Raw genomic sequence first — 288,358 nt, 5'->3', positions numbered from 1 at the left:
CCTCTCCTCTCCTCTCCTCTCCTCTCCTCTGCTCTCCTCTCTTCTCTTCTCTTCTCTTCTCTTCTCTTCTCTTCTCTTCTTCTTCTCTTCTCTTCTTCCCGTCCCGTCTCGTCTCTAATAGAACAGTTAATCTATGCATAATCCTTTCCTGAAATTAAATTCTGGCATTATGTGACAGGATCATGTTTGGTATTAACATCAATCTTGATATAGGCAAACCAAATAATTACTGCAGTCTTCTGAGCCATCATAATGTTCACACTTATTAACAAAGATTTAGACGTAAAGCAACCACTATCATTCATTTGGTGAGGATTAATTCACCAAAGATAATACAAAGCAAAGTGGCAGTGGATTGACATTGCTAAGTTTTTAAGATACAATTCAGCCAACTATTTAAAGGTAGACTTCCTGATAAAGCTGACATCTTGCAGATAAATTTAATGAAGTTAAGAATAAATATGTAAGGTATGAAATGTATATATATGTTACAAGTATCTCGATTAAGTTATCTGCAATGTTTAGTAATATGACGACTTTGAAGGTAGGTGATACTATTTATTGTATTTTGAAGTCTAATTTATGAGGAAAAACATAGGCTATACATTAATGGTTATCTTACTGGTGGCCCCATTCTTAACATGTTAGAACTATCTTCTCAAAAAAATGAAAAAGATGAGGTTTGTAGTATTGCAGAAATATTATCTTGTCATAGAGTATGCTGACCTGTTTAAGTTGATTTCAGGAACAAAACAGTCTAATACCTGTTTCAGGTAAGAAAAACCCATACATTTCCTAGAGGACACTTTGAAATTGTAGTTTCTCACCAATTTGGGTAGGTAGTTGTCTGGAATACAAAATTCTGGTTTATCCTGGGGCGGGGGGGGGGAAGGAGAGTAAATGAAGACTTTTAAAGATGGGATGAATCGGTAATTAGAATACTCTTCTCAGACCTCAGAAACACCATTTTAAGGCCTACTTTATTACAGAATTCTTGTTATTAGAGATTATCTGCGACTACAAAAATAAATGCTTCTGAATCAGATTTAAAAATAAAATAAAATTTTAAAAAATGGATTATGTTTCCTTCTATACAGATTTTTTCCTCCATTCAAAGGAAAATAAAAATAATTTAATAACTCATTAAGGTGTTCCGCAATATTAACATAAAGGAAACTTTGCCATTTTTTTCTCACAGTAATTAATATCTCTTTCTGGTAGCTAATGGATTATATTTAGATCAATTTATTTGTAAACTGACTATTTTACTGCTAAGATTTTTTTTCCCCATTAAAAAACTTATCCACAATCATACAGACAACAGTATTTATGAACTTATGCCATCATGCGGATGTTGAATTATAAATATTTAGCCTTTTCAAGCAGGAAATTTGTTGAAACTTCAATTTTTTTTTTTTTTTTCCATTGTATTGTAGTACACTTCCCAGGTGCTGGACTTGCATTTGTCCTTTCATAAGATTCCTGTTGATGCATTTTTCCATCCTTTTAAGGATCCTCTGGGTGGCAGCTCTGCCCTTCAGTGTATTGATTCTTAACCGGCAGCTTGGTGTCATCTGCAAACCTGATGTCAGTGCACTCTATTGCCCCCTGAAGGTCTTTGATAATAATGTTAAACAGGACAGGTACCAGGACAGAGCCCTATGGTACCCCACTTGATATGAAGATCATTAGTATTTTATTTCCATTCCTAGTCTGACTTTTAGCATTTCATGTAAATGAAATGTACATTTGTTTTACTTTTAGCTTTTTGGCAAATTAAATGATTTCTTCAGGAAAAAAAAAATGTGAAAACACATAGATGCATAAATGCACAACAATAATTTTTTTTTTTTCTTGTTTAAATGTGTGAACTTCTTTCTGTTGTGACATTTTAACGACTGAAACAGATACCTGAAGATAGTTATGGTAGGCAATGAGCTTCTACAAATACAAAATATGTACAAATGTATCTGAATACTTCTGTTCCCCTCTGGATTCAAATTCATAAATGTCTTGGGGTGGGAAGCAATGCTTTATCTTTCTTTGCAACTTCTCCCTATTTATTAAATGTAATCAGCATTTCTAGGTGATTTCTGTGGTTCAAATAGCAGATGAATTGTTAAGCGTGCTTACCTGTATTTGCTAAGCATGCTTATCCTTATTTCTAATGTGAATTACAAAGTAATGATTTTTTGTATTCTTCTGTTTTACAAAATGCTGAACACTTCCAGTTAAATAATGTGTGTTTATATTTATATATAAATATATGTATGCATGCATGTATTCACACTAAATATATACCACATAATTTGGTTTGGAGATCATAATGAGGTACAATAAATTTTTATATTGACTTTCCCTATAATTGTGGTGCTTTAATTGTAGGCAATGGAATAAAATCCTGTTGTGGTGCAGATGTTACCAGGTTTTATGGGTTTATTATATACAAATTAAATTGTACAAGTCTGCATTTATCTAAACCACAGACTTGGATTTCTTCTGTTTTAGCTACATTCATTGCACAGGAAATGCTCTGTATGCTCAATTACTCATGTTTGTACACAAATTATCTGGAGGTAAATTTATATTTAGAATTTATGGTAAGACAGCATGCTTTTGAACTCCCAGGCCTAGATACAAAGCCTGGTAGGTAGCAACTGTGTACTTCAGTCAGGTCTAAACACACAGAAGAATCCTCCATCTCCACCCTGTCCCTGCTTTTTGTGGAGAAGAAATCCAAGAGATTTCAGAGCTATGAGATAAGAGCTATGATGTCACTGGGTGCTGGTAGGGCTTACTGGTAAATTAAAAGGGTAGTGATGACAAATTAAAGTCTCCAAATCTTTTTTTTCTGGATCACAGATCACTTAGCATCTTATTTAACCAGGGCATCCTAACATAAAGTACATCATACCTATGATAAGCACTGTGTTCTGCCTGTCTGCCTTTCTGCTTCCACTTTGAAGCTTTTGATTGCAAAAATTTAGATTACAGATATCTAAAAGAAATATTTATCTCATAAGAATAAAAAACAAATTGAAGAAGTTGAAACATTAGAAATTATATTTTCTGTAAGTAATTTGACAGCTCTGTAAATAATTTCCTATTAGACAGAAACTAATAACATCCTGCTAGTCCTAGCCAAAGGTCCATCTAGATCAATCATAGATCAACTAGGGAAGAGTAGAAGGACATAGGAAACACAGAACAATGCATCCTTAAATACTTTTCCCACTTTCAACAGTTTGCAGTTTAGGGACTTCCTAAATTAAAAGTATCTTTGTATTTAATAGACATCAGTGAATTTCTGCTAGAATCCCAGATTCTTTTATATGTCCATATGTAATTTTAGTCTTCAAACTACCCTGTGGCTAGGATATTAATAAATTAACTTCGTACTGTATAGACAAGTATCATCTGTTGTTTCTTATGAAACTTCCAGCTGACAGTTTCCTCCAAAACCTTAATTTCATTTCTTGGGAGTGCCATTCTCCTGTAATCATTTTCACCTGACTTTGTCATTCTGCACAACTTTAATCATCTCCTTAAAAAAAGAGGGGGGAAACAAACCAACCAACCAACCAGGAGGAAATGGTGTTAAAGAGGAATTAAATATTCTAAGGAAAGCATTTTCTCTGGCAAAAATTTCAGCTGAAACATGATTTTGGCCACTGTTTCACCTACTTTTAATATGATACTCCTCTCAAACAAACAGCATCTATGGACATTATGAGATTTGCCTTTCTAGTGCTTTTCATTAATAGTAAAAATTAATTTGGAGCAAACAACTGTAAAGATATAGCTACAAATTTGAAACAATAACTTTTAGTTACAAGATTGTGTTGGGTTTGTGTGGCAAGGTTTTGGTAGCGGGGGGGCTACAGGGGTGGCTTCTGTGAGAAGCTGCTAGAAGCTCCCCCTGTGTCTGATAGAGCCAATGGCAGCCGGCTCCAAGACGGACCCGCCCCTGGCCAAGGCCAAGCCAATCAGCACCTCTGCGATAACATATTTAAGAAGAAGAAAAACACTTAGAGATTTTGCAGCTGGAGAGAGGAGAGGGAAGATGTAAGAAACTCTGCAGACACCAAGGTCAGTGCAGATGGAGGGGGAGGAGGTGCTCCAGGTGCTGGAGCAGAGATCCCCATGCAGCCCGTGGTGAAGGCCATGGTGAAGCAGGCTGTCCCCCTGCAGCCCATGGAGGAAGGATGAGGGGGTGTAGAGATTCCACCTGCAGCCCGTGGAGGACCCCATGCTGGAGCAGGTGGAGGCACCTGAAGGAGGGTGCGACCCTGTGGGAAGCCCACGCTGGAGCAGGCTCCTGGCAGGACCTGTGGACCCGTGGAGAGAGGAGCCCATGCCAGGGCAGGTTTGCTGGCAGGACTTGTGACCCCGTGGGGGACCCACACTGGAGCAGTCTGCTCCTGAAGGTCTGCACCCCGTGGGAGAGACCCCAGGCTGGAGCAGTTCGTGAAGGACTGTACCCCGTGGGAGAGACTCCATGTTGGAGAAGTTCATGAAGGACTGTCTTCTGTGAGAGGGTCTCTGTGCTGGAGCAGGGGAACCATGAGAGGAGTCCTCCCCCTGAGGATGAAGAAGCGGCAGAAACACCGTGAGATGAACTGACCGTAACCCCCATTCCCCATCCCCCTGTGCCGCTGACGGGGGGGAAGGTTGAAGCCAGGAGTGAAGTTGAGCCCGGGAAGATGGGAGGGGTGGGGGGAGGTGTTTTAAGAGTTGATTTTATTTCTCATTCCTCTACTCTGTTTTGCTTAGTAATAAATTAGATGAATTCCCTCTCTAAGTTCAGTCTGTTTTGCTCGTGACAATAATCAGTGAGTGACCTCTCCCTGTCCTTATCTCGACCCATAAGCGTTTTGTTATACCTTTTCTCCACTTTCTAGTGATAGGGGAGTGACAGAGTGGCTCTGGTGGGCACCTGGCCCCCAGCGAGGGTCAACCCACCACAGAGATAAATGAAGACTCCTCTTTATTTCAATTTTAATCAAATGTTTATGTAAACTGTTTTGCAACAAAATGTAGAAATCCAAACATGCTTTAAAGTGATTTTAAGTCCATATTCATACGGCTGTTACCAAATAACAATGTATAGTTTGGGAGGGGGGTGGTGGTGGTTTGTTTGTTTATTTTATTGAAGGTAATATTTATAATTATTTTCATAGTCTTTGTCTTCCAGTCAGGCATATATTCAATTAAATAAATATTTTTAATTTTGGAGATGTACAAAGTCATCCCAATGATAAAACAATGTTGGTCAAATAGTTCTTTAGGTGAATAATTGTAATGTTGAGCAAGCACGTATTTCTGTTCTTGAGGTGTCTGAAGTTGCTCTTGTGATCAGATGAATATTTGCAGCAAAATATTTGTGATGATAGAGTTACTAAGAATAGTTATTACATTTTCAGTAGGAGAGAAGGTGGGGTCCATTTTGACTTGTGCTGACTGCAGAATATAGTCTGGAATAATCTTCACGAAAGTACCAGGGGTGCTCTACCCTGCATGGCTGCAGAAACAAGCTTCAATTCTGACACTGTAGGGATTCCCCTTTTCAATATTTTTTCTGCCCTATCTGTTCTAGATATGCCAAGGAAGCCATAAGAAACTGAATTTGTTAGAGGTAACCAGGCATTCAAATCGTTATTTATTACTTTAAGGTTATGATGTTTTACAGCTACTGAATTATAATATTTTCTTGTTCATGGTAAACTACTGGTATTGAAGTATATCATGTGCAGAATGGAACAGTGGGTAGGAAAAGGTATTTTTTTTTCTCCTTTCAGATCTTGATTCTTGCTGTTTTGAAACATCATGACTTCATGAACTCCACAGGAAAGATATGTAGAAAATAATTTTGTTAGCTAAGGAATAGTGAACAGACAAAAATTGCTGTTGCACGTTAGCTTAGGAGAAGGCATTACTAATCTAAGGACAACAGCACACACACACAAAAAGAAGTCCCAGGTGCTTATCAGCAAATTCAATTACACTAACAAAAAATGGCTTATAGATGTGAAGCTGAGAAGGAGTTTATATCACTCAGGTGTTTTTTTCATAGTTTCCTTTTCATGGAACTTTACCTGAATTTGATGAGATAGGAGTAAAAGGAAACATCAAGTATTCATAGGAAGACCACATATATTAAAAATAATGAAATTGCTCTGCATATAGTAGCTTACCCAGCAGATTGTCACAGCATGCACTCTCATTAGGATGTCTGCTTGAAGCTTAGATTCCTGGCATAAGGTAAAAATGGAATATCCAGGTGATGGAGGCTGTACACATGTATTTATCGTTATACTAAAATGTTTTTCAAAGAACTGTGAAGTCTATAGATCATTTGTAATATATATGTACTGACAGTTATTTTAGACTGTTTTCAAACACACTTTTTGAGTTTTCTTTGAAATACCCATTGATTTGCACTCTGTGTTAACAGAAAGCTGAGTTTTGGGGATGACAGGAAAGATAGGGAAAGTTGAACATTTTGGGACTTGTGATACCAATTTGTATGCGTTTGAGTTAGTTTCTAGCATGCTGGGGCAACAATGGCTCTTTGTATCATTTACTTTTTCTCCCTGGGAAAGCCGGTTTCTAAAACTATACCAGAATTATACAGTGTGTGGAAAAGAATAAACCTGTTAGTTATATAAAAGCATGAAAGTAATAGTTATGAATGAGAGAGGGAAGGAGCAGGAGGAGGGAGGGAGAGAAGGAAGGAAGGAGGAAGAAAGAAGCTACAGGAGTATGGCTTTCTCAAGCTGAAGCTTAAGACACAACAAATGGTGCCTTACCAGGAGCCCATTTCTTATAGCATGATGACACTTCTTATTTTAGATGCCTCCTACTATTACTGCAAAGAAACCTGTCCTTGTATCCACTGAAAATGAATTTCTGTGCATAGCCTGATCCTCACCGTGGCAGGTGACAGATATCCTGACAGCAACAGTAGCCTAGAGAACCCAGTAAGAACATCATGCGAGAAAAAAGGGGAATTAAAAAACAACAACAAAGGGAAACTAGACGGACCATGAAAAAGAATAAACAAAAAAAGGTAAACATTCACTTTTGCAGAGGATTCAATGCGATATTTTTTTCCAACAGAGTTTTTGCTTAAAAGCCCTGTCTGATAAACATTGCTCTGTCAAAAATGTTACATGAATAGACTCTAATTTAGCATTGTAATCTCTTTAAATTATGTGGTATATTTTCACTGTATCCATGACAAGTCGGCAACATAACTCCCATATAAGAGCGTTTATATTATTAAATCTCTTAGCTGCCACTTGAGTACCTCATATTTAATGTATGTTTAATTTTTATTATTGCTTGGGTTTTTAGTTTGCTTTGCACAAAAGCTCAAAGCAGAAAGAAGTAAACTATCCCTTGCAAATAAACATCTACCTGACTGGTGTGTTCTAAAGTCAATTTATATTCTTGCTCCTCAGCTGAGCAAAGTAAGTATAGATGAATTCTATTACAAAACAAACAAACCCAAAGTAACTTCAACACATGCTTGTAATGGAAGCCATTGATTTTTGGACAAAATAAACAGATTTATCTTACTTTGTGATTTTTTGTGATTTTTTTTTCTTTGTATGGTATAATAGATGACACTTGTTCTGTTTGTTCACAATAAATATATCTTCTGTTCTATTTAAAGGATATGGAAGAAGAGCAGAGAGAAAGGTTTCCTGTTTGTATTTTCCTGTTGCTTTCTGAGTCAGGTAGCAGTGCCTGCAAAAAAAACCCAGAATGTTATGCCTTCACTTCAAGTAAAGAAGTATCTTCAGGGTGGTACAGAGAGACACAGCAGAAATTTATAGCAGTTTCATTACTGAGGACATCAGTGAGAAAATACACAGACAAGTTCCTTCCTGAAAAAACCTTGATTGTACTGTGCAAAGTATATTGAAAACTGCAAAGCCAATAAAAGTTGTTTTAGAGCAAGACTGGAAGAAAACATTCAGCATGGCAGGGCACAGTAGGCAGAGCAGAGATTTGTTCATAAACTCTCTAATTGTCATATTGTCTTATTATATGGGTCTGAATTTTCTCATTGCTATAGTTTGTGTTCAAATAAAACCTGGCATTAAGAGGTCAAAGTTCTTTCTGATGCTTTTGTAGTGAATGTTTACTAGCTTTTTAGATCAGGTCATAGGCTTCCCTTTGAAGCAAATCTTCTAATATTTCCACTTGCTATATTTGGGCAACATCATAAATCAGTCTTAGAGAACATAAAGAAGATTTCTTTTGGATGAAACCTAAGCAAAAGATTCTCTCTTGGAGAGCTCTTAATGTGCTGTATTGCTAATGGCCAGTTAGTCTGTGACATCCACCTAGAATTACTCTATTACAAGAGAAAAAAAAAGAAAAAAAGTGTATAATGTGGACACTAGGCCATAAAAATCAATTATTTCTCCTTAAACATCCACTCCTTTTGGGACATAATTTGGCTAAGAACGCTTACTTTAAGAAAGGAGATACAAACAGATCCAACTCCTAAAGTTGTCCAAGTTCAGATCCCATTTTATGCCAGTCCACTTGCTGAGAAAACAAGGATCAAAGAGAAAGGAGAAGAGAATGTCTGCCAAAACTTCAGCTATTTCAGTTCAAAGTCCTGTGTCTCAGCTGAAATCCACCTCCAAACACATTTTTAGCTAAGGTGCTACATTTGTTCCTAAAGTGGTAAAAGTTTGATTATCCATTTTATGATGTTATATTGTCTGGTAATAGAATGGGTAAGTAACTACAGTCTTGACATATGGCAGTGTGTTTAATCAAAACATTGAAGCCTTGAATCTGGGTACCATAATCATTCTGTAAAATAATTACACTCACTGTGATCTCATAAACTAATCTTTATAATTATGTCAATATTGTTAAATGGGAAAAGGAAGGGAATGATTTCTAGCCTTAGTTCCCAAGGACTCTGGATGCTGAGAGCTAGCCCCTTCTAAGCTGGATTGCTTTGGAGAGATCTATCTGGAGTCCTTTGAAACAGAGCCATGGGATGAACTAACAGTTAAGTAGAATGGCTGATTGGAACTGTGTGCCTATCCTCATTGCTAATTTCTAGCTTCTCAGTACAAGAAAGACATGGCCATACTGCAGAGAGTACAACAAGGGGCCACCAAAGATGACGAAGGGACTGGAGCACCTCTCCTATGAAGACAGGCTGAGACAGTTGGGGTTGTTTAGCCTAAAGAATAGAAAGCTCCAGTGACACCTTAAAGCAGCCTTCCAGTACTTAAACGGTCCTACAGGAAAGATGAGGAGGCACTCTTTATCAGGGAATGTAGTGATAGGACAAGGGGTAATGATTTTAAATTGAAAGAGGGTAGATTTAGATTAGATATTAGGAAGAAATTCTTTTCTGTGAGGGTGGTGAGGCACTGGAACAGGTTGCCCAGAGAGGTTGTGGATGCCCCCTCCCTGGAAGTGTTTAAGGCCAGGTTGGATGGGGCTTTGGGCAACGTGGTCTAGTGGAGGGTGTCCCTGCCCGCAGCAGGGGGGTTGGAACTCGATCTTTAAGATCCCTTCCGACTCAAACCATTCTATGATTCTATGATTTTTCATCTGTTATACTCATTGCTGTTTTATTTTGTTTAGTGGAATCTGGTCATTAGAAGCAGACTCTTGAAAGGTAAGTGGAATGTGAATAATTATCAATTGAAGAAATATAAGATGGAAACAAATTTGTAGGCTTCTTAGGACACTGATATAATTTTCACATGTGGAATGATTAAAAACATCATGATGCGCTGATGGTCCTCTAGTGTTGTGGGTACTGGTACTGTAGTTAAAATATAACAGGAAAGCATTAACAGTGAACTCAATTTCAACACTTTTAAAGGTTGGGTTGTGCTGCATTGCTGTAACTTGTTTGGGTCACTGTAAATGAGCGGAGCCCATTTAATGGTGCTGCTAGTACTCCTGTTACTAGCACTCTTTCTTTTATGACAAAGGAATTCTGAAAAGTGTTTTTTTGAAGGAGGAATTTTTTAGTCTATCAAATTTTAAAATATTGTTTGATGAAGAGTCTTTTCAACTATGCATAAATTTCAAGACAATTCAGAAACAGGAAATGCTAAGGCACCTTAAGTCAAATTCATCTCACCTAACTTCATACTGAGGAAAAATCCAACATATGATTAGAAGTAGGTTGTGTCAGATGTGCCCATTTCTCTATTAAAAACATTACCTAACACTGGCTCATATATAGGTGGTTTCTAGAAAAACTTCCTAGCAAGATTAAAGAAGGAGCAATGCCTTGCTTGCAGGAGAAAGAATAGTCTTTGAAAGTATGGTGAGAAGGAATAATAAAAAAAAAAGTCTAGATAAAGGTAGAATAACTAGAAGTTATCTTAGTCTTGTTAGGAAATGATTAATAGAAAGTCTCAGTTGGGATTTATAACTAGAATGAAACTTAAAGTTACAAAACCAGATTAATACACTGAAGGAAACTACTGAGGAACTGATATTGAACTATAAGGCTGCTAACACTAATAAAATTTTCAAGTTTTATTCAATAAAATGTAATCTATATTGTTTTGCCTAACTATTTCTACATTTCAGATTGATTCTTTTTAAAATGGAAATATTTTTACATGTTGCATCAAAGTAAACACCAGTTTATCTTGAATATGAGCTGCTATTTTAAAGGCAAACATGGTAGCACCATAAATTGCCCCTAATAAATTCAGAGATAGACTTTCATTGTTTTAGACAACTATATCATAAGAATCTTCACATTTAGATGAATTATTTAACATTTTTGGGATCCCCACCAATAACATAATAAGTTAAGAAGGAAATTGTTTCTAGGCTTAAGGATGCTTTGCAGCTATTTAGAAGAGCAAGACCTAGAAAAGAAATGGTCACATTAAGGTAAAACTGAGGCATTCAATTGTCCTATGTGGAAGGGAAGGGAAGAATGGAAACTGACAGCAGAGCAGAAATAGAAGCAACGGTAATGATTAAAAACTAACCTGTGTTATAAATACAATTGTGTGTTTTCAGATTATATATAATGGGAATGATTTTCCTATTCACTTCTAGACATGGATACGAATAAATTTGCATGAGTAGTGCAGGGTCAGGGACAAGTGGTCAGCTGTAGGGAAAAGATGGGTAGAAGCTAGTAATACCAAATTTTCTGTTGTGAGATAAAGCAGTTCATAAGTAGTATTAAAATGAATGTAAACATTGAGCTAAAAAAAAAAAGTATCAGAAAAGGCTTATAAATTCAATTCTATAATTCTGATCACAGAAACATTTAACAAATATTTATTTTTTTTACTATTTTCTTGGCTTTTTTTTTTCTGCCAGAGAAATAACTTTCAGAACTTTAGCCCAGTCTTTCCTCTGAAAGAAATACCTATGAATGTCTGTTTAATGCTAACGTGTATAATGTCTGTGCTATGATTTAAATTAGTATTAGTGCTTTTTCCTAGAGGATAGTTTCTGAAAAAAGGATTTCACATACCCTAATACACTGATGAAACACTATGAACATATCAAGTACCAGGGCTTGATGAAGTAAGTAAGGATTTTATACTAGACTGTGTAAACTAACTTGCTTTTTTGTCAATACCATTTCATACAAAAAGAAACAACCTTAAAGTAAGTAATAAAGCTGACCTAATTTTGATGCAAGAAAATCTATCACAAGGATTTATAGTGCTTCTATGTTTCAATCAACTCAGGAGTTAGCAATTTATAATCTTTTGATCTACTGAAACCAGTCTGGCACAGATCAAAACAACTAAACAAGAACTGCAGGGTACGAAAGTACTCCTTGTAGGAATTAATATAATAAAGAAGATACATCATAGAGCTTTATTAAATATTGTAATAAAATCTTTGGAAAGGTGAAAGACAATTCCCAAGGGTAGCACAATCTGCTATAGTAGAAAACAAAACAAATATTGATTTATGTTTCGAGCTCAAAACTTGCATTTACAAAAATGAAAAAATATGTTAAGATCTGGAGTTTCATAAACAGCTACCTTGAGGACCATATTTAGGTTATAAGCTGTGCTGCTATAAAAACTACTACTAATTCTTAAGCTATTCATACTGTATAGTAAGGATCTATAGCTGCATTCATGAGAGTACATCTGCATTGTATCCAAATGGTATACACCTACGCTGCTCACAGCCTCTCTAGATCAGGCTGACTGCATGCTACTCCATATATTGTCCCTGCTTAAATGAAAACTTTTTTTTTTTTTGTGTGTGTGTGTGTGTGTGTGTGTGATGGTTTTATTCCAAGTGTTCAGAATGAGGGAAGGTCATGGAAAGCTTCATGGTGCTTGCAGGAAAAACAGGAAACTGGAAAATACATTGTGTCATACAGGATATTTGAACATGCCAGGAATGTTTCAACATTGCTTGAGCACTGAGTAATCTGGAAGGAGCCAGACTAGTTGCAGTCTTATTCATACTGCTTAAGGGGTGCTATCACTGGGGTAAACTATTACCCAAAACACATGTAGGAAACAGTTGAGTAACTCCCAAAGGCAGTCCAGAGGCAGTTAATATTTATGCAACCAAAAGACCAGGATCACTTGTGAGTGAACAAGAACCATACAGCTATACCTCAAAGACAACTTCACATTGGGCAATTCCTGCCAGTGTCAAAGAGAACAGCTGGGAAGCAGGGTCTACATCCATATTAGAAATTTAAACAGTGCTACAGAATGTTCTTGGAGAGAATGACATGTCTACACTACTAGCTTCTCCAAAGCAAGTGGCCACATATATCTTTCCAACAGGCTTATTGAAAATTTCCTTAAGTCTGTATACAGAAAGTTTTTACTATATTTGGTTTTGGTTGAATGCATATGTAATTTCCTAATAGATTTTTTTTTTCTATGATGATTAGAGAAGTAATGTCTTGTTGCATAAAGTAGATGATAATATAATAGTTATTCATAGTTTCGGAGTGTTCATGTGTTAACATGTTGTGACCATATAAAACACAATAGGACAAAAATAGATACATTTTGGATGTCATTCATTTCTACCTAAAGCAGATTGGAATTGTGCTCTGTTGATGACTATTTCTCTCTGATAGTTACAAAAAGAATCTAGATATTTAGCTCAACTTCAGGAGTTGATGTCCATCTACTTATTATCTATTTCCTCGGTAATATCAGTCTTATTCCCTTATCCTGTAATCTAAGCCTAAATAAATTTAGGCCTTTGTGCAATACAATTAACTGTAGGCATTTAAATGAGATGCAAAAATTAGATATCTTTTCATTTTGTGTTCTCTCAATATTAGAAAACAGTAGAAACCTAAGATCTTTCCACTAAACACAGAAGACACCGAAGAGTGACAAAGTTCCTAATTTAGTTACTTCTTTGAATATCTAAAATTTTCTAGCATAAATTCAAGTGATATAAAGACTTAGTGGGGATTTCAGAAGAGCTTATTTGCAACTCAGTTGCTTAAGTCCTTTAAAAATATACCCTACGTGTCTTTGGATGGGATTTTTCAGGCCAGATGAAGATGTATATCTAGAACTAGTCACCCTTTTCTCCCTTTAAAAATACTTTCACAGTAAAATACATATTATTGTGAAGTAAACATCCAGAATAAACTAGATTAAATATGTTCTAAAAAGGCATTTATTTCCTAAAAAATACAGGAGTCAAAGAAACTAACTTGGGTGTATGTACCTACATTTAGTCAGATACATCCCAGTATTATAGACAAGTTTTTGTCAATGACTTTTCAGTGACCAAAAAGCTTGGTCAGAACAATACTTCTTTAACAAAGATGTGACAAAGAACCTCAAGTAACAATCCTTGCCAGTGTAATGCTACATATTTTACCCAGGTTCTTAAGAAGTTGTCCCCTCAAATTTAATATTTTTTTTTAATAAGCGTTTTTAACTCCTACAATTCACATATTTGCTGAGGCCTATGGCCAGCTGACACTGCCTTTATTTAACCCAGTAATTAAGATTTTTATTTTATGGTTCAGAATGATAAAATTTAAAAATTAAGTCTTAAATGTTATTCTGATATCAAGCTATAATAGCTACTAAAAAGGTATCATTAAGGAATAAATGCCCTCAACTTGATGCATAATCATTATAACTATTTGTAAACAGTATAATTTTCAGCATTAGTCCATTATCCCTGGAGGGAAAATGAGTCTGGGCCTTTTTAAAATATTGGTATTCACTGCATCAAGCACTTCTGCAACAATGTGACCATTCAAATACTAGTTAATAAATTAATTATTATTTAAGATGATAGCATAAAACTCATTTAGGATAACAAATTTCTTATAAACTAGAAAGGAATAAATTATAGCCAAATTCTTCGCAAAAGGTGGTTGTGATTTATCCTGGGTGGCAATTAGGAAACTTGTTTTTTTTTCCCCAGATTAGTCTGTTTTTAATAAGGCAACTAATATTACATTACAGGTATCAACTCAGCAGTCTCTCCCAGATGTATGTTAAAATACACATGGATTTCTGTTTGATTACAATTTATATCACCATGTATACAAGAAACAATTTACCTCTGGAACTAAATACCACCTACAGATACAGATCTTGTAATGGAAGGTACAATAACATACCGCATTTTGAAACGCAAAACCCCAGGTTTCCTGATGCTATGGATTTTATCCAAGTTTTCATTGTATTCAATGCAAATGAAATATTTAATGATTTTAAGTGCCCAAAATGCAGTAGTTTGTGTTTTCCTTCTGAAATAAAGCCTTCTGTCTAAGCTATTTGATGTCTTCATGAATTTAGGACAGTTTGAAAGTAGGGATTTGTCCTGTTGTTCTGATATAATAAAATAAAGACACCCGTCTGTTGTGCACATGGTTTCAGATATCTTCTCTTTTTGATTGTGTTAGCTGCATTCACCACATCCATCCATCTAGGACCTGAACAATTACCAACTGTTTCAGTTAGCTTGAATCAGCACAGAATACTGACATTTTAAAAAAGGACAGTATCTATGATGATAACATGAAGGCAAAATACTTTTTTAGGTTATATAAGGAGAGAAAATTGAGGTTTTTCTGTCATCAGATAGTATCTAGATTTCTTTGACATGCTATTTAAGATTCACGATACCATCTTCATGCAATGCAAGCTATTCATATAATTGCGTTTTTACTTCTCTTTGGAATCTGAAGTGAAATGTCGAATTTTAAACACTATATACAAACATGTCTCAGACAAAAACTGAATGAGAGGACATGGGGTCCAGCCTGAATTAAGAGATAAATAGGGTAAGGGAACTACTTAGGACAACATGTTCTAATGGAAGAAGGAGGTATATTTCTCATTCTTCAAAGTAGATTTGAATACAGAAGCTAAAGGATCATGTCTTTTACTGTGATAATCCAGTTCTCAGCTAGGTGGGACTAACACCTGCTAGTGAACATTTTTGCTAAACTATATTTGGAAGTCATTAGATTGGGAAAGTGTGTCCTAGAAAGGGGTGGAGCAGGGTGATACCTGCTACAGACAAGTGATGTGTTGGATGGAGGAGTTCCTTCTCAGTGATTAGCCTTCTTGAGCTCATACCTTTGGTAACCAGAAGATGTAAGTGGATTCCCTTAGTTCTTGTTCCCGCTCTGAGTGCAAAAGTGTTTATTAGCTCTGCAATGGGCTGCAGTCCTATCAGACCTGCAATTCGTCAAAGGATAAATAGTTCTCATGCCTGGAACTTGGACTGCAACAGTATTGCTGTCACTGCACTGAGAAAACTTGGGTGCAGACCTATGACATTTACTGTGCTAAGTTCAGCTCCTGGGGAAGACAGTTTCTGAGCATCTTATTATGGACAATAAGAAAGCATGGTGCACGGAAAACATACGCAGGTTGTGGAGGACCTGTGCCTGTGACAGGGGCAGAGTGAAGTATTTGTGCGCAGGCATACCATCAAACACTTGTGGAACGAAGCAACTATTTGGAGGGAAATACTGACCATAAGGGGAATGCTAGATTTGAAAGAAGGCAAAAGGATTCACTTGAAATAATTCAGAAAAATAGAGCTCTAAAAAAATCACCCCAAAACCAAAACTCAACTAGTTGAAATATATTTCAAAATGTCTGAAGTTTATCCTGATAGTAGAATTTATATTCACTTGTCATGCTGTTTGCATTTACATGTCTGCTTTTATAAATATTTTCACTGTGTGCATATTCTTATTTAAAATAAAAATAATAAAAACAATCATTGTTATCTCAGGAAGACAATAGATTACAAACATGTCACATGTTTGTTTAAGGCTGAGATGTAAACAGGAGATATACAGTTAAATGATGCCTTTGTAGTTTTGTCCACTCTCTTCACCCAGCCAGTTAATCAAACTGAGGCATATATCTGTATCCTCTGTAAGTTACTGAGTACTCTGGGACAGTCCTGAGACCAACATTTACAAGTTTAAGGTGATCTGATATATTTTAAAATAAAGTCAGAACAACATGTTTTCCATAACTTGCAACTTCCCTTTATTTTATAAGATTTCCAGATGGAGGAGATGAGGTTTCACCAAATTAGGCAATGCTAAATCAATGAGCTTGTCTAAAATAAAAGCCTGAAACATACATTATACAGGTTGCAGGCCTAAAACATCACTATTTTCACTCTACGGACCCACTTCTTTTGTGCCTCTCTACAGGCTAATATAGACCGAGATTCTGCTACTGTTTTTAATGCTCTACCATCCATAGCAGCTTCAACGGACTATTCCCCTTTGCCATCCATCTCTTGTTCAAAGATCTGTAAAGTGGAATGCTTTGAGGAGTTTCTGAAAATACATCATTCCAGGCAGAGATTATAGAGCTGGATTGAATCCTAAACTAAGGACTTCACCACTTACTTTCTGCTCATATTAAACTATTTTTCTTTCAGACACACCTTGAAGAAAAAACCTTGCTTTATACAATATATTATTTTAAATGAGTGATACCACCAACTTACACATAGACTGAACAAAATCATCACTTACATCACAGAAAGATTTCACTTTGTCTGATGTATTAGTTGTAAAAGCCACTCTTTTTAAATCTAGCTAACTAAACTGAATTAGCTTTTAAAAGGATGATGATAGGAAAACAAAGCTTCTATGAGCAGAGTACTCATACCATCACTATTAGATCACTGCTGGTCAATTAGTTGATTCATGTTTATCTTGCATCTTCTTTTGTGAGCTTCACTTGTTTTACTAAAGATTCTTGCTGCAATTCTTAAAAGTACATATGACAGAAGGTACATCTATTCATGATGACTTGTTGGCAATATCCAGGATGAAGACCAAATGAACAGGCACCTGAGGACAAATTCTGAGACAAATGAAACACGTCTGAGAATGACCTGGGTTCATCAGGTCTAGACAAAAAGAAGATAAAAGGTACTTCCAAATAGCAAATACCCACTTTCCAGTCAGCTATTCCTATCCGTATATGAATATTCTGATTCATTCTAGGGATGGGAATTTTTCAAAAATCAAATAATCTGAAGAGGAGCATTGCCTGATCCTTGCCAGGTATTTGTTAAATTACTATCAAATATTTGCTATCCGCCAGTCATAGTTGCTGTTTTTCTCCTTTTCTGGAGAATGTTAGAATTTATTTTGTAACAGCAGTGGAGTTCCCATTGTCTGCCTTACTACATCTCATCAATGTCAGAAATATTGAGTGTGCTCCTTTTTTTTTTTTTTTCTTGTAAGAATTCTACAATACTTGTCTAGAATGATATGATACAGTGCTCCATTTCTAAATAATTAAGTTAGTCATGCCCAGTCCTACGTCCATCAAAGTGAATTTCTCTTAAACAAGTACTTTTTCCTAATGTGCATAACCAGGTCAGGTAAATTCTACAGTGTAGGGCCAATTCCTAACTTAAATATTCTGGTATCGCTCCAGTTGATATAATTGAGACTGGCGCACACATGTCATTTGGCATGGCAGAAATTTCCTTACTTTCTAAATCTGCGGTTAGGAGAGCAAAAATTTTAATGTCTAGTGATATGTTCAGACAAGCACATTCGATTGAAAATATTTGCCTTTTTTTCAAAAAAAAAAGGGCTGTCATTTTTATTTGTTGCTATGAAATGATTATTTAACTTGATTCCCTGGTAGTTCATTCTTCCTCACTCCTTTAGAGGCTAACTTCATACATCACAATTTATATAAATGTTGCATTTTTGTAGCACGAGTACTAAATGATGCTTTTCAAATTACAGTAATAGATTGTATCCACCAATGTGCTTTATTTCTTGTTAACAAAATGGAAATGAGAATAAAGAGAATTGCATGACTGATTTCCTTGCTCTCCAAACTCATTATACCAACTAATATACATATGAAAATATCCCATTTAAGTTATTCTGAGATTTTTTTGTTATGCATCTAAACCAGTTCCAATGTTTTGGATATCAGTAGATGCAAAGTATCAGCCATTAATCACAACTTAATTTATCTTCAGATCCCAAAAGGCATGAAAGCAATTATTAGGCAGAGAGCAGATTTACAGACTTATTCATTATTCAAAGTGCATACTCTTCTTCCATAGGTTAACATTTACTGTGTAACGTAAGACCAGTGGCTTTCATTTAAAATCATATTTTGCTCAAATTCTAATCAAGACAATCTTTCTGCTTTTGTTCCTTTCAGTGTTTTCTGTACCAGTACAATAATTTTTATAGTCAGTTACTGAAAAAGAATAAAAAAGCTTTAAGATACAGAAACTGACACTAGTGGGCACTCTTAATCCATGGTACTTCTGAAAACAATTATTCTGTAAAAAATAGATGTAAAAAATACTCCTAGTGCAAAGAGAGAAATTAATATCATAGCAAAAAAATACTGTGGGCAAATACTGAATGCCGATATGTTGTTAAGTGTTAAAATCCAGGAATGTGAGCAAGTGAGATGGTAGTTTGTCTATCACTTTCTTCATAATGGTTCATTCTACAAATATCAATGTGAACATTGTTCACTCCTGGTTCAGATGCCATTTGTACACAAGTATTAGAGGAACACTAAAATGCTGAGAGGAGGGAGCAAGTGGATAACTTTTAAGACACTGAATGAGTGAGAGAAAATACATTACAACCAGTTATGTCAGAACTTTTCCTTCTGCTTGCTGACATACCTACCTGGAGTAGGATAAGGGATAATTCTGCGGCCTTGTGGAGCGCAAGATTGATATCTTAGCCTGACAGTGATGCCCTCTTCATCCCTAATTGTTTTTAAAGCTTTTACAAATGTCCATCAGTCAATTCATCTCTGTAATTGTAATATTGCTGTTTGTCATTTTCAGGATGCTTACGTGTTTCAGGAAGACTCTTCTCAATGTAATAAGCATAGCAAATAGGATCATATTTACCTTATGTACACCATTCTGGAGGTCCAAGAAGTGCAGGGCTGTAATGTTAAGCAGTAATTTGTAGTTAGTTATTGCATTTATCTAATATAGATGGAAGGTGGAAAGGGCTAAGACCCAGATGTAAATGTGAGGAATAAATAGGATGTGTATGACATTAGCATATAGTCAGAAGAGGAGTTGTAATAGCATTAAGAGAAGAAAATGTTTTTATTCCTTCTCATAAAGGGTAGCTGATAGAATCTTTATACAACGTTAGATAGAAATTTAGTCCAAACTGAGTTCTTCATATTTCATTTTTGATTATAACTGTCTTGAGGTGCTCTGCCTTTTATGCTGAGGTCCCTATTGGCTGGAGACTGAGAAATTGTTCCAGAAAAAAGTAGTTAAATCCTAACTCAATAGTCTGCTGTCAACAGGATGACTTTATGCCAGGGTATATGACATCTTAGAGAAGTGCTAGTAATGACAGACCAGTCTGAACCCATTGAAAATATTCATTTACAGAACAGCAAACTCCAAATAAGAACAATTAATTACTTGTGCAAAGGAGAAGTCAAGGAAAGAAGCAGGTCCCCAGACCACACTGATAGGAAAGGAGATTTGAAAGATGGTCTTTTTTTGTAAGGAGGAGAGCAGATGGTGGGACCCAGAATGGACTTACATGAGATGGGCTGAGCTGACAGAATGACTCTGTGCTCTGAAAAATGGATATCCTGCTCTTCCCCAAGGCTCCTACTCAGATGTCCTCTGTCCTCCTTGCCTGACCACACACTACATAATTTCAGTTTACTAGTTTGGCAGAAAGCTAATCCAACAAGTGAAACAGACAGGCTAGTGAGCCAAATGTGCAACCTGCTCTAGGTGATCCTGCTTTAGCGGGGGGTTGGACTAGATGATCTCCAGAGGTCCCTTCCAACCCCTACCATTCTGTGATTCTGTGATTCTGTGAATCAAATTGCTATGTGGTCAAGCAAATATCAGCTCCAGGAAAAAAAAAAAAAAAAAAAAAGAGAAAAAAAAAAGAAAAAAAAAAGAAAAAAGAAAAAAGAAAAAAGAAAAAAAAGAAAAAAGAAAAAAGAAAAAAGGAAAAAGAAAAAAAAAGAAAGAAAAGAAGAAGAAAAAAAAAAGGAGGGGGGCAAGATATCCATGAATGCAGAACTGTAAGAAGAAACAGAGGCATGGAGCTTCTTCCGTTGCAGTAGCAAAGAACATTAGCTGGACTCAACTATCTTGATAAAAGCAATCTTACGAGAACAAAGGGAAGAAATGTAAAGAGACTCCACTTCCCATTTTAATGTCCATACAAAAATCTTGCATGTTCACAGTTTAAAAGTTAAGAAATGTGGCTATAGAATTCCCTCACTATATCTGTATTTCTTGCCTTCATAAGATATTGTTTCCTCAGGGACTTCAGCCTGTAGCTAGACCTTGCCATACTTGGAGCAGGCTGGCGAAACAAACAAATGAACAAACAAAAACCCCAAATATAGCTACTTTGAGAGTTTGGAAGTTTGCTATCAGGTATACATAACAAAACTGAACTGTACTGCTAATAAACCCATCCCTTCAATGTTCTCATCAAAGAGAAGACTTATATTACATAATAAAGAACAGTAAGATCAGAGATTTAAAAAGGTTGTTTTCCTTCTGTTTACTACATCAGATTGTTATATAAAATGCCGATCTTTGAAATGTCCTTTCAAAGTAAAACACTATTGGGGATGCCTTGTGACCTCTTTAGTCAGAATCACAACTTTTGAAATCCATAGCAAATAATTATGATATACTGAGCAGGAAAGGTGCTGGAGACATGGTAAACCCACTAACATTTCTATGGCGGAAGACCTTGCTGTAACTATCTGTGTCACACCATAAAATAGTGACAATGGTGGACATTGTCTGTGGATTCCAAAAGCGATACATATCCACCAAGATAGAAATCACAACAGAGAGTGAAGTGTTGTGTCATGGTCTTGCTTTGTTACTGTGCTGCAGAAGTTTCTGACACTGTTGCAAGGGGTGCCTCAGACATTGCTTGTAGATTTGGGAGAGGAATCGAATCTCTATCGCTGAAGTACACTGAAATTCATCGTGTTTAGACTTTACTTAAGCCTATGAGATTGCATCTTCCTTTAGCAAATTATTTTACTTATTCTGAAAAACTGTTAGGATAAGTCTCAGATTTTTTTGTTGCACTAAGTTCACTAGTCCAAGAGAGATGTGACACTACTGGACTGAGTCCAGCAAAGGGCCACTGAGATGACTAAGGGACTGTATCATCTCTCCTATAAGGAAAGGCTGAGAGAACTGGGACTGCCGAGTGTAGACAAGAGAAGGCTTAAGGGGATGGGAGAGTATAAAGAAGATGGAGCCAGGCTCTCCTCGGTTATCCCCAGTGACCAGACCAGAGGCAATGGGCACAAAATGAAACACAGGAGGCTCTATCTGAACATCAGGAAATGCTTTTTTACTGTGAGGATGACTGAGCACTGTCAGAGGTTGTCCAGGGAGGTTGTGGCGTCTCCATCCCTGGATATATGCAAAACCTGTCTGGACGCGGTCCTGGGAAAACAGCTCTTGATAACCCTGTCTGAGCTGTGGTGGTGGACAAGATGACCTCCAGAGGTCCCTTCCAACATCAACCATTCTGTGATTCTGTGATTCTCATAAATATTGAACTACATCTATATAGTGAAGGTGCGGTATCTAATTCATGTGTTTTGCAAAAGGAATGATGTCGAAAGAAGTCACTGCTGCTATTAATGAGGGACATACATTACAGAGGAGTCTTTGAATGAAGGTTAATACTGTCAGAGAACATGGGGGCATAGTGGCATAAATGTTATAATTATTACTGCTCTTGCTGGAGACAAGGCTAATCCCATTGCATCTTTTCAACTTTTTAAAAAAAAAAGTTACAGTAGAAAATTAGTTTTGCATGGGCATTTGTTTGCTTTCTTGTAAGTGGAACATTGTCTTGATTAACTGATCAAAAATACCATAATAAAAATAAGAATTTTCTGTTCTGTTTTATACCAAGGGATTTGGACTGGTATAAAATAGATTACATTATGTAAATGAACTGCTGTGCAAATAATCCTGCCTAATTAAATTTGTAACTATAAACTATAATTGTTTAAACAATTACATCTACCCTACTTGTACTGAGTGTTGAATATAATATAACACTGATAAAAATTCACATCTAACAAATACTTGAAAAATTTATAGCTTGCTACTCTACAATAGTTTTCATTTTTTTCAGCTAATTTTTTCATAGAGGAGAAATTTCTTTGATGGTCATATGGAAAGGCCTTGCTGAAGTTTTATTTATGCTACATTATTTGGAGAAGGCAGTTGGTTAGATTTAAATTAGATAGGTAAATAAACAGTTAAATGTCTATAAAGACCTGTTGAATTCTCTCTTTAGTATCACATAAAGCAATGGAACTTTATTGAATCAATATTAAAAAATAATTCTATATACTGACAAAGCCAGAATTGGTGCATTCTGCATTGTTTCTAATAAAGAACTTATTTTGTAGTAAACTGAAATTCCAATTTCTTCCAAAGTAAACAGTAGACAAGGAAATAGCACATTAATTAAGATATTCCCATGTTGAGTTTTTACTGTTTCAATCTTTTTATAGGCTGCTGCTTCATTCATCTTCTGGGATGTTTCTCAGTTACATGGGATCCTGCAGGGCTGACTGCTGAGATTGTTTGGCTGTGCAGAAATCCACATCAAACTTTAAAAAACAACCATCTGAATTCCCTTTTTCTTGAAAACAAGGGAAGTAGAAGATGAGGACTTGTACCCAGCTAGGTCCCAACACAGCATGCTTGAACTCAGATTCATTCCAGTTACAGTAGACTAGACTTAGTTATACTGAGCATTAAATGAGTCTCTAAGTTAAATGCTGTTGTCTGCCCTTCCTGGTATGGGTTTTTAGAATTCTGGCTTGCAGGAGCTTCCAGAAAGCTCTATAAGAGGTCAGGAGAGATTAACTTGCTTTCTATTGATTCGGGCTCGACATTTTCGCAATCCATGAAAGAATGCAATTTAACTAGTTATTAAAAAAGGACTGCTTGCTGTAATCTGTACCAGTAGCTCCAATTGGCTTTAACACTGACTTGACTTTTCAGGGACAATTTTTCTTGAAGGAAACAAGGCCTTTGCATTGTAAATACTACCTTGTCTTTACCAATGTAAATACTACCCTGTTCTTCAGTACCACTGGTACTGGTGCCAGGCAGTTGAGTACTGAACCCACTGCCAGTTGGCAAGAAATAGTAACAAACCATTGTATGACACACACAATCAATATTTACATCCATAGGAAAAAATCAGGGTTTTTAAAACATTGCAAATACTTTTAATTTGTCATGTTATTCAGTGATCTTTTGGGGGTAAAACTTGGTGTCAGTAGAAAGGATTGGTTTTCAGCATCTAAATTCCTTTTGTTTCACTTGCTAATGGATGTATCAGAATATCCTCAATGTATATTTGTTTCTAATATAGTTTTCTAAGTTTGTATCCTTTTGGAATACAGTTCATTTAGCCGTTGCAACAGGTTTCAGTCCACTTTGCAATCATATGTTTCACTGTTTTTTGTGGGTTTTTTTGTTTGTTTTGTTTTAATAAATCTTAGCATTTTGAAGGATTATTGATAAGTTTACCTGTTTCTTTTTTGCATCATTGGCTTCAGATAATATCAAATGCACAGTTTAATCAACACACTGTTGAATTTGAACAAAAAGATTGGAGTAAAATGATTTGTCAACATCTATTATGACAGAGAAGCAAAGTCATTTTAGATTTTATATATCTGTCTGAACATTAAGTAAAACATTATATGTGTAAGGGAGGTAACAGGAGTGTTCTTAAACTGGTAAAAAAAATATTAATCTCTACTGAGATCAGCTGCTTCTGTCAGCATAAATAGAAATGAAAAAATGTACTAATTAGCTTGTCTTTCAGACACCATGTATTCTTGCAGTACATTACCTTTGCTATTTGGCCAAATATTCTCACTATCTAAAATGCTGTTTTAGTTTTTGGTTTTGTTTTAAATTGAGCTTTGCAATAGACTTATGGATTGTTAGTTTCATATGCAGGAAATAAGGAGAGGCAGCTAAAAAATATAAGTTCAGAAAATTTTGAGTGTAAATTCTGATCCCATTAGAATCAAACTAAATTTTATCTCTTTGCTTTTGATTTTTAAATTTTAAATTTAATTCAAAGTCACAATGTTCTGGGTGTTTGCCATTGTGCTGATATCATAATACATTGTATCACTGAGAAAACTATTTAAAAAAAAAGCAGCACCAAAACCCACAAAACATAAAACACACACAAACCCCCTAAATAAGTTGTTAAAGTATTTTGCATAAGTATCAAGAAAAATAAACAAATCAAATCGAACCCTAACATTTAATGTAGGCTTGGTTCCCCAAAACAAATCAACACATTATCAATTTTTCATTGCTTTGATTATTATTGAAATCAAGGATGGTGTAGAATTGACTCATATATATGTGAGCACAGGCATTGATTTATTTAACTAATATTCACACTGAGTGTTAGTAAAAAGTCTAGGTAAGACATTGGACCTTTTTTAACCTTTGCTGATATTATAGTTTTCTTTGCATAAAAATCACAGCAACAAAAAAAAATCCCAGTCCTCACTAGTAAAAAATCCCAGTTGATTTACACACCAATTTCTATATAAGGACTTATATTTTGCTCTTACACTGCCATTTACAAAATTTTTGTTTCCATGAGACTGACCAGGATCAGTCCTGTGAATCTTTTTTAGATATATTTCTGATTTTTCCTTTAAGATGCAAATTTAAGGGAATAACCTTCATTCTAGATAAAAGGTTTAAGAATTTGTTATTCATTACTGAAAATAAACTAACTTGATTCTTTAAGGAAATTGATTACTTAATCAATTAAATTAGAAATTGATTACTTAACCAGTCAAATTTTATATTAAAGTAGCTAGAGATGGGTTTTGTTCTATTTTCAATCCATAGTAAGCATCTAACACCAATATGCTTGGCTGTTTGAGCTATTTTTTACCTTTTTTTTTTTAAAATTTGCATCACTCTTCTATGAAGCTTTGTCAAAAAAGATACTTAAAATTAAGGCTTTAGGGAAATAATTAGGTAACAGATGGGGGTTATGAAATCTGTTTTCTAGAGTTATTTGATTCTGAGGTAAAATTCTGATCTTAAGCATATATAGAAAAATGCTGTGATACAATAACTTACATGTGATAGGTAAGTTAAATGCTGAGTAAGTTAACACAAATCTAAATTAAATATCTTCATTTCTGTCATGCTGTGATACAGTTGAGAGCCAGCATTTCATATTCTTCCTATGCCTAAAAAATCTTCAGTGAAAAAGTCCCCACAAAGGCTCTTAAAATTCATCCTCCCGCATGTATTCAAAATGTCTCATTAGCATCATTCCCTGAAACGATGTTAATAATGTATCCACTGGAACCCAGGAACCACTGGTGGTGCAGATGATGATTATGTTTTGCTGTTACAGTTTCAGTAGACATTTGGAAACTAAAAGTGTCTTACATACTAAAAAAAAAAAAAAACAAAACCAAAACAAAAACCCTGATTTTTTTTGGTAATGAAGTTTTTTCCTATGTGAAGTTTAAGCACAAATCTCCATCAACATAAAATACACAGGGGATCAAAATTCTACTCCTGCTTCCACTGAAGTAAGAAGAGCAGAGAATGGCTGTCAAGGTACACCAAACAAAATGTCATTTGTTAGTAATATCCAATCAAGGATGATATTAAAGTGTCAGAAACCTAGAATTTAAAAATCTGTATGAGTTTTATTTCGAATTATGTGCCATCATTCTAATTGTATCAACAGTAGATGTAATTCCAGTTTAGTATTGTCAGTTGGGCATTCTAAGTTTATTTATCATTCTTTGAGCTGCATACCCTGTGCCCAAATTTCTGTGACTGAGTTTTGCTTGCAATTAATTGGAGACCTATCTTTATCATTGCCATTTAGACTTCACATAAAGTTATGAGTTGTGCCTGTAACCTCATAATTTTTTTTCTTATCTCATGTGACATGGATTCTGAAAGAATAGTTAAAGTTTCGTAATTGTTCCTAATAGCCGCTAAAGTACTGAATTCTTATGAAGAACATACAGTACCTAATTCATCTGGTTTTGGTTTTCATTTTTTTTTTTTTAAGAATATATTTTTAAATTAATTGCTTTTGCTTTTATCATTGTTACTATGTGTCTATCAGGATGGAGGCAAATAGACAGCAAACTCCTTTTCTTATGTTTCTTACTAGCTAATTTGTACCATGATTATGTTAGCTGATGAGAAACAAGATATATTAGCTCAGACATCCCCTCACATCTTTATACCTAAGAATTGCTGTTCCTTTTTTGCCTCATTATTTCTTTGCAAGACAAGACAGAAAGGTTCTTTGGTTCTAGTACCTAAAATGTAGAGGGAAGTTACTGATCATTTGTATGAGTTATTTGTAGTATATATAAAGAACAAAAAGAAAGTTGTTTCAAGGCATGATGTTTCAAATTAAATTAAGTGCAGTCAAGAGAAATTACCACTATAATTTTTGTATACTGTATAGTTAAATGTGATCTGTCCTAAGCTGATGACACCAAGCCGAGTGATGCAGTTGATACACTTGAGGGAAGAGATACAACCCAGAGGGACTTTCATAGGCTTCAGGAGGGGGCTCAAGTGCAAGGTCCTGCTCCTGAGTAGGGGTAGACCCCAGTATCAGTACAGAGTGGGGGACGAAGGAATTGAGAACAGCCCTGAGGAGAATGATTTGGAAATATTGGTAGATGAAAAATTGGACATGAGCCGGCAATGTGTTTGCAGCCCTGAAAGCCAACCATATCCTGGGCTGCATCAAAAGAGGTGTGACCAGCAGGTCGAGGGAGGTGATCCTGCCCCTCTACTCCGCTCGTGTGAGACCCCACCTGGAGTACTGCATCCAGATCTGGGGGGCCCAGTACAAGAAAGACATGGAGCTGTTAGAACGTGTCTAGAGGAGGGTGACAAAAATGATCAGAGGGCTGGAGCACCTCTCCTATGAGGACAGACTGAGAGAGTTGAGGCTGTTCAGCTTGGAGAAGAGAAGGCTCCAGAGATACCTGATTGCAGCCTTTCAGTATTTAAAGGGGGCTTGTAAGAATGATGGAGAGAAGCTTTTTACCAAAGCCTGTACTGATAGGACAAGGGACAATGGTTTTAAACTGAAAGAGGGTAGATTTAAACTGGACACGAAGAAATTTTTTATGATCAGGATTGTGGGACACTGGAACAGGTTTCACAGACAAGTTATGGCTGCCTCATCATTGGAAGTGGTTCAAGGCCGGATTGTATGGGGCTTTGGGCAACCTGTCCTAGTGGAAGATGTCCCTGCCCATGGCAGGAGGACTGAAGTAATTGATATTTAAAGGTCCTTTCCAACCCAAACCATTCTGTGATTCTATGATTCTATAGAGACTGGGAAAAAGTTGCTGTAATTGAATAAATTAAAAAAATAAAATACTTAAGATGTTATCTAGAGCTACTGAGCACTGATATTCAAAATAGTACAAAGAACTATGTATCTGCATCTGCTTATTATTCATAGTTAATGAAACCTGTTAGCAGTAACAGGTAATAAAGAATGCCTATACATTTTTTTTCTCACACATAAGCCCTTAATCACCTAATTGTTGATGGTATGTTTTCTCAAAGTGTTTCATGCCACATTTCTGTCAAATACCTCATGTACTAGTCTAGACAAACAGGTTTATTTCTCTTTTACCTCTCATATTGCTTGTTTTTTTCCCTGTTTTTCAAGCCTATGGAATCTAACAACTTTGTTCTACTCTAGTCTTAAGGACTATTCATATTGTTTTTACAGACATGAAGAGCTACTAATTCAATACCTGTATTATCTTCTGAAAAAAAAGAAAGCAACAGTAGCTTAGTAAAACAACCACAGACTGAGTTTTCATTTTATTAAGAGCTATACTTATTTATTTTTTGGACAACAGATTAAACTTACAGTACAAAAAAACCCATTTTCATGCATATAAAGTCAACAAGCAATAATTTGAAGAATACCAAAGTTAACATTTACATGCATTTTTTAACTGCTGAGTTATTTTGTGTTAGGAGAAGCATCCTAAAAGAAAAACAAAATGCGTAAAGGAAGCACTGCTGAAAAGAGACAGTGTTTACTTCCTAATTAGCTATCCATACGCATATACTCACACACACATGCACAAACCAACTTAAGAAAATTTTTTTCCACACAACAGGGCTGGATACAGGCTCACCTAAAATTTAACTGAAGCCAAGCATAGGAACATGAGTCTGAGGAGCTTGAATGTCACTCCTGGGGCCACATGTGTGTTCCCAGGTGAAAATGGTCAGTCCAATCAAGGCACATTAGCATATTAAGTAACTTCATTACAGCCACATATTGCAGAGGGCAAACAAATAGGTTTTGTTAACTGTCATAACACCCCTGTACAGCTGACTATAACAATTAAAAATGGAAGCAGTCAGAAGTTGCCAGAGGGGATGGACTTTATATCTAAGGTAATATTTGATGCCTCACAAAATAGGGCATGCTCAGCAGATTGTACAAAATTACTTTGCAACTTTAATGGTGCGGCCAGTAACACTGAACTTTGGTGCTGAATTGCTTTCTTCTGTTTTCAGTGCTTTGTGCTTTTTCTTCCTGTTGCAAACCACCTCAACCACTACTACTATTTATATTCACTATTATGATGAACAAGAGGAAAATAAAATGAGAGGAATTTAGAAAGGGTGTAGTGGAAGGAGGTTTGCAAATAAAATTACCTCAATTTGCATTTTTCTAAAGTTTCTGGTCCCTAACTCCACTCATGCTTAGTATTTCAGCAGTATAAAGAGTGTAGAGAGTTTTACTAAGAAAGTGGCTGAAGATATCCAATTGTAAGGTTTTACTCCATTGTAAGGTTTGGGATTTAAAAAAAAAATATTTTAAAATTGTTTATGCCTCTATCATGAGTACATTTTGTTGCAGATTAATTAAAAAAAAAAAGATGCATCCTACTGTAGCACTGGAGAGAGGACATAACCTTTATGGAGGGCACATATTAAAGTAATTGTCAAAATGATCTTACTTTCCTTTAAGGTTTTTGATCAAGATGCAACACAGGTGGACAAAGCTTCTATGCGTAACAACGATAAATTTACTAAAACTGTTTTAGTCTGACTACATTCTTTTTTGGAAGTCCCTATAAGCAAAAGACAGGGTGGGACTGAGCTGTACAGAGCAGCTGAGCAGGCAGCAATTCAGTGACAGGTAGAAATACTTCACTTTCAGAAGGCTCGTGTAGACCGGTGCTGGTTGGACACGCTCTTTCTATTACACAAGGCCATAAGCATCTAAACATTTTTGCTGCTGAAGGACTTTGTAACAATTGCCCGAACACTCTTACACTGAGCACGTCTATACAGTAACATTCCTTTTAAAAATAATCTTCCTTAAAAAAACAAAACAAAACAAAAAACCCCCACAAGTTATCAGTACTCCTTTAGAATTGGCAAATATGAACATTTAAAAATAATTACAGAATTCCACTGAGAGGTGACTGCGTGAGCCAGGGCTGGCCTCTGAGATTGTTTCTGCAGCAATTACTCAGTGCTCAATAAAGAAGAGCAATTACTGATAAAACTCCCTCTTCCTAATAACGTGCACACATAGTGTTCTTGCTGAGTTCCAGAATTAAGGGCCTTTCACAAGTCTCTTCACTAGCTGCCTTCACTGGTGCACGGATTTCACTAGAAGTGATAATGAGAATGCAGCAAAGGCGGCTGCAAAGAATGCTTGTCATCATGTATTTCTTTCTACGCTTCATGTAGTCCTTAGCCAGCAGCCATCATTCATGCTACCAGTTAAAAGAAGGATGCTTTTAAAGGGTTCTCATGAAAATAGAGACACAGAAGTTTATTTTTGTCAGAGATTTCTGTTGAGCTTTTCTGTTAAACATGTAGGAAAGATGGTGTTAATCTGATGCATGCTATTACTGAATGTTGAAATTTTTATGTGTGACTTCTGCTGTGGCTAAGAGCCACGTGTACAGTCAGAGAGAGTACAGAAACAAAACTGATTTGTGGAAATTAGTTCAAATGGTGCCTACATGTTTGAGATGTCTAAGGTTGAGTGTGGCAAGTGTGCAGGCTAAAATCCAAAGACATATGCAGATAATATTCATAAATTCAGAGTCTAATTTGACAGAAAATAAAATACAGGAACATGAATGTACAAGCATACACATTTTTGTTATAGATCTATTTAAAAATAGTAAAAAATTGCTGGTAAAAAAAGGATTTGTTCTATTAAAAAAAAAAAAAGAAAGGAAGAAATCATATCTTTAATCAATTCTTTGTTAATTTAGCAACTCTCCATTTCATCAGACAGGAGCGGTATCCCCAGGGATTCCGCTGACAAAGGAGGTCCCTCAAAACTGGGAGGTGATCCAATTACAACTTAAAGACACTTACCGCAAGGATGACTGGCTAAAGACAGAAGTCTCTTAGAGTGTTAGGAGAAGAGTAAGAAAGAATATGAGAGGGAGAGAGTAAAGGATGAGTAGTGTGTCACTTTCTCGTATGAATAAAGTGAGGATTACACCTGCCCTTAAGTTCTGTGGTGAGTGAAGTCAAGGCCCCTGGTGCTGGGCTTGGACCTGTGTGCTTTCCATCCTTTCTTCTTTTCCTCTCTCTCTCTCCCTTTTCCTATGTGGAAACTCCATATATATATGAAAAAAAACTTACAGTGATTTTTATGGAGACTTGTCAGATTTACGTGTGCTAATAAAATGGGGCTCTTAAAAGCTCTGGTTTGGGCAGTACTAGCAGAGAATAGAAGATTGCTGTTAAGTCTGGGTTGAGTATGGAGAGTAGCATATGGCTGCCTCTGGCATCCAAAAGGAAATCCTTCCGAGGGCAGGATCATCAAGAGCCACCAGCTCTTCCCATCTCTCTCTAAGTACCGGCAGTCATCCACAGAAGGAGGATATAGTATCATTCTTGGAAGGAGAATTGCATGATCATGCATTCGCATTCCAGGCCCATCATAGGTATTGCCATTCCTGAGCTAGCACAGAGCGTGTCCAATTGGTACAGAAGCATTTGAGATTGACTGCTCATGAGGCTCATCTATTCCTCTTCACTGCTAACAGCTGCTGCCCAAGAGCCACCCTTACTGTTTAACCCTTTCAGCTTCACATCTGACCTTCTGCTTCAGCCGGCATGTCTGTGGGTCAGTAGATCACCAGGATGCAAGCTGGGACTGCTGCTTACAAGATGGAGTGATCAGCTTTATCTTTACCATTTCTTTCAGCTTCATAAAGAAGTGTTTAGAGTTAAGAAAGAGGAATATGGAATTAATGCATGATTTGTCAACAGTGCTAGGGTTGCCAAAGATACTTTTGTTTTCTTTCTCTTTGTTCTTAATTTTTGCCTTCAGTAACTTAACTCAATTGTATGCTCCTATGTGTGAGTATAATTTCTTACAGATAATCTATTACAATCTCAGAAAACAGTATAATGTGGTTAAAAAAGTAAGAAAATAATCCTTGTGTCTCTATTTATGTCCACTCAGTTCCGCAGCTCATGAACTGTAGCAGTCTAGCATTTATTTTATTTTTTTTAACTAGAACCTTATTGCTTGCAACAGTGACATGTTAATTCTCAGAAATAAATAAACAATAACATATATTTAACAGAAGGAAACATTGTCACTTTCATGTTTTGTTGTGAAAGTAATTTTTTAGATGTTTAGGAATTCTTGGGGGGGGGGGGAGAAAAGAAACACTGAAGATTACTAATGCATACCACAGACACCTCATTCTTTTTCATGTCATTTGTGCAATTCTGAGACTGCCTGACAATGGATTGATAACATGTCTTCTCATCTATGTAGAAATACCTCTAATCTTGCAGTAATATGTATTACATCAACTACAGTCAACACTAGAGGTCAGGATTTCCTCCTTCCCCCTTTTTATTTTATTATTTATTTTATTTATTTGTTTATTTATTTATTTAATATGTAGCCTAATGGTCTGTGAGAAACAAACCAGGAATATTTTATGAAGCCAAACACAATTTCTGAGCAGCATGGGCTCTACTAGAAATAAATAGCCAATACTATTTACTGCTAGGTGCAATCCAAACCTTATAGAAGACCAATTGGGATTGATAACTGGTTGAATGCATTGCAGAATTTTTGTCATATTTTCTGAAGACTGTAGGTTCTAACAACCTCAGCATTTTTATTTTTAGTCATAATAAAAACTTTAAGGTCCACATGAACTAAAAAATGTAGAAAATAACAAGAGTTCACACAGCATATTATAAAAGGGGAAGTAAATAAGCATATATAAGAGAGGGTATTTATTTCAACAAGACCGTAATATTCTATGATGCCTAGTAATAATTGCAACTTTAATAATTAGGCAATATGAGGGAGAACTGACTCATCTTTTTCATAGTTAATTAAGAAAGTTAAAAAAAAAAATTATAGGAATAAACATGTAGAACATTAAAACATCACTCCAATTTTCTGGAAAAACTGCATAATCAAGGAAGAATTCTGACGTAGTCAAACTGTCTTATTAGATGTTTTAGAGTCTCATAGCCTATGACAGAGTTATTCAAAGGATGTAGGAAACATTTGTACTTTCATAAAAACTATATTTTATCTTGAGCCGGAATCCCACATTGGCATAAAATCATCAGAGAAAATATATTTTTTGTGATTTTTTTTGTTTATCTACATATTAGAAAACTATTCAAAATAAGTTATTATTCAGTCTTCACAGTCCTAATAATGGTAGAAATGTTAATAAATAACCCTTTTTGAGTTAATTTTTTCAGTCAGCTCTTTAAAAGCCATGGAAACAAGTTTGCAGTTAACTTAAGTTGCCAAATTGGGTCTTTAATTTACTTGTGCCAAGAGAAGAAGTATACGTGCCTTAGAGAACCAAAATCTACAGCAATATCTGATGATACATTTTAGAAAGCAGATTATTTTTGTCTTTGATTTTTTCACAGGAAAAATCATTTGGCATCTATCATTTCATCCAGAATGTTGTAATCATCTAAATTTTATTTAAAATATAACACCTGCTATTAATTTATCCCTGAATACTATTTATTCTTATAAAAAATAGAAAAGCAAACAAATTTTTTTTAATTTTCTGAGTAAGTCTGCAATTAAAAAACCCCACCCCTCTGCTTAATGTTTTTCTGTATTTTGTTTTTATCTTTTTGTTTGTTTTTGTTTTTAATACAAGTAAACACAGAAAAGGATAAGAAGTAGGTTAAATACAAATAGCTTTTATGAAGCAGAGCTCATTTATAAGGTCAGTTTTATAGAAATAGTAATAAAATATAATTTATACTTTAAAGAACATTTGCAGTTGAATCTAAGTACTTACATAATAAAAACTTTAATTAAAAAATCTTTTTAATTATAGAAATTCTTAATTATGACATGAGTATGAAAACAGAGATGGGGTTATTCATTTCAGTCTTTCAAAGAAGGTGTGAAGAACTGCATCAAGAACAGTTTTTCATATTCTTCTGTGGCATATATGAATCCTCACTCATTATCTCTGCTGCATGCACCTATTAATGTTACACGTGTCTAAATCCAAGTTTGCCAGGTGCTGTTTATTCAGGTTGTACATCAATTTGCTGTGTATGGAGAGGGAAGGAGAGAAGGCAAAGATTACCCCGATCCAGGTGAAATATCCTTTGGTTACCTTCTAGTTGGTGAATCAGGTTTTGTCTCTCAAAAGCTGGAGTAAAGTGGTGGAATGGGTGTATGCTAGACTGGGGAACTGAGGAACACTCCTGAATTGTTTAGGTTAAGTGCACAGACACACAGAAAGGTGGCTGCTTTAGGATTTGTCTCACATACCATCTGCCTACTACAAGTGAACAAGCCACCATCTCTCCATAATCAATGGGGAGAAATAACCTGGTTTAGGACAGGATTCATCTAATCTATATTAAACATCTGTTTCAGGATAACATGAATTTTGCCTTGAAAGTGCTGATTTTTTGGGGGTGACCATTTCATATATAAACATCAACAATTCAGGTGTCTAAATCTGATTAAAAGGTTTTATCTTATCTTTGATATCATGAGACTTTTGTATCAAATGGCAAAACTACTTTAATTGCTATTGTAGCCCTGTATCGCAGTACTGCTATTGCTAGTGAGTAGCTGTACTGGGTCTGTCTGGGATGGAGTTAATTTTCTTCGGAGAAGAAAATGGGGCATCGTATGGGGATATGTTTTGGATTTGTGCCGAAATCCGTGTTGATAAGACATCAATGTTTTAACTATTGCTGAGCAGTGCTTACACAGAGCCAAGGCCTTTTCTGCTTCTCACACCACCCCACCAGCGAGTGGGCTGGGGGTGCACAAGGAGTTGGGAGGGGACACAGCCGGGACAGCTGACCCCAACTGACCAAAGGGATATTCCATACCATATGATGTCATGCTCAGCATATAAGGGGTTAGGGGAAGAAGAAGGAAGAGGGCACATTCAGAATGATGACATTTGTCTTCCCAAGTAACTGTTACACGTGATGGAGCCCTGCTTTCCTGGAGATGGCTGAACACCTGCCTGCCCATGGGAAGTAGTGAACGAATTAACTCCTTGTTTTACTTTGCTTGCGTGCCTGTCTTTTGCTTTAGCTACTAAACTGTCTTTATATCAATCCACGAGTTTTCTTTTACTCTTCTGATTCTCTCCCCCATCCCACCAGGGGAGGGAGTGAGTGAGCAGCTGCATGGTGCTTACTTGCCGACTGGGGCAAAACCACAACAGTCCTTTTTGGTGTCCAGTGTGGGGCTACATTTGATTGGAATGTGCTAGAGCAAATTTATAGCTGTTATCGCTGTTTAGCTATTAATTGGCAGACTCCTGTGCTTGTCTTACTGTAAGGTAGAGTCTAATGTTCATTAGTGGCTGCTTTTTGCTTTTGCTGCTCACTGTACTGCTGTACTGCTTATCATCTTACTGTGCTGTGCCTGGGAACATTTTGATAAGAGCAATGGTGATGTGCCTGGGCTGGCAGATGAAACTCCAGTGTGAACTTGAGTTGAAGGGACCATGACCTGTGCATGAGTCCACATGGGAGCAGGACACCCTGAAGTGTCTGTGACAGTGAATAAGTCCACACTAGAGCAGGTATATATCAAAGCATCTGTGGCCATGGTTATATCTGTGCCAGAACAGGTATACCTCTGGAGGGATTGTGGCCCAAGGATAAGTCCATGCTGGAGAAGGTACACCTCGAAGCCTCGATGAGGCTTTGGGCAATGTGGCCTAGTGGAGGGTGTCCCTGCCCGCAGCAGGGGCATTGGAACTAGATGATCTTTGAGGTCCCTTCCAATCCAAACCATTCTATGATTCTATGATCTCTGGCTGTGCATGAAGTCCATACTGCAGCAGGTACACCTTGAACCGTCAGTGGCTGTGCATGAGATCATACCAGAGCACCTTAAAGCATGTAGCCATGGATGAGCCCATGACAGAGCAGGTACACCCCTGGAGGGACTGTGGCTGTGGGTAAGGCCACATGGAGCTGAATGCCTCTGAAGGCATTGTGGCCCATGGATAAGGCCATGCTGGAACGGGGGCACTTTGAAGCGACTGTGGCTGTGGATAAGTCTATGCCACAGCAGGTGTATCCCTGGAGAGACTGTGGCTTATAGATAAGGCTCCACGTGGAGCAGATACACCCCTAAGAGACTGCAGTCTGTGGATAAGTCCTAGCTGGAGCAGGGGCAAAGGAAGGAGTTCATTGCAATGTTAAACACTATAACCTGGCCCAAAAGGACCAGGAGTGGAGACTGTAATGGAAATACCTTTAAATTGTTGTAACCCATTATTTGAGTTGCATGTTATAGGAATTGCTGTAGCCTGCTACAATAGAGAACAAGCCTTACAAGAAGCAGCGCAAGTGCAGCAGTGGACCTGACCTGAGCTGGCTTAGGTGCCCAGTAACTCCACGCAACACACCACCTCTTCTGTCTTTTGATATGTACACACAAATTAAACAGTTAAACCATGACAGAGACACAGGATGAGGCCCAGAGGAGTGCAGGTGTGGAGTGATAAGACAGCAATTCACCAGTGTTCTGTTAAAAAATTACAAGCTGGATAAAACTGGTCTTACAGGAACCAAGTTAGCAAAACCTTCCCTTTCATCCTACAGGAATTTTGTAAAAAAAAAAAAAAAAAATAGTCTATTTTTTGGCTGAAGAGGCTTTAGAAATACATTCAGTCTGAAAACTAAATTGATGTCATGGACACCTTTTCAACTCTCAGAAATTCAGATCTTAATTTAATTTTTATATTTGATCTGCACAACATACACACTGCTGTTGCATTTTTGTTGTTTAGTGAGAACAGTTACCATTACTGTACAGCGTAGATACTAAACTTGCACCACAACTGCTGCAGCTTAACACCAGAAAAGTTCTCCCCCAGTGACACTCTCCTAAAGAAGCATTGCTTAAGTAAGACTAGGAGGAAACAGAACAAACTGAGGAAAACAAATTTGAATTCAGTAGAAATTAATTTTGGAATCCACGGAGAGTAGGTAGGAACACTTTTGTCAGTGACAAAAGGACAGGTCACTGGAAGTTTTGTAGCAGGCCCCCTGTGAAATGTTGCAGTCCTATGAATTTGTCAACTTAAAAAAAAAAAAAAAAAAGAAAAAAAACCCCAAAAGTGCAGTGTGCAGTTTGTTTCTACACATGAGGCTCCACTATCCTTTGGACCCTGTCAGACCCTTATTTTATGACTAAAACTTGAAATTAATGCATGGATTTCTACACCATTGAGGAAGTATAACTTCCAGAGCTTTAGGAAAATATTGTTAAACTGTTTCTCATGTAAGATCAAGATGAGCTACTATTTGGACAGGGTTCAGTGTTTCGCTGCTGTATGAGCTGTGGCTTGCACATCAGAAAGACAGAAAGGTCTTTCCAATTGCTACTCAAAAATTATTTTTCCTCAAGTGCAAGAACAACCTGAAAAAGGAAAGAAGTAGACATGTTATTGATTCTTTGAAAGGGAATTTTAAGTGGGTTTTCGTCCCTGGAGTAGCTCATAGATAGAGAAGAGACTGAAAGGAAAGTACAAAAGAAGGCATCCAAGTATTTTTAAGGGTCATCTTTTCTGCTTGAAGAGCAAAAGCTATAGCTGTTCATTTCCTGTTATTAAATTGGGCAAGTGTTACTCTTTTCCGCCCCCCCTACATGCACTTATTTACCTGGGACAACTTAGTAAAACTTTTCTCCTTGGGTTTGGATTCAATAATGCAAGCTGCCTGGGCTAAATTTTCTCATGAAAGACTGTTGTAAGTTTGCACTAATTTTAGAGTTTTCAATCCGGTAATTTCTGTTCTACAATGGAAATTCCTTTAAAATTGCCTGCATTACTCTTTTGCATTCTACGAGTTTACACCTAAGCTAATATGCAAGATTTTTTTTAAATAGATTTTAGCTTAATAATCTTAATTTCAAATACTTTTAATTGAATAATTTGAAATTAAGGAATTTGACTAAACTTCAGAAGAAATTCTCTGTATTGATGACTTTGAGATAAATAAGATAGCAGTTGTGAATGAGAGCAATGATGACCTCCAGTATTAATATTTACTTCCATTTATCATCCAGTATGATTCTCTGAACATCCTAGTGAAATATCTCAGTAGACAGTAGGAGAGCAGATACAATTTTTACAGAGAATATAAGAGAGATTAATTACTTTTGGTCCTTTCACTGGGCACCACTGGAAAGAGCCTGGCTCTGTCCTCTTCGCACCTCTTCAAGTATTTGTGTATGTTGAGAAGATACCTCTGACCCTTCTCTTCTCCAGGCTGAACAGTCCCAGCTCTTTCAGCCTTTCCTCATAGGAGACATGCTCCAGTACCTTAGTCATCTTCATGGCCCTTTGTTGGACTTTCTGCAGCATCACCATGTCTCTCTTCTACTGAGGAGCCCAGAAGTGGAGCCAGTATTCTAGATGTGGCCTCAACACTGGTGAGCAAAGCTCCCTTGACCTGCTGGTAACAATACTCTTAATGCAGTGTCGTTAACTTTCTTTGCAGCAAGGGCACATTGCTGACATGTTCAAGTTGGTGTCCAACAGGACCCCCAGGTCTTTTTCTGCCATGCTGCTTTCCATCTGGGTGGCCCTCAGCATGTATTGGTGCATGGGGTTGCTCTTCCCCTTGCTGAAATTCGTGAGGTTTCTGCCAGAGCATTTCTTCAGCCTGTCAAGGTTGCTCTGGGTGTCATCAGTAAAATTGCTGAAGGTGCACTCTGCCCTATCATCCAGACAATTAATGAAGATGTTAAAGTGAACAGACCCAGTATTGACCCCTGAGGTATACCGCTAGTTACTGGCCTCCAAATAGACTTTGTGCCACTGATCACCATCTTCTGGACCCATGTTAGGTCTCCATCTTAGATTTTTTTTTTTTTTTTTACCAGACTATCCAGTCTATTATAACAGCTATTTATGCAGGGAAAATTATACAAAATCTTCCCATTAATTTTGAAATTATGTCATGGAATGGATAATACACACTACAGATAATCACCTTCTATTGCTAAAAAACTTCATGAGATTCATCCATTTCATTTTACTGACAGTTTATTATACTGGGAGCATATCCTTTCCAAGTTTTCATGAGACTTTATGTGAAACTAAATATGCACAGTTATTACTCATCTGTACATTACCAAAGTATATATATTTGTGTATAATATTTAGTGATACTTTTTTTCAGATCTATTCATCATCAATATCATGAATCCACCAAAGCCAGTACGATTAAATGCTTCTTTTGGAATTAAGCAGCACGACTCCTGTTTCACTTAAAGTTTGCGGCCCTGCTATTTCTCGGGAGATTATTATATTCACAGTTAAAATTTGCTTCTCTGACACAGCAGGAATGTTCATTTCTGATGCCTCTGCTTTATGTTAACAGAGCGTGAAATAAACAAAAAAAAAAAAAATCATGATTCATATCACTAATTACCTAGATGTGCTGACATACCACAGATTTCATTTACATTGGTCTCACTGGGACAAAAAATTATATTTTTGTAAGAACCATTCTTATCTTTCTCTACCTAAATAATATGTAACCAAGGAACAAAAAAAAAATAAAAGAAATAATTTTTAAAAGTATTTTGTATAAAAGTTTGTACTAGATAAAAATAATTTAATAATATATTTAGACACAATGACAAAAATGAATTATATGAATCATATGAAGACACATGCAAATATCATTCTAGCATTCAGTCCAACAGATATGCATGTGTGTGTTTGTACATTAATTCACACTAAGAATCATGGTCACTTGGTAATTCAAAAAAACCTTAATTCGTCCCAAATTTTTAGACATAAATTTTCCTGTACTTTTTTTCCCACTGAAAAACTTCTAATAATCAGAGTGGATAATTGAATTAAGAGGGTATTTCTGTGCCAGCTATTCCCACCAAAACCATCATCTCACCTGGTGATACTATACAGAGTTGTAGTTCTGATATCTTCCTTTTTTGTATAGCATTGCTGTAAGAAATTTTGAGTCATCTATTGATCTGCTAAATTTAAGGAGCAAGATATAACCCCTAGGAGGTATTTATTGGCAAAATTTTTCATTAGATCATAGTTTTGCTCTCTGCGGTATAATGTGTTGAAGAGGTTTCTCATTTCTTTGTTTTACATTAGACAAGCTTAAGATGCTCAGTGTTGGAATAGTTTGGGATTTTCTCTCTGTTGGTTACAGACAGTATTTTTTCAAAGTTTTTTGTTCTGTTTTTGTTGGGTTTTTTTGTTCTTTTTTTACATTTGGAGACTAGTTAGATCTTTTCAAACCAGTTTTACAAATATTGTGATAGCCAAGAAGAATTACATATCCTATGGAATCTGGAATCTCTTTAAATGTAAGACTAAACCACTTCTGACCAAATTAACTACCTGATCTCAGCACTGATATACCTAATAAGTAGTTTGTGGTCATCAGCTGTGAAACATAGACTGCCTATATTAGGCAGTGTGGCTCTAAGTAAGTGTCCTGGTTTAGGCAAGGATAGAGTTAATTTTCCTCCTAGCAGCTGGTACAGTGCTCTGTTTTGGATTTCGGATGAGAATAATGTTGATAACACACTGATGTTTTCAGTTGTTGCCAAGCAGTCAAGGACTTTTCAGCTTCTCATACTGGCCTGCCAATGAGAAGCTAGGGGGGACACCCAAGAAGCTGGGAGGGGACACAGCCAGGACAGCTGACCCAGACTGGCCAAAGGGATATTCCATACCATATGACATCATGCTCCCTGTATAGCTCGGGGTGGGCCGGAAGGCAGGGTAGCTTGGGGTCTTGCTGAGGATCAACTTCAGGTGGTGAGAAATTATGCTGTTTATCACTTGTTTTGTTTATTATTAGTGTTATTATTATCTTCTTTTTCTGTCCTACTAAACTGTCTTTAGCTCAACCCATGAGTTCTACTTTTTTTTTTTTTTTTTTTTCCTTTTAGATTCTTTCCCCCATCCCACTGGGAGGGAGGGAGCTAATGTCTCTGTGGTTGTTTTAGCTGCTGGCCAGGTTAAACCACAACAGTAAATTATGCAATTTTATTTTATATTGAATCAGATAAAATCCAGGAATAAGATCAGAAATTCTCAGAAACACACTTATCCAGATAATGCTTGATCTCTCTTACCTCCTCTTACAGCCTTGGCTTTAAGTGGTGCAGTTTGAAAGGGTGAAAACACTCTTTTAGAATTTAGGAGTTGTGGTGATTATCCTTGGCAACCTGGCAAAAGTATAGGACTCAGATGTCCAATTCCGTGGGAAACTGTTAGCTTATTATAAAAAAAATTTCTGGCTGTGTTCACTACAGAACAAACCCTGATAATGTTAGGCAAAGTTTCACTGCATCTAACTTTTCAGATGCTTCTGAGAATGGAGCATTTTGGAAATTCTCCAGTAATATCTGAATAACAATGAACTTTAGAAAGGATTTAGATGACTTCCTGCTCTTTCTACTCAAAAATGTGACCTAGAACATGTAAATTTCAACTTACAGGTTAGTTACATCTAACTTTATTGCAAAAAGGACATAGACTTCTTTATGCTCTTACCCTTCAGTACCATCTGAAACTCATATGTGATACGATTATATTATACGAATATGATATGATTATCTCATATAAGTTTCACATGGTACTGAGAAGAAGCAGCTTGCTATTTGAGATTCTGGTGGAATTCAAGCGTCCGGGTTTCCTAGGTAGAATTTACATGGACACCTTCTGTTTTTATTGTTGTTTCTTTTTATGTCTAATTTGGAAGCTATCATCAAGAACCACAATGTCCCATAGCATTTTGTAAAATTACTAGATGAATAACTGTCTGTTGAACGAAAACACACTTTGAATGTAACAACATTTCTCAGGATTCTGTGATAATGTCTAGTAAAAACATCAGTCCCTGTGCCGCTACCACAATACACTCAATGTTTAAAAACAGAACAGCACTTATTAATTTGCTAACTATATTACCTATGCCAGAAAGGTTATACGATAAAACATGAACTTAAAATTGGTGAAACTTTTAATTTAAAATGAATTAAATCGATCGATGAAAACATCAAATTGAAAGTTATTGTGCAGTTTTTCTACATCTAGAAATATACTGGCTTCCCTACACACCATTGTTTTGCCTACTACATATGGCTTTTTCAGTATGACAACTGTTTGCCTACCTTGTTTAAAAAATACCTCTACAACTTTGGCTTCAGCTAAGCCCCTGAGCAACTCAACCACTGGCATTTAGGCTGCTATATCTAAACATCAACTGAAAGAATCTCAGAGGTAGTAACATTCCTCTTCCACATTTTCTGTACCCTGAGAGTGTGGGGCTAAACCAAAAACCCGACAAAATAGTTCCTAGAAACCACTGCTAAGCCCCTTTATTTATGATCCTTTCATGCAGTATTCCTCAGCCAAAGAATGGAAATTGAAAACATAAGGCCATTTCATGCCTGACATGTAGGGTCCTAGGGAAAGATGTGAAGAATGTCTCCGTGGGCATTGGAGATTTAATACACAACACTCTGCTGTACAGGGTAAAAAAGGAGTCTGCCTTTTACTAAGTTTCTCCTCATTCTTCTTTCTCTGAAGGGAGTTCTACCTCCATGTTTTCAAGTCATGCCAAATCACTGACATAGTCTTGCTGGTAGGAAAATGATATTTTCCTTTTTCTTCATTGTTATTACTCAGGCATGACCAAATACAGTAGAGCATATATCCTTTGATATTGTTCATGAGACTTAGTCACAGTTCATTTGAGGGATTTTGATATCTGCTCAACCTATTTGTGTAGCCATAAAACAAATAGTTTATTACAGAAGCTGGATACATCATATTGTTAATTTCTTAAGTGTTCGTAAGCAGTCATGGACACTTGCACAGAGTTATTTCATTCAATTCTTATTGAAATCAATTCAAATCCATCTCTCAAATCTTGGCTTGAGTCAAAAATATCTTAGGTCTGTAAAATAACATTTTCTTATCATTTGGGTAATGTTGCCTTATGCACATTTTCAGTTCAATTTCACTCCTAAACAAAGAAACAAAATGAAGAAAATTAAATATTTTCCACATGGTTTAGCAGTCTCATCCATACAGTTAAACTGTGACAGTGAACGTTTTACACCTGGTAATGGAGAATCCCAGGAGTGGGGACGGAACATAAGAATCTAAACACTTTGCTTAAAAGATAAGTTTCTAGTAACCAAAGCTGGAGTAGTATTGGTGTATTGGACCATCCTCCAAATTCTAAGCAATGCTGAGACAGAATGTTACTCAACATGTTATAATAGTGAGACTGTATTATATGATTGTAATATTCATATGATGATGAAAAGAGATAAAACTCTAAACTTGTAAAATTTTAAAATTGTAAGATTTTCTGGGAAATATTTTTCTCTGCAAATGGAAATATGGTTTGTACATATTTCCAATAAAATACATACAAAGACGTAACAACCTCCAGTTATTGTTGCCTAAATAATTTTTCCATTTCATGTTAATTTGCATGAATAAAATAAAAAAACCAAACCCTGCAAGTTTTAAAAATAGTAATGTTTTAAAAAATTGATGTTTAAGATATAAACAACTTCAATTTAGATGTGTACATCAAAATATTTAACAATTTCAAAACCAAATTTAATCAAACTTTTTTTTTTTTTTTTTTTTTTTTAATAATGATCAGGAAGCTCTTGAGAACTATCCAACCAGGAACTTTCAGGGCTTCTCAAAAAAAAATGGTTAACCACAAATTATGATGTCCATTTTGATCACACAGTTGGGTTTTTTTTTTAAAAAAAAAGGGGACTATTTTTTATTCTTTGTTCCTTTGATAAAAATCTAATATAGCATTTAGAATTACATCAGATCTTTATACTATCAGACTAAACCAAGCAGCTCATAGTATTTCCAAAGTTTTGATAACACAATACATCTGGTTTGCATTATACGTCATATAAGAAGTGAAACAACTGAAGACGGCTTTGAAGGGAGGAAAGCTACTGGTGATTAGAGGATGAGAAAATATAACTAACTGTGAAACACTACAGAACTAGGTTGCTTAGCATAGACAAGAAAAGAAGAAAGGGAGTCCATGTAGCTTTCTACAAATTGGGAAAATTTATGTAAAGAGATAGATAATAAACTGTTCATAATTGAGCTACAGCAGTAATTGTCCTGAATAAAAAAAAAAATGACATTACAAGCAGTGAAGATGAATTTTGAACTCAAATAGGAAAGAGGAGCAGGAGTATAGGGTGGAAGGACTTACTAAAAGATTAATTAATGCATAACATTAAGATCATTCAGTGATCTCTTTTATGAGAAAAAGAAGTCATAAGAATTTTCTTATTAAGATTCTTCTTTATCACATTAACTATGTGTTTTCTAAGAAGCAAACAAAAAAAACACCCAGGGAAAGTGGTGAAAGATTTATAATTTTATATAGATAACTATATACTAGGTCAAAACTATAACTGATGAAGGCATCCAGCAAACACATTCAGGAGGAGTTTACTTCACAGTGTCAGCAGACATTGTAAGAGTCTTTGCTGATGTAGAGTTGTGAATATATGGAGTAAACATGAATAATGTGAGTACCATTAAAAACATTTTGATGTATTTTATAGTGTGTAATTAAACAGAGATAAATCAGATTGAATTCTCTAAAAATGTGGGTTACCTGTGAATCATGGAGACCACCACTAATGAAACATTGTTAAATTCACATTTTAATTAGATTAGATACACATTTTAATTATGTTTTTCCTGATGAAGTAATATTTCAACATAATTCCTTTATACTTGTACAAAGTGCCTTAGCAGTATCTTTTGGTCAAGAAAATAACATAGGTCAAGAACAAGAGTTATTTAGGGATAATTTCACCCCTTAGGCAAAGATTCTAAATGTGTTCACTGTTAAAAGTACAATAGCTAAAAGCAGTAGAGAAACAGTTAATTAAAAAAAAAAAAAAAAAGGAGATAAATCAAACAGATGGTCCAGTTAGAGACAAGGAGTGGAGATGGTTGTATTACCAAGATGAAGCCCAACAACATAGGGACTGAGGAAAAAGCTTATGAATGGATGTCATGGTTTAGGCCCAGCCGGCAGCTGAGCGCCACGTGGCCGCTCGCTCACCCCTCCCGCAGTGGGACGGGGAGGAGAAGTATAACGAAAAGTTTGGGTCGAGATAAGGACAGGGAGAGATCACTCACTAATTATCGTCACGAGCAAAACAGACCGAACTTAGAGAGGAAATTCATCTAATTTATTACTAAGCAAAACAGAGTAGAGGAATGAGAAATAAAATCAAATCTTAAAACGCCTCCCCCCACCCCTCCCATCTTCCCGGGCTCAACTTCACTCCCGGCTTCAACTTCCGCCCCCCTCAGCAGCACAGGGGGATGGGGAATGGGGGTTACGGTCAGTTCAGCACACGGTGTTTCTGCCGCTTCTTCATCCTCAGGGGGAGGACTCCTCTCATCGTTCCCCTGCTCCAGCATGGAGTCCCTCTCACGGGGTGCAGACCTTCAGGAGCAAACTGCTCCAGCGTGGGTCCCCCACAGGGTCACAAGTCCTGCCAGCAAACCTGCCCTGGCATGGGCTCCTCTCTCCACGGGTCCACAGGTCCTGCCAGGAACTTGCTCCAGCGTGGGCTTCCCATGGGGTCACAGCCTCCTTCAGGTGTCTCCACCTGCTCTGGCGTGGGGTCCTCCACGGGCTGCAGGTGGAATCTCTACACCCCCTCATCCTTCCTCCATGGGCTGCAGGGGGACAGCCTGCTTCACCATGGCCTTCACCACAGGCTGCAGGGGGATCTCTGCTCCGGTGCCTGGAGCTCCTCCTCCCCCTCCATCTGCACTGACCTTGGTGTCTGCAGAGTTTCTTACATCTCCTCTCTCCAGCTGCAAAAGCTTCCTCCCAACTGTTTTGTTTTCCTTCTTAAATATGTTATCACAGAGGCGCTGGCTTGGCCTTGGCCAGGGGCGGGCCCGTCTTGGAGCCGGCTGGCATTGGCTCTGTCAGACACAGGGGAAGCTTCTAGCAGCTTCTCACAGAAGCCACCCCTGTAGCCCCTGCCGCTACCAAAACCTTGCCATGCAAATCCAATGCAATGGAATACTATTTTCCTGCCATTTTATAAAATTATCAGGCATATCACTCATTAAAAAGCCAGAGTACTTTAGAGGAAAAAGGTTATACCAGGTTACGGAACTGCCTAAATAACTGATTAATGACCACAGCATTAGAGCCATAAGAATCAGAAAAAAACCTCACCAAATCTGCTGTCTGAAGTGCTAACTCCAGAACCAAACTGCCCCTGACTAAATACAGCTTGCTATTTGTTTGCTCAAATGTGTTCTTATTTGCATATTGGCAAAGCCAACAGCCATTTAAAAAAGAAAAAAAAAAAAATAGAAAAGATTAGGATAAGACTAAATTTTCTCAATTTTCCATTTCTAGATATTGCCTTATTTATTTATGTGCTCCCACTGAAATGCTTAAATCATTTGGTTTCCCTTTTTTGAAGTACACCACTTGGAAGATCCTTCAAAGTGTTTACTCCCTGTATCCATAAGAACATTGTTCTAATTTTGAATCTAAATTTATTCATGGACAATATATACCTATGTGAGTTTGTGCAGATATTCATTTAACTTAAATAGGTTTTCTCCCTCTTGTATATTTACCTCAAAATTTATTTACAGAAAGTTCATTAAATCCTCCCTTAATTTTATTTTGGCTAAGCAGAACAAGCCAGGTTCTTTGGTGCATACAAGAATGGGCTGAGAGGGACTGTTGACACTAAACTATATTCACCCTATGCTGCAGTGAAGATTGTGGGGTTTTTCCCTCTAATGCAGAATTTGATTTCTGAATATAAATGGGGATGGTGGTGGTGTATTTTCTTCAAAAGCGTTAGAAATTAGTGTCATGGTTTAACTCCAGCCAGCAACTAAGCCCCACACAGCCACTCACTCACTCCACCCCCATGCAGTGGGGGAGAGAATCAGAAGAGTAAAAATGAGGAAACACAAAGGTTGAGATAAAGACAGTTTAATAGGTAAAGCAAAAGCCATGTGCACAAGCAAAGCAAAACAAGGAATTCATTCACCACTTCCCATGGGCAGGCAGGTGTTCAGCCATCTCCAGGAAAGCAGGGCTCCATCACATGTAACGGTTACTTGGGAAGACAAACGCCATCACTCTGAACGTGCCCCCCTTCCTTCTTCTCCCCCAGCTTTATATGCTAAGCATGACATCATATGTTATGGAATATCCCTTTGGCCAGTTGGGATCAGCTGTCCAGGCTGTGTCCCCTCCCAACTCCTTGCGCACCCCCAGCCCACTTGCTGTTGGGGTGGTGCGAGAAGCAGAAAAGGCCTTGGCTCTGTGTAAGCACTGCTCAGCAGTAATGAAAACTTCTGTATATTATTAATACTGTTTTCAGCACAAATTGAAAACATATCCCTGTACTAGCTACTATGTAGAAAATTAACTCTGTCCCAGGTAAAACCAGCACAATTAGTCACATCTATAGATAGAAGTATATCTCCTAAGATATATTCTATCATGTTCCTCTGCCATGATGATAGGATAACCATAGCTATGTGCATTGATTCTCCTGGTTACAAATAATGATTCCTTTGACTGCTGTGAGCTATTAACAGTTCCACCTCTTAGGTGGTGGAAAGGTTTTGAAACAGCAAGTAAGTCTGACTATAAATCAGGTTAGCCAGCTCTATGAACTTGCCATTCTTCTCAGGATTGTGTTGGAGTTTTAGTTAATTTGAGTAACTTAATTAATTAATTAAGTTAATTTGATTAATAAATAAACTCTTTGATACTTGACCAAAATGGTGCTCTCTATACTATAGCCTTGGCTCTTCCTATGTGTGACTTTTGGTCTTTCCTTATGGACCTAAAGGCTATTATACATAATTGTGAAGTGACCCATCGTGTTTTTCACATATGGACAATCATTTGAAATTGGACCTGAAGACCCATCCAGTCCTCTCTATTTCTTTCACACTCTGACTTGATGAATTCCTTGCATACAACTACTAACATCTCCAGCAAATTTTCCAGGAGATATTAAGTCAAATGAGACTAGTCCAAAAACATTCCAGAACTCAAACTTATTTAGGTGAATTATTATTGAACACAGTACTAGTACACCTGAGAAAGTTCTTCAGCTAAAAATATTGCACTGTAATTCTCTTTGTTTACCACTTTTGATTTATATAGGGCTGTGAAATTCAGAAAGCAAGTGTATTTAAAACATAGGAATACATATGGATCTATATGCTGTTGCTACTTCTCAAGGTCTACTTCAAGTTATGCTGTCATAAACTGAACAAATATCTGGTCACAGCGAAGATATGGATTTCTATATAACATTTTCTACATAAAATAATAGCCAACCTGAAATGGGCAGAATTAGAGCTTTTGTCTACATAGCTATCTGTGTTATATATTAACCCTCCACCCAATTCCCCTCTCAAAAAAAAAAAAAAATCCTGCTATAGACTTATGGGCAAAACACAGTACAAGCAGAAATAACGCATAATGCTGTCTGTTAGGCTAAATCATTGCCTAAAGTTTCTGTTTACTCCTACATGAAGTCATTGCCATGTAAGCATTTGCTGTCTTAAGCCATTGAAAAGCAGAGGGTGTTCTATATTATATACAAATGTGAAGAGATCAACAAGCAAATTAGCTAAGTGAGAATAGTTTTGAGGTTGCTAATGCAAAAGTTGTGTTTAAGAATTCCACCTATAAAGAACATTTAATTGATTGTTGTATCAAGAAAAGGGATCTTTTAAGTGGTACATAAATACTCAGTTGATTAAAATATAAAATGACTTTGAAGGACCTATTCATAACAGGCATCTAATACATCTTGGTTTTATTGGGTTTTTTTAAGCAATGCTGACATAGATATGCTCTCCAGCGTGTATGTTGCCCTCTGAGAAGATCATCATAAAACTAAAGAAATGCAGTTAAATTGTCTTAAAAAAAATTTGGACATATTTTTCCCTGATACGATTGTTAAATAAAAAATAAAATTTATTTGATGTAATTTATCTCACCTATTCTTAGATGCCTCCATAGTGAATATCTACTCCTAAGCTAATCTTATTATGCTCATTTTATACACAGTAAAGACAAGAGTAATTTAATTTGATGCTTATTTGGATTGTTTTAAATATCAGCTTGGGGGTGAGAAATACTGAGACAAATGGGCTATCTAGATACCTATGTTTCATCACCTATATCCATCTTATAACATCTGAACAATGCACATGACAAAAGAATGAAAATGTGCCTTCATGCAGAAGGCAGACGTCAGCAGACGTTCCTGTACCGACCGTGTGACAAAGGCAGCCCGGAAATGGTAACCACCACGCTTGGTATTCACAGCCAACCAAACTGTCGTAGCGTAAGGTTGCTCTGATACCCTGTAACGTGTAGCCAAACCCTGGGGCGTAAAACGGAGAGAACACTGGGTGAATGTTCTCTCTGGGAGTTGAACTTATACACAAGGTACTCGTGAACTCATAACCAGTGAAAGCTGAACACAAAGTGAATGATCCAAGGACTGTTTTGTTTATTACCAGCTGCCTTGTAATAAATTGTTTCTATGGGTATAATCTCTCTGTGTGATTTCTGCTCAGTTAGCTCACCTCAGCTGGTGAGCTGTGGCTTCTGTGACATGTTATATTTTCTGCATGATATTAACCATGTCACAAGCCAAATTTTCAAAAATGTCCAACAATTTTACATCCCTCTTTTTTTTTTTTTTTTTAAATTCCTTATTTACAGGGCACTAAGGGCCTCATCTGCCCTAGAGGGGCTCTAGCTTTATTTACAACATTATGACAAGATTCAAGTCCACTGAAAGTGACATGCTGGACAATTACTTTTTTTTTTTTATTATTTAAAAATATTGTTCTTAATCGTTGCGGTCCATGTCTCCATAAACATAATACATTTGTAACTATGAAGGACAGTGTGAGAAAAATAAATGAATAAATAGATAATAAATAAATAAATAAATAAACAAACAAATAAATTTTTAAAAAGTTTTGGGAAGTACCCAGATAACACAGTCATATATAAACATAATGTTAAGAGCTGTTACAAGCTGCCACCACCTCCAGCAGCTCCAGGCTTGGGGATTTCTCCTGCCCGGCCGCTGGAGCCCATCGCGGTGCCTGGGGACCCAGGGTCTCTGCCCAGGCTGAGGGATGTGGCTGCTGCTATCCCCTTTGCAGGTTCAACCAGCAATGAAGCTGAGCACATATCCCAGACACACGCAGACACAAAGAGGACACACGCAGGTGCTGAGAGGTCAGAAAAAAGGGTTTTTTTGACCGATACATTGACTTAAACCCTGGTTTATGTGACCACTTATCGTTATGGACTATTTTTATCCACAACCAAATTTCCTGAATAGAAAGATAGTGTCCAGGAGCTGGAAAAAGATAAATAGCATGGTCAAAATAATAAAGGGAGTTAAGTGCCACACATTTAATTTATTTCTGAGATTGCTCATGTTCACTTTATTGACCAGAATGGTGCAGCTGGTCAAGGGCTTTAATATTTTTTAAACTCTCTATATTGATTTTTTTTTTAATGTAAAATTGAATTTTAGCCTAGATACTCCCTTTCTTGATAGCTAAGAAAAAAGACAAAAATCTTGTCTTTAAATATTGCTCTTTTTCACATGGCTGTTAATGGTTGGTAACACAGAGATATACAGGCACAAAAGGGAAAATATTTAGTTACTTGCACTGCACATAGTAGAGTTTAAAGTGGGTTTAGAGAAGAGTGCCATTTTTGTTTTTTTCCTCTTAATGAAACATTTAGATAAAGACTAAATATTTTGGCAATTGCTGGATTTGTGGTGGTAAAAGTTGCATTGCAGTTAGGAGTGCTCTGGGACCCAGAAAGAAAGATAGTGAAGTTGGTCAATGAAAGAAGATAGAGGTAATTAGATTTTTTAAGGTAAAATAAACCAAACCAAACCAAACAAACAGAAAAAAACTCAGAAGTTTTTTTTCATGGTTGTAGATATTTTGTAGAAAGCCTTCCAAGCAGGTTATAAAGATGAAATAATATCTAAATGCAGTTAGCTTTTTTGTGGTAATCTGTGAAAATTTGTGGTTATTCTCATAGGAACTGAAAGCATTTTTAACAAGTTCGATATTTTTTTCATCTGCTGAGAGATGACCCAATGTGTCAATGGTTGCTCAGTATTTGCAAATGAATGTACTGAGTGTTTTTCAGGAAGGGAGCTGATCTGGAGGAAGGGAGAAAGGAGGGGTAGGGAGGATGAGGTTCTTGTAAAGAAGTTGTTGTGTTAACGCCGAAAAGTTAAAGGTAAAATGTAACAGTTTGTCACAATTATGCTTCATATTGGCAGGTGTTCTGAACTTTCTGTTTGATAACTAGACATATAAATTTCAGTTCTTAAAGCTTTGCAGCCAATTTAAGGGCTCATTTATTTCCCTGACAGCAAGATATATATGCTGCCTGGCACAGTGGATGTCTGGGGCCAAATCCACCACTTTGTTGCTTGTGTGTCTCGTGGGAAGTAAATAGTAGCAATTTTTCAGCATAGGCATACCGGCACAAGGTGTTTAGCAAATAAATGAGCATAAGATGACCTGTGGTGTCCTGAAATTACTAAAATTCATGAATAATAAAATGATCTATAGATTGTTAGCAGAGGGCTATAGCAAAGGCTAATTTGCAGTCACTGAAGCTTTGCAGGATAATTTGTAACTTTTGAAAATTTAATGACTTCATCAGTTTTTACCTTTTTTTTTTTTTCCAATATAATTGTCTGAAAGCTACCTTCAGCAGAGATCTTCTGTCTAGGTAAAATCACAATCACCTATATCATCACATTATGAGTACTTAACTGACTTTATCTGAAGAACGGTTCTTTCTTTCATCCCTACATTATGGTAACTACCAAAAATGTGTCTTTATCCTATGAAGACATATTTCTTATTTTATTAAATCTTGCTAATATATGAAATAATTATAAGAAAATAATCAACTGAGTAATGCCAAGGGAAGAGTAATTTGGAAAAAAAAAATCTAGTGAGAAAACTACAGCTCATTGGAAATAAGTGAAAGCACCCTAAAGCAAGATCAAAGAAATGAGAAGGAAAATCAAAAGGCTCAGCACATAATATCATGGAAATTCTGTGGCATTTAGTTAAGGCTTTGAAAAGAAACGAAGGAACCCATGAGTTTGGGTCCTTGATCACGTTTCATTTTATTTATTTGTTTAGATTAGTCACCAACACACGCATACTGAAATAACCAAGAAAACAGAGACTGAAACCACAGTTGTTCTCTTCTTCACCTGAATGTCTGATCATCTAATACAGTTATTTTGTTCTCCTAGTTTCAAGCATTTTGAATTCTTTCCAATACATGACAACTCCACACTTGCTGTCTCCTACATCCACTACAGTTGGAGACAGCTTTGCATCATCTTGGCTGTTACTGCGGGAAAATTGGATGTAAGGCAATAATCAGGCTTAGCTCAAACTCTGAAGAGTCTGGTTATATTCAGCACTGCAGGAGTAAACTTACTCTTGCTGGTCATCACTTGTTTTTTCAAATGGTGTCACTGTTTTAGTTTATCTGAATTCTGTTTTACCTGTCTTGTGTATTTCCTTTACAGATTTAGAAAAAAATACAATCTTCACTACACTTTTGTATGTCTCCCTTTCTACACATTGAAAGATAAATGAAGGTTGATTGTATCTCACCTAATGTCATATTTTTGAGAAGGAAAAGATCCACCTATTGCTACTGAAAAAAAAATAGTCCCACACTAGGATTTAATGGGAACTAACACCCTTTAATGCCAAATGTAAGTATCAGATGAATGTTCCCTCTGCAGTGTTATACATTTCTATCAGGAAACATTTGCACCATGGTCTAGAAAAGCAAAAGTAGAAAATGGGAGCATCCTCTCTGTTATCTCTGCTTTCTTTAAAACTCATTCTTAATTAAGGAAGCTGAATTTTGAAGCCATTTGAAAAGGAAAACTAATTAACATCATTCTGTCAATGCAGAGAAATAGTGACATTTGGCAGATACTTGAGGAGTACTTTAAGGGGATATTTACAATGAGAATATTAGAGAAAGTACAAATGAAATACAGCAATATCTGGAAAATACAATTTAACTAAAAAAGTATTCAAAGAAGGAAAGGGAAAGATAAAATAAATGAAATGAGCAGCTAGTCTGCTTATTTTACAATTTTAATTGCTTTTTAACTTTAAGAATACATCTGAAGGCGAAAAAAATTGTAAAATATATTAATTTATACAGTCTTCTTTGGGTTTAGTTTTTAAGTATTTATTCTCTGACAATGCAGAACAAATTTCTCTTTCTAAAATGTTCTTGAGTGATGACTGAAAATTTATGACTTAATAAGTACCATTCTGCAGAATATTTATACCTCTCTTCAAGTTGTATTTTTGAAGAAAAAAGAGAAGAAAATCATTCATTTGCAGCAATGAGTTTCTCTAGACAATGGACTTCCTGGATGAGACTTCACATAGGTAATCACAATGACCTTGCTCTTTACAAAAGTTCTGCATAATGTTTATTGTAATCAGAGCATATGGGCCATTTAATTAGTCCCAGAGCTTCAGAGTTAGTGATTAAAACACGGTAAGTGGGAATTGTTCCTTAAAAAGGTCATAACAAATGGAATATCTGGGGGCTTTTTGTCTTTGTTTTTTTTTTTCCCCCTTCTGAGGTTTCTTGGGCGGAGTGTCTAGAAGGAGAAGAAAAATAAATAAAATTAAATAAATAAAATGCAGGCAGGCAGACAGACTAGGGTTACTGCTCATGCCACCTTTACTAGTCTGCTACTAACGCCCTTCCCCCTCTCCCCTGTTTCATCTTACCCTACTCATGCTTCCCCAGGAAATAAAGCTGTCTGAGCTGAAGGCAGTAGAAAAATGAAGCGGAAGTTTAATAGTGTTTTTACATTCCATAATTTTCCACTTTTTCTCTATATCCTTTTTTTTTGTTGTTGTTCTTTCATGCTATGAGTAGGCAGATTGAGTACTATATCTTTTGTTGTTGTTGTTGTTTATACTAGTAAAATCATTAATACTTTCTTATAGAATTCTAACTATTTGATAGGTTAAAAGTAGCTGTGAATGCCCCAGAAGAGATGGGCCTCTTGTGGACACTGTAAGCATGTCGGGGTGATATCAGGCAAAGACAGTGCACCTGAAATGCCTGCAAGCTTGAACATACCACTGACACAAAGTGCTGGCTCTGCCCGTTTGGCACCCAGAAGGCTGAAACTCAATAAACATATGAGTCTCTGGAAATTACCTTTTCAGATCATACTAAGCTATAACGTTGCTATACTTCTTAGGTTGCATAAAGTATTTTCTGAATTTGTAAGGCTGCTGGATAACTACATTCACTTTAAAAAGCTCATATGATGTGTAGGTAGAGAAACAGAAATTAATTTTATCTACCAAGATGAAGGAGAGACTCCTGCAGGACTGAGGCTGTAGAATAAAGACATTCAATTTTTTTGTCATCTTAACACCATGTGAAGTTCACCTGCTCATTCAATCTCCTCATCAAGGTCTAAAATCAAATAATCAACCTAGCTGTTGAAGGACAATGTAGCACAGACTTGACTATGTGACACATCTCTGATCTAAACCATTAAATCAATTTAATCAGCCACTGAATGTAACTTGAGCCCCTGATCTAGGACTGGTTTTGTTTTTTTTTTTTCTATTGGGGACCACTGTATGTGTCTCCACCAGAATTTTACTAAGGGTTACCTCTATACAGGTTGTTCTTAATTTCTGTCTTTGCACTAGGCAGACTTTGCAGTAACACGGCACTTTCTTTGCACTACAGCAACACTGTACATGCCAGCACCACAGCTATTCAAAAAGAAATATGCTGTGCCTGCTCAATAACCTTCAGGTAGGGAGATGTGTGAACCTCATCAAACAGATGCATTAGACCTATTAATTCTCTGGTCTGATAATCCTAATAGCCAGCATTCAAGTAAGTGAATTTAATGAGATTAGTGCAGTAAGAGCAATTTCAACTATTTTCACATATTTGAGTACTATATTTCCTTGTTTCACCTTTTAAGTAAATCTCATTAAAACCGCACAAACTCAGTTAACTTTTTCAAATAGCTACTCCTTACAGAACTAAAGGAAATAAGTGAAATTAGTGAAGTATTCTGAGAACTGCTTGGCACTGCCCTTGAACAGAAACTTTTATCATTCCTATATGTCTGAGTAGGGTTCACTGGATCAGACCCTGAATAATAATTTTTGTTATGCTTAAGGCTATTATATATGTGCTTTGTACACAGATTAATTAAAAAGGTCCTTTTTACCTGATTATTTAAGCAGAAAGTAAAGTATTGAAAATGTAATATTTCTCGAATATCTGAATGCTGGTGAGTTTTTTTTTCCAGTCACTTAGGACTGTGACAACTAAATGCTAAGAATAGAGCCAGGAATTCTGATTAAACTTTGCAAATGAAATTTTCCAGCATAGCTATATTTTCTTGGAAGATTATTCATTTTAATGAGCTAAACTAATTTGTATAGATGAAATAGGTGCTTTAAGAAGGCAGAAATTTTTGCAAACTTTCACATACAGTGTCTGTGCAAACGAAACAAAAAAATCTTATGCAGTTTGATATAACTATCTCTGAGTGAAAACCTTTGTCTGAGGAAGTCTAAGAATTTATACAACAGAAGAGTTGCATGGATGCAGTTGTTAAATGGTGCAACAAAAAACTGTGTAAAGAAATACCAAGATCATTAGCCTTTCATCTTCTCAGACTATAGACAGATTCACAAATTAAAACAAAAGCAGGCATAGATTTTAAATTTTTAAAAATATTTTTTCCCAAGAAATTGTTTTCTATTTTGATACTCCATCATACAAATGACAAATAAATTCCACTAATGTCTATGATTGGCACAAGATACCGAACTGTTCTGGCAAGAAAGAGAAATATTGTCTAGCTGGTCCTAAACGCCATACCTATACTGATGAATCTGCCAGCACTTCCCATATACAGGATCTGAAAATGGATCTGCCCGTGTTCTGATTTGAGTCTCACTCTATGAGATCCAACAGCCACATTGCTGGAAGGTCAGGTGCATGGAGTGGAAGAAACAGTGGTGCCATAATAGCCATTGCTGTTACACATGGCCAAAGATCAGTCTAGGATTCTTGGGGAAGGAAAGAAAGAGGGTTCCCTACTTATTCTATTTTGTGAAATGGCAATAGCTATACACATATGGAAAACATATAAGAATCACCAAAGTTCTTTTTTGTTTTTTTTTCTTTCCCTTTTACCTGGGTTTTTCAGACATTGTATCACCTCCATATGTAAGCTATATTACAGTAATTTGTTTTCTGTTTTAGTAATAACCTCAGTGTATGTCTACACCGTAGGCATTGAAAGGACAGCATTAATATTGCAGAATAATGTTTTGTAAATTAACTGATATGATACCCACAACCACGACAGTTGCCTTAGGCAATCTTTCCAAGAATCAGGGTAGGTACTTAGATGATTAATCCAAGCTAAATTCCATGTTACTTTGTGTAACATCCTACTTCTACCACATTGTTGTGACAATGAAAAGTAAGCAAGGCATACTTCATTAGTCACTGGGTTTGAATAGAGAGGAGACTGTCAGGCAGATTACACTCAAATAAATAATGTGTCCTGTAATTTTTCAGGATTATGTGAGCAATCTTTTGGATAAAAAAAAAAAAAAAAAAGAACTTTTGATACGTAGTATTATAATAATACAGTAATGTAGATATTTACACTTCAGTAATTTGGGGAAAGTCACCTTTATAGAGAATTATCTTATTTAAAACAAATATACTGTGTTTGCCATTACATTATTGAAATGCAATTTCACACTCCTGCTACAAAATTTTGTATTCTGAGTTATTCCTAATGGTGATTGCAAACAGGTTTTTTATGCATGTTTGGCTGCATGCCTCTATCTGCAGCAATTAGTGGCCACAAACCCCAGGTAACAGTGCAAAAGGTGTTTGTACCAACACAGCGGGTATGGACAGCTTTTGCCAGAAGTGGCAGCTCTACTGGGAAGTCACAAGAAGTACTGTGCTTCAGAATTGCAGGTTGTATCTTGAGTTGTGCAGTACACCTTTTGGCTTCATTCCGGGACTGCAGTTTGTTATAATTTGAATCAAACAGACCAAGAAATAAGAAGGAAAGGTGACTAAAGAGAAAGACAAAGTGTTGAATTAAAATGAGATGCAGCCAGTTTGGCATCATTACGTGTTGCAGTAAGAACCATGGTGAGTATCACAGTCTATTTTTGTTCTGATGCTGACTGACTCCTCCTGTGATCTCAGCCAAATTAATTAGGGCCTAATTCTGTCCACTTAGGTCACAGTGATTCATTCTTTACTCAGTGAGTAATCCCATATATATCAGAAAGTTGAGAAGTACAGTGAATCTTTCATGAATAACAGGAGGCTGAAAATACTCAAAAATTGATCCCTTTCACTATGAAGTACTTCTCAGTGACTTCCGTCTAATCACCAAAAAAGTTCTGTGTACAGAACCGCAATGTCAGTTGAAAGAACCGGTTGGGTTTGTTGCTTTTTTTTTTACTGTGTGGTTTCAAAATTTGCTACATCTACCCAATAATGCTAATGTTGGCCTTGGACTTCAGATATTTGTAAATTATATCATCCCACAGGCTACTTGACTGCAGAGTATAATTTATGTCAGGGAATTGTCAAGTTTGGTAGCCTGACAGAGGCAAGGCTACTGCAGCAGCCCCATGTTGCTAGGTCCAACCGGTAGTGAGGCTGGGCATGCATTCCAAGTAGGCATGTGCACACAGAGCACAGATATATACCACATCAGATACACAGCTGGCCACACAGATCAACACAGATGGAAACATTCATTGCTCACACAAACACAAACAGCACCAAAACTGTCATTCTGTTCCCTTCTCTGGTTGATCAGGATGGTGGTCCACTAGTGATATGTGTGTATACATACATATATGCAAATCGAGATATATATATAGAAACATAGAATTATAGAATCATAGAATCATAGAATGATAGAATGGTTTGGGTTGGAAGGGCCTCAGAGATCATCTAGTTCCAACCCCCCTGCCATGGGCAGGGACACCCTCCACTAGACCACGTTGCCCAAAGCCCCATCCAACCTGGCCTTGAACACTTCCAGGGGTGGCGCATCCACAGCTTCTCTGGGCAACCTGTTCCAGTGCCTCACTACCCTCATAGTGAAGAATTTCCTTCTAATATCTGAGACCATTGCACACGCACACACACAAAGGCAAACATGCAAGCAGAAATCCCAGTCAACTTCCAGCCCCCATGGTCCCTCCAGCAGCTCTCTGGGACTCCCCTGGTCCCTCTGATAGCCAGCTTCTTCTGCGATCTCACCCTTAGAGACACACACACTTCCCTGGATCCCAGGTCACTTCACCTACTCAACCGTCTTGTCTGGCTTGATCTTCACTGGTGATCACACCCACACACCTGCACTTGCCCCAGTTGTTGGTACTGTGGACACACACAGGCCTCTGACCCCTGGTCTGACTCCAGTTGCTGGCACTCAGACTCCCATATGCACACCTGCACACAGTATAGAGATCCCCTCACCCAGTAAAGAATTAGAAGGGAATTTAACAAGAATTTAAGAAGAGTGTGTTAATTAGGGGCAGGGCATGGCTGAAAACTATACAGACCAGCAAACAATTTACATGAAAGTGGCCCTTTTTATCCTATAACTTGTCTATTTTCCCATTCTTGCTCCTCCCCAAATCACCTAGATCTATCCCTCTATCCCTATCCCTGCCTTTGGCTGCTCCTCTAGACATCCCACAATAAGTCTTGTGCAATCCCAAATGTTCTTCCCTTGCATCCCACAACGTGTTGCAAATCCCCTAGGTAGTTACCCCCATCACTATGTAAAATGATGGCAGACCTGCTCTCTTTCACTCACAGGTATCACCTCTGGACTGTGGGGTGAGGTTCTCTGGGACAGCCCTGGGAGGGGCCCGGACAGAGTGTCCCTTCCTCTGGGTCTTTAGCTTGGGTTCCCACTTGCCATTGGGCTCCTGTGCTCATCTGAGCTTGTGCAGGGCTGATGGCTCCTGTGATGGGTCTGGGAGTAGCCCAGCAGGATATTATTTACGCTCCCCCCCTCCTGCTTCTGTTCCTTTAGGCTCCCTTGTGCAAATGGAAATGAGTTTTTCAGCAGACAACCTAAAAATTGGTTCGTGAATGTGATGTTCTTCCCTACACAATTGTGGCACCTATTCTTTAACATTTAGGAAATACAGGCTGAAAAGACTGGGGGGGAAAAAAAAAAACCAAACAAAAAACAGGACAAAAAGATAGAAATGGCATAAGTGAGTGAGGAATGCAAACTGTAAGTGTAACCGAGGAACCTTGAAAAGTACAGCGTACAAGTTAGAGTAGCCTTGGACAACTCAAACTTTTGTATTTAGCATTTATATAGTCAATAACCTCAATTGACATTGACCTTGGGAGCAAAATGGGGCAATATTTTCACTTGGGTGAACTGTTATTGGAGAGTTTCTCTAGTGTATTAGGCACAAACATGCATTCCATCAACATCAAGTACATGCTATCTTTTTCATCAATTTTCCTTTGTTTTGTGCTAACATTGTTATTGTGGTCAGTACAGGGAAAAAAATTACTTTGTCTGAGCGTTAACTTCATCTCTGGCATAATACTATTGAAATCAACTGACTTTGCTGTAATTTTTCTTTGCAGAAAGCTCTAAACATTTATTTTACTGACAATAAAAGAAACCATATAATATTAAAAAAAAAATTACTTTATTATTATTATTTTTAGATTTTAAGATTATTTTCTTTTTAATTTTCAGGAGTAAATCTCCAGTTTAAAAGCCTCTAAGTAGAGTCTGAACTGTTATAGATAAAATGCTACTAATACACATATCCAGCTGATCTGCCAGTAAGAAGGAGCACTGATGGACTGTCCTACTGTCCTAACATACGTGACTTTTACTGTGTTAGAATTCAAAACAAGGGACTGACAGTAGTGGTACTGACCATCCAAACAGCCACATACCTCTGTTGATAGGAGTTAAGAGAGACCAGTGAAACCAGAAAGAGGGTGGCTGTGTCGCAGATTACACAGCAACGGGGTTTGCTCAGCCTGCTCTGCCAGGAAGGATAGAAGTTTGCTTTAAGCCCCCTGTTAGAACCTATTTCTAGAATACACTGAAAGTGCAGCCAGATCTTTTGATTGCTCTTAAGACCTAAGATTTCATTTCAAGTTTCCATTTCATCTCAGGAAAAAACGTTCATGCCCACAGAAATTAATTCCCCTGCAGTGCTGGTTCAGCTACACATGGAAACGTCAGAGAAGAAATGTTATCTGCTCCTTTCCTTCTGAAACTTTTTATCTACCCACTACCCTCCTTAAAGCTGGAAGAAAGAAAAAAGGAAAATAGCGTTACTAAACTTACTGGAATTAAGGTAAAAATAGATGCTGCTGAAGGGAAGAAAGAAGGGACATGTGTAACCGGAACAGTTGTCCATGTTTTACTCAAATTGGGTTGGGTAGTATTTTGGGAAAGCACCATTCAAAAAGAAATTAAAAAGAGGTTAATATACAATGAAATGTTTATATATCTTGATGTGAAGAGAAAAAAATAAATAGGAAAATAAAGTAGAAAAAAAGAAACCATGGGGAAGAGATGTTATGATCCTAAAAAAGGTCTATAGCTTTCCAGTATATACTATTGAATCTAACAGGGAGAAAGTCAATATACGTGAAGTAGTGGTAACAAATTTGTAGAGATTACATTAATGTTCCAATTTACTTTTCATATTTTGGAGATGTCCACAGGCATCCAGAAAAGGCCCTTTCATTTTGTGTAGATTTATGCCTTGAAGCTGTCTCCCCTACAACTGCAAAATAGAATGGTATTTTTATCTTGATCAGAATGAGCTTTATACTCATGGGAAAGTTGTCAGCATGGGCTCTTTTTCTGATTTTAAGACTGATAACTGGCCATTTATTTTCTGCAGCAGCTTCAATATCTCCACAAAAGTAATTATATGCCTTTACATCTCCAAGAAAACTCCATTACAGGATTTACCTTAGTGAAGCTAGCTCAGAAACAATATACAATAGAAATACTAGCACACTTAAGGGTCCCATAATGAATACAGGTCATCAGAATTTGAAAACATATTCAGGTATGTTTTAACACGTCGGATGTTGGATAAGAAGAATTTAGGGTGAGAGGAGACAGAAACTAGGCAATCCATAGATATCTGTGAGGGATAGAACAGGAGTGGGACAACTAGGAAACTAGCTATTTAGAAATTATAAGCATGTCAAATTAAAAATGAATTTATATCCCTTACATGAAAAAAATATTTTTACAATACTCTTGTATACGTCCCTCCTTCAGGGAGGTATTGCTTTATTTTTGACCCACGTTAGTTGACCAATCAAGAATTATTTTTACCTCTTCCAAAGAACTTTCACATTTCCCATTTTTTCTTCTGTCTCTCGTTGTTACTTCATGTCCGCAATATGTCTACTAATGATCAGATCAGTTTGATAACACCTAGTGATTTAATTGTCACAAAGCCAGATACAAGAGTCATTGTGGTCCTGATCTCCTTTTCAGGCAGTCAGAGTATCTCAAGCATACTAAAGTTCCATGGTTCATGACTTTGGTATGATGATATATATTGCCTCTGTGCTTTTTCATAAACACTAAAGAGGAAAAAAAAAGTAAAAAAGAAAAAAAAAAGAATAATTACTCTGTAATTTCCTTTCCTATCAAAGAAGTAGAATATCTTGATAAACTTCTGTTCTACAGCCAAAGATAACTTTATTAACTCTCTTTAAAACACTTGCCTCCTAGTCTTTATATTTTCAGTACTGCTTCTCCAAAACCTTTCTTCTTTTAATGTCATCTCTTTGAGAACACTCTCTACTCTTTTTCCTGTCCTTGGTTGATCTCTTTTTATTTTATTCCTGCTCTCCCTTTATTTCTCTCAATTTACTACTCACAAACATATCTCGGGGGGGGGGGGGGGAGAAAATGAAAAAAACCCAAAGTCTTGCTATCGCTATTACTACTGCATGAGAGAGAATAGGAGCAACAAAGAGATGTTGTTTTTCCTTCACTTTACTACTCTTCTTCGTATTATTAGAATGTAATATATTCTACCACGATCTACTCAAACAATACATAGAACAGTGTTTTTCTTTTCCAATTCAGAAAATAAGGACAAAAACTCATAACAAAAGAGCTTAGTAGAAGCCTGACAGGATTCAGGTTAAGTCCTCACTTCCAGTTTTGAGAAGGATTCCCAGATGTTGGGACATCTTATTTGCTTAGGCTATGTCCCAAGGCCAAGAGATTATGCTTATGTACACTGCTCCTCTCCATTCTTCACATCCTTGTAAAATCTGACAGGAGCTGCAGCAATTGGTGATTTTCAGTTCTTGGGTTCTCACTCCCTAATCAGCTCAGACTAGCAAAAGCTTCTTAAGCAGAGAGATGGGCTCCATCAATGAATTATCAGCAAGGGCTCCCAGGCCTCACAAATTCTGGGCTCACCCCGAGCCAGGAGTTCCTGATAGTTACAGAACTAGGTTCGCTCCCAACTATTTGTAGTTTAGCAGTAATAAAAGTCTGTGTCAATTTTTCAGCATTAGGGTAGGAAAAGTTCTGTGGAGATCTTAAAAAACCCAACCTATTTACATGCATCTGTAACCATACGGTACTAATCCCTCCTTACATTAGACTTTTCACATCTGTGCTTTAGGAAACTGATTGAAATAGTGTGCTGTGATTTAGCTGGCAAGGGATTTTTGAAGGTGGCTGTGTGATCTGGGAGCATACAAATACCAGAGAAAATTATTCATATTAATATGACATAGAAGCTGCAGAAGACTTCTGCTCATAAAATGCACAGTGCATTTGAAAATTCCTATTAAAGATAGACATTAAAAGAAGGGGAGGAGATTTTAATGTCTTGTTAAAACAAGCTTTGGTAAAATTTAAAATCTGCTCTTAAAGAGAGAGACAAAGAAAGAAAAGAGATGTTTCAGCTGATAATAACTAATTCCACACAAATCATTGACATTCTAATAGTAAAAGGCATTTGTTTTAAAAAACTGTTTCCATTTCTTCTCCTGTTTTCTGTCATTCTGTTCATTAAAGTCTACACAATTCTCTTCTCTGTACCAAACAATGTGGGATCACCGCAGCATCAGTCCAAGCATTGATTCTTTAGACAAAAAGCATTTTGTTGGCATCACTCTGTGTACGCACAGAGCCCTGCAGAATTTGGGCACAGTCTCTAACTCAGGCTGCAGAGTGCTGCCACAAACTTGGTAAGAAGTGATGGCATGCTATGAAAAGCTGTAACTACGAACTGCAGAGTTAATCTGGCAAACAAGCTCGTTACTAGCACTTGACTTGGGATGGACATACATTTATAGGACTGTGAATGTATTCCTTGTCGTAAGGACTTCAGTTATCTGTAGGCTTTCTGACAAAAGCAAACAATTAAAAGCCTCCTCAATGGAATTAATTTTTACTAACTCTGTATATGTATAAGGCAAACTCCGAATAATTTAGCCTTTGGAGCTGCTGGAGAGAAATAGATACTTTTAATATGTGATTTATTACACATTGAAGTAGACATCCAAGTTGACTGTTCCCAGGTAATGTTTACTTCTCTTCAACTGCTGCAATGGAGCCTGTTACAGATCCTGAAGCTGGGTGAGATAAATCCCTCTGTCTAATTCCACTCTCGGACATATAGAAGGGCATGGAAAAGAATGTCAAGTATTTGGTCAAGTCACTACAAACAGCCATTATTTCTTAACATATATATATATAAAAATCTTTTTTTTATTTCTCAAATAGCTTAGTCTGGTTAAATTGTAACAGTCTTAGGTGACTAAAGTAGTGCTTCCTAAGTTAACTCTGATCATACTGCAGCAAGAAAATCCAAGTGAATAAATTATTTTCTATTATTCTGCAAAAATGGATATCCTCTCTATTGATTACTTATCTTAATGGAAATAAGGTTACTAAAGTAGAGTACTGCAACACTACTTATTTTGAATGAAATAGCTTTGGTACACTAGGTAATTTATTCTTCATAAATGTTCTGTACTTCCTCATTGTGATCAACATATGAGGAAACAATCTCACAATATTCGGAAACTGTAGTGCCTGTAATCAATATTAAAATTCAGAAACTTGTTTAGAGACATAGATGAAAGAGGGATGGAAAACAGTGTAACAGAGGTTTAAACCAATCTTATTAATATACTGTAGTGAGTAATGCATGCTCCACATGATAGGAGTAGTGGAGGCTTGGTGGCTGTGCAGCCCCTGACATCTCTGGACTGTGGTTTCATCCACCCCTGGATGCATTTTTTACAGATTTCACTGGGGTTTTAGATATCATATGCTGGTATTTTACTAAGAAGAGATACATCTAAATAGCAAAACTCCCAATGCACAGATGGTATTAGAAATACATGAATATTTTAATATTTCACTGGTCCTAAAACCAAAGCAGTACAAAAAAAAGAGATCTCTGTAAACCATTTTATTGCTTGCTTTTGCTATTGCTTTTATTTTGTGGGAAACATATATTCCAAAGTAATTAGAAAAAGGAAAGTTTCAAAACATTTATGAAATATTCTGGAAAATAAAATAAAGCAAATATAAGAGAAACCTGAGTATTCTGAAAATAAATGATCTGAAACAACCGTAGATAATGCTAATAGGTAAAACCACCAGATATGCATTTGCCAACGGAGGCTATTTGAACGGGAAGAAAAATCTCTCATTTTGTCTCCATTTTCATTAATCTATCTCTTTTGTATTTTACTTTCCTTCTGTTTCTTCATGGATTTTTTTTCACAGAATGCTGTGGGACAGTACATAACAGTTCATGTAAATTAGATTTTTCCTGTTGTATGTTGTGTATTTTGTGTAATACAGTCATTACATTTCCATGCTAATATCCTGCCTATAAAAATTATGTTACTTTTAAAATAAATAGAATGAAACATATTAGATAATACTGGTATATTTCATCAAGCATATTTAATATGGTTATAACAAGAACAGCTGAATTAAACCAAAATTAAACCTGCTAGTACAAACTTCATATACACAAGTATAATTTTAAATGCAGGCATGTGCAATTGCTTACAATTAAAGCCACTCTTACAAGGAGGGGGTTGTGAAATCAGCATGCTTTACTGTCAGAATAAGGTTTTCCAGAGAATGCTGGAAGAGGAGAGCTATGGCACATATGGGAGAAGGTGCAGCATATAATTTCACTGTGGCCAGTCATCTTGTTGCCTAGTTGCATCCCTTTGGAAGTGGTTAACCACAGAAGATATTAGTAAATAATTGTCTCTGCACGAACAGAAATATAGTTTTGGAAAGGGTATGGTCTTATTCCTTTCAGGTCTTGCCTGTGGTTGTTCCTTTTCACAAAGCATACCCCTTCCTTGCTCCCTAAATAGTCAGAAAAAGCCTAAAGATATCTGGGTGCAGATTGGTTTCATACTGGAGCGTAGACAGGGTCTAATTCTCACATCTGTGTGATATAGCTGCAAGGGGACTAACAGAGGAGGAAGGGACTGATCAGGCATTCAGCACTTGTTATCTGCCTCACTGGCATCTGTGGAAGCCTTATCTGAGCACACCAAAGTAATAGCAATTCCAAAGCTCTTATGCTCACACTGTCATTGCATTGGTCATCTGCTATTAAGCTTTCCAGCATCTGTTATCTATTAGTGAATGGGGTGTTCATGAGACTTGGTGAGAGCATATTCTTGTCCTTACTAAGCTCAGCTTTAACCATGCAGTTTCTCAGCTCAATATAAGAAAAAGTCCTAGAATTTAGTGTCTAAGCCTTTTGAAATTGCCTTCCATATAAACTTAATATAAAGTACACTGTTCCAGGACAAAGTGATTCTGAGAATCTCAGCTATTATGCACTGGATGTCTGCTTTCTTGAATACCTATAGAAATTTTAAAACCTCCTGTAAGATGTGACATTAGAATAATGAAGAATTCCTGTTCAGAAAGATTTGTTTGTCCTTAGTGGCTGGAGTACATTGGCTTCAAGGCCATCAGTTGTCTCCCATCCAGTTCTGTATTAGATGCTCTCTATTCTTATTTTGGAAGTGGACTAGAAATAGGGAAGTTAAAGAACAGAAATAAAAAAAATCTATGCTATGATTACATTATTTACCACAGAAATAGAGTTTTGATTTTTTTTTCTTCAGGTGTAGTAAGTTGTTGAGTCTACTTCATTCAGCCCTCAGAGACTGATAGACAAATTCTAGGGTGTTCCAGGCACTTTCACCACTAAATAGAACATTAGACTCATCTGCATCTTACTTGGATATCCCTTCCCACCCCCAGCCTCACAAAGCATCAAATCTACAAGTCATTGTTATGCTTCAAGTAACAGAGAAACCTTCATGGAGCCACTAGACTCTAATTAGGAGCAAGTAATAAATGATGCAGAACCAGGGAATTCTCATATATACTGACCCCCCAGAAAAATTAGCTGGATGTCTTAAAAAATAGTGTCTAACACTGAAGAAAAAAAGATGCAGTGATACAGAAGAAAAAAAAAATGATTTTCAGGAAGAACTTTTATCTGTTTTTAATTCAAGGAAAAGAAAGAATAAATGCATGTTAGATAACATGACAACAAGAACAAAGAAAAATCTCAGAAAGAAAAGAAGTAACAGAAAGAAAATAGGTCACTTAATAAACGAAGGAGGTGAAATTAATGCTGAATAAAAAATAGCCTGTATGCTGATTCTTTTCTCTTTTCCTTAAATAATCTGTCTTCTGCAGGAAAACTAAAAGAGAAATGTTCATATGATTAGGAATACCATGACGATTTATTACAATGAAGACTGGAGATATGAGCATAGCCAGGACTTGGGAAAGATTAGCATATAAACAATGATCTATCTGAAAAGAATCATGGACCAGACTTCTGAAGGGACCCACTATTTACAGTTCCCATTTAGGTGCTTGGACATTTAAACAGACTACGACCCTATCAAAGCAGTAATGTGAATAACCAAGTATCTCAATGTTCAGCATACATGTGCCACAATGAGATCAACTACCTCAGATCACTGAACTCCTCTGAAAAGATGAACACTTCATGTAAGTGAAAGAAATTATATATTAGCTGTCTTTGAAAATCTAGCTTTTGGAGGAAACTTATGAATTGTGAATTAATACCTTTGGCAACCATTTCAACTTTAAAACTAGATAATGAAGAGACAACAAAAAATGTATTTAATATTTAACAAGGCATTTATTTAAGTGCTACAATTGCAAACCTTGAGTCTCTCTCTCATATCTAGCCAGAAAGTTTTGAAAAAAATTAAGTTTTTAAGACAGGGATGTCCAAAGGTATGCTGACAGCTATCCTAATGATGTTCTTGAATGCCACTGACAATTTAGGAGCCAAAGTTAAGAGCTGCAAAGAAAAATGGATATATCTAAGCAGCTTGAGAAAGCCTTAATAACACTTAACTCTGATATTATAGAGCCAATGGCAGTGTTGCATGTGCAAGTCTGTTCAGTGTATGTATTCAGGAACATAGTTTCTGACCTGTACCAGATCTATCCTTTCATTCATTCTCTTTATGCTACATTCAGTCTTATACATGACCACCATGCAAGTATGTATACCTATACCTATATCTATACCTAGAAACATATACATGTACACATACACATACACATGCATAAACATTTTCAGTGCATCTTCTACTCCTACCTATGACAAACACCAGTACTTCACAAACATTTTTGAAACTTATAGAATCATAGAATTGTAGAATGGCCTGGGTTGGAAGGGACCTTAAAGATCATCTAGTTCCAACCCCCCCTGCCATGGGCAGGGACACCCTCCACAAGACCAGGTTGCTCAAAGCCCCATCCAGCCTGGCCTTGAACACTTCCAGGAAGGGGGCAAACTTGATAAAGTGTAGCAGAATGGATCCCTCAGATGTTGGGTTTGTTGTTGACTTGTTGACTTTTTTGTTGACTTTGTTGTTAACTTTCGAATGTTTGCAATTATCCATCTTAACGGCTGAAAGATCATAAGAAAATGGTTCCAGTGTCCAGGAAACAATTTCAGAGAATTTATTAGCACAGGCATGCACAGCTTTAACATGGAAGCACCATTTTCTTTCTGGTTTTTGCTGTTATCAAGCCAGATCAAAACACAGACAGAACAAACGCATAACTGTCTGAGCCGATTTATCTAGATACAGACCTGAGACAAACTGTGCTCTGTCCTCAACTACTGGGAACAATGAGATAGTAAATAAAACTGCCACTCGATAAATATTTTAGGCTTATTTTATTAATTTCTGAATGTCTTGCTGCCAGAGGAAAATGAAGGCAAACTGGAAAGAATCCATAGAATAACTGCAAAAGTTGTCAAAAGGCTAGATGGATTGATTCCTGAAAGGAGATTAAATAACTGCAATAAAATTAAATATGTATACAATTGCTTCATTAAACAAAAAATGAGAGGGCATAATTACAATATTTAGATATATTTATACTATTAACATGGGAAAAAATAAGGATAATATTCCATAGTAAAAGAGAGCATGTCTTAAAGAAATAGAGTGGAATTAAGAGAAAAAAAATAGAACAATTTTAGGGAAATCTGTTGCAATAAGGTCTATTAACCAGTGGAATGGTTTTTAATGATAAAACTTTCAATACTTGCTAATACCAGGTAGACAAAGAAACTGAATACCAAATGGAATATATTAAACTAATTTGAGGTTCAATTCTGCCACACTCAATCATATTGCTGATTTAATAACAGGCAGATGGGATGGATGACTGTAACAAATTTCAGGTACTATAATAATTGCCACTTTGGCATTTGGTCATGAGATTATCTAATACTGTGTGGCTACTCATATACTACAAGAACTTGAAGGGCCTTTTTGATTTTTTTTGAGAGCTTTACTTTTTTACCATGAAAATCAAGCCAGTTACAGACAATTTTGAACAACATACCAAGACACTGCAGGATCTGAAATTTCTAAAAGAAGATCAAGTGATCTGTTCAATTGCCTTAAATGAAAAGAAAGAGAAAGAAAGAAAGAAAAAAAAAAGAATTTACATTTTAGAGTATGATTAGTAGATACTAAAAAAACGTAAAGGAGAAGCAAAAAGCTTCTGAGAATGGAAGATGGAGGTTCGACAGTCTGTTGCAAAGTATATAATCACTTTCAGCTGAAATTATTCTATTAAACTGTTTTAATTCATCCTTACAATGGTATACCTATACTGCAGTAGTAACTTCTTCAGCATAGAATATTACAATTACAGCATAGAATATTTGAGATGGACTCAAAAGTCCCTTGAACATAACAGTTGGTGTAGAATTCAGCTTTTCATTTCGTAAGTGGAGTGAAATATCGAATGCATTACACTGGTTTCTTGCTTACTACTACATTTCATAACCTTCTGCTTTTGAAGCCCCACATGAAATGACATGTAACTTCCAAATAGACTAGTCCTCACCATTTTATTTACCGTTATCTCTGAGCAGCTTTCCAACATTCTTCATGATTTCTTCAAAAATAATATTTCTGAGTGAATATTGATGAGAGTTCCTGATGCAAAACTTTTCTGAGATTACTACTGTATACTTTTGTTTTCAGGTGCAGTATTCTGGAATTCATGTTTCACAGAACACTGGTCTGGAGAATGGAAAGTAGAAATGAAGCAATGATGCTAGTAGCAGAGTTTTATTCTCAACCATTTTTCCACCTCAAATATTTTTTGCAGGTTAAGTTTTTAAATAAGACAAAGACCAGAAGCTCATTTTCAGAGTTACAGAATGACTGAGGTTGGAAGGAATCTTTGAAGATTACCACTTGGTCCAACCTTCTCATTCAAGCAGCACCACTTATAGCTGGTTGCCCAGGACCATGTCCAGACAGCTTTTGAACATCTCCAAGGATGGAGACTCCACAACTTCCCTGGGCAACCTGTGCCAGTGCTCGGTCATCCTCACAGTGAAAAAAGTGTTTCCTGATGTTCAGACAGAGCCTCCTGCATTTCAGTTTGTGCCCATTGCCTCTGGTCATGTCACTGGGCACCACTGAGGAGACCCTGGCTCTATCCTCTTTACAGCCTCCCTTCAGGAATTTAAATATATTAATAACAGCCCCCTGAGCCTTTTCTTCTCCAGGCTGAATAGTCCCAGTTATCTCAGCCTTTCCTTATAGGAGAGATGCTCCAGACCCTTAGTCATTTTTGTGGACTTTTCTGGACTCTCTCCAGTATGTCCATGTCTGATTTTTTTTTTTTCTTCAGAAGTTGACTGCTTCTGCAAGTGGCTATGTATCATTGAAAGAACTCTTCTCTACAGTGATACTTATTAAAAAAGGGAACTGTAAGGGAAAGACTGCTTTTGAAAACAGGGTCTCAACTGGTTCTAAAAGACTAGAACTCATCTATTTTATTCTAGATCATATTTCCTGACTTTTTTGTGACTTTGTTGTTGTTGTTTCTCCCTGCCCCTGCCTCAGCCTGTATCACTGCAGAAAAATGTGTATGTATATGCTTTATTTGTAAAAATCACATCTGTAAAGCTATTTAATATCATGATTTGGTTAATGATTTAATATTTTTTTTTTTATTTGGGAAGTGAGTTCAGCAAGAAAGAGAGAAAACAGATGAATCTGTGGATTTGTCAGATCAGCCAAGAAAGGGATAGTCTGTTCTATTGTTCTTGAAGGATACTCTGATTTTGAACATTGCAACCTCAGCTTTTAATTTACTCTGGCAGTACCCGATCACTTTATGTCCATGCTTGTTCTCATGATCAGTGCTGTCACATGCTCCCTACACTGTTCTTAGCCATGAAGGAAACATAATGGCAACACTTTTCATCTGTTTGCTTTTAACTTCAAAGGGTAAAAATAATGAATATTAGTAACAACATGATACCTTTATAGATAAGATAAATACTTCTTCCCAGGTAAATGTTACAGGAAACAAACAACCAAACAAAAAATCACTGCAAATGCTATACAATTGTTAATAAGGCACAAGGAGAAACTGTGCCTTTGTAATTATGACCAGTCTGCATATTCTGCAGTCAAATCACATGCAATTACAATACAAACTAAAATAGATCACTACAGTTGAAGGCCAGTGAAGACAGAAAGAAGGATTTTTGTTTGTTTGTTTGCTTGTTATAAAAAAATAAATTTTGAACAAACATATTGCATGACTATACCAGACAATATAGCTGTTTTTCAAGCATTTAAATGGCTGCTATTTCATACCTGTAAGATAATTAGAGACTTAGACATCAGAACCTATTTTTTCTCGTATGTAAATTAATAAACAAACAAGAAGGGGTGGACTTCTTTATTATTGCAACTTTTTTTTTTTCTAACTTATACGTTTTACAGCAGTTTGGTTAATATTATTTTTGTTAACCTTTCTATTATCACCGTTATTACTGTCAGTTTAGTGCTTTGAAACATATACCTCTTCTTACCACTAGATGGAACTGAAAAACCTTGTAATTTCTATTTTTTCTGTTACACAGATGCATACTAATTTCTTCAGGATAAAAGCTTGGAAACACTCCAGAACTTGCACTTAACAAGTTAGGGAAGGGTGTCTGAAAAACAGTAAATTACACTTTGTGTAGCACTACCTTTGTTGCTTGCAACTCTAACTGCCAAAAAAGAAGATATTTAAAACATATTATACATGTTGTACCTTCATAGAAATGAAGATAAAAATAAAATCAAGCAAAACAAACAAACAAACAAATCCCAATGATTATAGCTTTCCAGACTGTAATAACTCAAACTAAAAGTCAATATTGATTGATTTTTCAGGAGATACTTTGGAGGCAAACCAAGGCAGAAGTATGTTCACTTCCAATGTATCTGACATTTAACTGTAGAAAAGCATGTTTAAGAAAAAAATATATACATATGTATATTTGTTTTATTCTATGTATGTGGTTGTCCTGATTTTGGCTGGGATAGATTTTGTTTTCTTCCTAGCAGCTGTCATAGTGCTGTGTTTTGCATTTAGTATGAGAATAATGTTGATAACACACTGATGTTTTAGTTGTTGCTAAGTAGTGCTTACACTAAGTCGAGGACTTTACAGCTTCTCATGCCCTGTCACTGAGAAGGCTGGAGGTGGACAAGAAGCTGGGAGGGGGCACAGCTGGGACGGCTGACCCAGACTGGCCAAAGGGGTATTTCATTCCATATGACATCATGCTCAGCATATAACTGGGGGGAGCTGGCTGGGTGGGGGATCACTGGTAGTGGGTGGGATGGGCATTAGTCAGTGGGTGGTGAGCAATTGCGTTGTGCATCACCTGTTTTGTATATTCGGTGATGATGATAATGATTATTATTTTCTCTTCCTTTGCTGTCCTATTAAACAGTCTTTATTTCAACCCATGAGTTTTCCTGTTTTTTCCTCATTTCACTCCTCCATCCCACTGGCATGGGAGGGAGGGAGCAAATGGCCACGTGGTGATTGGCTGCCTACTGGGTTAAACCACAACAGTGGTGAGTTTATTTCTCTACATATCCTACAGAAAAACAAACAAACAAACAAACAAACAAACAAACAAACAAACCCCCCCCAACACACACAAAACATTTACTCTTCTTCTGAAGGATGTAAACATGCAAAACTATTAGCTTCATGATGTATTCAAGTTAAAAAAGAAAAGTAATTTATTTGATGTTTTTGGGTTGAAGATCTATCACCTATTCTTTTCCTGAAAGTTTATTATTGTAGCAGGATGATGTAGCAGTTCCTTCACTCAGTTCATGTGCATTTGAATCAGGTATTTAAAAAATAATTATTTTTTAAAACCTTTTAACTAGCATAATTTGTTTTGTATCCCTCTGTTCATTTGGATTGCTTTAACCTAACCAGATTATCCCCTTTTTAGGCTGAAGTATTACTTATTATTATTATTTAATTATAATTAGAAACACTTTCTCTCCTGACTAGTGACTGACCTGTCAACCTTTCTGTTAGAATTTTCAAAAAAATATTTACTTCCTTGTCCTGCAATGCTTTATGCTATATGCATATTTTTATGCAAGGTAAAGCTGCAATAAATGCACAAGAAATGAGGGCTATTTAGCATTGTTCTACAATTTCCAGGGACCTGAGAGTTGCTGCCTTTCAATTTGGTACCTGGAAACTCAGTCTTACGAAGATCAACTAAATGTATTTTAATTATGTTGGGTGGTGTTTTCTTTGGTGTTTTGTTTTGTTTGGTTTTTTTTAAGGAGGTTGTATTAGAAATTTAGAAACGAACATATTAAACACCAAATGATCAATATGCAAGCTTTACAGACTATATATGCATGTTTCCAGTTTAGTCTACCCTTATAATAGAAGAAAACCCAGCAGAGAGTGTCAGTGAATTATGTGTAACTAAGCTTCCTGATACCTCTCACGTTTATTTCACTGAAAATGGTTAACAGTTGTGAGCTTTCATCCCTTTATCTCCATTGTTATCAGATTTTCTTATTCAATTCCTTGACCTTTTCCTTGATCTTTCTTTTGCATAAGAGTGCCTTTAATTCTCTCTGAAATTCATCCCTTTCTGCAGCCTCCGCCTAAATCTCCTGTCTCCTAGAAATATATCACATCCCTGGTGTTGTTGACATCCATACAGAAGGGCGAAACACTGTGCTAATTAAGTATTACAAACACAAACCTGTGACATATGATCAACTCCCACCTAGAAAAAAAAGCATTTTGTTCTCATTTCTATCTTCTTAGTAAACTAGGATGCACGTTAAAGGAAAGAAGGGTAAAATATTCTTTGTTTACTGTGGAGTTCTGAGGAGGAAGGCTAATATTTAAAGGGTAGGTAATATCTTATGTTTGCACCCTAACACCCTTACAGCAAGGTTTCTTTGACGATACCTTTAAGCTATTAACTGCACAGAGCAGGTTCCTAGTTTCTTTTATTTTTCATAAAGCAGCCTGCATATTGCCAGCCTTCCGCAGCACCAGATGACAGTCTGCTAAAGCCTGTAAAAGAGCTGAAGACAGTTTGCATGTTCTGCAAAATCCCTGAAAAAAGATTAAGAAGAGAAAGCAACTTCTCGTGGTTTCAGAAAGGATGCAGAAAAAAGTCTGTATGAGAAGGTGTGGTTTCTTTATTTAGTTCATGACTGCATCATAGAGTTGGGAAGAGGCAAGGGGGCTCGTGTGTTACAGTTACGAGGCCTTTCTCCCTTTTCCTTTAGGATGAGCTCCCAAAAGAGCCTTTGTTACTATAAAATAACAGTGTAAAATAAGAACCCATGCCAAAAGTGAATATGTGAATTGCTCTATAATTTTGTTGATGGGTTAAGTTGCAGTAGAACTACCCTCTTTTTTCTGCCAAAATGGGTGTTGCTCTTCATGAGTGTATCTATTAAGCATTGTAGTCATTTTCTGTAGTATTTGATATTTTAGTACCTTAAAATACATCCCATTTTAGTGCCTTAAAATATATCCACATGGTACCCCAGAGGTTCCTGCTTTTGGTTTATACGATTTTATCTTCTCACATGGTATGGTATAACAGCATTATGTTATTATTAGTAAGCTTCAAACTTCTCAGGAAAGTAAACATACACCAGTATTGAATTATAAAATTTACTAGTACCATTGTACTAGTGTGTAAGGTATTTTAAACACTCTAGATACATACTGAGAGTTTACTTGTTGTAAATCAGGTATCTTCATAGACTTAAATGGGGCTAGTGAATTTTTACCAGCTGAGGATAGGACAAAAAACAAAGTACATTTCATTTCTTGCCAAGACTTTTATTCAAATAGTGTTTTTAAGCATATTTCCCAAGTGAAAAGCTTTAATGCTGTATGTGATTGCACATTATTTTCAAGATTACTGTTGTAACAATGTTGCAGTTCATACTCTGAGAACAAATAAATGGACAGGAATGCAAAACTGAAGTAAATATCCAGTTCTGAATACACATTAATATTGCTCTTTACTTATTCAACACTTATTTCAGTAGCATAGGTGTAGAACTAGATCACTATCAGAAGATGATTAGGAAATATTCTAAGCCCTACCTCAGAAATTCCAAACATTTCATGTTATACTTCCCATCCCAGTTTGTTGTTTGCTTTTTTTTCCTTCATTCCAACTTCCACTTGGTGGCTGTCATTGTAATAGTTGAAGTAGTACACTAAGAGAGTACCTAAAGACCCTTTTTGGCAAGCACATACCCTATACTGAAGTAGCTGAAACTCAGTCAGTGAAAATACTCTAATAGGATGACGATGGCAAGTTTTTGCAAGTTAGCAAATTCATTGATATCAGAAAATATTTCACTGGGAGATTAATGCATTGCTATGTTGTCATGGACAGTTTTATTTATATGCTGCAATTTTGCCTGATGCATCCAGTTTAGAGATGATGTACTAGAACTAAAGAATGACTAGCCTGTGATCCTTAACTTTTTCAGACGCACACTGCGCTGCCTGGCTTCACAAGAGCTCTTATACCAATTAAAGATCAACAGAAAGCTTTGCCCTGATTTCTCTCCGCAAGTCTTGATTTGTTCTTCGCACTCACAGTGCAAAAAGGGTGATGGAAGCTCTGGCTCTGTGAAGGACACCCACAGCTGAGAATAATATAGGAGCTGGAAGTCAGCTTTTGGTTTACACTTTGATTTACTTGAATGACTTAAAAGTTGCTGTTCATATGTTTTTTTAATATTGTCAATTTTCAGAAGAACTTCTACTCTGAAATGTACCTCTTATTACTACATAGTTTGGATCTGAATTTGTTACTTTGGAAGTCAATGGCAATTCCAGATTTGGCATTGATTTAGGCTCAATAAAATTTTTAGAAATTAATTTAAATAGTTATAAACAAACATAGAGTTCCTCTATAGATTAAAAAAAAAGAAGCAACTTTCTCACAAAATCAAATTAATAATTTATTTGTTTTCATTCTCCTGCATCTATCTGTTTTGATGGAAACCACAGTTTTCAATGATCTCTTATGTTAATTCTATAATCACCAACCTAATCTCTCTAAATGGAACTTAAATTCTTTTACATAGAAACCATAGATTAGAGAAAAAAACACTGAAGACAAAATCAGTTACAAAAAAAAAAATATCTTCCCCCAAGATCTTAATGAACTCAAATATGTAATTGATTAGCCAACACAAGGAAAGATATGAAAAGATAAATAGATGACTCTATACCTTACATCTGTTGAAATATGAAGTCATACACTATTTTCCTGAAGTACATTATTATGACATTCTATATTGTGTGGCACAGCAGTCCACCAGCCTGCTGGGCAGCATTAGGAGGAGTGTTGCCAGTAAGTCAAGGGAGATGATCCTTGAACTCGGCTCAGCACTGGTGAGGCCACACCTGGAGTACTGTGCCCAGTTCTGGGCTCCCCAGACCAAGAGAGACATGGACATTCTGGAGAGAGTCCAGAGTAGGGCCGCAGAGACAATTCAGACACGGCAGCATGTGACATACAGAAAGAGGCTCAGAGAACTGGAACTCTCAGCTGGAGAGTCAGCTCCAAGCGTTCATCCCAGAGGAGAGAAGGCTCAGGGGGATCTTACCTATGTGTATAAATACTTGATGGAAGGGAACGAAGAAGATGGAGCCAGACTCTTCTCAGTGGTGCCCACTGACAGGACACAAGGCACTGGGCACAAATTAAAACACATGAAATTCCATCTAAACAGAAGAAAACACTTTTTTTCCTCATCTGTTTTTTCTTTTGCTCTGAGGGTGATCAGACACTGGCACGGGTTGCACAGAGAGGCTGTGGAGTCTCCAGCCTTGGAGATACTCCAAACCTGACTGGACATGGTCCTGGAAAACCTGCTCTAGCTGGCCCTGCTTTGTGCAGGAGCAGGTTGGACTAGACAGACTCCAGAGGTCCCTTCCAACCTCACCAATTTTGCATTTCTCTGTGATTTTGTGATTCTGTGATTTTGTGAACAATTTTCAAATGAATGCTTATCTTAAGAGAAATTAGACTTAAAAAAAAAAAAGCTCCAAATTTGTTACAGAAGAATCATTCAGTCATATATATTTAAAAACTTTTTTCTTATTGCATTTTTTATAGTCTGTATATTACTATATTACACAGTTTCCCCTCCTACTTTCCTAACCCTTATTACACACTATTATGTGTATTGTTTTTTCCCTTTAAATACTGTAAATGATGGTGGTGTTTCTTATTGCATTACAGGAAAAACTAAATGTGTGCTGACAGATACCACACATTTGACTACAAATATTTAACTTCCCTGTATGAATGTGAAAGTCTTGACTTGCAAGATCAAAGTATCCTTGTAAAGTGTCATTGGATTATTTGTCTAGAATCCCAAAGTATACATGAACTATTCCTCTCATCAGTCCATTCCTCTAATCGTTAAAGAAACAGAGGTGCTGAATCCTGGTTTTGCCCAGAAGAAAAGAAGAAAATTCTCCACCCAGTAGAAGTGCAGTATCTATCAATCTTGTAGAAACTTTCACAGAACCCATTCAATATAGCAGGTGATAGGCAAGTTCTCCAAGCAAATATTCTCGGAGTATGATTCTTTCCATGGTTATGGCTTTGATCTTGGAGACTAAGAAAGTGGAAAACTGATTCTTCAGGTAAGCTTGTTCTTCAATCACTTTTTCAGTATTCAAGCCCTGCAGTTCATTTGCACTGCAAATTCATATTTACATATGTACAGTATATATGATTCACTGAATGTTTAAGAATAAACTACAGCATAGGCATACCAGTATATCACTGTGAGAGCTGATAGCTCCCTCTGAATTGCAATTCAGAATTGGTTGATGAGCTAGTAACATAATACCAAAGCAGTAGATTCAAGTAAGAAATGCATTAGAGATGACTCTAAGACAGATGGATGACCTTTTACTTAAAGCAACACCCTTTTTTTTCCAGTTTCAAAAGTCTGAGCAGCTATGTCTTTATTTCTTTACATGAGCTAAATAGCTGTTTGTATTCAAATACTATAGTGATCTATGAGTAGGACTTATTTTCCCAAAAGACTACATAAAGTAATATTACCTCTATTTTCCTCTAAGGTGATAGAAAGAACATAGTTTTTGCTGCCCAATCTACTCAGTAAGGCAAGATGAAATCTCAAAAATGTCTATGCTGAATTATGCAGCATATATTTTCCCTACTCTCCCATTCCCCTTTAATTCCAGTAGAATCGTCTCTTCATCATCTCATCTTTAGGTCCAAGACAGTTTCCCATTTGGAGCACAAAATACCCTTTGGAGATAAAAAACCAGTATCATATTGCATAGGGCCTGAATAAGACATATTTCATGCATTCTCTTCACATATATTGCTTTTACATACATTAATAGGAGATATGGTACCTGTCTCTAAGACTATAGAAATTACCACAGTCTATTGCATCCTATTGCATGAATGATTAGAGAAATGCACATAACACTTTCCATCAGGGATATGAATTTTGGGATTAAAGGGTGTTATTAGTTACTTCTAGATTGAGACAAGGATGACAAGTAACTCTGGGGAAAACAAAAACAAAAACAAAAAAACAACAACCAAACCAAACCAAAGCAAAAGAAAAAAAATCAAGTTGGCAAAATAAGCTTAAAATGAAAGTTTTAACAAACAAGGTGAAATGGAAGAAGTTACCAACACTAGTTAACACCTTGGATGTATCTTCCTTCATTTTGGAAAGACTGTGTTATGTAGCGAGGGTGAATCACTGAAAACAGGGCAATCTGTCTACGAGAATATAACTCAGAAGGCAATCTGACTTTTCTGGAAAAACAAACAAACAAACAAACAAACCCACAAACAAACAAAAAACTCCCTCTCTTACCTGTTTTGAAAAATGCTTAGTCCACTAAGATATTTAAGAGCAGATAAAATACAGGTTGCAAGAGGTAAAGCAAATGGACAATATAAGGAGGGCAATTTGTGACAAATTAGAGCAGAAATTTTATGTGGTACAACCCTGAAATTTTGAGTTGCTTTGTTAGAATCAGTAATCAGTTATTCAGAAGTCATTAAAAGACCTCTGTCTTTAAATAAAGAAAAAACCAATAAAATCACATCTATATATCTATGTGTTCAAATATATATGTGTTTATGTACTTCAAATCATATTTCTCTGATAGTACCATCACCCTCTCCACTTCTTAGAACCTCCTTCTTTCTAGGATGTCTAAATGTGGTAGCACTGAACAAAACTCAAGGAGTGATGCAGTCATGGATTATGTTCCTCCCCTGCATTAGAATAAAAATGGTAAACAGACTGAAAATTCCATGAGACCTTTAATTGCATTTTTCTGCTCCAAAGAGCTCAGTCACTTACAGACTTGGTTTAAAAACAATGGAAAGGTGAGAAATATATCGCAAAGTCTGGTGTCAACTTGAACCAAGAATAAATGAACTATTTCCTTTTTCCTCTCCTTTAGATTCTCACCTCTAGGCTATATCAGCTGCAGATAACTGCTTCAGTGCAGGTAATCTCTTAATTGCTGTAATTAAGCTAAGTCAAAAGTGTTAACAGCCTAATAAATTCATGTTAAGTTTAAATATAGAAAGGACAGGTCTGCACTGCCTTTTAGTTCTTGAACAAATACAAAGTCCTACTTTGGTGATGAAGGTTTAAAAATGAAGCAGAAATATCTATTGTCTATACCTGATTTAAAATTCACAGAAACAGAATAACAGCATCATTGGGACCTCTGGAGTCTGTCTAGTCCAACCTGCTCCTGCACAAAGCAGGGCCAGCTAGAGCAGGTTTTCCAGGACCATGTCCAGTCAGGTTTGGAGTATCTCCACGGCTGGAGACTCCACAGCCTCTCTGTGCAACCTGTGCCAGTGTCTGATCACCCTCAGAGCAAAAGAAAAAAACAGATGAGGAAAAAAAGTGTTTTCTTCTGTTTAGATGGAATTTCATGTGTTTTAATTTGTGCCCAGTGCCTTGTGTCCTGTCAGTGGGCACCACTGAGAAGAGTCTGGCTCCATCTTCTTCGTTCCCTTCCATCAAGTATTTATACACAAAGATAAGATCCCCCTGAGCCTTCTCTCCTCTGGGATGAACGCTTGGAGCTGACTCTCCAGCTGAGAGTTCCAGTTCTCTGAGCCTCTTTCTGTATGTCACATGCTGCCGTGTCTGAATTGTCTCTGCGGCCCTACTCCGGACTCTCTCCAGAATGTCCATGTCTCTCTTGGTCTGGGGAGCCCAGAACTGGGCACAGTACTCCAGGTGTGGCCTCACCAGTGCTGAGCCGAGTTCAAGGATCATCTCCCTTGACTTACTGGCAACACTCCTAATGCTGCCCAGCAGGCTGGTGGAATTCTGAGTTACAAGGGCACATTGCTGGCATACGCACAGCTTGGTGTCCTCTAGGACTTCCATGTCTTTCTGTGCAGAGCTACTTCCCAGCCATTTGACCCCCAGCTTGTACTGGTGTGGGGGGTTATTGCTCCTCAGGTGCCTGGCTTTTAATTACTTATCAATGACGTTAATCAAAAGTGCCTAATTTGGCTTGGAAGGTGAAGAAAAATACAAACTTGATACTAAGTATTTAGTCTTGAAATCTCTAAATTGTCATTGATTGCTAATTTTTTTTAAAGTAGTATCATTAAAAAAGCAAAATTAAATATGAAAGGGAAAGAAATACTTTTTCCATAAAAAGAAATATTAGTTCTTCTATGAATCAGAGATACCGTGAAACTTTAAGGATTAGGATCTGATCTAACGGTATTATTTTAAGAGCCACTTTATTAAGGTAAACAAGTTTCTTTCATTTAGTAATTACAATTATAAATAAAATAAACTTTAAACTGAGCATTGTTTTGTTGTCATTAAAAAAAATCATTATGATTTGACAGAAGTTTCTTTTTATTTCCAATTTTAAGTGAAATATTTAAGTTTTTAATGATTCTTTTATTAGCTGTCTTATGATTTTGATGACTGTTTTTTCATCAGTTCTCAGGGATAATAAGACATTACAAAACCTTTATATTTCCTGTTCTTATCTTGGCTTTCTGAGGATGACAAATATAAACCTAGGCTTTTCAGATCTCTTGATTTATTTTAGAAAGAAACAGAATTAGTTGTACATTATATCTGAAGCTTTACACTTGGAAACAACAAAACTTAATAAATTCCAAGGACAAGGATTGAATTTGACAATGAAAACATATTTTCCCTCCAGAAAGTGCATTTTATTTTAAATGCATTTTGTACGACACTTTTGAAAAATAGTCTACATTCAGCTGTCTAGTTGAAGTTGAAATTGCATAATTTCACGTTACTTTTTCACTGTACTATAAGTGACATTTTTTCACCAGAAAGGCATCATATTTGAAAACAAGTCAAAAATACTGGGAAAAAAAGTAATTCCACCCTCACACAGCCTTCCTTCTTTCTTGCTTATAAAAGAAAGAAAAAAGATTCATACTTACATAAACCTGAATTCTGTATGAGATCTAGAAATAGGTATCCTTTGTATGTCACCTCAATGTATAGCACTTTAAGAATATGAAATTATCATCAGATATATAAAACTCAGATTATTCTGTTCTTGCAGCAGATACTTTCTTGTGCATTATATAGGGCTTCTGTGCTAGACTTTCAAATTTTGAGGGTTCAAAAGCTACAAACATTTTTAGACAGAAAAGAAGAACTCTAAAAAAATGGGAACACAGGAAAAGAAGGTGCTTACTTATACTATTGCCCTGGAAATAATACTTGGTACTACTCCCTATGCCAATGTCTTCTCTGTTTCTTTATTTAGGGTTTTTTTTTGTTTGTTTTTCTTTTTTTCTTTCTTTCTTCTGACATTAAAGAAGGATAGTTAAAACAGAGGGGAGGAAAAAAAATCCCATGCCACCAGAAACTACAGTCTCTCTCATATTTTCCTTCAGTCCCATAAATCTTACATTTTTACTACATTGAAATGTTACCTCCCCTCTTCTGGTTCAGTTTGTCAGGGCATAATTAGCCAGGTGCAAAGAGACCCTGGTAGCAGAACATACAGAGCTTAAGAATATAAAACAATTAGTAGCTGTCTACCATGCACAAAAGATAGCTAGGATTTAATAGACTATTAAGGTAAGCATTCATGTACTTGCCTCCCCTGATAAGGTACCCAAAGACCACTTCTTGGCCAGGTAGGCATCAGTTGTGAGGGAAGCCACCACAACTCCCTGAAATGATTCCTCACTGCTGTTGAGTTGTCATCCTCCCCTATAGAAATATCATTGGTGACACTAATGACTCACACCTGTAAACCCAGCCAACACCCAGCTAGACCCCAACTACCACCCCTATTTTTTTTGTTTTCCATTTAGGATTATATATTTTTCAACACAGGTGCTTCTCTGTCTTGAATCCTTGAGCCAATGACAGTCCCTCTCTCAACACTCCTACCCGTATCCATAATTTTACCATTCTTATCCTTCTGGGCTCTTTCCCACAGTTTTCTCTCAGAGCTTTGCAATTTTCTCGGAAGTTGTAGCAAATGTTATGCTGCTGAGCTACATCTGAACTGGTCCTTGGTCCCTCGGTGTCCAGGCCACTGAGCCTCAGGGGCTGGGTGTTTACATCAGGGCTTGCGGAGAGAAGGGGTTACTGTGATGGCCAGGAAACAGAAAACATCAGCCCCAGTACATGTACATGCATGATTGTATGTATGTAAAGTAGTTACTGTAGTACTCACTCAGGGAAAGACTGAACTTACTCTGACTGACATAGACAAGTTTCCCTGTTTCTTGTGCAAATGGGAAGTGGTGGTAGCACCAAGTCTCCACCTTATGAAAGCTTCAGTGCTGCAGATGTATGCTAGATTTTATCACAGTACCTCTACTATATTGTATACCACTGGTCTGAGAGAAACTGCCTCCAAAACAGCTGAATCTAGGGAAGTCTAAGGTGAAGGAAACACTCTGTAAAAATTTTGCTGATGAGTGTCCAAATTTTTCATTCATATCAACTGCTTTCCTACTGTTGGCACATATCTGAAACTTTGAAAAAAAATCATAACTGAACAGAAGGCACCCAACTTAGATACCAGAGGATAGGATAGGATCCTCTAGAGTATGATTTAGAACATCTGCCTAAATTAGAAATCATTAAATATAAATGCCACTTTAAAATATTTTTCATGCTTTGCATGAAATTTTTAATGATTTTAAAATAGCAAAGGCTTGAGCTGCATACCATCTTTCACCTGCAGATGATCATATTCATATTAAAATTTGACCATGTGTCTTACTCTTTTATTACCTTATCTTAGTAATAAATTTAACAACTGCAGTAAGCTTTTTTAGTTAGCTTTCTTGGTTTTGGTGAGGGAGGGAAGAGGACCAAAAGGGAAGAGGATTTTGTAGACATCGGCTGGAGTTATGTAGGTTCTACAGGTAAATCTGACGTGGTATATTCATCCACCCAGTTATAGTCTTACAACTCTTCTCCATTTTCTCTCATGTGTCAGTTAAGTTACCACCTTTAACACTAGAAATGAGAAGTGAATCTAATACTGTGTTAATAACTTTGGCATTGCTTTCGTTCACAATCATCACATCCATGCATGAGAAAATAATGAACAGAAACAGTTCATTTTAAAAGTTTTAAAAGCTTACTGATTCATGAAATCCCTGATGTATCTAGAAATGTATCTAGAAGATTGTTGTGTAATCTTCTGTTTCGATGCTGTTTGAAAGGCATTCCCATGCCTTTTGTGCTTCTACTCACATTATCTTAAAAAACAAAACAAAACAAAACAAACAAACAAACAAACAAACAAAAACATCTACCAACCGCAGAAATGAAGGTAGTCCCCAAGGTCCTGTAAACATTTTTTGATCCTTTTGGGAGCCTCCCAAAAACCTCAGAACACAAAGTAAAATCAGTAGTAAGGATATTCCTCTCTAGATTCACTCAAATATTCTCTTATGAGCCTCTGTGAAGCAAACAAGTGAATTTCTTTCAACTTTTTTCATTCCCCCATCTGACAGTCTTGCATATTATTTCAGTGAATAGCAAGTTAGACATATGCTCTTTGACAGATTTGGCAGTTGCTTAATATGAAGATGCAGTATTACAAGATATAGGCTAGCTGAAGGACATATACAATAATTTCTAGTCACTTCATGTTACTTCTGGAAATCTGAGTGAACAGTTTTCTGTTATATTAATTTACAACAGTTAAGTAAAGCAATGTCTTCTTTGACTATCTCAAGAATGGAGTTTTGAAAGATAGTGTGAATTTAATTGTAAATTGTTTCAACTTCATAATTTATTCCTGTTAGATTTTTTCCTTGCAGATTTGAAGTGTGATTCTTTGAGATATATACTGCTTCCTTTCAAATAACACAAGCAGTACTGAGGCAAAATATGTCTGTTATAAATGGAAAAAGTATATATACTTTTGCATCCAAATGACACTATTTATTGTTTTCCAGTCACAAATCCTTGTTTAAGAACTAAAAATCTGTATTACACTCCTGATAGATTTTTATATGTGAAGCTCTGTTTTGTCTGACAAATCTAAATTGCTGGCAACTATATATGTCATTAAGGGTCTACAGTATATACATGGTAATATTTCTACATCAGTATTAATACTGTTTTAGATACTTCTTCCACTCTTGGTTCAGCTGGCAGCTTTAGTGAACCTCGTTATTGTTTGAATAAGCATTTTAAATAGTATATTGAAAATTTCTGCTTGGAGCATAGCAATATTTTGTATTACTAAGAAATTTCCCGAGAGAACCTATGTTCTAAGAATGAAAATCACTCATCACTTCCCTCAGCTTCTAGAAGATTAAGGAAAGGGGAAAATGGGATTCACACACAGCTTAATTCAAGCTCTGGCAACAGAATTTTTGTACAGATTTTCTTTTTTTGATACTACAGTTTATATTATTGCTATATATATTGCACATATGTGTACATATATTGATATATACTATATATTTTGATGCTGCAGTACATTTTTTACATTTGCATTTTCATATACACCCCTCCAAAGGATTTAAAAGCCCTTTTTCACATTTCTAGTCCTTTTCCTGCTACTTTAATTTTATCACACTTTCACTAATCTCTTGTACTCCATTTTCTGTTGCGCATATGTTCCCCTACATGATCCTTGCCCATTGATAACACTCCTGGAAGGTATAAATAGCATCAGACATTAAGGCCACAGAATGTAGTGGAGCTAGCTGTCATTTTTTTAGCAGTCTATACAGAATTTCCCCTTTCTAGTATTCTAGTGTGTCTTTAAGTTGTTGGGGGTTTTTATGTTGTTGTTCATATGCTTTGCATTTTTCATTCCCTATTTTATCTAATTTTAGTGGATAAATGAAGAGGAGAAAGAAAAACTTTTTTTTTTTGTTTGATGGGTTGATTTTGTTTTTTTTTAATAGAACAATTGAGTCAAAAGTAATAGGACAAACTCCTTGTCTCAAACAAATTCTGCTTTTCTCACATTTCAGCTCGGTACTTCACAGTTTCATGCAAAATGTATTCCAGCTCTCTTCTTCCAATAACAAAGACCAGGGCCAGATACTCAAAGACTGGATGGTCTTTTATAATCCTATGCTCAATCTCTCCCTAAATGTGAACAAGAGCCCATTCTCTCCCTCTCTGCATTTAACTTTCCTGGAAATGACAAGTGCTACTTGTCACAGTAGTTTCCTCTAATCTGAACCACAATTATTTAAATCTGCTTGAGGTAACATTTCCTACTTGCTTGATTCTACTCATGGTTCTCCTTTATTCTTCATCTTTCCAGAAGCATAAGCCAATCTCTATTATTATTTGTGTAAAGATTGTGCTATCAAGTCATATCAGTGAAATTCCAACTAGAAGATTTATTTTGTCTGCTTTGTTATATTATTCTTATGAATACTAAGACTTTTAAGTTACAAGAGTCCATAAGTGTGAAAAGTGGCATGAGGTCTAAAAATATGGTAGGTATCTTCCAAAAGCAGGACATTATTTCTGAAGATTTACAATAATTTTGTGACTTTTCTGTAGTTGAACACTGTCTAGAAGATCAACTACAAAATTTAAACTTTTTTTCATTTATTTATAAAGTCATTTAAAAAAAAATGCAAAGATTATATTTTCTTAGTCAGAAAGCAAATTTAGAAAGTAAAGATCTTACAAATACCTGTCATGTAAAACATAGTTGAGAATTTTCAGAACTAAGAAATTGCATTTGATTCATAAATACAGGCTTTAATATGAAATTATTTTTAGTTTCTTCTCAACTTTGTTGTTACTTCATTTTAACACATTGTCTTGGTTTCAGCTGAGATAGAGGTATTTTTTTTTTACTAGTAGCCTGTATAGTGCTGTGTTTTGGTTTTAGTATGAGAATAATCTTAATAACACGCTCATGTTTTTAGTTGTTGCTAGGTAGTTGTAGTGTCTACACTAAGTCAAGGATTTTTCAGCTTCTCACGCCCTGCCAGGTGCACAAGGAGCTGGGAGAGCACAGCCAGGACAGCTGGCCCAGACTGGCCAAAGGGATATTCCATACTATAGGATGTCATGCTCCGTATATAATTGGGGAGGCTAGCCAGAAAGCAGATTCACTGCTGGGAAACAAACTTGGCATCAGGTTGTTTTATTTTCCTTTCACATGCAGTGAGCAACGGCATTTGTGCACCACTTGCATTATTATTATTATTGTTGTTGTTGTTTTCGTTGTTGCTGTTGTTGTTGTCATTATTAATAATTATTATTATTATTATCCTTTGTTATCCTATTAAACTGTCTTTATCTCAACCCATGAGTTCTCTCATTTTCACTCTTTGATTCTCTCCCCCATCCCACCACCGGGGAGTCAGCAAGCGGCTGTGTGGTGCTTAGCTGCCGGCTGGGGCAACCCGTGACACATTCAAGTGGAATATTTGCTACATCTCTTAATATGCACATATCACTGGTACACATATACAATCAGTTAGCAAACTTGCTGTCTGTGTACAATAAACCTGTTCTGTATTCATTGCATGTGTATTTATAACCAAAAACTGGAACTGCAAAAAAGGATTTCACAGTGCTGCAAAGGGGCACCATGAATTATTTACAGGAAATAAAATTTTATAACCCTCCTCAATCTTTCATAAACTGTATCTTCCTATTTTATTTGATATTTTATCCAGAGACTTAAAGCAGTGTAAGTAAGGGAAATCTCTTAAATTCCTGAAAGATTTGTAAGAGTACATGAAGAAACAGTTCTTACAGTAGCTTTTGCATTTGATGTAGTTGTAAGACTATTGATATCCTATAAGCATTTAATATTTAAGAGGAAAGGAGCTAGGTTTTCTAAAATGTTCAGCACCCTGAGCCTCCTTTTATTCTGAATTAAAGCTACTGGAAGTTGTTAGGAAATGTTAAAAACTTTTCTCAAACTCATTCACTGACTTGGGATTATCATCCTTGCTGTTTCTGCATACACAGAACCAAATATATCCTCAAAAAAATGCCACACATTTACAATATCATCAGGAAAAGGGAATATAAAGAAGCCATAAGAAAGAGTGGCCTTAGAACCAAGTATTTTATTGACACAAGAGCATGAAGAAGCAATTGTTTCCTTCTATCTCTGGCTGAGAGCTGTAAGAGACTATTTTCAAGAAGAACCCCTCATACGTTTTCATCTTCATATCCCTCCAGGTTCCTCCTTGCTCAGAGCCAATTAAGCTTCCCACTTAACAAGGCACATCCTGGAGTTATTGTATCTGTAATGATCCCCATGGTTTTCTGAAGGAGTTTAATTCCAAGAATTACAAGATAATTGTGACGTTACCTTCCATCACATTTAAAGCTTGAATTATGTGTTTTATTTGTTTAAATCTGTTTTCCAAGTATATGTAAGCATATTCCTTCAGGAAATATAAAACCCTATGAGAATTTTAAAAAAAAAAAAAAAGTTTTCAATCATATTGGTTTTATTATCTCTTGTTTGCAATTGAAATATCCTTTTTTAATGAGAAAAGTAAGCATTCATGTAATATGTCAATAGCTGGGACCTATAATGTCTTGGTAGCTCTTGAAATTATTAGCACATGAAGAAATGTGTTACACATGACACACATGGCAAAGCATTCAACAAAGCAAAATGATTACATGTAAATTTAGAGTGTGTGTAGTAATGAAAAATCAGACTGTTCGTCTGTATTCACATTTTCAATATTTAGTTATTTATGAAACATCGCGTAAATTTTATGCAATGTTCTATGAATGCTTGAGTTTCAGTTTTTGATAGATGTCTAATTTGATGTTTTTTAATGAAACCCAAAACTTTAATTCCTCTTTTTCTTATTTTTGAACAGTATTTGAAGATGATGACAGTCTTACATACTGTAACATATAAGATTGTGAAATAATGCAGGACAATTATAAATTATTTTGCAAAAATATTGCTGACTGTTTAGAAATATTGGATGATATAATGTCCTAACTGCTGATACAGAAACATTTTCTCTTCTGGTAATACAAATATTAGGTTACTTTTTCCTTGATCATAGCAAGAGAAGTATTAGGCCTTTATCCAAAAATTGTTGGAAATGTCTCAAATGCTAATCATCTGAAATATCACCTAAGAATATTATGCATATGTTTTTTAATCAATAACTTTATGCTTCTCATTTTCCCTGAAATATATAGGAGAAAGATGAATTCTATGACAAATTGCAGTAGATGTGACATTGACAGTGTTTTTTTATTCTCTCACAGAGGGGGCATTTCAGGATCACACAAAATCTAGGAAACATCAAGTGATGCTTAAACATTCAAATATTATTATAAAGTAAAGCCAGAATTAAAGACATTTTTAAACAAGATTTCTAATTAAAAACAGAACACTAGCCTTGTTTATGCAATATTAAATAAATGAATTACACACATTGTAAATTATAAGCATTATTAATTAATGAATTGGCACTTATGTGTGATGTAGATTTTAAAGATACACAGTAGTGATGATATCATATGAGAAAATTATAAAAATATTAATGTCATGTTGTAATTCTGTTGTGATTAATTTAAAAAAAATTAATTGGCAAAACTAAGAATAGACACCTGTAGGATTATTGCTCAGAACTACACCTCACGTGAAGCATTGTTATTTAGAATTAATAAAAGTGGTTATGGAAGAAGAAATTAGCACTAAAACACTGTAATATGGGGGGTGGGAGGGGAACAACCCAACTTCATGTGAACATATATAGCTAAATAGTGCAATTGCAATGGGTATATAAATATATATGTGTGTGTGTGTGTGTTCATTTAAGTATTTCTCATTTGTTGCAGTATTTAAGCCAAATTTGAAAATTCCTCAGAGTGAATTACTGGGTTGGATACAGTTTCCAAATTCTTTCTAGCATTTAATATTGCAAGTTATTATTTTGTTTGTTTGTTTTTTAAATGGAACTTAATCAAAAAGATGCTGAGAGTTTTTTTTAAAATCCAGGAGCTAAAGGAACTCTTCACTTGCCAGGAGGCACCAACATAATGCATGGGATAGAAATCTTCAACATTTGTAAAGATAACAGTAATAAAGTTTGATCATTTTGTGGATCTTTTTTTTAAGTTTTCTTTCAAATGTTATGATAGTATAACATGCTACAGCAGGGTCAGATGGTTCCTTTTTTTTCTTCCCTGTTTTTATTAGTCTATTTTCACTTCTTTTTTTCATAGGTCAATATTATTATTTAAAAATGAAGACAAAATAATTATCAAGTGTTCCAAACAACTAGATTATACTGGAGTTATTTAAAGGGTTTTTTTCATGTACCATTTTGTGCTTTCTAAGGATGGCTCTAATTTCCTGAACAATCTAATCAGTTCAGGTCAGCATAGCCCATAGGGAATACTCACTTAAGATATTCCATAAGTGACACTTTGCGTTTCATAGTTCTGATTTGTAGCCATCTTTATATTTGTACAAACACATGTATATACTGTATACCCTCATGGACAAGTTCTCATATCCCCTTTGTTCTCAAAGTGATTAGCAAACCCTCTGTTAATCATTATCTGTTGTTCATACAACTATCATGAAGAAACTTCCCTTTGAGTTTCACAAGCCACAAATCAGTCACATACTAAGTAAAAATATGATTTAACTAATTTTTTTTGGTGGTAATAGAAGCCATTATAAATTAGGAATTACCGAATATGCAATAGTTAAAGATGGCTTAAAACTAAAATTATTTTGGAAATTTGGAATTTGGCAAATAAGATACATTTCATATAATATAGCATCGTTAACAGATTGACAAGAAAATTTATTTGCTTTGGTTAGTTTTGCCTTTATGCTGAACAACTTAAAAGAGAAATATCTTTGGAGAGCCACATTCATCAATAACAGTCTTACAATTTCATTTAACAATAAGAACTGGCTTGTGCCAGTCATTGGTGTGACTGAAAAGACTCAAACAGTTTGGGTGGTAGAAGTTTTATGCCACAAACGTTTCAGCAATGTAGTACTGGGAAAAAAAAAATCTGCTTTAGAATTTACTCTGATTGGGATGAGGAAGATGCTGAGCAGCTGTTATTTGAGCATGGCTGTAAATGAGCAGTAATGTTCTTGAGGTCTTCACTTGACACCTTTTGTTTGCAATGTTTAATTTAACAATGCTGAATTGTTGCCATGGAAGTAAAGCATAGTACTTTGCATAAAGAAACCAACATTTTATTAATTTTATTTTATTCATTCTTTTATATTCCAGAAAACATGTTATGTTTTCTATGCACACAAATAATTTTGGAATGTGAAGATTGTATGTGACATTCCACTGCTAGGAAAGATTGTCTATTACTGAACGTTTTGTGGTGCATCTACTTTTGTATCACAGAATGAAGTGCTAACATCAGTTTCACCTATGCGCACCTGGGTATATATTTTAAAAATTTCTTATTCAAGGAACTTTGGAAAAATAAAAAGTCAAGTGTTTGCTCTATTGAAGAGCATTAAATGCTGCATCACACAGAAATAAAAAGCAAAGAAAGTAAATTAAGTTAGAAGACTTGAAAATGGTTAAAAGAAAAATAAACAAAACCCTATAATCTATTGAAGTAATAAAATATAGAATATATATAATAATATATTAAGTCAAAATGCCATTTCATTTTTTTATTAACAGCAAGATTTTGGAATTATGCTATGTCCTCCCCATAAGACAGTGAAATGAATAAAGCAAATCTCCAGACCTACAGATTAGTTCAATATTTCATAACAGATTCTGTACTTTTACAGAATCATGCATGACTCATTGAAGGATCAAGTAGAGAGAGGTGTTACACAGTTCAGGATAAAGTCTAATTATGAAAAAGATTGGTGCATTTAGACAAATACAGAATCTACTATTATGTGTATGTATTACTTTTATCCATTTAGTACCTTCAAAGTATTGTAAAGCCATATAAATACAATTTGAAAACTGCCTAAGTTCTTATAAGATTAAAATACAAAGATTTTCAGTAGAGTTCTAAGTCTCAACATCTGCTTTAAAACTTACCTGCACAACAAAAGGCACTCCAAGGTCCTGGCTTTCCAGTCAGCCCAATGATCACTAATAAATAAACTTTGCATTCAAGAACCAGTTTGTAGGAACTGTGGAACGTAGCATAGCTGAAAGTCTTGTTCCACTCTGATACCCAGAGCATGAAACAGTAAAGTAGCTCTGATTTCTGATGAATGATCTAGCAATTAATTATAAAAACCTTGTAAATGCCACTGCAGTTACTTGCCTCTATCATTTGCAATACAGTCTTCTGTTTACGAAGCATGACATGCTTTAACATTTGATTGGAACACATAAAACCTTAATATCATTGTATCATTCAACCAACATAAAGCATGCTTACGTACCTTCATAAAAAATAATGAAAAAGAGAGAGCACAGATTAGACATTTGGTTAAGAATATCAGTCAAACAAAATGCTTTAACAAGCCTTTCTCCAAATATATGTTCTGGTCATCGTTAATTTAAACCTTCAGAAGGCTTCCCCTTCCCCTTTTTTGCCACCTTTTCCTTTGTAGTTCTTTGTATTTGCCAGAGTCAAGCATCTGCTGGCCAAAAGTAGTCATTTTGCACAGCAAAATTTCTGACTGCTGTCAGCTGATTTCTAGTGGTCAGTATTTATTTGTGTTAAGTTTTGGGTTACTATGAGTTGCTCTAATTACTAGAGACCTGGTGTGTTTCAGAATATTGAACTTCAGGTCAGACAAGATTGTTGTGCAAACCAGGAATTATCTTACTGAGAAGTTTGCAGTTGACTTCTAAAAATTGTTTCCTTTTTATTTGATACTAAAATATATTTGTGGTCTTTCCAACAGTGTGTTGGAATATGGTCTTTGAGTGAAAGTAAACATGAAGAAACTTTCTTTTTAAAAGCAAAATTCAATATGAAAAATAGTATGTGTAGTCCTAACCTTAGTGATTTGGTTGAAAAATAAATCCAATAGAAAAATTATCCAGATCACTAAAATCTGTTATGTACAAACATATCCCAACAAAAATTCAGAAATGTAATAATCTATTTTTCACTCCATTTGCAATAAATATTTTATAAAATTATTTGTACTTACTATTTGTTTCAGATGGTAAACCAAACTTGATTATGGTTAAAATTAAATTAATAATATTTACCTATTTATTTTTATAAGTGAACTTTTCTTTTAGTATAAGCAAAATTTTAGCAAAAATGTTACACATAAGAATTGTTTTCACTTCATTTAGAAGCAAATATAACCACAGCTTGTTGCTAAGAAATGTAAATGAAATGTCAACTTTTAGTTTTAGTTGTAAAAGCTTTTTCTGAAATGTTAGCAGCCTGAAAAACAAGCTAAAGAACAATTGTAGAAAATTGAAGGTTTCTCTTCCCTGTAAATTTAATTATTGCTTATAATATCCCTCATTTTTTTCCAGTTAATGTTTGAAAATATATCTTATTTTAGCTCAAGCTTTTCTATGTATTGCATTGGAAACAGTGAATTTATATGAAAACTGCCTATTTAAGAGAATTAGATTTAGATAATATCTTAAAGTCTGTAAATATAATCAGAAAGTTAATTTTAAAAAGCCCTGAAACTGTTCTGACACATTGAAAATAATGTAATTATTTACATAGGTTTCACATAACGGAATGGAATAAAACTTTTCACAATACAAAAAAATCCCAGATTGAAAACAACATAATTTTTTTCTATGAATGCATGTAAAGGTTATTGTCTTCATCCGTCTCAATTTATTGGAGCAACACCCTCTCAGAATAAAAATTCAACTAGCACAAACTAGATATAATGAAAATATGAAGATATTTTACTGAAAAAAATCCCTTCATTTAAAATGTACTTTGGTTAAGAAATCAAATGTCGTCATACCTTTAGAAAACAAATTACTCCCACAACCAGATTAACTTGGAAGAATGAAAGGAGAAAGAAAATATGCCCAAAGATAAAAACTTCATTCACATTTTCTTTCTTTTTTCTTTTTTCTTGACATTTCCAAGATTCAATTATTTTCTTACAATGAAATTTTCTTTCATATTTGACTTCTCATATCTTTGTTATTTCAACATGATCCTTCATAATGTATATAACGTTGTTCTGAATATCCAGTTTTCAAAATATAACACTGAAGACACCTTCTTTGCATACGGATTTTGTTCCATCACATCTGAATTTCGCAATAATTTGATGTGTTCTAATACGACAGACAAGTCTGTGTGTCATGTAATTTTTCATAAACTTTTACAGCGCCATTTATTGCTATTTATTAAATAGATTTTGGTAATTATGGTAATTTAAATTTAATTGCTTTTTTTCTTTAACATTTACCAGGTTATAAAATATGAGTCCTGCATTGCCCTCTTACTCCTTTCAGATTCAGTTTTTCTAGAATCATTAAAGCATCTTAAAAGAACCTCCTCCCCAAAAAACCTCAACAACAAACAAGAACTGTGGCACAAGCTATTTTATCCTACTATCTGATTCATCATATTACTGTTATATTGTTCTGTAATCTTGCTGTGGCCTTCCATGCTCAATTACAGTCTTTTGTTTTTGCTTAAAGCACCGACTACAGATACTTCACCTAACAATTCTTAATTAAGGGTATGTTCATTTTATGTTGGCAAGCTGAAGGTCTTAAACTGCAAGCCGTTACTGTCTTCTGACAGACATCTTCCCATGAAGCTTGGTCATGTTTCAGTTCTGTGATGATTTTACAATACTCGATAACTCAATAATCAAGACAATTCGATATTTCAACTATTAGTTCTGAATGTTCTGAATAGTGAAATACCATTTTGTGTGGGGCAACTGTAGGAACTGCATCACTAGTTGACCAAACACTAGTTCAGCTTATCCTTTTCAGTCCTGCTTTTTCAGTATTTAGCAATAGTCTTGCTGAGTAATAAAACAGGTACACAAAACAGAAGCAGGTCACAAATTGTATGATAGCATCACATAGTGATTTCATATGGAACTTTTATATAATAACAGAATTTCCCAACTAATCTGGGGTGCCAGGTTAAGTTATTCAGAGATATCTCCAACATATAGACAGGGTTACAGCAAGGTCAAAACTTAATTTTTACTAAACTGCATTTATCTCCCTGATATTCCAGAGCTGTGTATGAATATTCATATCCTTGAAGACAGCAGTTGCATTAAAACCCCACAAATCTGTATTAAAGATGTAGACTGAGAAGAGTAGATAACGATTTTTTTAAGAGGTAGCGAAGAAGTGATAAATGAGTGACAGAAGCAGCAGAACAAGGGGAAAATGAGCAGCGAACACGGAGATAACTTAAAAATAGTAATGGAGAAATAACCCCTTTTTAGAAGTAATGTTAATTTATCTGGAAAACAGACAAAATAAGTTAACAAAACCATAAAATAACTAACACTGGAATTATTTTTTTCTTGCATATCTAATGAACATGGTTTTCACAAGGCTAAAACTGTCTTAAAAATTTCTAAAGTCCATAAGTATCATATGAACAAATCAATTCTGAGCGAGTAAATTATAATAGTTTCATTATTAGATTGACTCTGAGTTGGCCAGATTGTTGAGTAGACATTTCTGTAACTTTTCCTTATAGAGTTCACCTCACAGAAGCCCCCCTCCCTCCCACCAAAAAAAAAAACCCAAACCACCCAAAAACCAAAAAACCCCACCAAACAGACAAAAATTATCTACAGCTATTTTTAATTAAAATGCAAACTAAGACAACTGAGCAAATTCAGCATAAGAACAGAATGAACATAAAAGAGCTTATAAACAAATGTATCTTTTAGAGTTACACTAGAGGTCTGTCTGTATTTCTTCTCTTCTTCGAAGTTTATCACTTTGCTAAGATCACATTCTTGTTCTTTCTCTTTTTTGGTTTCCACTAAGCATGCTCTTTTTCTGACCCGTTTTCTTCCAGAAAATGCTATTCCTACCATTGCAGCAGACCACTCAAGTGAAAAAGAAACCTTGCTTTCTCCTGCAGTCAGTACCTTTTTAAAGGAAAATAACATGCAGTACATAAACTTCAAATAAGTGGGTACCATCTAGTATGTTTTTTTTCTGTAGAAGCAGTGGAAATTTTTGCAACTCCATATTCATTTAAATGGAAGTGAACATATGACCTCCATTTGCAAATGTGGTCTTAGATAAAGCTGTGATAGTACAAAAGTGGCCAACTCTTTAAACTGATTGAGAAAATATCTATCACTGTTTATATCAAACCTAATCCAGCAAGATTCCAACATTCATATCTCTGGAAACTATCAAGAGGTGCATATTTATTGACAATATACATATTTTCTGTAACATTCCTGAAGACTCTAATGCTGCTATCAAGATACTCTGTTACTGAATTTCTGGGAGGCTGTGGAAATAGATACCGGGAATAGGAGGGGACTGCAGTAAGAATATGTGCAAGTTACAAATGATGCTTGATTTTAAGCCAAAGGAACAACTTTAGTTGGCAAAATAGCTTTACCTGACCTCAATGAGTGTTGGCTGATAGCTGCAGCATTATGCGAACATGGACAATTCCCGTGATGCCAGTTGAGGTGTCTTGGCACTCAGGGCCAATGAGGACTAGGGACAGCAAGTAGCACCTAGGCTGGCTAAATAACAATAGCTACTCATGTTACTCCTTATCTCATACATCTTGTTCTCCTTTTGCCTCCTATGATGTTGTACGTTATAAAAGGCAGTTGGGGGGAAGGGGAGGGACACATCATCATCATTTTCTTAATTTAATAGAATTGGAACTTTCTATTAAATATATTTCTGTATCTTTCAACTCAAAGATTTTTTTTTTTTTTTCCCCTGAGCTTTTATTCTTGGTGGATTCAACTCACACTTACAGTATTGAATAAGGTGATACATTACAGAAAATATATATAAAATAACACAAGTACACTGTTTCAGTCTTTTGAAGGACCTGTGCTATTCCTGAAAAGATCACTCCTGTATTAAAATAGTAGTCTCTTCAGCAGAATAAATAGCAAAGTTCATTTAATAAGCAATGTGTTGACACTGGCGATACTGTTTCATTAAATCTTAAACAATGCTTTATTATTTTTGATAAAAACCATCCACTTCTGGCCTCCTACTTGCTCTTTAAAAAATTTAGATGTTAATTATACTGCATGTGGAAAAAGCTCAAAGACATTATCTTACTGAGGCTTGGAGGAAACCCAATAAACCCATTTCAGTCTAAAGCACCATCAAGGGAACTGAAACAAGTGTGTGTCAGGATGTTTAATATTATAGCCTAGGGGGACATAACACTTGCTATATGTGGGAAGTAAACAGCAGGGCTTATCACTAAAAAATGAGACAGAGAAAAAACTTGTGATCACAAAACAGAAAACCATATTGCTGATCAGATATAAATGTAAGAGCATTTCCACAAACTCAAGCTGTGCCTTTCCCAGCTAAAATCTCATATTAATTTTTGTGAAACTGTTTTTTGTTGCATAGCTAGTAAGAACTGAGAAAAACAAAACTTGTTGTTCTTTTCCCAGAGAGTCTCTTTGTGGCAAAACTCTTGCCATGTTTTTCACTTTAACTGAAACACCGCACTATGATTAGCTGATTTACCCTCTATTATACTACTTAAATTAACAGAACAGAAAATGGAAGCCTTCAAAAATTCAACCCCTTCACAAATTTGAATTGAAAGCATATTATTATTATTTGAGGTGTATTCTCCTGATTCCTAAATTAAAAAAAAAAAAAAAAAAACCACAAAAAACCCAAAAAAACCCCAGATTTTTTTCAGATGTGATTTCTGGGTATGGTCAAATTATATTTTTGCCTATTCATTGCCTTTTAATTTTGAAATTATATTCTGAGTCAACCCACTAAAGGAGTGTTATCCTCCCTCCTGAGACATGCATTATAATAAGTAGAATGTTCCAGAAGAAAGTTATGTAGAAAATAATTTCACACATGCATTTGCATTCATTCTTTCAGACAGTTATTAGGTCTTTTTTATTCAACAAGTGTTGACTTGACAATAAGGACAATGAGGTATGTTGGTATGCTCTTTTAATGAGGAAGAAAATAAGAATTCATAAGCAAAGCTTTTCAGGTGAAACATAATCATAATTTAGATTTGCGTCAGAAATTGGTGAAAATGTTATAAAATTATAGTCCGAGGCAGATTAATATTGCTGATGTCAGGTATTAACTTGTCAAGAAAGCAAACTGTGCATTTCTATAAAACAACTTCATAAATGTCTTCAGGAACTCCATTTCTCCATTTTTTTAAACAGTGTCAGCAGGGGAAAACTCAGAAGGTCTTATGCTCTAACAGAATAGATCCAACAGCCTTTCTCAAGCTACTCTTGTTCTGACTTCAGCCTAAGTGAACAAGATGCAAATGGCTTCAGAGATAAGAAGACTAGTAGCCAGTCATGGAAGCTAATCATAATAAATCTGAGTTCTTAAATAACCACACTTTTTCAGACCTTTGGAATTATCAAATTTCATTGTAGTCAAGAGGCAGTATGGTGAAAGAAGAACTTTTACTATCTATGGTCTGCTCAGATTTCTGAGTTGGCTTGATTACCTGGAAGTGATAGCTAGCAGTGAAAAGGAATTTTTCACCAAATTCAATGAGATTTGAAAAAGCTCTCATTGTTCAAATACTTTTTGGTTAATAGTGATAATTTTTTAAATCTGAGTCTTTTTTTTTTTAATTTTTCAGTTGTAGTCATAGCTGAGGAAGTACACAAAGAAAAAGACTGGGATGGAATTGTAGCCTGAACTTCAGTATACTCTACTTTCTTGAGGAAGACAGAATTTAAAAATATATACCTGTCCTTACCATACTGCTGTTGGGTAACTTTGTTAGTAGGTTTAATGAATTATATTTTTAAAATTTGAATTTTTTCAGCTACTCTGGATTTTTGATTCCTTGACAGGAGTTCAGAATATTGTTTTGGCAGTTCCTCACTTGCAGGTAACAAAATCCCTTTCTGAATCTCGCCTGCGTGCAATAGACATAACAATGGTATATACCTCATGACATACAGGAGCAAGTAAAAAAGTATGGCTTTAATGCTGAACATGTTTGTTATGCCCACTAAATACAGAGGAGAAAATTTTGGTTCCAGTAAGGGTTACCTTTCAATAGGGGTGGCAAAAACCCCCTCATATATTGATTCAATAAAAATAAATAAATAAATAAATAAATAAATACAAATTTCAACTTTGTATTTGCAAAGACTTGAAGTCATAATTCAATATTTAAATTAACAAAACTGGTTGCAGCAGCTTTGGTACTAGAAAATTGCTAAATCTTATGACATCTATCCCCCTCTAAAAGAGTGAAAGATTATGTTCTGTCTTGGAGTAGCAGAAAGAGCCCTGCTCATAGTAGAAATACTTGGGGTTTTCCCATCAATGTTCCACTGAAGATAACAACAGACGTTTTTATTTTTACTTCTGTTATGAAAATAACCCAACTTCCTTTAAAATTATTCATTCTAATGGCTTTGATTCATTCTCCATGTTTACTCTTTGTCTTTATTGTGATCAATGGTTCTTACTTTAAGATAAGTAGTGTAGGAAACTATCTTAGGATGCAGATTCTCCATTCTGCTATAACTGCTTTGATAGTACAAAGTTACTGCAAATTATGCCAAATAGGACAATGTGGATGAGTGTCTGACTGCACTGAATTGCTTCATTTAGTGTAGACACCATAGAATGCTACCAGAATAAATCCAGGATCATTAGTCCAATTGCTCCATAGTGATAACTGCCTGAATGAACATTTCAGGCAAGGAACTGGATGCGTCTGCAATTTGAATTAAATAACACTCTCCAGAACACAAGGTGATGCAGGTGAGTATACTTTAAAACTTAGATTTTGTTGATGTGTCCACACTTATGTGTGAAGACTGGAAATAATATTTGAAAGTTTTTAGCTTGTTTTTCTTTTCCTAGTCACTGTACTAAAAAAAACCACCTTTTCCATATTACTTCAATACCTGCAGATGCTGAATCAGAATAGCAACCAAACAAGGGAGGATATGCTGCATATGTTCACTGACGAAAAGAGAAAGTAAATAAGCTGAGGACTTACACCTGTATCAGAAAAATAAAGGTTTGCAAAGTGTGTGTGTGTCTCTGTGTGTGTGTGTGTATATGCACATTGTGTATATTATATATTTTATATACATATATAATACCCCTTTTTTTGTATAACTGAGTTGAAAAACAAGCATTTAGCTCCTGTAATGTATTGTGAAATATCTGACCTTCTAAATGGGTTCAAGTGTAACTTACTGTTTCCCATCACAAGGTCACTGCTGTATTTAAGTGCCTTGAGAAAAAAGATAATTGATTGAGCTGATCTATGTGCCTTGCTCATCTCACTAGGCCTATTTCTCAACTGCCCTGGGTTAATCACCAAGTCCACAGCATGCTGATGTCCTCCATTACATCATAATTAGAATATAGCAGGCAGAGATGGAGAAAGCTGGTGAAATTATTCATATTTTCTTCTGAGGAGCCAGATGTTGCTGGATAGATTCCATTTAATTCTGTGACAGCTGCAATAATAGTCTCCATGTGCAGAGAGCTGATAGTGACATCGATAAAGGTGTAAGGACGGTAAAGTAAGGCGTGCTTCTTAGCTAGTTAATTATGATTGTTCATTATTGTGGATTATCTCATCTTATTTGACAATTATAGTATATTGGAGAAGGATTTAACACATGCAAATAGAAACTACTTAAAATATAATTTCACAAAAGTTAAATTATGTTCTCTAATGTAAAGGCTTTGCGGTGTGTTGCTTATGGATAGTTAAGAGGCTTGATTTTTCTTAGGACATGAAGTTTCCTATTTGGTGAGATATCAAAGAGATGATATATACAGAAGTTCTGCATGGTACACCTGAAGCTGAGACATAGTTTCTGTTCAAAGTTTATACATTTAAAACCGATACTGACTGTGACGAATATCAAGATATCCAGAGGAAGATTGCAGTTTCTAAAATGCATTTGCCTTTTTGCATAAACTGAAGTCAATATTTAACTCTCAGAGATAATAACATAAAAAATATACCAATATGTGGAATGACTGAAACAAATTCTACCTGTGAAGGTGAGGTGGCAGACAAAAAAATCTATCTTGCATTTGGATTCAATTATTATATTGTCATTATTTTGAAATATGTATTTTTAAATATTTCTTGATATTTTAATATCAGAAAACTGTTTCCATAATATCCATACGTGGCAAAAATTGTTACTCTGCACTTCCAAACTAAAATAATATCAGTAAAATAAAAACAAATGTCCAGCAGAATATTCTTGTCCTGTAAAAATTAATGTATTTTATTAAATTTATAATTCAGAGTATTTGGACATATGAGCAGCTGGATTGAATTGTTATACATTTTATCATTCCTGTCTTACAAACCAAATATGTGTGTGTATATATATATAAAAATATAAATATATATATATATAAAATATATATATACATATTTACGTATACGAAATATTATGGCACAAATATCCATGCAAGTTAAAAGCAAAATGTTTGTGAAATATTTTCTCCCTAGAATTATTAAAAGTTACTGAAAGTTTTGATTGATCAAATTGCATGTTAAAAAGTATTTTGGGGTTTGTCTGTATTAATTAGATTGACTATTCTTGAGTTCAAGCGGTCTCAAAGCATATCTCAGTGTTCCTTTTGTTCTGACTGCTCTCTCTGCAATGAATACAACAGAAAAAAAAAAAGTAATACCTCATTCATATAAATGACTAAAATAGACAAAAAGTAGGTGGCATTTTTTTGGAAAATTTGGGTGATTTGACATATTTTTTTTTGTTGTAGTTGCTTTTTTCCCTGTCATTGGTTAAAGAAGCAACCTATGCTGACTAGCTCGGGTATAATTGTCTCCTTTAGTGAGATGACTCCTGCACAATTTGTTTGAGATGACTTCTTGCTCAGTTTAGTAAACAAAGATCTGTAGCTGAAATAAATAAATAAAAAAAAAAAAAAACCATGAAATAGAATTTTCATTCAAGAATATTTTTCCAGAGTTCTGCTGCTTCACTTTTTCTTAACTAAGGTTTCTGCCTGGTTATATACTACATTCAGGTGTAAATAAATAAAAAGCTATGACCCCATCTTTTATATCATTCTGTTCATCCTTGTCTCAGGTCATAGCTTTATCTGCCACCACCTGACCACCTCTGGTGATTTTTCTGGGTCCTTATTAATAAATTAGCTTCACAATAGTATCTCATAGCCTTGGTAAAATAAACCACACCGGACTAGAGTTCCATAGCATAAGGTAGTGTGGAAATATATAAGAAAAACATGTTTTCTAACTCATACTGCTAAAATTAATGACTGCGGGTAATTGCTGGGTGTGCACAGTGTAGTGCATAAAGTCAATAAGACAATTCTGCAGAACAAACAGAATCTTTTGTGATCAGTGCAAGACTTCGTCAATCTATTTAGATACCTGTATGCCTATGTAAAACAGCTCTTGATTATTTGTTGTGGAAGATATTAAATAGGTGATTCATGTTTGTTGTTACCACCATAAGCACAAAGGTACAAATCAGTTTTATAAAAAAAATAGTAGTTTATGATATAAATTCTGACATAATTCCCAGGAAGAGTCCAAGGAAAATTGGTAGCTAATCAAAAGTTTCTCTTGAAGTTCCAAGTCAGAAATCTTCATGAAGATAAAACTTTGATTACCAATTGGTACTATCCTAATGAAGACAGATATCAGAACACCTTGAGAGATACTGTAGTTACTATCCACAACAAACAAATATTTGACAACGGAAAAAAAAATGTATAATCACTTTTCAATTACCTTACATATGTGATATGTCATGTTAAGCAAAACAGTGACAGACAGGAGACCTTTAACTATGTTATCAATGTGTGCAGATAGGTCCTTACTGTGGTCTAGAGTGTTGTCATTAGCAATCTCTTCAAGTGTAGGGTTGGTTTTGTTTTGTTTTGTTTTGTTTTGTTTTCCATTATTGCTACCATTTTGTATAGTGGTATTTCAAATAATTCTGTGTTTTATGTGATTCTGAAATTCTAAAGAGAATTTTTTAATTGTGCATTTGACCAGGGAACTAAAATCACAGTCTCTTTCTAGACTAGCCATTTTGCCTTAGCACAGGATCATGACACGGAGATGCTGAGCCACTTGCTGGTCACTCACAACAGCAGTAGGACAGTTAAAAAACAACTCAAATGAATATCTTATTTAAAAATTACTTTTATACAAAGAGATTGCCATTTATCCAATCTACAGATTCTCATAGGAACTATTTATTTTCAGCTGAATTTTTTTAATGGATAAATATTATAATTACTACATATTTATTAATGAGGAAATACTCCTGCTAGAATGTCAAAGTTCTGTATATAGATATATATTTTGATGTTATACCACTTTCTATTCCTTCAAGCAAAGATAACAGTACAGGTAGTCATTACATGTCAGAAGTACTAAAAAAGTTTAACTGCAGAGAAATGATTCACAGGAAATACAAAGCATGAGACTGATCATTTTAAGCATAGCCATATGTGAAATCTGTTCTCACTCTAAAACCATTATCAGTAGAAACACAAATACAACAGATTATTTTTATATCAGTATATGTATTAAAGAATAAATCTGAAATTTCTATCATTTTTAATAGAGCTAATGATAGTGACCTTCATTTTAAATTGTTTCTCACTCAAATTTGATGATGGTTTAAGAGTAAATCATAGATTATGTGATTATTATTCAATGCTTGTATGTTTATGTATGTATAAATAAATGCATCAGTGAAATAGTTCCTACATAGATCTTACCAGTTATAGTACCATATGAAGAAATAAAAATTACTTCTTTACCTTTACATTTTGTGATTAATTTTCAATAATGTCAAATTCATCAGCTGTGTTCAGTAAAATGAACAGTTTCAAATCCAGAAATAGCAACTGTTTTGCTTGGGTTATGATTCGCTTCTCTTCAGGAGGACTGATAGTTTTCATTTTGCACATCACATTTTAAACTGATAAGAAGTCAAATTGCAGAAACTTCAGAAGACAAAAACAAAACCATAGACATTTTGGAAACCTCTGAGGAAAGACCAGGACAACAAGGTTCATTCTAAGAGAGAGTAAAACTGTCTGTAGGGCTACAAATAGCTCTTGCAACACTTATGGAACACAAATGATCAGTTGTCAGAGATGACAGAAGGAAAGCTAACAAGCTCCACAAGAAAAATACGTAGTTTTGCACTCCAGATAAAACTTTACTGGTCAAACTTCGCAAAGTGTTGAGTTCAACACTGAACCCAATAATGCTATACTGACAGGTATGAAGTAAGAATATCTCTCAATAATTTTAAAATATTACAAAATATCTTATTTATATGAGTTGGGTAATTGTGACTGATGAAGATAAACAATGTTGACAATACTCATCATTTAACTTTCAATTTATTTAGCCAAAATAAAATAGATAACAATTACATCTGCAATCAAAATAATAGAAAAAATAAGCTACTAAGCCCCTATAAATGTTGTTGCTATATTAAATTCTTTCACATCTTTTTCAAAGTTCATCTTTGCATCGTACTTGCAAGGATTTTAAGCAGAAGTACCCAAAGTCTTGTATTTTCACTTGGAAGAGACCTACAATGATCATCTAGTCCGACTTCCTGACCAACTCAGGACTGACCAAAAGTTAAATCATGTTATTAAGGGCATTGTCCAAATGCCTCTTAAACACCGACAGGCTTAGGGCATCAACCACCTCTCTAGGAAGCCTGTTTCAGTGTTTGACCATGCTCTCGGTGAAGAAATGCTTCCTAATGTCTAGCATGAACTTCTTCTGGCATGGCTTTGAGCCATTCCCATGCATCCCATCACTGGATCCCAGGAAGAAAAGCTCAGCACCTCCCTCTCCATTTGCCCTCCTCAGGAAGTTGTAGAGAGCAATGAGGTCACTCCTCAGCCTCCTTTTCTCTAAGCTAAACAAAACCAGAGTCCTTAGCCACTCCTCACAGGACATTCCTTCCAGCCCTTTCACCAGCTTTGTGGCCCTCCTCTGGATTCATTCAAGGACCTTCACATCCTTCTTAAATTGTGGGGCCTAGAACTGCATGCAGTGCTCAAGGTGAGGCCACAAAGATGCTGAATACGTCAGGATAATCACCTCTTTTGACCAGCTGGTTTGTTGTGATTTAGCCCCAGCTGGCAGCTAAGCACCATGTAGCCACTTGCTCACTGCTCCTCTTCTTGTGGGATGGGGAGGAAAATGAGAAGAAAAATGTAAAACTTGTGGGTTGAGATAAGGACAGTTTACTGGGATAGCAAAGGGAGATGAAAATAACGACAACAATACTTATAAAAGCATATACAAAGTGGGTGGAAAACACTGCAATTTTCTCACCACCTGGGACCCAATGCCCAGCCCATCCCTGAGCAATGACTCCTCCTCCCTGGCCAGCCTCCCCTAAAAAACTGAGCATGACTTCATGGTATCAAATATCCCTTTGGCTAGTTTGGATCAGCTGTCCTGGCTGTGTCCCCTCCCAGCTTCTTGTGAAAATTAACTCTCTCCTAGCCAAAAACCAGGGCATGGTTATTCTGTGTTTGATGCGCCCCGGGATGTGGTTTGCCCTCTTGGGTGCCAGGGCATGCTGCTGACTCATATTGTACCTGCTGTCAATAAGTACCAGCACCCCCAGATCCCTTTCTGCAGGGCTGCTCTCCAGCCACTCCTCTCCCAATTTATACTTGTGCCCAGCTTTACTCTGTCCCAGGTGCAGAATCTGGCATTTTTATTCATTAAATTTCATTCCATTAATCATTGCCCAATGTTCCAACCTATCTAGATCTCTCTGCAAGGCATCTTGTCTCTCAAGAGTGTCAACACACATCCCAGTTTGGTACCATCAACAAACATGCTAATGGTGCATTCAACTGAGCATCCAGACCATTGATAAATATGTTGAACAGAACTGGCCCTAGAATTGAACCCTGCGGAACACTGCTGGTGACCATTCTCCAGCCAGATGTAGCCCCATTCACTACCACACTTTGAACTCTGACCTTCAGCCAGTTTTTTACCCAGTGAACTGTGTTATGTGCTCATCCCACAGTCGGACAACTTGTCCAGAAGGATGCTGTGAGAGATAATATCAAAAGCCTTAGTAAAATCCTGAAAAAAAAATCCACCATCTTCCCTTCATCCACTAGGTAGGTGACCTTATCACTGAAGGATATCAAATTAGTTAGACAGAACTTTCCCTTTGTGAACCCGTGTTGACTGTGCCCGATACGTTATTCTTTAAATGCCTTTCAACAGCAGCCAGTATAATCTTCTCCATAATTTTTTCCAGGAACTGAGGTTAGACTCACAGGTCTGTAGTTCCCTGGGTCTTCCCTCATGCCCTTTTTGTAAATTGGAATAACATTGGCTAGCTTCCAGTCAGTAGGGACCTCCCCAGACTCCCAAGACCTTTGGTAGATGATCGAGAGAGGTCCCGCCATAACATCCACTAGCTCCTTCAGAACTCTGGGATGGATCCCATCAGGCCCCATGGACTTGTGAACATTCAGCTGATACAACTGCTCCCTTACATTTTCAGTGTCCACAAATGGAAAGCCACTGTTCCCGCACTTGTGGTCCTCTGACTCAGGGAACTGGGCAGCCCAAGATCTGTCAGTATTATTAAAGACTGAGGCAAAAATAGCATTGAATGCCTCTGCTTTTTCTTCATCCCTATTAGTCAGATGACCATCTTCAACAAGTATTGGTCCAATGTTTTCTTTAGATCTCCTCTTGCTGTTAACATACTTAAAAAAGCCCTTGTTATCTGACACAACAAGTTTCAACTCTAATTGAACTTGGGCCATTCGTGTCTTCTCCTTGCATATACAAACCACAGCTCTGTAATCCTTCTGCAAAGTTTGACCTCGTTTCCAGAGATCATATAAAATCTTTATCCTCATGAGCTCCACGAGGATTTCCCTGTTCAGCCAAGCTGGTCTTCTGCCCTGATTGCTTGACTTACAACACAACAGGATTGCCTGCTCCTGTGCTTCTAAAAGGTGGTTCTTAACAATGGACCAGCACTTGTGGACTCCTAAGCCCTCAAAAGCAGATTCCCAGGGTACTCTCCTAAACAGCTCCCTGAATAGCTTAAAGTTTGCTCTCCAGAAGTCCAGGGTAGCAACTCTGCTGACCTTTTTCCTCATTACACTGAAAATTTTAAAATCAACCATTTCATCATCACTGTGGGCAAGACAGCCACCTACCATCACATCCCCCACAAGTCCTCCTCTATTCACAAATAGCAAGTCTAGGAGGGCATCTTTCCTAGTTGACTCACTGAGTACTTGTGACAAGAAGTTATATCTCTTACAAACTTCAAGAATTTCCAAGACCTGCTCGTCACAGCAGTATGATATTCCCAGTTGATGTCTAGGAAGTTGAAATCTCCCCTAAGGACAAGGGCTACTGATCAAGAGATTTCTCCTAATTGCTTGTAGAATAACTCATCAGTGCTTACATCCTGGCTGGGTGACTGGTAGTAGACACCCATTAGAACATCTCCTTTGTTTTCCATCCCCCTAATCCTCACCCAGAGGCTCTCAACCACATCATCACTAACTGTAAGGTCTGTACAATCAAACCTCTCCCTTACATACAGTGTGACAACTTCACCTGACCTGCCCTGCCTATCCCTCCTGAACAGCCTGTAGCTGTCCATCCCAGCACACCAATCATGGGACTCATTCCACCATTGAAAGCAGCCCTGAGGAGAGGGACTTGGGGATGTTGGTTGATGAAAAGCCCAACATGAGCCAGCAGTGTGTGCTTGCAGCCCAGAAAGCCAACCGTGTCCTGGGCTGCATCAAAAGAGGCGTGACCAGCAGGTCGAGGGAGGTGATCCTGCCCCTCTACTCCGCTCTTGTGAGACCCCACCTGGAGTACTGTGTCCAGCTCTGGGGGCCCCAGTACAGGAGAGACATGGAGCTGTTGGAGAGAGTCCAGAGGAGGGCCATGAAGCTGATCAGAGGGCTGGAGCACCTCTCCTATGAGGACAGGCTGAGTGAGTTGAGGACATTTAGCCTGCAGAAGAAGAGGCTCCAGGGAGACCCTATAGCAGCTTTCCAGTACCTAAAAGGGGCCTACAGGAAAGATGGAGAGGGACTCTTCATCAGGGAGTGTTACCTGTTGGTAATGGGTTTAAACTAAAAGAGAGTAGATTTAGATTAGATATTAAGAAGATATTCTTTACTGTGAGGGTGGTAAGGCACTGGAACAGGTTGCCCAGAGAGGTTGTGGATGCCCTTTCACTGGAAGTGTTGAAGGCCAGGCTGGATGGGGCTTTGGGCAACCTGGTGTAGTGCAGCATGTCCCTGCCCATGGCAGGGGGTTTGGAACTAGATCACCAGTAACGGCCCTTCCAACCCAAACCATTCTATGATTCTATGAAGTCTCACTAATACCAATGATCATAGCTGTAGGAGCTGTCCAATGCTCCCAGTTCATCCTGTTTGTTTCTCATATTGCATGTATTGGTGTACAAGCATTTCAGATACTCTCCTGAGCCCTCCATGATCCCAGGAGCAGCACAAATGTTTCCACAAGCATTGCCACCATCAGGCAATTCCCTGCCAAACCTTGGCTTGCCTGCTGGTATCCTCTTCCCCCATTGATTCTAGTTTAAAACTCTCCTGCCCTGACAGCTTACACCCAAAGATGCATTTTCCCTATTGGGATGGGTGGTTCCTGATAGGTCTCAGCATACCTTGTGCCTTGAAGGCTCTTCCATGGTTTAAAAACCCAAAGTTTTGGCGAAGGGACCTCTGGAGGTCATCTTGTCCAATCCCCTTGCTCAAGCAGGGCCATCTACAGCTCGTTGCCCAAGACCATGTCCAGACAGCTTTTGAATATCTCCCAAGGATGGAGACTCCACAACTTCCCTGGGCAACCTGTGCCAGTGCTTAGTCACCCTCACAGTAAAAAAGTGTTTTCTGATGTTCAGACGGAGCCTCTTGTGTTTTAGTTTGTGCCCATTGCCTCTGGCCCTGTGACTGGGCACCACTGAAAAGCACCTGGCTTCATCTTCTTTGCACTTTTCCTTCAAATATTTACATACATTGAGAAGATCCCCTCTGAGTCTTCTCTTCTCCAGGCTGAACAGTACCAGCTCTCTCAGCCTTTCCTCATAGGAGACATACTACAGTCCCTTCAAGCATTGGAACAGGCTGCCCAGAGAGGTGGTAGAGTCACGATCCCTGGAGGCGTTCAAAAAATTTGTAGATGTGGCACTTCGGTACATGGTTTAGTAGGCATGGTGGTGTGGCGTTGATAGTTGGACTTGATGATCTTAGAGGTATTATCCAACTTTAATGATTCTATGACTCTATGATTCATCATCTTTGTGTACCTTTGCTGGACTCTGTCTCCTCTTGTACTGAGGAGCCCAGAACTGGACACACTAAGGTGTGGGCTCATGAGTGCTGAATAAAGGGGAAGAAACACCTCCCTTGACCTGCTGGCAATACTTTGTCTCATGCAGACCAGGGTACCATTAGCCTTTTTTACAGCAAGGGCATATAGTTGTCACATGTTTAATTTAGTGTTCACCAGGACCCCTTTTCTATCAGGCTGCTCTCCAGTTGGATGGCCTCCATCATATATTGATGTCTGGGGTTGTTCCTCCTCAAGTGCAGGACTTTGGGTACACCCTGGAGTATACCACTGGGTACTGGCCTCTAACTAGACTTCATGCTGCTGATCACCTTCCTCTGGGCCTGGTCATTCAGCCTGTTTTCAAACCACCTCACTGTCTGCTAATCCAGCCCAAACACGAACATCTTCTTCATGAGGAACTTATGGGAGACAGTTTCAAAGACCTTACTGAAGTCCATATAGACAGTATTCACCACTCCTCTTATCTACAAAGCCAATCATTTCATAACAGAAGGTTATCGAGTTGGTCAAGCACAACTTCCCCTTGGTGAAGCCATGCTTCTCCTCTTGAAGATTTTCTTCTCCTTAATGTGCCTGGAAATGCTTTGCAGGATTAGCTGCTACATCACCTTGTTGGTGATCAACATGAGGCTGACCATTTTTTACTTCCCCGCGTCCTCCTTCTTGCCCTTCTTGAAGATGGGGGTGACAATTGCTTTCCTCCAGTCTTTGGACCCTTCTCCCAGTTGCCATAATTGATCAAAGATTATTGAGAGTGGCTTTGCAATGACATCTGCCGGTTCCGTCAGCACTCTTGGGTGCATGGACCATGGACTTACGTATGGTCAGTCTGCTTAAATATTCCCTGACCTGATCCTTATCCACCAAGGGTACATTTTCCTTGCTCCAGTTTTTACCCTTCCTTCCCAGGACCTGGGATTCTTGAAGGCCAGGCTTGCTAATAAAGGCTGAGATGAAGGCTGCATTCAGTACCTCATCCTTTTCCATGTTCTGTGTATCCAGCTTCCCCATCTTATTGAGCAAAGAACCCACATTTCCCATAAACTTCCTTTTGTAGTCTATGTACTTATAGAAGCCCTTCTTGGTGCTTTTGATGTCCCTGGTCAGATTAAATTCCATTCGGGCTTTAGCTTTCCTAACTTCATCCCTGAATGTTCAGAGAATGCTTCTGTATTCCTCTCAGGTTACCCATCCTTGCTTCCACCCTCCGTACGATTCCTTTGGTGTTTGAGTTTGGCTAGGAGCTCTTTGTTCATACACACCGGCCTCCTGGCATTTTTGCCTGCCTTCATATTCATAGAGATGGAGCTCTCTGTTGCCTGGAGGAGTTGATCCTTGCATATCAACCAGATTTCATGGGCCTCTTCCCTCCAGGGCCTTATCCCACAGGACTTTTCCAAGCAGATCTTTGTAAATGCCAAAGTCTTCTCTCCTGAAGGCCAGGGTTGTGAGCTTGTTCTTCACCCTCCTCCCTGCCCTCAGAATCCTGGACACCACCATTTCATGGTCACTGCAGCCAAGGCTGCCTTTAACTTCATATCTCCTTCTTGGTGAGTATGAGGTTCAGCAGAGCACCTCTCCTCATTGGCTCCTCTATCACTTGGAAGAGGAAGTTATTACCAATGCACTCCAGGAATTTCCAGCAGACATCAGGGTGTTCAAAGTTCCCCATGAAGATCAGAGCCAGTGAGAGTGAGGTTGGTCCTATCTGTTTTGTAGAGAGCTTGATCCTCTTATTCTCCCTGGTGAGGTGGCCTATAGCAGACACCTACTATAATGTCACCTTTGCTTTTCCTGTCTTTAATCCTAATCCATAAACTCTTATTTGACTCCTCATCCATCCCCAGGCAGAGCTCCATGCACTCAGCTCCACCCACTCTAGCTGCTCTCTCACATAAAGGACAACTCCTGCTCCTCCTCTTCCCATCCTGTCCTTCCTAAAGAGCCTGTATCATGCTTGTAAGTCTCATCTCTTCTTCACAGCACATACAGCTTAGCTGTACACACAATTCATACTCATTGGATCTTCTCTTAGCTCTTGGACTAAACTGTTCATCTCTATTCTGAGTGCTTATACAGTTTTCAGAATGGGATTTTGTGACAGCTGATAGAAATTTCTTTACTTGTATCTCAGTTTTCCTTTGAAGACAATTTCACAACCCATGCACAGGAAGCATAATTTGCTGTTGGATCATGCTGTGCCATAAGGAGAACCCTACTGTATCTCACTGATAGTGTGACAATCATTTCTGGGCAAATTCTGGATTTATGTTCTTTGCTACTTGTGTGACAATATTTTATTTAAGATTTTTGAGAGAAATGGTCTTGTTTGTTTAAGGATTTGCACGCCACAGTGTTTAGTCCTTGATCTGTAGCAACAAGAAAGCCTTTGCATCTCAAAGCACAATGATGGCCTCATATTCACAGAAGCAGAACTCTTTTTTCTCAGTTTCTGCTTTTTCTTGTCTGGATATTTCCCCCCTTCCCTCCCCCACCACACATGCATTGCAGCTCCATTTGGAATAGATTTTATGCCACTTCTTCTTTGAGGGGACAGCAAATATATTTAATACTTATGTTGCTGGCATTATTTTCTTTTCTGTCTTCTGTACTAAGAATCTCTCCAAGTAGAGCACAGCAGAGTGTGACAAAACAACAGACAATATGGTGAATGTGAGAAGAGAGCACATATTCACTTACAGTGAGAAGATTTATTGAGAGGTTTCAATGAACTAACTCCTTTTGCCATAGGTTTGAATCTTATTACCCTAGGTTACAGATTGATTTGGAAGATCTCCAATAACTGTCAAGGCAGTGCAGTTCTATGAAAGACTCGGGAATGTATCCTTCTAACTTTATGAATGTCTCAGTGGAGCAACAGTTAAAGAAGCTTGAAATTTTATGAAGCAATATTTCAAGGGTTTGCCAGGCTAAAATGTTGGGCTTGATTTTTTTCCACTGTCTTGCCCTCTGAACAGTATGATATAAAATACTGTTTTGAAAAGCTAGAGTTCTAGACACATTTTGTAGATGCAAATGATTATACAAGCTGTTCAATGACTAGGAATTAAACCCTGCTGTCTCACAGAGAATCAGTAGTCAGCCTTGGTAAAAGACAACTAACCCACATCCCTATCTTAAATCAATATGGGGTCACATAGGAGATCTGTGTCTGTTTCAGTTTTCTCTCTGTGAAACAGATAATATTATATGAATTTGTGAAGCACTGCTATTAAATAACTGACACACCAGAAAACAAACAAACAAACAAACCCCAAACAAAAATAAAAGCAACAAACAACCCAAAATGTAGTGTTATTTTTACTTTGGAAAAGGATCTTTATATTGCGTTATGAATAAATAAATAAATAAATAAATCCCGCAACCCTATATCCTAATAATTAAGAAGTGAAAAAATCCAAATAAGTGATTATTCATGAGCTGACCGAGTCTGCAGGGGGGATGCTATATTCTGTATCATACTGAATAATGGTCTAATTTTAGTTTTGCTTTTTTTTCCTGCCAGAAAAATGGCTTACTTTCACAAAACACTATTTTGTAATAGCAAAAAATGTTTAGTAAATTCAAATCAAATCCAAATAATATTTTTTGTAGAATAAGCATAGAAAGATATTATTATTAATAATATTAACAACAATGATGATGATAATAATAGTAATTATAACTATAATCAATAATAAGAACAATATGTGAAGGAATAAGGGAAAAATATTTTTGAATGTATTGAAGATGGTTTGATTTTGAAGCATAGGACATACTGGAAAGATCTCTGTAGTATGATACTCAGAGACAGAGGTTTTCAAATGTTCTTTGGAAGAGATTTGAACTTGTTTTTAAACTGCTGGGAGCATATGCATACTAGCAAATAAACATGTTGAGAGCTCCAAAGCTAGCATCCAACAAGTGCTTTCCAAAATTAATAGGACCATATTCTCACAAGGAGTTTTACCTGAACTTTGTTCCACAGTTAGCTCTATTTCCCTCTCTAGAAAACTGCAATGTTGTGACAGATCTCTCTCTTTGCCATGCAGTACCGTCTAACTAACTCAGATGGCCCCCTATTGAGCATCCCAGAAGCAGAGCATTGTATAATCAGCCTGATCTCAGGTAATACAGATGGATATTACATGGAAAGTTTCATACTTCACATGTTTAGCCATTCTATTATAATGTGAAGCTGTTAATAAATTACTATCAAGTTTTCATTTTGCCAAACTACAAAGCAGAATGGGACAAATATATTCTACCCTTAATCCATCTGATTAAATATAGTAGAAAATATCTCATTTTTCAGTTATACATATGGTCAGACTATCAAATTGTCTAGGCTTTTATGCATGTAGAACAACGTAGATAATCGGGTTTTCTTAACAACTTAGCAGTACAGCTAATGTATTAGGTACCACATACACCTTATATACCTTAATACATATAAAAATATATGTTTTATTGTGTCTACTACCTATACTTTAACATATTTCTGTATGCACTTTCCTACGTATTATTTGACACAAATGCCATGAAGAAGAAAGGCAAACAAATCTAGCTTGTCAGAGATCTGGGTCACCATATTGCTACACATAAGCAAGCTGTTGCAGCTACCATATCTGTTTATGCATTTTTAAAGTTACTTTCATAATGTCATAATTTGTGTAGGGCACAGATGTTCACCTCTAATCACTCTTAAGAAGAACAGAAATATACAATATTTTGTTAGAAAACTCTACAACAACAGTCTGTATATAAATCAGCTCCAGTCACTAAATGCAAAATGAACTTCAGGGAGAACTCCTACAGCAAGACATGGTAAATTTGGAGTTGAAATATGGTCCTGGCTATCTAGGCTTTCGTTCCATTGACCTTAAAGGGCATTTCTCAGGTATCATTCTGCTTTATTGACTTTAATCAAGAGCTTTCTTGACCCTTCTCTGAAAACATTTATCACAGAGCTTATTCACATGAAGCATCTGTTATTTATCAATGTCTTTCAGAGTAGACATTTTTATAATCTGTTGATAGTTTTTTGCTTTGTCTCAGAAAACACATTTAAAAATATTTCTTAGGGTTAGGACTTTGGATTAGTCAGTAGAAACTGAAATAGAGGTGCAGAAGGTGGTATTCAATAGGCAGAAAGAGGCTAACATATCCAGAAAATACAGAGGTAAGGTCATATTTAAAAGACATCCAAAGGTAACCAGACACAGGGATAAACAGATCAAGGACATTAAGAAACATCTTGTTGCAGAAAAGCTATCTGAAGGCATGTGTTTATAGGATAAATACAGGGGATTAGAGTAAATACGGTATAAATACAAATTAGAGTAAAAGGAATCTTACTTTCTTTTGAAGTCACTGGCCAAAGAGTTTGGGGAGTCTATCATGTTACTACAAGGAATATTTGTGGAAAAGGTACACTCTGACCAACAGAACATTTTAATATCTTTGAAAGCATCTATTTTTTAAAGTATTGTTAATTCATTAACTGATTTATTTTTAAATACTCAAAAATAATTCCACATTGAAAGAGCAGGTTTCTAATTTGCAGAAATAAATGCTACCCAGGAGATGAGACAAAGACAGAGAGGGTGTTATACATTAAAAATGTAATTTGCTGAAAAATGAAAATCATGTTTAATTATGGATTATGACCAGTGACTCCATTTATATCAATTACATAAATGATCTAACATATCTTCACATCTAGTGATCCTACTGTTATGCATTTTAACCATTTCTTCAGAATTCAGCAATATAATATTTGTATAGTTGGTAATAAAGATGATATTATCATAATTCCTAAAAAAAAAATTATAGAAAGGAAACCATTACATCAGTTTCTACAGTTTTACACATTTTATTTCAAAAAGTCTGAAGGGCTGTCTTAAGCAAAAGAAAAACAAATCCAAAACCAAACAACAAACAAAAACCACCAAACCAAAAAAATCAAACAACCAAAAAAACCCACAAACAAAACCATTTCAAGTCAGGGATCTTAAATCACTTTAATCAATTGTCAGTTAGCAAACTTTTCCTTACTGACTCTGGTACTGAAAAATTACAAATAAACAAATAAACAGACACCTAGGCAAAACCCCTTTCCTCCCCACTTCCTGGTCTCCAAATCCCCTGTCACACGTTGTACTCAGTTCCTTTGCTAAGGTGACAGGCAGTGCAGGAGTTAGAGGTCAGGACACTGTGGGTTCTACTTTGTTGCGGGTTCCTCCATCAGCTGCAGTACCTCTGCAGCTGTACCTCCTCAAGCTCTCAGGTGTCCCTGCTCAGGGTCACTGCTTTTGCTCCTGCCCTGCTCTGCGAAGTTATTTTGCTTTTCTTCAATATTTCTTCTTCTCTGGCATCCCTCCTGCCCTGGCATCTTTCTTGTATCTCTGCCTCTGCATCTCATCCTGCATAATTGCGTGTATGTCTCTTGAAGAATCAAATCTGAATAAATATTATCTTATTTGCTAAAATAAGTTCATATTTTTTAAATTATAAATGAGAATGGAGCCTCATGAAACATCTGGGCATCTGTCCAAACATACATAGCTTTAACTGCATATTGAAATTATCCTAAACCTAGGGAATTCCGCGTCCTAAACTGTTTGAAAGGTTACTGTGACCAGGTGTCATGAATTGGCACAGGAATAAGGAGAAGAGCATGGGCAGTTGCCAAGCAGGAAATGCTAATGAGGGAAGAGAGCAGAAATCAGCCTGGAGGACAAATGTCATGACATTTGTGAAAAGAACATCATACCACAATGATGTGCCCGAAATGAATATGAAAGAACACAAAGTTAAGTAATGTAAATAAGAAAACAGTAAGCTGATCCTAGAATCATAGAATTATAGAATATCTCAAGGCGGAAGGGACCCATAAGGATCATCCAGTCCAACTCCCTGCTTCTTGCAGGGCTACCTAAAACTAAACCATATGACTAAGAGTGTCATCCAGAATATTTTTGAAAAATTGCAGAGATGCCTCTTTCTAGCTTAACTCGTTTCATGACTAAATCCATGCTCTATCTAAATAAGTTGTCTTTAAAGCAATTAGTGAGGACACAAGAATTATCTTTATATTTGCTGTATCTATCTGCCTTACATTTTCAGCCATGACTAGTGACTTTCAAAGATCTGGTTTTGGTGACCCAAGCTAAGATGCCAGGAAGGTGGCCAGATTCTCTCAGAAAAATAGGAAAACAGAGTTAATTTTTAATTGAAGACTTAAGAAAATATAAGTACTTAATTTAGCAATGACAAGAACTGTTAAATTGAAGAGTTTTATATTTTTTTGTTCTCCAAAATTGCTTTTTCAGTCTCCTTTTTTTAATTAAATTCTCAGTCAATCTTCTAGGAGACTATAGTTCTTGTCAAAAATACATCTTCCACTGTTGTTAAACATCCATAAACAAAGTTCAGCTTTTCCAGAAGAACTAAGTAAAAAGGCTGACCAATTACCATTTTTCTAGATTCAAGTTGTTAAAAAACATTAGACGTTCATGAGGTTTTGCCATGTGTCTCTGCTGGTTTGGGCTGGGATAGAGTTAATTTTCTTCATAGTAGCTAGTACAGGGCTGTGTTTTGGATTTGTGCTGGAAACAGTGTTGATAACACAGGGATGTTTTTGTTACTGCTGAGCAGAGCTCACGCAGAGCCAAGGCCTTTTCTGCTTCTCACACCACCCCACCAGCGAGTGGGCTGGGGGTGCACAAGGAGTTGGGAGGGGACACAGCCTGGACAGCTGACCCCAACTGACCAAAGGGATATTCCATACCATATGATGTCATGCTCAGCATATAAGGGGTTAGGGGAAGAAGAAGGAAGAGGGCACATTCAGAATGATGACATTTGTCTTCCCAAGTAACTGTTACACGTGATGGAGCCCTGCTTTCCTGGAGATGGCTGAACACCTGCCTGCCCATGGGAAGTGGTGAATGAATTCCTTGTCTTGCTTTGCTTGAGTGTGCGGCTTTTGCTTTACCTATTAAACAGTCTTTACCTCAACCCCTGTGTTTTCTCACATTTACCCTTCTGATCCTCTCCTCCATCCCACCGGGGAGGAGTGAGCAAGCAGCTGTGTGGTGCTTAGTTGCTGGCTGCAGTTAAACCACGACAGTGTCTAATGGTGCTAATACAAGTGATTTGTGGAAAGAGCTTTTTCACTGGGTTTCACAGCCCATTGAGTCAAAATAGCAAGAAAAATCCAGTCGTGAATTTAATGGATTGAAGCTTTTTCTAGAATAATGGACATCATAGAACTTTGTCTTATAATTTTATTTTGACAAAGTAGATGAAGACAAACAACTGGCTCTTTGCTCAACATTTTCAGTCACAGACCATAAAAATGTTTTCTGTGTTGCTAAACTGTTATTTTTCTCAATATAACTAATATTTTTATATGTGGACTTATTCTCAATTTGAGATTTTTTGTCAGATCATATCTAGAAAACATTTTTTGCACAGAGTAAAGTTATTACATACATAGACCTACCAAACCATGAGTACAGGAGAGAGCCTACTAGCTGCAATTGCCTCGAGCGAAGCGCTGTCACAAACTCCAAAGCTTTGATGTGCTCAGAAAAGGTGGAAAGCATAAGGCGCAGAGTGAGGGGCGGGTATGAAAGGGAGCAGCTGAGTCCCACACTTGTTTCTATGTTAGTCAGCAGAACAGAGAATGACAGGGTGTTAGGGGAATGCATTCTGTAACCTTTCAAAAGGAGTCACAGCAATTGCTTTCACATATGTTCCTTAGCTCCCCTGAGGATTTACTCATTGCCTCGGATGTGGAGTGATCACTATTCTCTCCCAGCATAGGCCCGACTTGTAAAAGCCAGGCTAGACTTTAGAGGAAAGAGAGCAGGCAAAGAACAATAGGACTTCCTTCTAAAGTGCTTTGTACCTGTTTGTTGTTAGGCACTCCAAGACTTTCTCCACAACTGCCAGTCACACACTTAGAGCTTAAAATACATTTTACACAGAATCCCTGATGTACCTGTCTGATGGATTTCATCTGTTTAAAAAAACCCAACAAAACCTGCTTTGTTTCCTGCTGTCCTTGGAGTTTTCAGACTGTAGATACTGCTCCCACCTGCCTCACACAAGGACAAAAGATTTCCTGCAAGTAATTTAGTCACAGATGGTGGATCGGCTAAGAAGCAACATGTCACACCATGTGATAGAGAAAGCTTAGGTTACAATAGCTAGCTTACTTAAAGAAATGAACAATGACACTAGTAGGGCTTATTTTAATATGGCATTCATGTTCTTCCACTTCTTTTAGTATTATATTTCCTTTAGAGTTACATGTTAGTAGCCAGTACTGGGGTATTATTCTACCCTCTGTTGTGTTAAAGCCCTCAGAATCTTGTTAGGAGCAAATACATGGAACTAAAATCTTATTGGTTTAATAGTCTAAGAAAAATACTACTACTACTACTAGTAATAGTAGTAGTAGTAATATATAAGGATATAAAAACAATAAGACACACATTAATACAAAAACTCTCTAATAGCTATCTCTTTTTCTCTGATGTTATGTTCACCTTTCCAGTGTCTCTCTGGGCCTAAGGTACCAGTCTCCTTGAAGAAGACCGTGAGAAGGGTTGCAGAACACCCTGGCTTCTTTGACAGGAAGAATATGAGATTGTTGGGGGAGTTTTTTTCTCTTCAGTTTTGGGTCCAATGGGAGGAATAATTATGTTTCCTACAGGTGGAGTAAAAAAGAAAGATGATAAATGTAGAAAAGAGGAAGACAAGGCTAAGGAGTGCACAGGGCATATACAGCATTTTCATTGGTATAAATGCTCTATATAGCAATGCTTGATTTTTGACACATTTCTCTGTTATTTTAGCAGCTTTTGGCCTGATAAGCACTTTTCTTATTATTGTCTTTATGTATTTAAATAATTGGGAATTGGTGATTTCAGTGTCTGGCAATTCAAATGTCCATCACAAGATATTACAGTGATATTATGGATGAAATTATCCTCAAAAAGACTAAGTGCTGATATATTCAGATTTTTCCGGGTCTGTCAGAAAGGTCTAGAGATATTTGGTCTCATGACAGGCAGTGGTCTGCTGCAGTGGTTGCTTAAGTATTTCCAGGTTTTGGAATTTCTCTGTTCCACATCTTGAAGGAGTTTGCAGATCTTGACTAATAACAATTTTGGTCACTACCAATTGGTCAATACCAGTATTTTACCTACCAACACCAATATTTTAAAAATGGCAATATTTGATAAGTTCAGTTAGCTGAGGAGTAAAAATCCTAGTTTTTATATTTCTGTCCTACCACCTTCAAAACTGCCAAATAATTATGTGTTCTGAAACATTTGCCTGTGGGGGATCAGATTTTCCTCTTCTTTTGTACCTATGTCAAGCTAGTGCAACTTTACTTAAAGACATGGAGCCTCACTTCAAACTTACAAGATAGTTTTGGCAGTAAATGGATTGCTCTCATTAAGGAAAAAACACCAAGCATCTCTTAGCTGTCTCTGATCCGAGGCATTGTTAGATGTGAAACAGTGTGACCTTAATTTAGGTTTACTGAGAAAATTGCTAAGCTGTGAGAAAAAAAGTCTTGGGAATGTACCTAGGCTAGTTCAAGAACAGAAAGCATGAACAGAGTTGATATTGCTTGGATGCAGATAGTTAGTGACTCTAAGAACCTTTTTAAAAAAAAAAAAGGTATTAAGCCCTAGGAATAAAGCAAGGAACTGGAAAGCTAGAGCTCAGCAGTATTGAGCACAAAATCTGTTTCAAAAACCAGAAGGTAGACTGTTCCTTGCCTATTAACTACCTGGCTAGGAAAGACTTGTCAGGCATCTTATGGGGAACAGCGAAGATATTAATGCTTAGCCTAGCAACTCACCAGTCGCAGATTTCTATTACATGTATATTAGTCTATTTAAATAAAAAAATAGCTCTTTAATCTTAAACTGAACATATTCTGCCTGAAGAGTCTCAGTGCATGGTAAAAGATGACAGAACAAATGTGACCTGGAGAAGGAGTATTGTAACTTGGTAGATTAAACTTCGGTCTGCTACTGCAAATATTCTGCTGCCTTGGTACCTACAGCCTATCTATAATTTCCACAACATATCCATCTGTGATTAAATCTATAACCTGCTGAGGGTACCAAAAGATAACTTTTAAAACCAACGCAAAGAGCATTGTTAGGATAATAAAGGTTGGTTCCATTCTTCAAAGTCTGCGCAATCCGAATGGATGTGGGAGGACTTGGTGCTTTAGAGGGCCATCATTTAGACATGCCTTCAGCATGAAGCTAGGACATATGTCATATTGAAGAACTTGTGTATGACAGTGCAAAAAAGGAGATTGAAACAGTATATAGTATATAGTTGTTAATTATTTTTTGAAACAGTAGGATTTATAAATATTGTTAAATACATCTTTTGTTAGATCAGAAAACAAATTCTAAGGATTTTCTTTTTTCCCCATGAATCATATAGTGGGTAATTTCATAACTTATGTATCCCAGGGAGGGTGGTGTTTAGAGGAACCACAGGCTAGGTCAACTACAGCAAGTCACCCAGGGCCATGTCAAGTCAGGTTCTGAATATCACCAAAGATGGAGATCCTACAGCTTCTCTGGTCAACCAAAGTGCTAAGCAACAGTCAGAGATGTCCAAAGTTCCAGCTAGAAAGAACAGAGAAAGCTGGAGCCATCCCTCATCTCTAATGTAGGAGTGGATACATCTCACAAAACTTAATTCCCAAATGCAACATTGTTTTAAACAGAATGTAATATCTAAGAAGATGCTTAGTAATTTGCATTTATTGTCTCTCTTGTGGAAAGTACTTACAGATGAAGACAAATAATTCCTCTTTTAGCTGATATTTTCTTCTGTATCTCTTTACCAGGTTTCTTAAGATTTCAGCCACTCTCTATGGTAAAATTTAATAGAAAATACAGAAAACCTTCTAAGTCTCTGAAATATTAATTTCATTTAATCAGCAGAAATGTCTTATTACTATTTCCTAGTAGTATAATCAGTAACAAATAGAGAGCATTGGAAAGAACTGTGTTTAACATACCTTTATCTTCCAAAAAATCAAAGAATGGAGACTATGTGAAAGGAAGAGTTGTACTTTTTAATAAAGTTCAGTTCCATCATGGCTAAATAACAGGTGTCAGCTCCAGGAATTACTTGCACAATGCTAAGTCAATAACTTAAATTCCCTTTCATTGAAAGAGTTGTATTAGGCAGCTAAAAATGAAATTCACAACAGCCAGCACAAGAAATTAAGAAACTTCTAAGTTTAGTCAATAGGAAATGCTCAAAATAATAAAAAAAAAGGAAGTTTTATGTTTCTTATTTGTGATATCAGCTCTCAAGCATTATGTGCTTGTTTTATTTTCTTTCAAATTCTATGACAGTCTATTATAAACTTCTCACATATTCTGGAGAAGACAGACATGCCTTAATATTTCCCCAAATCAGTTAGTTGCCTTAACTAATAATTTAGTGCTGTCTTTTTTGCTACTTATACTTTATCTTGTCTTATAAAATCAAGATTTGTGGTGGAAATCTTTGTGCCCAAGCTTCAGCAAAAACAAAGAGTAATGTTTACCTTAGACTAAGCTCAGGAGTTAGTGCATAGTTCTGGGGAATAGAGAATGTGGAATCATTCAAGATGAAAAAGAATTCAGTGCAGGAACCTACTACCTGGTAAGGAGCAAAGCCACTATATATTATTATTCAGGAGCTAGTGCCATCCAATCTTCTGTGTGAAAGATTTACAAAGGAAAAATGTTATTCTTTTAGGTAAAGATAGGTTTTGGACTGAATAACTTATTTTGATGATCCATTCAAAGGAAAAAAAATAACCAAGAAACAAAAAAATCTTCTGAATTAACTTTGTACAATACTTCAACTTACTAAAGTGAACCTGTGGTGATGAAAATGCATCTTCCTATAACTTTCTTACCTTTCAGTGTAACTTTTTTCCTACCTCTTTTAATGGAATCATCTTATATTACACCTTCTGTGAGTCACGTACCTACTTGATACATTAATTTACTACTGCAAACAGTATGTGATCAATTGTTAGAGGTTCCACAACATCTATTTTAAATGGACTGTCTACATTGCCCTAAGTGAATTGTATAAAGTATTTTTTTATATACATCAAACTAAACTTGCACTATTTGCATTTTCTAAAAAAATAAAATAATGTAAGAAAAGAGAAGGCCCCTTCATTTCTCAGAGGCCTTGTTCCTCATTTGGTTGTTAATTTGTGAAGAAAAGGACAAAGCTCCTAATATATTTTAATGTTTTACAAGAACAATAGTAAGATCCTATCTACTTCCATTCTCTGAGAAATTATTAAAATTATAACAGATGTCCATCATACTAGTTCTCCTCCAAAAGAAACCATGGGTTGCTTATAAACAGAAGTGACCATTTGGACAGGAAAATAAAATTAATATCCTTTCTGACAAAATCAGGAAGGTGTCCCATGATTTTTGCCACATATGCAATCTTATTTGAACACTGAAATAGAGATTTGCCTGTTGTATATAAATTTCTAGAGATATATCATTAAAGACTAAAGTTTTTTTAAGAACTGAAGAGGTAGGATACTTCTTGGAAAAGAAAATATCTGGTCATGTCCCTATACGTAATTATTAATCAAAGTTCCATCTCACCTTTTTGCATACAGGCTACTTTTTCTTTAAAAAAAAAAAAAAAAATTCTTACAGCTTGGGGTAATCAAAGTTTTTAGACATCAAACATTTTCATAAATCAAATGTCAAGAGTGGACCTATTATGCATTCAGATTTCTCTAAAACCTTCATCAGCCACTTGGAATTTGCTTGTAGGTTGAATTCAAGGTATCCTGTAACCTTGAATTTTTTAACATCTGCCAGTCTGCTCAGAGGATATTTAGATTTTCCAAACATCCAGAAATCCTGGGCATACAAAGGTCAACTCCACTGAGCGTATGGAAAGAGTCTGATGCAGATTTACTATAATGAGCTTGCTGTGAAGATGCCCTATATATTTCCAGTAAATAAGACACAAATATTTATTCATTAGGTTTACCACTCATGTACAAGCATTCTAAGTAGCATATGTACAGGAGAAGTACAACATCTGGAACACAATGAGTTTGCTATCCATGAGTTATATGAGATATTTTGTCTGAGAAATGACAGAAGTGTATTATCCATGAACAGGGCTTACACAGTAATTATAAAGGACATGAAGGAGATGTGGGCTATTTTGTTTAAAACACTGAAATGGCCCAATCTTTTGCTAGTGAAATTTACAAAAACTTCCTCCCTCCCACTCAAAAAAACCCCATCCAAAACAATGCAGGCTTAAGGCTCTTACAGGTCAAAACTAAATCACAGTTCATAATAAGAAGTAAATGAACATTCAGAAGAAAATCCATATCCTCCAGATATAAGCTTGTATATTTCTCTGAACTTTGCAAGTGAATCACCGATGTTTTGAGTCCCTTCTCCATCTATTGTTGAAAATGAAGCTACTTTTTTTTTTTTCCTTGAGTGAGTAGTTTTAACAAAATAGAGCCATAAAAAATAGTTTTTATCTCTGGAATAAGTACCTTTTTTGTATTACTTTAATGTGTGTGGCAAAAGCAATAAATATGATTTTATTCCTTGATTATGGTGGCTCAGGGAAGTATGTGATCCTTGATTTGCTTGCAATCCAATATGTTTAAGTTATAAAAGTTCATAATTAAAAATGTATGCATATAAACTTTTTTAGATTTGCTTTGTGTCTCTGGGAAATAAGCTACAATGCAAACCAGTCCATTACTTATTTTATCCCATTTATAGCCTTGAGGTACTCATAGGTATTTGGGATACCTATGATGAGCACTGTGGGGGGAAAAAAAATCTGAATAAAAGTCTGTGTTCTCTGAAGCAAATCTCTGGCATAGATGGACCATTTCTCAGCAAGTTAATGCTACAGATATACTCTATTAGTTCCCTTACTCCTCTGGGCAATGTTACACTGAGTATTGGCACCAATGGGCCTGAAAAACAGGAACATCTGTTTGAATCTTAAGACACTTGTTGACAGAGCTTAGCAACACACCAGTATTTAGTTTGTCTCAAGAATACAGAAAATTATTTGTAGGAACAGAGACTAGAAACTCCATCTGCAATGCATTTTTTTCTACCACGTTTATAACCTTTTTAGTTGAATATGAAATCCAAGATGTTTATAGTAATGTTTTATTTAGATTTTCTGTGTGCATTGTGTGCATAACCACTTCCTTTATATTCTTTTAAATTTTATGCAATTTATAGTCTTTTTATATTTACAACCTTAAAGGGTTGAGGGTTTTTTTGGTATTACACTTTCTCCACCAAAGTGTACTTCTGCTTCCTCATGATTCAGGTCTTTCTTTTAAATGCTCCTCCATGATGAAATCTATTATTATTACTCTGTTCTTATAAACAGTGTTGTTATTCACTATGTAAAAACCTAAAGACATGAAAATTAAGGCTTATTTATTTTTCACATGTAGCCCAATAATTTATATTTATAGGACCTCTGTGTATTAAACCTCACTTACATCAGGGAAGGAAAAAGGACTTGATTTAAAAATGGCTAGCTGTTTTCTGTCAGAGTATATGTGAAACCAAATGCAACACGGAGGTACAAACAGGTGCCAAATATGTCTAGCTCCTGGCTTACATGATTGATGAAATAAGTACTGTTTTCTATTAATGACAGATTGTGAGATACGTCTTACATGTTTTTCAGCTAAGTAATAAGGCATGGCGATATGTATATTTTCAAAAAATACTTGATAGAAGCTATGTCATGCATCAGGAAAAAACAATATTGTTCACAAATAAAATATTGTGTATGACTTTTTTTTTCAGAGATTAAACTGAAGTCCAGTTCGCCCTACTGTTCTTTGTTTTTTAAAGGTTTTCGTTGTATGCAGCATATTCAAAGGCACATTTGAGAACCACAATAATGGAATGGTGGAATCTATTGTTTCTGTTAATAAATAGTCCAGAAAACCTTTATTCAGTCTTCACAGAAAAATAAATAAACACATAAATAAATAAACATTTTCATTATATAGCTGTGAAAAATGTAGAAAAGGGTAAGGAAATATATCTACCAATATTTATGTATTTTACCCATTTTCATTGTTACAAATCAGCAAGGAAATCAAAAACCCCCAAATGAGGGGATTAATCTGAGCTGTTAGACCTTTAGTATTCATATGCTTAGTTCAAGCTATTTATGTAGCAAGTGAAAAGGGAGATTCATGAAGGGAATCCCATACTAAGGCTCGTATCTTAAATTGCTGTAATGAATTGCTCCCTAGAAATATTTAGCCGACTTTAAAAAGAAGCTTATAATTGATTTTTTATTTTATTTTATTTTTTTTACTAAAACCACTGGAACAGATTCTTTGCTGTCTTGTCTTTTGATATTCAGCTCTCACTGATTGAATGCTCAGTGAATTTTTCATTGAAGTCTACAGGAAAATTCCTTTAGGAATTGCTTTAACAGAAAAGATTGAAAGTTTTTGAAGAAAAAACCCAACTATTTCCTTTCTTCTTACTTTCCACTCCTCCCATTGCGTTCTCAAGCACTGATTGAAACTTTTGTTCCAGTTGAAATCACCCAATAATTTTACTGTTTAGGACATGAGAATAGTTTACTTCTTATTAATGCTCCTGAGGTCTTTGCATATAGGGGATATGTTTAGATATTTCTTCAGTGGAAACTGAATAATGAATATTTTGCAGAATGAGTAAGAAAACTGAATATACTTAATGGAAAAATAAATTTATCCAGTCAAGATATCTTTTTTCCTTAAATACAAAAATGTGTTCCATTCATGGAAATAAATTAGGCATGCAATGAAAATATAAACACTCTATTAGAATATTGCCATTGAAATTCTAAAACAGTTTATCATTAAAAATTAGACAGTTTTAAACAAAACCTTACTCGTTTCAATTTGCTCGGTTGCAAATGGTACTTAACTTTTGAAATATTGTAGAGAAGACAATTTAAAATTCTGATTCTGAAATCTCATAAAAGAAAATGCCATAGACACATTCCAAAGTGGATAGATACCAAAGGTCAAATTTGCAATTAATATACTGACAGAATTAGTTTAAATATAATAAAAAGCTATAAATTATTGTTGATTTTAGCATGCATTAATGACTTTAAGTTAACTTAAGACATACGTAGTGTTTCTTATTTTAACAGAATGTGAATATGCTGAATCATTTAGTATGGTATGCATCAGAATTATTACAACATTGGAAAATTCATTTCTACTGGTCTGCTGGTAGATCTGTTGTCATTCAGTTACAAATATGGGTCTCAGGATCTTTTCTTACAATTATTTCAATTTGTTAGTGCTATTGGCTATGAGTGGATGACTGTCAGCAATCAGTAGCTTAGCATAAGGTCTTCTGTCACCTTAATTACAGAGGAGAGTAGTAGCCAATTTATCTATGTTATGGAAAGTTTTGAGATTAAATTCTCCCTTAACTTCTTCTAATAAAGATAAAAAATTATGCTTTTTGACATTGACAGAAAAAAAAAGAAAAGCACCATGAACAAAATCCCCTTAAGGTGGGAATTCACCAAATCCCAGATTGCTTGATTATTTTCCTATTAAAATTGTATTATATACATGCACTTTTTTAATCTTATAGGAAAGTCTTTCCATTTAAAAATAATTTAGTCTCTTTCTGCATCCATTTTATGAGCGTTGAATGCTATCTGAAAGAAGCTGAACGCTATATTGCTGGGACACTCATTTGACATTAAGATCAAATCAGCTTGAAAAAAATATATGCCTTAGTGTCCTTGGCCTGATCTTTTCCACTCAGGAACCCTAACTAGAGTGCACTGTTGTGTTTGTTTTTGTTTTTTGTTTTGTTTTGTTTTTTTGTTTTGTTTTGTTTTTTTCCCCCTCATAGTCAGTTGATCATACTAAGAAGGGGAAGTTAGCCAGGCCAAATTATCCGTAAGTGTGTAAAGGAGTCGTATTACAGGGCCCCGATGAGAATGTAAAATAGCATGATCTGAAGTTCTCCAAATAGTTTTTTTTTGGTCTATAACTTTTCAAATTTTCAAAACCAAATAAAAAGCATTTTAAATACTCAGAAGAAATATGTGCACCTGTGCCTGCTAACTGTAGGTATGTATCCAGCTGTGTAAAGATGGAAAAAATATAAGAGAAGGGCATTTTGAAAAGAAATATGTATCCTTCCCTACACACTCTCTTTCTCCAAATAGTCTACAACATTAGATTTTCATGTTAGTGACAACCTGCAAATTGTTGAACAACTGTTAATTTTACTTCCTAAAAAATATACACTGATTTTGTGGTTTCAGTGGCACAATGAGCATATGCTTTGGCTATGTGAAAGATCTCTACTTGTTTTACCTCCAATTGGATGAATATTCCTTTAAATGTCTGTAGAGAGACACATGAAATGCTGTGTCAGCTATATGCCTTGTGTCCCAAGAGATATGGAGTATACCCCTGACAAACATTGCTGCACTGACAAAGAAAGAAAGAGAGGAATCTTCAAAATAAGACACAACACTATTTAAAAGTAAATATTCACCATGAATAATGGTAGAGTTCTGTTGAGTTATGTACGTATCAGGCATATTGTTTCTCCCTCAAACTGGATTATTATTAAGATTTTGCTTGTCTCTCAATGAAGATAAAACCAATATTGAAAATATTATTAAATAGAATCATATACTTTATCAATAATATTCAACCCTTTTCCACATATGAATAGTTGGTAATGTATGTTGATGACCTTATGAATGGATACTAATTAATTTTGAATAAATTTGTATACACTGTTAAGAGGGAAAGAAGTTTTGGGTTTAGATTATCACCCAAATGCAATTTCCTTGCTTGCAATTGAGCATAACACAAAATGTTATCATATAGATATTGTTCTTGGATTACATTCCTGAAGTCTTGTGGTCTGAAATTGTAGATTCTTTTTTTTTTTTTTTACATTATTTGTTTACGTTCTGTACTAACATTTATCTGGTGGTTTATCCAGTTACTTGAAAACTAAAATAATGAAATGAGTTGAACTTCTGAAAAGGCAAGAAAGCTGTTGTTACCAAAAGATCTTTTCTTCACAACTTTTATTAAAAAACATGTACTTGTTTAGCTGATAAATTTAACAACTCTGAAATATGTTCAGTTCCTTCTTGTCTGGGACAGACATGAAATTCTGCTGCTAGTACAATGAGTTTCCACAATGCTGATAGTTTTTCAGCTGCTTCAGTTCTGTGCAACTCTGTTGATGTCCCTCCTTATCTTTGGCTAGATTTTGAGACAGTACTGTGACCTGAAGAAAAGTGTCAAGGACTTGCTGTTTAAATTTCCGACATGAATAATGATAAAGGCTGCTTCTCCATCCTGGCCATTAATTCCACTTCCTATATGAAGGTTCATACTGCAGGCAGCTGCTCCAAGAGTCCAAGGTTGCACTATTTTTTTTGGTAATTCATCAGTTACTTTTGAAAGCTTTCTGGGAGATCTGGAGAAAGATTTTTTTTTTAATTTGTGATTGGAGCTGCAGCACAGAGATAAGTGAAAGTTGTTTTTTGTTTGTTTGGTTTTTTTTAAATGATTACTAGTTAGCTACCTCAGAGGTGAATAAACCAGCTAATTAGGTTACTTGTTTCATTTCAATAATATACCAAAGAAACGTAGCAAACTTTATCCTAAGGATGACAGTTTGTCTACATATATATGTGCTTGAAAACAAATTCTTGTGTGATTAAGAAAGTTGTCTTCCAAATAGCAGTAACCTTCTACTACATTTATGGTAAATGGGACTTTATCTGCAACCATATTAAATATTAAAAAGTAACGTAGATCCTTTTTTTCCCCCTTTCTTATTTAAAAACAAATTGTATGTCAATGGCAGCAAAAAGATTCCAATTAATTTTTCAAAGACTCTTTGAAAATAATTAGAATTCTGTTTCTCAAATTGAATTCTAATCTTTCGTGTAAGAAACTAAACAAAACATATATACCTTTTCAAAGGTTTTATTTTGTTTTATTCTGTATCTTGAGCACTGAACAAGCATTCAGAATATATAATCAAAACATATTTTATTGGGCAGGAGAGAAGAAACACTAAACACATACATGTATATGATTCTGAATGTTTTGCCCATATGCATAAACGCAAAGCAATATGAACAAAACACATTTGGAAACAGATTCTGGAAAATACTACAAGTTAGATAACTCTCCAAAATACAATTCTCTTTTGCCTATGTTCTCACATGTTCTCCACTGTGAAGACAGTAGTAGGATAAATGCATAGAATGATGTAATTTTTACCATCATTCACACCAAAGAAAACCACATTATTCAGATGAGACTCAATCCTTCCAATACTTTAATTGGGCTGTCTTAGAATGTGTTTCTACTTTTTGTTTGTTTATTTCTCCTCTCCAATGCCCCATAAAGACTAAATGGACACACAGAAGAGGGAACCTTAATTAGAGGACAACAAATTTCCTGGATGTTTGGCAACAAATGTAAAAAAGCCCCTACCTGGAATACAAAGAGCTAAATAATTCTGAATGCCAATTGATGATTGAATGGTTTTATGGTACTGTCAAAACACTCTAAGTTAGACTGTAAGAGTCCTATTGATGGTGTTTGAAAGAAAAATCTGCCATTTATAAACTCTTGCAAATAATAGGCATATTAGTTAGAGTCAGGATTGGTGTGAGTTTGGCTAGAGAACAGGGGAAAAAAATGTATCAAGGTTTTTGATAACTTTTTGAATTAAATTACTTCACTGGAGTGAAAATGAAGCTATGCCATGTGGGACTGACTCGGTATTTTTGTAGAAGGAATTGTGTTCTATAAAACATGAATTTATTTGTACCGCAGTACTATATTTCTCTACTCATCACATTGCAAAACAGAATTAAAAAGAATGAGCTGCTGTGGTAAAAAAAAAAAAAAAGCATACAGTAAAAGAAGTTAGTTACAGAAGAAGAATTTTTTTTCTCATATTATTAATTCCACACACACACACACACACACCCCCTGGACACTCATATTTATTATACAAACTAATCTGCAGTATCTGTAATTTAATGACTGATCCTAAGCTTCCTGATGTCTATGTTTCTGTTTTAACTTCCAGATAGTCTGGTCTGTTCTTTCTATGTCTGAAGAAAATGCATGGCAGTATATACTGCATTATCTACATCTACAGAGACTGAGATCAGAGTGTTGCTTAGGGACTGAGACGTACATTATTTTCTACATTTAATACAATTTGTGAGACCTAATCTTCATGTTCTCTTACAAAAATTTAGTCTGCAAAAGAACAAAATTAGTGTGAGAAAAGCTGCCTGCAGTAGCTTCTATGTGAAATCTTCTATTACATGCTAGCAAAACAAGATGTAAGAGGAGGAGTTCACCCTTTGGTCCTTTATATCCTAATTCATGTGTGTGATGCACCAAACAACAGAACAGGAAAGACGGTGAGGGACTGTTTATCAGGGAGTGTAGTGACAGGACAAGGGGTAATGGGTTTAAGCTGAAGGAGGGTCGATTTAGATTAGATGTTAGAAAGAAATTCTTTGCTGTGAGGGTGGTGAGGCACGGGAACAGGCTGCCCAGAGAAGCTGAGGATGCCCCATCCCTGGAAGTGTTCAAGGCCAGGTTGGATGGGGCTTTGGGCAACCTGGTCTAGTGGAGGGTGTCCCTGCCCATGGCAGGGGGGTTGGAACTAGATGATCTTTAAGATCCCTCCCAACCCAAACCATTCTATGATTCTATGATTCTATGATATGCATTATTATATACATGCAAAAAAATGTACTGACTTTGTCAATCTTCCCATTTGCATCTTTAGAGGTAGAAGACTTGATGTTCATCAAGATGGTAAGGAAAAATAAAATAATGGAGCTATACCATGTCAATGATAAACTCTACAGTAATTCTCTGAACTTAAATCAGTAGTAAGGCAAAACCAGTAAAAAAATGGCTTGGTGTGCATGTACTGGATATCTATGCCACTATATCAATATAATTGTTTCTTTACTTCTGTCAACATTTTCAGCCTTTAAATCTCAAAACATATTTTAGAATAATCACAGTACTTCCCATTGTGTTATGGTTTGTGTTAAATTCAACATTCACAGGATGTATTAAATTTGAGCTTGCCTGTCAATTAAGAACTTTCAACAGATTAAGTATGGAGCTGGCCATTGCATAAGTATAAACATCAGATAAATACTGAGACATTTGTCTCAGCCTGAAGTGGTGACAGAGCAAACTCACTGACAAAACCTCTGTTCTTCAAACCCATGCATTGCAGGAGAAAGTAGGGATTTGTGGATTACCCTCTTAGATATATATACATGTGAACATTAATGTGTAAATACACTCAAAAATATTCTTTATTTGTGCAATTTTTGTCTCTAAAGGTCTAAAGGACTTCTGTGCCTGTTTTGGTTTTTCTGGGCCTGAAGAGAGTAGCCCCGATTGTCACACACCATTCGTCTCAGTGCAAAACATGAATCTCTTAAAACCCATACTAGAACTTAAAACATTTTTGTATGGAACATTGGCCATATAATGTATAAACAGTGCCAAATAACTCCGTCACACTCAAAGTTAATTGTTGGATACTATGTACACACCAGCAGGTGTCAGTCTGCATCAGGTGCCTTACTCCTATGGGAACGCATGTTTTTGAAGTCAAGATAAAAGGAGATTCATAGCACAACCATGTTTTACAGTTTTCTTTCTTAATAACACATTAAGAAAGCTTGTGGTCTGCAAGTTCAACATTATCACAGTACCATTATCAACAGTACCACAACCAAGATCTTTGAAAGCATTTGCATTTAAGATAGAGATAACATATAGTGTCAGCTCAGTTTCACTGTTGGTTTGCTTTCTGAGTTTTAAAAGCAATTCAGTGAGAATATTCAGTATTCTACAGCATATACTTTCCCTAACTCAGTTTAATTGTATTACAATGAGTGCAAGATCTCAACTGTGGTATAGGACGCTGTGAATATTGAGTTTCATTATGCTAGAAATCTTAATTTAAGCTCAGTTTCATTGTTGGTTTACCTTATCAAAATGCTCTCCAGAAAGCTGAGCTGACGAGATAATGCAGAATGGAATATTTGTTATCACCCGCCAAGTACATAAACACAGAACAAAAGTAAATAACTGTCATCCCAAAATTAACATACTCTTCCCTAAAGAACTGCTGTTCATAAACATCTAATTAATTCAATAAAGGTATGACTGGGTATATTCAATAGAGCAGACTGCTTGGTATTTTGTCGTTTTACAGAGGAAGATGTGAAGGAGAAGTAATTGCAGTGGTAGCACTTCTGAAAATTCCTAAAATTCCTGTTTTGAAATTACTAGAATTTTAGGTCTCATACCACTTAAGTCTTTGTATATATAAAACCTAAGCCTATTAATATCAGTTCTACTCGATGTGTGCAGTTTAACATCTTTGTCAGCGACATGGACAGTGGGATCAAGGGCACCCTCAGCAAGTTGTGTGGTGCGGTCGACACACAGGAGGGAAGGGATGCCATCCAGAGGGACCTTGACAGGCTGAAGAGGTGGGCCCATGCGAACCGCATAAAGTTCAACAAGGCCAAGTGCAAGGTCCTGCAAGTGGGTTGGTGCAATCCCAAGCACAACTACAGGCTGGGTGAGGAATGGATTAAGAGCAGCCCCGAGGAGAAGGACTTGGGCGTATTGACTGATAAGAAGCTCCACATGAGCCGGCAGTGTGAGCTTGCAGCCCAGAAAGCCAACTGTGTCCTGGGCTGCATCAAAAGAGGTGTGACCAGCAGGTCGAGGGAGGTGATCCTGCCCCTCTACTCCGCTCGTGTGAGACCCCACCTGGAGTACTGTGTCCAGCTCTGGGGGCCCCAGTACAAGAGAGACATGGAGCTGTTGGAGTGAGTCCAGAGGAGGGCCACGAAGGTGATCAGAGGGCTGGAGCACCTCTCCTATGAGGACAGGCTGAGAGAGCTGGGATTGTTCAGCCTGGAGAAGAGAAGGCTCCGGGGAGAGCTTATTGCGGTTTATCCAGTACCTGAAGGGGCCTACAGGAAAGCTGGAGGGGGACTGTTTGCAGGGGCATGGAGTGATAGGACAAGAGGTAATGGCTTTAAGCTGAAGGAGGGTCGATTTAGATTAGATATTAGGAAGAAATTCTTTGCTGTGAGGGTGGTGAGGCACTGGAACAGGTTGCCCAAAGAGGTTGTGGAGGCCCCATCCCTGGAAGTGTTCAAGGCCAGGTTGGATGGGGCTTTGGGCAACGTGGTCTAGTGGAGGGTGTCCCTGCCCATGGCAGGGGGGTTGGAACTAGATGATCTTTAAGGTCCCTTCCAACTCAAACCATTCTATGATTCTATGGTTAGCATCTCAGTGTGTTACATATTACATCATCTTAACGTAATGAATAAGATAACTGTGAAACTGATAATGGCATGGTCATTTATTTAAATGAGCATATAATTTTGCAGAACAATTTAGACAAAGTGTTTTATTTTGTTTTATTTTGTTTTCCTTGACCTGCCTAAGGAGTCATTCAAGTGATTGCTTGCTTAGCTGAGGCACAGTGTTATTCCCTCAAAGTGAGCACCATTTTGGCATTGGCTTACATGTGAGTATGACTGATTCTTACTGTACTGATAAAGCAATATATATATTAATATATATTATATATAATTCAAGCTTTTATAGCACAGTTAAATATACACATGTAGACTTTGAATAAATTAGGAAAGTTAGGCTGAAACCTCAGTAATGTTTTCATTATGTCAGAAAAGATATGCTGTATTTCTATCTCTGTTACCATGGCTAATTTTTAAATTAAATTGGACTTCTAAGTGTAGGGAAACATCTTAAATTGAACATGATCAATTTCATAACTCCAAGCTAATATTCTTATTAAGATAAATATGTGGCCTCTCATTTTAACAAACAAAGGAAACAAAGCCATGTGTGGATGCTGATTTTGGAAATAAAGACACTAAGGAGAATACATTAAGCTGAAATCTGGACATCTTAGGAACATGCTAGAGAACTCAACTTTTTAAGTTCTTTCATAGGTGAAGAACCTTTAGAATACCAGGCGTGCAACTAGCAAATGGCTTTAAATGTTACTATATATGCTAGACACCTACTTTTCATTTTTTGTTTTTCTATGTCTGCTGAACTTTCTTTTTATGTGGCCACATCTATTTTACAATTGTTAAATCATTTTAGTGGCATTCATATGTATCTATATTGTGTGTTGACATATTATTTTATAATCTCTACAATAGATAGACAGATAAATAGATAGATGGATGTTGATGTTGTATGGCAAATCTTCCCAACTTTCTTATCTGTTTTTATCTGTCTATGAAACCAGGCACTTCTGGCAAGATCAGATACTCCACATAGAACTGCAGAACTCTGATTACCTCATTGTGTTTCACATCTTGCCACGTGTCAGCTGACCCACAAAACTGTTTACATACCTACACTTACACAGAAGACAAGCATTTGACATGTGCTGAGAGAGTAGCGTAACACTACTGTAGTAGAGTAGATTCAGAGTAACTCATAAGTATTTGCACATGTGTTTAAGTTCTTAATCAAAAAAACAGGGAAAAAAAATCCCTCGGTGATAGCAATTCTAATGTCTTTAACATGTTTTCAAAAGAAAACATTTATATGGCTTTAAATGCTCATTTATAGGTACTTAAGAATTAATTGTACTTTCATAGATATCCAGTGGAGACATCTGTGGTTGCAACTGAGAACTAAATAGCTCTACTACTGCTACTACTACAACTACTACCAAAAAAAAAAAAAAAAAAAAAAAATTCCTATTCTTCAAGGGACAGCCTGCCTGACCCTGGTCTCCTTCACGGGCTGCAGGGGAATCTCTGCGCCGGTGCCTGGAGCACCTCCTCCCCCTCCTTCTGCACTGACCTTGGTGTCTGCAGAGTTTCTCACATCTTCTCACTCCTCTCTCCAGCTGCTGTTCCCCAGCAGTTTTTTTCCTTCTTAGCTCTGTTACCCCAGAGGCACTACCACCGTGGCTGATGGGCTTGGCCTTGGCCAGCGGCGGGTCTGTCTTGGAGCCGGCTGGCATTGGCTCTGTCAAACATGGGGGAAGCTTCTGGCAGCTTCTCACAGAAGCCACCCTTGTAGACCCCTGCTACCAAAACTTTGCCACGCAAACCCAATACCTTCACTCATAAACAGAACCGATTAAGAAGTATCTGATGGTAATTTCTTTTCTTTTCTGAACAGAAAATATATCTCCAAATAATAAATGTTTTGTACTGAGGTAAAACTGAGAGCCAGTTAACAAAATATTTGTTTTCATGCTGTATTAATCCAAAATTTATATCAAATAAGACATTAACAGGTCACAATAAATCCAGATTTTTAATTTTGTGTCAGTTTAATACTAATACTATGTCAGCTGGATTGTACCTATTCTTCTAAATAGTCTCACTGGTCAGGTAGCCATGACATATAATAGAAAAAGCAATCAATTTGGGAACTCAATTTAGAAAATAGGAAATGGTGGCAAGAAAACAATTACCATGAGATTCACAGCTGTTCAGAGAGAAGGCGGCTAATGTTATACAGGACTGACTATTTTCAAAATTATATTATTGTCAATTCCTCTTGAAAAAAAAATCTTGAAAATGTGATGGTTTTGCTTTTCATCCAATCAAAAAAAAAAAAAAATTGAAGCTTCCTGTGTGAAACACTGTACAGAAATTTAGTGTGTTTTACTTGTTATCAAATTTCTGAATTTATAAATCTGGAAATGGTGATCTGCACAGTGTTATACTTGGTTTGAGAATCAATGTATAATAATTGTAGTTTATTTTTATGTTTATATAAATTGTGCAGAACTTGTTTCTCTAAGTATTTGGTATCCAGTGATTAAGATAATTAGATAGTTAATTTACTGAAATTGGTTGCTCTGATGAGATATTATGAATAGCATCCTTCCTTTAAAAAAAAAAAAATTAGTAAAGCAATTAATTTTAGCAAGGTGAAAGAATCAAGAAACAGAAGAAGGGCTTCCTGGTGAGTAGCAAACAGCAGCTGCTGCTACATTGCATATACTCTTGCTTCACATTAGCTTTCTCTTTACACTAAATGAAATAAAACCTTCACAACTTTTTGAATATGAATATGAAATATTTTTCAATTTTCAATTAAAAATATAAAAAACTAAAAATAATATAATAGGACAAGCTCATTGTAATTTTTTTCTTCCTTCACTCTTTGTGAGGAGTGTGGTACTTCAGGGTCAAATTCTCCTAAGCAGTGATAGTGGGAACAGAAGAAGGAAAGGACAAGAATGGAGGGAAATTACTGTTGATGGGATGAAAAGAGGGAGTGTGCTAAAATATTCTAGAACTTTTACATTGATCTGATTTGGGTTTTATCTGCAAATTGGACAAATTTGGTTAAGGCTGTTCTTTTTATGCTTTTCTTGATTCATTTGGTGTGTTTAACTCCCATTCTTTCTCACTACACTGAACTTGTATTCTGACTGCAGATTTCTGTTGAAATATGGAATGTACAAGGTACTAAAGCAATTCAAGTCCTTAGGTAGATTTCTTCATCTAAAAGTACATAGGCGTTGTGAACCTATAAAGAGTTTTAACTGGAATATAGATAAAACACCAATTATAGGTATGCCTAAATGTACATTTATGGATAAAAATGGCCTTATAAAATTACCATTACTTCCTAACGTACGCTTACATGATTGTTATTATCTGTTTACTAATTTTGTCAATGAGGTGACACACACAGGCTCACTGTGGGGAATCTTTACAATATCTTTCAAGTATTCTGTGAGTCAGAGACTCTTATTTTCTGCTTCGTGGTGTGTGGTAAGAACTACAATAACAATAATCTGGAGGTAATTACTGTCTCTAAATTACTTCAGTTGAGCTTTCTCTGCAACTTTACACACTAATTTCTCAAAAGGCAGTGCACAGAATCAGTTTCAGAGGGGAAAAAAACACCTTCTGAGAAATTAAAAGGTTTTTTTGTTTGTTTCTCTCAAATGAAATCAATAGGCTAGACGTGTGAACAAGTTAAGTATTTTCTGTGTGTAAAACACATATCTAGTTATTTTGTGTGTACAAAAAAAAAAAAAAAAGAGACAAATTCTGTGTAAGTCCTGTGATGTTCCATTTGCTTGGGTAATCACCCTGTTTTATCTGTTCACAGTTGTGACAAATGCATCTGCAAAGCTCTCTAAGTGAGTGCTAACAAACCTGTTTACAAAATCTGTTTGAGTTTTCAAATAAGTAGTGACATATAAACAGCTAGGAGGAAATATCTCTCTGGTAGAGCGAGAGTATATAGAACATACACAAATTAGAGGTGTGTCTAAGTAGTGATAGGAAGCCAGTATTTCCATAAACAACAGGTATTAGTTATGAGTCCATTCCTTTTATGGCTAAGCAAGGAGCTTTGAGAAATAGTGAAGAAACTATTTGTACTTCTCAACTCCTAAATTACTGTTAAAATACAGATCAGGAATTTGCTGGAGCTAAAGGATAGAATTTAATCACATCGTCAGTACTGAATTTAAGAAGAATATCAGGGAGACTTAGCACTGACTCTCACACTTGTGGTCCTCTAAAGTCACTGTGTGAAATGAATCTGTGTAGATTAGATATTAGAACATTTAGATTACATAGACAAATGTGCATGTTTCTTTCTGAATGTATAATTTTATTCATGTATTGTATGGATATGAGACTCATTTTTAGCACTTTAAAGACTGAGCAGCTAAGTTTTGGGTACATCTATATCTAAGTTTCAGTTCTGATCAGATAAGAGCTTCAAAAGTTATTCTGTCAGATAATGAGTTGTTATCTGTGACTGACCAATAAATCCCTACTATGGAAGAAGACTCAGTAGAAATGGGCAAGGGTGATGTGCCCATGAAGCTCAGGGAATATTGTAGGGTGTGAATGATCATGGCTAGTGCAAAGAAAGCTGACTTTTGGGTGGCCTTTGTTTTAGATGAACAGCTATGTCATTTGGGTGGTTCAATTGACTATAACACAGTTAAGTGAAGTGGATTAACTGCTGGTGTAAATGTTTTTCCCTGTGTATACATGGCTCAGTCCAACACAGAGTATAAAAACTACACAACAAACTATAGAATTTCAAAGAGAGTAATGGGCTTGAGCTGTCTTCAACCAACACACTCCTTCCCAGAAACTGGGGATGTCCAGCATCATGACAGTGAGTATATAATAGAGACTGGTAATGGGAATCACATTGGTATTATGATCGAACTGTGCAATCGCTAGATTTTGCAAAGTGTAACTTACAGTTGTATTATGTTGTCAGTATATTTTTTATCACTCGGCCAAATCAAAAATCCCATGTAAGGTCCAATATCTTCGAATAAGTAAATTTGCTATTACACATTACACCCTTCACACTTGGAATTCTAGAAGAACCTGGTCAGAGAGTATTAGACTGTGACATTATCATGGTTTATTTCCACTTTAAGAATAACAGTATAATTATTTTTGGAAGAAACATGGCTGGAAGAAGTTCTTCAAGAGTGTACCTAATACACTTAAACTGCTAATACGTGTTCAGTTCATAGGAGCAGAATAGAGCTAGTCCGTGATGAAACAAATTATTATTTTGTTTCCTGAAGTCTTGTCTTCACATCACTCTTCCAAAAGATTGAAAGAGTTTTCAGGAGAAGTTATTCTTTCAGTAAATATAAAATTACTGAGGACAGAAGACACTATTATCGTTATCCAGTCAGATATACATAACAGGCCAAAGAAATATTCAAATTAGAATTGTAAGTAACCTTTTTATGCTAAGAAAGAAGACTTCAAATCAAGAAAATGTTATGTTTATTTTCAGCACATTTTTCTTCTTTTAGAAAGTATATTTTCAGGCATATTCACCTATACATCTGGTTATTCTTAAGCACTTTTTAATTATAATATATAACATCATATATATATATATATAAAAAATATTTGATTGTGATCCTCTCAAGTACTAGAGTGGGTTTTTTAGCAGAATGAAGTTTAAATGCTGATGCAGAATAACATTGCACACAGAGTAATTGTTTCCGGCAATATCATTCTTTATCACAATATTTAAAACCTTAAACTTAAAACATCGACAGAATTAATTTATGAACAAAAGGCCCAATTCTGCAAGCTGTTTCACATTTAACAAGTCTCAGAAGTCAATGAAAATATGTGCATAGGAGTCAGCTATATTAGTTACTAGTAGTTTGGGATCTCCAAAAAAGATTTAACAATAAAGATTTCACTGTATTTTGCATTTTAGAGGGAGGAGTTCCTTCATGCCTAAAAAAAGGGATGAGTTTTGCTCCCTATGGTAGTTAATGAAAGGAAAATCCATTGTAGTCATACTGCTGAAGAAATCAACAGTCAGTCAGGTGGCCAACTCTGATTTTTTTTCACCAAGATTTAGGTACCTGTATTTCTTACAAGGCTCCTTTGAAATTTTATCCCTCCAAGATTTCTGGATTTTCTCAGGTTTTTTCTGTAGTTATAAGCCAAAATACATTTATTATTAATTTTTATGTTGCCATAAATCAGCATCTACCATTTTTATTTCTTCAACATCTTACTGTCTGTTCAAGCAAAAGAGAAAAAAACAGAAAAAGTTGAACTACTTAAAAAGATATGTCTATCTGCTAGGCAAGTTAATAGAGATGGGGTGTTTGCATAAAGTGAGATTTTTCTCTGCAGTCACCTATTCTTTTCCTTGATTCTTACCTACTCTTTCAAAAATGATATTGGGATTAATTTCATCTGACTTTATTCTCTCTTATTGCTAGCTTTAGCATAATTTAATCATCTGGACTGTCTCTGTGATGAATAAAGAAGGATATATGCTGTCACAGAATACGTCATCCTACATCAAGATAAAGAAGGAGCTCTGAAGCTGTCCATCATTTGTCTTTCCAACTAATCTGGATTACACATTTCTGAATACATGTCTTTACTTTTAGGTGGCTAGATGAAGTCTGCCTCTAGTGTATGTATCTTGGGCTGCAGGAAGCACAGACACATTAAAGATAGTATTTACATATAAATTTACATCTCCTAGAAGAAGCTGGGAGAACTCTCAGTTGGGATTCCTGCTGATACTTGTATTTGGACACTGATTAGGGTGGTGTTCTGTGGTGGGTCAACAACTATAACAAACAAGTAAATTCAATATCATACCATTTAGCAGGGAGAGTCCATGATGAGGTAGAGAAAGGATGTTTTTGTTTTGGTTTGGTTTGTTTTGTTTTTTTATGTAATAGTGCTTTGCAATAAGGACAGTCAAATACATCTGAAACAACAACAAAAACCCATCAATGAAAATTATTTTGATTTAATAGAATCAATAACTGTAAGGAAATGGAGTTAGTGTTGTAGCTTGGCAGAGGGTTGAGCCTGGTTAAATATTGTTTACCCACAGATTGCTCCCCTACAACTACCCTTTACTAGCAGTGTAGTTACCATGGGAATTTGAGCTAATCAGAAGTGGGTATTCTTACTCGCCCACCCTATGACTGAGTTGGTCAGAAGTTGGGGAGGGGCTCCGCCAGAGGCTATTGGGTGCCCAAGGCTAATGGTGGAGCAGCTCACCGTCTGGCTGCAGATAACACCTGGTAATACCAGACAGGTTTGGCTTAGACATTGAGAGTGAACTCCTGCATTACAAAACATCTGGAAGTTCAGTAAATGTTCAGAACATGCTTAGTAGAAGTGCACTGTCTGCAACCTTCAGACATGTGGTTCTTGATGTAGAATCACGTAGGCGATATGGTCTCTGAAGGATAGATAGGGAGAATGTGTGGGGAGAAAACAGTGAAATCCTCCTCCTCTCTCTTTTGAAAGATCATACAATGTAGTGGTTAGGACTATTAGCTGGGACACTTGGAACTTGAATGGGTTCCTTCTATCCTGACTGGTTCAGTGCAAATTATAGAAACAATATTATTTTTTGGACTGGAAGGCAAATCCATCCCTTGCAACTCAGTGCTCTAAGATCTTTGATACAAAATTGTTCCTTGTCTTCATGATCTCTCCTCTTCTGGTTGCATGAAAACTCTTATTTGTTACTACACAGTGCCAGAAAGGAGGTAGGTGTTTTCCAGCCTGCACTGCATCATACTGAATAGCGCATTTGCATGGGTGATAAATATTTGACTGCTTTTAGACTAGGTGAATTATAGTCCTTAGTGAGGGGGTTTCAGTGTAAGGCTATGGAAGTCCCTCCAAACAGCAAAAATGCAGTAATTTTGGCCAGGATGCAGTTTTACCACGACTGCCTCAAAACTTGTCTTACTGTTTCCACCCCTGTTGGCAGTAACATGCTAGCAATGGCCTGACATCTCCATTGCTCCACAGTTTGCTGTGAAGAAGTCAGACTGTAATCATCCTGAAACAAGGAAAAAAGCAATAAAACACGCTGTTAAAGTTACCTCTGCATAATTCCTGACATGTTAATAATGTAAAAGTCTTATTCAACCACTTCCCTTGTGTTCCGTTGATCTGTATGCATTAAAGAAAACCATTCTGCTCAATTTCACTTAGTGCAGCAAATAACTGCTGAGTCGCCCCACTCCCCCAATATTGGCTACAACTAGAGAAAATATATCCTTCTGTTCAGTAATCTTTTCATCCAGAGTTGAATCTGGAAAACTACGTGGTGACCAGCTTAATCTCAGGTACTGAGAAGATTATGGACCAAATCCTAGAAGTTATTTCTTGAAAAAAACAAGAATATGATTGGCCAGAGTGGATTTCCCAAGGGCAAATCATGCTTGACCAACCAGATTGCCTTCTGCAATTAAATGACTAGCTCAGTTAGACAAAAGGAGAATGAAAAGTAGATGTTACTTACCTTGGCTTTAGCAAGGCTTTTTCAATACTCTACCATAGTTCCCTTAGAGTCGAAATAGTTATAGACAGGGGAAGTAGACAATAAGGTTGGTGAAAATTGACTGATCTATCTAAATTAAAAAAAATGTCATCAGGTGTAGAAAATCCAGCTGGTGCCTGGTTATTGGTGGCATGCCTCAGAGATCAATACTCAGCCAATACTATTTAATTTCTTTATTAGAAACCTGGATGATGGCATAGAGCGCCCTCTCAGCAGTTTTGCAGGGAATACCAAATAGGAGGAAATGGTCAATGTGCTGGACAAGACTGCTATGTAAAGGGACCTTGAGAAGTTGGAGAAAAGGGCTGACTGGAATGTCCTGAAGTTCAAAAAAGGCAAATGCAAAGTCTTGCATTTGGAATGAAATAACCCCAGACAGCAGTTACAGGGTTGAAGCTAACTAACCAGAAAGCCCTTTTGTGAACAAAAGTCAACAGTAGAGCCAACAGGTTAAGGGAAGTGATTTTTTCTCTGCTATTGGGCAATTCTACGATCACATATGGAGCATCGTGTCCAGGTCTGTGATCCTCAGTACTAGAAAAACAAGGCTGTAGCACCGGGCACAGGAGGAGAAGCTGAGAAAAAATGGATTTGTTCATGACAATAAAGAAGGATCTTACTGCTGTCAAGGGAGGGTATAATGGTGATGGAACCAGATGCTCCCTACTGGTGCATAGGGATAGGACAAGAAACAACAGGCACAGCTTGGAACAATGGAAATTGTGGTTCAACATAAGGAGACAAAAATTGACCATGAGGGCGGTCAAACACTGGAACAAGTTGCCCAGAGTCACTATGGACTCTCCATCCTTAGAGATTTTCAAAACTCAAGTGGACAAGGCGCTGAGCAACCTGTCCTCAGTGGATGCACTTCGAGCAGAAAGTTAGGCCAGGTGACTTGCAAAGATCCCTTCCAATCTCTACAATTGTATGAGTAAAGTTTATAAAGAAAAAAAGATTACTTACTGTGTATTTTTTCATAATATACACTGCTTAAGTGCTGGGGGAAAAATACTCCTCTACATAAACTTATGAAAAAAACCCAACAAATAGAAGAACTAGGAGAAAATTGTATCTGGCTATAAGAATATGAATAAGAAAAAAAAATATTGCAAAGTTACTATTATATATGAAGATTAAGAGTTGGGGGTTTTTTGCTTCAAAACAAGTTTTTTCAGATAAGTCTTTTTATTATCTTTTTGGGGAAAATATTAAAATTCTTAATCCTTAGAAATACTGGGCCTTTGGGAAGCCTGGAACAGAATGAAAGGCAGATATTTGCATATGTCAGTTTCACTCTACAGAAAAGTAAACAAGCCACAAAACAAGGAAATTAATATGCATGATCTTGCCTTATTTCTTTTAAATTACTCTTTAACACGCATTAAAAGCTCTCAAAAACTCTCTATTGAATCTTTATATTTCAACATATGAGTCCTTGTAATGATAATAACAAAATCAAAATATACCTATAAAGTTTAGTGGAAATAATACCACTGTAAAGAAATTAACTTCTTGCTTCTCAGTGAAGTTTGAATAGCTTAGTTCATAGTGCACATTTAATAACTGTGACCAACCAAAGTATGTAGAATTAAATGCAAACAAAAAATTGCCTAGATAGGTTATGCAGTCTTCATCCTGGGAATTTTTCAAGAGCGTATTAGTTGTAGTCTTAGGCAACTTGATCTGACCTCACAGCTGACTCTACTTTGTCCAGGATGTTGGACTACAGACACTCTGAGGGCTGTTCCAGTCTGAAATATCCTGCTATCCTAGTGCCTTATGCAGACAATAGTATTCATGCTGTGTAGAATTTAACACAAATTACTTCACGAATTTTCATTCTATCAAAATTTACAAATTCTAGCATTTTTTAAATCCTCAAGGAAATAAAAAAACAAAAACCAACCAAACAAAAAAAAACAAAACCCAACACAAAACCCCAGCATCACCAGGAACAAAAATCCCCCTCTATATTAGAAATCACAATTAAAAAACAAAATAATAATAACGCCTATGCACATATATCTACACAAAGAATGCTGTTTATTACCTTCTTTATTGCAACAGCACCTCTATTACATAATGCATTAGACCTTCATTCTTTTCACTTCACAGATTGGACTTTCAAACACTGAAATTAAATATAAAAAGGATTAATCATACCTAGTGAGTGAACCACATACCTTAACAAAAATGAAAAGGCAAAACTGTTCACTACGTTTCTCTTGAACTATTATCTAATGAAAAAGACTGTTTTGACAATGTTATTTCCTCCAAGAATTTTTTTTTACTTTCTTTTTTCCTCAGAAGAAGATAAACAGAGATTTTTTTTTGTAGCACATTATTAATTAATTTGATTTCCCTTTGATCCTCTCATTAATCATATATGTATAAAAATAAAGTCACTGTCCCTCATATTGAAATATTATTTTATATCTATTCCATTATGTTACTGTTTTTGTGAAAAATGAAAAGCCTTACATCTCTCCACTTTGCTGGGTACAATGTTACAAAACTGCTAAAAATTCACAGCTCCCAAAGTATAACGGCATGAATAAAATTTACTTGCAAGGAGCCTTTGCATCTAACCTATCTTTCAGGTATATAGCTACCACACGGCATCTTACTGGCTAATACAAGCATTAAGCAATGGAAGAAGAGGAGAGAAGTCAGCGTGAATATTATTCCACAGTATGATAAATTGTACTGAGAAATATTGAATAGTTGTAGTTACCAGAGAACAGGAGTGCCATGAAATTTCTTGCTCTATTTTATGAAGCATTAAACTGTTCAAAATAACTATTGCTTCTAGATGTCATCCATAAATCAACTCAGGCCAATGGCAGCAAAGTGATGGATATCCATCCATCTAAGGGATTTGATCATAAGACACAAGCTAAAACAGTGACAAGGCAGAGATAAATGTTTGTGTTCAGATTAACATCCCAAGGTCAGAGTGCCTAGGCATATCAATGAGGAATTTCAACCAACACTCTAAGAATATTAATCTAGAGATGTATAATAGCAAACTGAGGAAGAAATTGAATTTTAATGAAGTTGTCTATTTTGATTGTCTAAGAAAATATTTATAGTAAACTAATCACACAGACATTGGAATTTGTTCTTGCACAGGGCCTGTTTCCTAAAAATATCAAACTTGTCCTGGGTTTTAATGACAATTTTATTTTCCATTTGTTTAATTTTACAAGCACGTTAATAAAGCATTAAGGGAAAAATTGTAGTCTTTATTTTTTGAATGGAAAAGTAGAACAAAATAAAATAATGTCATGACAGTCATGCACTACTAATTCTAAGATGACTGTGTGTTTATGCAAAGTCTTGTTAAGGTTGTACAAGATTATTTAACATTTTCATTTGCAGAAGTTAATAACAGAAGATAGTGGGAGAGACATTTCAAGAACATAGCAATTAATGTCAAAAGAACTCATCCACTTCCTAAAGCAGCCTGGGTTTTTTTCCAAGCTGTATTAACTGCATTTGCAATATATGGTGTTTTGTTAAGGTATATAAGATATTGAAAATATAATTTTTGTTATAAAAAAATCTGAAAACGAGGACAGCATATCTAGGGCTTACTTCTGTTATTAGATTTTCAGTGCCTATGAGTGTAGTAGCTGTTTTAACAAATTGCTCAACAATCCATGCTTGTCTGTCTGAGATCAAGGTCAAGCCCATAGAGCACATTCTTGTTCTAGTGTGAGGTCCGTCCTTCCTTCCTTCCTTCCTTCCTTCCTTCCTTCCTTCTATTTTTTCTTCTTTCCTTCTTTCTTCTTTCTGTCTTTCTTTTCAATGCAGTGCTATTCAAATTTGTTTCTGTGCATTCTGTGAATTGCACTAGCAAGAAAAAAAAATCTGAAGTCATGAGTAATTCATTCAGTCTAAAATAACTCTTAAGGAAATCGATTTTGTGAAGTGCACTGTACTAGATCATTTAAACTCTGTATACTCATAACTGAAATATACTGGATTAACAAGATTTGGACCCTGATGCTTCCGTAAACACAAGCTGAAAAGAAGTACTAGTTTTTAAACTTCAAAAAAAGAATACTGAGCCCTTCTGTTTGCGTAATAGATGATAGAGCTATTCTGAAATGCAAGTACTTATATGTATGCATGTATATATTTACATACATACACACATACATCCCTTCTTTTCAGGTGAATCATCCATTAAAATATTACACATTTAACAATTCTAAAGTACTAACTTCTGTTCTACTTTTACAAAATTTAGATGAAGATAAATAAGAGATATATTTATTGATGTCGCCCTGTCATTCCTACTCCTTTTATACTCAACAATAGTCTTGTTCCCAGTTTTCAGAGTTTTGGATGAGCTCGGATATATCTATGATACATATATATACACACACAAAACCACCCTATACAACATATTAAGCTGTTACAGCTATTGCAGATCAATGACAAAACTATAGTGAAAGAAAGGTGTATTTTGAAATAGATAAAAAAAGAGAAAATATGAGTTTATTAAAATTATTTCTAACTAATTAGGCAAGTATTTTTAGTTACAACCATTATTTTGGAGGGATATGACAAGAAAAAGAAAGAGTTGCTGTTTTAGAAACTAGTTCAGTCTTAAGTGATGACTCTCAGATGTTACTTAAATTTCCTGAGAATTATCTTTCTGTTTAAGACCCCCCCCAAAAAAAAAATCTTAAATAGCAAAGAATTCAGAAATTCAGAAATTTGACCCATATAAATCTTTTAAATTTAGAAAACAAACAAACACTATACTGAACAGCTCCTTAATCATGAGCCTACAACAAAAAGGAAGGATGTATGGTTAAGCAAAATTTATCTGAAAACATTCTCCTTGTTATTTTTTAAGATTTTTTTTCTTCCTTCTTCATTTTAATTGTGCAAAAAAAGAGGTTATTTTGACTTACAGGTTAATTAGTTAATTTGGCTCCACATCTTTAGCAAACTGAAGCTGTTGTAGAGAAAATCTCTGGAACCCTCTTCAGGCCAATTTTGGAATAATAAAATCGTTTAGATTGGAAGTCCACCACTAAACCCTGTCCCTAAGCACCACATCTATATGTCTTTTAAGTGCCTCCAGGGATGATGACTCAAGCACTTCCCTGGGCAGCCTGTTCCAATGATTGACAACGCTTTCGGTGAAGAATTTTTTCCTTCTATCCAATCTAAACCTCCCCTGGCACAACTTGAGGCCATTTCCTCTTCTATTGCTTGTGGATCTGGATAAGAGACTGACACCCACCTGGCTACAACCTCCTTTCAGGTAGCTGTAGAGAGCAATAAGGTCTCCCCTCAGCCTCCTTTTCTCCAGGCTAAACAACCCCAGTTCCCTCAGCTGCTCCTCATAAGACTTGCACTCTAGACCCTTCACCAGCTTCATTGCCCTTCTTTGGACACGCTCCAGCACCTCAAAGTCTTTCTTGTAGTGAGGGGCCCAAAAATGAACACAGCACTCGAGGTGCAGCCTCACCAGTGCCGAGTACAGGGGGACAATCAGTGCCCTAGTCCTGCTGGCCACACTATGTCTGATAGAAGCCAGGATGCTGTTGGCCTTCTTGGCCACCTGGGCACACTGCTGGCTCATATTCAGACAGCTTTCAACCAACACCCCCTGGTCCTTTTCTGCCAGGCAGCTTTCCAGCCACTCTTCCCCAAGCCTGTAGCATTGCATGGAGTTGTGACCCAAGTGCAGGACCTGGCACTTGGTCTTGTAGAACCTCATGCAATTGGCCTCAGCCCATCGATCCAGCCTGTCCAGATCCCTCTGTAGAGCCTTCCTATACCCTCAAGCAGATCAACACTCCCACACAACTTGGTGTCATCTGCAAACTTGCTAAGGGTGCACTCAATCCCCTCGTCCAGATCATTGATGAAGATCTTAAACAGAGCTGGCCCCAGTACTGAGCCCTGGGGAACACCACTTGTGACCACCTGCCAACTGGATTTGACTTCATTCACCACAACTCTTTGGGCCCAGCCATCCAGCCAGTTCTTTACCCAGCGAAGAGTGCACCTGTCCAAGCCATGAGCATCCAGTTTCTCCAGGAGAATGCTGTGGGAAACGGTGTCAAAGGCTTTACTAAAGTCTAGGTAGACAACTTCCACAGCCTTTCCCTCATCCACTAAGCATGTCACCTTGTCCTAGAAGGAGATCAGGTTGGTCAAGCAGGACCTGCCTTTCACAATCCCATGCTGACTGCGCCTGGTTGTCCTGTACATGCCACGTGATGGCACTCAGGATGATCCGCTCCATTGCCTTCTCCGGCACCAAGGTCAGACTGACAGGCCTGTAGCTCCCCAAATCCTCCTTCTGGCCCTTCTTGTAGATGAGCATCGCATATGCTAACCTCCAGTCAACTGGCGCCTCCCTGGTTAGCCAGGACTGTTGATAAATGATGGAAAGTGGCTTGGTGAGCATTTCCACCAGCTCACTCAGTGCCCTTAGGTGGATTCCATCTGGCCCCATAGACTTTGATGCATTAAATCAGTGCAAGAAGAATCAGAAAATAATTATTAATCATTAACTGTGAAAAATAAAAGCAAAGAAAAATGTTAACATGATTGCAATCTTCATGTCTTCCATTTCATTGTTATTCTGAAAGTATTTCTGAACATTTGGGAACTGCAAAAGAACATGCTGTTCAAAGTTATAAGGAGGGGAAATTGGGTAAGAAACTTGTTTCTAAAAAAAGGATTGACATGACTTTGTCTGCAGGGAGATCAATGAAATAATGCACTGTATTTAAATGTTTCATCCAAGAAAAAGAGAACAATATTAATTATAGCCTTTAGCTCTTTTCATGGCAATCCTTTGGTAATTATAGTTCAAGAGAAAGAACAGAAGTAATTTAAAGATGTATTTCTTCATAAGATATCCAATTTTATTTTTTTCTTAGGAAAGAGTACATTTCAAAGGAGGACTTTGTCTTAAGTTAGATATGCATTGTTTGCACAGAAGTAATTAAATAAACTGTAAAGACATTTCTTTAGTGTATGTTATATTTGCAGCTGCATCCATGGTGGTAAACTTGGTAATTGATAGCATGTTAAATGACATCAACTTTGATAGTACCTGCTGAAGACCTTAAAATTATTGCTAGTGAATATTTATAAGGATTGGGGGTTGGTTTGTTTTGTCTTGTGACTGTGGTTTGTTGTTTGTTTTTTTTTTTCTTTATAGTACATGGAATGCCATCTTACAATATCAACTTAAATAGTAGAAACTTAAGCCTCTTTTAGGGAATATACAGTGATGTATATATAGAGATATAGTTAAGTATATACACAGAACAAAGTCTTACAGGCCAAACTCAAGACAAAAAGAAGGGGGTCTAAGTTAGAAAATGTATCTGAATTAATGGGAGTTTGTAATTTTATGTAGTGTGTCTCATCACACAGAAATGTAGATGCCCTTCTAAAAAAGATAAATGATACATCAGACTGCTGAACCACATCACGCATCTTTCTTACATAAAACACTCTTCTGAATTCCATTTAAGACCTGAGAGATCTACCTCACCAAATTTACTGAAGTTACTTATTATATAAGAATCTTGTACTGCAGGATAAAATAGATGGATACTCTGGTAATCTTTTATTTTTAGGCAGCTGTTTAGAACTATGAATAATTCCTTTTTTAGAAATTTGTGTAGCATCACATGAAGTAGAGCTAAGCTACCTTTTGTGGTTTAAGCCCAGCAGGCAGCTCAGCCCCACACAGCCGCTTGCTCACTCCCCTTCCAGCAGAACAGGGGAGAGCATCAGAAAGGTACAAGTGAGATTACTCATGAGTTGAGATAAAGACAGTTTAATAGGTAAAGCAAAGCTGTGCCTGCAGGCAAAGCAAAATCAGGAATTCATTCACTACTTCCCATCAGCAGGCAGATGTTTAGCCATTTCTGGGAAAGCAGGGCTTCATCAGGTGTAACGGTTACTTAGGAAGACAAACGTCATAACTCCGAATGTCCACCCTTCTTCCTCCTTCCCCTGAGGTTTTATTGCTGAGCACAACGAGATATGGTATGGGATATCCCTTTGGTCAGTTGGGGTCAGCTGTCTCATCTGTGTCAACTCTTAACCTCTAGCAGACACCCAGCCTCCTTGCTGGTGGGGAAGTCTAAGAAGTAGAAAATGCCTTAACACTGCATAAGCACTGCTCAGCAATAGCTAAAGCATCCCTGTTTTATCAAGACTGTTGTGGTCACAAATCCAAAACACAGCACCGTATGGGCTGCTGTGAAGAAAATTAACTCCCAGCCAAAACCAATGTTACCAAAATCAGCCTGTTACAGAAAGTAAATGAGACAGAAAACAGTCTGTGGTAGATGGTCTCCTGACACAGGCATTTATTACAGAAGTTATAAGTGGAATCCTTCTTATGAAGATTGTAAATGCAACATAGCATCACATGAAGTTCTCCAGATGTAATTAATTATCTAACCTAGGATAGCAGTCTTAGGCTTTCACAATCAACTGTGAGAAATACATGCTTTCAAAAGACTATTAACCTTTTTGCTGTTGTCTTGAAAGACTATTAACCTTTTTGCTGTTGTCCCACTCCTTTGTCACACCTGGGGCCTCACATTTGTGCTTGAACAGTGACCTGTTTTCAAAAAAAAAAAAAAAAAAGAAAAAAAATCCTTCCACCTCATTCAGTCATAGCTGGTTCTTAACCTATTGTATCAACCTGTGGTGAAAGAATTCTCCTGGCTTCCAAAGTCCACATTTTGTCAGGCTAGGACTCAAGCATTTAATCTACTAGATATGAACAGTAATCACTATATTATTAGAATTATGCAGAATATTTAATTAAGATAAGCACTACATTTATTTGCAGATTTATGTTGGATGTGCCAGGAGGACTAGATGGCATGCAAATGTGCTTCTTGGTTTGCTTTTGGCAACATAAATGCCCAAAGTATACCTAAATCGAATTTGGATCATCTAGATTTATCCTGTGATATCTTCACATGGATTTTTTTCATATGCATTAAATCTCTTGGGTTTATTTTTATGGTTTCATTTTAAAAAAGTAAAATAAATCAGAAGTCTGTTTGGTGGAGAAATAATTCTTCTTCTTTTTTTTTTTTCTTTTCAGCTTTCCACTTTTTTTCCTTCCAGGAAGAGGAGGATATGAATAAGAATTACAAAAAGGAATGGGTAAACAATATGCATCCTTTTATTTATTTTTCACTCAGTGAAAAGGATATTTTAAACATGTTTTATTATAACATGCTATAATAACATTTTATTATAACGAGTGGCATTCCTCAGGGGTCGGTACTGGGACCGGCACTGTTCAACATCTTTGTCGGTGACATGGACAGTGGGATCGAGTGCACCCTCAGCAAGTTTGCTGATGACACCAAGCTGTGTGGTGTGGTCGACACGCTGGAGGGAAGGGATGCCATCCAGAGGGACCTTGACAGGCTGGAGAGGTGGGCCCGCGCAAACCACATGAAGTTCAACAAGGCCAAGTGCAAGGTTGATTTTCCAGCCAAAGATATTTCAACAGTACTTAGAGCACTTAAAGCATTCTAAAAATGGTATTTACTAATGAAATCATATCTAAAGAATAGATTTTTGAGGCAGAAGAGGGTTTTTTTTCCCCTAGCTTTTATAGGACCACAGGGTATGATATGAAAGTACATCCTTAAGTGAATGACTTTGTTTTACCTTAATCTGTGAGATGTTCAGGGGCTTCTGTGAAGACAAGTTTTCCCTTTCCCCCTAGAATTGTAGTCAATCCATTTTTCACTAGGTTCGTTTATATTGTTAATGGTTCAAGAAACATTTTGAGTAGGTAGGTAGTGAATGATGAGACAAACTAAAAAGCCTTAGAGTTTCTCTGTTCAGACAGGCATTGATGGAACTCTATTTTTATATGCTATTTTTATACTTGCAACTAACCTTCAAAACCAGTGAGCCTGAAACATGGTTTCCCGCCCAAGGTATTCATGAAGATAGTGCCACAGCGCCTGAAGTGTCTAATGCAAACCATGAACTATTGTAAATTGAGATTGTACAAGAAATGTGTGAGATATCTGCAGTCTTTTTATCCACCACCATTAACATGGTATTGATTTGTGTTGCAGGCTTTTTATAATGGAAAAAATCTCTGCTTCCTTCCCAGCTCTCAGAGAAGCTCTCTAATAGAAGCTGCAGAAAAGGAGGGTAGGGAAAAGTTAGAGCTGTTAGATTCTACTACTGTCCTTTTTTTTGAGATTTTTAATAAAGGGAGATGCATCTTTTCTGAATCTGTCCTTAGTTTTTCCTTAATCAGTGATTTTGACTATTAAGTTTGAGTAATAGTTCCTTATTTTGTTTCTCATTCCTATAAATAGTGTTTATTTTCAGATACATAAAACTATCCCTAAAATTTCCTGTATTTCCTTCAAGGTAAATACGTACTCTATGAAAATCCTTTAACCTCAACACTTATATCTGAGCGAGTCACCCTACTTCTCTTTTTAGGTAATGGTCATAAACTGTCATGTCTAAACCATGACTCATCTCATCTGAAGTAGATGCTTCTATCTGGCCACACTAACCTGAGTGTAGTGGACCATATTTCTCTCCATTGCTTATAGAAATAGCAATATGAAAATGGAGACTGGCTCAAATGTAGACATTTATATGTGGTCAAAGGAATTCTCATTCTGTGTTATTTCGAAACAGGAAGTGTGTTTTGCATTTCACTTTTTAAGCACTCAGAAGTGAATATAGTTCTGGAAACTCTAGAAAGTATTCTTCCAAAATATTAAGTACAGTTATTTACCTAAAAGTGATTATACAAAGAGTTTTTATTCATCAAGATATATTAGACAGTCCTGTACAGAAGTATATGCAATAATACAGGCATAGTATTGCGAAGATTAGTTCCTGGATTATGGTTCTCATGTTGGAATTCAGATCCTATCAAATTCAGTAAGGAAAAAAGCTTTCACTTGGACTAGGCTAGGATATTATTCATGATCTTACTACTATCTCACATTTACAATGAACTGAAGAAAAATAATTTTACCTGCTTGCATGATTGCACTCTTGAGTTTTTCCACCTGTAGTTGATATAACCTTGAGTCATTTATTCCTTCTGGAAAACTGTCTCATTTTGGAAGGAGCATGTAAAAATATGTCTGCATGTATACCTTGCTGATAAAAGAAATTTTCAGTATGAAAATAAATTATTAAGAGGGGTGTTTTTATAAAGAGGATTATGCTCTCAGTGATATACTTGTAGTGTGAAAAAAGACTGACAATGACAGGATGAACAACAAGAAAAAAAAGCTGTCAAAAATGTTCTGTTCCTATCAATCTTTGCATTTTTCATAGGTTTATTTGAAGGTCTCAGCTTGGTTATAAACTGACTATAAAGAATATGTAAAAAACAGAAAATAAGGTTAAGACTGATGAAAGCAATATATAATGTTCTCATCATTTTTGTTTCTTAATTTTTAAGTGGAACAATATGTTAAACACTTCTTTTTGTACTAAAGGCATGCTGCAACTCAAATGAAAATACTATGTACAGCAAACTAACAATAATGCTTTATAAATAATCTCATTTTAATTTTAGTTATTTAGTATATTGTTTGGTATTTGGAAACGCTATGTGTAAACAAGTTTATCTCAGTAAAACAAACAAACAAGAAAATAGAATCCTGTTTTTTGTTGAAAATGTCATCACACTGGAATTGGCATAATGAGTTTATGTGAGCTTATTTATTATTGCTGTCCCCAAGATGTCGCCTTTCATTTCCAAGCCGTTCCTGGAACATTACAGATAGCAGTAACATGCATTTAAACTTTTGCCAAATGCCAGAGACGTGGCTCAATGCACTGTAGGATGGTAATGTGAAAGTCCAATGGTTTTGAGTACTGTTTTTCTAGTATTGCTAAATCTTACTGTATATCTAATGTATCATAGTGTAAAAACAGCTACCAGTTTAGAAATGCGATATCGTTAAGAAGGACTAGTCTGGTCCCTTATTATCAAAATGGCAGCTTCTGTGATGGAAGATATGTATGTTCTTGATGATCTAGTCCCCAGATTTTATTTTAGCAAACAGTTGACTTGCTTGCATTGACACTTAAATTTCTTTTCTGGACAGGCAGAAACTAGTTATTGTATATTTCAATTTCTGTTTGCTTTTCTCTGTGACTACTATTTGCTCTGATGACTGCTTGGTTCTAATAATTCTGAATTGTACATGGTGATGATATGTGAATAAAACCTTAAAACAGAAACACTTTTCTATGATGATGCTTGTTTGTGCTATATTAAATCAGAAGCCTATATTGAACTGCTAACACAGACATTGCTTCTGGTCATGATCCATAAATCGGCAATACAAGCAATGTAAGGAAATACTCATATGCTAGAAATTGGTAACTTTTGTTTTTCATTTCTATAAAATTTCAATAATTTATTCAATAGTTTCACAGGCTAAAGCCAACCTGAAAGCTAAGACAAGCAGGATCTTGACAATATCTGTCCAGCTCTAGCAAACTGGACTAATGCTAATTTAAAGAACTAGAAAAACAAGGAAGCAAACATGAACCTTGTTATATAATTACTGCTAGCTGCACAATGTTTTAGCAGATTTGAGGTTGGAAACGAGAAGGTAAGAGAAACCCTGGTGACGAATGCTAATTGGTCTTAGATACAGAAAAAGTCAAAGAAACCAGACCTGGGACTACATTCCTAATGAAGCCACTGTCAGTTTATGCTAAAAATCTAGAAAGTAATAAATAGTAATAGAAAGCAATAGCCCCTTAGGTGTAAGGCGGGCACCCATGTTCCTAGACACCTGACACTGTAGAGGGCTGAGCCTGGGTTGGAACTACTACACATGGGAGCTGGGAGCCTGGACAGGATGCAGTCAGAGCACATGTCCCATTCCTCTGGCTTCATGATCTAAGTGGACCAGAGGGGCAAGACTGGTGTCAGTCTGAAGTGTGTCTCTGTGGTAGAATAGAAACCTTAGACTAGAAATTGCTATTCACTTGCTAGACTCATTCTGCTTAATAAATGGATTTTACAGTATATGTAACTGAATGATGTGGTTTTCTTCTTGTGGCCACCCACCCTTAACTGCCTGTGACAAGCTTTTTCATGGTACTTTCTCTTCTTTTATTCAAAGCAAATATTAAATATATATATAGTCTATCCAGATCTCAAAGGTTTGAAATATTTTTTGTTTTTATTTTTATGCAGTTACTTTTGCTTTCAAACTCATGCAAGCAGGAAGCTTCCACTGAGTGCCTCAGTCTGAAGGATTCCCAGGCACCCAGAGGCCAGTGATGAATGCATGCTGAAAATTCAGCTCCCATACGGTCCTGCCTGCCCAACTTAGAATTTGTGACTGCTAGCACCATAGTAATTTAATTCTCTTATCCTTCTCTCCTTATGTGTTTCATCTTCCTATGATATCCTGACTGGCACGCAGTTTATAGGACTGTGGGGCCACAGCTACCAATTTTGTGTTGAATGATTGAGAATCTTTGTGTTTCTCCGGCAGAAATAACAGGTGACAGAAGATAGCAAACATTGATCAATTTCTACATACATGGGATGATGTGTAAAACACTAATCAAATCAAACTTTCTGAAAGCAAAGATATTCTTGGAAACACCTAATAGTTCTTTTCACCTTGAGGAAAAGTTATTCAGGAAAAGGAAAAAAAGAAAACAAAAAAAGCTCCAGGGATGAAAAATAATAAAAGTAAGCACTTGGAACTTTCAGATATCTTTTTCCTGCAGCTTTATGAAGAATGGATGTGCTTTCTCTCTGCCTCTCTTAAATTATGGGGTTTTTGACTAATGATTTCCTAACTACTGAACAGGAGAGATTTGTTTTTCAAGATCGTGAGTTTCATTCAGTTCCAAGTTTCAAAGAGAAAGCAAAGAAGTTTTAAATTATTTCAGAATATTTTGAAATTAAAAATGCAACTAGTTAAGGAAATGGATTGCATATGAAATTTTTACTAAGTGAGTTTCTCCCTTTAAATGGCATGTGGAGTTTTTTTAGCTTATAATACAAAGGTATTAAGATATCTCCTTTCCAATTTCCTTTCTTTTTTAGACACTTAACATCTATCTCTCTTTTGCTCCACCACCAAGAAAAAATAGCACACTAACTTTAGGAAAAAAAATAATTTGAAACAGAAGGGGGAAAAAGTATTATTTTCTAAATCCATACTTCAGAAATAGCATAGAACCATAAAATCATAGAATGGTTTGGGTTGGAAGGGACCTCAAAGATCATCTAGTTCCAACCACCCTGCCATGGGCAGGGACACTCTCTGCTAGACCAGGTTGCTCAAAGCCCCATCCAGCCTGGCCTTGAACACTTCCAGGGAGGGGGCATCCGCAACTTCTCTGGGCAGCCTGTTCCCATGCGTCATCACCCTCATAGTAAAGAATTTCTTCCTAATATCCAATCTAAATCTACTCTCTGTTAATTTAAACCCATTGCCCCTTGTCCTGTCACCACATGCCCTGATAAAGAGTCCCTCACCATCTTTCCTGTAGGTCCCCTTCAGGTACTGGTAAGCCGCAATCAGATCTCCTCGGAGCCTTCTCTTCTCCAGGCTGAACAGCCCCAACTCTCTCAGCCTGTCCTCATAAGAGAGGTGCTCCAGCCCTCTGATCAGCTTCGTGGCCCTCCTCTGGACTTGCTCCAACAGCTCCATGTCTCTCCTGTACTGGGGCCCCCAGAGCTGGATGCAGTACTCCAGGTGGGGTCTCACAAGAGTGGAGTAGAGGGGCAGGATCACCTCCCTTGACCTGATGGTTATGCCTCTTTTGATGCAGCCCAGGACACGGTTGGCTTTCTGGGCTGCAAGCGCACACTGCTGGCTCATGTGGAGCTTCTCATCAGTCAATACCCCCAAGTCCTTCTCCTCAGGGCTGCTTTCAATCCATTCCTCACCCAGCCTATAGTTGTGCTTGGGATTGCGCCGACCCACTTGCAGGACCTTGCACTTGGCCTTGTTGAATTTCATGCAGTTCGCACAAGCCCACCTCTCCAGCCTCTCAAGGTCCCTCTGGATGGCATCCCTTCCCTCCAGCGTGTCGACCACACCACACAGCTTGGTGTCGTCGGCAAACTTGCTGAGGGTGCCCTTGATCCCACTGTCCATGTCGCCAACAAAGATGTTAAACACCACTGGTCCCAATACTGTGTTGGGTTTGCATGGCAAGGTTTTGGGGGGGGGGAGGGGGGGGGAAGGGGCTACAGGGGTGGCTTCTGTGAGAAGCTGCTAGAAGCTTCCCCTGTGTCTGATAAAAGCCAGGAGTGAAGTTGAGCCCGGGAAGATGGGAGGGGTGGGGGGAGGTGTTTTAAGAGTTGATTTTCTTTCTCATTCCTCTACTCTGTTTTGCTTAGTAATAAGTTAGATTAATTTCCTCTCTAAGTGCAGTCTGTTTTGCTCGTGACGATAATTAGTGAGTGATCTCTCCCTGCCCTTATCTTGACCCAAGCCTTTTGTTATACTTCTCTTCCCCATCCCGCTGGGGGAGGGGTGAGCAAGTGGCTGCGTGGTGCTCAACTGCCGGCTGGACCTAAACCACGACAAACACCAACCCCTGAGGAACACCACTCGTCACTGGTCTCTACTTAGACATCAAGCCATTGACTGCAACACTTTGCAACCATCCAGCCAATTCCTTATCCATATATCACAATTAACGTTTTCAATTTTTAAAAAATAAGTTTATTTTTCATTTAGTGAAGCAGTTAAGAAATTATCTTATTGGAGATAATGTACAAGGATTTTTTATAGTTTTATTATGTTTAAGATTTAGATAAGGAAGAAAAAAATCGGTTTTGAGTTTCTGAGAATCCAGAAAAGCATTGAAAGTCCAATGGTTAGATGAAAGACATTAGTATATTAGAGTATGTTTACTATTTCCTTTATCTAATACCATTTTTGTTTGTGCTGTACACATATATACACATTATGTATGATAAATCACAAAACTCTCTCATCCTTGTTCTACTTGAAAGTATTTTAACGAGTAGGAAAAAAGCTTTAAGATTTAGAGCCCGGCCACGGACAAGAATACAGCATTTGGTCTAAATTCTGGACAACCTCGCCACTGTACCAGCAATTAATGTGATATTCTGAACAAAATCAAAAGGGCGGAGAGTGGATAAAATGCACGTCTATTACTCCCATGTAGATGGTGCGAATGTCCCATCAGGATGTGAACCAAAGACAAAATCTTACATAGTGTCAGTGACTCATTTATGAAGCAGTCAGTGAATAAGCTTTTCAAAGGAAATGTAGTGTCTGATTAGATATTCTGTAATAGTCAGGAGACCTAGTTTAAAGTCATTAAACGGAACCACCATTTTGTAACACTGATCAAAATGTACAAAATCATTTAACATTCTTACAGCAGTAAGAAAAGCTAAAATATCCACCCCATTTGCCTTAACCTTCAAAAACTTCTGTATCTGAAAATGAAGGAACTTTAAAAGCACTAAAAAGTACAAAAGAGCAATTAGGTGAATCAAGTCCTTACAGATGTCATGGACACTACTGAAAGCCACCATAGTGGAAGTGATGTGCTGGTACATACTGTATGTTCGGAAAGGCTCGAGGAAAGGTTAAAAGCAAGTGTAAACAGCTAAACAGCAAATGTATTTGCTAGAGCAGAGAAGTTTTCATTAAAAAGCTGAAGGTGCAGTAAATCAACAGAAAGGATCATAAACACTTTCAGCTTAAATTAAAACATATACACCAGTCAATTCTGCTACTGATGTTATGTAAGGTGTCTTCACAGAGAGATGTTGTGGGTGAAGACATGGTGGTTTTGGCAGGAGAGTCTGCAGCCACTGGAGCATGTAAAGAGCTGATGGATTCATGCCCCGGAGCCGGAGGCAGGAGAGAAGGGTTTGCAGGTGAAACAGGGCTACAACTGCAGATACTGACATGGGCTGGAGGTTTCAAGCTCTCTTTCCCTGTAATCTTCATGCCTAAAGAGACAAATAAGGAGACAGAAGTAAGAAAAAGAAAACTCCATAGCTGCGAGGAGGGAACATACATCTATTAATCTTCTTTATCTAATAAATAGAAGGTTGGAAGGGGATGAAAGGAAAGAGGGGGAGGAAAGCTGTGATCTTATAAGGCGGTAGGAACATGGGCAAGTTTGCTCTGCCCCACTCCTTCTCAAGATAAATCTTCATGTGTGGGTAGAAAATGCAGGGATTTCCAGAGATATCTCTTCAGCATGAAGTTTAAACCATACTGAACCAAGATTGCTGGCTATGTATGGTCCCAAACTTCAGACTTTTGTTGCTTGGTGTGCAGTAGTTTGGGTGTTGGGGTATCAGTAGCTCTACTAGGAGTGAGAGCAGGAGCTCAGCAGTGTCTGGGCCAGTAGCCGTGGAGGGTTCAGCAGCAATGGTAAGACTGGTATTGGGATTGTGGTGCTGCAGTGGCAACGGTGGTGATGATCCTCCTGACTTGCTGGCTTAAAGAAAGAAAAAGAGCCAGGCACAGGAGCTCCTCTCTTTTAGTAGGCACAGCACACTCACAATGTAAGAAGAACTGGGCAGGGACAGTCATTATCTTGGAAATAAGATTCTAGGTAGACATTTTCCTTTAATCAGTACAGCTGTACTTGCATCCTCCTCTCCTCTCCTCTCCTCTCCTCTCCTCTCCTCTCCTCTCCCTTTTTGAACAATCAGTGAGCAATTTCATTTAAGAGTGCAGGATGATCAACTCTATCTTTTCATGCACAAAATTCCATCCGGCTTCAAAAACTGTATTTCATTCTTTCCTTGACTGTATTTAAAAGCACATTTTGGTACACTTGCTGCCTATGTGCTGAAGCTTGTCAACGCAGTTGTTATATACTTCCATAGTTACATTACTGCTATATCATATCTAGAGTGTATTTTCCATTCCTGTTGCTATCTCTTTGACTTGATTTCTTCCCTGACTTGAATTTACCTTAAAGAATACAATTTCAATATGTTTTTAAAGACCTGAAGAATACTTGGTTGTTTTTAGTTTTCACCGATATAATTACAAGGTAGTTTACAAATAAGCATAATTTTGATGTATAGTAGCTGTATCCCCCCCTCCCCCCGAGTATCCCAAGGGATGAAAGAGTTTTAAATATAAAAGTGAATTTAGAAATCCAATGAAAGTGGTTTTAATATCTTAGTTTTTGCCATAAGCTTTGCTATATAACCATGCAAATTGACTGTTTCTGCATGTGGCAACTGTATTGTATATTTTTCCCTCTTGGATAATGTGCTTTCTCCTACTTCAAAGAATCCAAAAATAATTGGACTTGTGTTGTATGTAGGAAACCAGGGTAAAATTAATTGAAATTGATGTTAATTGTATTATTTTCTTAATTGCTGCAAATGTGGGTCAACACTGCCATGGACTTTTTATAGATTTTAATAGAACTGTGAATTCTAAGATATTTTTGGATTTGCTTCAAGCATCAAGTTCTTAAAAAAATTTAATGATTGGATCTGATATGTGATGCCTTCCCAGTGAGAGCAGATTTTGAGTGGCCTTTTACGAGTGGATATTCACTTTGGGAGTGTACAAGACATGTATGGCTTTCTTTTTTTAATGCAGTATGTTTTCTAACAGACTTACCCAGCTTCAGAAGGAGAATAGTGTTATATATAAAGAAACACAGGGCACGGTTCACTTGTTAACATAAAGGTGTCTAGTGCCATTTCCTTAGGGTGCTCTGTGTGATAGCCAGTTGCTGGTGTGGAAGCTCAGAGATCACCCTTAAGTCCTGTGTCACACCTCTCAGCTCTGTGTGAAAGCTTCCAGTGCCTTAGGGCATCTGAAATGGCATTATCCATCTGTGTCTAATGGAGATGAGAAGTTGTAAGGGAGATTTCAATTACTCCATGTAATGTGGGTAAATGTTCATGCAAGATACAAACAATATATTAGATGACATCAGTAACTGCTTCTTGGAAAAATTAATCCAATTATCACAAGAAGAGAATTCTTTATTTTCTAGCTGTGCACAGGACTGAGATACAGTGCCATAAAAAAAAAAAAAAAATCTACCTAATAGGTAGATACCTAATTTGTAAGCTACAAACTGATACAGCTAAAGCAACAAGGCTTGTGATCTGAAGCTGGGAGGTGGTATTTCTATACATCTTAAAATAGGAAAGTTGAGTAGAAAGGTTCGTTCCTGCTGCACTTGGCATTATGATTTGGTTTAGGGTTTTTTGTTCTTAGTGTTTATGACCAAGGGTTTAAAAACAAAGAGGATACTTTTGGATTGTTTTTCGGAAGCTTAATTGTCCTGAGTTTTATTTAAAACATTTCAGAGCCAAAATTGGCCAGAGAGTGGGTTCTTTGGCAGAGTTCAGGGTATTGGAGTATAGGCAGCCTCGAGAAAGCAAAACTAGGTTTCTTTACAATGAAACAGGCTAAAATGATTGTCTTGAAGATATGTAAGTGTAAAAAAATGTGACATCCAAAAGAATTTTCTTTGGTTTATTGTTTTGTTGGGTGTTGGGGGGGTTGGTTTTGTCTTTTCCTTGTTGTTTTTCCTTTCTGTTTTGTTTGATATTTCTTGCTAAGTAGTAGTTTCATATGTCTAGACACTACTGAAGTGCTGAAGTGAATCTGAAAGCTATTACGAAGCTGAGCACAAGTCAATATCATACTGTTGTGAAAAAAAGGAAAGATATTTTTTCTATCTGAAAAAAGTGTAGCCTGTAAGATGGGTAAAATATTTTTTTTCCACTCTTCCCTGCACTCTTTAGACATCAGATGCACTAGATTTGGGCACTGTATTTCTGGGAAGATGGGGGCTAATTCAAGAAAATCCATATGAGAAAAAATAGAATTATTAGAGATCAGATCAATCTAACCTCAAATTTAAGACAGTTTATATTAAGGGGTTATGCTTATATTCAAATATGTAAAAAACTTTTAAAAAAGAAGGCAATAATTGACTTCCTATATCTACAATAGAACAATAAATAAATAGATCTCAATTACAGCAAGGAAAAAACAGGACAGATATTAGGTAAAGCTTCACTGTGATATGAATATTAGCATGGCCTGCCTGGGCTGCTCCTTGCCGAAGTTCCACAGTAGGTATGCTGTGCCTGCTCTTGTGCCTTACTGAGCTTGAACTTGCCTTGCTTTCCTGGTTTGAGCTCCAACCTGCCTTTTCATTACAGAGCTGCATGGCAGTCTATTGGCTAAACCTGATTACCATTATTGGACCTACACCATTCTTCTTGTTTGGGTGCTGTGGGTCTGCACTTTTGTTGGAAGGGGTCATTGCCCTGCCTGCCTTGCTCTCACCCCCAGCTTGTCTCCTTACAGGGCAGTTCAACCCTGACATCTCCATTGCAGGAGGTCCTTCAGAACAACCTAAAAAACTTTTGCAAAAAATGACACAGATGTTGCTGAGCTTGTTTTGGGGCAGGGAGATAGGTTACATAAACCCTTTTATAAAGCCTTCTAGTTTTGCATTTATGTTTATAGTACAGGTCCTTCTTACAATAATTTCTATATGTGTTTGAGATTTTTATTATTTACAGGTATTTCATGTAATTACATGTACGATTATTAAAGATTTTACTTTTTTAATTGCTATTATTGATACAATATCTATTATACATCTCAAAGAGTTTTCATTTGATTTCTCTTTTGTATTTTATATAAGTATCTCTTGCCAGCTAAAGAATTTACTGTCAGGGAGAGGAAAGAGAAAGAATTCAAGAATAACTGTGTATGCAGGCATCCAACAGTGAAACTCTCCCAGGAGTTAACATTACACAAGATACCCCTATTCAAACAAGTTGCTTTATGTTCATGCTTTGTAGAATAGGGCATTAGAGAGATAAAGAAATATATTTCTTTTTTTGTGCAGCTTTTTAAAATACAAAGTCATCACATCCCATTGCTACAGTGCACAGTAATTGATCTAAGATAAAATAAAACAAGGACTTGCTAACATTATGTGGGGAAAAAGAATCTTTACATTGTGACTCTAGGCATTCCCATCTAGATGGTCAAGGTAAAAGGCAATGGGAAGGCTTAGATTTAAAGGAGTTTTAAAAACAACTCCGAAATTCGGAGTCATGTGATTGCCCTAATGACTCCACCATGTTAAGTTTATTTGCTTAGTGTCATGGTTTAACCCCAGCTGGCAACTAAGCACCACGCAGCTGCTCGCTCACTCCTCCCCGGTGGGATGGAGGAGAGGATCAGAAGGGTAAATGTGAGAAAACACAGGGGTTGAGGTAAAGACTGTTTAATAGGTAAAGCAAAAGCCGCACACTCAAGCAAAGCAAGACAAGGAATTCATTCACCACTTCCCATGGGCAGGCAGGTGTTCAGCCATCTCCAGGAAAGCAGGGCTCCATCACGCATAACAGTTACTTGGGAAGACAAATGCCATCACTCCTACTTCTTCCTCCAAATTTATATGCTGAGCATGATGTCATATGGTATGGAATATCCCTTTGGTCAGTTTGGGGTCAGCTGTCCCAGCTGTGCAGTTCTTGTGCACCCCCAGCCCACTCGCTGGTGGGGTGGTGTGAGAAGCAGAAAAGGCCTTGGCTCTGTGTGAGCACTGCTCAGCAGTAACAAAAACATCCTCGTGTTATCAACACTGTTTTCAGCACAAATCCAAAACATAGCCCTGTACTAGCTACTATGATGAAAATTAACTCTATCCCAGCCAAAACCAGCACAATTAGTCACTAGAAAGTAGTAATACCGTAAGCAAACAGAGAAAACATTTTCAGTCTTTTCACTTGTTTTCTAGTGTGACTCAGATACTCTTTCACATTATCTGGTTTCTTATAAAAGCTCAATGGATCTTTGTTGACTGTATGTATGTGCTGAGTGCTAGCAGAAACTTAGAAACTCAGACTTAGCAGAAATATTTTAAACTAGCACTGAGTATTTTTTTTTTAATATTTCAATGACTATATCTTAAGATTGTGCAGCTGAAGAATGTTTAAGTTTCTTTCCTAAAACTTGTAAGCAGATGGAAAAATCTATTTTTATATATCTGGTTTCTGTATTTGTAGGTAGATATTTGTATGTAATTGCTACTGTAGACCCTTCATGGATCTATGTGACAATAGCATTTCTCCCTTTGAATAAGTACTTCATGATTTTCGAGAAAAATATTTTCTGTCCCCCTTTTTCTATATTTGAAATTTAAATTTTAGTTTAATTTTTAGTATCTCCAAGGATAGAGAATCATAGCATTTCTAGTCAACTTTTTCCAGTGCTGCAATGGTGAAAAAAAAATAAACCTCTGTAGTTAATCTGATTTTCCCTTGTTGCAACCTGTGTCCATTTCCTCCCATTCTATCCCTATATACCTCTGAGAAGAGTCTGGCTCCATCTTCTGTATAATGTGCTGTTAGGTACTTGAAGACAGCAGTAAGATCTTCCTTTAGTTAGCTCCTACTAAGTCTAAACCCAGTGTTTTCATCTTCTCTGCACGTTGTGTACCGAGCTGTGGCACGCAGGACAATGGAAACAAGAGCAGGATGCGATGAGCCTTCGTACAGCCTGTGGATCAACAAGTGACAAGAGAACAATACCTGAAACTGTGAGAAAGGTGCACTGTGATATCACCATGGGCTGATCTGATTAGTGGCCGGTGCAGGCAACTCTTAAGGAAAGTCAGGACCAGCCACCTCCTGCAGCTGCCCCTGTCCAAGACCCTCCTGCCTGACTGCTGGAGTACATCCTAGTGTGCTGGCGACCCAGGGCCTCTGCCCAGGCTGAGGGATGCATCTGATGCTTTCGCCTTTGTCGGTACAACCAGCATCAAAGTTGAGCACATATCCCAGACACACACATGAAAGACACAGACATGGCCGGTCACACAGATGGCCACAGACAAGGCGCTGCCCCAGCAGCTCCCACACCCAGGACTCACACCAGACACCGGCACAGACAGCCATGTCCCCTCCTCCTCTCGGGCTGGCAGAAGGTCACTAGTGCAGCACACACACCACACTCTCCAGGTTCACAAGCACACGCACATTCCACATCCCCCGAGACCCTCTGCCCGCCCGGCACCCCTGCCCGGATCCCAGCCCCCCCTTACCCACCCCACAGGTCCCCAACTCGCCGGCTGGTCCAGTTGGGTGCTCGCTGCAAACACGCAGCACTTACACACTCATCCCACAGGCACCCCATGCTCGTGGGTCCCCCCCCAAATACTAGTACAGACTCTGCCTGCCTGATACCACTGCCCAGACCCAAGGCGATCAGGCACGGGGCTCAGACAGACACGGAGTGCACTGACCGGCCCTGTTTTACATTTGACTGTCCTCTTTTATACCTTTTCTGTCCATTTCCCCACTTTGTTCCTCCCTGGTCCCTCTTCCCCTGCCTCTTTTATCATTTGTCCCTCAAGTCTGTGTCCCTGTATGTTCCTGTTTATGCCTTTCTCCTCTCCCCCCCTTTTTTTTTTTTAATTGAAAAGGCCCTTGACCAGATATCTTTAGAGGAGCAGACTGTCTGCTTTCACATACTCTTATAGTATCTGGCTGTGAAGACCCGCAGCAGCAGAGACTGGGGGAATACTGTTAAGCAGATGTCCAAACTGCACAGTGCCATGTCACTGGATCGATAGCTATTGTGGGTCTCCATTGATGTGCGCGCATGAGTTATGGGAGAGGCTTTTCCCTGACAGCCTATCTTTTGCTTTCTCTGTTTGATAAATTGAACTCAGCAGCATCGCTTTTCCCTTCAGTGACACATCCTGTGCTCCGACACCCCAACCCCCATCCTTGATAGCCCTCCACCTGACTCAATTCCAGCATGTCAAAGTCTTCCTTGTACTGCATACCCAGGAGTGCGGGGGTCAGTACTCCAGTGACAGCTGGCTTCACTCTTGCTAATACAGCCCGGCAGGTGACTGGCTTGCTTTCTTTGCTGCAAGGGCCTATTGATGACTCATGTTTAGCGGCTTGTCCTGCATATCTCTATGCCTTTCCCAGCAGCCTGCTTTCTAATCAGCAGGAGCCCAGTCTGCACATTTGCACTGGAGTTATTCTGCTCGAGTGCAAGACTTCTCATTTGCCTTTGTTGAATTTAATGAAATTCCTCCAGCCTGTTGAGGTCCCTCTGGGTAGCAGCTCTCTCCATTGGACCGGCTGCTCCCTACATCTGATTATTGTCTGTGGACTTGTTGAGGCTTTCTGTTCCATCTTCTAGGTCTTTAATGATATTAAATAGTCAACAGAGCTCTATTCCTAGAAGGCTATCAAATGGGCCAGGCATGATCTGGCCTTGCTGCTTCTTTATCAGCTGTTCCTAATCACCTTCTTGTCCTTCTTGTAACTGGACGTGGCTCACAGAGGGATCTGTCAGACTCATGCGCCTCTAGTTACTTAAGATTTTCTTTGCACCCTTCTTAAAGAAAAGAGAGGAGATTCATCTTTTTAAATACTTGTCTGTTCATACTTACAGTAATATAAAGGCAAAAAGTACTGCAGTTGCAGTGAATGGCTATGGGATAATTTCCATACAATATCCTGCCCACAATAGCGAATGTGATTTATAGGAACAGAAATAATTCAGCTTCTCTAAGATTGCATATTTCAGCATGTGGCTTTTCGTTTATGAAAACTGTAACAACTTCAAAGATTTACCCTGCTTTTTTGTAGTCCTCTCTCATCATTAGTAGGCAGAATACTGTACGTCCATATAACGACATGACTTCTACACTACACACGGGGAGGGAGCTCTGTCCACAGCTCTTCTTATAGGATTACGTTGGTTTCAGCCTTTTTTAACTCTACATCATCAGTAATCAACATTACCTCTGCTCACACTACCATCAGCAAGAGCATAACAACCTTCAGATTGTTCCAGAGTGCTATCATATTCCTGATAGAACAAATTTACAATAAACCATAATCAGCAAAGAATTGGTCGGAATTCTTTCTCACTTACAGTGATGAAAATTCAAAGCTAGCTGAACTTAGTTAAAACGTTATCAGCTGACTCAGAACTGAGTTCTTAGACAGTAACAGAATTTGTCAGTTTGAACCCTGAAGTATAATTTTTTGAGTTTATGTTGGTACATCTGAAATATTATTGACCTTTGTCAGTCTAGCTGATGCTTCACAGTGTCTGTCCCATAGCTCATATAGCACTGTGTTTAATTATAATTATGAATTTCTAGGATAGTATGAAATGCTTCTTTCTCTCCTTCTCTTAAAAAAAAAAAAAAAAAGAAAGAAAGAAAGGCAGGTAAAAATACACATGGATCTAAAATCTAAGAAATACAAAGTAAAGAGAAACGTTCCAGCTTAAGGATTACTGTGAGCCTGACCCCATATTAGTTTTACATTGCAAATCACTTAAGGAGAGCACTTAATTCAGAACAAATACATAAAATTAATGAAGTCCAGCACTCATTAATCCTATTAGAAAGAAGTGGTTTAGTAAGCACTTTAAGGTTTTCTGTTTCTTTTAAATCCTTAGCAAACTTTAATATTCATTTCTATATGAAATATAAAGCCCCAGAATTTGTCTGTGGACATATGTCCATGAGTCTGTGCGTCTGCCTGATTATGAAAAGTAATTGAGAGTTCTCATCAGTTTGGAGCCTGAATAGAATGCTTGCAGAACATTCTCCTTCATAAAAGTTTCAGCATTGTTGTTATTATTACTATTATTATTATTATTATAAAAGCTGGGGGAGAGCAAAATGATATTTTTTGAATATGCAGCGTGTAGAGGTAGGAACTGATAATATTTCTAGAAGTATTACCGATTTCCAGGTGAGTCAGTTCTGCAAGCATCAAGCTGCTAACACAGACAATGATTTTGTCATCTGTATCAAATGTACGTAGGGCATAAGCTTTCCAATTCAATTCTATGTTAGGGTTTAATTTACTCCTGTCAAGCTTTACATATTGGCAAGCCAGGCAAGGCAGGTAAGCAAGCAGAGTTAGCAGAAAGAGGTCCAATAATTGAGACTATCCTAGAGTCAATTCCACACAGAAAAGAGAAAATTTAAAATTAAGAGAGGTAAAGAATAATGCTATACCTTCAAACATGGGTCCATGGCCTACGGAGTCCCTGGATGGAGTGTAAAGTTCTTTTTCTTCTGGGCCTTCCTGAATTGTCCATAAAAAAAGCTGAGAATCTTGTCAGAAGTTCAGATCAGCCTCAGAAATATTTCTGCCAGCATGGTGAACCTCATCAAGAGAGCTCATCTTGACCATGAATAAAAGTCAAATTCTGAATCCTAAAAAAATGGAATTTGAAGATTTGGACATTTTTTTTTTCTGATTTTAGTTTTACAAGTTAAATTCTTGCATTTGTCTCTCACTAGTTAACCAAGCAGGGATAAACATCTTTCAGCACAGAAGAAAAGGATCTCAATCTAATGTGCTATGATGAAAAAATGTCACTATTAAGACTTTATGACTTTCAGACTATTTTGAGTTCTTCTCAAATTGGAAAATGTTTTCCTTCCACAATGTAGCAAGCAACCTACTCATGAAATTTATTTCTGACATCGTGGGTATTAGTCTGACATATAGTTTACAAATTTTATGAGTTTGTAAACAATTTTAGTTTTATTTTTTCAACTTTTTTATTTTTTCAGTTTCTACAACTTTAAAAGTTTAAAAACTTTTAAAGCCTCTAAAATAGTGAACAGTGTATTGTTTTCCACTATTCAGTAAATCAGAAGTGGGCTAATATAATTATTCTCCAAAAAATTCAGAGTATCAAAATGAAATTAAACATACATTTAAAAAAATGTTTAATTTAGACCATAAGTGTTCAAGTAAGAAAACAAAAAGGTGTGACCTCATGAAAACATGAGATTACAACAGAAATTTTAAGAAATATTTCTCTTTATCATTTAAATATCTGATAATGGAGGTTTAGCTCAAAGATAAGAAAATGTTCTCCTTAAATACTGAAAAGGTCAGTATAGCTTAGGCTAACTGTCATGGTTTTGCCCCAGCCACCAACTAAGCACCACACAGCCGCTCACTTACTCCCCCCCTGGCAGGATGGGGGAGAGAATCAGAAGAGTAAAAGTGAGAAAATTAATGGGTTGAGATAAAGATAGTTTACTAGGCTTACCCACTTCATCTGCCAGTTCCTTCAGGACCTGCGGATGCATCTCATCAGGTCCGATGGACTTGTGCACCTTCAGGTTCCTTAGATGGTCTCACACCTGATCTTCTCCTACAGTGGACGGTTTTTCATTCTCCCAGTCTCTGCCTTTGCCTTTTATGACTTGGGCAGTGTGGCTCGAGCAGTCTGCTAGTCTGCTCTCCTGAAGTCCAGGGTAACGAGCTTACTGTGCACCCTCCTCGCTGCCCTGAGGATCCTGAACTCCACCATTTCATGGTCACTGCAGCCAAAGCTGCCCTTGACCTTCACATCCCCTACCAACCCCTCCTTGTTGATGAGAACAGGTCCAACATGGCACCTCTTCTCATTGGCTCCTCTATCACTTGGAGAAGGAAGTTATCATCAACACATTCCAGAAACCTCCTGGAATGCTTATGCCCTGCTGTGTTGTCCCTCCAACAGGTATGGGGGGTGGTTGAAGTCTCCCATAAGGACCAGGGCTTGTGAATGTGAGGCTGCTCCTGTCTTTCTGAGAGCCTCATCCGCTCAGTCTCCCTGGTCAGGTGGTCTGTAGCAGACCCTGGCTACAGTGTCCCCTGCCCCAGTGCTCCCTTTAGTCCTGACCCATAAGCTCTCGGTGGGCTCCTCATCCATCTCCAGGTGGAGCTCCATGCACTCCAGCTGGTCATTGACATAGAGGGTGACACCCCCTCCTTGCCTCCCTTGCCTGTCCTTTTTACAGAGCCTGTACCCTTCCATCCCAACACTCCAGTCATAGAAGCCATCCCACCACATCTCCGTGAAACCAATAAGATCATAGCCCTGAAAGTGTGTGCACATCTCTAAGTCCTCTTGTTTATTCTCCATGCTCTGTGCATTTGCATAGAGGCATTTCAGTTGGGCCCCCGATGAAGCTGACTTACGGGCTGGAGTCGCTGAAATTCCTTTTATGTACTTTACTGGTGTTTCCCTGTTGGTTCCTATTACCTCAGGAGCCCCTGGCTTATCTCCATTAGACTTCCAAGTGTGCTGCAGCGTAGCCAGCACATCTCCAAGCAACAGGATGAGGGCCCTCACTGGCACCCTATCCCTCTAACCTTGGCGTGTCATCCCACCGATTGTCAAAGGCAAGCCTGATATTATCCCCCTCCCCTTTCAAGCCTAGTTTAAAGCTCTGTCAACGAATCCTGCAAGCCTGCCCCCTTCCTTCTTCCCCCAGCCTCTTATATGCTGAGCATGACATCATATGGTATGGAACATCCCTTTGGTCAGTTGGGGTCAGCTGTCCCGGCTGTGTCCCCTCCCAACTCCTTGTGCACCCCCAGCCCACTCGCTGGTGGGGTGGTGTGAGAAGCAGAAAAGGCCTTGGCTCTGTGTAAGCACTGCTCAGCAGTAACGAAAACATCCCTGTGTTATCATCAGCACCGTTTCCAGCACAAATCCAAAACATAACCTCATACTAGCTACTATGAAGAAAATTAACTCTATCCCAGACAAAACCAGCAGTTAACTTTGTTCACTGTCTGTGGATATCTGTTTAAGTGCCAATATATGGTTTGTCTTGTCCAGCTTCTTTTATTTTTCCACTAATATTTATTTTCCTTGAATAAATCACAATAAGTGCCAGCATTATACCTTTTTACTTGATCATTAGATTAGTATGGAGATGGCTTTTTCAGTCAAGATGAGAAGGTGATATCAGAGTGATAAGTTGATTTTTTTGATGATAAAAAGAGCTGAACTTACTAATTACAGAGAAATAATACAAATCATAAAGATAGTGGTATTTTGGTCCTACTTTTCAGATAAGTATAAGCACAAAATTGCAAGAACAGTATTTGATATATGAAACCATTTACAGATTTACCACAGACATATATCTGCTTTCATCATTCTATCGGTATTTTTATTTTATATATAAACTCTCAAAATATGGATATTATTTCTTATGTTCACAATTATGATAAATATTTAATACATATGTCTATTAATTTACTCAAAATCCCTGATTCAAGGAGTTATGCTAACCAAAGCAGAACCGAAGGTACAGTACAAACCTTGATACAAGTATGCTGCAGGGTTGAGCACTTCTTAAAAAATTTTGCCTAGTCAACCTAGTTTCAAACTTTCACTTTTTACTACAGGAAACATAGCAGAAATCAAATGCTGTTGTGACACATCTGAGAAATCACTTCCTAGTAATTTACCACCAAAAAGCTATCAGCTGATTCAGGCTGGGATTAATTTCACACCTATGTTTAGAGATGTAAAAGTTAGCCTTCAGAATCTGAGCAAGGATCACTTTGTAATTAATGTAAAGAAAATAAACATCTCCAGAAGAAATTTTTATTTGTTATAAGACAGATATCTACTATAAATTATATGTGGAGATATTTATTCCTCTCCTTTGGCCATAATGAGAGCTTAGAATAACATAGATGGCAGCTGGTAGAGATCTAAATTTAGATTAAATTGCTGTGTGTCTTATTACACGACAGTAAGTTTAAAAGGTTATTTTCCATGAAATTCAACTAACTTTAAAGCCCACTTCAAGGAATAAAATGCGTCTACTCTTTGGTACTTAATCATACTTGTCAGGGCTAATAAGTTAAACACATCCAGGACCATTTTCTGACACGGGAGCCAGCTGCCACAGAAGGGTTTGTGCCTGTACTATTGAACTCTGTTGCTCTGCAAACGAGTGTACCCACAGCCACCCAACGGGGACCGGACCCTGGCCCGTGCAACCGTGCGTGGGGTAGTTCCCACGAGTCAGCTCGATAAACAGTCAGTCCCAGAGCCCCGTGACACTCTGTGGCACTGGCTTAGTTTATGAAATGATTAACACCTCCTTGTCTGTCAATGTACCTTACTGAGGGTGTATAAATTACAAAATTACTGCTACATTAACAGATTACATTACTGATGGGCATTACTGTGGTTTTTACCCATGAAACAATTTCATTCACCTTAAGTGAAATTAATATGTGTTAGCAAGAATAGCAACAAACAAGTGGTTCCTCCGTACACACTTCAATGGTTTTCAGACACTTAAAAAGATCACTGAAGCACTGTGCAGATATATTCATTCAGTACTTCAGAGTTCTACAAAATGGTAACAACATATTCCTTTTCATCCTCTAGTCTGGGATTGTAGATTGTAAAGAAAACCAAATTTCAAAGTGGATCTTTTTGTTCATACACTCCACATGAATTGTATATGCTAGGGTTACCTTAAACAAGCATTTTCAAATCCATGCAAAGCTAATTTTAGGGGCAGCAAACAGGAAAATGCTGGTTTCTGCCCAAGGAAAAGGGCCTCCTGGGTAATTTAGAGATCAGTGAAAATGGGAAGTAAAAGCGGCCATTAGGCTCTGCTTACAGTCCCTGTGAATCAATAGTTGTGCCTGCTACTTGAAAGCAACAACCTGGTGCTAGAATATACAAGAAAGTCATCATGTTGCAACTTTGTGTTTGAATGTCATTACATCCCAATGATATCTTAAAGACATTAAATGAACATCTGAACATTCAAACAGTAAGTAAAATTTAGGGAAATTTGTTTTCTACCAAAAGAGTGGTATGCTCAAATGAATACAATATATATTTTTTTTTCCTTTCATTTCAACTAAAGGCACATTTCTCACTGATGTGCTTTCAAGATTTTTCAATGGTAAATTTCATTTGAGTAGCTTTGCTTTATCAAGTTATAATGTCTTAGGAAAGACCCCCAAATATCTTAGTGTGGAAGAACTGGAAAGAGCCACTGAAGAAGCCACCGCTGAGGTTTGTGTTAGAACCACTCCATGCTGCAGCACTTTGGGCCAAACTCTGCAAAGGGAATAGTAGTTAATTCTGCAAATGCAACTGTCAGAGGATTTGCTTCTGAAATTCAATTACAAACATCAGAACTGGCTTTTTAGTTTTTTCATACTTAAAGGGTAATGGTTTAAATGTCAAATATCTTCAGTAAACACTCTTATTCAGTAAACTCTTTGCTCTATACTTTAGTGATTAGACATAAGGCCAAATTATTCTCCAAGTGCCAGAAGTTGATGGTATTACAGAATGTAGGGGAAAGCTAATTCGTAGAAGATACACCTTTTGGGGAAGAGATATAATGTGTTGTCGGCTACTTTACATTCTTTATATGACTGTACTAGGTCTGTGTACTAAGTGCTTCAAAATTTATTGAACAAAAGACACTTATGGTTTAATCTATCCCATTTGTTTACTCTTCGTTCCACTATTATCCTTCGTCATCATGCTTTTAATTTTTTTTGCTATCTAACGACAAGTACCTTTAGTCTTATTTAAGTTCATGAGATATTCAGCAAGTAGAAATATTTGGGTTTGAATGCTCAAATACTCATTAATAGTGACTAATGTCATAAGAAGAAAAAGGAGTTCAGTTAATCTATTTGTGAATATGTGTTTAAATTTTACTTTGTTTTCTCTTGCACACATTTTTTATTGTCCCTAATCAGAAGGGATCACTTGAAAGATATTTCAAAAATACAGCATTTGATTTAACATAAAGAATTTTTTTTTTTTTAAAGTAGAAGTCTCCTTGTGCAAAAAGTAGAAGCTAGAAACAAAAAATAAACAATGAAACAAAATAGCTAAGTTCACTTATCAACAGCCACTCCATGACATGCAATGAAATCCTATTCTCTTTACCCATTTAGAATGTAAAATTGATTCTACACCGAAATTACTAAAGTTTTTTACAAGTCAAAATGAAAGCCTAGGAAAATGTATCTGTGGTATCACTGTAAAGCTTCACAGGTTTCAGTGTAGGAAAAAAAACCTGAAGCCATTGCTGCTACTTCCTCACTGGTGCTACCTCCAGAATTCATATCTCATATTTGCATTCCATATCACATTTTGTTTTTCCTCCAGAGATAAGTTATCTACCTATCTATCTAATCTATCTTATCTATTTATTATTCTATCTGTATATCTTTTTCTAAATACACACACATGTATACATATACCACATTTTTTCAGATCTTGGAGAACTGATAGGTTTGTAAAGGTAAAAGCCACAAAATTAGTAGGAGTTAGGAAATCCCAAAAAGTCTTTCAGCATCCTACTCTTTTCTGTAGGAATGAAGTTAAACTATAATAGCTGAAACTCATAATAGATTTATGTATATAAAAATAGATACCTATATAGATATATTTCACTTAAAAAAAAAAAAAAAGAAAATTAAGAAATGTCACTTTCTTACATTTTATTTCTTACTTTCAGGGTAGTGCTAAGACAGACACAGATCCACACTATGGACAGCAAATCTTTGTTAACTTACAATATAATAAAATTGCAGAAAGCAAGGTCTGTAAAAGCTTATTTAAAATTCCAGCAAGGCTGATACCCAATTAACAGCAAAACCTGCATGAACTATGGCAACAAGGAGATTCCATTTAGTGAACAAGAATCAATTATTAAAAGAAAAATCTATATAAGAAATATTATAAAAGCTTCTCCCTGTACTCTTTTCATCAGACTTCAAAAGGATTTTTCTCAAACACATTATGAATATACTATAATTCAAAGGTTGCATTTATGTTAATAGCTGGAAGAAGCAAGAGAACTGAAATATGCACAGTGTAAAAAGAGTAGCTTTTGTTTCTTCTGAAGAGAAGTGATAATTTCAGCAACAGAAGTTTTCCACAGGCTTTTAAATTTCAAAAGGAAAAGAACCATATCCTATATTTTCTGGAACTATCTGAAATAAGACAAAGAAATCAATATAATCTGAATCACATAAAAGTGACTAAGCCAGTATGATTTTGGTGAAGATTAAAGATTGGATAAAGAGCATAGTACTGAGCAATAAGAAGGACGTGTCTGCACTATGCGTGGGTGGAACTAATAATGGAATGCCATGGTCATTTCTAGTATCTCGAGCCCAAGAAGAAAGTGTTATCTGCAGAAAACTCGAATAAGACCAGAGGAACTATTCTTTAAAAACATTCTGAATAATTTGAAGCACCACATATTCAATCATTTCAGTTTAACAAAAACAGTTAAGGTATAATTTGATCACCATATATAGAGCGTGAACGAGTGATAACAGTTTAAAGTAGTACAAAAGAGCAAAATTACATCTACTGAGATGATAATCAGTAGCAGAAATAATCAGGTAGACTTTCAATTACTGACATACTTGGACAAGCTTGGATATTTTTTTAAAAATATGTTTTAGTTGAATCACAAATGAGCAAAGAGAAGGAAGGAAGGAAGGAAGGAAGGAAGGAAGGAAGGAAGGAAGGAAGGAAGGAAGGCCTAACAAGAAGTTTTATAGCTTTCAATAAAGGTGGTATGATAACGTATTTCAAAGGTAGATTTAATAAAAAAAAGCTACTCAGACTTTAAACACAAGTTATTGTATTCTGGGCTGCATAGTGGAAAAAAGACCACGAGTCAGATTTGTGGGAGAAAAAAAAGGAAAAAAAAAGAAAGAGCAGATGTCAAGAAACATTTGATCGTGTAGAGACTCATAAACATGTGGAGTGGCTTATGAAGCATAATTGTTGAGTCAAAAGCATTGGAAAAGTTGCAACAATTAGATAGCATCCTAGGAGACATGCAGTGCTAAAAAGGACTTTGATGGGTTGAGTGATCTTTAGTCATTTCACCAATATCTCTATCTTTTATGTTGGTTTTTTTTCCCTTGGATGTGTGGGGCAATACTTTTCTTTCTATCTGTTTTAAATTGTTCAGGCTATTGCACAATAAATTAAGGATTTACAAGTTCATCTAGAAAAGTTCATTATAGAGCTTTTTGCTTTTTTTTTAAAGAGAAGAATGCCCAACAAACCAGAATTTCTTAAAGTTAATTTAAACAGAAGATTATATTTTGTATACTGTGAAAATACTATATTTGATCTTTCTCTGTAGGAAAATAAAATGATTCAGTTTGGAAAAGTAATGGGATTTCATTTCAATCCACCCATCACTACTAATCTGTATGTTGATATAGATTTATCTGTGAAAAAAAGGAACCACCTTAATTGTCTAACTCATTTATGCCAGTCCCAGAGAAGATAATGAGATGATTCATGTAATTAACATCAGTAGAGTTTGGCTTACGTGTTAGAAATATTAACGGTGTTTGGAATGCTTAATAACTACTCAATTATAATGAATACTTCATAATCCTTACTTCTCTGCTGGTGTAAGTCCTTAACGCTTTGCTAAAAATATTAGTACCATGTTCTCTTCTTTTATAAAATTTTTGAGAAGTAAAAATTAAGCTAGTTTTAAGGAGATGTTATGGAAAGTTAAAATAATAACATATATTTTATGAAAATATATATTACTATCAACATAAAATAGAAATATTTGCCATTTAAATTCTGGAAAATTTACAGAAATTTATTTCTATTTCATTTTATTTCATCTACTATATAATTTCTTATCCTGTATTTTTGCTTTCAATTCTAAAACTATAATTAATGAAGGAAGACTCCTCTTTATAGTCAGTGAATGTTAACTGTGTATTGTTTAACTGTTATTTCATTCTGAACTAGATAGAAGATTTTAAATAAATTCTTAAAAAATGCATAAACATGTTAGTTTGTTTTAATTTTTTTAGTTAATAGCAAATTCCTTTGATTTCTCACTCATACACATACTTCCAGTATTTACTCCTAATGACTTAAACCTTTTTTGCTGCTTTCCTTGTGTTGACATCCACATTCCTACAACAGGTTACTTTCTCCTAAGCCGTAGTACAGCACTGTATCTTTGGAGGTTAATTTTTAGATTAAAAAGGAAATCAATGAACTGCAACTGGAATGTAAGTTAAGTAATTTATCTTTTTCACAGTTATATTCTATTCTTAAAATTCAGGGGGAAAGCAATATGCAGAGTAATTTTCATTTTTTCTGGGCAACTCAGCCAGATCCTTGTTTTTTTCAAAGAAACCTCTAAAAAATTTCTCCTAGTGGAAAAAGTCCTTTTTACAGTGCTATCTCTCTCCTTAATCAACATAACCAATTCGGGGGGGGGGGGGGGGGAAAAAAAGAAAAAATAAACAAACAAAAGCTACTATACAGAATCCAAACTGTTGATGTTTCTTTGGAAGCTAAGTAAAACATCTAAGAAGCTGGACCTAAGGTATGGAGTGGATGAAAATTAAGCTGGTTCAGAAACAGATTTGTCACGCAGGAGGGAGGGCTAGAAAAAGTGACTGCACTGATAGTAGTGGAGTAAAGAAGAAAGAAGCTTTGAGGAGAACAGGAATGCTTCTTTTGGTGACACAAAACCATGCAGTGGTCCTGGTGGCACTATCAAAATATAGTCTCAGCATCTGAGCAGGTAAAAGAGCACCAGCGAACAAGGTCAGGCGCTGGATGCAGATCTTCCACACTGCTTAATGGTTTCAGGCCATTTCAGTTAACTCTTTCCAAGATAATGACTGGCCATAGCTTGGAGCATGGTTCCCTTCAGTTACAGCTCCCAAAAGGCAACAGGATGCCACTGTTGTAGAACTGACCCCTTCATGTCTACATGGTCCTTTAACACTAATGCCGGAATGCTTTGCATTTTCACGTACTCCCACAGGCTCTGAAGTCATACTCCAACACAAGCAGCATATACCCTCTTCTTCAGAAGCACAGCTCAACGCATACAACCAAATCCTAACATTTCAGACATTTTGACCTAAAAAACTCTGAAAATAACAATTATAACTAGGTACCTGTGATCGGAAGAGTAATGGAGTCTGACAACACATTATAAAAAAAAAGCTTTATTGAGGCAGTAAGATGAGCAACAACATGCCCATACAAAAACTCACCCGATCACCAACAGCAAATAGAGGATCATAAGTGATGCTATGGCTCTGGCAGAGTGCCAAGGGCACTTATGTCCTGAATGCAGGTAAGAGTTGCGCTGCCCCTTGACTCCACCAGTGTGATTTGAGAGAATCACACCTTACATGGATAATGTGGGCGACAATATGCCCACGCTGCTGATATCAGTAAAGGGTCAGGGTGTCAGAAGGCAAGGTGTTGGCAATCTGTCTATGACAATAACGTTGGTCAAGGGGCAGGGTGTCAGTACTGCTTGAACTGAGACAAAACTTGGACTAACATTTATATATTATGTATGCATCCAATCGGCTATAAAAGGGATGAGATGTACCTAGCCTCAACTTGAGTTTACCCATGACACGTACATCTGGAGCCAAGGACCAGTCAGTGCCCTTTTTTTTATTTAGTAATATAAAATATAGTCATAGCAGATCATAGCTATAATCTCAGGTTCCAACTTTGTCTCAGTAATCAAAGTAGAAACTTTAACCTCAGTTCACGTAACTCAGGTATTGCCAAACTCATCAGGATATGGCTACAGGCTACAGGCTATATCTATCTTAATTTCTCCTTCTAGAGATTTTCTATTTTATATTAATAATTAAATAGTAATTGCCTGTAAGAAAAAAATGCTTCATATGCCAAAGAAAAGAATTGTAACTGTCACAGGTAGAATTCTGAATAATGACTCCTTTTTGTGGGCATGACAACCATCTCTTGTTGTCTCCTTTCACAGGACTGTTTCATTTAATGTAAGTGGGAATTAAACTTCTAAATCATATAGGTAGCTTATGAAAAAGTGTAACATCAAACAAGCTGCCTGAGCCCAATACAATGATTAACCTTGTGGTAGCTACTTGTATACTTGAAAGTTATATTGAAAATAACATCAGAAAAAAGAAATGACAAACAGCTCCATTACAAGCCAAAGAGAATCTTTTATTCTTATTTGAACATTGCTGACAGCATGAGCTATAAAGAAAATAAGAACTGTGTTGTAGAAAGCATTTTTTATTCTATTTTCATTTTTCATTGAATAGTTTAAAATAAGTTTCCATCTCACATAATTTGACCAAAAAAATTAATCTGGATTTGAGAATCACTTCATTGTTGTTAAGCTAACTAAGTTAAACCAGCTCTTCTGAAAATCCATCACAGTATATCAGTTATACCATCTGCACAAACATAGTTAGTTATTATCAAAACATTTGTCTTACAGGAAGAAAGACAGCTAAGAACAATAACACTGAATGAATTAATTAAGAACCTGCAGAACAGGATAGAAGTCTGGGTTGGGAAAAGTAGTACATACTAGCACAGATCTAGCTATTGACAATTAAATAGCAGAAATAGCCCAACTGCCTCTTTGTGGCTTCTCACTCTGTATAATTAAAGTGCAGATCTCCTTGTCACAAGGCATTGTGGTTGTTAAAAATTTAGGGGGGAAATAATTCCCTTGATGGCCATTAAAAAATAAAAATATAACTTCAGGCTCGGGAATTTGCAGATTGCTGGAGGCTGACAGAACAGTCTGGGAAAATATCATTGCATGTGGGTCCTATTACTATGCTGCTTCACAGTAATCTCCTTTTAGCTACCGTAGAAGACAAAATGCTGGACTGATGGGCCTCTGGGCTGACATGCTGCACAGCTTGGTCATTTATCTGTTCATTTGCAATTGCTGGGTTTTTTCAGTAGCTGCGCTGTCCATAGAAACAAGAAGTTTTCTGACAATGTATGCCTGTGGATTCTGAAGACATCAAGGTAGAATAAAGTTACACTCTATTTTCAATTAGAGGATACTAGTTCCTTCCTCTGGAAGATTTTTCAAGTTGTCAGTCTAGCCTTCTGCTTGGAAAACCTCTTGTTCGTTACATTAATTGCCTACATTAGCTTACAAAGTTTTAGTTTTAATCTCAGAAAGGCAGATATATTGTTGCTGAAATCAGTGACACCACAGCAACAATGTGTGTCAGTGTGACAACAGGCTGAGGGTGGCCTTTGTTTTAAATAAGAAGCTATCCACAATTGCGTCTATCAACTGCTGGTGTAAAGGTTTCTCCCTGAGTTCATTAAAAGAGTGCAAATGTCTCCCTGAGTTAGTCAGACTAACATGGGGGAAGTGTATATAAATGTCTCAGTCCAACATAGAGTATGAAAACTACACAACTAGCAAAACAATTTTGATGAGAGCGATGGGCTTGAACTGGTTTCAACCCACGTGTTCCTTTCCGGTGACTGGGTATGTCCAGCATCGTGACAGTGAGTATATCACGGAGACCAGTCATGGGAATCCCACTGGTACTGTGATTGAACTGTGTATTGCGATTGCGGTATTTTACTAAGTATAACATATATTTCGTTGTGTCATGCAGTATATTCTGTATCATTCTGCTAAATCAGAAATCCCGTGTAACAGCAATTATCTTTAAAATAAATAAATTTTATGTTAAGCAGTACACCCTCCACGCATGAAGTATCTAAAAGAACTTGGTCAGAGACTCTGACATTGATGCTAGGGTCTGCTATTATTTTTTTGCAATGAACAGCATTCCTAGAAAACTACTTTTCTATGGCATGGTAATCAGTAATTAAAAAAAAAAAAAATCACATGTATCTGTATGTATATATAAACATTTGTATGCATACACACATGTATCTGTACACAGTTTTGCGTGCAATACGTAATGTAGAAAGGATGAACTAATTTGGACAGCTCTGTAAGAAGACTCTGGGTTTCTGACTTCCTCAGAGTCTCTGGGCAAAAAAAAATCAATATCTCTACCTGGTGTCTTGTTTACTGTCATTTCTGCTCATAACACTTCTCTGTCTAATCGCGGTGTGGTAAAGAAAAGCTGATGAGTGATTATGAGAAAATGAGAAGCTGCAAGAGCATCATACAAGTAATAGCATTAATATTAACTTTTAATTCGACATATTGACATTAAGACACTAAGTCTACTTTGCAAAATTGGCTGAAAGTTTGCATGGTAAAGTCAGTATTCCCCTGTTAATAAAAATTGGTGGTTGTAAACACAGTATATTTCCAACACTTTGTCATTTGCAGAACATTTGTTTGGTTTTGGTTTTTGGTTTTGGTTTGGTGGGGGTTTTTTCTTTCCTTTTTTTTTTTTTGTTTTTCTTTTCAGAATAGCAACATAAACCTTTTTTTGGATCACTGTGTTCAATGACTGTTTCATTTAACAAAAATTGCCCAGCATTAGTAATTTGTTGTCAAACTAATTATTTATATTTCTTTACACTGAACTGCATTTACCCTCTGTTGTCCCAATTACATAAACAGTCTAAAAGCTTTTGAATCCAGTTGAATGGTTACTACTGTTTGCTGTGGCTTCAAATTTAATGCTAATTTGAACACTGTTTTCACTACCATTTTCCAAGCTCTCTGTGAGGCATTTCCTATAAAGTTACATCCCCCATTAAGATATTTTGTGTTACCACAGGGTTGCAAAGCAGCCTTGACACTGAGGCAAAGACTTCCAGGAATACAGAGTCATGGGATAGTTCTGTTTGGAAGGGCCATCTGGACATCCACTAGTCCAACCCCTGCTCAGATCAGGATCAGCTACAGCAGGTTGCTCAGGGCTGTGTCTGTTGGGTTTTGAGTATCACCATGGGTGAACTCCACAGCGTCTCTCAATGTCTCTGGTCAACCTTTTCTGAGTTATGGCTATATCATATAGAAAAAGTTTTTCCTCTTATCTGTATCTTATATATATACCCAGAAATATTTATCTTATAATCTGTTTCTATATAAGATAAACTTCAGTTGCTTTTCTGTTCTTTTTTGTCAAGTTTTGCCAAAATGGCTTCTGTTTGTGAGAAATAGAGATTAGAAGAGAGAAATAAGAGAAATAAAGGAGTGGAATATGAGCAGCAAAATTAAAGGAAGGCTAGGTAATTTTTAGCCCTGGGACTGAAAGATAAATTGGATCACAGGACAGTTGGCTGGATTTGAAGGACTGAATTATGTTTTATTAACAGAGTAACTCTTTGATACAACTGCATCTTCAAGCATAATTTTGTAATGATCCTTCACAATACTGGAGTTAAGTATGATGGTTTATAATGGATATTCCAAAAAATTGCTTGTTGGACAGAATAAGAGGGAAGACAATTAATAAAATATTCCTGCAATACAATTGGGTTTTGCAATAGATGCAGCAATTAAAAACTGTCTTTACAGATTTCATATATAAACCCAGCATATTTCAGTAGTCCAGAAGCTGTGTTTTGTGGGTTGCAGATGAACATCGTAAAGTTACAGAAAACCTGAAACCCAGAAAACTAATGCAAAATTCATAATATTAATCTTTTTTTTTTAAAAAAGTTATCCCCTCAAAAAACCCCAAAACCCAACAACAAACACAAACCAGAAATCAATCACAGTTTATATCCTTTGTTTTGCTAACATATGACAATGGCTTTTGAACTCAGTTTTACTTATTGTTTACAACTAATACACTTGTTTATAAATCACCATTTTTGTGAATCATTACAACTCACTTTTTTTGTATGGCTGATGATTGTTTTATTTGTTGGAATAAAATAGTAATATGGGTTAACAAACCTGGTTGAATATAAACCTCAGAACTGTAGTTTTAACTATATTTTATCATCCTTTAAAAGATACTTTATACAAGGGTTTAGATTTGGTAAATCCATGGTATAGTTGATGGAAAGAGGTGAGTAGCTCTCAGCATTTCCCAGAGAGAGACTCACCAATATTTAGAACAAAATCTAGTTAATTACAAATTCTTCACTGATTAAGGTGAGACTTTATACACCTAGTGATTCGCTGAAAATAGAATTTATCCCCAGATTCAAAGATTTAACCCTATGTGTCTACGAACTTTGTGTTCATATGTAGGCGAATTGCTAAGATTAGGGCTACTCACACTTATAAAGTTCTGTATATATTAACACTTTAGCAGGATATGTTTGTCTATCATATGCATTATGACACTATAACCCTAAGTTTGTGCTTAAATAGTAGAGAGAGGATGCAGTGCTTTAAAACAGCAAGAGTATACACATACAAGAGTCTTATTCAGCCTATCAGTATAAACCTATCTGACACTGAGTCCTGATTCCTGCAGCAGGAAAAAAGAATTATTGCAAGAACAACAGGTTGTGGGAAAGCATCAGAAGGCGCCTTCAAGTGTTTATCGTTTGAGAATAAGTAAACCAAACTTTAAACATTTGCTGCTAACTATTCAGCTTTCACATAATGCTTTTCTTTCTCTTTTTTTTTTTTTTTTTAAACTCTTCCCCCTCACTGCAAGGCATGAAACATATACTACCAGAGAATTATCCTAATAGGTTCTAATAAAGTGAGAATCAGTGCAATACAATACACAACTCTTCCTAAACACAGGTTCTGTCAATTTTTATTGAAACATATAAATGCAGATTTTGTCTCTCTACATCGGTATGCTGCCTTCTGTAGGAATCTATCCAGAGGTGAACAAAAAGGATGAAATACCTCATATTGCGGAGGATGTTTTGAATGATGCATTCGTCAATACTCCTGTGATTTCCTTTTACTTATACAGGTATTAAATCTTTTAGTCTACTCTTCCAATGCATGGAAAGGGTCAAGATGATGTTCTTCATCTCTGAAATGAATGTGCCATTTATTTTCTATGTGCACAATATTCAAGTTGTAATGACAATTGAAATACTCTAGGGAATAAGGCCTTTCTTTTCTGGAATACTGTTTATGAGTTATGCTTAGTCAGTTCTATATTTAAAAAAAATTAACAGTTTCCTGAATGGAGAAAAGTGTGGCTGTTCACAGGATGAATTCAGAGATGGATTCAACATTTCTACAGAGATGGACATTCTCTACAAACAAGCTAGGTAAAACCAATTTTTAATCAGTTTTGCAAATCAACTTCTACAGTAAATTCAGAGTTCCTTTTACCTTTGAACATCTTGATTACTTTAGCTAATTGAAAACAAATAAATGGAATAATATATAAATATTTGTGTATTAGTTTGATTCTTTCTGTTCTTTGTTTGATATGGTTACATGTAGAAAGTGCCTCTGCATTTTTATCCCCTTAGTTTCTCATATCTAATTTTTCTGTTTGCAACTTCCCCTCTCCCCCCATTTCCAATATACACAAACACCTTTATGATAAGTATTTAAATAATGCTGAGATGCAATTCTGTGTACACTACAGATGTTTTTAAAGTGAATATGATTATGTTTGAGACGTGACTATAATCTTCAAATCTATCTCTATCTCCTTGGGAAGTAAAAACTGCAAAACAGAATTCTGTTTTTATATTATGTAGGAAAGACACATGGATTCTTCATCACTAAGCTTCTGTCACCAAAACATCTTAAAAGGGTTGGTGGGGTTTTTTGTTTGTTGTTTTTTTGTTTGTTTGTGGGGTTTTTTTGGTTTTTTGTGGTTTTTTTTTAATTGAGTGTGCTGTCTAAATCAGCTTTCCCATCAATTTTGCAGCCATTTGTAGTCAAAAGTAATGAGTGTCTCAGCTCACAGGTTTCAAAGTAATATATTAGAAAATCAAAGTAAGAGTGCATTGAATGGAAACTGCATTGAACTTCAGAAAGCAATATTGATACTTTTTTTCCTGCTGAGGCAATTATGGTGAACAGCAAAAACTGGTTTTGATGCTATTAGCTGTTGACAATTTAATTATTCTAAGGATTTTCTTAAGAAGTTCCTTCAAAGTATTAATGTGTTGCACAACACAAAGTTGAGTTGCTTTTTTTTAAGGAATTATAAATTGCTACTAGATTGCATTTAAAATGTAGTATGTATGAAAACTTTAAAACCAGAAATATGTTTTCTCTGAAGGGAACTGAATTATTAACACCAATGCAATAGGTCAATTTTTTAATACATATATTCAGAAAATAGAGAAAGATTCTATCTTCTTTCATATCTATTTCCCCTGCCTTTAAGGAGTCAATGTAGATAAGAAGAACATTTTATTTGCTCATTACAAGATGTAAGCAACGGACCTTTTAAAATCCTACTTCAAGCTATATTCACCATGAGAAAGGGGTGACAAATTCAAATATATAAGGAGGAAATCAGAAAACAGAAAAAAGAAAAGATGGTAAGGAGGACATAAGAAATATTTCATCCCTGAAAGTGAAGGGTTAAGGTAGAGAAATTACAAGAAGCAACTAACCTGTCATTGCAAACTATTTGGACTCTATTTTGGAAGCATGTTACTCCTCCTTAGAACAATTGGTATATGTCCTGGTTTTAGCCGAGATAAAGTTAATTTTTCTTTCTAGTAGCCGGTATAGTGCCGTGTTTTGGATTTAGGATGAGAATAATACTGACACTAAGTCAAGGACTTTTCAGCTTCTCACGCCCTGACAGGCGCACAAGAAGCTGGGAGAGCACAGCCAGGACAGCTGGCCCAGACTGGCCAAAGGGAGATTCCATACCATAGGACGTCACGCTCCGTATATAACTGGGGAAGCTAGCTGGGAGGCAGATTCGCTGCTCGGAAACAGACTTATCATTGAGTTGTTTTATTTTCCTTTTTCATGTGGTGAGCAATTGCATTTGTGCATCACTTGTATTACTATTGTTGTCGTCGTCATTATTATTAGCATTAGTAGTAGTATCTTCGTCATCCTATTAAACTGTCTTTATCTCAACTCAGGAGGTCTGTTTTTTCCATTCTCCTCCCCATCACCTTGAGGGGGGAGGGATGAGTGAGCAGATGCATGGTGCTCACTTACTGGCTGGGGTTAAACTACAACAGTCCTTTTGGTCTAGTTTATTGATAAGAGCAAGAAGAGCAGCAGAAACAATGTATTTTCAACTTTATATTGGAAAAATAAATTCAAAATGTAACCTTTCTCATTGCCAGTGATGAAGAAAAGCATTTTTTCCCAATATCTGCTAGATAGTTTACCTAAATTACATTAAAAAACCCAAAGGAGTCTTAGACAAATTTCTTAATGAGGAAAAATATATTTGAAAGAATTCTATCCTACTTAACAAAGGTCTCCATTGTAGTTTCCACTTTCCAGTCAACATTTCCTTAAATCCCTTACAGGTTGAACTTAATTCCATGTTGATTATATATTCCTATTATGACATTCCTGTAAAAGTGTCTCTGGCACACGTAATGGAAATCCTAAGTGTCCTTTTGGGGTAAGATGTGGAAGATTCCCTAATGACGTACAAAAAGGATCTGCATTTAAATAAATAAACCCCTAATAATTAATTGTTAAGTATTGATCTGTCAGTGATACAACAATGATTATTGTCTATTGTGTTTTGGTTTTAATCTTGTAGTTGTTTCACTTTTTAATTTCACCTACCACTACTGGAAGCAGAAATACTGCATAAATCATTGCCTAGAAAATGAACCTGTACCCGTATAGAACTTCATCAATGAAATGAAGCAAAAAGTATTGAAAAGAACCCAAGAAAGTTATATGATTTGAAATTTTCAATCACTTCAGTTCTTAAATATGGAAAAGTTGGAAGAAATTCCAGGTAAGCGTTTATTGATTGAATATACTCTTATGTTGGAGACTGCCAAAAGTTTCTCCTCAAAAGTCAGAGTGTAATTATAGGAATGGTCTCAGAAGCTCACAAAATTGTTTAGTGTCCTGTTCAACAGTGAAATATAATTACAGAACTATCTTTGATGGATTTAGTTGTAAACTGGTAACCTCTACTAGTCATGCCACCCCAGAAGCAAAATGGTATAAAAACGGTGTCTTACCAAATTGTATCTCCTGTGATGCTTCTCCCTTGCTCTCAAGCCATACAGTTTTGTACTATATTTTTTCAAAGTGCCTGCTTTTTCATCTAAGCCTACATCTTGATCTGGAAGAGCTTGTTGTCCTGCCTAATCATATGTTGTCAGGATTCCTGCTTTCCAGACATGCATGTCTTCAGTGATAATCTAAGCAGATTAGCTAAGCAAACTAGTAAATAATGGAAGGTCATGCTTTTCTGTGTAAAGGTATGGTGGCCTGATTCTTTGTGAAATGAGCAGTGTCTTTCATCATAGTAAAACAGGAATTCAGCATGGCCACTGTTAGGAAAACAGTCAAAAAATACTGTAACATTATTGGAAAACAGAAATCTGTGTTCCAGGCTTGGCACAGTTAAAGAGTTTTATGAAACATACAAATGAACTAATGGAACATAAATACTATAGTAATAAAAGGTATTCTGCTAGGGGATCTCCTAATTTAAAATCTATTGCTCCTGTGTACCAGCTATTGCAGAAAAAGAGATCTGAGACCTTGAGTCAGCTGTTGTCTAGGTAAAGAAAGACACAAATTCAAAGGCACTCTATATATATGCAGTTTGTCCCTGGATGACAAGCCTTAGAAAAGATATTTCTTCTCTTCCCAGAGCATTGGAGAAAGCCTCATAGGTTTCCAGGAGCTAAATATAATAATGCTTTAGTCACTAAGAGAAAGACATTTGAAAATCTAATTTCTTCTCTGTTAATTTTTTTTCTTTCATTTATTCAGTACTTATTTAAGGAGAGAGAAGATTTTGTTTTGATAACTATTGTTTTCAAATTGACTGCTTAATTTACAAAATTATTTCAGTAAATATAGATAACTTTATTTGTATCTGTTTAGCTGCAAGCTGTAAGTTTAAAATCTAATGTTTTTTAGCAAGGGAGGTTCACAGCAGCTGAATTTTCTTTTAACTTAAGAACACCACTGCTATAAATATAGGCTTTTATTGGAGGTGAAGAAAATGTGCTAATTAACCTTTCCTTAGAATAAAATCTAGATTTATGAAGGCATTAGTGTTATTATGTTATGCAGATCCACCAGGGAGAGTAAGAGCTAAAAAAAATTGAAAACTACAATGGAACTCTTAGCATTAATTTCAGATCATACCTGTAGCTGTGTGAATAGTGTTAAAGAAACTTTAAAGTATATTGCTCATCTGCTTTAGTATTCAGGTTTGTTTGTGCATTATTTTTTTTAAAAAAATCAGTTAAATGAACCTTCTCTTCTCTGGATTGCACAGTCCCAGCTCTCTCAGCCTTTCCTCATAGGAGACATGCTCCAGTCCATCACCTTCATGGCCCTTTGTTGGACTCCCTCCAGTATGGCCATGTCTCTCTTGTACTAGGGAGCCCAGAACTGGACACAGTACTCCAGGTGTGGCTTCGCTAGTGCTGAATAAAGGAGAAGGATCATCTCCCTCAACCTGCTTTGTCTAATGTAGCCTAGGATACCATTAGCCTTCTTTGCAGCAAGGGCACATTGGTGGCTCATGTTCAACTTGGTGACCACCAGGAAACCCAGGTCATTTTCTGCCAAGCAGTTTTCCATCTGCGTGGCCCTCAGCATGCCCTGGTGTATGGGGTTGTTCCTCCCCAGATGCAGGACTTTACACTTCCTCTTGTTGAACTTCATGAGGTTCCTGTCAGCCCATTTCTCCAGCCTGCTGAGGTCACTCTGAAAGGCAGCACAGCCCTCTGGCATATCAGCCACTCCTCCCAGTTTTGAGGCCTCAGCAAACTTGCTGAGGGTGCACTCTGCCCCATCATGCAAAATATTAATGAAGATGTTGAACAGGATTGGACCCAGTATTAACCCCTGGGGTACACTGCTAGTTACTGGCCTCTAACTAGACTTTGTACCGCTGATCATCACCCTCTGGGCCAGGCCATTCAGCCAGTTTTCATTCCAGCTCACTGCTCATCCATCCCATACATCAACAGCTTGTCTATGAGAATGTTATGGGAGGCAGTGTCAAAAGCCTTACTGATATCAAGGTAGGCAATATCCACTACTTTCCCCTCAACTACCAAGCCAGTCATTTCCTCACAGAAGGCTCACAGGCTGCTCAGGCATGACTTCATCTTGGTAAATTCATGCTGACTATTCCTGATGGCTGTCTTGTCCTTCTTATGCATAGAAATGTTTTCTAGAATTAATTGTTCAATCACACTCAAGGTGAGGTGGACGAGCCTGTAGTTGCTTCGGTCCTCCTCAACACCCTTTTTGAGAACTGGAGTAGCATTTGCTTTCTTTCAAGATTCAGGCACTTCAGGGAAAATGGACTGGATATCCACTTTGCCTAAATATTCTCTAAAATGATCCTTTTCCACCAAAGGTATGTCTTCCAGCCTTTCCCCTTGGTGTCAGGTACCTGGGATTCCTGAAGACTGGTCTTGCTAGTAAAGACTGAGGCAAAGGCAGCATTTGGTACCGCAGCATTTTCTGTCAATTCTATCAACAATTTCTATCAATCTATTTTATCAATGCAAATCGTAAAGTAAGTGTTAACTTTTCCTGTCTGGCACAAGTAAATCTGCAGTCTGCATCAGAGTAGAGTTAGAAAAAAATGTTAAATTATGCCTTATATTTTTATCAAGACTATATTGAAGTATACTACTGCAGGTTTATTGGTGGTTACTGTTTCACGAACAGACTCCAAAAAGTACGTTATTCCGAGACGTCTGTGACTACATCAACTCTGTATCATGTTATTTCAGTACTGTTGAGGGTAATCTTGCAGTTTTGTTGGGGGAGAAGATAATGATATAACTACCTGCGGACTGGTAAAGTATAAGGATGGAAACTTTGGCTATCATCTGAATATTTTTTGTTGAAGAATATCACAGTGAAATGTAATATGCTGGTGAAAATGTATATTAGAAATGTCTACATATTATCTCATATGAGATAGGTTGGATGTCTCATTGCCTTGTTCTCTGCTGACATGTTTACTAACCTAAATCGCATCTTTTGTAATGAACCACTAAAGCTGCTTCTGTGGGTATCACAGCACAGGAAAATAAGGGAATTCTAAGAGCTGCAGGTTGGATTTGGAATGAAAAACATTTAATTTCAATGTTTTGTAAAAGAAAAATCAATTGCATCCCAATCAGCTGTGTTTATTGACTTAGAAGTTACACCAATCTTCTAAAAAGATCTAAAATACTAATATACTAATCTAAAAAGATTAGTATAACTAATGAGTTATAGTATAACTGAGTATTTGAGAGCAGTCTAAACTTAAACTAGCAGCAAAGAGTTAGAGTCTCACATCCATAATTCTTACATTCAAAATGTCTTCAAAGTCCATCATTTTCTGCAAAAAGAAAAATCTTATGTCATGGAAGAATAAAGATGAAGCTTCTTTCGAAGCTTGTTTTTTGGACTCTCAGTTGCAAACAATGTACACTCATAATGTGATTTTTTTTCTCCAACATATGATCAAAAAGATGTGAAGTAGGAATGTATAAACTTTTATGACTTTTTTTTCTTTTAAATTGATAATAGCTAGTGGGTTTTTTGTCTTCCAGCGCACATTTTCTTGTGATGTTCTTCAGTCTTTAGCAAGACAGGCATAATGTTCAAACCAGAAAACTCTTCTGCTCTTCAGCAGAAGTAAATTTTTGGAATTGATACTGATTGGATATGCTGTGTAGTGGGCAAAATCTCACACTCATCCAAAATCTTCTGCGGACTTCTGTAGAGAGACTAAACCAAGCCACAGCTTGGGCAAAGCTTCACCTAATATCTGTGTAAGTATACATAGTATCTGGAGTTTAACAAGAGCCTTTTATCATTTAGACAAGTAATTGGGACAAACCAATATTTTGGTCCTGTTCTCCTCTGTGCTTCATATCATATCCCTATTTTGTGCAAATTCAGCTATTAAAAAGACACTCTATAGAAGTTGCTTGCTTCACACTGCAATTTTCTTTAAACTACAGCTACTTAAGTGAAACCATGGCGAGTGTGCATTATGTATTTATTTATTTTTGCACCAGGGATAGTGGGCATGTACGTAAGTCTGTTTATTTAAAACCTACCTGTCAAGTGTGCCTCATTGTGAAGGATGTCCCTTATTTTAAACTCAAACCTGATGTTATGCTAAATTTATTCTTTTGAATTACTTATTTCAGATATGCTGAATCAGTACATTGAAGTGATTCAAAACGTTATGCTGACTCTGCTTTCACAGTAGGGACCGTGACGGTGGGCCTCACTACTGGGATCACATTCACTGCCAATACTCCTCCTTACTGAGCTGACAACACAGGAACTTTCCTGCTCAAGACGTGTACAGGGAAAGAATTGAGTTTTTTTCAGTGCCAAGTAAGAAGAAAAGCGGGAAGTTAACACCACTTTCTTGAATATTGTGATTGATATTGAATGGACACTGTGTTCCACTGTTCCTCATCTCCCATTTGCATATGGGAAAAAAAATATATTTGGGTTAATTTTGAAGAAATTCTAAATGCTCCTCCTATATAAACTTGCATATCATTGTATTATTGTTTTCTTCTTTGAGCAATGAATGCAAAGCTGACCAGATGATCATACCACCAACACAAGTATTAAGAAATCATGTGTTAGATTTTTAATGTTACAATTTTCCTTTGGAAATAATTTAAATAACAAGAAGTTTAAAGATGCCAAATTCAGTCCTTTGCTATTGCATTTCTGTAAATAGCTTTGTTATACTCTAGATGACTTTGCACAATGTCTTTGTTCTTTTCCATGATAGTGTGTGTATCATCTTTTCAATGCTCAGAAACTGAAAAGACAGTAGTAATGAAAATGCTTTATATGAAACCCACAACATATTGAGCATAGTATTTTGAAGCTGAATTAAATATTTTTTGTGGTGTTATTTTTTTTTTGTTTCGTTTAAGATGCAAGTGTAGTATCATTGCAGTATCTGATACATGTAGCAGCTTGACCATTTTTTATAGCAGCAGTAAGATTAATGTGGTTGTTTAATAGCCTAATTAGGTATAAATTTGGTTTCTCAGGTGTCTGAAAAGTCCTTGAGGTTTCTGAAGAAGAAAGATTAGAGAGAGGATTATTCTTTCTGGAACAGGAACTGGAAAATATATATTTCACAAAGAAGAAGTTTGTTTGTTTGTTTTACTTCCAAGAAAGAATAAAAAATACAAACAAAATGTCTTCAGTAGAAAACAACTTTTTTGCATTTTTCTTTCTGCAGAGTATTTAAGATGTCACTGTGATTCATAAAATATCTTTATTTAGAAATTTTTCCACCCTGCTTGTAGGGAGTCAACAATGGAATATATAAGGGTTAATATTTTTAATATGCAATACTCATTAATATATGCTTCCAGTTCTTTTTCTGGCTAAACTGCCATTCTCTGTGACAGAGCATGATTTATTGCCCAGAAAACTCAAAGGCATCACTAAGTTTAGACAAAACAAGTAACAAATCACATACCGAAGTGTAAGGATTGGTAAGTAAAGATTCTTTTCATTCTCCAGAGGAAATTTGCTAATGGGAAGCATAAGCTGCCCCATAATAACATACACACATTTTTTTCAAAGCATGAGGTGTTATTTTATGGAATTTGCTCACCAAAGAGGATCTTTAAAGAATTAATTGTGGGGAATAGTGTGTTTTATGGTCACACTTTGTTTTTTGGTTGGTTAGTTGTTGTGTTGGGTTTTTTTTCTGGTGTGCTTTTTGTTTGTTTGTTTGTCTGTTTTTAAAGTCCAGGCTACAATATACTTTGCTTTAATTTTACCATATGGTGGGTTTGAGTATTTTCAGCACTGAAGAAAATAAAAGATTTTTTCTCCCTTTCAGCTTCTCTCTAAGCACCCCTCAGACAGTTCTTCACTTCTGTGTTCAGTCCTACTCAACAGCCACAAAAGCAGTTTTTAGAACTGTCCATCATACAAAGCAATCTCTTATGCTCTGCAATGTGCCTGCACATTTTTATCCTGCTTTTCTCTTCCCTCCCTTCAGGAAATTTTTTCATAGCAAATCCATAGATCTTTTGTGCCTTTTCTGTACTAAGCAGCAGAAACAACTGAAACTTTGTGTTTGCTTCATCTTTTTCCTCATGTCTGCAGTAAATTCTTCACTTTGCACTGATTTTGCATCCTTCTAATTTTTCCTTGATGCTTTTTACGATTACTACACCTGAGAAAATAGATTTTAGAAAACAGGAAGTCATGTCCTCAATACAGTACAGTTTTCACCATTTTATACTTATTAGGGTTTTTTTCTTATTGCTTGCCTGTTCCGTTTTCCCTGTGACATTATTTCCATTAGCTTTCTGTCCATTATGTGTGATGACTTATCACAGAAATTTCTGAACAAGGTTCCCAGTCTACTTGTGTCATTGTACCACACTTTTACTCTTCAGTTTTGTACCCAAAGTATGAACATATTCATCCTTCTCCTTTGTATTTATCCTTCCAGTGCAGACTTAACACACCTTAACGTTCCTTTTGCTTATCATGGTAGTAAATTAGCAGAGATAACCTAGCACAAATAAAAAGCACTTGGTACTCAGTGCAGTGGCCCACAGAAATCCATCTACTGCCATTTGAAATGCTCAGAGCTGTTTAACCTCCACTACAGAAGTGATCACTTAAAATTATCTTTCAGCTGCATGGAAAACTTTCATGGTTTTCCTGCATGAATTTATTCTATAAATCTTAGCAGTATGTTTTTGATCAGAAACAGAAACAAAAATCTTCCACGTTATCTGTAATGTGAGATTATCTCTGGTCACATCCAGGTTATTTACAAAGTTCTCAGTTTGATTCTTCAAAATGACACCCTGTTAGCATGATACTTCATTCTTTCAAGGAATGTGAACAATATGTCAGTAAGTGTAATTAAGTAGACTAGTTTTCTATATGCTTAGAAAGTAAAACGAAGAGAACATTTTCTTTTTCTTGCAGAAGAACCCTTCTCCCCCAAAAAATCCAAAGATCAAACTTGTTCATTAAAAATTGCTTAGAAAAATTATTAGAAATAGGAGATATGGAAGCAATCAGAAAGTCCATGAACAACAACCATAGATATTTTGTATGCCTGGTTCAGTTTCTTCAATCCTGTTCTAATTTTTTGACAGTTGGCTTCTCAAACTCTGCAGTGACATTTTGTCAAAAAGCCATTCATTTATTGTAATGAACAGGCACAACTTGACATCCTTTCGGCTAAAGCATGTCTTATCTTAGTATTGCAAAACCTGTCATCTTGCCCTAAGTCTATGGCCACTGAGTGGACAATAGTTTCACTTGAAATTATCCAGACTGATTTTCTAAAGATGTTGTGTAGAATAATGTGTAGAATTTCTGTCATAATAATAATAATAATAATAATAATAAAGGTGTTTGCAGTTGTTTAAGCTGTCAGTTTAACTGTGCCTCAGAGAAATCAGCAGAAGGTGTTCTGATGGCATCTAGATCAATGAAAAGTATCCATGAAAATCTTTCCCCAAAGCTACATGTACTATAGTACCCCTTTTTTTAACCACACAGTAGGAGCTGCATCTGGGACTTGCAAAAGGTTTCTAAAACTCTAGATCAACTTTGGGAATATGTCATATTACCATTAAAAAAATAGTTCTATAACTTAACAAAAATAGTAAAAAGTGAAATTTCATAGGGAAAAAGCTTGTGAGGTTTATTTAGCTAGCAAATTCTTTCAACTAAGTTATAGAAATTTAAATCCTGCTTTTTGTCATTAAAATAGTTTGTCTTTTGTGAGTTATCATCAAAACCTAAATGTTTTTCAACCAGGGAAATGTGAGCACCGCAATCTGAAGCTTTTACATAAAAAAAAAAAAAAAGAGTCTCATAATTGCAAGTCTTAACTTCCTGTTAAATGGCATCTAAAAGGGCTCAAATGAGCATATAGTGTTCATACAAAACATGAACCATCAACAAAATAAACTTTCTTTTGACTCAAACTGGGAAAATATTGCCATTTTATGAGATAGTCAACTTTTTGTCATGTAAGATAGCCTTGACATGTTTATTCAGAGGAATACAATAATCATGATGCATTATTTATTATTATATTATGTATTTTATACAACTTATACATGTTTGGATTTTCTTATGGAAGTGGCATTTTTTATGTTTCTAGAATTTGTCCCAAACACTGCCTCAGATACGGAAAATTGCCAATGTACGTTTTGTGAAAAACTGAAGTTTCTATTTTAATACAAAGCTGAAAAATTTTGTTTCTGAGTGGTTTTGGTTTTTATCATTTGGGGTAATTATGTTTGTTTCAATTAATTCACTTTTAAAAAAGTATAATGACTCCACATAAAAATGTACTTGCATTTTCAAAACCCTTAAATATTTTACCTTTAATTCTGTTTTTTGTATATTGGATTAAAAATAATCATATTTTGTTCCATATCTTGCATGGAAGGGAAGATAACACATAATCATAAATGGTGAACATAAATAACTTAATTTTATGATATTATAAAAGGGTATATTTTTCTATACCACATTCTCTGATGGCAGTGTCAAAAAATTGCTCGTAAAGATGCAAGCACTGTGATGTGTATATTTTTATATCACTCTCTTCATAGAGCTATTGCTTTCTTCTCAGATGCAACCACCTCGCTCAGCATCCATGTCATTATGTTTTGTCATTATCCAGGGGATTTTATTGCTGCTGCAAAATTGTAAGTTGCATCTTTATCACTATACCTGATAAATGTGTATACTGACAAGCCCTCTTGACACACTTCAGTCACTCTGGTATGGACTATAACTTAAAATATAGCTTTGTCGCATCAAATACCCATTAATAATGAATATGGGTCGAAAGAGGAACAGTAAAGATACTGACTATGGGCCAAACCTTTCAAAACACTGAGCAAGAATATGCTTAGATTTAACCCTCACAGTATGTTAGGTGAAGTTACAAAGCTTAAATCTTCCCTTTGAATGCCTTACTCAGAAGATACAAAAAGGTCCTTTTGCAGTCCGGAGTTCCCAGGTAAGGTTAGGTCTTCACATTCATTCTTCCAAATAATTGAGCAAAGCTCAGGTTTGTTTGTTTGCCTGTTTGGGTTTTTTTTAAACCAGTTGTGAATCTGTCTGCTTTTTCAACAACTGCCTGTATGTTAAAGAAAAATTACTTAGGAAGAGGGAGATAGAGGTCCAGTTCCTTTCTGTGTGTGAGTAGATTAAAAAGCATATTTCAATTTTCCACTTAAGTGCCCCAACCATTGTGTAAGCTACTAAATCTATTAGGATGGTTCCACTTTGCAGAACATAATTCAAGAATCATTGGGTCATACAAAGAAAACATAAAAAGGAGCATAGTTTTGTAGCTTTACTAGTTATAGACCTTACAAAGCGGGGGAGAAGCCTCAATCCAGTGCCAACTCATGGGACAGCTTCCATGTTTTAACTAGTGGAATTTGCCTGTAAATCCTATGCTTTTTCTTCCATATTCATGTTAACTATTCTAATTCCTACATTTCTTCTTGCTTTTTCCTTTCTTTATGAATTCTTTATTTTGCTGGGCCTTGTGCAGTAGCTGCAGTAGAACTGATAGTTACCTTAAGTATCTTATCATGTATTTTCATGGGAACTGCAGAAAACACAGAAACCATTATTTCCACCATTTTGCTGAATCTTCTAACTAGGGATTTATTTAATAATTAGAATAGAAAAACTCCTCTTTACATATACATATATTTACACACACACATATATATACTTACAATAGTAATTTACAATAGTCGCTCATATTATTACAAGTTTTGTAGACCTCAACCATGTCAGCTTACTCACAGAAGTGCTGAGCTCATACCAGTTCAGAAAAGCTCTGTTACATGCAGAAGCATATCTTGAAGAAAATAAGGAAACTTCTAGTCAAAGTGTCACTCAAGTCAACATTTTTTTCTATGCTTCATTGTCAGGTAGCAGTTGACAGGGGACTATCAGGTTTGCAATTTTGAATATACGCACCTATGATCATCAAAAATCTAAATTCAGGTCTAAAAACCCTGCTGCATCCAAATCTCCCCCCCCCCCCCCTTTTTTTTTTACACTTTTATATCAATATGAGCTTATTACTGGTCTTGCTATGTATATAAAATGTATATCAGTTTATTAATAGTCAATCATGCATGTATATGCTGCAAAGTTACAATATAAAGCATCTCAGAATGTGCCAAATATGTTGAGAAAATAGATTTAATTAACTTATTATGTGGGGGTAAAATTGAACAAATCAAAAGAAGCTTGCATCAAAAGACTTATATACAGAATATACCTTCCATATACAATAGTTAATAGCTGCTATTAAAAGTAAAAACAAAAAAAAACCTCAAACCCTCTGAATTTTATATCATTGTATCATAATGTCCCTACATGCAACACCACTACTAAATAATTGAAATCCATCAGTATCATTTAGGTATATTAGTACCATTAAGCCAACCAAACAATTACAATGTGTTTTGTACATTAAAAAAATCACGTATGCAGTCAGCTCATGCTGCTTCTATGAATTGTTTATGTAACAGAGCAGAGGGCTGCAGGAGGCATATGCATCTTGAGACAAGAAAAGATTATCCAGGATTTATGAAGGTATGTGTGCTTGGTTTTGGTAGGAATTAAAGACTACAGAGTATCATGTTGAAAAATTGTGCCTGATTGAAAAATAATCGATAGTATTTGGTAATTTATATAAGGACCCTGAAGGCTGGGTTTTGTTATCAGATTTCAAATTCATGTTTTACAAGGAGTGCTTTAGCAGAATCTCCTAGATATGTCTGTATAATAAACTTTTCAAATCCAGAAAATTCATTTATGCCAATTTCATTACAGTAACATAGGTAAACATACGCATATATTTAACAGAACTGGACCCTGTAAACACACATTCCATAACAGCACACAGGACTGAGGAGGTAGTGTGGGCTCCTTATCACTACATCTTAAATAACTTTTACTGCTACCTAACCGTGCCTAATTTCCCCACGCTGCCAGATGATTGATGCTTTTAGGCAAGTGTTGCAATGTCTCATTCTTAACATCTGCTGTGTTGAAGGGGAAATGTCTAATAACTGATACATAAATCCCAGAGAAGTATGATTTCTGGGATTTCAGACAATGAGAGGGAAAAATAAGTTGAAGCTGATTATTATACAGAAAAAAAAAAAAAAGAAGTCTAGAAAGTTTACTGAAGCAAAATTACACATGGAAATTACAAGACCTGAATCTAGAATTAGATTCTTAAAAACTCATGTTCAGTGCTGCTTAATCATTGGATTGTTTAACTGTGCAATCAATCAGCTTTTGACCTTAAAGTTTTGAAAGCACAAGATGTATTTTTACACAGCAGCAAATATTTATGCTTAACCCTAGTACAGGATCCAAAAACTAGATCTTTTTCTGTTAGGCTATGTTTGTGTTCTGCAAAAGAGGCAAGGACTTATTCTCTGTCCCCACAGATGTGTGAAATGGTGATTCACATCTGTATGGCTAGATTTTCTTCCATCTCAGAGCGGGGGGGCCTTGACCAGGCTGTTTACAGTGAGTTTGTTATCCCCCAAACCGTGTCTGAACCTCTTCTGGTAGGGTGCTAGCTGGCGTGGGACAAAAGGTGCTGAGGAGCATGCAGGCAGTCAAACAGCAGAGAAGTGTGTGCCAGCATTCAAGACCATGACTTGCCTTTTTCATTTGCTGGGATAGATGTAGCCTGAATGTAGCGCAATCCTGTGAATCTCCTATTCTTAGAGAATAATTTATACAGCTCTTCAGGATCCTATTGCCTGTAAAAGACAGTTGTCTGCCTTAAGAGAAAATACTTTAATTTTAAGATGTGAGCTTTGAGGTGGAGGAACTGCTGTGCCTTTCTACTAGCTCTCCAGTATCTTGGACACCTCTATTTCTTGAGCTAATTCATCATATTTTTTACTTTTCAGGAGAGTAGTTTAAGGCTAACTGTTGCCTAAAGGTAAGAATAGTCATCCAAAATGTCAGAATGCAGATCTTGAGTTTTCTTTCCTTCACCTGTTTTTGTAAAGTTTTACATGAAGTAGCCTTTGCACATGTTGTACTAGGGACTGGGACTGATTCTCCTTGGATCAGGGTTTCAACCACTTTGCTGGAGAGTCACACTTCTCTACAGGTTCCGTGTGTTGGTTTTGGTTTGGTTTTTTGGTGGTTTTTGTTTGTTTGGGGGTTTTGTTTTTTGTTTTGTTTTGTTTTGTTTTGTTTTAAACCCCTGTATACTAAGGGTTCTGTGAGATTAGACTCTTTTTGAGCAATTTTTGATAAATAAGTTTACATGAAATTCAGATTGTATTTTTAGAAAAAAAGTCAAATATTAATAAAAAGACTTAGATAAAAAGTCATATTTTAACTGAACACATACTTCCCCATAATCTGAACAGCAAAAATAAAGGGTTTTTCAGGACTTTGAAAATGGAGTAAAAATTTCTTATTAAATGAAATAGTTATTTCTTATTTTTCACTTTCTTTTATGGTTAAAAAATCTGAAGCATAATAAAAAATTAAAAGTCAAACAAGACTCAGAAAGCTTCAGAATGAAGCACTTTGACCTTTCGTAATATTTTAAATTTATTATACAAACATGATGAAACTGACAAAAAGTCTTGTCCATTCAGATTAGGATCTATGCTTATGACTACTGTAGTAAGGGTTAAATCACAAAAATCAAAGATATTTTTCTTATGAGTTCTAATGCATATTGGAAATATAATAGTTGTTTCCTTAAAATTCAAATCTACAAGATGATAGATAAATCTGTAAGTGGCACTTCATCCTGCAGAAAAGTGAAGATATGGTCTTGGACTTGCATGAACACTGTCTTCCCTGATCTTTCACCAGATGTTTCTTGAGAACATCAGGAATTTATAAGACTTCATTAGTGTCACAATTATACCCTTTCTTTTTCAACCTATATTGTAGTGCACAGATATGCTTTTAGGTGAATATTTCCCCCCCCAGCCCCCGCTTCTTTCCTCAAGGATAGGATTCATCTCGCTTCTCTTCATCCTCCTGTAAGTTAAGTACCTATCAAGTTATCTATGTCCTGTGGCCTATGGAAAGAGAACACCTGAAAATGTCTATTCCTTCCATCTATCTTATGGTCATATGTCTTCAGTCTCTTTTCATTGACTCATAAATGAAATTAATCACCACAGTTTGTCTTAGACTATATGCCAAATTTAAAGACAGTTAATGTTTGCCAAGATAAATCTCATTCTGAGCCAGTGATAAATGGAACATCTTAGCTGTCATATTTCTTAGTGAAAATTGTGAACCTTGATTTAATATGTGCCAATAGTCTGTATTACATAGTTTTTGTTCATAAATACAGCTTTCAGGTGAAATAAATTACATCCTACAGTGGAGTAAAAGGGGGGGAAGAATTGATACAATTGCAATTTTTCAGCCCATATTAGAATTTAGAGTTTTAACATTGTGCTCAACCTTGATCAAACACAATGACCTATATTTACACTTTCCTAATTCCAAGAAAAGTAGTTGGAGATAAAAATCTTAATAAAGTCTAATTAAGGACAAAAATTTCAAACATCAGAAAGTCTATAAAATCACACTATTTTCCAACACATTAAAAGATCTTCAGTATAAAACAAAATGACATATTTCATTATATATGTACTTGAGATATGTACAGCTACATCTATAATGTAACTTTTTTCAAAGAACATAGCTGAACTGAATATTTATCTTTATCAATGATCAACTTCTATTAAAATTATTTAGACTTTTGAATGCAGAGAATATGTAGACTGCCCATCCATTTATTTATTTATTGGTTGGTTGGTTTGTTTTTAAAATTCTTGACACTGCTGTATTGTCATAGAAATTTTAATTGTTCTGACTTCTTGATACAGACTGAAAAATAAGTCATGGAATCAATTATTCAAAATGCAAAAGATATTGTAAGTTTTCACAACCTTAGCTATCTTTCCAAGTAGAAAAAATCATTTGTCGTGGGTTTCATTAAAGGTATGGTATTTAGCGGCACCATTTGCTGCCTTATTTTCACTGGGAAGCAATTATATATCACTATATGTGTTGCAAAAGTTCACATTCTTTGGTTCAATCTAGCACCATTACTGCCAATTAAATATTTTAAATTTACAGGAAAACAAATGCTTAGAGAGGCCCTCTAGGTTTGCAATAAATGTGTGGGGGAAAAAAGTGATTTTCTGATTGATTCAGGTAATATGAATAAATTATTAGTCCTTACAGTAGCAGAGAAAATTAATCTTTTGAGCACAATGAAATTAAAAGGTTTTGGCTTGCCTGATCTGAACAAAGTAAGATGAATTTTTAATACAGCAAATTAATTAGGCACGTAATGAGGAATAGAATGCATAATAGCTCTAATTCTGATAAATAGCAAAATAGTTCAGATCCTCAAGGAAATAAATATCATCCATCACAAACACACCTTAAATTCTGTTTACTGGGAAATATTAATGGTAAGAGAGCTAGCATATAGGAGTTAGATAAATTCTATTTGCTGATTTTGTTCAGTGCAATTACATTACGTGTTGACCCTCATCTGTAACTTTTTGTGGAATTGATTTTAGGACATTATTCATTTATGAAGGTGTTAATGTACCATAAAGGATTTGTATTATCGTTAAACATACTGTCTATGCCAGGTGTTACAAGTTATTTGCTTCTGCCCTGAAGATCATTTAACAGCTTATAAATCTTTATGGCCCCATGATGTTTTGCTACAATAATTTGCATCTTTAAATAGCTTCTGAATGATGCATTCTAAAAATAAGTAAAGAGCAACATTTTTGTTATTAAAGTATATATATCTTCTCTTTTACAATAGCGCTAGATACAAAACTCAAGCAGTACTAGTATGGGAAACAATAAAGTCGATTAGAAATGTGAGAACAAATGTTTTATCTAACTTTTTACAGCATAAAGGTATTTCAATGCAGATTAAGTAGTTAATGAAATTGTCTTTTATCAGACCTCTCCATGAGCTTTTTAAAATTATATAAATGTATAACTCTATTTCAGTAAAAAGTCATGGAAGCTATCTATAAATGTGTTTTGAAATCTGGGAACCGAATACATATTAATAAACTCTGATATAATTTCATTGAAACAAAAGTTAGAATAAAAAATGATGGATTTGACAGATCTGTCATGACCTTTTGTTACTCTGTGCTATTTTTATTTCAATAAGTATGATGATGTAGCAGAGGAGACTACTCTGGGGGCTTATGTTTGTTGATGCACATAATCTGAACCCCCATGCAAGAGAGAAGCCCTGGAAAAGCTGGGCTCACTCCTTTTGAAGAAGACTTTATGATGGGATGGGTAGGGAATAATGAAAACAACAGGGATTTTATACCAAGAAAGAAGCTTCCTCAGAGAAGCATGAAGAAAACAGATAATCATCAGAATTTACAGAAGAAAAGAACATTTCCAGTGGATCCTGAGAGGAATTTTACTTGGCAACTTATGCTTTATCCTCAACTCTGATCAGCTAATACCTCCTTTCTGTAACTTGTAAAGTCATGATGTTTCTGCTGTTGCTGTCTTAGTGATCACCTGGTGGTCCTGATGATCCGTATGCCTACTTTGAACTGTCTTTTCAGCTCTGCGGGAAATTCATGGGAAAGTTCCCACTGACTTAATTTTGTAGATCTTCCATTCTGAGCTTTCTCTTTTCAACAGGAGGTAATGACAAAATTTATCATGTATCAATTGTCATTTCTGAGCCTTCTTACACAGCAATATTATGTCTACACAGCTTATGCCCATCTGTTGTATATGATGGCTAATACATATTTGTAAGTAAAATAATGTGAAAAAAGACAGTAAAACATACATTGACTTTTAGCAGTTGATGATGTAACGAAATTATCATAAACCCCACTATAAAACTTAAATTATTACCCATACTTCTATTCACCAACAGTAAAAAGTCACTGTTTTATCCATATTGTCAGTGTTATTTATTTTATTTATGAAAATATTCCATATACTCATGTTGTCAGTATTGATTTTCTCTTCTGTAATTTAAAGTTTGGATTTTCTTAGTAAGAGTTTTCACAATATTCAGAGAGAGTTCTTTTTTAATTTTCTATTAAAACTTAGAGATTACAGCCTGCATATAAATCATTATTTTATTTAAGTAAAAAAAAATAATAAAAAAAAATACAAAGGTAAAAACTCTGGGCCCTCAGTACCATTAGGATAACTTGCATATATAGTCATTGATATGCATTCTAAATAAGATATGGGTAAAGACAATATTATGAACATAGGTCTGAAAGTCTTGAAAAATAAGTTAGATGGCATTTAAGAAATGTTATGATTACCAATTTGAACTTCGTAACAATTGTGGTACATATCATACCAAGCTATTTGCAGAATGCTTTTTATTAGGAAATAAATTTATTTGTATTTCCAAATATGAAAAAATACAATATATTTCTATACAGGATAACAGTGTATAGCATACTGTATACTGCTTTATAATGAGCTAATATAAGCTTTTAGTTTCATTGTTAATAAAAAAGTCCTGAGAAAACAAATATTACAAACATTCACTGTTAAAATAACAGAAATGAAAAAAAACCCAACCCCACAACATCAAGACTACTGAAAGTCTTATAATTATGCAGTGTTTAATCCTGTTAGCCATAGTAATAAAAATGCACACAACTGCAAAATAGCATTAAGCCATCAGAAAAGTTCCCTTCTCTAAATCCTAATAATTCTCTGATAATAACTTACAGAAGTGCTTTATGCCTTTCAAACAATGGCAGAGTATGCTATCTTTCATATGGTCTATCTGTTCTAATCTCAGTCAAGGATAAATCTAGCACACAAAGAAACAGAAATTCTTTGGTCTATTTTCTCTTTTTGAACTAAAGGCTAATTGTTATATTCCATTTGAAACATTTATGAAACTGTTTCATACAGGCTTTATTACTTTAAATAAAAAAATGTATTTAATATAGTAATGAGAAATATTAATATCATGGGGGGCAAAGATACAATTGTTCAAATATAAAGGCCATGATTAGATTTTTAACTATTTTGTCTTTTTATTCTTGTTTATTATTATTATTATTAAATCTGTATAAAGATATCATTAGATGCTTTAAATTATGTTCATTTTCTTTTACATTTCTTTTTTATTTAAAACCAAAACTGATTTCTTAGTACATCTGTATTGTCATGGGATATAACAGTAATCAGGCCTTGAGAAATGTATGCTCTATCTATTATTCTCAGAACAAAAACCAGTACCTCAGGGGGAAAAAAAAAAAAAGTTTTGCTTGCCCAGGTACAGCTTCTCCAAGGCTGTGTTCTTACTAATCTTGAATTTCAAAAAAAGTCTAATCACAGGATATTCTTAAAGGCATCTGATCTGCAACTTGCAATATCTAATGGGAGGCAGGATAGAGATGCTATCCATTTACAATCAGTTAGCTATGAAATACTGTTAATAAACTTTCTATTTAGTGGGCTGGTATATGAACTTTTTTTTTTTTTTTAATTCTGTGTTTTCTTTCCTGAGTTAGTTCCATTTCAGCTGGGTCAATAACAGATGGTATCTTAGATCTGCATTCTTTTTTTCCCCTTTATTTTCCTTATCTTTCTGTTCAGTCTTTTATATGCATTCCTTATTTCTTTTCTAACTCTATTTCCTTCTAACATTTCTTTCTTCTGATCACCTTCCTTGTCTTTCTCCAGAAATCTGAGTTTGGACAGGATTTATCTCACTTTTATTTGTCTAGAAGTTGGACATGGACTTTAAGCAAATAATTGTGACAGGATAGTTAAGGAAAAAGTTAAGGACACTGAAATGAAGGACAGAGGATCCTATACTGAACTGAATGTCTGAAAACCCGAGACATACATTGTCCTCTCCTTTTTTGCAAATGAATATATGTGTACTTATATCAGGGAATTAGAGATAGCTGTGATGGAGTGTTTAGAAGACTGACAAATTTGATCAGTTTTAAAATTTAAAACTGAAGTTTATGAAACACATTCATTAGCAAAACATTTCTTGCAAATGGTCAGTTCTTACAAATTATTAATGATCATTACTGCATATACAAACCTCTCACTTTTTAGCAATTATATTCTATATTATGGAGTATAATTTGTGAGTATGCTTTACCATAGAACTGAAGCTGTACAGTTAACACTGACAGCTATATTTCTTGTTGACCATTAGCCTCCAGGTCACGATGATCAGGCTTGAGAGCTCATCAACAAGAAAGTCATAACCAAAGTGCAAATTTGCTTTTCAATTTTCTTTTTTTGTCCTTGCATCATGTTTTTATGCTGTTGTACCCCCTCCCAAAAAGGGGAAGTCTTCTCTGCTTCCTATAAAGCCTATCCCCTTCCCTTTTCCCTTTTCCCTTTCCCTTTCCCCTTCTCCGTTTCCCCTTCTCCGTTTCCCCTTCCCTTCCCTTCCCATCACCCTTCTTGTGTATTCAGAAAGATGTCGTGCCTATTTCCAGTACTTTGTGTTTTTCTTACCATTTTTTATAGCAATTTTTCTTGGATGCTCCCTATGTGCAACTACACTCATCTTTGCTCCTCTCATGATCACATTGCTTACACAGTTTTGTAAAATTGAATCTGACCGTGCCATCATAGTGTTACAAAACATACGCTATATGCCATTTTAGTGCACTTATAGGTGTTACTGGTCTCTGCTTTGACCACACTCGATTACAGAAGTAGCCTGTACAACCAGCTTAAACCAGACAGTAAGTGTGATACAGTTTAACAATTTATGTTATATACATTTAGATGCCTAATTATGGAGTCTACCTGTAAGTCATGTGTTTAATCTACCATCATAATTAATGAGGGATAAAGTCAATATAACCCATATGGCTATTCAGCCAAGCAAATGTTACCTACTTCAGAATGAGCTGAAGAGCTCCCTAGACTTCATTAGTCTGAATTCAATTACTCACACATGGTTCCTTCTCCCTGGCATCCAGGGACATGACAGGATGCATGGGAATGGCTCAAAGCTGTGTCAGGGAAGGTTCAGATTTGACATCAGGCAACATTTCCTTACAGAGAGGGTGGTCAAACACTGGAACAGGCTTCCTAGAGGTCGTTGATGTCCCATACCTGTCAGTGTTCAAGAGGCATACTTTGACTTTCGGTCAGACCTGAAGTGGTCAGGCAGTTGGACTAGGTGATCTTTCTGTTCTGTTCTGTTCTGTTCTGTTCTGTTCTGTTCTGTTCTGTTCTATCCTGTTCTATCCTGTTCTGTTCTGTAAAACAGAATTTTGGTGTATACAATCTGGAGTTAAACCTGTCATCTAAATTTTAGATAACTAAAGTTAAATTTAAAGAACTGAGATCTCTGTAATATATTTTTCTTTTTTATTGTACTGTTTTTTCTCTCACAGTCATGTAAATACTGGTTACAAACCAGAACATTGCTGATGAGAAATGCCGCTAACCAAAGTTTTATGAGTATAATTTTTTTAAAAAGCAAAAATTTAAGAAGAATATAATATATAGAATGGTATAAAAATAATCTGAAAATAACTTTAAAATACCTGTTAGAATAATGAGGCTCAGAGCTATGCCATACATTCTTTTCATTTATTAATATCAGAGAGACCAGTTGTCAATACTTTAGACTATATTCAGTCTTCCAGTTTCAAGAAACTGCAACTGAGATAAATTTAAAAAAAAAAAAAAAAAAAAGACTTCGCTTTGAAATCTATGATTTCTGTATCTAATGATACACTCAAAGAGTTGTGGTCAACGGCTCAATGTCCAAGTGGAGAACAGTGACGAGTGGTGTTCCTCGGGGGGGGGTACTGGGACCGGCACTGTTTAACATCTTTGTTGGTGACATGGACAGTGGGATTGACTGCACCCTCAGCAAGTTTGCCGACGACACCAAGCTGTGTGGTGTGGTCGACACACTGGAGGGAAGGGATGCCATCCAGACGGACCTTGACAGGCTGCAGAGGTGGGCCCGTGCGAACCGCATGAAGTTCAACAAGGCCAAGTGCAAGGTCCTGCACGTGGGTCGGCACAATCCCAAGCACAGCTACAGGCTGGGCAGAGAATGGATTGAAAGCAGCCCTGAGGAGAAGGACTTGGGGGTATTGATTGATGAGAAGCTCAACATGACCTGGCAGTGTGCGCTTGCAGTCCAGAAAGCCAACCGTGTCCTGGGCTGCATCAAAAGAGGCATAACCAGCAGGTTGAGGGAGGTGATCCTGCCCCTCTACTCCACTCTTATGAGAGAGACCCCACCTGGAGTACTGCATCCAGCTCTGGGGGCCCCAGTACAGGAGAGACATGGAGCTGTTGGAGCAAGTCCAGAGGAGGGCCATGAAGCTGATCAGAGGGATGGAGCACCTTTCCTGTGAGGACAGGCTGAGAGAGTTGGGGTTGTTCAGCCTGGTGAAAAGGCAGCTCCGGGGAGATCTAATTGCGGCCTTCCAGTACCTGAAGGGGCCTACAGGAAAGCTGGTGAGGGACTGTTTATCAGGGAGTGTAGTGACAGGACAAGGGGAAATGGGTTTAAGCTGAAGGAGGGTCGATGTAGATTAGATGTTAGAAATAAATTCTTTACTGTGAGGGTGGTGAGGCCCTGGAACAGATTGCCCAGAGAGGTTGTGGATGCCCCATCCCTGGAAGTGTTCAAGGCCAGGTTGGATGGGGCTTTGGGCAATGTGGTCTAGTGGAGGGTGTCCCTGCCCATGGCAGGGTGGTTGGAACTAGATGATCTTTGAGGTCCCTTCCAACCCTAAACATTCTATGATTCTATGATTCTATGATTCTATGATTCTATGAAATGTTCTAAAAAATAACTACTTATTTTTCAATAAATGTGTAATATACATATATATACATACGTATGTGTATGTGGTACCTACACATTAAGTGATTTTGCTAACCCAAAATAAAGACATCTGTCAGAAGACTTAGAGACACTAATCACAAACACTGTTGCTCATCCAACAGAAGAAAGTGTATTAACCTTAACGTGAATTAGCTATTTGATTCTGCACTCGTGAAAGCAGAAGAAATATTGCCATTAACTGCAGTGAAGAGGTGAGTGATCAAATAAGGTTATAAAAGATACTAGGAGCTTTGCTCTTGGCATTACTGTTTAATACTAATTTTAATTGAATAATTAATTTTAAGGAAATGTATATAGTCAAAGGTGAATACTTATGCAACCAGAAGAAGACTTTTTAAATATGGCCACTGCATTGCTGTTGACGTCTTGTCTTATACTCCAATTATGTATGACTTTTAATACTGTATCTAATAAAATATTATCTTCCAAATTAAATATGTAATCTTTGTCCTCATGAAGATATTTTAGCTGGAATGTTTTTTACTTCAAAACATTTTTTTATTTTTAAATATTCAACTTATCTTTCTGGGTAGAATAAAAAAAATTACATAGCCATTAAATTCAAACTAAAAGTTCACAAATACATTTTTAAACTATTCATCATCCTACAAATTATTTTCCTTCTTAACCTCTTGTCCCATTGTTTAAAGACCAGTTGATTTTTTGATTCTTTAAATATGACCATGCCTTTTTTTTTTTTTAATTCCTCATCTAAAACAAAACTCAGAAATTATAGCTGTATGTATTACATTTTACTCTAAAACATTAACTTTTATATATCTGGATGAGATTCACAAAACAGAAACAGAAACAAGAAGAGAATACTCATAATAGGAAGACTGAATATCTTTAAGGAGGAACAGGCTAGGTATGAGACATGAAAATCGTGACACAATATCCATGGTGTTTTACCCAGCAGAAATCTGAAAAGGTTAGGGACATTGACAAAACAAAAGAGACATGGCAAATTACTAAAATAAAAATCCAAGAAGATTGCAAGACACTGTCCACAATTACCATTTGTTATTTCTCTAATTTCAACATTTCTTCACAGCATTCGTAGTTTACGCAGCCCAGAATTGCACTTAGTCATGTGGGAAAAATATCTGATTCAAAATACAGAAAATCTCTCAATATCTATTTAGCAAACTCAGACATATCCCTGGAGACTGAATTTCTGATTACCTAGAAAATATAGCTATTCCTTTTGCAGCTGTCCCTTTTTTCCTCATGCTGCAGTTTCTCAGATAAATTAAGGGCAGCTATTGGGCAGTTTTTTACATTAGTTGTGCATAGTCTTTAGAGCTATTTGAACAAATAGAATTAGAGAGTATAATAAAAATGCTCCCTTTTCTTTGGCAATCTTAATTACCCTGGTAATTCATTACCAATTGCACTGCTCACAATCAGAAAACAGCACAGGAGTACCATGTCTCGTGATTACTGTCTAAAAGTCTCATGCAGGATGTCAATTAAAATGATTAGGCGAATTATTATTGGGATTACAAACTAGGCTTGACAAAGCCATTTGGCTTTTCCTTGATCCTTTTGCTTCATAATTTCATTTAATCTTTTTGATAATTTTTTTCTTTTCTGTATTGATCAGGTCTTAAGGATCATTGAACTGGATGGTTAGCTTTCCCTGGAGAGAAAGCAAGGGCTAAAATATCTTCACAGTCCCTTTTCTAAGAAGTTGTTCCTTCAGTCTTGCTCATTTAACTGATCTGATTAAATCCTGCCTAACTCTGGGCAATACCACCTGACTATGTTGGTATACCAATCCTCCACTCCAACCCATGCTTTCTTCTAGAGTTGCTACAACTGCCCGTCTCAAAACCAGAAGTCTTAAGACTCAGTCACTGCAGGTCTGTAGATACAGTAGTTAGTATTGCTAGTTCCCACCTAAACGCTTTGGTGTACACCTCCTGAAAGAGAAGACTCTGGGTCTTGAATGCATCTGAATCTATAGTACTTAACATTCCAGTCCATGGAGTGACAGACAGACGGGGTGAACCCACAGCCAAGAATACCAGAATTTTTCAGACAGGAGATCAGATGTGAGGAAGCCCAATTCTACCAAAAGTTCAAGCCACACAGATGATGGAAATGTTTGGGGACTCAGATTCTTACTCTCAGTCTGGCTATTTCTGTTTGCACTGGTAGCCTCACATGCCTTCATGAAAAAGGGTTGTAAACCCAGGCTTGCACAATCCCAGAGACAGGCTTTCTCTCTTCTATTTTCCTGCTGAACTGCATTCCTCGTGCCATGGCAGCTCTACTTTGACAAGAGTAGAGAGTGCTCCTAAGTCCTTGTCCCAGGCATTGAGCTTTTCCAGTTAATAGATAATATTAAAAGACTACTTGGGGTGGAGTAGATCCCATTTATTTCAAAGATGCATACCTTGCTCATTTTTCTTGAGGATTTCAACATATATTTTAGGACTTGATTGCCATATTTTCCTGCAATTTAGTGAAACTCCGGAAACATGGAGAAAGTACCCACTAAATAAGGTGCTGGAATTGGACACAAAGGTTCTCATTGCTAACTGTTTCCTGTGTCTGTCTTTCTTTGCCTCTCTTTTACTTTTCCAGTTTAAAAATTCTAAAGTAAATTATATCTATTCTCTAGTGAAGAATCCCTCTCTGGTGGATCTTCACAGCATTTCAGATTGGAGGCAGTGTGGATGATCTGTAAGTTTTAAAAACTAGAATTTATAATAGCAATCTGAGCAGCAAACCAGTTAATATAACATATTACTATTATAACACATAAGTTTAAATTCATTGGGTGTTAAGAACAGAAGTACTAAAGAACACTGTTCCTAAGGCACAGTAAGAAAAAAAAAAAAATTGTGTTCTCCTACATTAGGAATAATGTTTTGCTTAAGTATTGTCAGAAAGGTGCTAAATATCACGAAAACAAATTTGATCCCTAGGAAGTTGAAGGGCTATTTTACCCTACAGAAGATATTTGATGCTAAACAGAAATCAGACTCAAAAATTTACTGATTTTCTGCACACTTTTCACCGCTATTTTTGCTTTGGCAATTAAAAATAATGAAGGAATTATATAAAATACATGCAACAGCAGTAAGAAAATTAGGTATTCCATTATTACTATTGCTGCAATGGGAGACTAAAGTAAAGTTTTATTTGAAAATTATTCAGAATTATTCAGTAATCAACAGTCTTTTACACTCTGCATGAGTTGCCAGTGACTGACAATGATAAATGATATTCCATTCTGTTATTCAGTTGATGATAATGTGCTATTCACATATGAATAGCTTTATCTACCCATTATATTTTTGAAGTTCTTTGTATTGTTTAACTATTGTTTAGTAACAGACATTTCCTGAATTGCATGCAAGAGTCACTGAACTTAATGTTTCTTCCAAACCCAAAGAGTATGCAAGGTCCTTCACATTTTCTTTGTTCAAAGAGCACAATACAATTTTAAACCAATGATCCAGACAGTTCAAATCCTTCAGTGAAAATATTCCATATGTATAGTACTGTATCCTTTTTTATGCCCTTTAAGGTATACATGTTTTAGCTACTGCTAGAGGACAATGAAATGTGTCTTGAAGGAAAAAGGATGTTGTCTGGTCCAAATTTCCACTGATGTAAATCAGAGCAATCCACTGAATTCAAATGATCTGTGCAAAGCCATGCAATCTGAGGATGTGACCTATATTTCATTTTTACACTAAGTAATTGATACAACTACATTCTTGCTTGTTTCATTATTGGAGTCACTGACTTGTCTGATATTTGAAATATTTAGGTTACTCGTAAATTTGAGTAAGCTTATTACTTACCTGCAAACCAATTACTGTTGATTTCTTTACATAACTTCCTCTAATCTCAGGTATCTAGTAGTCCTTTGACTCCAAGAAGAATCATACTTTTCTCCTACATTAATTCTAGACCCTCATTAATAGCAGTGATTACAGCATTTCAATATACAAGATTTATATCCAAATATTATTTTTCTAAACACAATTTCTCTCTCATTTGCAATCGTATTTATACTCACAAGCACATCCATATATATTTTACTTTTCTTTCTTAGTTTTACTTATTCTCTGTGTATGCCTAAGCAAGATGAATCCTTTTTTTCCATTCCAATTTGAAAATCTTTTTTTTTTTTTGTCTCTGAAATTTTAACTTAATATATATTTTCTAACAGGTCACTACCTTTTCCTGTCCTCCCTCCCCAGCCAGGTCACCTAAACACATGCATTCAGGAATAAAAGATAACAGTTTGTAGAAGTGTTTTAAATTTAGAAACTTTGACAAAACAAATTTTAATGCATGAGATAAACAAGAAAAATCTATGAAGTTAATATACTCCCCATGATCTTTCAAGAGAATACCTAGATATTATTTGCTTAGAAGCTCTAGTTTTATTTTCTCATTTTCCTTTCTAGGACCACAATATAAAGTAGATCAAAAGGTCTACACAAGAAAAAGTCTTAATTTGACACAGTTTTATCCACCAACCTGGTGGCCCACATTTCAAAAAGATTAATCAGATATTATTAAATAACAGCTTTATCTCTCTTCTACTTTGCCCCACTTAATTTTAGCTGCCTGAAAATTAGGCCTGTAAGGCTGTGTCTATACTGCTAAATTGGCTAATCCCTAGACTTAAGATCAAATGTCAAATGTTCAGCATCCGTGACACTTAAAGCCAATATTCTTTGTGTCAGATTTTCATGAAGATGGCCAATTGTAATAATCAAAACCAGTCAGAAAATGATCTAAGAGTTAAACAATGTGATAAAATAAGTGGTCAGTGTTGGAGTGCACTCCCTGACCTGCTTTTGTTCGGCAGTTAGGATGTACCTTATGTCTAAATCTATTATGTAAACTCCCTCTATTATTAAGGTAGACAAATAGGTATTTCCAGAGGACTATGAATGCCATCCTAAATTAAAGAATTTAAGATGCATATGAAGGTTCACCCTCTAGTAGCTCCTTTCTCTGTGGTGACAGAGGAAGCTCAGATAATTTGTTTAACTAGAAACCTAATTTTAGGTAGTGAAAGTTCATATAGAAATAAAAAAAAAAAAAAATCATTTGAATTAAGGACGTAATGAAAATTTCTGTATTTCCTCATGTGAATATCAGGAAAAGATCTGATAGGAATATAGGTTTTATCATATTATAAACATCTGAAATGTTTCTTGATAGAGATTTGTATTTCTTTTCTAGTTTGATGTTAGGGGTTTTTTTTATTTAAAACATACAAAGAAAATGTGGTCTCCTCCCAAAGTATTTTATTCATGTGGGGTTTTTTTGTTTTGTTTTTGTTTTTTTAATCCTGATACTTTCTTTTTTTCCCCACAAAGACCTAGAAAGTATATGGATAATTTTTATCTCTTTTTAGCATAGGTGGGGTTTTTTTTCTGAACAGAAAAGTGTCTTTTACAATTGTTTTTAAAATTTTCCTTATAATCTTCATGTTATGTTTTCCTCTGGTCTATTTGTATTGAAGACACAGATGCTGAGGTTTCTTGTTCTATAAGCTATACATTCAATAGTGGACTCATTTTCTTGTTTGTATGTACAAAAATAATAGGTCTTGGGAGGAATATTTTTATTCTTTATCTAATTACATCCTTTTTTATCTGCCAGTTTGGATTTTTGAAGACTGTTCCTTCCTATTTGGATATATATAATTTTATATTACAGAACTACATATCTATACAGTGGAAGATCTTCATAAATATACTAAAATATAATGAAAAGTTATACTTATTGTTATCAGTTCATAACAGATGGACAAATAAGATCAATGAACTGTTAACACAAATATGAAAAAGTACCTTTCAATATTGTGTTGCCTTCCTTTGTCATATAAACAAGAATTTTCATACCAAAAGGGCAGCTACTGCAACCTTGGGGTTTTTTTTGCTTTGTCTTTATAGTGAAATTCAGACTGAAGGACAAAATTTGTGTTCTTTAAGGCTTAGCACCCAAAGGATACACCAATATAAGAAATCTGGCTTTATACTTGAAAGAGAGGCCTAAGAATATCCAAAGTTCCTGGGTAGATCCAGTTACTTTACTTCTAATTCCATTGCTCTCATTTCTGCAGGTAAGTCAGGTTTTATGATTCTGAACCTAAGGAAGTTGTGCCCAAAATCATATACTGCGTGAGCCTATTAACTCAGAGATCCTTACAAAACAATGCACTGGCAAGGTAGCTTTTTTAATAAATGCTGATAATTCACAGATTCATAGATTCACAGATTGATAGGTATTGGAAGGGATGTCCAGAGATCATCTAGTCCAACCCCCTGGCTAAAGCAGGATCACCTAGAGCAGGTTGCACAGGATCGCATTCAAGTGGGTTTTGAGTATCTCCAGAGAAGGAGACTCCACAACATCTCTGGGCAACCTGTTCCAGTACTCGGTCACCCTCAAAGTGAGGAAGTTTTTCCTCATATTCAGATGGAACTTCTTGTGTTCCAGTTTGTGCCCATTGTCCCTTGTCCTGTCACTGGGCACCACAGAGAAGAGTCTGGCCCCATCCTCTTGACATCCACCCTTTAGATATTTATAAGCATTGATGAGATCCCCTCTCAGTCTTCTCTTCTCCAGGCTAAACAGACCCAGCTTTCTCAGCCTTTCCTCATATGAGAGATGCTCCAGTCCCCTAATCATCTCTATAGCCCTTCCCTGGACTCTCTCCAGTAGTTCCCTGTCCTTCTTGAACTGGGGTGCCCAGAACTGGACACAGTACTCCACATGTGGCCTCACCAGGGCAGAGTAGAGGGGGCGGATAACATCCCTCAACCTGCTGGCCACACTCTTCTTAATACACCCCAGGATACCATTGGCCTTCTTGGCCACAAGGGCATATTGCTGGCTCATGGGGAGCTTGCTGTCCACCAGGACTCCCAGGTCCTTCTCCGCAGTGTTGCTACCCAGCAGGTCAACCCCTAACCTGTACTGGTGCTTGGGGTTATTCCTCCCTAGGTGCAGGACCCTACACTTGCCTTTGTTGAATTTCATATGGTTCCTCTCTGCCCAGTTCTCTAGTCTGTCAAGATCTTGCTGAATGGCAGCACAGCCTTCTGGTGTGTTGACCACTCCTCCCAGTTTAGTATCATCAGCGAATTTGCTGAGGGTACACTCTGTCCCCTCGTCCAGGTCATTGATGAATATGTTGAATAGGACCGGACCAAGCACTGACCCCTGGGGCACACTGCTAGATACAGGCCTCCAACTAGACTCTGTGCCGCTTATCACAACCCTCTGGGTTCTGACATTCAGCCAATTCTCAACCCACCTCACTGTCCACTCATCCAACCCACACGTCCTAAGCTTGCCTGTGAGGATGTTATGAGAGATGGTATCAAAAACCTTGCTGAAGTTAAGGTAGACAACATCCACTCCTCTCCCTTCATCTACCCAGATGGTCATGCCATCGTAGAAGGCTATCAGATTGGTCAGGCATGATTTCCCCTTCGTGAATCCATGTTGACCACTCCCAGTAACCTTCTCCTCCATGTGCTTATTGATGACACCCAGAATGAGCCGTTCCATCACTTTTCCAGGGATGGAGATGAGGCTGACTGGCCTGTAGCTTCCTGGGTCCTCCTTCTTGCCCTTTTTGAGGACTGGAGTGACATTGGCTTTCCTCCAGTCCTCAGGCACCTCTCCTGTTCTCCAGGACCTTTCAAAGATGATTGAGAGTGGCCTAGCAATAACATTTGCCAGCTCCCTGAGCACTTGTGGCTGCATCCCATCAGGGCCCAAGGATGTGTGGATGTCAAGATTGCCTAAGTGATCTCTAACCCGATATTCCTCAACCAAGGGAAAGTCTTCCTTTCTCCAGACTTTCTTTCCTACCTCCAGGGTCTGGGTTTCCTGAGGGCCAACCTTAGCAGTAAAGACTGACGCAAAGAAGGTATTCAGTAACTCTGCCTTCTCTGTATCCTCCCTCACCAAGGCACCCACCTCATTCAGCAGCGGGCCCACATTTTCCCTAGTCTTCCTTTTGCTGATGATGTATTAGAAAAAGCCCTTCTTGTTGTCCTTGACATCCCTTGCCAGGTTTAATTCCAACTGGGTCTTAGCCTTCCTCGTTGCATCCCTACATTCTCTGACTGCATCCCTATATTCCTCTCAAGTGGCCGGTCCCTTTTTCCTCATTCTGTAAACTTCCTTCTTCCCTTTGATTTTTCCCAGGAGCTCCTTACTCATCCATGCAGGTCTCCTTCCTCCTTTGCTTGATCTCCTACTCTTTGGGATGCACTGATCTTGAGCTTGGAGGAAGTGGTGCTTGAATATTAACCAGCTCTCTTGGGCCCCCTTTCCTTCTAGAGCCCTAACCCATGGGATTCTCCCAAGCAGGTCTTTGAAGAGATCAAAGTTAGTTCTCCTGAAGTCCAGAGTTATAATCCTATCTATTGCCTGGCTCCTTCCACACAGGATCCTGAACTCTACCATCTCATATCTTGATATCTTATATCTGTCTTCTCAGTTATTAAATTTTCTGTCTTTCACACACACACAAAAATAATAATTTCTTTTTTTTTCTGGTGTTTTTTGTTTGTTTGTTTTGTGTGTGTAAAAGACATTATTTGTAAAAGGAGAGCAAAACCTAGTCTTGACTTGAAGATTCAGGAGATTCCTCCTTTCCTGGCTGTCTGGAGGACAGACTGCTGTGGTTCTCATAGATGGGTCCTGCCAGCAGTGACGTTGAGCGTGCACTCCCAAAATGCTCACCCAAACAAACATACACAATACAGACACAGAGGGACACAAAAAGCATTTTTACAGGCTTCCACATAAACACACTCATAAGCACTCAAATAAACATGAGCAACAGAAATGGCCCAATCCTATTCCTCCTCAGGGCTAACCCCTAGTAAAGTTTGCTGATAGGACCTTACACATGCCATCACTTACTATGTCACATGTCCAGCCATACTTGCTGGTCCTTCAAACACTGACTTTAAGGTCATCCAGTACCCATGTTCAGAGATTGGGCATTTCATCCAGTCTCCATATTAGAGGGTATGTCTTTCCAGATGCTGGTCTCCATCTCCTCACTGTTAGTCTTGCTTGAAGTTTAATAGTGAACCACTTACTGTTTCCCCACACCAACAGAGTAGAAAGTAAGGTCACAAAGAAAGTAGTTAGGAATAGAGTTTAATAAGAAGGTAGGATGGACTGTGGCAATCAGGTACATTAAAATCTTCATTACAATAATCTTCAGTGAAATGCTTTGTTAAATGTAAGTAATTGACTGACAAGTTATTCTGTGCCTATGCTATGGTGACCAGTGTTCATCTGCAATCTCGTTTTACATAGTGATTGTACACTTTTTAAGGTAGCCACTGACTTAACATTTGGTATGGGAATAGCAATGAAGTCCTGGAGTATCTTTAATTAAGATTTATTTCTGTATCACAAAAAAAAAAAAAAAAAATCATTCTGAGAATAACCTTTCATTTCCTACCTGTAAGTGATTGCACTGAAAATTTTTTTAGGTAGCTGACTTTTTCATACTGATTAAATGAAGTAGACTACCTTATGAATAAAATGCAATGCTCATCTGAATCTCAGAGACTTTTAAATATTACTTCTATTATGGATGAACTTTGGCCTTCTTGCAAGAATGATGTAATGTGCAGTTTTGGAACATATATATTCAAAGCCTGTCACTAGTTAACATATCTTAACAGGTAAAGAAGCACAGAGACAGATGGTCCTAGCTGTCAGTTCTGTCAGTGAATTGTAAATAATATTATCAAAGTGGCTTTCAGGACTATGTGCCAAATTTCCCTAAATGCCTGCTTCAAGGGGCAACTCATGTCCTTTAATAACCAGGAAGTTGAAAGCATACTTTATAACTTAGAACTCTAAGGTAAGCCATATGATACAGAAGATAATACCTGGTTTAAATGTGAATATAACAGTCTTCCGATATACGGCATAGAAATAGAATCACAGAAAAAATTAGGATGGAAGTGACATCAGGAAGTACTTTGGTCCACCCCTGTGCTCTGAATAGTTTTAATGTTTAGATTATATCACATTTTTCAGTATTATAGTGCAGCAATCTTTTTTCCAAAGCACTCCTCCTGCAAAACTGAACCAAAAGTGAGCAAAAGCAGCTTCCTATATCAGACACATAACCATAATACAGCCTTTTCGACACATACATTTAATTCTGCAATCTGTAATTACAAACATTCAGACTGGGTTTTTTATGGTTGTTTTGTTGGGGTTTTTTTATTTTACCCACAGGAAAGTAAGTTCTAAGATAATGTTTGAATTTCTTTTGTTCCTATTTTGTCATATTAGACATTATTTTACTGCATCTGAGAACTGAGACACTTAAAATGGAAAAAGGCCAAATGTGTCAATGGAGACTTTTCTTCACCGGTTCGCCAATATCTTATGACCTTAAAAAGAAACCTAATCTATACATAGAAATCATCTTAAGTTTCCCAGATAGGGAATGGAGCATGGCAAACTCTTGAAACCAACAGTTCCAGCTTCCCAAGATTTGAATTGCCTGTGAAGAACAAGACAAGACAACTCCTAATTAGTGCTCCCCTACTCCACATTAATTGCATACCTGCAAGTTATTCCTCTTCGCAGAAGAGACCACATTTGAAACAGAAAGCCAACGTGCTACTTTCAGTGTTGTTCATTTTTAGGGACAGATTTGGGAGACCCTTACTTGTTCTCTCAAAGCTATATCCTTTCTTTTAGACTCAGTATCACACAGATAGCTGTTCAGCTACACACTCAGAGTTTCTGTTAAACTGAGAGCTCAGAAAAATTAGAACACAGTGTATGTAGTCTGCTAAAAGACATTCGTTCAGCATCGCACCAGAAATTTGTACTGGAACTGGGAAAAGTAATGAGTTTTCCTAACATGAAGTATGTTGCCCTACTGTCTTAGTGCAATTCTGTTCATTATCAACAAGTTTACCTATTTCTGCATGGATAAGCATGTGATTATGAAAACACTATTAAGTTCTTTACTGTGGTCTATCCTATTTTATTTACTGAAATAATAGGACAGTAGTCTGATTTTGCAAATTTTTGTAAATATTTTAATACATACTTGATACTTGAAGGTTTATGGTTTTGACCTAGACAAACAAGACAGTTTTGTTTTCTATTTGATTATTTTAAATTTAACTCCCAGAAAATATGGACTGTTTAAAAGTTGGGGCTTACCTGTAAAATCAGTGCCTCTCTTTTTTAAAAAAAAAATACATTACAAAATCTTAATTCCTCTTTCAGGTATATCATTCTTTTTTTCAAATATTACTTTGGGTTTTTTTTTTTTTTTTGGTCATCTGATGTGCTGAAATACTATGGTTCAGAAAAAGTGCTATAAAGATGTCTGCCATCAATGCATAATCTATAAGAGCTCCAATCACTGTTGTCCTAGTGATGCATTGATATGATACATCATAAGGATGAAAGCCAGAGGGAACAGAAGACCCAAGAAGGACATTTTCCAACACTTTTTAAAAATATTATAATTCCTTGTCAATTATTAGTTGAAGATGAGCCTTATGTTTGTATCTTTATATAAATATTAAAAAAATTAGTCTCTCTTCCAGAAAAGATAATGAGGGTGATCCATTAACAATAACTGACATCTTATTATGCAGAAGAAACTCACGTCTTTGCTAAGAAGCCTCTTTTATTGCTTTTCTGCTTTTTAGATATAGCTCGCTCTGCATCTCTTTTGCCATTGGTGGTTGCCATGTTTTCAGAATGACTTTAAGTTCACTATAAATTCAACTCAAACACTCTTCCTTCATCAAACAATACTTCACCTCTTCCAGTATGCAATCACATGATACAATCATCCTGAAATAGAATAAAAACATTCTTCATCCCCTTCCTACTCTCTATTCATCTATGCTATCATAACAAGCCCAACTGGCTTCAACATATGTAAGCCTTTTCACTCAAGAATATGGTGCCAGTGGCTTACAAAAAGGCTACAAAGAGTAAAAGAACAGTTTCTTCATTTCAATATAAATAGCAAAAACTAAAGCGAAAAAATACTGAGTGAAATGGTAAAAAAAATAAATCCACTCATCCTCATAGCCTCTGGATAGTTGCCTTCTACATTTTTTCTCATCTGAGTTAATCACATTTCTGTCTGGAAAAAAATCCACACCATACTGTTTTGCTGTAACAGCATCTCATTGACTCCCTTTTTTTCTCTGTCACACACAGACACTTTAATGAATTCACATGTATATACATACGCTACTCTGACAAGTTTCTGTACTTCATCTTTCCTAATTCAGAAATATAAGGGTTTTGCAGTTTCCTTTGATACTAGGTTTAGTCCTAAGAAAAATAAATCCTGTTTCCCAGATGAAACCAGACAGGGTATATTCCAATTAACAGCTTTTCCATGGTTCTATCAAAGACTTTTAATAAGATATCCTTTCTTATCTTTGTTTCATTTCTTGTTAATTTCAATGTAACAGACTCTGTTTAGTTTAATTCTATGCAGTCAGAATAATATCAGTCTTTTAAACAAAGGCATATAGAGTATATTTTCACATCTTTTATGCAGAAAAATTCTTCATGCATTTTTTTACCCCCGGTGACTGGCTTCAAAACACTGGGAGATGATGTAAAACATGAGTCATAGACTTGCACTTACTACTTTAAGTACTTTTCTTTTTTCCCCCCACTTTTGGAGGTATACTTTCTAACAGAACAGCTATTTCCCTAGCTTTTTTACCTTCATACTCATTTTATTCCCTTGCAGCTGAAAGCCAGCCTGGCCTGGCCTGAATTGAAAGATAAAAGATATTGCAAGATTTTCTCTCTCCATGTCCACTGAATTTGCCATCTAGATTTGGCAAATATCTGTGCTAATTTAATCATTTTTTTATGCTTCACAGCCCCAGAATTAGTTGCTTAGTTAATATTAATGTACTGTAGTTACATAATTACACTTTGCACGTATATAACTGAGACTTGTAATGGTATCAGAAATACAATTTTGTCAGGAAAACCCATAAATTTTGGTCAGGGATTAAGTAAGTTTTCTGTTCCTGTTATAGATTTAAAAAAACCCCAAACCAAACCAAACCAAACCAAACAAACAACCCCAAACACACCCCCCCCCCATTTAAAATAAGCTTATAATTAATTTCTGTCTTTCATTTGGTAATTTTATTTAAAAGGCAAAAAGAATTATTATTTCTGATTTGTTCTGTAAGATGAGAAGATACATGCCTTACATTTTCACCTGAAAGAATGAAACTTTTATTGCCAAGGTCAAACTATAGTAAATTGAAAATATATTATGAACCTTGAAAAACAGAATATTATTAAAATTCAAGTAACCTTACAAAGTGCATGGGTATTATCACTCATCTCTATTATAAAACATTTTTGATTAACAGGTTAAAGTAAGATGAAATGAGAAGTTCAGAGGTGTAATCATGTAATCAAACTTCTGTAGATGAGGTTTTGAAAGATTATGACTTTGCTTTACACATTTAGGTGGCTTGTGTGTTTGCGGAATGCCTTACAGTGCTGCAGTTTGTGCTCCATATTAAACATCTTTGTGGGTCATTTCAGAGAGAAACACAGTAAAGCATAACTTATTCAAACTCAAAATTCTGGAATACTTAAACAATTAAAGATTCCAATTTTATTCCTTGATCATTCCTTTTTCTGAACTCCACATTCAGGCATGCAATCAGTTATGTCCCAAATTGGTTCTCTTAGACTCCAAAACATTGATAAATATTCCAATTTCTACATTTAATATTTTAATCCATTTCCTTTTTTCCTTTAGATTTTATTTAGCAAAATATACAGGAAAGCTTCAGAGGGACTGTTTACAAGGGCATGTAGTGATAAGACAAGGAGTAATGGTCTTAAACTAAAAAAGGCTAGATTTAGATTAAATGTTAGGAAGAAATTCTTTACAGTTAGATTGGTGAGGCACTGGAACAGGTTGCCCAGAGAGGTTGTGGATGCCCCCTCCATGGAAGTGTTCAAGGCCAGGTTGGATGAGTCTTTGGGCAACCTGGTCTAGTGGAGGGTGTCTCTGCCCATGGCAGGGGGTTTGGAACTAGATGGTCTTTAAGGACCCTTCCAACCCAACCCATTCTATAATATGATATTATTCTGTGATATAGCTGACACAGTGATTAGCCACTTTCTTTAAATCACTTTCTTCCCTTCATGTATATTCATACAAGTAAAACAAGGGAGTCACCTAATATTTTTTTAGTTATTTCTGTCGTTCATATGGGTACTAAACCAAACAAAACCACTCATCTGAAAATGTTGGTAAGGATGACAAAATAAAGTCAAAGCCCTGTCTTAGTTTCCATATCTATTCCCATTTGATAGTGTATTGTATAAATACAGATATAAAATGTATGTTAATAGAATAAGGAGGATGTAATAATGTAACAATTGGAGTGCTTTTTCATAAAACTCTACCTCCTAATTTATTGTTTTATACTCATGAAAGAACATATAGATACTCTATGGATTATTAATTGTATTGGCACAATATTGTATAAAATTTCACTGCAAATTAAACCTTGAAAATATTTTAGTGTTAGAAGGGATGGAGTCCAACTCTTTTTAGCATGTGTGCAATATTGTTAGCAGTAATGGTAACATGGCAGGTTTCAAATGCTATTAACATACTGTCCTAGCATGTCAAACAACAAAATGCACGTGACATATAAAATGACGGTGTGCTACTGACAGTCTTATTATTATAGTTATTAGATGTAAACTCACATTACATAACTTTAGACATCAACAGTGTGGTTGACTGCGTTGGAACTAATCATCTAGACACTGTTTACATTGAAATACTTGGTCACAGGATCAAGTAGCTATGACAAAGTATGTATTAACCCACCAGTAGTGGAGGAAGGGCTGGCCTGTGGACTCTTGCAAGAGCTCAACCCACATAAATCTATGGAGCTGGAAAGAATCGACTCCAGGGTGTTAAGAGAAGTGGCTGACATCATTGACATCCAAAGAGGATGGTGGCTCTCTTCACAAGGAGCCACATAGAGAACTCAAGGGGCAGTAGGTGTAAGTTGCACTGGGAGAGATTTCATCTTTATATAATAAAGAAATTTTTCAGTGAGAACAATAATTTGCTTGAACAACCTCCCCAGAGATGTGGTAAAGTCCCCATCACTGAAGGTTTTTAAGATGTGATTGGACAGGGTGCTAGACAATCTCATCTATGCTCCCTTTCCCACAAAAGGTTGGACCAGATGATCTTTCAAGGTCCCTTCCAACCTGGGCTGTTCCATGATTCTATGAAATAGAAATCAAAGAAAACCAGACATTTCTAGAAGAATAATTCCATTCAAAGGAAGACCTTTGATTATATAATTTGTTTTACCTAAGTGCTTTTTTCTTACAATTAATTATACTGAAGAGGCCTAGAGCCTTTTCTCAATTTGAGATTTTTTTTATTATTATTATTTCAGGACACATCTTGTGATATTAAACTCCTCTACATATTTTGTTACCTGGCTAAATATGAGAATCCTAAAGGAACTTCTTAAGCTGACCACCAAGCTTATTCCTGAAAGGCCCAACTGGGTCTCCAGATCCAATTATATATGTTGTCTGGAAACCCACACCAAGTCACCTAATGTCTTTGGAAAGCCTCACATGCTCCTGGCTACTGCTCCAAGGAGTACCACTCTACTGCATGTCCCACATCCCTGCACAAGCCTTGTGCACGTGTCTGATGCCTTAGGGTTGGTGGATTTGCTTTGCTTGCCTGCAGATAGATACAGTAGGCACCTACATTTGCCCGATTCTCAGGCTGAATAAACCCTCATATGAATCTACACCTCACTTGTAAAATTTTGAAGGAAATGTCAGTGAAGATTCCTAGTATACAATCAACTTCTGTATGTATGTATGTATTTATGTATTTATGTATTTATTTATTCTTCTAGCTCTTGTCTGGCAAAATTTCCAGTGTTATTTGACTAATACCTGAATAAAAATAAGCAGAACTATGCATGTTTAATATACAGTACATACTGTAAGAGGACTATCTGAAGACCATGCTTACTAAGGAATATTTAATTACTTCAGTTCGTATCTTTAGGCTTGAAAAACAAACAATTTGTTATGATGATAGTAGAGGCTGATATATCCACTTGAAGAAGGACAGAAATTCTCAGTATAATTCTGAATAGAATTAGAAAGACAATTATTTTTCTTTAAAAAACAGCTTTCGAAGATGTGTTTTTGTGGGGTTTTTTTTCCTGATTTTCCTGATGAAACAAGAGAAAATTTGAGATAGTGTATTGAGCAGATGCTGTGAAAAATGGAATCAGAGGATATAAGGTTATTTAATAAATATGAAATGGTGTTACTTTGAGATTTGCCAGATGGTCTTGATACATTTAGTTTAACAAATTCTGTTACACTGATTGCCTGTGATATTAAGTTTTGGAGAATCACAGTATTTGCCGTAGTCCAGTTCCTTAGGGGAACATTTAAAGGAGAATCAAAGGGGAAAAGAAAATATTAGATCCAATATGACATACAGAAACAATAATAATAAAACTAAACAGTAGTAAGATATTAAGAAGATGAAGGAATGAAGCAGGTAGAACATGGTAATGAGTGAACAGAAGCTGTAAGAATTTCTTTGGTGACAGCACTAAAGAAACATTGCTTAAAAACTAATGCACAGGAACTCTACATATGTGCATCTGTGCATATGCACATGCTTGCTGGGGCAGGAATAATATCTCATAGATCTGATTTACATCTTGTTTACCACTTTGCATGCAATTTAAACATTACTGGAACCATAAATACATTATGATTCTAATAATTATCCTTTGTTTTAATGCACTATTGTTAATGTCTGAATGTTAGTATGTCTGAAACTACAATATGCATTTTTATTGAATAAAACTTGTAACAGTACTGTTATTTACTGTTAATTTGCTAAATATGCATAAAATACTGTATCAATGTACTTGAAAAAAGAAATTTTTTATTTATCTGTTTTTTAAGTACTTATTCAATGAGTTTTGGGCACCTAGGAAACTATCATAATTCAAATGACAGATGTGGATAATAATAATGACTTTCACAACAGACTTAAAACCAATAAATTTCAGAAATATTTTATCAAGTCAATAGCTAGCAAGCAACCAGAAATAAGTTTCACCAAGATCTACTGCAATTTTTGTTATACTAATGTTAATAATGTTTGTTCTCGCTATATAATCATGTGTTCAGTAACCATTCTAGGCATCTCCCCTTTGCAACAATAGGAACAGGTAGAAACTATGGCAGACTTCTTTATGTATATACATGGCTTACTTCTAGCTTATTCTGAACTATGCCTTTGAGATACCTTCATATGAATATTAGCCCTATCTATGTATCTATCTATCTATCTATCTATCTATCTATCTATCTATCTATCTATAAATCCATTATTCTTCAGTTTAATACCAATTTAAACAACCCTTGATAATGTTCAGTGACATTTACATTATTATTTTTGGTTTCTCAAGACAGAAAGTCAGCTTTCAATATGATTCATAGAACAATGATCCAGAATCAAGCACTGGAAAAGTGTACCCAGCGAAGTGGTTGAGTCACCATCCCTGGAAGCATTTAAAAGACGTGTAGATGTGGGGCTTAGGGACATGGCTTAGTGGTGGACTTGGCAGAACTAGGTTAATGATTGGACTTGATCATCTTAAAGGTCTTTTCCAACCAAAATGATTCTATGATTCTATGATTCCATGATTCTATGATTCACATTAAAGTTTAAAGGAGTTCTGAGGAAATTAAGTGTTATTTTTATTTCTAATTTTTATTTTTAAAAAGCAAAATCTTCAGCTGATCAGAAATAATATAAAATACAACTTGCAAATAAGATAATATTTAGCTTATGTATTCAACATAGAATAAATAAGTGTAGCAAAGAAGAATTTTAAAAGTACATATAGGTACCTACATAAAACTGATTTCTATATTTTCTTTCTTTAGTGAAGATTTTAAAGTATTAATTTACTTGTTAAAATACTTAATATCAATAACTTTAATAAATATTCTCAGATTATCAGCATCAACTTATATCTCAGTGAAATTATGTTACTTAAACATATCATTAGGTAAAGGTTTTTTGTACATATTACCATTCTAGAGTCGCATAAACTTGAATTCATCCTCCAGAAATAAGGTGCCCAAATCTGTGTAAATGCAGTTAGTGAAGGGTCAACAAATGCTGAGTAATTTCCTTTAAAATGAGATTTATATATTTATTTATATGTTTGTTTGCTTGTTTGTTTGTTTATTCTGAATAGACCAAACTTCAAGTCAGAAATAAGTGAAAAGAAGTTCCTGTGTTAGGGAAATTCAAGTCAGGTTTGAATGCAATTAGTAATTCAATTGCATGCATTGGATTGGCTTTTTTCATTTCAACTATCCTTTTATCCCTGATAGAAAGTTCTTTTCTTGACATAGACGAATTTTCCTTCATATATCTTTGAAATATAGGACTATTATGTAAATCCAAAGTAATAAAGAATGAGAGAAGATGGTAGGGAAACATTTAGCACAAATCCAGCTATGGAAATGTATGTGAAAATGTATAGATGAATGATTTATGTTTTAACTGGGAGGGGCAAAAGAGGGAACTTCTATGAAAACCTTAGATATTCATCATTTAATGTAATATTTCTAATAGCAATTGGTAAGTGATATTGATTTCTGCCATTAAAATCGCAACTTCAACTGCAAATCACTGTATAACTAATAAGACAAATATTTCAGTGTACCTTTTGAAAGCCATGCAAAGTACAAAAAAAAAAATTAATAAAAAATGAAAGCAGTAAACCCGTTTTTTTTCCTCACATACATCAATGTTTGTACTTCTTTAAAAATGCCCAAGGGAAATCTCTGGAGGGAAGGTGATGAAAGTTTGTCTCGATTAATTTCTTCTAATGCATACGTAACAACTTCAGAAAACTAATAAAGGTTAAATACGTGTATATCACTAGACCTTTGAAGCACTTCAGCAGGATCTTTTTCAGCATTTCCTCATGTAGACAAAGGGGGAAAATGTTTAATTTGCAGATTTTTGTGTTGTTCCTTGAAATTTGAAATAAATCACTAAAATTATCTACTATTCAAACAGGTAAATTCCAATTATTTCCTGAATAGATAGGAGGTAGTTTTGAGAATTTAGGATTAAATTATATTTATATTTCTTCCCATTACAGATAACTTATTGTAATGCTGATAAACAGATCTGAGGGGAGAAGATGCTCCGAAATATATTACAAGTTAATTTGTTGCAAGTTAAAACTATAAAAAAAAAAATTGAGAATAATTTAGCTATTTGGAATTTTTCTGATATTCTGCCTTTTTGCAGGGTTTTTTTCATTTCAGCTTCTGTTTCTTTTGTCTTGTTTTTTAACTTCAACTTTTACTTCCAAATTCAAAAAAAATTTGTTTGGCATTAACAATGAAGATGAAGCAGCAACGGTATTTAGATGCGATTAGTTCACCTAGGGAGTACCAGAAGACAAAAGCAAAACAAAACATATGAAAAAGGAGGAAAAAAAAAGTTAGGAAAAAAATTATCTACCATTTTTAAAATCTCATGTTGATCCTGCATGACTGGAAAAGGTCAACATACCGGGTGCAGGTGCCCCGGCGCTGGCAGCAGCAGGGGCTGCAGGGGCCTCTGTGAGGAGAGGCCAGGGCTGCCCTGTGCCGGACACAGCCGGTTCCAGCCGGCTCCAACCCACCCACCGCAGGGCGCAGCTCAGCCCCCAGCCAAGGTGGGGGCACCTCTGGGAAAGTGTATTTAAGTAATGGCAGAAAACACTACAGTGAGAGAGGATGAGGAAACAACAGAGGAAAGAAAAAGGTCAGAGGAGTAGGAGGTACTCCATGGTAGAACAAGAGCTCCTCTGAAAGGAGGACCTATGGGTAAGCCCCTGCTTGAGCAGATACACCTCAGAAATTACTGCAGCCCACGGAGGACCCATGCTGGAACATCAGAGGAGCACGAAAAAAAAGGAGGCAGAGACAAACCACAAGGTTCTGATCCCAACTCACTGTGCTGCCAGTTGCCTCACCGAAGAGATTGAGTGTAACCTGTGGCACAACCAAGGAAAGGGAAGAGAGTTACCTGCAGTGAATCTGAGCCTGGGAGAGACGCTAAGCCTGGGAAAGTGGAAGGAAAGGTATTGTAATGTTCGTTGCCTTTGTTCCCTCAACTAACTAATACTCAAATAACTAATTTAGTATTTATGCTAATTGGCAATAAATTAAAGTAATTTTCTTTTTTGCCCATGACAGTAAGTGACCTCTGTTTTTATCTCCACCCACTCATCTTATTTTCTGTCCCTATCCTGTTGAGGAGGGCAAATGGGAGAGTGGTTGGATGGAGTACTTCAGTGGAAATTTGAGCCTGCAATGAGTGAGACTGAAACTGATCTGGGAAGTAGGGGAATGTAAAAATCATTTCCAAATAAAACACATAAACATCATTAGAACAAAGACTCTAAAGATCAAAACAAATGCAAAGCAGCATTTTGTTGTGTAAAAGAAACAGGAAAGATGACATTTATAAAAATTAGTAAGAGTATAAGAACACGACATTTTGGTAAGGAACTCAAAAAAAAAAAAAAAGCTACCAAGTTATATTGGTGAAAAAAACAGGGCATGGGGCTCAGACTCAGAGTCTTTTAAGAAGGATTCCTTGGGTTTTCCACATCAGTGAGCTTTTTATAAAATTTTTGAATTATGCCTGTATTTACAGAAGGTAAAGATAAGGAGCACACTCTAGTCCAATAAATATTACTTTACCATTACTAGTAGAAAGCCATAGACATTATACTGACTGACACTGCAGGGTCTCAGGATTTGTCTGAGCTTGTCCTGGGCTGAGCTGGTTCTAGATTGTAACAGTTCCCGTGTACCGTATATGATATGATAGTATAGATGTGATGGTGTATATGATATATTATATGCTATCCCTAGTTAATTGCATCAATAGTCCCAAAATGAGTCCAAAGAAGACTGTTGTGCAGCTTTCCCTGGAAAGGAAGATGACTGTGATAGGAAGCATGTAAAAAGAAAAGCAAGCAGACTCTAAGACTGGGGAAGAGGCCCACTACTACACTACCATGGGCATCAAACTCTTCCCAGCAAGGAAATGGTGGTGCTGTTGCTCAGTCATCATAAATACTTCCTGCCTCCATCCCACTTCCTGAAGAATACTGAATACCTTAGGACACAGAGGGATTATGGGAGAATAAGGATACCACCTGAGAAAAGGCAAAGATATTGGGAAAGTCCTGACAGTAATTTTTACCTTTTTTTAATGACACCTTTCTATATTAATTAGAAAATTTGGAATTCTAGAGCATTAAAACATCAATTAGACTAACAATTTTATTTTTTTAATATATATGTTTGAGTATCAAGTTCCCTTTTGCCCATAATCAGATTTTCAGATTTTGAGACTAACAATATCTACCAGTATATTGATTATGATACATAAAAACTCTGGTCTTATAAAGAAATAAACAAATAAACTTGCTAGCAGTATGGGGGTTTTTAGGAGATCACACCAAGTTTTCTATCAACCATTATATATATGTATGTGTATATATATAAAAAAATAATTTTATTCCTCCAAGGGAAAAATTAACTCTTCCATGTTATCAGTAGGACTAGCTCATATAACAAACATAGGAAAGCTACTAAAAGTGTGCCCCTTTCTTTTCTTTATTTTTTAAATGTGAAATCAATCATGATTAATCCTGTTGATTATATGCAGTTATTTACAGATTTCTTTTATGAACTGATCTAGACAACAGTTGCAAGCAAATTGTTTTCCAGTAATTGTTTTGTTGATAATTGAATGTTTGGAACTGTCTATTGGAAATTATTACTGATTATGGAAAGCACATTCTATTGAATTTTACTCTCCGAATGAATTTCTGAGCCTCTGGAATTTACTTCTCTTTCATGAAAACACAAGAATATTTGGACACTCAAATATAAATTCCAAAATCTGCTTTTATTACTTAATTACTAGGAATTTTGAGGTTTAAATATATGGTCTGTGAAAAATAATTTATCCTTCTGGAAATAATCAGTTCCTTGAGATGAAACTAAAATTTTGTTTCAAATTTTGACACTGAATTTTCTGAAGCTGTCATATTAGTCATTGTGGTGGGTTGACCCTGGCTGGAGGCCAGGTACCCACCAGAGCCGCTCTCTCACTCCCCTCATTCACCAAACAGGGGAGAAAAGGCATAACGAAATGCTTGTAGGTCGAGATAAGGACAGGGAGAGATCACTCACTAATTATCGGCACGAGCAAAACAGACCGAACTTAGAGAGGGAATTCATCTAATTTATTACTAGACAAAACAGAGTAGAGGAATGAGAAAATAAAATCAACTCTTAAAACACTTTCCCCCCACCCCTCCCATCTTCCCAGGCTCAACTTCACTCCCGGCTTCAACCTTCCCCCCCTCAGCGGCACAGGGGGACGGGGAATGGGGGTTACGGTCAGTTCATCTCACGGTGTTTCTGCCGCTTCTTCATCCTCAGGGGGAGGACTCCTCTCATCGTTCCCCTGCTCCAGCATGGAGTCCCTCTCACGGGGTGCAGACCTTCAGGAGCAAACTGCTCCAGCGTGGGGTCCCCCACGGGGTCACAAGTCCTGCCAGCAAACCTGCCCTGGCGTGGGCTCCCCTCTTCACGGGTCCACCGGTCCGGCCTGGAACTTGCTCCAGCGTGGGCTTCCCACGGGCCGCAGCCTCCTTCAGGTGCCTCCACCTGCTCCAGCGTGGGGTCCTCCATGGGCTGCAGGTGGAATCTCTACACCCCCTCATCCTTCCTCCATGGGCTGCAGGGGACAGCCTGCTTCACCATGGCCTTCACCACGGGCTGCAGGGGGATCTCTGCTCCGGCGCCTGGAGCTCCTCCTCCCCCTCCTTCTTCACTGACCTTGGTACCTGCAGAGTTTCTTACATCTTCTCACTCCTCTCTCCGGCTGCAAAAGCTCTCTCTCTCTAAGTGTTTTTCTTCTTCTTAAATATGTTATCACAGAGGTGCTGATTGGCTTGGCCTTGGCCAGCGGCGGGTCCGTCTTAGAGCCGGCTGGCATTGGCTCTATCAGACACAGGGGGAGCTTCTAGCAGCTTCTCACAGAAGCCACCCCTGTAGCCCCCCCGCTACCAAAACCCTGCCACACAAACCCAACACAGTCATATATAGTAAATTATGTCATTAGATTTGCTCTCATATTTAGGTATTAAGTGTATAACTCAAGATGCAAAGTTTTGCAAAGTGAAGTTATTAGAAACACTTTTTTCTCTTCTTGTCACATCATATGTTTACATTCTGGCTTATGTATGAAATATTTAGATAGAGGATTTAAGGTTCTATATAAAAATGGTTCAGGCTTAATTAGGTTATGAATAATCTGAGAGGCAGTTCTGTTTGATGCTATCTTAAAGTAACTGAGCTTACACAGGCACCCAAAGCATCAGAAAACTGATTAGAAAAAGACAGAACTTTTATTGTTGGTTTTGTAGCTTTGAAAGGGAGTAGGGGATAGAAGGCTGCATAGAGTTTGCCACATACTTTGAGTGGCTGTAGAAATCATTATAAACATTTCATGTGTACTTAAAACAAAAATGATACATTTTTAAAGGAAGTATTCTTCTTATCAAATTGGGGCTAAAACATTAATATTTTCAAAACTTATTATTCATAGGATCTTCTCTGAGAAGAAAAGGGAAAAAGTTTTAGAGACTATTTGGTTAGGTCCACAGTTTTAGATATTCCTGCACACTCATGAACTCAGTGGGATTTTGAATATATGTAGGAGTTCTTACTCTGTTTGCAGTGTCAGTAACTACATATTTTATCTCTGTATTCTTTTCCCATGTATTTCATCTTACAGTATACCATTTAGCATCTCTAGGGCCTGGTACAGTTGGACTACACTAGTCAGCCACTGTCTTTAGACTACAATCAGAAGACTGTATTAAAACATATCTTGTACCTGACATTTTAAATTCAGATAGTTTTAATTCTTCATTGTTTTAAATTATACTTTATGAGGCCCCAGACCCAGTCTTATGTGCTGCTGTTTTAAATGTTTTCTAAAGACAGTTCTTGCATTTCTTTCTTTCTTTCTTTCTTTCTTTCTTTCTTTCTTTCTTTCTTTCTTTCTTTCTTTCTCCTTCATTAACAATGATAGACTTTTTCTCCTTCAAATTTAATCTCTTTTGTCTTTTAGATTGTAAAGATAAAACAGTCTTTATTGGGGATCAATTACTTGTCACAGAAGAAAATTGAAAGGGTTGACTTTACAATACACACATTGCCAGCTTTTAATGCTTATGTCTGAAGCAAACCTATGGAAACAAGGAATAAAAGGCACATTCTGTTACAAGTCCAAAAGAGCAAGCACACAATGAATAGAAAAATCAATAGAATCATCAATAGACTCAGAAAAGGATGAAACAGAGGATAAGTTAGTCTCACAATTAGTAAGCAGATGACAGTTCATAATAGCATCTCTAAAGAAAACACAATAAATGTTCTTAAATATTTTGTGAAGGAACAAATCTGGTAGCTGAATGAACATAAAGTCATAGAGACTGACAGTAATGGCTTAAGTGACTGAGGAAATGGGCTAAGTATATTTAGAGATGAGTAAAACCCACAGATGATACTTAGATCATAAGCATCTTTTATATGATTGACAGGATGCACAGTAGAGAATATTTAATCTGATCTTATTATAATACAAATTGTACACTTATTTATAGTTTGCTATAACGAGACATCCTGGAAAATATTTACACATATTCAGCAGACCAAATATGAAAATATATAGGTCCACTAACTTCAGCAGAATTCCAGCTAATTTTTTAGAAAAGAAGTGCCACACTTAAACTTCTTTTCTTTCTTTTTTTTTTTTTTTTTTGGTCTTATGCACTGTTTACACATTATTGCATTTAGAGATTGAAGCCCAGAAGTTTGGGGATTTTTATACCTAATACTAAATGTACTTGTCTTATTTATACGTCATACAAGTATCTTCACAGAGATTTGGCCATTACTGGTAGTATTTTAAAGTCATGCTGAACTGTACTTCTCTCATTTAAAAAAAAAAAAAAGTCTTTCTTTTGTAACTGGTATCATAGTTCTCTAACTCTTGGAAAATCTCTTTATTCTTCTAAACATAAAAGGGAAACAGAATTTGTTTTACATACAGTGAAAGTAATATAGTGGAAAAAAACCTGATGTGATGTTGTTGAGTTAATATTTTACATGGATCACGATGGAAAAGCACAACACATCACTTCTATTCAGCAAAGCATCTTTCTTTATAAAAGAGCATAATACATCAGAAAGAAATATTTCTATCGGCTGCATGGAAACTTTATTCAAAGGAAAACTTTCATTTGTATTACTCCTCCCCCAAATATAGTACTCTCATGGCTCACATCTTTGTTCACAGTGCAATAATTCTGCAGGCATTAGTCTCTTTCATATACCAGCCTCTTTCTCTTGTGCCCAGCTGTTTGACTTTTCCTACTCTGGCTTCTTTACTCTCACCTCATTCTGCTTCTACTATTTCCTCTCTCTTTCTCTGGCCTTTACACTTTCTTCTTTTTCTGAAGAGAAAGGTTGGTCAATGCTGCAGGTAATTTTAGATTCACTTTTTGAAACCTCAGACGCCACATACCCAAACTGGTATAACAATTATCTCAAGTTAGTAGTATGTGGCAGAATGTGTAGCTTGCTGTATACTTTTTTTCAGTGCCTATAGTCAATCAATCATTTCCAACGCTTGCTGTGTGCCCCTGTCAATAACTGCAAGTAGGGTGAGTCAGGATCTATTGTACTTTTTCATTTGTGTACTCGTGTTGATCTCTAAACTCAGATATAGTGTAGGTTTTAGATAGCTATGGATCTGCCAAATGTTGAGTGTTTCCTCTTTTTGATCACATCAAGGCTGGCAGAAGTTCTGTGTGCACAGCTTTTGGATGGGATCAGGCTGTAAGAGACATTGCTCCTCTCTATGACATATCATAGTATTTGAACTGTATCAGGAAACGAAAATAAATACAAAACTAAAACCAATCCTGTATAGTCTCCAAATTCAGATGGAGATTCCCAGTAAAACTGAATATAGTCTAGTATGGAGACAACTAGAGTAGGGAACTTTTTTCAATCTGTTTTGAGATCTGCAGGTGTACACATCAAAGGAAACCTGGCTAAGAACATCAGAGAAAAGCTGGGAGGAATAGAATAAGCTTTTCATAACCTAGTGGAGAAATACCACGTGGGATACCCACTATTTCTTGCCTGGAAACATGAGAAACTTTTGGGGAAGCTGCAGTTTCTCTACATCAGGGCAGCATGGTTTAACCGTGCACCATTGTGCTGCTGCTGTTGCCAACAGATGCGGTCAGACAAAATGATGTGCAGAATGCACCATGGGTCATTTCCTGTCACAACCATGTGCCATTCTGTAAGTACTGTTGCATGGTGACACCTTGCCCTATGCTTCATGACAAGTCCTACTTCCCAACAGGTTTATTTGTCTAAAACCAAAACCTATGTAGTCCATTACAGATATTAATTCAAGAAGAACATAATTTCATACATACACAAAATCAGTAGACTGTACATGAACATACACATATGTTTGTATGAATGTGAGCGAGCATATATTTACATTTAGATTTACATTGATATGGTAGAATTGATATTCCTTCCTGTAGCTTTCCACTCCATTTCCACCACCTGCCCTGTTCAAACAGATGTACCTAGTTTTTGTGGTAGAAAAACTCTTGTATTAGCAACTTGGATCAGTAAAATTCCGAGAGAATTCTAAGAGACCATTTAGTAGAAATCACTTGTATATACAAAAAGTTATCAGCTGATTTATTTATGAGGAAAAAAAACCCAATACATCAGTTTCAATCTCCTTACATGTGATCTGGTCTGTGCTTTATTTTTTTCACACCTAGGTTTGTTCTATACACGTCTTCAGTCCTACACTGCTTTTCAAGAGCCAGGTAAAAAGTATCCAAATAGCCTTTAGCTTTGTAAGGTACCCCCATTAAAGAGATATTCCCCAAATAGGACAGAACAGTTTCAATCTGCAAGTAAAGGAACAAAACTTCTGTAAAAGGACTGTTGCCAGGTTTGCTTGGGAGCAGCTTATGACATTTTCCTCCCAGAAAAAAGTAGCATGTCACAGTTATTTCATTTGTGAATACAAAATTAGAACTTTCCAAATTGTCCTGGAAATCACAAAGTTGATTCCCTTTTAGCTCTCTTAACATTTTTATTAATATTATACACAAAGCAGAATTAATCATAGCCTTGAAATATTTATTTGTATAAATATATACATATTTACAGTTGCAGAACTTCTGGATATCACTAACTAGAAAAAAACTCAGGTTCAGATATTCTGGCAAAATTGCAATTAATTTTGATAGCAGCGTAGATTAATGTGATTGTGTTTGTCTTAAAGATCACTCAATTTTATCAGATACAGTTGTAGTAGATTGAAAAATCTGTTGCTTGCCTGCAGAGAAATCCGCATTTGGTGATTTGTGATACTGGCAATCCATATTATCATTGCTTCCTCTCGCTGTAGTATTAAACGTGAAAGAAACTGCATTCATGGTAAGTAGGAGGAGAAGGCATCCTCCAGTACAATGCCTTTTACATACTGACTGGGGTCTGCCATATGAGTATATGAATCTACCAGTCTAGTTTGTCACAGCACGATAGCTTTTAATCTGAGTTTGCCACTGTCATTCATTCTTTTTAATCTGTAGTGCAAATGAGAACATAAAGTAGTTTAAATTGAAAATTATTTTGTTTATTTGTGTTTTCCCTTAAGCACTTAATACCAAGCGTGCTTGTGAGAATAATTACTAAATTATATGTACTTTCTTAGTCTTGCAAGGTAACTAAGCTGAATGATTCCCTTTATGTGGATAAATTTCACCTAATAGAACCCCAGCAAAAGGATTCATTATAATCATAATTAAGCCACAATACCCTTCTAAAGAGAAATATTATTTAAAAAAAAAAGAAGAAGGAAAAAACCTAGAAGAAGAAGAAATCCAGTCTAAGGAGAGAAATGAAACAACGTATTGTCATAAAATAGCTCTGCACTCATTCCATTTCCTGTGTTTACTACCATCTGATTTCCAAGTAGCTATCAGTAAAGTTTACATCAATGCATGTAATTTGTATTCAACATCAAGGGCAATGTCAGAAACTGCAGCTATGATACCCTGTCAAAGAACTCACTGAGACATGAATCAATAGAGATAGATCTGCAAAAAATACCTGGACAATGACTATTCACTGGTACAACCAACAGTTGAGTTGATGAATGACCAATATGTTACAGAAAAAAAAAATCCTGCCAAAGAGGAGTCATACTATCAGGTAGAAATAATGGACAGGAGGAATGTGTGTGTTATTTTTTTATCTGTCTGTCTGTCTGTCTAACTGTCTATCTATCCACCCATCTATCTGTCTATACACCCACCCACCCATCCATTTTATTATTATATATTTACATTTATATAAATCTATTCTATTGTATTTCTCTACTTTTCAAAATTTGTATATAACAATGAAATATAATTATTCTCTATCAATCTTGTTTTCAAAGTTCATTATTCATTTGCACAAATAACTATGACCTTGTTTTCATACAATTTGTAGGTAGAAAAGTTTTTCCTAGAGTGTTGCTGAGATCTGCCTTATATTGTAAGGTTTCTGACTCCTGTCTGATGCTCTTTATCAGGAAGGACTCTGAATCTCTTTGAAATTTTTAACTAATAGTAAAAGGATTACAGTAGAATTCGGATGTCTTCCAGTGATGAAATACTGCTGTCATCAAAACCAAGATCTTAACTTTACTCTAGGGGGTAGAATTCAAGGCTACATATGCAAAATGTGATAGGCACCAACAACACTCAACATTTTGGCTTCTAGCATCTAATATGTGACAAGAACTTTTTTTTTTCTTTTTTTTTCCCTCATAATTCTTGAAGCAAGGACCTTGTAAATGTTCAAAACAGTGTTCTGGAGAGTCATGGTCTCTGTATGATTCTCTTCCTTACCACATGCAAGCTATTTATTTTTGATTCACAGAACAGATTCAGAAGAAGAAATAGGTTCAAGAAGAAGCTATTTCAACATTATTCAAGAAGAATAGTGTTCAAGGTAAAGAACTGTCTTGTCCTCTGAGAAATGTGGAACAAGCTATTTCAGTGAAAGATCTGAATTTGGGCTTCCTACATCTGAGGCAATGGCTTTATAATTATAAGGCTGTTTAAAGGCTTTCCAGAGTTTTGCCTATGCTGATAATAATGAACATGGGTAGTTAAACAGAGATAGTATAACCATTTTGTAGCTCTTCAGTAGGAATGAAATCTAATTCTGAGTTAGCAGTTTTGCTTTCAGCTACAAAAATGTAAAAAGGGAAGGAATTTCTTGCACGAAGTTTGCAATTTTAGCTATTGCCTTGATAAGTAATTATTTTTCTTGGCTTCTAATAAAAATTCTGTTGACTTTAAGGAGATAATTTAACAAACAACATTTCTTAAGTGTATACCTATATCCATCTAGGTAGATTTTTCTGTTATTTCCAATATAACAACAATAGGGTCATCAACAATGTTCTTCCTATGACCCATTTTTAATACAATTGTAATTGACAGCAGAATGGAGAAGGGAAGGGAAAACATTACAGTATGATTTGTGGATTTAGTCCTGTTAATGTCTTACATGAATGTGGTGGGTGCCTATCAGGTGCCCACCAAGCTGCTCTATCACTCCCCCTCCTCAGCTGGACAGGGGAAAGAAAATATAATGAAATGTTTGGGGGTCAAGATAAGGACAGTGAGATCACTCAACAATTACCATCACAGGCAAAACAGACTCAACTTGGGGAAATTAATTTAATTTTTATTACCAATCAAAATCAGAGTAGGATAATAAGAAATAAAACCTAAACCACCTTCCCCCCACCTGTCCCTTCTTCCCAGGCTCAACTTCAGACCCAATTTCTCTATCTCCTACCCCTGAGCAGCACAACGGGACAGGGAATGGGAATTGTGGCCAGTTCATCACACAGTCTCTGCTGCTCCTTCCTCCACACATGCTTCACTGCTCCACTGTGGGGTCCCTACCACAGGAGTCAGTCCTCCATGAACTTCTCCAAAATGAGTCCTTCCCATGGGCTGCAGTTCTTCATTAACTGCTCTAGCGTGGGTCCCCCACGGGGTCACAAGTCCTGCCAGAAAACCTGCTCCAGCATGGGCTCCTCTCTTCACAGGCCCACAAGTCCTGCCAGGATCCTGCTCCAGTGCAAGCCTCTCATGGCCTCCTTTGGGGTCCTCCATGGGCTGCAGGTGGATATCTGCTCCACCACCATCCTCCATGGGCAGCAGGGGGACAGCCTGCCTCACCATGGTCTTCTCCACAGGCTGTGGGGGAATCTCTGCTCCAGTGCCTGGAGCACCTCCACCCCCTCCTTCTTCACTGGCCTTGGTGTCTTCAGAGTTGTTCCTCTCACATATTCTCACTCATCTGGCTGCAAATGCTGCTGGTTTTGAGGTTTTTTTTCCCCTTCTTAACTCTGTTATCACACAGGCACTACCACCGTGGCTGATGGGCTCAGCCCTGGCCAGCGGCAGGTCCATCTTGGAGCCAGCTGGTATTGGCTCTATCAGACACAGGGGAAGCTTCCAGCAGCTTCTCACAGAAGCCACCCCCACAGCCCCCCAGCTACCGAAATTTTGCCATGCAAACCCAATGCAATGCAAAAACTGAGGTAAAAGATAAAAGTAGCATTCAAGTTGTGCTTTATTCATGTAAATTGTATCTAATTTCTGTCTCTTTTTGAGTCACAGAAGTTGAGTAACATATAGTAATATTAGAATTGTTTTTCTCCTCAAATTTTTGCAATTAAATGGTATCTTCTAATGGACAAGCAGCTGTCCTTTAATACATCTAAGGAGTCACTTCAGATACTTCTTTCTCATATCCGTAGTTCATAGCAATTAATATTATAATCCATAAAAGTTTTATTAATTGTAAGTTCGTTGGCTGAAGCATAAGATTCTTACTGGCTTTTGTTAGAATAAAATATTCAATAAGTCTATAATACTCTTCACCTTTTAATTACTGTTTATTGAAAACAAGTTCTTGAAAAAATGTGCTGAATAAATCAACCTTTAATCATTCATAGACAAAGCACTGGAATTGAGCACATAACATTGATTATATTTAGTCATGTAACCTTAAAGATGGAAAATAAATCATATTCTGACAGTTGTTCAGAATACTTAAATCGATTAATTTTTATTCCTTTTATTAATTATTCACAGGATCTTAGGCATGAGTTGGATATCCATTGACATAATAAAAAAAAGCTGGAGGTTTCCTAGCAGGCTGTATTCTCTTCCTCCCCCTCCTCCTCTTAAATGAAAAGTCCAGCGTTCATTGTTTGTTCTTCCCTTGTATTGAAAGTTTGACTGATTCACTCTGGTAATAGAAACAGTAACATAAACTATGAATAATTAATAATACCAATCTCAGTTGCTTTATATTGCTGAATAAAGTAAATGTACATAGATTTCTACCAGTAGGCGAAAAGTTTCCTGATGATCATCATTGTTAATGCTTTATTAGAAGACTCAACATGGTTTCTAAAGAAGGAAGAATTGGTGTAAAGTGAGTGAAGATAATTAACATGTACAGGCTGTGCATTTTTATCTAAAAGATCAAATCACTGTTGGCAAATAATTCATGCTTTTTGAAAATCTTCCTCCAGAAGTGGATAGTATGTAAAGAAGAAAAGACCTGTTTGTGCTAATACTCTATTACATCGTGTATGTAGGCCACAAATAGTGACCAGGATTCAGGGTCAATGTTCTGGCAGCCTACTTTGGAACATTATGTGGTACTGTGTATATTTCATACAAGGATAGTATCAAGGCCATCAGCTTCACAGGAAAGAAATGAAGAGAGGAAATATCAAGTAGTTACGCATTCTCAACGATGGTCTTGTGAGCTGCCGTCCAGCTTGGCTGCGTACTGTTTGATCTCCTCTCGTGAGTAGTGTCCATGGTTTAGTCCTTTTCACTGACTCACTTCTCTGAAAAACAGTTATCCCAGTCATCTACAAACTCCTGACCCAACTCCTACTGTTCAGTCAAAGCCATCTGCTCTGACCTTTTCCTTAAAAGGATTCAAACATGACTTGTTGGAATAAAAGAAATTGAATCAACGACCTGTAGAATGACTGGTTACACATCCTGGAAGTCTGCAATTGCCTAAATGGATTGAGTAAAGAACAAAATGACAAACATTAGCTCTCTAATTGTCTTTGAATTAACAGTCTTGACAAGAGTATTAAAATAAAACCTAACTTTTAAAAACATATGCTTTTGCTGATCCTTAATTTTTATACCTCAAAGCTCTCTAGAAAGACGGAGCCTTTATCCCATTTCAAAGACTGAGGAAAGGGTGACAAAAAACTGAAGACAAACAGTGATGCAATCTTGTGAAATTTTAAAAAGTAAAATTATTTATGATCTAATACATTATAATAAGATATTTACTATTTATGCTGTATTAATAGATGAACCTGAATTTGATATGAATATTCCTCTGTCTTTGTACTCTGGACATTTTTTATTTGGTTAATTGCTTGTTTGTTCATTTTGCATGTGTTCAACAGTACTTAGGGTCATAAAAATGCTGAGTTACCCTTTTTCTTTTCTCTCTAAACAACAAATTAAGTGTTGAATAAACAATTCAGATTATTTCTATAAACCTTTGTTTACTTGCCTGGGTCTTGCTTATTCTTCAGTCATCAAAGTTAATGTTGGTGCACCTTCATCACTCTTGGCTGCGCTTTATGTATGTCAGAAGACACTTTTGATGGGATGTAGTTTTATGATAGCTATAATACCTCTCCATAAAAAGGAGATCTATTCTGACTAACTTCAGCATCTGACTTCCTCTTAAATAGTTGGCATCTTGGGTGAGATTTGTTTAATCTCTGGAATGTCACATTAGAATCTTCCCTAGCCAACAGAAAGAATAAGTGCCTCAGGATGGCAATTTATCTCAGTCCAAATGAGTACTCTAAATGGATCAGATGAAGTAGCCTCTGGAGAGGACTATAAAGCAATTCCATTATGATATTTGAGACCTTAGATTTAAACATCTATGTTTTAGAGCTAGCTGTCTTTTAGATGTTTGAGGTTTGTTGACACAGCTTTCACCTCTGCTATCTTTCCCTTATAATAGATGCTTAAAATGAGACACTCATTTTAAGTGTTTTCACTCTGAAGGTCTTCAGAAGTACTCATTTTCATTGACTACATAGGGAATGCAGGCATTTACTTTCAGAAGATGCATTTGTTCTACCTGTTATAATTAAGTTTTCTTTCAAGAATACATTTTTCCTCTGTACATGTGCATGTGCATATATTTTTGGTGAGTGCTTGAAGAGAAAGTGACTAATATATTCGGTATTTGATTATATCTTCAATAACATGTAAGAAGAATTAGTCATAGCAAAATATAGCTATTAATTTTGACTAAATATGGAAGCCTTACATAATCAGTACTCTTTTATTAGTTTGCAAAAGTCAAATTTATCATTAAGAGGGACTTATAAGATTATCATTAAAATAAATAGTGTACACTCCTATGACTATACTTGACAGTACTTCACACTTGTGTTTTTCTTCCCCTAATTCCTAAGGCATGTAGAAAAAATTATTATCAGCCTATTGCTTTTCATTAACCCAAAGGGGGGAAAAAATGTCAGGAAACTATATTTTCAGGTAGAGTCTGGTTTATATTCCAAATGACAGTTAAAGAAAGGAAATAATTTGAAGAATATTGAAAGATACTGTGACTTGTTGAGATAGTTTGTACATGAATACATAAAGAAAGAAAGACATAGGAACCTGCAATAACAACAACAACAACAGTAATAATAATAATTACTTATTTCAGAGGTTATTGAATTCAGGGATATTCTGAATGTGTTTTGATGAAGTAATTCAATTCAAAATTCAGACTTTCCTCCTCTTATAATCTTGAAACCTCTACTCTGAAATTTAGTTGATTTCTTTTGCATGATTATTGAAAACTAACATTTTCCAACAGCATCCTAAATGGTGCTGAATATTTGGTCTGAATTAAGAGAAACTGAGTATGTTGTTTCATGAACACATAATTATTTTGATAAGGACCTTAACATTTTTTGTTGAACAACTATAAGGGTGAATAATGAAAATGAAAGTTAAAATAAATTTGCTACAAATAGCATAATATAATTCATAATTCAGTTATATTTTGTACCACTAAAATCACATTAGTCATGTAGCTGAATATGGCACATCAGGATTCCATAAAGTAGAAAACTACTAATAATTTCATTTTACCAAAGGAAAACTAAAGGTTCAGAAAGACTATTATACCCCATGCAGTGCTCCAGATCGAATGAATAGTACATTATTTAAAGTCAAACAGGAGACTGGCACATATTCAGTACATTTTATAACCAGTGGCCTATGACATTGCAGATAATATGTATAATTGCTGTTCTAGAGTTTTAATCAAGCTGCTAACATACAAAACAGGGGTACCATTTCCATGTCCAGTTATGAATTTGAACAAAAATAATTTTGACTGCTGAATTATTTACTGAACTCAATACAGTCACATTAATCATAAGTTCCAAGGCTATTTCTAGCACATTGGATCAAAAAGACTTGAAATCAGAGATCATGAATCCAAATAGCCATAAAGTGATAGGCGCTGAACCACACACCTCTCCCAAAGCACTGACAAGTCTTGGTCTTCCCTAGCACTTCAGAAATAATGTACTTTTCATAACACAGTTAAGGTAGGATCAACTCCAGATTCAGACATCAAATTTAGGTGTCTCTTAGGTGAGTTATTTGTGTAATCTCACAGTGTAGCCAATGAAGACATTTGCAATCACTAAAACCAAAGGAGTTCAGAAATCGATTGTTGTAATTGTATGCCAGACGACTAAATTTTGTCAGCTGACTAGCTGTCTACTCTCCATCTGCTGCAAAGCTTAGACTCAGTTGACTAGAGAGGGAGCATAGACTTCAGTTTTAGACACTATCCATATTGCAGGTACCTAGTTAGATTTATCTTTTTTGTATAAGCATCTAAAGTTAAAGATTTAGATAGTGGTCTCTTGGATTTAGATTATTATATTATGCTTAAATTATCACTGGCTTTCACTAGATTTTTTTTTTTTTTCTGATTCTATCTTTGATGTCTGTCTTCGCTGTTGTACATCCTAATGCAGGGTGCCATCTGCAGTGGAGAGTACTGTGTGACTGAAATCCCTTTTGTCTACATAAATCTTGAATATGCATTTTGCAAAGACAAGACTTTTGTGGCCTCTTGGACCTCCAGATCTTTGGCTGGACAATGCTGTAAAACTATATTTAGTAGATCTACTGCATTTCTCTTAGAGTCGCTATTTGCTGCTTCTTTATTACTACCTGCAGCATCCCACAATGAGAATTATATACACTGAAATGAGTTTGTTCTTTTAGATTACTGGCAATCTTTTAATTTTTGGAACAATTTAACATTTTTGAAAAAGCCCTGTGACATGCTACAGTTTTAGTTTACATGATATAAAGATCCTCTGCTCCCTTCTTACAGTAGTTGACACTGAACATTACAGATTGAAAAATCACATCTGTTTTTAGAAAGAATTTCCAAAAATGTTTGAGAAAGGGAAGGTTAGTTGGTGAACCTTATTTGTATTGTGTTATAACATATAATTTATTAGTAAGTATTTTTTGTATTGGCTTTTCTGGCAGTTCAAATGCGTCTCTAAATTTTGAAAAATGGATTTTTCTTTTTAATGTCTTTAACTCCAGCTTTCTGTCTACAAATGCATAAAATGTGAAGACTACATCATGTCAGTATTTTGGACAGGCATATAAATGCTATTGAAATCAATTGGCATTTTATGGAAAAATCAGTTGTAGGGTAACGGAAGTTAGTGCACATTAAATGCACTATATGAATTTATATGGCAATGGCTACTCTTCACTGATTATCTATAGATCTTCTTTGAAATTGGTATAAACTAATTCTCAGAAAAGCACAGGCCAAAGTGCATGCCAAGGTCTGTATTCACAAAAGAGCATTATTTAGTTAGGTTCCCACATTCATTTACATTCCTAAATGTGCTTCGGGTTCGTAAATGAGTTTATAGACTGTGATAAAACCTACACAGTAGCTGCGTGTTTGCATATGACTGGAGTAGCATGGTCTTGAGATTCCAGACCATGAGTCCACACTCCTTCTCCCATGGAGTTTGTTTAGTTTGAAGTGGCATGCAAGTCAAACATCGTAGAAGTAAACAAGAACACTTATCCTGTGATTAAACATGTATAATACACCCTATGAAAGAAGTAGTTCCATGTTAAAGTCTAAATATTTCAGTACTGAAAATATCAGCATACTCACTTTCTAAAACTTTGTTTAGAAGTGACAGTTAAAACATGAAAGCTGTAACTGACTGTGGGAAGCTAAGCAAGAGAAATCTGAACTCCTTTCGGCACTTAAATCTCATCCATTTGAATATGCACTGAAAAGAATTAGGTTATTTAGGACAGCCGTTTAGCTCAGCTAAACTGAGAGCTGTTAAGTGTCATGATTCAGCCATAGCAGGTTATGTGGAGACTCTGAATGATTGTCCAGGCAAAGTGAGATGTGATTTAAATCACTGGGAAGCAAAGGCAAACTGCTCAGACAAGGAAGGGCTGATTTCACCTGAGATATAACAACTGCTTCCTTTTGGGTCTTGTTTGCTCTCAGCTGTTTAGGTCGAGAGTATGCCACTGCTTCTCTCTTCTTATGAAAACATGAGTGGCTTAATCTACATTTTTCAGCTGCTCACAGGAAAGGAATGGGGGAGGATTACTCATGCAATTAGCAAAATTGTCAGGATAAAAACTGAGTGCTGTTGTGTCAGAGTTAAGATGAAACCGATACTACAGAAACTAAATGGACTTAAATACCAAAATGCTTTAATCACAGAAATATGCAGAATTTTGTTAATTACATGACTTTCCTGTCCCTTGAGGGATGATGGCTCTCTGCAGGAGGAAGGTCAGGCAGCTCAGCGCAGTGGTCACTGTTGCACAGTGCACCATCCTGGGGCTGGGCCGTGGCATCCTCTGGATGTCACTTTGGTGCTCTGTTCTGCAGCCTTGTCACTTCTGCCTCAGGTCCTCTCCTGCCGCCCCTGGAGTCTCCTGTCTTCAAAGTCTCTCCATCCGTGTGTCTCCAACACTACCTTTCAGAGCTATGCATCATGTGTCTTGCCAAGACCCTCTCCCCCAAGTGTCTCCCCAAGAGTCTTAGATTATGTGATTTTCTTTATCCTTGGAATAAAATCCTATCTCACCTGAGTCAGAGTCTTCAATTAAAATTGTAATTTCACTCTGCCAAGCTGTTATGTTCTGCTTTATTACTGACTAACTCTGGCTGTCCACTTCTGCAGGTACATGTCATTCTTTGTGACACTTTAAATGATCTTCTTTATTCAGATCTGGATAGAAAACTGAGAGTCAAATCTAGTTGAAAGCTGCTATGGCACCCAGTGTGCTTTGAGGATTCAGTCTCATTTTCTCCTTTCAACATAACAATGTTTTTTCTCATCTAATTTCAGTTATTTTAATAATTCTAGGAATAAAAAATTGAACATTTCAACTCTTCCAAGTAACAGAAAAGGAATAAACTGTAGCTGCTATTGCATTTTATATTTTCAAATAATTTTCATAATGTAAATGAGAATTACTTACAATTTCTTTTATTCCATAAGTAGTGCTGCTTAATGCATCTTAAAGTTGTATCCTATATTATGGTGTGACTAATTACAAGCAAGGAGAAAGATTAGAGGTTTTGAGTGATTTTTTTTGTACTAAAATCTCTTCTTGGATTTACACCTTAGAAATTTAGGAATTTCTTCAAATGTCAGAAGACATGGCAAGAATTTTGCAACCTGAAATTAATATAGCAACAAGACAATGATATGAATGACTGAACAAATGTATCTTTTCATATACTTTTTTTCTTTTTTTATCAAAGACACTTTATTATCAGGGGCACTGTATACTAGATTATATTCAGACATGATTTTAGAAGAGAGAAGAAATATAAACATGGTTGATTCACAGGACTTTTTCTTAAACTCCCACATTTCATCAGGTCTATTTTGAACAATTTGAATCTGATCCTGATTTAGAGTTTTGTTGTATTTTGACATTAACATATACACCCACCCTTCTCTTTGGAACACTAGTAGTCCTTTACATGCACTAGGAAGAGATAGCAGTCTTTTTCTAGAGAAAGTAATAATTACAGTTATTTGAGGAGTTATTCCTTGCACCAAAAGCTGGGAATGGACGTCTGTTTGTTCAGTTGCATGGATAAGCCTGCTATAAAATTTGTTTCTTTTTCTAGAAAGAAAGTCTTCCTGTGGTGGGTTGACCCTGGCTGGAGGCCAGGTGCCCACCAGAGCCGCTCTCTCACTCCCCTCATTCACTAGACAGGGGAGAAAAGGTATAACAAAATGCTTGTAGGTCGAGATAAGGACAGGGAGAGATCACTCACTAATTATCGTCACGAGCAAAACAGACCGAACTTAGAGAGGGAATTCATCTAAATTATTACTAGGCAAAACAGAGTAGAGGAATGAGAAAATAAAATCAACTCTTAAAACACCTCCCCCCACCCCTCCCATCTTCCCGGGCTCAACTTCACGCCCGGCTTCAACCTTCCCCCCCTCAGCGGCACAGGGGGACGGGGAGTGGGGGTTACGGTCAGTTCATCTCATGTTGTTTCTGCCGCTTCTTCATCCTCAGGGGGAGGACTCCTCTCATCATTCCCCTGCTCCAGCATGGAGTCCCTCTCACGGGGTGCAGACCTTCAGGAGCAAACTGCTCCAGCGTGGGGTCCCCCACGGGGTCACAAGTCCTGCCAGCAAACCTGCCCTGGCGTGGGCTCCCCTCTTCACGGGTCCACAGGTCCAGCCAGGAACTTGCTCCAGCGTGGGCTTCCCACAGGCCACAGCCTCCTTCAGGTGCCTCCACCTGCTCTGGCGTGGGGTCCTCCATGGGCTGCAGGTGGAATCTCTACACCCCCTCATCCTTCCTCCATGGGCTGCAGGGGGACAGCCTGCTTCACCATGGCCTTCACCACGGGCTGCAGGGGGATCTCTGCTCCGGCGCCTGGAGCACCTCCTCCCCCTCCATCTGCACTGACCTTGGTGTCTGCAGAGTTTCTTACATCTTCTCACTCCTCTCTCCGGCTGCAAAAGCTCTAAGTGTTTTTCTTCTTCTTAAATATGTTATCACAGAGGTGCTGATTGGCTTGGCCTTGGCCAGCAGCGGGCCCATCTTAGAGCCGGCTGGCATTGGCTCTATCAGACACAGCGGGAGCTTCTAGCAGCTTCTCACAGAAGCCACCCCTGTAGCCCCCCCGCTACCAAAACCTTGCCATGCAAACCCAACACACTTCCTTATTTTTTTGTTTGTATAAATAGCAATATCTTTTTTTGTTAGTGCTATTTTGGTAGTACTGGGAGCCTCTCATCAGAAAAAAAATCTTTTTGTACTCCTTCAGTAACCATTTTTTCACAGTCAGATGAAAAAAACTTGAATGAAAACAGTTTGATAATTCTTGTCTCAGGGATCATTTCAAGTTTCTATGAAAAGAAAACTTATTTCTTATTATAGATTTACAGTGCTTACAAATAAAATATAATTAATAAAGATTCACCAGTATCCTAAATGCTCCATCATTATTCAAATGATGAAAAAAAGGTATTCGTATAAGCAAAAGTTTGATGCTTATGTGGAATAACTTTCATAGTTTCATAATATATCTCATACTGTAAATATGTTAACCATTTATAGCTGATTGATAGAACATATTATCAGTATCATATGAAATGGGTAGGAAAATGACTGCCAAGTGGTTCACAGATTCACAGATTGATAGGGTGTGGAAGGGACCTCTGGAGATCATCTAGTCCAACCCCTCCTGCTAAAGCAGGATCACCTAGAGCAGGTTGCACAGGATCGCATTCAAGTGGGCTTTGAGTATCTCCAGAGAAGGAGACTCCACAACATCTCTGGGCAACCTGTTCCAGTGCTCGGTCACTCTCAAAGTGAAGAAGTTTTTCCTCATATTGAGCTGGAACTTCCTGTGTTCCAGTTTGTGCCCATTGCCCCTTGTCCTGTCACTGGGCACCACAGAGAAGAGTCTGGCCCCATCTTCCTGACATCCACCCTTTAGATATTTATAAGCATTGATGAGATCCCCTCTCAGTCTTCTCTTCTCCAGGCTAAAGAGACCCAACTCTCTCAGCCTTTCCTCATATGAGAGATGCTCCAGTCCCCTCATCATCTTTGTAGCCCTTCGCTGGACTGTCTCCAGTAGTTCCCTGTCTTTCTTAAACTGGGGAGCCCAGAACTGGACACAATATGCTCTCCAGGTATGGCCTCACCAGGGCAGAGTAGAGGGGGCGGATAACCTCTTCTTAATACACCCCAGGATACCATTGGCCTTCTTGGCCACAAGGGCATATTGCTGGCTCATGGGGAGCTTGCTGTCCACCAGGACTCCCAGGTCCTTCTTCACAGAGCTGCTTCCCAGCAGGTCAACCCCTAACCTTTGCAGGTGCTTGGGGTTATTCCTCCCTAGGTGCAGGACCCTACACTTACCCTTTTTTTGTTTCATACGGTTCCTCTCTGCCCAGCTCTTTGGGCTCTTTGAACTTTGTTTGCAGTTCACTAACCAAACGGGATATATATTTTGCAATTCTTGGACATTTGATTAGGAGCTTCACAATCAAAAAGACTTTTGCTAACATCTTTATTATTTTTGGGGGGGGAAAGTAATCTATTTTCTTAAGCTTTCCCATGCCTCAGGCTTTCATATGTATCACCAGTCATTCATAAGGAATTATCCTTAGAAAAATGTCTTTCAATCTTGCTGATTGCTTCTTCTTGACTTGGTTTTAGTTCACTGTTGTTCTCAGTAATAACTCTGGCTTCTGATCACCTATTTTAACATGTATCAAGGAAGCTGACTGCCAGTCCCTATGTAATGAAACCTAGTTTTGCAGCAAAAAATGAGCTAACCGGAAGATACCTGTATGGAAAATGACCAGAGAAATATTAGAAGCATTATATTTTGACAGTAGTCCAAGGGGGGAGTTTCCTCATGTAACATTAATCAACTTAAAATCATTGCCTTAAAATCAGGCATCTAATTCACACTAGTCATCTAGGTCCACATCTGTCGTTGATGTACAGAGCCTAGCATTTAATTTCTTTTTTATAAAAAAGCTCTGTGTAATGGTTTTAAAGAGTCTAATTAAGTCACTTTACATTTAGACATTTGGTTTGCTTTGTCTGAATACAGGATTTACTTTAGTTAGTCTTAAGTGAACTGTCTAGTCTATGTTTTAGGTAAAAAATCCTCAGAATACCACTGGCCTAAACCCCCTCTTTGGCTCCATTAATAGGATGACCAAAATTAATCTCAGGATTGTATAATGAGAAGTTTCTTGTATATAGTTGTGCAGTAATTTCCTCATAAATAAATAAACTTTGAGGGGAAAAAAAAAAGGAATTTCCTGAAATAAGTTAGCACTGCTGCCACTTTATGAAGAGGAATGGAAAGGATAGTCATGACTGATCCAAGTCTATTTAAATATAACACACATAGAAAATAAATTATTCTCTGATATGGATTAATCTTTGACAAATATAGCTATGTATTTATTTTTCTTTTAATAATTGTAGATCAGTGTTTTATATTATTCACAGGATTGTTAAAGCATGTTGGGTTTTTGATTTTTTTTTTTGGGGGGGGGGGGTCTTACTTCTACTTAAAATTATTCCTGTAGCCTTCTGTTAAACCCAAATATTTACAGTCTGATCTACAGTTACACACATAGAAGTACTGTTTTGACAACAGCGAAAAGAGTTGACTGGTAAGAATTACTAGAACGTATTGGCTAGAAGATACAGTTCTGCTATGTGTAGTGCAGCTATCAAATAATCTCCCTGAATATTTTTATGAATACGTGATTTGATATCCCAAGAGAAATTATTCCATGCATTATTAATGTATATGATAGTATTGTCAGTCATACTACATTAATATCAACATTCTGCACTATGATAAATGTGTATGTGTGTGTGCATACATGCTATTTTTCAGCATTCGATATTTCTCCTTTCAGTAATATTTGAAACCACGTACAAAATATTGCATTCAGAATCAGTTAGGCTCAAAACAGTGATGATTCTTTCAGAATCAGAGCTTGTCTCTAAACACAACAAAACAAATAATAGATGAAAAGGATACTTAAATAAAATTTATGCTTAGTTCCTGGAGAGTGATATAGAAAAATGCTGTCAAACTTGCTTAGTCACTTGAAAATACTTTAGATTCTAAAACTGAAGATCATGAGCATGCATGCATTTACAGCTTCAAATGTCTAGATAAAATTCAAACCAAATGCAAAAGAGACCTAATGTATTCAGTGTACTTAGAACAAGCTGTACTTGGCAATTTTTAAGTCTGTGCTGTGTTATTTCAGTTACTTCACTTGAAATCAAAGGCTTTTGAATAAATGTTCAAGGGGAACATTTCCTAAGAGATCAGGAGACCTGGATTTAAATTTCTGCAGTTGCATTCTTCCATCCCAGGAGATTACCACAGTCATCAAATCAGCAGATATTTTGTTTAAAAATATGTCCTTCATATGTCCCACTGAAACCAAGTATTTTGCAGCGAGGAGTGCCAGACTCATGTCACCAAAGGTAGAGGAGATTATAGAAGAGCTGACTACATTCAATGTTGCAGCCAAAACAGTAGCCTGATGAGTATATAAGATAGAAGCAGACTAAACAAGATTAAATTAATATTTGTTTTTCCTACACCTAGACATAAGTAAACTAAAACAGTACATAGCAAAGGAGATAGCAGGAATGGTATTTGACAAAATGATAGCAAGTCCAGGACCCCGAAGAAGATCATCTTTGTCCTTAGCAGATAAGATCACCTCTTTTCTGTTGAAGAGAGAGCTGGGGAACATGAAATATCAGTGAAGAGAGAGGCAAGATGGGAAAGACTGAAGATTCCCACTTTAGTTCCAGCTTCCCTTGTTGAAGATTTCTCAGACATGGCCATCTTGACCTCAGGGACTAAGGCAATCAAGGGTCATGTCAATTCTAACTATACAGTATCAGCTCCATGTTGTTGCTCGTTTAGGTTCTAAATATTAAGGACTGGTTTATATATGTAGTAATAACAATTAGTAATGAGTAGGAACTAAGATTGGCAATGTTTACTGCTAATGAATAACATGCCAATATATTATTATCCTGAAGTTTAAAACTGGCCTCATCTGTTAATCATTTCCATCACAGTGATTTCTAATTCCCTAACTGAATGTATGTGTACATGTTGTATGTATACACTATGTGACTATATATGTAAAATGTATAGACATTTATTGCATGTACACATTGCACGTTTGCAACATATATAGATTTGTACAATTTCCTTAGCCTTTTAGAAACCAGGCTGGGGGGAATCCAAGCATAGCCCTTTTTGGATATAACTCTAAAGTTACAACAGTTGAGTGTAGACATGGTCACTTCCGTTTATTTGCATTCAACATTGCATTAGGTAGTGTCCTGTTACGTTACAAAACCAGGGTCTTACAAAGTAACTGTTGTTGTCCTATTTTCTGTGTTCCACGTAGCTGGAAGTGAACATCTAAAACTGTCTCAGCAAAGATATGGGTACTACTGTAGTGCTGCTTTAGGTATCCAAATAAACTTCTCTTTGAAATCTCAGGTCCTCGAGTGTGTTATGTGTCTCATTACTCTTGAAATACTGTTATGGGCAAAAGGGAACACATCATTAATATGCAGAATTGACTGTTAGTCCAATTAGTCTTATAACAATGTTTTAGTCTAAATTATATGATTAATGTGGGAAAACCTCACCAACATCAATACAGTTACACAGAAATTACTTTGGGTCCCTTTGGGTCCACAGCTTTCCTCAAGAAGTTGTGGGAAGAGGATTAAGGCAAGTTGTTGGCATCCAGCATTCTTTCCTAAGAGGAACAAGATGGTCATGGTGAGCTCTTCCTCATCAGTACTGGCTTATACTTGCTGCCTTTTTTGTATGATTTTCTTGTTTGGTTGGTTGGTTGGGTTTTTCACTAGTCTGCTTCTCTCTTGTGTTCCCAGCTCAGGTTTGAAGATTATGCATGACCTCTCTCACCTCAGCTGACCTCCTGGGCTGCATCTCAGGGTGTCAGACCTTTACAATAAATTTGTATTTTAGCTTAACTAACAGTACTGCAGTTATATACAGAGTTTTACTGGTCTTCTAGCATACTTTGCAGCACCTTTGAACCTTGCCACCGCATGTTTGATGCCACCTGTCCAGATGGTTATTGGTAAGTCACATCGCAAAACTAATGCTTTGCAGAACCTCTAAATCACTCCTCTTCCTGGGTTTTGGGTTGGGTTTTGTTTGTTTGTTTGGGTTTTGGTTTGTTTTGTTTTTGGGGGGGGGGGTTGGTGGTTTTTTGTTTTGTTGTTGTTGTTTTTTTTTAATTCCATTTACTACTGATGGGACTACATGCTTTTGTAGCAATCTGGAACCCCAGGATCAGAACTAATCTGAATAACCCATGTATCCAGATTTGCCATTCCTTCTAAAGCAGGGAGGGGAGGGTGGGGGGGGGGGGCGGAGGGGGGGAGGACAGCATGAACACACAGGACAGTTTTAGGAGCACCTTAGGATTGACCTTAATGTAAAAGGGAGGGGTAGAGACAAATAATCTGTGAGCAGAGCAACCATGCCTGAATTGAGGGGGAAGTTGTTTTATTTTTCTTCTTTAGCTTTCCTCTAGGTGTGCCTGCCTTTTAAATGAGAGTAAAACAGAGACAAAGACCTCTGATCACCTAAGACATGAGAAATATTTTAATAACATTTTAACATATATTAAGCTTCAACCCAACTTCCTCCTATTACTAACTTTTTTAGGTTTCTTATTTTTGTAGATTATTGGCAAATTTTCTCAGCTTCTACCATGTAGGTCACCATATTGAGTGGCACGAGGCAAAAAAAACCCTCTTCTGTTCATTCAGACTGGTCACAAATCAGTTGTTATACTTTATGAGATACTTGCCAGGACCATAAGAACACATACTAGCTTTATTCCTCGTCTTCTTCCATCCACAAAAGGCTTTCATAGAAGGGTTGCTCACTAAAATACTGTGTATCTTATGGGGATGAAGAAATCTGAGGTCCTTGAGATATCTGCACTCATGTGAAATTGTGCTATAAATGAATGTGTAGTCAGAAGTTACAGGGAAGAAAGTCAAGTACTCATGCCCTTATGAGTGCACTTATCATATGCACTCATATATTTAAAATTTTACAAAGGAGACAAGAAAATCCCATGGAACTCTAATCCACCTGTAAAATGATATTTTGAAATAAATACCTCCAAGACTTTGTTATGAAGGTTGCATTCAGTAAGTTTAATGTACAAAATGTATACACAAATACAACAGGGTGAATATTGTTTCATAGAAGAAACAGAGCTGCCTTGCCAAATTAAATAAAATAAAATAATTGAAAAACCTTCCAGCTTTCCAAAATTCCAATGAGCTGTGGTTCACACAATACCATTCCAAATTCTCTGGGTCCAAAGGAGGACAGGAGTACAAATCACATCATTCTGCTATCTTAGCTTAGGTTTTTAGAAGTGAGGTATTTTAGTCAGTGCTTCTTATTTCATAGTCATTGAAGAAAAATAAGTATCTGTGTTAAGAAATTGATAATGATCTTAAAACAAGTGTCTGCTTTACACTACATGAATTGTGATCTGAAGGCATCTATTTCTCTGCATTGATTTAAAAAGGGAAATCAACTGAAGAGCTCAGATTTAGACATATAATTTTTAGACATTTAAAGTTAATGTGAATATAATCTTTAGTTTGGAATTACCTTAGATCAGGTTGTTCTGTCATTTTCAATTATTAGTTTCAAGCTTTTGTTTGTTTGTTTATTTTTGTATAAGTTACATATAAAAGAGCACTATTTTATAGAAGTAAGGATACTTACTACTCAGCAGTTTTCAGATGAAGATTTCAATATCTTTATAAAGACTGTACTTTATGATATAGTTTATGTTGTGCTAGTGGCTAATTTACATTATCACAATTCTCCTTTCTGGTCCTAAAATGTCTAAAAGTATTAATCCATTTACAGTAGTGCTAAATATTTTTGCTATTCATGCAGGGAATGATAAACTAATAGGAAAGAAAAATTCTACATTATCATAACTAAAACTCAAACTAAATAATAATATGTAGTTAGAACCACCCTGGTTATAGATTTTTTTTTTTTTTCTCCAAATCTGCTTTCTTCAAGGCTTTATTAAAATTTTGTAGACAACAGTGATTTAAAACTGAAATATTCACACTTATTTTCTTGGAAAAAAAATAACTCATAATATATTGGTAATATACACAAATATTGGTATCCAGCATGAACTGAAGATGTTTTTCCTAGTCAGTATATAAATGATGTATCATAAAAGCTAGTTGTTTAAGTGTCTGCATATCTTTCTAATTCAAAATGAAAGAAGCTAGCAATGAAAAAGGATTATTTAATGGAGAAAAACTGAAAAAGTATGTCTCTTACCCTTTATTCTAAAATAGAAACTTGATATCCATCTTGATATACCATATCTGTGATTTAAACCTGGTAACTGTATGTACAGTGGAATTATCTTACAAATGTATGATTGGTTTACCTTGAGTAATTTAATTTCCTGAAATATTGTGATTAGTGTCCACCAAGACAAATGCCCATAGAATCATAGAATCATAGAATGGTTTGGGTTGGAAGGGACCTCAAAGATCATCTAGTTCCAACTCCCCTGCCATGGGCAGGGACACCCTCCACTAGATCACATTGCCCAAAGCCTCGTCCAACCTGGTCTTAAAAACTTCCAGGGATGGGGCAGCCACAACCTCTCTGGACAACCTGTTCCAGTGCCTCACCACCCTCACAGTGAAGAATTTCTTTCTAACATCTAATCTAAATCGACCCTCCTTCAGCTTAACCCATTACCCCTTGTCCTGTCACTACACTCCCTGATAAACAGTCCCTCTCCAGCTTTCCTGTAGGCCCCCTTCAGAAACTGGTAAGCCGCAATTAGATCTCCCCGGAGCCTTCTCTTCTCCAGGCTGAACAGCCCCAACTCTCTCAGCCTGTCCTCATAGGAGAGGTGCTCCATCCCTCTGATCAGCTTCATGGCCCTCCTCTGGACTTGCTCCAACAGCTCCATGTCTCTCCTGTACTGGGGCCCCCAGAGCTGGATGCAGTACTCCAGGTGGGGTCTCACAAGAGCAGGGTAGGGGGGCAGGATCACCTCCCTCGACCTGCTGGTCACACCTCTTTTGATGCAGCCCAGGACACAGTTGGCTTTCTGGACTGCAAGCGCACACTGCCGGCTCATGTTGAGCTTCTTATCAATCAATACCCCCAAGTCCTTCTCCTCAGGGCTGCACTGAATCCATTCTCTGCCCAGCCTATAGTTGTGCTTGGGATTGTGCCGACCCACATGCAGGACCTTGCACTTGGCCTTGTTGAACTTCATGCGGTTCGCACGGGCCCACCTCTGCAGCCTGTCAAGGTCCCTCTGGATGGCATCCCTTCCCTCCAGCACGTTGACCACACCACACAGCTTGGTGTCATCGGCAAACGTGCTGAGGGTGCCCTTGATCCCACTGTCCATGTTGCTGACAAAGATGTTGAACAGTGCCGGTCCCAGTACTGACCCCTGAGGAACACCACTCGTCACTGTTCTCCACTTGGACATTGAGCCATTGACCACAACTCTTTGAGTGCGACCATCCAGCCAATTCCTTATCCACCGAGTGGTCCATCTTCATACAGTTTTTAAATGATCTTCGTGTGATACGATTTTAACTTATAGGAATGATGAAAGAGCTAGTTCAGACAGTGTTAAAGAGTTCCAGTTAATCTTTACCAATCTGAAATCTACACTGACTTTTAGAAGTTATTTTATTTATATTGGGATTTGTTTGACATTTCAGGACTCTTAGGTGCAATGCAGCCATGCATCCCATACAGCAAGTTGCTAGTTAATTGATTTGGTAAAAGGATTGTTCTCATTTTCCAAAATAAATTGATAGTTTTCTTCCTATCAGGAGCAAATATAGCTGAAATGTACACTGAAACACACTTCTGTGTTTCTGTATCTGAAGGGAAAAACAGCTTAAAGGAGGAGAACGCTTCATAGGGAGGCATCAAGAATCATCAAACAACCTGAATTTGTATGTATTGCTTGGTCCTGAGAAAAGTTTGGGCAGACTGGATTCTGGACTGACCAATAGCTGGAAAAAAAAGCTTAACATTGTAGGAAAAAGCAATTTTCTTTTTGTTGTTATATTTCTGCTGCATTCAAGGAAATGGGATTTTGTATATACTTTATAATAGGTAGTACTGAATTAAAAAAAAAAAAAAAGAACCACCTCATACCAGAGCCAATTCCTTCTAACTGGAACAGGTTATCTAATTCTTTGAGTAAAAAAAAAAAAAAGCAGAAAGGAAAAAAGACCTATCTTAGTTAATAGAAGCATACTCAATTTATGTCCCCATGTTCTTTTCCTTTCAATATAATTAAAGTGTCTTTTTTTTCCCTCCACTACGTATTTTCTAATTTGGCTAGTAAAAAACCCCTGAATTTCTCTGTCCTCCTTATATGTGTTGCTACTACAGTGTAAGAGCTAATTCTGTGAAGAACTAATAATGACACTTTTGCATGTTTATTATTATAAAAAAGCATAGTCTCCTTTGCCTTTTAGAATTACTTAAGAAATATAATCATGTAGAGTACTAAATTTTTTCTTATCCTTAGAGGAAGTAGAATAGTTGTAATCTCATTATTTCTACAGGAAGGCTGTAAGTATATATGTAATATTCATGTGAATTTTACTGAAGTGTAAGAATATATTAGGATAATCTCATTTTCTCTGCTATATGGTTGCAGGATTACATATATAAATGTTCCATGACTACACTTGGTGATAAGATACATAATATTGAAATTTTCAGTCTTGTGCTTTTAATGAGGTTTGAATTAGACAAAAGAATCAAAGTTCATGATCAGCCATTTCAAGGCACTTGAAATAATTAAAGAATTTCCAGGAGAGTTTATTGTTGCTGCACGATGATATCTGTTTTATAAATTTTTTTTCAAGGTCACATTCCTAATGACAGTTATTAGCTAGATTATGGAGAGACAAAAGTTTATAATGAATGCTAATTCTTTTTTTTTTTCCCATTTATGTTTAAATCTCCCATGTACATCAATATACAAAATATGTGTAGAAAATTTTCTTTTAGGTTCATGATTGTTTCTGTAGCAAGAAAAATTGGGAATTTTTTCTCAAAGGATGCTTTGTTTAACATATCAAGAAATATTTCAGAGCTAAAGTTAGTGAATATAGGTGTCAGTAGTTGTTGCTTGTTTATTCTTGGACACTTTTGCTGTCTGCTGTCTTTGTACACCTATTGTGTCATAGAATCTGGTTCGAAGGGACCATCTAGTTTCAAACCCCTCTGCCATGGGCAGGTTGCCCAAAGCCCCATCCAACCTTGCCAGATCACAGTGTCAACACTGTGATCTCAGATACCCTAGTAATAGCATATTCTAAATCCTGAGATGCTATTTTTTTCCCTCAGATAGCATAACTATAGTTTGAGTTGGATGACTAAGATTTGTCTAGATTTATTCTCTACAAGACACAACTCCAAATTCTAACAAAAATTAAACACATGTATGCCTGTGAAATGTCATCGACACAAAATCACATTTCCTTGTCTTCTACAAAACATACATAGTTTATTACTCTATTTTTATACAATTATTTAAAAAGTATTTGTTAAATTTCACTTGCATTATTATCACATTGGTGAGAAATGGTTTGGATAAGCAAATGATAGGGTGGGTGCAAAAATGACTGGACCACTTGGCTCAAAGAGTCACAGAATCTTTTAGGTTGGGAAAGGGCTCTTGAGATCACCTTGTTCAACCCCCCTGCTCAAGGAGGGCCACTTATGACTGGTTGCTCATGGTCATGTCCACCCGGGTTTTGATTATCTCCAGATGGACGCTCCACAAACTCCTCTACAAGCAACCTGTGTGAGTGCTTGACCAGTCTCATAGTAAAAAAAAAAAAAAATGTTTTCTTACATTGGAATGGAATTTCCGGTGTTTCAGTTTGCTCCCATTGCCTCTTATCCTGAGAAGAGTCTGGGTCCATCTGCTTTACACCCTCCAATCAGGTATTCATATAAGTTGATCAGAGCCCCTTAAGCCTTCTCTTTCCCAGGCTAAACAGTCCCAGCTCTCTCAGCCTTTCCTCACATGAAAGATGTTTCAATCCCTGAAGCCCTACTCTGGCCTTGCTCCAGTAAGTACATATCTTGTACTGAGCAGCGCAGGACTGGACACAGAACTTCAGATGTAGCCTCACCAGTACTGAGTTGAGGGGAAGGACCGCCTCCCTCAACCTGGTAATAATGGTTTTCCTAAAGTAGCCCAGGGCAGTGCTAGCTTTCTTTCCTGCGAGAGTGCATTGCTGCCTCATGTTCAAACTGTTGTCCATTAGGACATCCAGGACCTTTTCTGCAAAATTGCTTTCCATAATATTGATCCCCAGTGTGTGCTGGTGCCTGGGGTTATTCCTCCCTGGATGCAGAATTTTTCATTTGCCCCAGTCGAACTTAATGAGATTCCTCTCTGTCCACTTCTCCAGCCTGTCCAGGTCCCTCTGAATGGTGGCAAAACCATGTGATGTATCAGACACTCCTCCCAGTTTAGCGTCATCTGCCAACTTGCCTAAAGTGCACATCTTCCAACTGTTCAAGTCATGAATTAAGATACTAAACAATATTGACCTCAGCACAGTATTATCCTCAATATTGTGCCTTATGATTAGTGGTGCAAAATCCTGCTGGCAACCAATAACTAGTAGCATCCCTCAGGGATCAATACTGGACCCAATACTGTTCAATGTCTTCATTAATTAGCTGGATGATAGGATGGAGGGCACTCTCAGCAAATTTCTGAATGATACCAGTGTGGGGAGTGGGCAGTATGCTGGAGGGCAACACTTCCATGCAGAGTGACCTTGACAGGCTGAGAAATTGTCCAACAGAAACCTCATGAAATTCACGTAGACACATGCCAACTCTTGTAACTAATTCTGTAAATATATTTCTCTCTGTAGAGAGCTTAACGTCAAACAGACTTCTGCAAATTTATTTTTAATTAAAAAAAAAAAAATCTTACTCTTCCAGAATAAAATCCAAAATTTTGAGTGAAGCATTTTAACTCTTAAAGAGTGCATGAAGACAATAAGATGCACCAGAACAGAATTCCTAGCAATCGGTATAAGGAAACACCTAGGATCAACATACTGAGGACAGAACCACCAGAAACCAGCCAACAAGAAAAGAGATAACCCGACTTCTCTAGAGGAGTTGTTTAAGGACTAATTTAACTACTTTGGCACTGAAGAGCCATTGATCAAACAGTACAGGGAGCAGGGAAGAAGATCTAGGATTCTTTTCTGCTATCAGAGGATTCATAACTAAGATACTGTACTCTATCCTGTTTCCTCCCTCTCTAACATGAGAGGCTTTTATTCTTTCCTCTCTATAGATTTGGTCAGATTCAAAGAGAAAACTGGAGTATGTCCTGCTTCACCTGACTACTATTCTAGTGGCTGGGAACTCTCTAGAAGGGTAAAGGTTTGCATTCTTCTTGTATGAGTGTTGTAGCTAATGATCCATAATATAAAAGAAAGCACTTCTATTTCATTTAGTCAATTTAAGACCTTAATTGCAGAAAGAGTTTGGGGATATAAATCACCATACCACATAACAGTATTTTACACAACTAGATATCCAAGTTTGGGAGACAACAGGGGATGCTTCCATCTGTTCACCAGCTATCAATGGTGTTATGTGTTCAGATCTGTATTCAAGTAGGAGAATAGAAGAGGGAGGAGGGAGAGAAGAAAAATAGACTAGATATTAAGATTAATGGGAACAAACTTGGGATAGTTTATCAAAAAACCTTTAGGATAAGCAATGTTGTGATAGTTCGGTGTGAGCTACACAGAAAATCAAGGTTAATCATAGAGAAACTTCTATTTTGATTAAAAAGGCTAAAAGTAACAAGAATTCTATCATTCTGTACATTTGATATGGAGCTGGAGAGAAAAGATATCAACAGGCTTTTACTGTGCTTTGCCGTAACGGAAACAAGAAGGAATCTTAGAGGAAACAAGAAGGTTTGTTTCCTTTTTCCTAGCAGCCACAGTAAAAAATACACGGTGCTTGAGCCTCCCCTCAAACAAAAAGAAAGGGATGGGCAGTTATGTGTCTTACTTTTTAAGCTTCTAAGATAGTTGTGCATATATAGTGCATATTTAAAAATTATTTGAAAGCAGAAAATGCTTATAAGGGCTGTTGAATTGCTTGTGTTATCATTCAGGACCTAATTCTACATTAAAGCTTATCCACTGCAGAGTTGTAGTGGTACTAGCAGCAGCACAGGTGTAAATATTTTGTTTTGGTGAGATGCAAAAGTTACTTTTTTTTCCCCAGGACAAGTCAGGTAGTGGCAAGTCACATTTTACACTGGCAGAGGGCATACATAATGAATTTGCTCTGGCATAGTGACAGGAGAGCAAAATTCTTTCAGGTCTATGATCCACAAAGTTTTTTGTCTAATAATTCTTGTATCGGTGAGCTTTCTGTTTAAATTCCTCTAGCAATGACATTCCTATGTCACTAAAGAAATATGCAGAGGAAGTATGTATAGGTCTGAGTTCAGACACCCAAATTAGTTACATAATAAATCTTTTCTTGTATTTTTTGCGTTTTACCCTTCCTCCTTCTCTGATAACATTTACACACACACTGCATAATAGACATGCTCCTCAATTTCTTTGAACAAAGTTTAGAAACATCATATTTTTATTTTGGTTTTATTCATATTTATTATTTTATAACTCAGTTCAGAACATTTAATGTTGCACATAAACTGTAAAAATTATATGGCACTTAAAGGTGATTAAAAACAGAAGTTAAAAGCAATTACTATATCACTTAATTTAAAAGCATTACATAAATATTGCAGTTAATAAAACTTACAATTTCACTTTCTTTGCAAATAACTCCACAGTACAGCATGCTATAAAAGCTAGCCAAATATTGTAGATATCATTTTTCTTAATTTTCTATTTATTGTTACATAGAAGTTGGTTCTGTAGTATATTCTATGAAGGCTGTTTAAACTATAAAGTGATACTCCTCTGTATATTTGTGGTTCACCAAACAAATATAATAAGAAAAATTCCTCTTATAGGTGTCTACATCCAGAACAGAGAAAATACTAAGCATTTAAATACATATTTGAACTAATTTTCTAGCTCAGTTCTGCAGAATAACAATAGGCACAGAGAAAGGTTTGGCTCACTACCAGCTGTTCCACATATGTATTCTTTTTCCTTGTTTTTTTCTTGTGTGGGTTTTTTTTTTTTTCCTTTTCATTCGCCTTTGCCATACCTTGATCCATTTTTCAAGGTTCTATTTTTCTTTCATTCTCATTTACCTTTGCCAGTCACTGCAGCGTTAACCTTCTTCCTGTACTTCCACTTGGGGAGATCAGTTATCTAGGTGTTTGAGGGAGGGAAGATTCACCTCAACAGCTTTAAAGGTCTGCAACCAGGCATTGACTGTCACTTTAGCCTCTCTCTATGGTCAATAGAGAAAAGTAAACCTTTCTAGAGTAGGACTCTGGAGTGTCAGTGGAAAACATCTCACTCCAACATAGTTGGTCTAAGTGGTTCATGTGAAACACATCTTCAGAATGCATGTTTTAAGGCATTTTCTACTCTTTGAGGTTACTAGGTCAGATAAATGTATCTGCAGAATAAAAAGACTACGGCAAAGTGTTTGAAACACCAAAGAATCATAGAATCATAGAATCATAGAATGGTTTGGGTTGGAAGGGACCTCAAAGATCATCTAGTTCCAACCCCCCTGCAATGGGCAGGGACACCCTCCACTAGACCACATTGTCCAAAGCCTCGTCCAACCTGGTCTTAAACACTTCCAGGGAGGGGGCAGCCACAATCTCTCTGGGTAACCTGTTCCAGTGCCTCACCACTCTAACAGTAAAGAATTTCTTTCTAACATCTAATCTAAATCGACCCTCCTTCAGCTTAAACCCATTACCCCTTGTCCTGTCACTAGACTCCCTGAGTATCTTTGCTGCATGACAAAGTAAAATGAATAAGCAGTCAGACAAGATATGCAGTATTTAAGAGCCAAAAGGTGGCACCTGGCAAGGATCTTTTTAGAAATTTGGAGAAGACAAGATATAAAATGGATTTATTTTTCTTTAGTGTTTAGGTGAGAGAAAAAAAAAGCTAAAGATTGACATTCTTGTGCTCACTATTCTAAAGAAAAAAAAAAAGTAAAAAATATTTTTCTTTGGAGCAGGGAGAATAAAAGCAATACTGTTAAGAATATAGTTCCAATAGTGTGGAGTTTACATATCAACCCTGGTCTTATATATGCTTCCATAAGTATCTTATAAAAATTTCCACTATAAATTATTATCAACAAAGGTTTGTCAGGTCTACTTTAACTAATCCCTCCTGAATTCATGAACTAAAATCAGTCACAGTTAGAAACTGTGATACTGATTACATTTAAATCCCATATATGTGGGACTTAGGTTGCTCTAATGTATGCAAAAACTGACACAAATATTTGGTGTCCTAAGTATGAACTAAAATCTTATATGACATGTGGGGAATGCTGTTTCTTGTTGCTCTTCCTATTCTCTCCGCATCCTGCAGGACTGAGGACTGAGAGCGTGCCTGTGTGAGTGCTTGGCTGCTGGCAAGGGTCAACTCACAACATCAGGCAATGTGACTGTATTCCCAAAATATTATTTTGAAACTCTCGGCATCGCTTACCAGCCTGAACAGGCCACTTGTGTGGCTGGTGAACCCCACTGATTGAATAGGAGATACTGCAGTAGTCTCAAGCAAGCTTCAGGAGGACCTGAAACTGCACATTTAGCAATTCGAGCCCCATTTAACCACTCAAGCCCCATTGTCCATAATCAGTCCTTATATGCTGTCAGTTTTTCAATGCTTTATGTTGTGAAAACTGTTTTAGAAAACTTAATCATTGTGATAAGTAGCAAGCAGTAAAAGTAGGTTGCCACCTTTGGCAAATTCAAAATCTTCATCTTAGTCTCTGGGACCTCATGGTTTGAAATGATTCTTAACAGGGGGAACTACCGTTTCTGTTCTTGTCATAAACATCTATGGCCTGTAAAGCATTTCTTTATGCTTTCCAAATATCCTAAATACTATGGAATGTACACACCTGGCATGCAGGAATGCTTGATTTTTATTTTCCTTTCCTTTACCTTTGTTGTTCTTCCATTAGTGAAAGGTCTTTGTTGAATTCTTCTAGCAATGTCAAGTCTAGTATCAGTTTGGTTTCTACTTCTGCTTTCAATTACAATCTCTTTTGTCCAAATGTTTAAGTCAGTTCAGAATTGCTGCTTTTTCTGTTGTTCATTGAAAGATCTTTTCCTATGATTTATGCTCACAGAAAGCAAATATTTTTAAATGGTATCTATCAGAACTGCTTTGAAAGGTGGCTGAGTTTTTACATGCATGGTGAACATAGTCTGTAGTTCCACAAGTTATTCTAGATAAATGTAAAACTTTTTATTATTTTAGGATTGCAAGCTAAATCCATAAATTTATAAAACAAAGTTTCACTCAAATATGATTAAATCAGATATAAAAAGCAGAGATTTGTACGCTTATGTCTCAGACATATTTTTGCCTATGTTTATTTCTGCTTATTTTGAGATCTTGATGAACGGGCAATTAATATCATCATTCCTCAGATGATTCATGAGCTTGAGTTCCATCTTGCTCTATAGAAAATATGGAACAAATATTTTGTAATTAAATAAAAGTCTTATTTTCAGTACTGCTGTTAAATCCGGATTGAACCCATCCATTTTAATGCACTTAATGAACCACCTAAGTTAGGAGTATAACCACTCATGATTCATTATATTATTGAGAGAAAAATAACGGGAGTCTCTAAGGAGAACTTCAGATTTTAGGTGGGCTGCTTCTCTCCACTGTTTATATGGAAAGTTTAGAAAAAATTGTGTTTTCAGTAAGTTACTAAGAATCACAGAGAATCAATCTAAAATTAAAATGTTGGTACTAAAGGAATTCTGAAATGTTGAACAGAATGGATCACACACATAGAGATTTTATACTCGGAAAATTAGGAAAGAAAATGTGAACATATGAAGATTTTAAAAGTTCACTTCAAAATTATATTATAAATTAAATTATAGAAAATGAAAGTCAGGCCATATGGTAGCAGGCACAGTTCTACTAAGTGTGCTGATTTAGAGCTGGTATTAGCCTTGTTCAGATTGAGGCCACAGGGATTCTAGGCTTCAAGGTAACACTTGTATATACTGGTTGGATATGGAAGACAAAATTGGAAATATTCTCAACTGAAAGTAAAATTCTAAATGTTTTTCTTTGGTATCACTCCCACTAGGATTATACTGTTCTGCAAGTTTATTTGTACTTGGCTAAATCCCTTTAATTTTCTTTATCTCATGCAATGTATCACATACCCCTAAAGTGACTCTATGTTCCAAATGACAAAAGCACATTTGCTTGTATTTCTGCTTATTTGTACAAATCTTTCTCAGAAATAATAAAATGCCAGAACCACTTTTCTGTATTCTTTTTTGCAAATGACTTTACAGATTCAAAACATTCTCTACCCATTGCCGCTATAGAGATTAATACTGAATTTTCAACTCAATTTTTAGTTCAAACCTTGCTGTAACTGAGAACTTTAAAAAAACCCCACCATCACCAACAAAAAAACCAACCAGCCAGACCCTACAGAGATACACTTAATTGCAAATAATTCAGCATTTTCACAGATTGTTCACCCAAATGTAATATGCAGTCCGTATAAAATTATCCCTTTTCAACTTGCCTGATAGTAGTGAATTAATAAAGATTTCAACCAATGTATTCCTGTACATCTTTCAACCAATGTATTTCACAAGAGTAGAAGATTCAAAGTGCAGGTCAGGAAGACATCAAGAACATCCTTCATCTGATATTTATGAAAGACCGTATTTTTTGTTGCTCCAGGATAGAATTTAAATGTCAGATCATTGCTCATCAAATTATATTGTCCTTCATCTTTTACACTGCTAAATTTTTACTTCTAAAACCTTGTACCTACTCAGTCCTCAATAAGAAGAAAAAGGATATCTGATTTAAGGTCCTTTCTTAGGAACACAAATTAAATTACCAACTGGAAAAGATTACTGGAAGTACTGATAAACAGGTCTGTCTGAAAACATTCATCATGGGAGTTTTTCCCAACTTGATTAGCATATTTGATAAAACACTGAATCATAATGTGGACAGTGATTTGACTGTACTGTCTAGAAACTTTTAAAATGTGTTTTGTAACATGACAAAACATGCTTTGTATGGTAAAAATAAACAGAAGCTGAAGGTCCCTTTTCTATTTCACTGACATATTGACAAAGAAATTTCTAGAACACCAGAGAAAAGTGATGTAATTCCACACATTTTACTACTTTGTTTTAGTAATGAAACACTCTCAGAACATGAAGTAGGTAACCAAGAAGAATTACAGATATAGGTGTCCTATAATAGCTGTTGTACAACACATTTGCATTATTTTTTCTTGGTTTTCATTGCTCAGCAGGAGATTGATTATATTTTTTCCCCAGGAAACATGTTTGTCTCTATTAATTGAGACATAAGGTTTGGACTTTTATCCTTTTAACTTTATTTTGAAGTGGAAACAATCTAAGAGTCTGTTTTTGTAGGAACTGATAATGACCCCTGTTATGTAGTAGGATAATAACCTTTTCAATTTAAAAGACTTTAAGTGATCTTTTGATGGGAGCTCTATCACACCTGTTGATAACATCAGTCAACTGAAATTCTTCAGAGAAAAACGATGTCTTTGTCCTTTAAAATGTTTGAGAAGTGTCATATTTCACGGAAGATACTGTTCAAAGAATGAAGATGTTACTAAGTTATCCGCATCATCTGATTTCTAAGGAAAAAAAAAAAAACAACAAACGGAACAAATTACAGACCCATAGGAAAACAAAAGGTCAGTGTGTGGTCAAGATTGTGAACATAGTCTGTTGGAACAAGTCAAAACTAGGACTCAGCTTCAAGTGCCTGGAGTACAGAGTAGGTACAAGCTCTGTTGAGTTTGTAGTAAGTCTTTCTATCCCACATTCTTGACAATATATTTTAGAAGACTAAATAATGATGAGGGCTATATGGTACGGATGAATTCCTCTGGAAAGAGTAATTATTTGTACCTGCCTACCCATTTTATGATTTATCTCTGTGATGCTTACTAACTTCACTCAAGTCTTTCAGTTGTACAATGTGTGTCTCATACTCATGTTTCCCTGGGCAAAAGCTTGACTCTCATGGGAGTGCTGTACATGAAAGTGCCTTAAATAGTGGTGGATGTCAGTCATTTCATCTGATCTGGAGCATTCATCAGGCGGGGTATCTCTTGTAGAACAAGTAGAATATCATCTCCTCTCAATCATATGTATTTTCATCTAGTAGCTGTATGTTTGTTGCTCTTAGGACTGGTTTTCTGAGAATGAACTGAAACAAATCCATGAAAAAATAGTCAAAAATTAAATCACTTGTAGAATTGAAATATCAGATGTGTGGAGGGCTTCAGAATTACAACATCTGGACTTTTGCACATTGCTACTTCCTAAACTCCAATTTGGGTGCCTAATGGCTCTGTAGAAGTTGAATTTGTTCCAAGCTAGCTGTTAAATGCGGACAGATATTAATCTAGAACATGAAAATAACAAAGTTGCACCATCAGGGAATTGTTTCAGGCAAAATATGTTTGTCTTTAAACCACTTCACTGCGTGCAAGACCATAATGGCATGTCCATATAGCTTTCCTGAGCAGACCTATTTAATTGTGAAGAAATTCCAATATCTCTGCATGATTCCAGACCAGTTAGTTAGCATTTCAGGGAGAGGAAAGGTTTGGCCAGTTATATGGAATTCTTACCTGCAAAATTTATGTAATGCTTTATATATAGCGGGAATGATTGTGGGGACATATTTGAGACCCACAGATACAACGTTGATTATCAAACTAAAAAAGGTACAGTTATAACAGGTAATATAGGAGCTGGTCATCCATTATCATGAATGATAAAATGTTAAACTGCTGTCTGATTTTTTGAGTCGAGTTCACATTTAAAGCTGTATTATTATGAATATGTACAAAAGGGACACACTAAGATTATGCAGTCTGGTTAGATAAGTAACCAAAAACATAGTTGGTAATTGCATTTTATTCTGATTTTTAAAACTATTTGGAGCATTTGGATGTAAAAATATTGATTTTATAGGAGTCTATCTTAGAAACTAAGCCTTGAAAATTTTGACCTTAATTTTTATCTATCTTCCGTGGAATTTATATCAGACAGTAGCTTCTGGCTATATTTAATCTTTTTAAATAAGTGCTTCTGACTGAAAATGTAATGAGATTATGTTGGGTTGGATCTGCAGATTTTTTGAAACATTATGCAAAACTATCTTTATGTAAGAACAGAAAATTTCAAAGGTCACTGCCTCTCATTCATTTTAAATCATTATGATGGACTGATAGTAAGAAATATCATCTGGTTGTTTGGTTTTTTGTTTTTTTTTTTTTTTTAATTATAAGCCTGAGCTATGATGTTACGTATCTGTAGGAGTGCAATTAATTAATTCTACATTTATTTGTATCCTGAAATTTGCAGGTTTTTCCTAAATTCTTTACACAGTTCAGACTTTTTTTTAAGAAAATAGTTATAAAAATGAGAGAGCAAAATAACCGGAATCCACTCTGAAGCTATCAAGTGACTTTACTATTACTTGCAAATACTTCCTATTTCTTGTAGTGATTTTGGTGAAATATTTTTATTAGTCATATATATATTAATGCTGGAGACTAAAAACCCAGTTTAGAACCCAACTTGCTTTGGCTATTCTATCTAAGGTCCAATGCACATACTTCAGAAACCTACCTTGAACCTAATTTTTAGGTATATTACAAACAAGCCATTGTTTTGGAGGGCCAGCACAAGAGCGTGGGCAATGATACATACTCTTCCACCAGGCTGATTGTCAGGAAGGGACACAAGGGCAGAGCAAGATATGACAGAAAAGAAATCCAGTGTAACCTGAGGTACCTTTACAGAATGGTCTTGTTTATGTGTTGTTTTAAGCTGCTCCTACCAATTTGGTAGAACTATTTGGCTTTCTCCATAGTTCTCCCCTAGACAATTTGGGGTTAAGAGGGAAAGTCTAGGCCCTAGTGCCACCTTGTGAAAATTTTGTTTGTCTCTCTCTTTTCTTCCCCCCTGTATCTCATCAAATCATGTCTGATTATGGCTAGATTCCCTGGTATTTAGCTATTATTGAATGCAGTAATGAAAGAAACCATAGAGATACTTAATTATCTACACAGCAGGTGTCCAATGAAGAAACTTAATTCTAACCTTTTCCTCTGTGATAAGATAATTAGTTGGGTATAATTGCTGCTAATATAAATATTCACTGATTGCAAACTGTGGTCTAAAGGCTGTTTCTATAAAAAAAGAAGAAAAAAGCAAACCTCTTCTGTAAAACTACAGGAGTGCTGTTGCTCACTTCTAAACAAATAGAAAAAGAAAAAAAGAAACAAAACACCCAAAAAACACATCAAATTCTACCAATTTTTACTGTGAAATAATAATAGATTGCCTTGACTGGATTAAAAATTCTAGCTATTAATACACATCTTTACATGTGTTAAAAATTATAACTATTGAAAAACAGGATAGAATTATCCCTACCAAATATTATATTCATACACACAAAAAGAGATTTTAGTTATACTTGCTAAGGTTGTGGTATTTGATCTGGCTGAGCTGGAGTTAGTCTTCCCCACAGCAGCCCTCACGGTGCTGTGCTGTGCGTTGGTAGCCAGCAAGGTGTTGGTAACACACCGGTGTTGTGGCTGCTGTTGAGCAGTGCTGGCACAGCACCAAGGCTGTCTCTACAACATTTGTGTCCCCCCCTCACCTCTGGGCTGGGGGTGGGCAAGATCTTGGGAGGGGACACAGCCAGGACAGCTGACCCAAACTGACCAAAGGGATATTCCATACCATATGGCGTCTGCTCGGCAATAAAAGCTAAGACAAAGGATGAGGAAGGGGGGGCATTCATAATTTAACAGGTTTGTCTTCCAGAGCAACTGCTACGCATACTGAAGCCCTGCTTCCTGGAAAGTGGCGGGACATTGCCTGCTGATGGGAAGTACAGAATTAATCTTTTGTTTTCCTTTGCTTTAGCACCCAGCCTTTGCTTCTGCTTTATTAAAGTGCCTTTATTTTCACCCATGAGGTTTTTTCCATCTCCACTTCCCCCTCCACACACACACCATTCCTGCTGAGGAGGGGAGTGATAGAGTGGCTTGGTGGGCATCTGGCATCTAACCAAGGTCAACCCACTACAGTTGTATTGAGATAACAAAAAGTAATGAACATGTCATGAGATGGGGAAAAGGTCATGGATGAGATGGAATCACAGAGATTCTTTTTTTTTTTTTCAAAATGACAGGACAGCTAGGTAGAAATGTCCTGTTTCCCCAAGACAACACCAAAGTCTACCATTGTCCTGACTGCTCTATAGCAAAAAAAGTTTAAACTATGCAACAGGTTTTCTTGTTCTGTTTTCACACAGTGAGGTGCAGGAGCTAAAAACCTAAACTAAAACTGAAAACATCAGTAGCATTAGTGGTATCAATTTTCTACTTCTTTTAATGTATGACTGAAATATATGGTTAATTAATAAAAATTAATCAAAGAATCATAGAATTGTTTTGGTTGGAAAAGACCTTTAAGATCATAAAGTCCAACCACTAACCTAGCACTGCCAAGTCCAACCACTAAACCATATCCCTAAGCATCTACGCATCTTTTAAACACCTCCAGGGATGGTGACTCAACCACTTCCCTGGGCAGCCTGTTCCAATGATTGACAACCCTTTTGGTGAAGACATTTTTCCTAATATCCAATCTAAACCTCCCCGGCACAGCTTAAGGCCATTTCCTCTTGTTCTGTCCCTTTGTACTTGGGAGAAGAGACCGACACCCACCTGGCTACAACCTCCTTTCAGGTAGCTGTAGAGAGCAATACGGTCTCCCCTCAGCCTCCTTTTCTCCAGGCTAAACAACCCCAGTTCCCTCAGCCACTCCTCATAATACTTGCACTCTAGACCCTTCGCCAGCTTTGTTGCCCTGCTTTGGACATGTTCCAGCACCTCAATGTCCTTCTTGTAGTGAGGGGCCCAAAACTGAACACAGGACTTGAGGTGCAGCCTCACCAGTGCCAAGTACAGGGGGACAATCACTTCCCTAGTCCTGCTGGCCACACTATGTCTGATACAGGCCAGGATGCTGTTGGCCTTCTTGGCCACCTGGGCACACTGCTGGCTCATATTCAGACAGCTTTCAACCAACACCCCCAGGTCCTTTTCTGCCAGGCAGGTTTCCAGCCACTCTTCCCCAAGCCTGTGGTGTTGCATGGGGTTGATGTGACCCAAGGGCAGGACCCGGCACTGAGCCTTGTTGAACCTCATGCAATTGGCCTCAGCCTATCATCCAGCCTGTCCAGATCCCTCTGTAGAGCCTTCCTATACCCTCAAGCAGATCAACACTCCCACACAACTTGGTGTCATCTGCAAACTTGCCAAGGGTGCACTCAATCCCCTCGTCCAGATCATTGATGAAGATCTTAAACAGAGCTGGCCCCAGTACTGAGCCCTGGGGAACACCACTTGTGACCACCTGCCAACTGGATTTGACTTCATTCACCACAACTCTTTGGGCCCGGCCATCCAGCCAGTTCTTTACCCAGCGAAGAGTGCACCTGTCCAAGCCGTGAGCATCCAGTTTCTCCAGGAGAATGCTGTGGGAAACGGTGTCAAAGGCTTTACTAAAGTCTAGGTAGACAACTTCCACAGCCTTTCCCTCATCCACTAAGCATGTCACCTTGTCATAGAAGGTGATCAGGTTAGTAACTATTTATAATAATACAAGTGTTACCGTACAGGCACCTGCTATTTACTTTTACATAAATTCAGTTATAATTTTTCATTGAGCTGTTGCTCATCTTCCCAGAACTCTACTGCAGGAACTTTAAGAATAAGTTGACCCTCCACACTGGAAAGAGTGGGGAAATTAGAAAGACATGTGGGGATTGCCTGTGATGGTGAGATAAATATAGCATCTGCAAATCAATCATCGAGACACTGTTAATGATACTGACATAAGTTTTCATTTTTTAATCTCATTATTGAACATTAAGGCACTGACACAGTTCACACAGAAGTTTTGAAAAGGTCTGCGTTGATTGTGTAGGCATTCAGCCAGATCCTAACTGAGATGATAAAGCAAGAGCCAAACATTTCTTTGCACTGATGTTCAAGATTCTGTATGCAAAGGGACACAATTTGACATTGTTTACTGTTTATACTCTTAAAGTTTTATTGTGAAATAGACAAAATTTGAAAGGAAAAACAAAAAAACCCAGGAGATTTAGTTCTTGCAATGCAGTTCTGTGGCTAGGAGTTCATTCTGAATTGAATTCCCTGAGCACAGGTTTGCACAGTCCATGGGGCTTTGAGAAACACTGAGATCAAGTACAGACTTTTTTTTGTAACAAATGTAATAATAATAATAATAATAATAATAATAATAATAAAAATTCATTATCTCAAGTTGGCTTACCATTAACCTTTAAAAATGCAGTACTTTTAATGAAGAACCCTTTATCAGAACCTGTCTTAAATGCCTTCATCTTGAATAGCAATGGGGATTAGTCAGCACCTTGAGAAGCACTGCAGCCCTCTGCAAGATCAAACTTTCTATTTTCCACCTGTCTTGTTTTCCCCACACATTTAACACAGATTAATAAGACAAAGACTAGATTCTTTTTTTCTCACTTTACCGAAAGAGTGGACTCCTTTTCCTGCAGGCTTTGGCTTCAACTATCATTGTTGGTACTAGAGGCATTTGATAAAAATGAACAAGTATACCTAAAAATAGCAACTTGAATACTGACAGGCAAAATATTGGAAACTAAATTGTAATAGGAAACAACATGTAAAAAGAGTCATATATATTAAAAATTATCTCATAAATTAATCCAGAAATTTTACTTATGATATGCATAGCTACAAAGCAGGAAGAAAATATAATGCTGAATTGCACTCTGGGAGAGAGATGAGAAGATTCATAGCTAGACTCCAGTCTTCCAAACAGTAGGTATGAGCTCAAGTTAATGCTAATATGATGGCTCTGGGGACTGTGTAAATGTTAAATTTCAGTACTCTAAATAATGAGACATTGCAGCATGTAAAAAGAAAAACAAAATATTGAAATCTGAAAAAACCCAACAAATCCTTTAAAATACTGTTTCTCAGTTATTTTTGTCTTTGTTATTGATGGAAGTATTGATTAATCTTAAATCAAAATAAGAGTGTATTGTGCAGTGCTGGGGGATATTTTTCATCTATAGCTAAGCTTTTGATAATTATTTAGTACTTTTTTTTTTACTCCACCTCGTTTTCTCCTTCCTTTGAAATGTATAGGTGGCAGTGACTCAGCAACCACACAACTACCAAAAAAATTAATATTGATGTGTATCACATTTTTTGATCTGGAAGTTCTTTAGGCAATTTTCATACAATACATCTTCAGACTGTTTTCTGAACTCCTAGCCATGTTTGGTGGGGATCCAGAAACTGAGTAAACCACAACCAAAATAATTTTTTGTTTTTCAAAAACGAGAGCTTTAAAATATGCATGTATGTATTTTTCTATATTTTTATATAAATATTGATATATTTTTACACACTTTTACAGTTCTGAAAGTTAGTTTGTCTCAGGCAGATTAGTTGAGTACCGAATATAACCATTTTGTCCTTATTAAAATTATTGGCCCTGAATACTTTGGGACATTAAAAAAATTAGGTATGTATCATAAAGCCATTAAAAAGAAAGAAAGAAAAAGTAACTATTAAGTCTTATCCTTTACACATTAATTTTATTTCCCAGTGTGTACAACAAAACTTCATAAAACAAAGTGTAAAATACTAGGAATGTCATTATTGACTTAACAGAGGTTTAATGGTAACACAGCAAAGCTGTATCTTGTACTTACACTCCAATCTCCTTTGAATGAACATTGAACTTGAATCTTTTTGTGCTAGTCATTCCTTACTTGCACAGAAGAGTAAGATACTATCTTAGCCAGAGGCAAAACATTCAAAAAGGAGAAAAAAAAAAATTGCTCTAATTATGTTTAAAACACTCTTTAGATCAGGTTGAAGTGAATGTAAAGCTAAAATACATCAGTGTGCTTTTAGAGGACTCAGCATTATTTAACAATATTATAACAAAAAGAATTGCTGTTAAATGTCTTGGCTACTTGGCTAGTTCCCGTATTCATGTTCATGTCATATCTGCACCCTAACCAGGGCAAGGTCTAGGTTTACTCCAGCCCCCATAAGTTCACACACTGTAGTCTAAACAGAATCATAGAATCACAGAATCATAGAATATCCTGAGTTGGAAGGGACCCATAAGGATCATCGAGTCCAACTCCTGGCTCCACACAGGACCAGCTGAATCAGAGCATATGACTCTGAGCATTGTCCAGACGCCTCCCGAATTCAGTCAAGCTCGGTGCTGTGACCACTTCCCTGGGGAGCCTGTTCCGGTGCCCAACCACCCTCTCACTGAGGAACCTTTTCCTGATATCCAGAAATAAATGTAAATGACAGAGATCAGCTGAAAGCAGAGGTATGTCCCAGCAGATATATCCAGATTGATCCAGATACCAAAACTTTAATGCAGTTTTGAACAAATGAGAACATTCAGTTTCTAGGAGCTGGTAGGAAGCCAATCCCAGCAAAACCACCTCCAGAGCTCAGAACAGCATTGGCCTCTTCTGCACTCTTTATGACATTGTTAGAGAATTTGGACACGTTATCTCAAAGACAAGGAAGTGACTGCTGTTGTCCACAAAATGTAGAGTCATTTCCACAAAGTGGAGTCAGTTACTTTGCCTGCTTTTAGAAGAGTGGGGAAGGTGTTCAAAAGAGATTGTAATTTAATTTTGCTAAAATCAGTGGAATTATTGATTATTTAAAATTAAATAGATGCTTGTGCCTTTGCAAGATAGGGACAGATGTACTTGATTTACTATTTTGTTGCAATCAATGTTCTCATTTACATTTACCAGATGACACATCCATCTCCTTCCATGCCATAGTAGTTCTAGAATATGTCTAATTCACCCAGGGAAACTGAGCCACCTGGTTACTAAATAAAAAAAAAAAAAAATTAATTATAATTTATTATTTGGGTCATGATTTTGATCTATGGATATAGTTTGCAGTGACTGACAGAGCAATGTGAGTTTAAAAGACGTTTATTTTTAGATAAGAGAATACAGAAATGACTTGACCAAAGAACAAACAAACCCCCTGATTTCTGCTGGAACACTCTTAAAATGTCTCTAAGTATTTCCTTTTTTCTAAAAAAAAAAAAAAAATAAAATAAAATAAAATAAAATTATTTAAATTGCAAATATTATTACTAGCATTTTTTCTGAAAAGTTATATGAACATCAAAACGCACTTTTTTTTTTTATAATCTATATATAGAATATCTATTACTCTTTGAAGCTTGAAAGAGAACCTTCATTCATTGCACATTATTCCGTAACCAAACTCTTTGAGAATACTTCCTGCTGAGAAGCAAAGGTTGATAGTAGTGGCTAATGCAACCACACATTTTTATTCATCTATCTGACCAGATAAATTCTAAGTGCACATTTTAATAGAGCTTAATGAGGTTTCTCACTGTTTATAGGCTTTGGCTATACCATGGTAATTAGCACTGAGGCATTATTCACTCTTGTCTTAATAAGAGTTTCATTTTAGCCTTCGTAAGAGGTCCTGCTATTTTTTGCTTCATTGCTTTGCTTTATTGAACATTATACGACATAGTAAGCAATTAAGTATGATTGTGGAAGAAATTAAATCACAAAAAGTGCATTAATGGTCAGACTTAAATCCATAAAAGCAGTGAAACTGAAGTTAAGGTTGACACCATACTTACTTTACCTCCTTGTGCCTATGAACTGCAGCTTGTATAATATTCAAGTTCATTTATTCTTTTCATCTCAGTAGCTATACACAATGTAGAGGAATAATGACAATGTTTACTATATAATTCAGCATGTCCTTTCATTTTGAGCCTTTCAAGAGCTCAATATTTTACTGATTTTAGTTTTATCTTTTTAAAGGTAACATTAAAAATGTCCATGGACACTATCTATGCATGCAAATGCATCTAAGCAGCTCCAGCTTAACCTATGACTCATATCTTTTCATCAATATATTTTTATATTGGCAATAAAATATCTCTAAAGATATTTAATTACAAAGATGCATTTATAATGTGCACAAGCAATGTCCTCAAAGGCATCCCTGTGCAGACCTTACAAATGTATCTTTTTCACGTGTTCTTTAAATTCTACACTGAAAACTTCTTTGAAGTGATGTGGGTAATATAAGTTATTTTCTATGGAATATTAGCAAAATAGTGGCTTTTCAAGAACCACTGCTAATTTATACCAAAGAAGGACTGTTCCACTGTATGTGGCCTTGAATAGAAAAAAAAATAAAACTCTCTCTTGGTCTAAATTAACTCACTTTTAAAGTAAAATAAGAAAGAGAAAAAGAGATTGTCCACAGGCTCCAATATTCAAGCCCTTTTCATTTAAAGAACAAGGCTATGCATAATTATAGGCAACTTACATTCAAAAACATGCTACAACAGATTGTTTGACAGACGTAACAATAATTTTGTACATTAAAATGTCTTGTAAATGCATTTAGCTAAGATGAATCTTTACTCTTATTTGCAGATAAAGTTCCAGCAAAGAAATAATAGTAAGTCGGCATGAAATATTAATTTAATTGAACAAATAAAAGTTCTTATATTTACCTATTTTTTTGTTTTTTGTTTTTTGTTTAATAATTCTAAGACTAGTTCAACAATTCTGAGTGCCGGGCCTCACAGAATACCCCTATTTGATAGTACTTAGGACAATTCACTATTGTTAGGAAAATAAACTGTAATTTCAGGCAATATTATTCCCCAAATACCTGAGGAATACAAAATCAGGATTAGAAGAGGAAAGACAGAAAAGAGAAAAAAATAAAAAGGAAAAGAAAAAAAGATAAAAAAGAAAAATAATAATAGAATTGTACTAAAACAGTCATGATCATGAAGAGGCCTAGAGTATCACAGCTTTATTGGGCTTGTGTTTCAAGGTTTTGGTAGCGGGGGGGCTACAGGGGTGGCTCCCGTGAGAACCTGCTAGAAGCTTCCCCCATGTCCAACAGAGCCAATGCCAGCCGGCTCCAAGACGGACCTGCCGCTGGCCAAGGCCGAGCCCATCAGCCACGGTGGTAGTGCCTCTGGGATAACAGAGCTAAGAAGGAGGAAAAAAAACCCCCGAACCTAAACCATCAGGAATTGCAGCCAGAGAGAGGAGTGAGAAGATGTGAGAGGAACAACTTTTCAGACACCAAGGTCAGTGAAGAAGGAGGGGGAGGAGGTGCTCCAGGCACCGGAGTAGAGATTCCCCTGCAGTCTGTGAAGACCATGGTGAGGCAGGCTGTCCCCCTGCAGCCCATGGAGGTCGACGGTGGAGCAGATACCCACCTGCAGGCTGTGGTGAAGACAATGGTGAAGCAGGTGGATGCACCCAAAGGAGACTGTGACCCTATGGGAAGCCCACGCTGGAGCAGGTTTGCTGGCAGGACTTGTGACCCCATGGGGGACCCACGCAGGAGCAGTCTGGTCCTGAAGGTCTGCACCCCATGGAAGGGACCCACGCTGGAGTAGTTCATGAAGAACTGTCTCCCGTGGGAAGGACGCACATTGGAGAAGTTGGTGGATGACTGTCTCCCATGGGAGGGACCCCAGGCTGGAGCAGGGGAAGAGTGTGAGGAGTCCTCACCCTGAGGAGGACGGAGTGGCAGAGACAACACATGATGAACTGACCACAACCCCCATTGTCCATCCCCCTATGCTGCTCTTGGGGAGGAGGGAGAGAAATCAGGAGTGAAGTTAAGCCCGGGAAGAAGGGAGGGGTGGGAGGAGGTGTTTTTAAGATTTAGGTTGCATTTTCTCATTACTTGACTCTGATTTGATTGGTAATAAATCTAATTTCCCTGAGTTGAGTCTGTTTTGCCCATGACGGTAACTGGTGAGTGATCTCTCCCTGTCCTTACCTCAACCCACGAGCCTTTTGTTATATTTTCTCTCCCCTGCCCAGCTGAGGAGGGCAGTGACAGAGCAGCTTTGGTGGGCACCTGGCCTCCATCCAGGGTCAACCCACCACAACAGCAAAACCCAATAGTAATAAAGTAACATTTTGTTGGTGCGGAATAGGGAATCTTTTACTTCTGATAAGACTTCTTATCACTTTCTCTGACAGAACACCAAATCAGCCCATTCTTTGAATCTATCCAAACTATTTCATTGAAGTAAGCACTACAAAAGTTAAAAGGATAGATATACAGGAATCCAACTTTTATTGCAGTATTCACTTAAGTGGTTAACTCTTTATGGAGAGAAGCCTCAAAATTAACAATAAGACGCATCAGAAACAAAAGGCTTACAAACCACTTTACCCTTGCCTATGTACATGGTCCTCTCCTATGTTGCCTGTGAAGTTTGATTACTGTCCTCCTGAGCCCTAACTGTCAGCTCTCTGCTCTTCTCAGAAGCATCTCTGCTTGACCTATATGTTTTAATTAGAGAGAAAAAAAGACTCTTTTTCTCTGCCTAATACATCCTACTACATGGAAACTTCTTTTTCTTAGCACATTCAGTTGATCATAAGGGAAAGACAAATTTCCCACTCCTTCAATACTAATCAAGCTGTCCTCTAGTCGCTAAGTAAATAATAAGAGAAAAGGAAATAGAATTTATATTGTCAACAGTCCTGTCTGAAAAAGGTTTCAGTGTCATGTGCTGATTTGGTAGGTGGCCTAAAGGTAGACTTTAATAGGTAACACTCTATGTAAAAAAGAAAAAAGAAAAAGAAAAAAAGAAAAAGCAGAATAACCAAGAAAATTTCCCACTATATTTGGAAATAAATGAGTAAGCTTATGTTTCCTGAACAGGTTACTGTGAAAGTCAATGGGATGTTAAAATCCCTTTCAGAGATACTTTTTGTTCTCAAGTTATTATGTAATGAAGATATGTGAAGTGGCATGATATATAGGCATAGGTATAGGTCTAAAGATAGGTATAGGTCTAGATATAGATGTTTAATTTTTTTCTATTAGCTAGATGTTGTAATATGAATCCTTGAATTTGTTACAGAAAAAATAGTCCTACTCTAAACTGATACTCTTACTCTAAAATGTTTCCTATTCTTCCTCCACAGTCAAGAGAAGAATGTGAGCACTGTTTTTTAAAATATTCTTAACTGTTACAGAATGTTTGCAGTAGTTCAGTAATTCATAGCCTGTGGTTGTCAAATTTTTAATTCAGTACCAAATGCTCTATAATAAGATATACCATCTTGTCAAACTACAGTGTTTGCGCTAGGATGCACAGAATAGTGCATATGCGATCCTGTCTTTTATGAGTGGATTGACACCCCTGCTCAAGTATTACTAAGCAGACTACTTGGACTATCCTTAGTATCACCATATTTATAGGTGAAATTAATTTTTATTTTTATATCTTTTCAGCTTTTATTATAAGTTGAAAGTAGAGCTCTTAATTCAGAAATGAATCTCTTAAAAGTCTGTCTTAGATAAATTGTAAGTGCCAACATATTTAAAAAGATGGAAAAATAGCTTTTTTGTGTGTGAGCTTACAATCATAAGAGAAAAATAGTATTGCCTTGGGAAAAAAGTCTTCAGACTTTAGAAAGAAAGAAAGAAAGGAACAGTACCTTTGAACTTTCCATGGAAAATTGCAATTGCATAAAATTAGATTGACCATTAATAGTTTTAAATATGTTTATAGTTTTGATTTTATTCTTGAAAAGACAAACCCTTGAACTTTCCTTTCCTATTGTAACTGTAGATTGGAATTAAGGAAATTAATTCTTGCTATGTAACAGATATGTAACCTCTTGTAAGCTTATTACTTGTAACAGAACTTGGACAGGAAGGAACAATCACTTTCCAACCAGCACTTTTTCTATATCATATTTTTATTATGCAGTAATAGCAGAAATCTCACCTCACCCTCTGAACGTGTCACTCCATGAGGGAACAAAAGTGTCACTGTGATAAGAAAGCTATTGAGTATCAGTGACAGTAGTTTAGAATAAATATCCATTTACTCAATCTCCATTCTAGACATCTCAATATTTCCTAAAGCATCAATGAATATATGTAATGAAGAACTAAAAAGTCATTAAATAGCAAAGGAGGAAAAGCAGCCATGAAATACTATATAGAATAACATTTTCTTTTTTTTTTCTTATTTTGTCTTTATTTAATTTTATCTGACCAAGTCTGAGGCAGAGGTTACTAAAATTACTTAATCAAATGAAGGATTGATTAGTAATAGTAAAAAGTAATTGTCTCTTGTTGACAACAAAGTAAAAATTTCTATCATACATTAAAAGTTCATATGTTAGCATTACAACATATCCTAGCAGGGACAGAAGGACCCCTGCTAGGTCTATTCAGATTTCTTCTGACCAGCAAATTCAAAATAGGCAGGATGAATGCCTCTTGTCAATTAAATGCTTTCCCACATAGAATTCCCCTATGGACCAATGCTGCCACTTTCAGTTTTTAATATTTATATCCCATGTCAAAGCTAACAGTAACAGCAGTGTGGAGGTAGCAGAGAGCGTTTTGTGGTGTAAGGCATTAAGTAAATCATTCAAAACCAGGAAATAAGTTTTACAATGTGGAGCTGAAATACTTTAAATACTCCTTTTACCAAAGAGCACCTTGAGAATTGCTTACTCTTCATAGACAGATACAGAAAAGTGATGTGATACCAGTGTGGTAAAGGATTGCTGACATAAGCAAAAATAGAAGAGTCAATGACTGGAAGTTGGAATCAGAAAAAATCAACCCTGAAAAAAGGTGCGTTTTCCTAGCTGTGATGGTGATTAAACATTGGAAAAGCTTCCACAGGAGGCAATGGACCAACCAGGGCTTGCAGTCTTTGAAACAAAGGGGAGGAGTAGAGAGGACTAGCATTCTTTTTTTTTTTTTTTTTTTTAAAAAAGTTACTACAAGATTACTCTCCAACCAGTAGACAGGTTTTAAATGCTAACATCTTCTACAATAGTCCAAAGCAGAAATATTTTAATTAATCATACTGCTTTCAAGGACTATAGCAAACACTTTCTCCAAATTTGTTTTACAAAAATGACTCTCTGATCATTGTTGGTTGTTACACAAAGTATTTTGAAGAGTTCAGAGCACAAGAAGTAACACCAGCAATCATTTAGAGCACCAAATGTATCATTTATCAAGATAAAAAAGTATGAGAAACTAATAACACAAATTGTATTCCAGGCTTTCTGTACTGAATATTATTTTAAAGACGATAAGATTGAATATCTTCTATATTTTCAAGCAGATATTGCCAGCAAAGTGTTTAGTTAAAATGAAACAGGTATCAGCACAAAAATGAGTGCTTCACATAAACGTATACATGTCAATAAATATTCTCTAAAATGTTCTGTATGTTTCAAATCATTGGATTACTTTTGTCTTCGTTGCCTCCAAATGCTCATAAAATTGAATTATACCAGAATATACATTCATAGAAGGCCATATAAATTCATGTATGAGAGTACCTCTGCAGAGGGAAGAAAAAAAAAAAAGGAAAAAAGGAAGGAAAAAGGAAGATGTGCAATGCTGGTCAGTGAGAAAACAGCACCACTATGGCTAGGATTAATTGGAATATTAATCCAATTACCCCAACTTCTTCCCACCTCCATCCTTTTGCCTCCTGTCCATGTTCCCAGCTTGCGGTGTGCCAGAGGAGTGTTCTGTGTGTTGCACCAACTCCACAGCTGGCCACGCTTCCCAGCTGCCCTCTGAGACAGAGGTGGCAGATGTTCTGGCGATGACCCGCAGGTATAGGAAGGTCAGCTTCTACCTCCAGGACAGCTTGAAAGAGACTTTTCTTCTGTCTTTATAGAGTACTTTTTTTTTTTTTTCCCCCAAAAAACCTAGTTTTGAACAGAAGTCTTGGTAGGCAGAGAGAGAGTGCAGCTCTGAGATCTTTTTAAAAGAGGGTAGTGAAATAGCGACAGTTACAATGAAGAACTGACATGGAGATGGGTAGGTAGGTTTGAGTGTGCTGAATCACTATCTGCTGTAGAGGCATCTATCCCTGTTGCTGTTGCTTTAACACCCTAATAAGAGATCAGCGATGAGAATTTATTTGTTTTGAATGTCTTCCACTGTATAAATGTTCAGAATAATTGCTTTTCTTCAGGGGCAGATGAATTATTACTAAGTGCAGAGATCTATTTCTAGGGAAAGAATCTAACAAATTTGGACATATACTTTTTTCTCAGAGCAATTGCTAACTGGATATCTTAAAGAATATTCTTCATATGTAATACAACCTGATATTAAGGATTATCATATACATTTCTGAAATGTCAGGAAAAAATTATTGAAAGAATTAAAATATTAATGGTTTTGTACTTGAAAAGGCAGACAAGTGATTCAAAGATTCTAGAAATCTAGAAATGTCTATATTTTTCTTCCAGGTGTTCAGAGATAAGAGCTTTAGAATTTTTTTGATAGTGAAATAAATTTATCTCTACCACCTGACAGAAGAATATTACATAAGTTGAAGAGAGATATGTAAATCACATAGGCCTTTGCAAAGGGAAAAAAAAAAAAATGTTTTTCCCCTGAGAGAAAGCTAATTTGATTCCAATTTGTTCACTAAGATCACAGAAGTGATGGCAGAGAAATTTACTTACTTTAAATAAATTTTAAGTTCTAGGTTTCAACATTTTTTATTGGCATGGAATAAGAGAGGAATTATTGGCTTTTACTTTGAAAACCAGATTTATTCTTTGTTTCTCCTCTAGTAAGCATTTCATTTGATTTTCTTGGTTAGGCTGCTACCTTATTATCTGCTCAGGTAAATGTTAGGTACTCTGGAAAATTAAGACCTTTCAGAAAGATAAAAATATCTCAGCTAGCACTTTTATCTCCTAGACAGTCAGGGTTAGTAATAAAGGTTCAGTCTGAATCGTTGTTAGTCCTCTCCACTGCATGGACTGTTATCTGTATTTTCAGCTGCTTTTTCTCAGAGCTGTTTCCTTGAGACTGTGTGCATACTTTTCTTATATTTCAGACTAGTATGTATAGCAGAACTGTCTTCACATACAAGTGTCTGAGGTTTTTTCTTCTGCTTTTTGTGCTCTTATCATGAGAGAATTAAAACAAAACAAAATGCCATACATTTATATACTTGAGATTTTTTTCTCTTTGTCAGCTTTATATACAAAGTAGATTTTTATACCAGGATGCTGAAAAGGTCATACCTCAGTAACAGGCTTTTCTATTTGTCTGACAACCTCTACCTCCTTTATTCCATATATTGACAATGCTTTATTTTTATTTTCATATTTTACTTGCAATGGACTTCACTGGACTGACTATTGTATCCATCCATTCGGTGTGTCGCTTGCTGCTCATGAATTTAGGGAAACAGTGTAGGTGAGATCCATCTCATTATAGTGTAAGTATTTAAGCTAAAATAATCATTTAGACTATGCTTGTTATAAGTGAAGTATAGCCCATTTATCCAACCTGGTTTAGAAGTAAGCCCTTTGTTGAGATGAAACAGGTCTTGATTATGTCTTTGTAGACATGACAATAACTTGTCCAGACAGCTTCCAAATAAGCAACATTAAAGAAAAGATGCCTTTGTAATAGACAATGTGGGACTTGCTCAATTTCAGTCTAACCAAGTGTTAATACAGACAGAAGTAAGGAAATCTGAAAACTAGAAACTAGAGGGACTAGCTCAGGAGATATCTACCTTCTATACACCAATCATTAAGTGAATTCCACCCTAGGTCAGGGAGTTGATAATAGCTGTTTGAAACTTATCACCCTTGTTTGTCTGTCCTAGGATCCTTACACCCAAGGTCTTGAATGTCTCATTACCTGTCCCAGTGCCAAGCTGCTTGCACTCCAGCCACTGCTTCGCACTGAATGCACCTCTCTAGCTCAACTTCCCAAGCATGTCTTTCCTAAGGAGACTATATTCGCCCACTGCCATACTACAGACATGCAAGGAAGTCCACCATGTCCCTCTAGTCTAAAAGATACCATAATTCTGAACTGTGCATGGATTTCTAATTCACAGTTTGTTTCCCATGCTCCATGCCTATACACAGATACTTGAACTGGACTGTCCATTGTGGTGATTTCACAAGGGGAATGTGAGGACCTTGCCCATCACAGTGCTACCAGGCACTTCCTCTTTGCTTGCCGTGCCTTCACTGCTCTTAGGTTATGAGAACCATTCCTCAGTGCAACTTATTTAAAGCCCTCTTCACTACATTAGCAAGCCTGTTTCCAAATATATTCCTGCCCCACCCTGTCAGATGCATTGGTCCCTTCCCAACAATCCTTGTTCCTCAGAATCCCATATTCATAAAAGCCAAAGCCCACTTTGAGACATGACCTGTGCACCAAGTGTTAATCCACTGGATATGTTAGCTCCTCCTTTTCCCTGCCGTAGCACAACTGAGGAGATGTATCACTAGAATTCCCATGCTCTTCAATCTTATCCCAAAAACTTTGAAATCACTCTTGATACATTCCATGTCTACCCTGACAGTCTAATTGGTGCACATCATAGGTAAGCAGCAAGGGGTAATGCTCCAAGAACCAGATGAATCTTGAGTCTTTCTGCAACATCCTAGATCTGAGCTTCCCCGAGGCATCAGATCTCCCAAAACACCTAAGCTGGGCTGGTGGATGGTTTGCTTCATTCCCTGAGGAGGGAGCCTTCAGTGACTTTCACCTGGCTTTCTCTCTTTATGTAGACATTTGGTTGAGGCTCTTCTGACTCGCCTTCCATGACAGGTCTTGTTTACCATCACCAATTTTCTTTCCACTATACCAGTCTTGAAACTATAGAGCTACAAGTAGAGAATGATCCTTCATTCTGCTGCTAGAAGTCACAAGCTTCCAGACACAGCTACTTTGGGAGTCCACATCCACTGTTATCTTTGGGCATATTTTTTGTTCATCCCTCCTTCCTTACACCACAGGACTTGGTGTAAGTCCTGTCCCTGCAGACTCTCTGTGAAGACCCTGTTGGTGGATGATCTGCTCGCTGCCTCCTACAGCTACTTCACATGGCAATTCAGCACCTTGACCAGAGCACACCTGCCCCTTGTCAGGCCACTCAGCTTCTGCAGTTCAAGTTCTACAATGACATCCTCTCTCAGGAGCTCTATCCGGGTCAAGTCCTCTGGCAAATCAAGGTTGATTTTTGCCCAGAGACTATGCTCTGAGTCACTTTGGCGTGACCTTTGCACAGCCCCACAATCTTGAACAGCTTCTGCACCTCTCTCCACCTCTGTTAACTATTGCAACAAATACAGTGTGTGTTAGCTGCCTCTGCTATCCTTTGCACTCTTACAAAAAGATTGTGACTGCTGATAGCAAACCCACTGTGCAAAAAAATTGGTTCTCACACACTATACCTTCCTGAAACTCTTCTCTCCAAGGGAAATTGCTACATCTTCTTCTCCAGGAAGATTGCCACTTCTCTTATTTCAAAATAGTCATGATAGAGGATGCTTGTCCCAGCTGAGAGCAATATCATAAGTTTGAATTAAATATTTTATACGAAACAAACCCTGAAGTGATATTCCCTAGGAGAGAATAATAATATGGAGAATAAGCAACAAGATTTAATTTAAAATAAAATGTATCATATTTTGAAAATTCTCTGACATCTTAGTACCATATTTTAGAGATGCTTTTAATGACAATTCAATTAAAATGTATTTTAGATGTGAACATAAGTTTTTATTTACCTATAAGCAAAAAAAAAAAAAAAAAACCAAACCAAAACCCACCTTATTAAAATTACTTAGCCACTGTGCCTTAAAAGGTAGCGATCATGGAACTTGGTTTCATTTGGTGCATTGAACTAAGATGAAAGTCTCCTTGGCACAATTCAGAATTAAATTCTAGACATTATCTGCAGAAAGAAATCTCTTTTCTGTCAGCCAGCTGAGCAGCAGTAAATCTTTATGAATGTAATATGTAAGCATTAAATATAAGCACGCTGAGGTCCCTCTGATTACTGGCCCTTAGAGTTGCTGACACATACCCGTATGCGCCCTGTGACACGTGGCGCCTTCCCCAGGTGCAGGCACCCAGACCTCTCTTGCACCCTAGTCCATCCAGTGGCAGTGTCTGCAGTCCCTCTGGCCCAAGGTCCCACTCCTGCTGCTGGCTCTTGTTTTCACGTACCTTGGTTCCTCCAGCTGCTGACACCGAGACCTTGCAGCACTCACACGTGGTGAAATTAGACAATGAAAGTTAAATTAGGCAGATAGTTAAGAAAGGATTTAATAAAAAGATAGACTGTGGTGATCAGGTTCAGGGCTCAGTCAGGCAAGGGTACCAACCCACAGCCTGCTTCCACACAACAGGCCAGATCTGCTTCATCTTTCCTCCCATCTCCTTTTTCTCTCCCCATCCCCACTTTTCCCCACCTTTGACCTTTTCCCTAATCATTCCCTAGTCCCTCAGGTTCCCCTCAAATACTCATAATGCTCATGTTCATCTTGTTTCCCCAGTCTTATCTGGGTTATAACCAAGTTTGGTTTTCTCCAAAGCTGTGCGTGTGGTTTCTTAATGGCCCATCAAGTAGTGGCTGAAAAGTTTTAGTCATTGTTATTGTCTTCCTTATCAGGTTGGTGTCTCTGTGTTGTTTATCTTTTTCCCTGTCACTTTTTATTGCCTTTGAACTGAAATGCTCTTTGACCTGATAACTTTAATGAAGCAGATTCTCTCACATTGTACATGCCTTTAAAGAGACTTTTCAGTATTTGAGACTATCACTGCCATAAGATGTTAGGGTAGCCTCTGAAACCACAAACCAATCAGAACACAATGAAACTATTTGATGCCCATCTGTTCAATAATATTACACCCAAAGCCCAAAAGGTTGGACAAGAAATATGACAAAGCAGATGGTAAGCAGCGCTGCTGACGATCAAAAGGTCTAATGGGTTTGGGGAATATTTAGAATCCCCATCCATTCTTCATGGAAGAAGAAAAATATTGATAATCTAGCAAATGACAATTTGCACTTCATTCTTCCCAGCTGTAAGGTATTTTAACATAATTATGTTTTCTCACATAGCCGAAAATGGTAACCATGTCAAGTAAAAAGGACAATTTTACACTAAATAACATTACCAAATTTTTGTTTGTCTTGCTATTACTTAAAAGTTACTTACTTTCTGTGTAGTTAATGAATGTACATTCTAATGCAGATTAAGAAAAAATCCAAATTAGAATATGAAACAATCCAATATTTACATTACAACATAGTTGAACCACATAATAAATTATATGAATTATTATTAAAAGTAAATCCAGTAACTTTTAGAAAATCTACTGGTATAATGTTTTTTCTGATGTTTTGAATTAATAATTCCATTTTATTATCATAGCATATGATAATTTACAGTGATAGTTCAAAGACCTATAAAAAGAAATGACAGAAATCATTTATTATGGAGGTTCGTTCAATCAAAACCAAAATATTGCACTTGCTCAGTATCTCCTGTTCGAACTGGTTTATTTTATTAACAAATTACTGAATAAAGAAAAATAAATTGCTGGCTACGTTATTTTGTTTGTTTTTCTGTAGGACATAGAAGGATGTATTTCAAGTCCTTATTCCAAGTAAGGGAAAAAGTAACATCAGTTGAATGTTCTAATAGCCTAATACACTATGGAAATGGTCTCTTATTCTTTATTATCACCAAAAGCATTAGCATCAAAAGAAAAGGACATTTCAAAGGCTCAGTTATCTGTTTTTGAAGAGAAAAGTTGTTTCCCAGCTATTCCTGCTTCATTAATGAGTGACATTTTAGTAAGTCAGAATACGGCAGTTTCGTGCTACAGACTGCACCATGAACAGGCCAGTATGGTTAAAAGCCACAGTAAGGGCAGTGTGACAAATTGATTTCCTGCAAATGTGGGATCTAAATCTCAGGTCCACAAAAGTATTTAGAAACTTATGCCCCACTTTAAAAAAAAAAATAGCTGTTTGGACTTGGCCCATATTATCTTTTAAGCTGCATTATATTTTATGAGTGGCAATAAGTACACTCAAAGCTGATATAAAAATCCAGGGACTCTCCTGCTATTTTTTTTCACCCAGTACCATCACTTTTTAGTCTTCTCTATGTAGGCGGCATACAGGTAGGGGCAATAACAGGAGGAACTGAGGGGAAATGTGGGTACTGCATACTATTCAGTAGCAATCTATGTGTTTCAGGAAAATTCAATGGTCTTTAGTGGATAGCATAGAACAATCGTGAGACAATTCAGTGTATCCCAAAATACCAGTAATGTTACGGGAGTGGGACCAGAGTGAGAATGTTCTCTTCCCAACTACTCAACAAACTAAA

This window comes from Grus americana, chromosome 1, assembly GCF_028858705.1.
Source record: "Grus americana isolate bGruAme1 chromosome 1, bGruAme1.mat, whole genome shotgun sequence".
Classification (NCBI taxonomy): Eukaryota; Metazoa; Chordata; class Aves; order Gruiformes; family Gruidae; genus Grus; species Grus americana.
Note: the sequence above shows the minus strand (reverse complement) of the source record.